At 60.5% G+C, this 280,949-nt stretch overlaps 1 protein-coding gene across 3 annotated transcripts; it reads left to right on the top strand.

Moving 5' to 3' along the window:
• Positions 1-90,856: 90,856 nt before the first annotated feature.
• Positions 90,857-245,684, top strand: TAFA5 (TAFA chemokine like family member 5). Of its 3 annotated transcripts, none has more exons than XM_077914062.1 (4): positions 90,857-91,045; positions 185,039-185,188; positions 219,287-219,414; positions 243,687-245,684. In XM_077914062.1, exons 1-4 carry the CDS (start codon positions 90,934-90,936, stop codon positions 243,693-243,695), a joined length of 399 nt encoding a protein of 132 aa, XP_077770188.1. In that variant the 5' UTR covers positions 90,857-90,933; the 3' UTR covers positions 243,696-245,684. The 3 variants fall into 3 exon arrangements, with proteins under 3 accessions (XP_077770188.1, XP_077770189.1, XP_077770190.1); XM_077914063.1 differs by lacking the exon at positions 90,857-91,045 and adding an exon at positions 151,784-151,941; XM_077914064.1 differs by lacking the exon at positions 90,857-91,045 and adding an exon at positions 152,598-152,742.
• The last annotated feature ends 35,265 nt before the right edge of the window (positions 245,685-280,949 follow it).

Below are 280,949 nucleotides of genomic sequence, written 5' to 3'. Positions count from 1 at the left end.
CCTGGACTTTGCATCCCTCACAGCTCCCTGGACTATTAGAGGTTCTGTTAGCTGGAGGTGGGAACAGAGTCTAAATACGGACCATTAAGAAGGCCTAGGAGGGTGTGGCTTCACCTTCAGAAATGTAATCACCCTGAGTTGCCAATACCTAAAAATCTCTTGGAAGTATTTATTTTTAAGAGGAATCAGAAATTTTAGCAAGGGTAACAAACATCTAATATTAGAATTTCAGGCGCTACCTGCCAGTAGGCCATGATATCCATAGTAAGGTAGATGGGAAAGATCATCAAAAGGGAGTTCAATAAATATGGAGGGAGGCATGGATGGATGGAGGGAGGGAGGGTTAATATGTGTGGATATAAGGAAAGAGGGGAAGGAAAGTGGATGGATAGATAGATAGATAGATAGATAGATAGATAGATAGATAGATAAAAGGATGAATGGATGGATGTGTAGGTCGACGGACGGATGGATGGATGGATGGATGGATGGATGGATGGATGGATAGATGGATGGATGGATGGACGGATGGATGGATAGGTGGGTGGATGCATGGAGGGAAGGAGGCATGGTGCCTAGGTAGGTGGGTATACAGAGGGAGAGAGAGGAAGAGAAGCAAGATGGATGGATGGATGGATGGATGGATGGATGGATGGGTAGGTGGGTGGATGGATGGGTAGGTGGGTGGATGCATGGAGGGAAGGAGGCATGGTGCACAGGTAGGTGGGTAACAGAGGGAGGGAGGAAGGGAAGCAGGATGGATGCATGGACAGCAGGCAGATGGATGAAGGCAAGCTGTTTCACAGGACTCCTTTTGGAAAATGTTTTTTTCTGTTTTTCTCAATTGCTAAGGAATTGGCTTTGGTTGAAAACTACCCAAGTGGAGTGCTGAGTGCTTGCTGTCTTTTAAACTCTTCTGGGGTTATCTGAGCTGTGAGCAAAGCACAGATGCCAGCGGGGGAACAGGAGCTGGCAAAGTGCTTCTTCCCATTGTTAAGCTGAAGCAGGTGGGCAGACAGCAGTGCTCTCTTGAGTGGTCTTTTCTTTCTACTGGCAGCATCCTTGACTCCAGCCACGAGGCTCCTCACCTGGGAGAGGGTTTCAGTGGGCCCCCTCACGCCATCCTCATGGGAAGCATCAGACAGGATGGCTTCATGAGAATCCCTGAAGGACAGATGAGTTCCCACCTTAATGGTATGGTAGGGCGGTCAGTGGGTGGGTGGGGCCCACAATCTCAGCAGAGGCTCTTTGGGCACCATGTGCTCCCCGAGGAAGGGGCCTTTCCCCCTAGGTTGGCATGATTTGCCCCTTTGTCAAAGAAGCAGGAAAGGGACATGGGGTCAGTGCAGCTGCAGGCATTAGAAATCTCCCAAGAACGGAATGGTGAGTGCAGAAGGGCTCCCAGCCTCCTCACTGGGAGATGACCTCTCTCCACCTCCCGGGGTGCAGAGAGGAGGTCCTGCCCTCTGACCTGTGTCTGTCCCCCTGGACCCCGATGGTCCCTCCCTCTCCGGGTGTGTGCTGTGGGAGAGGAGCCTCCCCTGAGGTCACCCGAGGGCCCTGCAGTGAAAAGAGAGGCACTCCCCAGAGTCAACCAGAACATTGCCAGATGCCCACCGTCCTCGAAACAGTAGAGATGCCCCTCCCAGACTTGAGCCGGTGTCACAAAGACTCTGAGCTTCATGCCCTTGTCGTGCAGAGAGAGTGGGATGCTGTCCCTGGTGGGGACAGGTTGAGGAGGTGATGCTCACGTCAAAGCCGGGCACCAGAGAGAGCCTCCAGGGTGGGCATCCAGCAGGTGGGCACAGAAGCCACGAGGCTGCAGCGCTGAGGACCAGCACTGGGCGCTGGCAGGGGGTCTGTCTGAGCCTCCACGGCTCTTCCTCTGTTTGCCCTCAGATCTCAGCAAAGTCTTTTTGGAAATTTCCAGCCTGGCTCAGCTGTGTTGAGGACGGGAAGTGTCAGAAACTCGAGTCTGAGCGGGCATCTGCCATCAGAGCTCTGAGTGTCCCTAGCAGGAGGCGGTGGGAGGGAAACAAAGGGAAGGGAGCCCTGGGGTACTGGGACCCGGGGGGGGGGGCCCCGCTGCCCCTCTTTGAGTGCAGACTTCAGAGGGCACTGGGCCAGGGGTGACCCGGGTCTGGTTAACGAGGAAGGCTTGTCTCCTGCAGGCTAAGAGGGCCCGGAGGGGCTGCACACAAGCCAGCCCAAAGCGGGTGTCCACTGTGGGTGACCCGCATGCCATCCCCGACGAACACGACTGAGTCGGGGTCGGTGAGGCTGCACCTCGTCCTGGCTCACAGATGCACACACACACACAGCCAGAATTCACACTCCCCACTCCCCACCCACCGTCGGCCCAGACTGCACCTGCGCCCAGTGGGTGGGGTGGGCATTTCCAGAACATCCACAAGAAGAGGGGAGCGGACAAGCTGAGTTCTAAGAGCAGGGCAGAGAGGGGAAGCTCTGGGAACGTCGTAGATCTGAGGAGGTCAGCAGACTGCCCACGGCCCTCACACACCCACCCGCATGCAGACGCTGAATGGAAATCGGCCCCTTGGTGTGCAGCACTGGGTGTAGGAGGCTTAATCTTTCCTAACAAGAGCCAGACCGCAAAGGCTGAGGTCAGGATGAAGCAGAAGGAAGCGGTTCGCGGTGCACCGTATAATCCAGCAGCTGGCTGGCCTTGGACCCCCTTCCTGGGAGGGGAACCTCTAAATCTTTGGAATGTCCCCAGGGGTAGCAGGGTCTGCATTATTCATGGGGGGGGGTGCCTGGACCACCCAGAGTTTACACTAAGTCGATGTCACCAGGCCCCTATGAGGATGAGGGCCGGTCACGCTAGAAACACGACGGGATCGGTGGGTTAGGGCCCTGAGCCACTGGCTAGCCGCGCAGCCTCCCTGCCTCTGGGGAGAGGCTCGGGTTGGAGGCCTCCTGGCCCCTGATTCAACCAGCCTCACCGGATGAAACCAGATTAAAACTCTGGACCTGAGGCTCAGTCAGCTTCCCTGGCTGGCCACCTTCTGTGTTGTCACACCTGGCTGCACCTGTGGGGGGTGGGGGGGTGGGTGGCCACCCTGGGGACGACGGGAGCTTCGCCGGTGGGCCCTCCCAGCCCCTCTGTGCATCTTTTCTCTTGGCACCTTCTCACCGTGTCCTTTTGCTCTAACAAAACTGTAAGCCCAGGTGTCGTGCTCCCATGAGTTCTCCGAGGTGCTCTAGGGATTTGCGGGGCCCGAGGAAGCCTGCGGAGACCCCCGGTCAGAGGTGAGGCCTCCGGAGCTGGCACCGCAGCTGATGTCCAAAGTGAGGGCCGTTTGGAGAGCACGGTGCCCGGTGCCTGCAGGCAGAAAACACAGGACACCTGTGGGGTGTTACGCTCGGCACCATCCGGGAGTGACCGGTCAAAGCAAGTAAAACACAGAGTTGGCAATTTTAATCTCCAACACTGCGTCGTTCAATTTAAACAAGATTAAATGGAAAAAACTACCCACATGCATTGCGAGTATCTTAATTCTACAATGTGGATGGGATATAATCCTACACGGGCCGTCCAAAACGGCAGGAAAATAAAAGCCTGCAATGCCTGGAAATCTCTGAGGGCCACAGAATAGAGAAAACTGATAAAGCCAAAGATCATTCGAACTATGTGACTGTCAAGCAAAGTGACAGAGAGAGACTCTGCATTATTTCCAGCAATTCTTGGACATTGCAAAAATTATCTTAGTCTATTCCATAAAAATCCCAACAAATTTGTGAAAGCAGAAATGGCACGGAATACGTTCTCTTGCTAAAATTAGGATTTATGGTGAAAGCAAACACACAGATATACACACAGTGTTTATGCCTAAAATTGGGGAACAGAGGCCCAAACTGTGCTCAGAGGTGCAGGTTCCTGGTCTCTTCCTGGAAAAGGAAGGAGGGAGCAAGGGAGGAAGGAGGAGGGAGGAGGGAGGAAGGAGGAGGGACTGTCCCCTGCTGGCATCAGGGCACACACAGAGAGGGTCACTGGGGAAGAGACACCACTCTGGCCCCTGGCCCACCCCACTGTGTCCCTGCTTCCCCCTCCACGGGTGCTGCGCATGCTCCCCTTCACCATTCAGATGTAAGCCCCCTGAGCAGGAACGGAGATGAAACCCAAGGACACCAGGAAAGCCCACGCAGGAGGGGGAAGGGCCACGCAGGAGGGGGAGAGTATGAGGATGCTGGATGTATTTTGGAATCAGAGAGACACAGTGGACGCTGCAAGGCCGAGATGTGGGAAACGAGTCCTGACACGGACAATGATGGTAGAGACAGGAGTCACCCATGTGGGGGATTCCAGGAGAGGGAGCAGGGTCCGGGGAGCACCCAGTAGGTCCTGCTCAGATGCTCAGATGCCCGGAGCCCTGGGGGAGTGAGCCGGGAATGCTCTAGAACCCAGGGAGGACGGGCGGCCCTTCTGAGCAGCAAAGCCCCCAGTGAGGCCTGATGAGGAAGGCGATCGGAGCCGCACTGACCCCCGCCCCCGGCCCCCAGGCCAGGGGCGCTGCTGCACCTCACAGGTGACAGAGTGACCCAAGCCTGAGCTGAGTGTCCTTGAAAACAGGACTACGCGGGGGCTTTGTTCCAGAGCAGAGGTTCCAAAGGGGCCGGGCTGGCGCTGCGATGAGGCACGACGGCCACACGGTCCCCCCCGTCGGGCAGCGGCAGGACGTTGACGATGCAGCCAGGTGCCGGGGCCGCTGGAGGAGCCACCCCTGCACCCGCCAGCCCTCGGCCTCAGCCTCCTCTCCTGCAGGATGGAGATGGAGATTCCTGGCGCCACAGGGTTATCGTGAGGATTAGGTGAATTAAATTATAAAATGTTTGGAGTAGGACTTAGGGCTCCCCAGGCTGCCCGGGGGGCTGGCGTTGCTCAGGGTCGGGCGTGTCATATGGCTGGCGTGGTGTCATCCCTGGGAAGACCCAGGCCCGGGCTGTGACCCTCGGCCCTGCACTCCCTCTAGTTGGGCATGAGAGCGTGTCCTCGGGGTGCAGACTCGGCCCCCATCCCCAGGGCGGCTGCGGATGGCCAGTCCAGCGGGGGCCGCACAGACCCCCCCCAAGGCCCTGGCGTGCCCTACTGTGCGTCTGTGTGCCCACTTCGCACAGCCCCGAGCCCAGGCCTTCTCCTCCCTAAACGCACCACGGCGCCCGTTCCACCCGAGGACGGTCCCCAACACAGTCCTACGGATTCACCCAATAAATGAATGAGATTTGACACTCCTCGGGCTCATCCTCCTGTGATGATGGCACAACTCGGCGTGGGAGGTGGGGTCCAGGTGACCGTCCTGGTTGCACTAGCCACGGGGACCCTGCCTGGGAGGCTCCTGTCCTGACTTGGCCTCTCAAGACGGAGCGGACAGTGAGAGTGTCCTGGGCCTCGGCGCCGGGCTCGGTTCGGAGGCGCTGGCAGCTGCTGCAGGCGTCCCCCCCACGCTGGTCTGCGGGCTCCCTTCCTGGCACAGGGCTGCAGCGGGGTGCCCGGAGCCCGCGGCCCCCTGAGGTTCTGCTGGGGCCGCTCTCAGTCCCAGGCCCAGCACGCTGGCCGCCGAGACATCAGGGCTGCAGGGTGATAGGGTGACCCTGGGGGTGACACCGGAAAGAGCCTTTCCTCTTCCCATCTGTGTCCAGCCATCCTTCCTGACCCCTGCCCTCTGACTGTGGGCACCATCAGGCCTGGGGTCCCACCTGCATCCTCGATGACTGCTTCCCCAGCCCGCCCCGTATTGTATAAAATCCCTCGGTCCAGCTTTTCCAGATGTTGGAGATGTTTTCTGGTCCCCAAGCCCACGTTCACCCTTTCCCTCTTGCCAGGAGCCCACGGATGTCCCCTTGGCACTTCCTCGTCCCCCCAGAAGCCACCTCATGCCTGGAGGGACCGCAGCACCCCCACCTCCCGGGTGGGCTCTAAGCCTGTGGCCCGACTGTGGGGTGTGATGCACCATCAGGGGCCCCGGGGCCCGGTGGCCGAGTGTCCCCCATGCAAACGTTACCCCATCCAGCCTCCTGCACCCAGGGGCCGGCCCGACGTCCACGCTGACCTCAGGAGGAGGCAAGGCCAAGAGACTCGAAGGAGTAAAAACGGGGGTGGGTGCAGCCAGAGCGCCGGTCACCCCGAGCCGGAGCCTGGTGGGGCAGCGGCTCCTTCACCGGCCCCCGCTCCTTGGCCCCTCGCTGCCCAAGCTTCCTGACGAGGCTGGAAACGGGCCCGTGAGCAGTCGGACGGCGGGCGGGGGCGGCGGGGAGGCAGGTGGTCTGGCTCCAGGGGGCCGCGCCCCACGGTGCTGAGTAAGAAGCAAATGGTGAATATTTTCTTTTCTATATTAATGTGCACATTTCATGTGATTCCAATGATAATAATAAAAAAAAACAACCCTCCGTGGAGGTTATTCTGACAAAGGGGTAAAACCACTGCTGTGTATTTGGGGGCGCGGGGGCCACACACGAACACTCTCACGTGCACAAATGAAGGCCAGTGGGGAGACCGTTCCTCCAGACGCCGCAGCGCCCGGGGCGCTGCAAACACGGCGAAGGGGGTCCGGCCGCGGGGCCGCGGTCACGGGACACAGTCGCAGCCCCGGAGCCTCCCCGCTCACCGTGGGGCGGAGGAGCCATCGCAAAGCGCGCGGAGAGCCGGAGGGCCCAGCAAGGGGACGGGACCGCGGGTCTTCTCGCCAAAGTCCTTCCAGGCTGACGTCCCGGCCTTTGCCAAGACGCATCTTCCAAGCCCAGAGCGGCAGACGGGGGAGCCCTGGCCGGCGGGCGAGGACAGGGAAAGTCTCTTTTTCCCAAATAGGAGCAGAAGGAGGGCAGGGGGAGGCGGGGGCCCATGGTCACGGCCGGGCCTCTGCTCAGCACCTGCGTTCGCTCTGCGCGTCATCTCGGACGGTTCCGGCCCCGAGCTCGGGGCTCAGCCTGGCCCTGAGCCGGGGATGGACCCTCCCCGGGTCGCAGCCCCGCCTCCATCAAGGGTGCGTTCCAGGGAGGGGCGGTTGGGATTTTACGTTAGACTTTCCACACCACGTTCTCCCAACCTGAGAGGGAGGGAGGGAGGACGAGGGGAGACAGACAAATAAAATGTCAAATCTGCAAATGTGCAGCCTTTTAAATGATCCAAGCCCTCGCTCTACTTAGTATTCCCAACTAGGCGAGAGCCGAAAGTCAAAATCTACATTTAAATGAAGATCTCACAGCCCCTGACCCAAGGCTGCCGACTGTCCACTGGGGGCTCCTGCCCCCGCCCCCCCGGGTGGCCCACGCTGGCCCGGAGTCCCCCCTGCACCTGGGAGGGAGGCCGGCGGGAGCACAGGCTGGGCCCGTGCGGACGCCCAGGTGTGAGGGCTGGAGCCGTGCAGCTCATGGCGCCCCGTGGACGGCGGTGGAGTTTATCTCAAGTGCAGACAGCCGGGCCTCCTAGGGTGGGTGTCACAGCAAAGGCTCTTTTTCCAGGCCAGCATCCTGTGTGGCCCTGGAAAGAACTGGACCCTTGGACACAGCTCATCCCCCTAGAGCCCATGCCAACCTGGCTGACGGCCTAGGGCCCATGGGGTCAGCCAGGGCCCGGCGGTACAACCCTGGGCCCCCACCCAGTCCTCCTAGGAAGGGTCCCTGTCACCTGCTGCGGTGCCTTAGCAGGAAGGGTGGCAGGTGGCAGCAGGTGAGCTGAGGCCCGCAGGTTCCGTGGCTTATCTCGCTGTCACGGAGCACCGGCGGGAGAGTCTCTGGCAGGGCGGGGTTAGTAGAACAGGAAGCACCGCTGACCTCGAGGACCTGAGCTGCCCCAGGCCACACGCAGATTGGACCCCAAACCCCAAAGCACCCAGACATCCAATCACCCCCAAAGCTTCCCCAAAAGGCCCCAGATGCTTCTAGAACAGCATGGATTGAAGTAGACTTCTGTAATCTAGTCCTGAGCCACAGCCGTCTGTGGGATCACCGGCCACGGGGCCACGGTGATAAGGGTTCAGTGTTGGCGGAGTCACTTCATCCTCCCATTTCACATATGAGGACGCTGAGGCTGCGCAAGGTCAGGCATCCTCCCCAAACGTGCGTGCCCGGGACGATCGGCTGCTTCCATCCTGCCCGCGGCCTCGGCCTTGACCTTGACCTCAGCTCTCGAGCCTGAACACCCACACGCAGAGTCCGCCGACATGCTGGTGGGCCCCGGGGACCCCACGGCGGGGGCCAATTTCGGGTCAGGAGCCAGCACTTCCAGCCTCTCACAGAAAGTCTCCAGTTTCAGCAATGCTGAGCAATACTGGGTATTAGAGGCTCTTTCTGCCTCTTCTTTTTTTATTGTTTTAATTGGCAAAAGCCACACAATTTCTTTTCTTTTCTTTTTAAGATTTTATTTATTCATGAGAGACACAGAGAGAGAGAGGCAGAGACGGAGATGCAGGCAGAGGGAGAAGCAGGCTCCCTGTAGGGAGCCCGCCCAACGTGGGACTCGATCCCAGGACTCCAGGGTCACGTCCTGAGCCCCAGGCAGACACCCCAACGCTGAGACACCCAAGCATCCCAGCCCCACATTTTCTTACGGCTTCCAACCTGTCTCTCTGTGCGCCTCCCACAAAGGGTCTCGTCTACGCAGCCCGCCTTCACAGCCGTCCTCCCTCCTCCATCCCCCTTCTTCAGCTGCAGGGGCGCCCACTGCACACCAGCTGGCGGCTGGGGAGGCACACACGGGACAGGGAGGGGGTCAAACCCCGGACCCAGAGGCAGAGGTGTCGGGCGGCCTTGCTGGGCGCGCACTCGCACCAGATCTAGAGGCGCCGTCCTGGACAAGCTGGGAGTGCTGGCGCTGAACCTGCCCGCTGTCGGGTGGACCTGGCGATTTCTCCTCAGACTTGAGGCTCAGACGGAGCTCGGCCCCGCAGACCCTCCTCCCGGGGGCCCGGCGCGCCCACAGGCGTCCGTCTGCAGGTGCATATTCATCCCCCGGATGCTCCCCACCCGCACCCCACCTGCACCCGCAGGCCTGGAGCAAACCCCCGGTAATGATTTGTTTCCACAAGATGTAAAAGTCAGTAAGCGAGTTTTTCCCCCGACTGGAAGCAGGGCTGTTTGTCATTTAAATAGGAAGCTCTGTGCCTGCAGCGGGGCTTGGTCTGATCTGCTCCCGGAGAACAAGTCCATTTGGCTAAATGTGCTCTGCAGGCACTTGCTTCTCCAGCTGCGGAGACGGATTAGGAGACAGTTCCCGCTTTTGCTCAAGAAATTCTCCAGAACGTGGCTGTTTGCTAACAAACAGGATTCGGGGTTCGGGTGCAGGGGGAGGTGTTACCCAAAATGCTGGCTTTGTGCCTCATGAATGCAGCCCTCGTGGTGTGGCTGATGCACGAGAGGTCCTCATGCCCATCCCAGACCCTGGGGCCGCCCTGGGCGTCCTCGCATCCCCGAGCAGCAGCTGTCCCTGCAGGTGGCTCCCGGGGCTCAGCACCCGGTGGGGCTGCCAGAAGGCTTGAGGGGTGACCAGGGAGTCCCAGCACCTAGTACGGTCCCGAGCTCGCCACGCCCATGTGGCTCAGACCCTCCCCAAGGCGACCGCTCACCGGGCCTTCGGGTCACTGGGCGCTCAACCAGCACGCAGGAGGACATCCGGGAGCCTGCACCCCCGAGGGTCTCCGGCCCCGTGAAACACCCGGTGGAGGGATTCCTGGAGCAAGCGAACCAGACCCAATCAACCAGACAGAGAAGAGGAGGGACAGGAGCCCCCAGGAAGCACCACTGACCCCTTGAAGCCACCTGTGCACCCGCGGGCCCTCTGCAGGGTGGGGGATGAGGCGGCAGGCGCCCACCCGCTGCTGCCCGCCGGATGGACGGAAGCGTTTGGGTTCAGGGTGTGTGTTTTTTCAACTTCTAGGCATTGATGGCAACACGCTCCGGCACCTGAGGTTTTAGAGGATGCTGGAACGGGGAAGGCAGCTTGTTCGTATCTGTGCGCTTAAACAAGAAGCACCTGTCTACTGAGGGGGGCGGACTCCCCAGAAGAAGTTCGAGAGGCCACGGCCAACAAAGGTGCATCTCCTAATGCGGCATCTTGATTCAGGGACTTGGAGCCCCAGGGGCTGGCAGGGTGGGCAGGACGGAGCCCCCTTCCCCCCAGGGCAGCGCAGCTTCTGCACAAGAACATGGAGAGGGAGCTCGGCCGGGGGGGCCGCAGGCTCCGGCTGCAGGGGGAGCCCCCACGGAGGGCGACATAAGCCCAGGAGCCCCGGGGGCGGGGACAGGGAGGCCACACTGTCACCTGCCCAACGTGCTCCCCCCGGAATACAAGCCACCAGGCTAGGGAAGGCCCCAGCCACGTGCAGAGGCCTCAGAGGAGCTGGGGTCCCCAGTCCTGGCGACGGGACTTCACGACGCCCCAGCCCTCCTGCCTGCCCAGACCGCCGCCCGCACAAGCCCTCAGCCGTGTCGCAGACCGCCCAGGGGGCTCCCACCACCTCACCTCATCGCGGGGGCCCGGGGGCAGTGGGAGATTGTCAGGGTGCCCCAGTCCCCCGGGGCGGGGGCGTCTGCGAGCCCCTGCAGGTAGCCCCGGCAGGTACTGGTCACCCCCACCGTCCGGGCGCGCGCTCTCATTGTACCCCTTGTAGCCCTCAACAATCCAAACGTTGTTATCAAATACACTAATTCATTAACTACAGCGATTGTTACAGCGGGAGGTTCCTATTCTAAGTTTATAGAGACGCTGGGGGCAGCCCCGGTGGCGCAGCGGTTTAGCCTTCAGCCCAGGGCGTGATCCTGGAGACCCTGGATTGAGTCCCACGTCGGGCTCCCTGCATGGAGCCTGCTTCTCCCTCTGCCTGTGTCTCTGCCTCTCTCTCTCTCTCTGTGTCTCTACGAATAAATAAATAAAATCTTTAAAAAATATATATAGAAACGCTGAGGCTCAGGGAAGCCATGCGACCTGCCCCAAGTCACTTAATATTGAAAGAAACACGGAACCAGCTAAGGGAAGGCGGCCGCTGGCTCGGGGCTCGGGGCTCGGGGCTGGCTTCCACCCTTCCTGGTGCTCACCGCCCTTGTCCCAAAGCCTTAGCGCAGCCCTGGGGCCCCTGCGGGATCTGACCTGAATCAACCTCCCTCTCCGTTTCCGTTACAGCATCAAACTCCTTTGGGGGAATCCGCAGGGCCCTGGGGAGAAAGATGGAACGAGAACCAGGCCTGGTAGCTTTGCCCACAGGGAGCACACAGCACAAGGTCATCTTCTTTCCTCTTTTGCTTCTCTTGCCAGGAAGCTCAGCGTGGCACCGGATGCAGCATGGCCTTAACAACAGTGCAGGACCCCGGACTCTGCTGCCTGAACATCATTTTCTCTATCACAATTTTTTTTTTCCTTCCCTCTACATTGTATTTTTCCCTGACCTGCTTTTTTTTTTTTTTTTTTTAAGCATCTTTAGCCCATTAATGAGCTCGCAGGGCCCAGGACTGGGTCAGGCACAGAGTAGTCATTGAAGGAATGAATGAATGAATCGCTCCCCGTGTGACAGTGACCCCCGTGGAAGCCGAGTCAAACGGCTGATGTAGTAAATACATCACTACGACAGGTGAGATTTGGTCATGGTTCGGAGGGGACAAAACGGGACGGGATGGGGACACAACGGGGCAGCCACCGGACCTGAGCAAAGAAGGCGCAGAAGGCAGGCTGCAGGGTCCGTGGTGGCCTCTGGGGCCTCGGGAAGGACAGGGTCGCCCGGGCCAGCCCGCCTCACCCTCCCGTCCGGAGCTGCCCCACTGCCGGCCGTGGCCCCACAGGGTCCAGAAGGTGCTGCTAGGGCCCGGGTCCAGTGGGGGGCAGGCGGGTCCTTACGCGGTGACCTCCGCCTACCTGAACACCTGGAAACTCCCCCAACACCTCCCCGCGCACCCGCGCTTTGTCTGAGTGGCCCCACCTCTCCTGGCCTGGAAGCATCAATGACTGACCGAGGCCCAGGTCGGCCGCCTGTCCTGGGATCGGCCGCGGGGCGGGAGGTCAGCGGTGGGAGTGCGGACTCTGAGGGCCGACCCACCGAGGACCCGACTGGCCGTGTGACCTTGGGCGAGGTATTAACCCCTTCAGGCCTCCGTCCCCCGTGTCCACGGGGATCACACGTGTGTTGCAGATCTAAACGCGATCGGCCTCGTGCGCTCAGAATGCCGCCGGCCTGTGGGAAACACTCAACGTGGGCAGAACCGGACCCCAGCCGGTCGTGGTGAGGGGAGCATCGAGCAGCCCCTGAGATGGACACAGGGGGCACGCCCACCAGCCCGGGAAGGGGCCCCCGAGGTCTCCCGGAGCTTGGAGACAAGCTCCCCTGAGAGTCTGGTTCCGTTACTCCTGAAAAGCTGGGCCTGCATTAGTGTGTCTGTGGGGCTGGGGTTCCTTCCCGCACCCCCGCGTTCTCTCGTTTGTGCATCAGGAGCACCTCGTTCCCCCGGCTGGAGGACTCCCAGGAGCCAGGCAGCGCGGGGGCTGGATGGGGGCCGAAACCCTCCAGCAGCCGTCACCCCAGGTCAGGCAGGAGGGGGACAGGCCTGGCTCCCGGCCCTGGTGGAGTCGGTCTGGGCGGTGGCCCCCGCGGCCTGGCGTGGCCTCCTACCCTCCAGGGCGGCCCCGGGGGACGGCAGCCTCTGTCCGGGGCTCGGCGAGGCTCCGTGCCCACACTGCTAGGCACCGTGGCGGGCACCGTGGGGGCATCTGGCTGCTGGGGGCTCATCCATGCGGATCCTGAGACCCCGGAACCAGCAGGCACCTCTTCCTGATGCCGTCGAAGCAGAGATTAGCAGGGGAGCCTGATTTCCCTGGAGGAGCATCAGCATCGGGAGCAGACCCGGAGCTCAGTAGCTAGTGTCGCTCATACTTCAAATGCGCGGGTCGCCCTGAGCAGGGTGGAGGGGCAGGGCTCTGCGCCCCGAAGCTGAGCTGGTGCCGTGTGCAGGCGGGCGTCCTGCAGATCCCAGTGTCCAGAACCCACGATGCAGGGGCTGCAGTCCCGTGGTCCCTCTGGGAGTTCCCCCGCACCCACAGCCCACCACCCACGGTGCCTTTGTTCTGACTCATGAACCAACTCATGTCCGCAGAGACTAAAGCCCAGGCTTTCTTCACATTTCCTTGGTTTTTGCCGCAGGTCGGATTTCTATTCCAGGGCCCTACCCGGGTCTGCGTGGACGCCTGGTGGTGACGGCTCCGCACGCTTCGCCTGTGTCTGGCGACCTGAGCCGTCTTGGGCTGGCATTCAGTAGGGCGAACGGCTCCCGGAACCTGCCTGGTGCTCTCGCCACGACGGGACGGGGTTGACGCCCACGAGGAGGAGGAGCAGCGCAGAGGGCCATCCGGGCCCGGATCGGGGGAGGCACCTGCCGTCCGAATGCGCGGCCCCTCCCACCTGCCCGAGCCCCTCTTGCTCATGCTCCTTCTCCGGAAGCTACATGGCCCTGTCCCCGTGCCCATCCCACTGTCCTCGTCAGACACGAGGTCACCCTGCGGACATGACACCTAACAGCCGGGTGTCACGCCCCCTCCACGAGAGTAGAGTAGTTGCATCAAGTATTTGGTCGGTCTCTTCCACCCCGCGTGTTTATTTCTGCGATGATTTATTCCCGTGGATGTGGATGTGGAAACTTACTTTGGACTCCAGGTTATGATTTTAATATAATCTCATTTCTTTGTTTGGCTCAAAGTATTCCAACGTTTGGCCTCCGGGAACAATCTCAGGGGCTCTCGTGTCCCCACTGAAATCCCTTTCCTCCCTCTGTGTTGCATTTTGGCATCAACGCGTTCTCTTTTGTTTTCTTATTTTTGGTCAGTCCTTCCTCAAGTCGGGGAACTGAAGGTCACGGACGGGCTGACCTCAGAACCGGATCAGTCCTTTCTCCTGGAGACAGTTCCTCTTCCAACGGCAGAGCACGACCTGGGCGCACAGCGGGCTCACTCACCACTGCTGGGCAGCACGACCGTCAGACCCTCCCCGTTGCTGGCAGGCCCGGGAGATGCACGTTCACGCACCACCCCGTGCGCCCACGCGAGCACGGGCCGCTATGAATATTTCCCGGTGCAGCCGCTGGCACTTAAATCCCATTGCACCTGACTGTGTGTCGCCGCCACCGCCGCCGCTCCTCCATCAGCACCTGAGTATTTCTAGCCTCTTCTCCGGCGTGTTGGGGATTCCCACTCCAGCGTGACAAGCCCGTTCCCACCACCGGCCACCCATTTGCTGAATTGCTGCAGCCCAGCGCCACGCCCCGTGCCGGGAGCCTCAGGCCGTTACCCATGGTGGCCCGGGGGTCAGCGGGGAGGACTTTCTCAGCCAGAGCTCCGTGCTCGCATGCCGTTCCGGCGGCTTCCGGACTCCACTCCCCTCGTCTCCTGTCACTCAGCTCAGCACCTCGCCCCGCGCAAGGGGAGCTGCAGCGAGGGTGTTTGGTGAGCTGCTCTGGGAGAATGGGGGCGAGAGCTTCTCCTGCGGCCCCTACAGCGTGCCTGCCCGGGACCCCAGAGCCTCCCAGATGATGGCTCAGATTTGCACACATCACGCTCCACTCTTGGTGCTGTGACGTCGTATGGGCTTTGACAGACGCGTCATGTCATCTGTTCACAGGACCCTCATCCATCCCACACGCACGCACAGGATGCGTATCACCCACCACGTGCACAGCTGTCACACAGCCCGTCTCGCAGCCTTGGAAGCACGGGGCTTCGTCTGCTTAACCCTCTCGTCTCCTCCTGGGACCCTGGCAACCACTGATCTCGTGGCCTCTATCATCTCGCCCGTTCCAGAAGGTCTGGACTCAGACGGTGTGTGGGTTTTTCAGACTGAGCTCCTTCATCAAGGGAGATGCCCTTATGTTTGAGCCACGCTTCCCGCGCCCCCAGTAGCCCATGTGTTCTTAACTCCGGGATGCCATCCCGTCGTCTGGACGTCCCGTGTTTGCCAAGCCACTCACCTGCCGCAGGACATTACGGACGCTGCCGGTTTGCGGTGATTGGGTTGCTATAAACATTCACGTGCAGGTTTTAGGTGGACACAGGTGGACACCCCAGGTGAGCCGACCCTGAGATGTACGACCGCTGCTCTGTGAGCCCATGGTGACTCCCTGACCGCTCTCCAGAGTGGCTGCAGCCGCTCTGCGTCCCCGCCAGCCACGGATGAAAGCGAGTCCCTGCGGCTCCTGTCCCGCCAGCGCTCCGCGCGGCCGGCCGTGTGCGTGTGCGTGCAGGTATACCTGCGTCCCGCCATCGTTTCAGTTTGCAGCCCCGTGACAGCCGTGATGCTGAACGTCCCTTCGGGTGCTCCCTTGCAACCCATCCATCTGCAACGCATCTATTCCGACGTCCTACTCCCTCTGTAACGGGGCTGTTTCCTTGCGGGGACCCCTGCGTCTCCGCACGCGGCTCCTTCTGGGACACGTGCTTTGCAGGTTTTCTCCCAGCCGCAGACCTGTCTTCTCCTCCCCTTGAGACAGGGCTTGGCAGAGCAGTTCATCCTCCTGACAAAGCCCGGCTGACTTTGTTTCTTCATGGGTTGTGCTTCTGCGGCTGCATCTAACGTCTTGTCATGAAACCCTAGGTCAGCTCTGTTTTCGTCAGTGCTTTCTATTTGGTAGTTTTGTAATTTTTTAGAAAGACTTTATTTATTGATTCATGAGAGAGGTAGAGACATAGGCAGAGGGAGAAGCAGGCTCCATGCAGGGAGCCCGGTGCAGGACTCGATCCCAGGACCCTGGCGTCACAACCTGAGCCAAAAGTGGACGCTCCACCACTGAGCCACCCGGGCGACCCAGTCTTTTGCTTTTTTTTCTATGTAAATTTTATAATCACTTTGTTAATATCTGCAAAACAGACCCCTGTGATTTTTGTTAGGAAACGACTGAATCCACAGATCCGATTGGAAAGAGCTGACATTTATTTTTTTTAAATGTTGAGTCTCTCAATTCAGGAAACAAGAATATCTGTCCATTTATTTGGAATTTTGATGTATTTCACCAGAGTTTTACAGTTTGCTGCATATCGATCCTGTGCCTATTTTATTAAGTTTATACCTAAGTGTATCATTTGGGGAGAGGGGCTGTTAACAAATATTTCACATTTGTTTAACATAGTTTTACAAATATCACATTTCAGCTGTTCATAGATGGTACCTAAGAAATCGACTGACCTGGGTATTGACCTAGTATCCTCACAGCCTGCTCTAATCCTGTATTAGTTTCAGAGGTTGGCGTGTCTTCTCCTTGGGATTCTCTGCCGAGACAATCATGTCATCTGTGAACAAAATTTCATTTCTTCCGAACCTGTCTACATGGTCTTGTCTCGTTGGCCTAGCTAAGACTTCCAGTAACACGATTAATAGGACTGTTGAGAGAGCCCATCCTTGCCTTGCTCCTGATGTTCAGGGGGAAGCATCACATTTCTCACCATTAACTACGAGCTGTAGGTATTTTGTGGGTGTTCTTTACCAAATCTAGAAGTTTCCCTCTATTCCTAGTTTTCTGATATAGATGGGTATAAGATTTTGTCAAATACCTTTTCTGCATCTATTGATATGATCATATGGGGTTTTCTTTCTTCTCCTTTACCCTGGATGGATTACATTACCTGACTTTTTTGAACACTGAACAAATCTCGCATACCTGAAACAAATCCCACTTGGCTATGATGCATAATTCATGTTATGCATAGCTGGATTCAATTTGCGAATACACTGCTGAAGATTTTTGCATGTATGGTCATGAGAGATATCGATCTTAAGTTTTCCTTTCTTGTCATGTCTTATCTGATTTGGGTATTAGGATAATTTGGGTGTGCCTTATAAAATGGTTTAATGGGGACCCCTGGGTGGCTCAGCGGTTGAGCATCTGCCTTCGGCTCAGGGCGTGATCCCCGGGTCCTGGGATCGAGTCCCGCATTGGGCTCCCTGCATGGAGCCTGCTTCTCCCTCTGCCTGTGTCTCTGCCTCTCTCTGTGTGTCTCTCATGAATAAATAAATAAAAATCTTAAAAATAGATAAATAAATAAAATAAAAATAAATAAAGTGGTTTAAGGAAACATTCCCTCTGGAAGAGATGGTAAGGAATTGGTATAATTTATTCCTTAAATATTTGGCAGAACTCACCAGGGAATCCGTGTGGGCCTGGTGCTTTCTATTTCGGAAGGTCATTAATTATTTATCCAATTTTTTTAATAGATACAGACCGTCCCAATGATCTGTTTTTCCCTGTATGTGTTTTGGTGGATTTTTCTTTTTAAAGAAATTGTTCCATTCTATCGAACGTATTAGATTTGTGGGTATAGAATAATTCACAGTGTCCCTTTAGTTATCCTTTAATCGGTGATGACCACTCTTCCATTTGGTATTAATAGTTTGTGTCCCCCCCCCGACCCCCACCCAATCTTGGTTAGCCTGGCAAGAGCTTTATTGGTTTTATCATTGATTGCTTCAAGGAACCTGCTTTTGGCTTTCTTGATTTTTCTCAGTTGTTGTCCTGTCTTCAATTCCATTCCTTTCTGCTCTAATTTTTATTATTCCTTCTCATCTACTTCTTCTAGGCATAATTTGTCCTTCTTTTTTTCTGGTCCCTCTAAGATGGTAGCTTAGATTATTGATTTTAGATCTCTCTCCTTTTCTCACATATTCATGCAATGCTAAAAAATACCCTCTAGGCACTGTTTTCACTGAATCCCACAAATTTTGGCAAGTTGTGCTTAGTTCAAAGTATATTTTAATTTCCTTTAAGACTTCCCTGACTTATGGGTTATTTAGAAGGGTGTGTTTAATCTCCAAATATTTTGGTCTGTGGCAGCTTTGATCCCTGTTTTTTTTAATGTCTATTTTAATTCCACTGTGGTCTGACAGCATAGTTTGTAAGATTCCTATCCTTTTAAATTTGTTGAGGTGTGTTTTATGGCCCAGGATGGGGTCTTCCTTGATGAATGTTCGTGCCAGCGTGAGAGGAATGCGTAATCACGCTGTTGCCGGGTGGAGCGTTCTGTAGACACCAATTAGACCTGGTGGATTGATGGTGGTGTTCCCGTCAGCTCTCCGTCCTGACTGTCAGCAGGCTGGATCCATCAGTTACTGAGGATGGGTGTTGAAGCCTTCGACCGTCATGGTGGATGCATCTGGTTCTCTTTGAAGTTCTATCAGCAGTTGCCTCTCATGCTGACATTCTTCCTTTAGGCGTCCGCACCACAAGGGCTGCTCCGTCTTCTTAAAGAATTGACCCCTATATCATTACATATTTCCCCTCTTCACCTCTGATAACATCCCTTGCCTGTAGTCCATTCTGTCTGGAATTAATGCAACTACTCTCTCTTTCTTTTGATTAGTATTAGCACGGCGTATCTTTCTCCAGCTCCTTACTTTAAATCCCTATGTGTCTTCATCATTAGAGTGAGTTTCTTGTAGACAACCTATAGTTGCATCTTCTGGGATTTTTCTTTTCCCTCCCTGACAAGCTCTGTCTTTGACAGAGATTTAGACCGTTCACATTTAAAATGATTACCGACACAGTTGAATGATATCTACTGTGTTTCTGTTTTCTATTTGTTGTTCTGTTCCATTTTTTTTCTTCCCCTCTTCTTCTTTTGAGCATTTTGTATATTGTTTTCTCTCCTGTCTTTGTACATCAATCATATCCCTTAGTATATCAATCCTATCAACTCTTTAGTGGTTTTCCTAGAGTTGGCCTCTACATGTATAACTAATCCAGGTCAGTTTTTTTATTTAATAAATTTATTTTTTATTGGTGTTCAATTTGCCAACATATAGAATAACATCCAGTGCTCATCCGATCAAGTGCCCCCCTCAGTGCCCATCACCTGGTCTCCCCCCACCCCCCACCTCCCCTTCCACCACCCCTAGTTCGTTTCCCAGAGCTAGGAGTCTCTCATGTTCTGTCTCCCTTTCTGATATTTCCCACTCATTTTTTCTCCTTTCCCCTTTATTCCCTTTCACTATTTTTTATACAGTATGCTGCTTCTATAGTGCAGATGCCTTATAACAAAGTATCCTAATTCCTGACCCTTCTCACACTGCTTATAACACTGGCCCTCATAACACTGCTGTTGTTCTTTTTGCCCTATCTGTATGTTCTTTTTTTTTTTTTTTAACTAATGTTCCTTTAAAAAAAAAATGTTTAAGTAAACTCCACACCCAAAGTGGGGCTTGAACTCACGACTGTGAGGTCCAGAGTTGCGCACTCCTCTGACTGAGGCTGCCAGGTGCCCTATCACTTATCCATATTTCCTAATCACTCAATATATCATGACTATTGTTTCTTTCAATGATGATCTTTTAGATCAATTAAAACATGACAAAATGTAAGTTATTTTACCTTCACTTATTTCTTCTCCGATGCTCCGACTTTCTGTAGATCTGACATTATCATCCTTCTTCCTGCAGAACTCCTAACATTTGTTGCAGGGTTTCATGTTGGCAATGAATTCATGTCTTTTTGCGGAAGTCTTTTATTTTATTTTATTTTTCAAGGATAATTCAGTGGATGCAAAATTTTAGAGCGTTGTTTGTTTTCTTTCAGTTATTTAAATATATTATTCCTTTCTCTTTGTTCTCATGGCTCCTGAAGAGATGGCCATTGTAATTCTTATGCCCATTCCTCTAAAGATAAGATACTTTTCCTTTTTGGCTTCTTTCAAGATTGTCTCTCTGTTTAAATATGATATGCTTCATGCAGACTTTTGCTGTTTATCTTGTTTTCCAGACCTCTGGTTTGGTATCTGCTACTAATTTTGGAAATTTTCCAGCCATTATTACTTTAAATATTCTTTCTCCTCCTTTCTATTCTTCTTCTCCTTTTGTATTCCTATTGTGCAAATAATTTTTTTATTATCTTCCAGTTCTTGTATATCCTCTACCCTCTGCCCTGTCTTTATTTCATTCTTTTGTTTTCTCTTTGCATTTCAGTTTGGGAAGTTCTATTGACATGCCCTCACTCACTGTTCCTCTTCTCAGTTGTATCCCGTCTACTTGTGAGTCCCAAGGCATTTGTCATTTCTGTGACAGGATGAAGGATGTCCTCCTTAGTGTGGGGAGGAAAGTTGGCCACCCCAAAATGTGTCCCTTAGCACGTGGATTGTTTTAAGCTGATTATTTTTAGGAGATAGAAAGCTCAGGAAGGAACATTGATCTTCCCCTTTACTGCCTGAAAGAATTTAGATAGAGGACCTGCCCTGGGAAGAGAGATTTCACCACAGATAACTACAGAATGATATGAACGAGGTGTGGGAGACATGGAGCAACCCAGTAAAGTCTGATTGTTAAAATTTCTCTCTAGGTCCGACTGTTCTGAGTGGCCCAACAAACATCTGTTTACCAAACATTTACTCTTTTTCATCTTCCCATAAATTGCTTTCCTCCTCTTTGTGGCCCCAGACCCTCATCCCCTTCTCCTTAGCTCAGGATGACATACAGACCTCATTTTGCCATACTGTCTTTGGAGTTGCATTTCTATGTCATTAATTTTTATTTTTTCCTGTTAATCTACCTCCTGTCTGTTTAATTCTTAGAAGAATCTTGAAGGGTATAGAAAAAAATTTCCTCCCCAAAACTAGGATTTCCTTTAGATTCTGTCTCCTAATTTCTCTCTCTCTGCTACCTTACTCATCTGTTCTTCCATGTGACAGACTTTTTTTTCCCCATTAGACCCCTTAACATTTTAATCATGTTTATTTGAAATTCTTTGTCTGAAAATTTCAATATCTGTGTCATATCTGAGTCTGTTTCTCATGCTTGCTTTGTGTCTTGAGATGTGTTTTTGTTGTTTTTTGTGGGTTCGTTTTTTTGTTTGTTTTTGCCTTTAGCATGTCCTATAAATTTTTTTTTTTTGGTCGAAATCTGGACATGGTTTATTGGGTAAAAATGGAGATAAAAGGTCTTTGGTGTGTTTCATGTTAACCTGACTAGGAGTTGAGCTATATTTCATACTCCCTGTAGCTGTAGGCATCAGAGTCTTCAAATTCCTATAATGTCCTTGCTTTTGTCACCTCTGATGTCTCTGGGTTTTCCTAATAACTCTTTCTTACAAATATGCACATTTTGCCTCTTTCGGCTGCAATCCACTGTTATTGTGGTGCAGTCTCATAGATGGGGTGGTGGGGGGTGGAGAGGGGGGAATGTTTAGTCTTAGGACCAGCTCTCTGCCTGTCAGTGGTGCTGTGCCCTGAGCTGTGACCCTCACCAGGGCTTCTTTTTTTTTTTTTTCTTAAGATTTTTACTTATTTGTTCATGAGAGACACAGACAGAGGGAGAAGCAGGCTCTCTGCGGGAAGCCTGATGTGGAACTCGATCCCAGGACCCCGGGATCACAACCTGAGCTGAAGGTAGATGCTCAGCCGCTGAGCCACCCAGGTGCCCTTTCATGGGGGCTTCTTAGCTTTTTTTTCCCCCTTGGGTGATGCAGGAGGGCTTCAGGGGACTGGGATCTGCCGGCTGCCCTTCCCCCTCCAGCCTATGTGAAAGGAGGCTCTTTCTGTAAAGGTGTTTCCCTAGGGAGTAGGTCGCTGTGACGCAAAATGCTCTGGGTGCATCTCAGCAGGGCCACTTGCCTTCCCCAGCCAGAGCCTCCAGGAGGGTTTCCTGAGTTCCTCATTATGAGGACATATGGGGGCTCCTGTGGAGATCCAAGCAATTTCTCACCCCCTGCTTCCATGTTCAGCCTCTATCATTTGTCAAAATTAGCACTTAGGCCTTCCTTTCAGTTTGCGGCTCCAGTGGCTGCTGTTCCAAATAAACTGATCTCAGCCATGATTCTCCTTATTTCTGTCCCTATGGATTGTGGGTGATGATTTGTCCTGCTCCCCTCATTCTCTGATGGTTCAAGAAAAGTCATTGGTTTTCAGTGTGTTCAGCTTTTTTCTCATTGTAAAGACGAGAGTGGCAACTTTCAAGCTCCTTCCTTGTCACAGTTGAAACCGGATGTCCCTAAATAGACTTTTATTTTAGAATTTACAGAAAAGTTGCAAAAATAGTACACTGGGTTCCTATATACACCCACATCCAATTTCCCTATTGTTAGCACCCTCCATTCCTGTGGTACATTTGTCACAGCTAATGAACCAATATTGATATGTTATTATTAACTAAAGTTCATACTTTATCCAGATGCCATTAGATTGTCTAGAATTTCCTTTTTCTGCCCTAGGATCCCATCCAGGGATGCGCCATTACATTTAGTCCGCTTCCACATCTCTGGGCTATGACAGGTCCTCAGCGTGTTCTTGTTTTAGATGACCTTGACGGTTGGAGGAGTACGGAGCAGGCATTTTGTAGACTGTCCCTCAACTTGGGTTGCTCTGACATTTTGCACATGGTTAGACTGTGGTTATGAGTGTCAGGTATGAAGACCACACCAAGGGGAGAGGGCCAGGCCATCATCTCACACCGGGGGAGGGGGGGCGGGAGCCAGGCCAGCATCTCCCAGGCATTTTGGGCCCTTGGCCAGCGCAGCGCATGCAGTGCCCAAAGCCCGGGGCCAGTCCCCAAAGAAGGAAGGGCTGCAGGTGCCAGCCACAGCGGTGACAGCACCGCCTCGGACGGGAAAGGGCCTGTGGGCATCCAGGCAGAGCCTGACCTGCCAGCCACAGTCGGAGGAACCCTGTGCGGGGGTTAGGTGGGGAGTGTGAACGTGATATCAGACAGTAGTGCCCGGAGGGTGGACCAGGGCAGTCAGTGGAAGAGGAAGCCCGGGAGAGCACATGGGGCAACAAGAGGCCTGTGTGCTGTGGAGGGGGCACGCTGGCCCATGTTCTGCAGATCCGGAGCCAAGCCTGTGCTCACTGAGTGCCCATTAGGCCCTGGCGCTGGGAGAAGCCACGAGGGCTCAGTCCTGCTCTCTGCACCTCTACCCGGTCCCCACGGGGCGACCAGGGGCTCAGTCCTGCTCTCTGCACCTCTACCCGGTCCCCACGGGGCGACCAGGGGCTCAGTCCTGTTCTCTGCACCTCCACCCTGTCCCCACGGGGCGACCAGGGCTCAGTCCTGCTCTCTGCACCTCCACCCGGTCCCCACGGGGCGACCAGGGCTCAGTCCTGCTCTCTGCACCTCCACCCGGTCCCCACGGGGCGACCAGGGCTCAGTCCTGCTCTCTGCACCTCCACCCGGTCCCCACGGGGCGACCAGGGCTCAGTCCTGCTCTCTGCACCTCCACCCGGTCCCCACGGGGCGACCAGGGCTCAGTCCTGCTCTCTGCACCTCCACCCGGTCCCCACGGGGCGACCAGGGCTCAGTCCTGCTCTCTGCACCTCTACAGGTCACTCCGGGACAACCAGACCTGGAGAGTTTGTTTCACTCAAGTTCAGAAAAGGTAGCAAATGAGGAGGTTGAGATTCAAGGTCAGATCCAAAGAATTTCGGAACAGCCCCCCTTAAACACTGGACATCTGTGTCTGTGTGTCTTTCCCCGAGTCTGGCTTTCCCTCCAGGCCGCCTCCTCCTGGTGGACCTCAGGGACCCCACCGAACCCCGGGCAGCTCTCAGAGAACACGGTGCCACCCGGCCGCAGCGACAAGCCAGGGCCTGGTCAGGCGGCTGCGCACGAACAAGACCCAGCGGGAGGCATCCGGCTGACCTGGGTGTCATGGGTCCCGTCGTCTCCTCTGCCCCGCAGCCGCCCCACCCTCACACAGATCGAGTCCCGGGGCGACACTGGGGTCTTCGGACTCCACCGAGCACCTGCTTCCCGCTCCTAGAGCACTTGCCTGATCAGGTCTCAGGCGGAGCAGGGTCGGGGCCGGCCACTTGGCACCTTCTTGCCCGTCTGCTTCCGCTGGGCTCGTTCCAGCCAAAGCCGGCCTCTGGGAGGCAGGATCCTGTGAAGCGGTCACCGGAGCATCCCAAAGTTTCCAGACGAGCCACAGGACGGTGTCTGCCTCTGCGTGGCTGCCGTGTCTTAATTCCATCGGAAACATCAGTGCTAAAGTCAGGGGCCCTGTGTAGACCGCTTGTATTCACACGTGTGGTCCTCACCTGCCTCCAGAAGTGAATGAAGGAATGAAGGAATGAAGGAATGAATGAACAAGTGAGCCCCAGCTGATTTAATGCTTGTCTCACCGTCGTCCCAGCAAATTGAGGGGGAAACTGAGCAGTTTTTCCGGGTGAGGTAAACATTAGGAGAGTCAGGAGCTTGTGTTGGTGTGCCCCCCGGAGAAGGCCCCAGGTCCCAGCATCCGCCTCCGTCCCTGGGTCCAGGAGCCCAGCCCGGCCACCAGGTCACCCCTGTCATTTCCAGAACAAACCAGGACGATGTTCTAAGGGGAGGCAAGTTAATGCAATGACTACTGCCATTTCAAGCTCCAGAAATCTGCTCACTTTACCCTCCGGGAAAAGCCGCATTCTACAAAAATCAGGCCACTTGCTTAAGAAAAGGAAGACAGAGCTGGAGATGCAGATCACTCACGTCGGCCTGAGTTTCCATCACGCTCCTCACGCTCCCGTGGTGGCAGGAGGTCGCTGGGATGTGACCTGCCACCCACGGCTCGGGGAGGGCCCCATCTCCAGACCTGCTCCAGCCACGGGCGGGGCCAGGACACGGCTGCAGCCCCCCCCTAAGGCAGAGCCCGACGGGCCACACCGCTGGACTTGCACACACGCCGGCCTCTGCTGCGGGGCCTCTGTCCCTCCACGTCCCAGTACTGTTTTACTCTGCGCCGACCTTCACTCAGGCAGCCTTCCTCCATGAGGAACCATGCTGGCGACCAGCAGCCCTGGCCTGCAGGCCGGCTACCCCAGAATCTTTGGGGACAGGGAGCTTTTTTTTCTCAGTGGCTGCAGGGAGAGCCCCCGTGTGGGTCACGTGCCCACCCCCAAGCACACTCAGGAGGTCGGGGTCACTGGTCCAGTGCATTAGTCAGCTCAGGCTGCATAACAAATACCACAGATGGGTGTGGGCAGGTGGCTGAAGCAACAGGCATTCATCCTCCACAGTCCTGGAGGCTGGAAGTCTGAGATTAAGGAAGGGGTCGGCAAGGTCGGTTCTTCCTGAGGCCTCTCTCCTTGGCCTGCAGGTGGCCGTCCTCTCCTGTGTCCCCACGTGGTCATCCTTTGGTACGTCTGTGTCCTCACCTCTGCTTACCAGGACCCCAGCCAGATCGGGCCAGGGCTTACCCTAATGACCTCATGTTACCTTCATCACTTCTGTAGGATCCCTGTCTCCAATCACGGTCACATTCTAAGATCCTGGGCGTCGGGACTCCGACATATGGAATTGGAGGGAACACGTCAGCCTGTGCCACCGCGCACGCACAGCTCGCCCCTGAACCTTCCGGGGGGAGAGGGGTCATCCCGCCATGACTACAAACCACATGGAGCAGTGAACTCTTGGGGTTTTTACCGGACTAAGAGGCTGAATCTGACGTAGGAGACACTATAAAGAGGATGAGGCTTCAGAAGCTGATCGACAACAGAGGAAGGGACAGACGGACACCTGAAAGTGGGGCTGCCTCAGCCATGAGCCAATGGCCCCGCACTCGCACCCCGCCCGCCGGTGCCGGTGGCCACAAGACGCAGCCGCAGGTGGACTCAGGTGGGGCAGGAGCCAGCGCCTTCCTGCAGGTGCACCCCCGGGAGGGACAGAGTGCAGCTGGGACGGAGCGCGGTCTCCTGACACCTGCCCATGGAGACAGCATCCGCTTGGGGATCTGTGGACACAGTCCCCGTGCTGACATGGCACCACGCGACCCCTCTTAGGCCTGGACAAAGTATCATCTGCAAAATACGGACATAAATAGGCACCTTGGAGGTTCGGGTCCAGGTATTACATACCGTAGTCAAAGTTCTAGTTTCACCAATAGGACAGATCAACACATTTTTAAAAATCCATTGCTAATGCAATTCCTCTCGAAATGTAAGATGAGATGCTATGAACACATATTTTTCATAGAATAGCTACGTGTGCAGAAGGAGGGTGGGGGAGACAGATGCGCGAGCAAGAAGCCGAGGAGGAGAGTGTGGCGCACACTGGGTAAGAGGTCAGCTCACCAGGGCAGACAGTGCCACCCAGGTCGACACCTGCTTAAATCTCTTCTCCTCCACCGTCTTCCCTCAGGGTCCCACCACCCAGTGTGAGATTTGGGAAAAGGCAAAGTAGCACCGAGGCCACAGTTCTCGGACATACGTGACCAGAGAAGGAGGCCGACAGCCCCGCTGGACGCCAGCTCCAGCTCACCCCGCACGGCTGCACCGGCTCTTTCCTGGGCCTTACCCTGCAGGCCCGTGGCCCCAGGACTTGGCTGGAGGTGCACCGCCAGTGGCCCCCAGGGGCAGCGGCTCCCCGTGCACGGTCTCTCGTGCGCTCCCTCCGCCAGCCCAGGGAGGTGGCCGGAGGGACGTCCCCTCTGTGGCTGCCCAGCCTCAGGGCTGTGCTGTGTTCCCGTGACACCCTCCCTGCCCGAACCTTCCCCAACCTTCCCCGGCCCCACCATGATGGCAGGAAGTGCAGCTCCCACTGGAAGCCTCTCAACCCACGTGCACCTGACGCTCACGAGGGTGGACTGGACGCTCGCATGTCTGTGAGGCACGGTCAGCAGATACAACCAGGTTCAAGAGCCTGTGGCAGCATCAGATGAAGCCAAAGATGCGCGGACCCCGAGGACATAGGAGTGTTGGAACAAACCTGAATTCCCCTCCAAAGAAGCCCGGAGAACGTGTGTTATGATCAAGCATCACACATCTCACCCGCCTGCCTGCCTGACCCTGCAGGACCTGGGGGCCGGGCCCAGAGCTGAGTCCAGGGGAGCAGAACCCTGGGGAGCAGGGGTTCTGGAGTTGGCCTGGCTGCAGGGCTCAGACGCTGCCAGGCACTGGATGGTGCTTCCATCCAATCATGTGGATGCAATTAAATTGGAAACGTCAAGTAATGCCAAAGACACACAGACCTTTCAATCCAGAAATTTTGGAAACAACCTACACGCAAGGAGAATTTGTTACATGTCTACGAAACAATACCATCCGCACTTGGGCAGCCTGGGTGGCTCAGTGGTTTAGTGCCGCCTTCGGCCCAGGGTGTGATCCTGGAGACCCAGGATCGAGTCCCACGTCGGGCTCCCTGCATGGAGCCTGCTTCTCCCTCTGCCTGTGTCTCTGCCTCTCTCTCTCTCTCTCTCTCTCTCTCTGTCTCTTATGAATAAATAAATAAAAAATCTTAAAAAAAAATACCATCCGCACTTAAAATGCATTGGCTAAAATCACGTGGATTTCCACGAGGATAAAACCCAAAAGGTGATGTGGAGCAAGAAAGAACAAGTTGCGAAAGGTAAGGTAACAGTTCTATCAACGTAAAATCGTAGAGCAATAGAAATCAATAGCATGTCTTGTTTATTCGTAAAGGCACACGTAGGAATGGGGGAGAGCCGGAGAGAAGCCAGTCTCGGAAGACCGAGGAGGGAACGGGATCAGAGGCCGGAAGAGGTGGGATCCCACTGAAGTGTAATGCGTTATTTCTTTTAAGAAATGCTTTGAGAGAAATAAGGAAATAGGACAATCTACCTAAGGGCTGCATGCCCTGCATTACCTTTGCAGGCTTGAGGCGCGCGGGGGAGCGTTTGAAGTTATGTGAGGTGCTCAGCGCATGATGCTACCCGCGAAGGTCTGGCTCCGACAAAGCGTCAGCTTCGGGTGGATTCTGATCCCTCTCGTGCACTGAGCCAGCGTCAGCTAAGCTAGAGACCCAGTATCACGATGCGGTCCCTTGCCTGCCCCCAATTTCCCATTGTCCTTTAGTTTTGTCGTCACACTACCTTGCTCGCCTGTAAAATAATTTTGCAAGTAAAAGGGGCCCCTGGGTGGCTCAGTGGTTGAGCATCTGCTTTCGGCTCAGGGCGGGATCCCGGGGTCCTGGGATCGAGTCCCCACAGGGAGCCTGCTTCTCCCTCTGCCTCTGTCTCTCCCTCTCTCTGTGTGTCTCTTATGAATAAATAAAATCTTAAAAATTTCTTTTGCAGGAAAAGGTAATTTGTTCTTTGAAGACTGTCCTTTCTTGCCAATTAAACGTGGTTTGCTATTAAAATACGTCTGCCCTTGATGAATCTATTTTAATAAACTTTTTTTTTTAGATTTTATTTATTGATTCATGAGAGACACAGAGAGAGGCAGAGACACAGGCAGAGGGAGAAGCAGGCTCCCTGCAGGGAGCCCGATGCAGGATTCGATACCAGGTCTCCAGGATCACATCCTGGGCTGAAGGCAGCACTAAACTGCTGAGCCACCCGGACTGCCCTTTAATAAATTTTTTATTTCAGAAGCGACACAAATGTTGCAGAGATAATACCAAGAGTTTCCATCTCCGCCACACAGTGTCCCGTCTTACTAACATCTTACATTAACAAGGTACTTTTGTCGTAACCGACCAACCAAGACTCATACGATACTCATAACTAAAGTCAATACTCCAAAACTTTCTTATTTTTAACCTAAGGTCTTTTTCTTTTCTAAGATTTCATGTGCGGTGCCATGTTACTCCGTCACCACCTACCCCTGGGTGACTCCTGGCCTGGACGGTTTCTTAGACTTTCCCTGTTTTGCTTTTTGTTTTTTTGTTTTGTGAAGCTGACAGTTTTGAGGAACACTGACCACTATTTCATAGAAGGTTCTCAGTTGGGATTTGCCTGATGTTTTCTTCATGGTTACACTGGGGTTCTGGATTTGGCAGACGAAGGCCACAAAGGTGACGTGCCCTTCCTGTCACCTCCTGTGGAGGACACGCGCCATCACCCAACTGACCATGCCAGTGTCGCCCTGGACCACCGGACCGAGGTATATCGTTCAGGCCTCCCTGCTACCGGGTGGCTCCCCTTGCCACGTGGTGGAAGGAAGTCATGACGTGCAACCCACGCGTAAGAAGGTGGGAGCCTTGCTCCATCTATCCAAGGGCACAGCACCTGCAGAAATCATTCAGGATTATTCTGAACCAGGTATTCATCCCCCCCCCATTTATTGATCTGTGCAATTCTTTACATCTGTGTGTACTTGTGGATATTTATACTTTGGGTTGTAATCCAACACAGTTTGATTTTGTCATCCGAAAGTGTCTGCCTTCGTCTGTCGGGAGCTCCCTGATGTGGCTCCAGAACGATTGTTGACCGTCGTGAGCACGGACTTGCAGGCCCATCTCCTGTCCTTCCTGCCCTGGATCCAGGAATCAGCCGCTTCCCCAAGTGAGCCCTGCTTTTCGTTTTTCATTTTGGTTCATTGGTTTGTTTTTGGAGAATGGTACCAGAACCCACAATCTGACGCCGTATGCGTGTATCTATACATCTCGTCATTGCCATTAGGGTGTCAGTGCTCCCAGACCCTCCAGCTCCAGAGTGAGGGAATATATGTGTTCTACAAACCCATGAATATCCGCATACCTATAAATATCCGATATGTAGCCATCTGTATCTATATTAGGCTAACCATGAGCTCATCGTGTCTATCACCTCATGGATCATTCTTCCAGCCTCTTCCTGCAGCTTATCTGTAAATCCCGCTCTAACATTGTGAACTCACCAACCGTCCGTTTCCCGAACCGGTTGGTTCCAGGACACAGACGTAGCAAGTATTAGACTTGTTAACCCACACCGTGCGGGGGCAGCTTTGCAAGTAGAGTGCAGATCTCCTGCACAGGCTCCTCGGGGCTCCCAAGTTACTCCCTTCGGGTCCTGAGATATTCCTGGAGCCACCAGAAGCTGGAAGAGGTGAGGAAGGAGCCCTCCCCTGCCTGTTCTGCAGGTAGCGCTGCCCTGTGGGCATCCGGTTTTCAAACATCTGCTCCCCTGAGCTGGGAGAGAATAGATCTTGGAAACTGCATGCATGTGGCCCTTTGGGAGGGCAGCCTCCAGAACTGACCACGGCGGGCGAGTGTCTCTGGGCCATGTTCTTCAGCAGCATTTCCTCCCTCCTCCACCCACGTGTGGCACTCCCAATCCACGTCCTCGAGCACTGTGTCACGTGGACAATGAGTCCACCACTTTGGGTCAGACAGGACAGCTCAAGGGGGCTCCGGCCCAGAGGGCTTCTTTCCAGCTGGGACAAGAACTTGCAATCACCCCTGGTAAAGTCCTTTTTGCCTTGCAGAGTAGGTGTTTGCTATAGAGAAGGCTCTGGCATATTTCACAAGGATTGCCCTTCCCTTCCCCGGCCAGGGCGGCCCGATCCAGGCCCCCAGAAGTTTCTGTCTCTCTGGTCAACCCACCCTCAACCTCCAGCAACGTGTCAGAATGACCATCTACATATTCCCACCCGCTTACGGCTTCGGGGGCTTCCACTTGGGTAAGCAGATCTCAAATTTCATCATTCTAGATATGCCTATCTCTGATGTGCAGTGATTTGACCTTGACCTCCATCATCTGATGGTTCCCGAAAAGTTGTTTTGTTTTTTGTTTTTTGTTTTTTTGTTTTTTTTACTTTTTAAAAAGATTTTATTTATTTATTCATGAGAGACATAGACAGAGGCAGAGATAGAGGCAGAGGGGGATGCAGGCTCCCTGTAAGGAGCCTAATACGGGACTCAATCCCGGGACCCTGGGGTCATGCCCTGAGCTGAAGGCAGATGCTCCACCATGGAGCCACCAGGCATCCCAAGTTGTTGATTTTTAGATTTTGCAGTTTATTTTTCCTATCAGGATGGGAGTGATGATTTCCAAGGTTTTGACATGTTGAAGCAGAAACTGGAAGTCCCCAGTAATTTCTGATATACGTCATGCATTGTTAACTATTAAATCCCAATTAGAGACAACAACTTGGTTAATTAGTTAATTTGTCCTTTTTAGGCCACTAGACTCCAGGGATTCAGAAATGTCCCCACCTGCTCTCTCAAGGAACTTTCTTCAGGGGAGGGGGAGCTGAGATCAGGGCAGAACAACCCACTCCTATAGTTCATTGCTCTAAGAGTCCATAGGGTTCTGTCCGGGCATGGACAGGAGATGCCTTCTTGGCCCCGGCCTGCCCTGGGGACTTGGGGAACTTCCAGCTGAGAGCTGAGGTCTTGCAGGCCAAGAACTCACTCACCACTCCAAAGTGTAACAGGAGGGAGCAGGGAAAAATCGTGGCAAGCACAGGGGATGGGAGTTGGGAGCCTAGTTTTCATGCTGTGAGATTCGAGAATTGTGCACAAAAGCCTAATTAGAGGGAGAAAGGTTTTTCAAAAAGGAAGGGCTGATCAAGGGGATCCTTCCATCTTTCTGCATTGCACACAGGTCATGGTGTCCTCCCACCAGTGGCTTTGTGCTGGGGGCTCACGGCGGTTCCAAGAGCCTGACTCGCCTGCTCTGGTTATTTTCATGTATCTTTTGATGTAAGAGTCATTTTAGGGAGTTGTTTTTTTTTTTTTTTACTTTACAAGCAATGCGCTCTGAGCCATTATTTTATTAATTTCTAGTTTAATGCATTAGAATTAATTAATTGATATTATTGTTGTGGTCTAACATATATTCACTATTTTGCAAATGTTTCATAGCAGTTTAAAAGGATGAGACTATAATTTTGTGCCATTCAATGTTTGCTAGAAACAAGTTCCTACAACCTTGTAAGACTATCCAGAGTCATCAGGTCTTTAATTTATAGATGCTCTATTTGATACATAATGTCCTATAAATGAGCTGCTGCTCACTTATATCTGTATTGCTTAGGGTTTCGTTTGTATGTTTAGCTGTTGGTATTTCTTACAAAATGTTCAAGTCTGGTATGTCCTCACTGAGGGGCGTGACGTGGCTCTCATCAACACACAATGCCTCTCTTTGTCTACTCTATGGTTGCCGCCTTGAATTTGACCTTTATTTTAAATTCTTATGGCCAGCCCTCCTTTCTTTCCTTTGCTTTCGATCAATAAATCTTACTTGCTGCTTTATCTCCAGCCTTTCCACGGTGCAGTGACAGTGCTTTGCCATCAATCAAACTGGGGCTTCTATCCGGGCGGCTCACTTAGGAGACACTTGGCCTTAGGAAAATCACTTAGCTTCTCAGAGCCTGTTCTCCACTTGTAAATCGGAGCGGTAATAGCTCTTTGCGGGGTTGTTGTAAGAATTAAATGAGATAGAGAATTTAGGGCCCATCAGTGAACAATTACTTAGTGAGCACACAGTGTGCCAGGCCCTGTCGGATGCAGGGATTCAAGAATGCAGGAGAGAGGGAGGCACCTGCTGCTCTCCAGGACCTCACGATGGTGCTGGGAGACAGGTTCATGGGAGATCTTGCGTGCAAATGCCATTGATGGGAAGTAAGAGGTTGCATGAGCATTTCCAAAGGGAAATCCCATTAGAGAAGGCTTGTACACCACGTTGCACCCGGTAATTAATGCCCAAGATGTAGCAGCTTTGTCTCTATCACTGCTTATCAATTACCATTGGTTTCATGTGTGTTTGCTGTAAGTGCATTTTACGCATTACCCTAATCTGGTAGTCTCTGTCATTTAATAGAAGGGTTTAACTCATTAATATTTATTGCCATTAAATAATATTTTGTCTTTTCTTCTGTCATTAAGGCATAAAGAGCTTGTTAGGGAAAATATTAAGAACAAACCAGCAAAGTCTTAATATCCTCAGCACTTCCGGAGTGCTGATCCGCCATTAAGGAAACCAACGACTGAACAGATAAGTCACAGACGAAGCATCCAGCATGAAAAATGCTCAGCTCCACAAGTAATTCTAAAATGCAAATGGGAACAATTATGGAACTTTTTTTTTCATCTTTCAAATTGGCAATTTAGAAGCATAGTATTTGATGTTAGGGAGGGTGGAGGAAATGGCTATATTCTTCTCTGCCGCTGGAAATATAAACTAGAATTGCCTCTCTCCAAAGCAATCTGGTAATATATGGGAGTAGAGTTAAAAGAGTTTATACCCTTTAATGCCATAATCATACTTCCAAAAACCTATCCTCAGAGCAACAGGGATGCAGACAGAGACGTTCGCATGTGGATGCTCGTCGCAGCTGTCACGGGCAAGCTCTCAGGCACCTGGAGGGACCGTGCTGGGAGTGCAGCCTGGCAAATCCACCCCAGACCAAGCTTTTAGGGGGATTTCTGCTAAATGTCAGGGACCTCTTTCTTCCTGACGGATGCCAGTTTATAAAAAGTTTCTCTGTGTGAATGTGTGAGTAAATGGTTTTCAGAATACCAATAGAACTCGTTCAAAGGGGTTTTCGGATGTGTTTCATGCTCAGTATTGCATTTGGTAATAATTAGATATGATCCCCATAGTCACTTTCCTAAACAGGTGAACAGTTGGCAATGGTCCACACAGAGTCCCGGGCCCCCCAGACCATGCTCGGTCTTCAGCAGGCTGGTAGTAAAGGACTTTCCATCACTTTCAGACTCGTGGACCCAACCTCGCCGTGACTGCTGCCGTGGATGAGATGCTTGAGGTGCTCATCCCTGGTGACGATGCTCATTTCTCTCCATTTTGGGGCAACCAAGGCAAGCTGTGGTGCTCTCACACCTGCCCAAGAACTTCAGAGGGCTCGCTCGGCTCGTGGGTATAGTCACCTTCCCGCCCAGGCCCCCAGTTGCCCAGGATGCAGACTTCCGCCCAGTGGAGTGGACAGGGACAGCACCGGGCCTGCACCCCGGATAGGGGTCTGCTTCTCCACGTGCAGCCACATGTGTGAGGCTCCTCGGGGTCTGAGAATCCTCAGTTCAGCCCTTGGCCTCCAGCTCATCATGGCAGCGTATATGTCCAAGTAGGAGGTTAAGACACAATGCATTTAACAGATTCTTAACTCGGATGTTTAGACACGTAGCACAGAACGTCCTCTTGCTGTAGGTCCCCAAACACTCGTCAGGGCCAGGCTGCGTGAGCTTCCCCCCTAATCTGAGATCTGGCAAATGAGCAGGGACCCAAGTGGGTCCCAAGGCGTCTTTGGAGATAAACGGCTACAGAAACTGAAGATCCTTTTCCGTCTTCGCTGTAACGGCTTTCCGAATCGCCCCAAAGGACACGTTGCCTCCTGCGCTCCAGCAAGCAAGGCCTGTTTAAACGAAGAACAACCGCGCCTTCGGAATCCTTTTGTTCATTCAGAAACTTCAGGTAAGAATTTAAGGAAGGTAGGCCTCCCGGTGACGTTGTCCCACACGCAGCATGTCAGCGGCAGACTCTCCTGAGAAGTGAAACGAGAAAGTCAAACTACAGCTCATCAGAGAGTGATTATTCCCCAGACGGGAGGAAGGGCGACACGCCGTTTCCCCACGGAGTCGGGGCGGCCGGGGAGGCGCCCCCGTGGGCCCAGGCCTGCGGACTCCTGAGCCCGCCTCTCAGGACAGGCTTCTTTGTCTTTAAACCTAATTTAATGCTTTTTTTTTTAAGATTTTTTAAATTTATTTTTTATTTTTTTTTATTTGTTCACGATAGACATAGAGTGGGGTGGGGGGGAGGCAGAGACGCAGGCAGAGGAAGAAGCAGGCTCCATGCACCGGGAGGCCAACATGGGACTCGATCCCGGGACTCCAAGATCGCGCCCTGGGCCAAAGGCAGGCGCCAAACCGCCGAGCCACCCAGGGATCCCCTAATTTAATGTTTGAATGTATGTTTTTACACTAGTGGTTTGATTGCCAAAAAATAAAAAATAAATTTTGCATTTGAAAGTATTTTGCTTATGTCCCTTCAAATGAAATCCTGCGTTGGGACTGGCGCCACTTACTTGGGAGCCTGGTTTATGCGACTAGTTGCTGAATTGATTGTGTGTGAATTCCAAGCTGATAGCTACTCATCACGTTACCAAACTGTATCAAAGCCCCGGGTCTAAGAGTGATTTTACACTTCTCTTCATCTCTTCTGTACTTTCTTGCCCCAAGGAAAAGTTTTTATCACCTCTCTCAGGAATTTAATAGCTGTGAATTACAAAGCCAACAGCTCTGCATACCCGTCCTAGCATTTGCTAAGGATCCAGGCTGATTGTTTTCCTTCCCTGAATTCAGTGCCAGGGGGTGTCCCGTCAGGGGTCCTGGGATGAGGCCCCCAGTGCTAAACGTGGATCCAGGGACATCCGGGGCAGAGGACATTCCCGGTGAGTTCCTTTGTTTCTACGGGATTGGCCTGAAGACCACAGACACAAGGGTCGGCACCAACCTGCCCGGTGCCCCCGAAACGGCCCCCGAAACGGCCCCCGACGGGGCGGTGAGTCCCGGCCGCCAATGGGAGGACCTGCCGTCTCCCAGGGGTGGGCGCGCCCTGTAGGGATCCAGAGGGCCGCTCGTGCCCCTGCCCACGGCCGGGGCCTCCCCATGCAGCCTCCTGGAGGCCTGACCCCATCCCGCGCGAACCCGCACATTCCCCAGGCCGATCCCCGCCCGGGCCCCGATGGGCCTTCTGAACTGGCTCAGCGTCAGTGTTCAAAGTCGGGAGGGAGCGGGCCGCTCAGGCGTCTGTCTGTCCATCAGCAGTCGAGTGATGGCTAACGTAGGAGAGACATTAGGGTTCGAAGGCCACGGCCAAGAAAGCATTCTGGGGAAGTCTTTGGGGCACAAAGGCGGCTTGATTCAAGCCCGCGGACAGGTGGGCAGGAAGGGCTTTTCTGGGGGCGCTCGCTTCCGCACGTCGGGGTCATAACTCCCCCCTCCGGGTGGGAGGCCTCAGTTGGGGATCTGCACCGGGAGAAAGCTGCTGTCAGAAATCAGCTCCCTGTTTTATATCAGAAAGCTGCATCCCCAAGACTGGTAGGTGTCTCCCAGGCGTCCGCTCCTCCCGTGTCCACTCCTCCCGTCTCCCCGGGTGACCTGGTCCCCGCCTCCCACGCCCAGACCCCACGTCCGGCCTTGAGGGCCTGCTGTCCTCATGGGGCTGCTGTGCGTCCCACATCCCACAGGCTTGTCTCTGTGACTCTGTTTTATGTCAGTGTAATCAACCCTCTAGCCAAAGAACCGAGACAAAAGAAGAGATGCGTCTCCTGGCCACGGCAGCCTGGGTCCACGCAGCCTGGGTCCTTTTCATCCGGGACGCCTGCGGGTTCGGGCTCCGGGAGGGCATCGAGGCAAGGTGACCCACTCCACCCAGTCCGTGACCTTCCACAGGCCAGATGAGAGGGAGCGAGCAGGGCAGGGGTCGGGGTAGGGGGGCTGCAGGGGTGGGGGCAGAGGGGCCAGAGCACCAGCTTCCTCCCACATGCTTCTCTTGCCTGCGGGGAAGGCACTGCAGCCACCTGCTTGGAGGCAGCACCTTTGGGATTAGGGCCGAGTACTGCTGCAAAGCCACTGGGCTGGATCTGGGCTGGACCCGGGCATTCTCTTTTTTTGTTTTTTAATTTTTTATTTTTAAAATCTTCTTAATTTTTTAAAAAAATTTGTTGTTTTGTTTTTAAAGATTTTATTTATTTATTTGAGAGACAGAGCGTGCACCAGCAGGAGCAGAGGCAGAGGGAGAAGCAGACTCCCCGCCGAGCAAGGAGCCCGATGCGGGACTCGATCCCAGGACCCCAGGATCATGACCTGAGCCGAAGGCAGACACTTCACCAGCTGAGCCCCCCGGTGCCCCTAGACTTGGTCATTCTGATACTAAGCCTTCCCTTTGCTCTACCTTGTTACCCCAAAAAGGAAATATCTGCAGGAGCTTGAGCCCCCATCTGGGGACCCAGTAGAGGACGGGCTGGGGCAGGTGGGACCCTCAGTCTGAGCAACCAGACAGCAGGCTCCACTCGGGGCAGGGTCCCTCCTGCACCCACCCAGCTCCCCGGCTGAGCCTGCCGTAGTCCTGGCTCCCAGGCCGGCCCACGCCCCCCACGGTGGCCAGCGGCTACCTGTAAGCGAGGTGTAGGGCTCAGGAGAAAATGCTCCCGTGTAACCCGGCTGGGGAATCAGGAGGACAAAACCTGAAAGTGTCACTGGGTGTGAAACCTCATTAGATGGAGCGGGAAGCCCTGAGAGCGTCTCCACGGGAACCACCCAGGCAGTCGCACAGGTAAGGACCTGACAAGGGACGCCTGGTGTGCAGGAATTGATTGCCTGCTTATTTTTGTTTGTTTGTTTGTTTGTTTATTTTATTCATGAGAAACACAGAGAGAGGCAGAGACACAGGCAGAGGGAGAAGCAGGCTCCCTGCAGGGAGCCAGATGCAGGACTCGATCCCAGGACCTCGGGATCACGCCCTGGGCTGAAGGCAGATGCTAAACCACTGGGTCCCCCAGGTGCCCCGCATCACCTCCTCTTAAGAGAAGGAGGGACAGTCCCTCCTGCCCCCACGGCTCGAGGAGAAGCCACCACACCTCTCGCGCTTGTGCGTGTGAACCAACTCTTGTCCCAAACCACCCTCCCCGGTTTCCTCCTAAAATCCTGGGGAAAGCTGACCGTCTCTTCGCCTCCGGGCTTGCTTGTCTAGAATCACAGTTCCCCTGCTGTTCCCCAATAAACGCATCTTGCTGGTGAAATTACTGATATTTTATATGAAAGCCTGACACCATGCAAGTGGCCCAGGCAGGTGCTCCCGGGGCGGCAGCAGGAGCAGGTGAGGCGGGCACGGGCCCAGGGCGGGGGGCTCGGGTCTGCCCCCCACTCCCTTCCGCACACTGACCCGGCCCAGCATGTGCAAGGATGCCACCTCGGAATATGCTTCTTTGCCATAAGGAATATTTTGAGCTGCTTATTTTAAGAAACAGCAGAAGCAAGAGAAGCTCTGAAGCCAGAGAAGCGGTTCCCTTCTGTGGGGAGATGCACGTTCACGAGGGCCCTCTCCCTTTCGGAGGCTGCCTCGTTCGGGGACAGGGAAGAGGAGGAGGAAGCTCGATCTCGGCGGTTCCTGCCAGTGGGGCAGGCAGGGTGTTGCCTGCCCCCAGTCTCACCATCTACGGCTTCTTTCCTGGTGGCCCCCCAGCGCTGGCTCTACCACCCTCAGATCCTCCTTCTGTCTTTAGCTGGAGACGAAGGTGACGAAGGTGACGGTGCGAGGCCCGGGGCATTTTGCAGAGTTACTCCCTTTCCCTGGGTCTCTGCACAGATACACAAGGTATCTATGTTCATAAACTCCTGTTTTTCTCTTGTTAATCACTTTTTTTGTTATGAGGTCTGGGCATGGCAAGGGGGCCTCCTCCACCCAGAACTCCAAAGGCCCAGGAGAAATTATTTTTCCTGCTCTACAATGTCATGTCCCAAGCCTGACCCTAGGACATGAGTTTGGGTGGGTCAGTCGGGATTATGAAAAATAAAATGTAGGCGCCCCTGGGTGGTTCCGTTGGTGAAGCATCTGCCTTGGGCTCGGATCATGATTTCAGGGTCCTGGGATCGAGTCTCGAGTCGGGTTCCCTGCTCAGTGGGGAGTCTTGTTCTCCCTCCCTCTGCCCCTACCCACTACACCCCTGTTCATGCTCTCTCTCTCTCTCTCAAATAAATAAATAAAATATTTTAATAAGAATGATAATGTGAATGATAAAATTGACTGATTTTTTTAATCGGCTCTTGAAATAGTGATGCACATGGTGGTGTCTAACAAAGGGGGCTGCGAGCTCTGATTCACAGACTCACTAACGCACAATCTGCTTTCAGGGGTCTCCTTGCACGACCACCCCGGAAACATCGAGCTAGGACTTTGCGCTGTGAAGCAACACGGTGCGGGGCTGGAGCCCTCCCCGGACCGGGCTGGAGTTCAGTCGGCCCCTCCGCAGCTGATGCTGACCTCCGTCCGACCTCGGATTCCCACTCTGGAATAAAGAGAGCAACCTGTGCGCGGTGGCCCGGACGTCGGCGTGCAGAGGTGTGTGCACAGGGCACAGCAGGCCCCCAGGACGCGGCTCTCCCCCGGGCTCCGGGAGCACGAGACAGAGGGCTGTGTGATCTGTCTTCCAATCTCCCCTGCATCCTGCAGAAGCAGTCTCATGAACTCCTTTCCCAGTTCTGCTGTTTTTCTTTGAAAGGGATCACGAGTAAGAGAAGAAGCACATTTACCCAACAGAGATTGTGACTCCATTCCATCAAGTATCTGTTATTTTATTAATTCCTTTGAAAGAGCCACAGGGAGGTCCCTGCTGTGCCCGCTGGAGGGTCCCTGGGGGTGATCGGGGGGGGGGGGGGTGGCTTCGGGGGCCGGGCTCCAGCAGGCAGCAATGAGGAGGAGCAGAAACATCTCCATGCTGCTTCAGAGACCAGGGTGTTTTTTTTTTTTTTTTTTTTTTTTTTTTACCTTTTTCTTTTCTTTTTTTTTGTTTTTTTTTTTGTTCCTTTTTCTCTTTCTTCTTTTTTCTTTTCTTTCTTTCTTTCTTTCTTTCTTTCTTTCTTTTTTTTTTTTTTGAGGAAATAAATCTTCAGAAGTGAGAATTATAATTGAACCAAGTTCAGGATAGCCAAGTGTAATTTTAGCAACAAAAGTAGATGGCTCCAAAAAAAGAAACTCAGGAACAGTCCGATTAAGCTGCAGGGAGATAATTGGATGAAGTTTGGTGAGGCATTGCTTTGAGTGTTAAAGGCGGAAAAAAAAAGAAAAATCATCTTTGGGCAGGAACAGATAACACGGTGCCTTAAATGGTGGGAATGAGGAAGAACCCAGACCAGGTTAATTCTGAAAGTGCGGCGCTGGGAGTTTTTATCTGAAATCTCAAATCGAGAGCCTGCAACCAGCTGAAAATTATGCACGAAAACGTGGTCCCTTTATTTTTCATTTATTTATTTATTCACAAGAGACACAGAGAGCGAGGCAGAGACACAGGCAGAGGGAGAAGCAGGCTCCCTGCAGGGAGCCCAATGTGGGACTCGATCCCGGGACCCCGGGGTCATGCCCTGAGCCAATGGCAGGCACTAACCTGCTGAGCCACCCAGGGTCCCCCAAAACATGGTCCCTTTAAACCTGACAACTTCTCCACCTTGGAAGCTCTCCCTTGGACACACCTGCCCCCAGTCCAGGTGGCAGGAGCAGCCCGGGGTCCTGCCCAGCAAGCTCGCCATCTCCCCCAGACCCCCGAGCTGGCCAGTGGGACCCCGGCCCCTGCCCGCATCTCGCCGTCCCCAACAGAGTCCTGACACACAGCAAACCTTCCAAAGGCACTTCACAGATGAGGGACATGGGTTTTTATCATCAGCTCTTTGTTCAAGGTATTGGAAGAGGCAGCGTATTTCTCTTTACCAAGTTCTGCTGTTCTTATTTTAAGGTCCCTGGGCTTGGAGGAGGAAGAAAATTTCCATACAGAGATTATATCTATTGTTTTGCAGATTTCTTTGCAGCTAGCTGCATTCTGGAGCCAAAAATGAATACTTTGATACGTGGTGCATTCATTCCCTAAGGTTTTCGTAACGAACGGCCACAGATGGGTGGTTCCAGAAGCTGCATGTCCAAAATCAAGGTTTTCTGTGACACCGTGCCATCTGGACCCTGAAGAGAGTCTGCTCCACGTCCCTGCAGCTTCTGGTGGTGCCACCGTCCTCGAGCTCCTTGTGGTGAAGATGCAGGGCTGCAGGCTCTGCCCGCCGTCCACGGCCTCCCCCCTTCTCTCTCCTTCTGGCCTCTCCCACCACTTAGACACCTGCCATTGGCTTTAGGGCCCACCTGGATGATCCAGGATGAACTCAGCTGGAGATACCTAACTTCGTGAAATCTGCACAGACTCCCTCTCCCAATAAGGTCGCAGTCGTGGGTTGCAGGTGGACATACTTTTGGGGGCCCCGCCATTTCACTCACTGCATGTGGCTGCGTCAACTCGCTCATCGATTACACCACGATTTAACAAGACAACCGGAATGAGGGTCCAGGGACAGGGATTGTTTTTGGCAATCTAACCTCATCTCACTAATTCAGATTCATTGTTGAAATGATTGCTCTCAGTGACTGGAGGGTCTGAATTATCACATTTTACAAAGAAATATAATCTCATTATTTTGAGCTCCATAGAGCAGATCTGATGGGGCCCAGAGGTCATTCTTCCTGACTTGTGACCTGTTATCGTGTCATCCACAGCTGCACGCTACTCTAGCGTGGCCCACAGGGAAGTGCCAGAGGATATTATCTGCTCTATGATTGCCCCAATGAGGCATCACTGATGAAAATGTTTCAGATCTGAATGCTAAGTGAGGATTTGCTTTTCTTAACACACTGGTGTGTTTTCTCCTACTAGGAAGTAAGGAAACGTAACTGGCCGCCTTTCCTTTTTCTACCAAGAAGCTCAGAATGAAATGTGTGCTTCCATTTGTTACAGATCCAGAACTCAAGACCTAAATAGCTTCGTTCTCATCTTCCTACTGGCCTGACATCTAATTCTGATATTTCCCCAGATTCCAACATATTGGTTATTTTATTTACTACATTTTCTTCTAAGTGAGTTTAAACTTTGTGGAATGAATTAGGGACTAAAAAAGTGGCTAGCTGGCTGGATCAACAGATGGTGGATGGTTCGATGGTTGGATGAATAAATGGACGGATGAAAAGATGGATGGATGGGAGGATGGATGGGTTGATGGATGGTGAATGGATAAATAGATGGGTGAATGGATGGATGGAAAGATGGTTGGTCAGACAGATAAGAGGATGGGTGAACATACAGATGGATGGATGGGTGGGTGGCTAATTTTCCGGAATAGGATATTTTTAAACCATGTGGACATTTGATTCAATTTTAATAAATATCAATCTTAAACATAGAATTACAACTATGGTCAAGTTTTGCCAGAACAGAATTTTTCAATCTACCACAAGCCCCCATTATTTTTTACACGATTCCGAGAAATAGTTTCGTTTTCATTTTAATTTTACTGAAATTAATTCTGTGGGAATCAATTGTTTCATGTAAATTATATAACAGATATCTGACTCAAAGATCCATTTGGCCATACAAGGTTTAGCCCATTATACCAACGATAAATACTGTTTGCTTTTTAAGTGCATAATTTCTACACCGTTCAGATTTCCCTAGTTAAATTTTGCATATTTAAATTTTGTGGAAGCGATAATAATACATTTTACTGTGTGAAGTTTTATTCCTTGTCACATTTATTTTGTGTTATTTCTACCAGCAGTGTTCAGTATGAAATAAATAAAATGGAGAGTCCATATGTCTCTTTTATTTCAAAGGAAAATTGTGAGACATTCCCCTCAGATATTCTAGATTCACTGTTTGCTTCAGGATTTCTTTACATTGTTGCCATTTTTGTGAAGACCAAGAAGCAAACAGAGGAGTTAAAATCGGTGATGTCCACACAAGAGGGTCAGAGGGCAGGTGTAGGGTCTACCCGGGGTTGGTCATGGGCTGTCCTCTGGGGCAGACTCCAGGAAGGAAGAGGGGACCCAGGAGGTCCTCGTCAAGGTCCCCACAGGAGTGGCTCTGGGAAGGTGGTGGCACCTGCAGGGCGGGAAGCGCTCGCTGCTCCGTTGGCCGTTGGCCGTCCGTGCCCTACACCCTCTCCTCATCCAGCCCCCACCCTGCAGCCCCCTCACCCACCCAGATGCCACCCGGAGGCCCGTCCACTGTCCCGGCCTCACTTCTGTGCCCTCTGTCCCCTGCCGGGGGCTGGCTGACAGCTCACCTGCCCCCTCGGCATTCCTGAAACGCATCGCGTCCCTGGGCAGCCTTAAAAATCCATTTTTCCAGGCTGAGTCTTGTCTCCAAGAACTGAATGACCAGTCACACATTGCCTGGGCGTGCACTGCGTAAGACCGTCCAGCTGGAGCGCCCCCGCACGCCAGCACCGTCGGCCAGAAGCAGCATGAGCAGGGGAGGCTCTTCCGCCCCAGCCTGTCCCCTCTTCTTGGCTCTGGCTCAGCAACTTCCTCTGCTTTCTGTTCCTCTTACCCGTCCCGGCCTCCCTCCCAGAAGCCCCAGCCCTGCCAAGGACGGGGTTGCTCTGAGCCTCCACTTGCCGTGGACTCCAGAAGCTGCGCTCTGGGGTCTCCCAGAGCTCACACATCATAACACACAGGCCACAGAAGTGTTTCCGGCCACGGCACCTTCCCCCAGCCCCTGGCAACCACTACCTAAAACCCAGTCTATTCCTCTCTGGGCTCTTCTAGAACAAGAACAGGGTGTCTGGGAGGGAGGCAATCCCAGGAGAAGCTGGGGAGGGGGGAGAGGGGAAGAGGGATCGGGAAGAGACAAGGGGTGAAGGTGGCCGGTGAGGCCGTTACGTGTGTGGGTGCTGGGCACCATCGCACCGGGTACCCCCACAGAGCTGCCCTGCCCGCGGCCTGGGCCTTGACCACCCACTGCAGACGGGTGTCCCCTCCACCGGGCACAGCAGGCTCCAGCGGGGGGCACAGGGGGGACGTCTGCCCTGGAGACAAGTGGAGGGGAGCCCTCTGCAGCCCCTGGAGAGTGGAGAGGAGGGAAGGGGTGTGAGTAAGAAAACCTCCTGGCTGCTGGGACAGGTGCCCTCAGCCTGGAGATAAGCAAAGCTTGTCTGGAAGAGTCCCTCAGGCAGGGGACCGTGTGCACAAAGACTCACCAGGTGCAGCAGGGCACCTTCCCCACCTGCCTTGCAGTGTCACCAAAGAGACAGCCCAGCTGTCTGCAAACACAAACGTCTTCGGCGATGGCCAGAGAGTGAAGATCGCAGCCTTCTGGGCCCCGCGGGCTCCGTTACAACCACTCATCTCCATCTCTGCAGCTCGAGAGCAGCTGCAGAGAACCAGAAAGCCGGTGGCAGGGGCCACAATGTGCCAATAAAACTTTATTTACAAACATGCAGGGGGCCAGACCCAGCCACAGGCCAGAGCCATGCCGTCTCGGCTCCGGAGGGCCCTGGGGGCTCATTCAGCGCAGGAGAAATGCCACCAAGGGCCCTTCTGCCTTCTGAAGGGGGAACGGGGGTGGATGGCACGTAGACGGCAGCACATCGACGGGAAGGGCAGCTGCTCCGCGCACACGGCTGTCTCCTGCCTCTCCCCGAGGGCCCCCGTCGCGATTATCCCCTGGATATGCTGGCCTGGGGACAGAGCCAGGGACAGCGCGGAGTGCTGGCGCTCTGGACGGAGAGGACGGTGGGACCGGGAGACACGAGAACGTCTCTTCCCGCGGACGGGAGGCCTGTCGGGGTGTGAACTGCGCTGCGGGGTGGCCCCTCCGATGCACGGCTTGCCTGCTCTTCCGTGGAAGGCCCTGAATATTTCGCAGCCAGGCTCGACTTGGAAATGCAGCGTGTGCAGTATCCCCACTTGACCAGGGGGCCCAAGCCACGTTAGAATAATGATCGTCGCACATCCCGCATTTTGTTGAGAAGCATCCTGGAAATAACACCACTCACACTGGTTTCGCCGGCAGGAGTGATTTAGGAGCGAGGCTCTGATTTGGGGGGAGATGGCGGTGGGGCCTCCGTCTCCCTCCCCATAAAAGGCCCGAGGGGAAAAGAGGTTCATTTACACCGCACAGCCCTGCTGTCTGGAGGGAGCCTTAATTCTCCTTTATACACTTTCAGAAACTCTGCTGTTGGCTAAATTTATGAACTGACGAGACGGGGCCTCGGCGAGCACGGAGACACGTGAGGCACAGAGCTTTCCTCGGGGGCAGGAGAGGGAGCGGGGTCCCCTCTGACATTTCACTTGGCAGGAACCGGCCCTGGGTTCCACCCAAGGCTGGCGTCGGCCTTCCAACACCTGAGACCCAAGGAGGAGCCACTGTTGATCCTCTGTCTTGGGCAAAAGGTGCCTGTTCATCATCGTGTCAGGCCTTCCTCCCCCGGGGACTCGGCGAAGCTTTGCAGAGCGCACGGATGGGCCAGGCGCACTCACTTCCAGGCCCCGGACTCCAGAGCGAATGAGCAGACCCGACACCCCTCCGGAGCCATGCGGTCCGGGAGGAGAGAGACGTGTGTGTGGATGGAGGAAGAGGATGCAGGCTGCAGGATGGGCGAGGCCTGCTGGGGCATGCAGGCATGCTGGGGCACGCTGGGGAATGCTGGGGCATGCTGGGGCACCATGGGGGTATGCTGGGGCACAATGGTGCACATTGGGGTATGCAGGGGCATGCTGCGGCATGCTGGGGCATATGGGGTATCCTGGGGCATGCTGGGACACGCTGGGGTACACTGGGGCATGCTGGGGTACGCTGGCGCACGATGGGGCATGCTGGGGTATGCAGGGGCATGCTGGGGTATGCGGGGGGGATTCCGGGGCTCGCTGGGGGATGCTGGGCAAGCAGGGGGATGCTGGGGCTCACTGGGGCATATGGGGTATCCAGGAGCACACTGGGGTACACTGGGGCATGCTGGGGCACGCTTGGGCACGCTGGGGGTATGCTGGGGCATATTGGGATATGATAGGGTATGCTGGGGCACGCAGGGGTATGCTGGGGCTCACTGGGGCAAGCTGGGGTACGCAGGGGGATGCTGGGGCACGTGGGGGAATGCTGGGGCTCGCTGGGGCACACAGGGGCAGGCGGGGGTATGCAGGACATGTGGGCAGCAAGAAAGGGGTCAGGAGCATGGGGTCAGGGGTCTGGCTCAGGGAGGACAGTCTGAGCCCCTGGGGAGGTGGGCTGACCCCAGACACAGGCCCTGACAGGGTGCGCATGGTGCTGGACCTGCCAGCTCTTTCATGGCAGAGGCACCCTCCCCCCAGGATTCGGGCTGGTGCCCCCTGAGGGCCTGCCCCACAGGGGAGGTCAGGTTGGAGCCCTTTGCCAGCCCCGGGTGAAGGCAGCCTCCCCCTGGCCGGGCAGCCGGAGGAGGCTCCGCGGCCCCACGCTGATGGCCTTCCTGGGAAGGCCTCACCTGCTCCGGTGGGGACAGGGACCCGGGGAAACGGCGGGGAGGGAGGAGGGGCAGCGCGGCTCTGGCAGGCCCTCACATCAGCAGGCTCCCCAGGGGCTCGTAGGTCCAGGGCAGGGGATGGGGAAGGGGGGGAGGCTGGGAGGGAGGGAGTGTCCCAGCCAAGCCTGTCTGCACCCTGGCTGCCCCCCAAATCCCTGGGCATTGTTCCTGTTTCTCGTCCTCCAGGCCGTGTCTGGAGGGGGTCCGCGTGTCTGCGGGCACATCTGGGGCTGGAGGGCTCCTTCCACCCGAGGCCCCTGCTGGGTTCCTCCCGCCCCACTGCCTGTGTGCCCCCAACAGCAAGGGCAGAAGCGGTTTCTAGGCGTCAGACACAGTGGCCCTAGCACTGACGAGGCCCCGCGGTGTGGCGGGAGGCCAGGGAGGCCGGGCTGCGTGGGGAAGCCCATTCCTTCCACGCCCACGCGATTCACATTCTCACGGAGGGCTTGAGGTCAGACACCAAACGGGATGTAAACCCAGCTCCCTGGGCCCTGTCACCCACCGAGGCAGTGGGGTGGGGGTCACGGGGGGTGCGGCCCTGGGGCGCTGGTCCCTCACACGCATCGGGGACGGGCAGCTGCAGTAACTCACATCTGCAGGCTGAGTGGCTTCAAACAACACGGATTTATTGTCTCCCGGTTCTGGAGGCCCAGAGTCCAGATGGGTCAGCAGGCAGCATTTCTTCCCAAGCCCTGGGGGTGACTCTGTGACAAAAATTGACAGGCCACGGGATCCCCGGTGGCTCAGCGGTTTAGCGCTGCCTTTGGCCCAGGGCATGACCCCGGGGTCCTGGGATCGAGTCCCACATCGGGCTCCCCGCATGGAGCCTGTTTCTCCCTCTGCCTGTGTCTCTGCCTCTCGTTCTCTCTGTGTCTCTCATGAATAAATAAATAAAATCTTAAGAAAATCAACAGGCCAGTGACCCCACTGACTCCCGGGCTGGGATCAGCAGGTGGAATTGCTGGGCTTTGGTCCCTTGGGTTCCCAGGAGTAACCTGGGTCCCTGGAGGCCTGTGGAGGGTCGCGCGGGCTCTCGTCCTCCGGGTCCGGCTCTCGGAGAGCACGCGGGCAGGTGGTGTGTGATCAAACAAGAACAGGAAATCGAGGTCCATTCAAAGGCCCAAATCTGTGTGATTATAAAATCAGCAAAGCATGGATCAAGAAGGGTTTTTACCTGAGGAAGGCCGGCTCAGCCCGGGGGGATTTTGTCTGGGAAGGAAGAGGCGTGAGCGGGAGAGCCCGTCTCCGCTGCAGGAACCCACCCAAGGGGCTGAAAACTGAAAATGCAGTTTATCACAAACGCACAGCTGGAGGTCAGAGGTCAGGCACGGCTCTGCACCCCAATCAGACCGAGCGGCGACGCTCCTTTGGAGGCTCCAGGGAGGGCGGGTGCCGGGCTGTGCCCCGGGGATTTGTAGCGAGAACGGTGGATTTTGGTTTTCCTTTGGTCCTGGCCCTGGGCTCCCTAAAGGCTGGGGGTTCCCTAGGGGATGAGGCACCAGGGGAGGAGAAAGTAGATCCTCCCCCAGGTAGGGGAAGCCCCGCCCACCACACCTGAGCTCATGCTAATGAGGGGACTAGAGTCCAACACCTGAGGGCCTGGACTGGTTGCCCGGAAACCAACCACCTGGTCCAGGTCCAGCTCAGGACTTTCAGCCCCATCCTCTGACCTCTGACCTCCGACCTCCAGGGAGAAGGGAGGGGATGGGGCTTGACTATCACCTGGGGCCAGGAGTCATTCAGGCTTGCAGAGGTCTGGGAAGGCCCTCACGGGAGCTCCGGGGTGGACAGCAGGTGCCCCCAACCCTGCCCCGTGCGTCCCATCCGTCTGGCCGCTCCTGAGTTACATACTTTATAAAAACCCAGTAATCTCGTCCGTGAGGTTTTCCTGAGTCCTGGGAGCTGCTCTAGGGGCTCCTGAACCCCTGGGGAGGTCCGGGAACCCCCTATTTACACCTGGACTGCGGTGGGCCTCAGGTTGGCAGTGCTCAGGGTTGGGATTGCTGGGTGTGGAGAGCGCACCCTCCACCGGTGTCAGAGACGAGCGCATGGTTCCCTCGGCTGGTGTGGCGGAGGCCCTCCTGTCGGCCTGCATTTCTGGAGGGGCCCCCACATCCCCTGCCAGCACCCGTGTGGCTCTGGGGGCCCACGGACATCACCCAGGGTGACCCCCTTCACCTCCCGCCCTTCCTGACCCTGCAGAGCCCCTGGACCATGCAGGGTACCGTGCTTCAGCAGGGTGCCCAGGGGCAGCCTCTGCCCGGGGCAGAGGTGGGGGAGGGGTGGGGCGGTGCCCCAGGGCAAATGGAGAGGGCGCCCGGGAGCCTGGGCTGGGACGCATCTGCACAGGGCTCACCGTCTCTCCCAGTTGCATTTTCCATCATGAGAAATCCCTGAGATTTGCATGGTCGCAGAGCCAGCCCGAGTGTGACGTGTGTCCTGCACTGTGTGTGGCTCTGCGCGCTCCCTGGGCAGGTCCACCCTGCTCTCAGCTGCCTGCCGGCTCTCCCCACGCCCACCAGGAGGGTGCACCCCGGCGTGGGAGGGGCGTGAGCGAGTGTGCGTATGGGCAGCATCATGCTACACCCCTGATTGTCACCTAGAAATGTCACAATGCTCTGTGGCCACAGAAGCACCTCAGAGTTCGACTTCCTCCCCCCACAGAGCTCCGTGTCCTGCATCTGCCCTCAAGCACACCCCAGAGCTCTTGTCTCCACCGTCAGCCGGGCACCCTGGACCCCACCTGCCCACTTCCCAGGGGACCTCAGGGCCACATGAGGAAGCAGAAATCTAACCCCCCAGAAGCCCACATGGGAGGCGCCCAGCTCCCCACCCCACCCCACCCCGCCCCTGTGGCATCTGTGTTTGCAGCCGTCTGGCCTGTCCAAGGCCTTTTCAGGATGAGGGCAATGTGGCCTCCAAAGGGTCAGACACCTGCACTAGGCCCTGGAGACAGTGGCCCCCGCCCGCCTCCCCGGGGGGGCCCTCTGGCACTGAGCAGGGGGGCACGTGTAAGGACACGGGGCGGCACGGACCCAGGATGCCCGAGCCCTGAGCCACGCGCCCGGCTGGGGCAGGAAGGGAGGGTGCCCCACACCCGCCGGGGACCCCCGGCCCCGGTTCTCTGGGCCACGGCAGGCGGGTTTGCCGGGAGCCGTGGGGGAGCCGCGTGTGTGCCCACCTGTCCCCTCCCCGCACGCCCGGGACGGAGAATCGGTGCACCCGAGGAAGGCAAACAAGAGGAACGGCCCCCATCCGTCAGGCGGGGTAATGAGCTGGATTTATAGAAAAGGAAACACAATCTGATTCCGCGTAATGGCTGTTGACAGAGATTCAGGCTGTTTGTTCTAGGATATTAAATTGACAAACAGCGAAGGTTCGCTGGGCTCCGGTCTCCGATTTGCGGGTGTCGATCAGAGGTGCTTCCCCCGCCCATCGGGGCGCGGAGATTTGCAGGGAAGGAGGTGTGCAGGGCGAGCCTTCCCAACGCCTCCCCAGAAACCGGCTCCGCAGAGGAGCTAATTCAGTAGGAAGCAGGGTGGAAATGCTACCCCGTTGTTCCAGAGAGAACAGGCCACATTTTTAAAAATTTAATTAAGGCCTTAGATCAGGTTTGCGTAATTAAATTTATGCTGCGGGTAAGCAGGATGATAGATGAGCTTCCTTCCTGGACGCCGGGCGAGGTGAGGAAGCGTCCTTGGCAGCGCCGCTGCAGCCACCCTGACCGCCCAAGTCCTGGGGCCGCGGCTCACCCGGGGAAATCGCTCCCGCCCCACGCGTCCTCTGGTTTCGTCTCCTCCTTCATCCTCTGAGGGATGCTTTCCTGGGGAGAGCGAGCCAGGCGCGGCGGGGTCCTCAACCCTGCCTCCTGGCCTCATGGTCCCCGGGTGGGCCCCGGCCCGCCCGGAGCCTCGCGGTTTCGGGGGGCAGCTGACGGCTGCTCCTGAGAAGTCAGACTCTCCCCCAGGCCCCTTGAGCTGGAGAAATGGGTCATTTGCATGAAAAACCCTCCCTCGGCAGGTAGGCAGGTAACATTGGGTGACCAAAGAGATTCCGCAAGATGGGAAGTTATCCTTTGGTGGCAATTTACGTGGGGAAGCGCCAGAGAGGGACAGACCCTGGTCGCTGTCGTGCGTTTCTTTCTTTTTTTAAAAAAGATTTTATTTATTTATTCATGAGACACAGAGAGAGAGAGAGAGGCAGAGACAGAGACACAGGCAGAGGGAGAAGCAGCCTCCCTGCAGGGACCCCAGGGTCACGCCCTGGCCTGAAGGTAGGTGCTCAACTGCTGGGCCACCCGGGCTGCCCTTGTCGTGTGTTTCAAATAAAATACAGGACGATGGCATCTGGTATTTTTAAAAGAAGGACACTTGCCTGCGGAAAGGGGAAGACACGGGAGGGAGGCGGGTGGGAGAGCCTGGGACCCCACGACATGCACAGAGAATGCCCCTGAGGGGTCTGGGCTCTGTCCCCGGGGCTGTGGGCTGTGCCGGCATCGGAGCAAGCGTGACCAGCTTCGTACGGGCAGCGCTCAGGGCCATCGGGCCGAGAACAGGACCCTGCGCCCTGGTGGCTTCTGGAGCTGCGGTCCCTGCCCGCAGGTAGCTGACGCCTGGCTGAGCAAGTGAAAGGCTGTGAACGGGACACACGCAACTGAAAACCAGCCAGGGATGTTCTGGGGCGGGGGGGCTACCCCGGGAGCCCTGCCGTCCCAGCTGGACGGCTCCCGGAAGGTGACGCCCCTCACCCCGCCCAGGCTCAGCTGTGCACCCGGCCGCCCCCCCGAAGCCCCCTCCACCTTGAGCAGCTGCGCGGTGGGAGCAGCACCTTGGGAGCCAGGAGCACACGGGGCGGGGGCGGTGGGAACCCTTCGGTGACGACCTCCATGCCCGGACAAGGGGCCTCGAGGAGTCAGGCCCGCGGGCGACGGGGCGAGCACGCCTCACTCTGGGCTAACGCCCCCATCAGAGCCCACGGCCACGCGACTCCGGCCCAACATGTGGCAAGCCGCCCCCTCACCCAGGTCCTAGCCTCGACGCCCCTGCTTCCCCGTGTGCTCGGTTCCGGGGGGCTCATGGCGGTAATAGTCATGGATCTGCTCCAAGATGTAAACAGGGTGATTGTGCCTTCGTGAGATACTAATATCTTAATGAGTCTGTGCCATTTGTTTATGTAAATGGATAATGGGATCTCCACGGGGGCCGGATACAACCCTGCGATCTGGTAATTCAGCGACTGCTCTCAGACACACGCAAGTACTGCGTCTTCGGAGAAACTAAGGGCAGGGCCGTAAATGCAGCCACCGGCTCGGGGGCCTTCCGCGCGTGGCTCCCGGGGCAGAGTGGCGCCGGAGGTGACCGGCCACGGACGGAGTCCCCAGCTGCAGGGGCCCGTGCCCTCACCTGCACCGTCCTGCTCTGGCTCCTTCCCGGCTCCCGGCCTGCCGAGCGGGCATGACCCGCATCCTGCTCCTGGGGACACCACCCGTCCCAGCGCCGTCTGGTTCAGGTCCAGCTAGGGGGTGAACTGTGTCCCCTAGAATCCCCTGCTGGAGTCCTCACCCCTCGGGACCTGACGGCACCTGTCTCTGGAGCAGCCCCAGGTAAGCCAAGATCCTTGGGGTGACCTTAGCACCGTCTGTGGGGCATCCCTGTGAGAGCAGAGCTCAGGACGCAGACGCATGCAGCGGGATGACGGCCTGAGGACACGGGGACAGCAGGTGGGGAGGCCGCGGGGAGATGCCAGCAGGGCTCCCCCCGCCCCCGGATCTGGACTCGGCCTCTGGAGCTGACAGGGCCGTGACCCCACGTGCCGAGCTGTGTGAGTGCAGCCCTACGGACCCAGGCAGCCCCCCACCATCCCCGGCCTCAGCAGCCCCGGGGTGGCGCCTCGATCCTGGCACCCCCACCACCCCCGGGAGGCAGGATGAGGGCTATGCACGGAGCCACGTCCCCTCCATGCAGCCGGGACCCCAGGGCCAGGCAGAGGTCAAGAGCAGGGCCGCCCTGGACCTCAGTGGCCTCACCAAGCTGCGCCACCCACGGACCCGCGTCAGCCGGATGGGCTGGGTCAGGCCACAGCGTGGGAACTGGGTCCTGCCGCGGGACTCCCGCCAGGCTGGCCGCCGGCATGGCACATGGGTCGTGGGAACCATCAGGCCGGACGGCCCCCAGGACGCCTGGAGCAGCAAGAGACGTCTCGCTGCGGTGGAGCCCGGGACTGCGGAAACCTGACGCCCCCATCGCCCTCCCTGGCCTGTGGGGCCCCTGAGTCCCTTCTGCTCCCCCGGGCAGGAGGGTCTCAGCCCTGTGTCCCCTCAGCGGCTCCCCTGCTCCTGCCCGTCCATCCCACCCCTTGCTCTGCCCCTAGGGGAGGAGGGTCCCACCACCCCCCCACCCCAACCCGGCCCTCCAGGGCCCCAGCGGTCGCGTCGTGATGGCTTCCATCAGTGGCAATCATCTGAAGTTAAAAAGAGAAAGGAAAAACCCCAAAACACCTGCTTTGCCATTAATCTGAGGACGACAGGACTCGTAATTAAACTCTGGAGATGTGCAATCCTTCACCGAGCGATCCTGTCACTCAGGTACGTGCAGAGGGGCTGCGCTGCCTGGGCGATGACGGGTCCCTCCTGGCCGCACCCCGCTGCCCCCCGGGGTCCCAGCTCCCCCCCAGGTGACGGCTGTCACTCGCACTACTGACCTCGGAGCTGGGGTGCTCCTTGCCCCGCAGGGTGTCATTTGCCCAGGAACACCCCCCACTGAGACCTAAGGACCAAAAATGCTCCCTGGCATTGCCAAGGGTCCCCGGGGGCAACATGCCCAGGTCCCCAGGCATCCTGTCCCCGCCTGTCTCTGGTCCCTCCCTCTCCTGGCCTCATGAGCCGGGTGTCACATCTGTGGTGAGGCTAACTCAGGTCACACGCGTGCACACGCATGCACACCCACACGGGTGCACATGCAGCGCTTCACCCCTGAGCCTCGGTGTCCAGAACGACCCGCTTTGCAGAGTTCAGACGCAGGTTAGCAGGCAGGCCCATGGGGACTCGGGAATGGCTGTGCCCCAAGTTCAGAGGTTGTGGCTCTAAGGCCCCCGGGGGGCGGGGCTCAGGAGGCAGGGCCTTGGGGAGATGAGGTCCTGCCGGTGGAGCCCCGTGATGGGGTCAGCACCCCAGGTCCAATGGGGAAAGGGAGCTTCCCCAGACCCCGCATTGTGGGCTCCAGGATCTAGACAGCAGCAGCCACCGGGGCTCCTGGGCTGACCGGGACGGGGACCTAACAGGGTGGGCATCCTGGGTGTGACCCCTCCTCACTCAGGCCCTGGGGGCGCCTGGTGGTTACTGGTGGTCCAGCTGCACCAGGACCAGCTCTGGGGTGACTTACGTTGCCTTCCTTCCCCTCTGGGCTCTCGGGCTCTGTAAGCCAGGCAGCGCGGGGGGGCCCTGGGCAGGGGCGCCCACCTCGGCTCCACATGCCCCTCACTCGGCGTGTCCCGCGCTGGCCTCTCTGGGCGCGGCCTCCTCCCCCCCTTTCTCCGGACCACCGGCCTGTGTGACAACCCCGGGGCTCGTCATCTTTGAGTATTTCTGTTGTGTTGTCTTTTCCGTGTTTATTTGTGAGCTACAGTGTGAAACGGTTACTAATTCAGATTTTTACTGTGGATAAACAAATACAGAAAATTAACAGATGTGTTTTGCAGATGTACTTCACAAAAATAACATCCCTCGTGACGAGGAGAAGCATCCTCCGGGGCTGAGCCACAGGGAGGCTCTGAGCGCCTCTGGACGCCCTTCCGGACTCTCACCGTGGGAGCCCGAGGGCTCACCTGAGACCTCAGGGCGGCTGGCGGGGCGGGACCGGGGGGGCGGAGGAGGCAGGGCGTGGGGGCCTGCAGTCCCCCCGGGGACCCCGGCTGGAGGGAAGGAAGCAGGAGCCCCCTGGAGCGGATCGGGAGGTCCCACGGAGCACGGATTGCAGGACGCGCCAGGGAGGACGAGGCCCGGGGGGTTCACTCCCAGGAGTGGAAAGAACATGACACCCAACCCTGCACCTCCATTCAAGGAGCCCGACGATCGTGGGGTGAGGTGATGCTTCCCAGGGAAGGGGGCCAGGGACGAGGAACGACAGGTGTGTCCCCGCGCTGTCCTTGGCCAACGCCTCTGCCCTGCACTTGATTGGGTCTGGGTCCCTGTCTGACCCCCACAGCCGGAAGGGGCCTGCCCAGGACCGCTGGCCCCAAGAGGGGCCTGCCGGGCGCCCCCCTCCCTAGTCCTGGTGGGAGAGCTGTGGGCTGACAACCGCCGCGGCGCCAGCACCCGATGCTGCGGGGCGCAGGCCCGTGGGGAGGACACAGGCCCGTGGGGAGGACGCAGGCCCGTGGGGAGGACGCAGGCCTGTGGGGAGGACGCAGGCCCCACGTCCACCCCGCGTCCACAGGGGGCTCTCCCGTGGAGCCCCGGGTGCAGCCCTGCTGGCGCTCGCCCGCCACGGCGATGACACCCGTCCCTTCGTGGATATGGGGTTTGCACGTGGACGTTTCCGTTTCACGTATTTATTCTATTTATAGAATAATGTGTTTATTCCGTTTTTTAAAAAAGCGTTAGAATCTGCGAACTTTAACACGTGGGATTTGTCTGTTCTTCTGTTAAACAAGGAAGCACAAAGCTTGTGCCGTTGACGCTTCTTCTCCGGGTCTGTTTTCCACAGACATCGGGTCCCGCCCCATCCTGCCCGAGGTGGCCGAGCCCCTCCATGGGGAACGCTCGCACACACCTACACACTCGCACATGCACACACATGCACAATCACAGGTGCACGCATGCACCAATGCACACACATGTGCGGTGTGCATGTTCCCACAGGCACACATGTGTGCAGTGCACACACACGTGTAGTGCTCGGGCTCCTACACACACATGCAGTGCACACACTCCTCGCACACACACCTGTGCGGTGTGCATGCTCCTACAGGCACACACATGCAGGGCACACACTCTTTGCACACACACGTGCAGTGCGCACACTCCTAGAATACACACGTGTGGTGTGCAGGCTCCTACACGCACACACGTGCAGTGCACACACTCCATGTGCGGTGTACACGCTCCTACATGCACACACCTTTCTCCCCGGGCCCAGGCAGCCGTCCATCCACACCTGCAGTGAATGAGCGAAAGGCCTTTCTTCCTCAGCATGCCAGGCTGGTCCCGGGGAGGAAACGCTCTGTACAAATTTTATTTCTTCTTACGTGAAAGGAGACACAGTCCCATAGGAATAATTTAATTTGCCTTTTCTTCAGAAGTGACTGTTGCACAGAGGAAGCTTTCTTCTCATCTAATTTTACTCAAAAATAAAATAAAAGACTCAAAGAATATTAGAGTTAAAAGGGAATGGTGTAGTTCAACCCCATCTGATACTTGGGGGAGGGATGGAGACAGTCAGGTTCAGGGCTGCCTTCAGAACCGGGTGGGGGCCTGGCAGAGGGGTGGGGACCTGGGAATGGGGTGAAGGCCTAGGAGAGAGGTGAGGGGTCCAGCAATGGGGTGGGGGCCTGGGAGAGGGGTGGGGGCTCGGGAATGGGGTGAAGGCCTAGGAGAGAGGTAAGGGGTCCAGGCAATGGGGTGGGGGCCTGGGAGAGGGGTGGATGTCAGGGACGGATCAGGTCTCAGGGTGCTGGGTGGCATTCCAAGGGGAGGGGGACAATGACGAGTGAACAAATGTGTGCACAAGGGACTAGACTGTGAGTGATTAATCTTCAGCGGAGATAACACAGCCTCCTGTGATAAACGGAGGGCAATTAGACCATGTTTCCCTACCAAGTATTGGTGGCGTCACTATCTCTGCGAGGAAATCTCTGAGTGCATCTCAGATCACGTTCTGAAGACCGAGCCCCAGGCATGAATTCCCGGCTCAGAGGCAGGAGCATCTGCAGCTCTTCCCACACAGTGTTCAGGCAACTCTTGCCCCGTCCTGCGCCCTGGAGATGGCCGTGGGTAAGGGACACGCTCCCCAGAACCGGCTTCCCTGTTTCTATGTGTCCTCAGGATTCCCTGCACCTCGTTGCCCACACGAAGCTGAGCCTTCCACCGTGGACGCTGCAGCACGAGTTCGACTTCACCCTCTCTGCAGACAGGCTGTTCTCCCTGGGGGAGCAAGCAGGGAGGGGCCCCGAGGACGAGGCCTCACATTGACTGGCAGGTGCTCTGGGGGAGGGGGAGGAGGGGAGGAAGGAGAGATGGGGAAGGGGGGAGGAGGAAGGAGATAGGGGAGGAGGAAAGGGGAGGAGGGAGGGCATCTATGAGCGACTTCCACGGACCTCGCGCTTGAACACTTGCCTCCTCTACTTCGTTGGCTCATTGACTCTTTCTGACCATCCTGGACAATAATATTCTTACTCCCATTTATTTCTTATTTTTAAAATGTTTTTTTTTTATTTTTTCTTCTCATTCCCATTTCAACTTGTAAGAAACTGAGGCCCAGCTGGTGACAACGGCCCAGGTGTCCCCAGGCCACGCAGGTGCCACAGGAAACTCCCACGGTCACACACCTCGGCTCTCGACCCACGCTGGGCAGGACTTGTGTGGGCAGAAGGACAAACAGCGAGCGCCCGCCAGTGGGAAGCTGTCACAGACCACCCCACGCTGCTTCCGCGGGACCCGCTTGTCCCCTCCTGTCCTCCCCACGCTGGGTCCTCCCAGCTCCTGAGGAAGGTTCCCTCCTGTGATCACGGGGGGTGGGGGTGGGGGTGGGGGATGGAGGAGGGGAAGGGGAGGGCAGGGGCTCAGTGGCCGCCCTCGGAGTCCTACTCTGTTTTGAGAAGAAGATGGGCTCAGGTTGGCTCAGGACGACCCGAGTGACATCATCATGTCCTGGGGAGAGCCTGTGTCCAAGGCAGTCCCACTCCGCATCCACACAGGAACGGGGGGCACGCCGCTCAGCCCCCGGTCCCCAGTCCTCCCATAGGCTCGTGCCCGGACGATGAAGGGTCCCGTCTCAGATGACTGGACTTTGGGCAGAAAGCGGGGGGGCTGGTGGGGGAGGACAGTCAGGGGCGGCCTAGGGAACATGGGGTGCAAAGGGGTCCACACTGAAACCCCAGCTTCCTGCGCTTGGTGATGTCATTCTCAGAACCGCTTTTGGGCAGAAAACGTGCATCGGGGGCCACGCACAGCAGCGGAGGGCCAGCCCCATCTTGCTCCATCCTCTCCCATCATCGCTGACCACCCCGAGGCCCCGCGAACGCAGCACGTACCCCCTGGGCCCCCGCACGGCACCCCAGCCGCCGCGCCTCCATGCGCTGTCTGTACGCCCCGTTCCGAATCCTGGCTCAGGCCGTCCCAGTCCCGAATCGTCCTGCGGGGATGAAGGGTTCACTTTCCACGCGACAGACCGGCGTCGTCCTCAGCTTCCTGTTTTTATAACGTCGCTAAACAGCCTATTCCCCGTTTTTCATCACCAGCATCTCTGTGAGGTAGCCCGATCCCACTGGCGTTAAGGTCTACAGGGGAACCCGAGTCCCGTCACCCGGGTCACAGAGCGACACCTCCATTCCGATCGCTCAGCGCCGCGGCCGACGTGGCTTTATCGGCGTGATCGAGGGAGGCACATAATTCATCACGCCCTCTTCCAAAAGTGGCTTTTGAGAGTAAAATAGATGTGCTTTACGTGGAGTCGCGTCCCCCACTGTGACTGACGTGCACAGACGGCAGCACCGCCTCTCCGCGGCGGCCTTATAAAGAGGTCCCGGGGCTAGTGCATCACCGGGGTCCCCAAAGAACATACAAATGAGCATGTGATGAAACCAGCCGCAGAGTCCCCGCCTGCACCCCCATCCCCAGTGCTGTCTCTTCTGGCTCATCCGCTCAGTTTCCACAGGGTGCTCATGGGACACGCGTCCCGCTTGGCCCCACTGCGGCACCTCCCGTCAGCCCCACGTCCCCTCCCCACCCCGTCCCCCTGTGGCCCTTCCTCGGGCGCTCTGCTAATGGCATCATTAGGTCATTTCCACCTGCTGCTGCCCCCAACCTGGGTCACCGGTGCCCCGAGGGCAAGACCCCGTGCTTGGCACCAGCCATTCCCGCCTGTGTCCCCCCAGGTGACAGCGGGGTTCCCTGCCCACCCCCAGCGGCTGCCCGGCTCATTAGCCTCTCGCATCTGCATAGACGTGTCCCACCGGACCCCTCCGGCCGTCCCCCGGGCTCCCATGGTGGAAGGGCCCTCACCAAGCTGGGGTCACAGCAAAGCGGGGAAAGTCTCAGCCCCCTGGCACGTGCACCTGCATGGGCTCCATAATAATATAACGTCCCTGTAGTATTTTATTGATAGATAAGATTGTCATGCTCTATCAATACCCATCACCAATGACCGGCGCCATTACCCTACGACAGCAGAGACACAGATCACCGCCGCGCCACGTTAGCAGGTGGCATCCTTCTCTCTCTGTCTCCCAGATGCGAAAGCCACGCCGGTGGAGGCCGGGCAGCTTCCCGGGTCATACAGGAGAGGGCACGGCCCAGGGGATTGGCAGGGTGGCCCCATTCAGCTCCATCCTCCCAACCCCGGGCAAGCCCGGAGAGAGAGGACACTGCCCGCAGCCTGGGGCCTGGGGCCTGAGCCCTGCAGTCCCTGTGCCAAGGCGCGGCCGGCAACACCTGCAAGGGAAATCCGTTCGCGTGCTTCACATACAACCCTCGCCCGTACCCCATTTTTCCCCATGGTGAGTGCAATAAGCACCCCCATTTTATTCACTTCTTTCTTGATTTGATTTTAAAGTGATGCCTATGCCTACGAGCATGGGGCTCGAACGCCCAAGCCCGAGGTCACGAGTCACAGGCTCCACCTGCTGCGCCAGCTGGGCGCCCCCTGTGACCACCCCAACTAAGGACGACTAAGGGGCAGGCCTCGGCGTAGTTTCTAGGCCCAGCTCTGGCACATGGCCCAGAAGGGAGGAGTGTTCATCCCTCCTTCCTCGTACTGGCCGCTGGACCCAGGACACGTGTGTCCCCTGAGCACCAGGGAAGGTGGGAAGCACTGGGGGCGGGGCTTTGTGTTCTGTTCCCAGGTGCATCCTCCGTAAAAGAGCGACCTGAAGCTCCCTTTGTGGCAGCTCCAGGCTGAGTTAAGACTGTCCCACCACCTCCATGAGCCTGGCTGGTGCCCGCCACGGACTGGGAGCCGTGACCGGAGGGACAGTTACCTGTGACTGCGTGACATCATGGTGGAGGGACCTTTTGTTCCTGCCTGTTTCCCCAGGACTAAGAGGAAGGCCTGAGGGACATGACGTTAGGACGGGAAACAAGTGACCACGGGGAAGGGAGGAAGGGGAGAGGGAGGGTGGAGGGGGGGGGCGGGCTCAGCGGCCACCCTCGGGGAGCCCCCTGCCTGCACAGGGAAGGGCATCTGGCCAAGCATCCTCCCCCCGCCCCCCCGCCTCTGTCACCAGCCTCATCCTCCCCCTTCGGCCCCTCCGGGGTCCTGCGTGTGGACAGGACGCTGTGATGTGTCTGGTGCCAGGGCGATGGGAGCAGTGGCCGTTGGTAGCTCAGCTCTATTTAAATTTTTTCCATGTAAATAACTGATAGTCATAAAAAGGAAAATTGCATTTGCTTCAAGTGGGCGGAGGATACATTTAAGTCAGAATGAGGAATGTTCTGGGAGCGCTGCTTCAGCCCATGAATAACAAAGCTGTGTTGCTTCTCCCCGTGGTCTTACGGGTTGGCAGCTGTTGGGGCTCGCCCGCCCTCCGGGGCAGCACGGCCTGTTATCGCCCCGCCGATGACCCGGCCCCGCCCCTGACGCAGAGCCACCCACCCTCTACCAGTGGGGCTGTCCCGGGCCCGCCCTCGCCCCTGCAGCCCAGCGCCCGGTCCTACCCGATCGTGGATCTCAGAGAGGATTGCGGGAACCAGGGGCAGGGGTCGATCCAGGCCTCCCCGGCAGGTCCTGGGCGGTCGGAGAGCCTGGGCGCCTCCTCTCCTTTACGTACTTACGCCGGCGACACACCATGAAGACTGCCACCTGGCACAGTCGGGCGCTTTTCAGGGCAGCGGCCTGCGGGGTGCGGGGGACACAGACAGGAACGCGTGCAGAAGGGGGCTGCCGAGTGCCCAGGATCGGGGACCTTCAGGTGTCAGACAAGTGAGGCCCGGGATGCGCCGAGGCAGGTTGGCCGTCCTGACGCGGGAGCTCGTGAGACACGAAGGGTCCAAGGCGATGGGAGTCGAGCTGCAGTCCCACACCAACGAGCGAACGCAGCCCCCCAACCACGGAGACCGACCGTGGCTGCGGGAGGCGCCCCCAGGGCCCTGGCTGAGCTGGGACCCCGCTCCGAGCACAGAGGTGCTGGGGTCCCGGGCCGTGCAGGGCGGGGAAGGGGCCGGGGCAGCCGAGCGGGAGCACGTGGCCTTCTGCAGCAAAGATGCTCCGAGGCCCCGCCTCGGCCCACCCCCGGGGGCAGCTAAGGTTGGGGGACTTCGTGGAAATGAGGAATGGGGGAGCCTACGTCTCCCAGCCCCCACAGCGGCGCTGCCTGCCTCTGGCCCCACTGGCCCACAGGCTCCTTAGAGCCCCAGCCGCACCCACAACCCTTTCACCCGCAGCATCGGGGCGGGCGGGGGGTGACTGGGACCCGCGGCCAGCAACTCGGAGGCTCCTGGAGGGTGTTCGGCGTCCCTGAGCCTCTCCCGGGCCGGGAGACTTCACACACCTCTGGCAGCTCCATGTCGGGTCCTAAAAATTTACACGGTTGTTCATAAATTTCCACCACGGATTTTTTTTTTTTCTTAAATAAGCTCTCAAATTTATGGGTGATCATGAAAATCTCTCATCAGATGTGAGTCAGAGCCACACAAATGATTAAGCAGAAACTCTAATTTTTAATGAAATAGCTGACCCAGGCTGAGTAATAAAATCAGACGCTGACCCGTCGCGGGTCTCGTGACGCCGTCTCTGCCTCTCTCTCTCTGTGTGTCTCTCATGAATAAATAAATAAAATCTTTTTTTTTTTTTTTAAAAAAAAAAAAGGTTTATTTTAAGAATTAGCTCATGTGAATATGGAGGCCGAGACCTCGTCCCAGGAGCTGACGCCTGCCCAGGGGGAACCCAGGGGAGCTGACGGTGTGAGTCTCAGTCTGGGGCAGAAGACGAGGGCCCAGCTTATCGATCAGGAATAGACAGACAGACAGCACACATTTCCCCCCTCCACCTTTTTGTTCTATATGGGATCTCGGTGGATGGCAGGCCGGGGGCGGGGGGGGGAGCACCTGCTTCAGTCAGTCACCATCCACATGCTCGTCTCACCCAGAAACACCCCACAGAGACACCCCAAGTATCTGGCGCCAAGCGACACGTAGAATCGACCCGAGCAGCATGCATAGCCGCCGGGCCGGGCGCTGCACCAGACACAGAGCGTGTGCCCATGCATACCACACAGGGTGACGGTGGGACTTTCTCTGCCTGGGCCACCCCAGCCACCCCACGTCCTGCCGCAAGGACTCGCCTTACCCCTCTGAGACCACATCTCCTCCCTCAAGGGGCCAGGCTGGCCTGGGATGCTGCAGGATGGCAGCAGGGATGAGCGAGGCCGTGTGTGTCCAGGACCCTGCCTGGCACGGCCGCGGGGTTGTTGCAAGCGTCCTCCCTCACGTTTGCCCGTGTGCAGGTACACGGTGCATGCGAGCGTGTTCCTCCACCCAGATAATCCAACCCCTGTGCCCCACGCTGCGTGCCGAGGGTCATGTGCTCCCTCGACCTCACCGGTGGAAGCTTAGATGCCCGCGGGGCACGCCTGCCGACCACGTAAAGGAACAGAAACACATCCGAGCATAGTGACTGGCTGTGGGGCTGAGCCGCACCTGCACACAGGTGAGAGGCTGGCACCCGGAGATCTGCTCGCCAGCCTGAGACGGCTAGGGGCAACCGGGGGTGCAGCCAGGCCGGCCCAGCCCAGGTACCTGTGCCCCCACCGGGCCCCTCACCTGGGACGACCTATGTCAGAAGGGTGTGAGCACCACACCATCCCTCCCAGGCACTCGGCCACACAGCCTGCTCCTCACCCATCCTTCCGAGGTTGCTCTGTCCTCCCCTGTGTGGTCTGGGGTAGCTTACAGGGACCTGGCGTCCGCTTGTTCACGTCCTCGCCGGGAGGACAGACACAGAGACAGCGGAGGGGCAGGGGGCGAGCTTCCATCCTGGCTTTGCCGCAGCCTGGCTGTGTCCCGCGGCACGTCCTAGAGCCTCAGGTGGCTTCTCTGTAGACTCAGAGGCCCACAAGCCCCAGAGAGGGGGACAGGCCAGAGAATGCACCCAGGGGAGGCAGGGCGGGGGCACTACCCAGTGCAGCGCTGAGCAGGGGCCGCGTGGTCTCCACAGCTGCTCGTGGGGTTGAAGGACCGGGCTGGCTGGCTGACCACGTGCAGAGGCGGAGAGCAGGTGTAGGCACCTGGTGAGGGGGCTCCTACACCGCATCCTGGGGTGCAGAACCAGGAGCCACGCAGGGACCACGAGACGGGGCAGAAGGTGCACGGAGGAGGAGGGTGTGTGCCTGTGGGTGCACAAGACGTTTGGGGGCCAGGGGCTGCAAGTGTGGGCAGGGGTGGGTCTACGGCTCAAGGGGGCGACTGCACTGGAAATAGCCATACCTGAGGGCTGCTGAGGAGGACAAAGGCCTGGGGAGTACTCCCCACTCGGGCCACCTGGGCCACCAGCACACTCTGCCAGGGGAGGGGGCTTGTAGCTGCAGGTAGGAGCATGGGGGGCAGTGGTCCTGCCCTGGGAGGCCCGGCTCCCACGCCCGGCTCTGGGCAGCTAGCTCCCACCCTGGGGAAGCCACCTGGGCTCTCAGCCACGGGGACCTTGAGACAATCCAGGTGGCAGCCCTGCCAACGCCGTTGAGGCCCGCCCGCCCCTCGAGGGCCCGGGGACAGCTGCCCCGAGTGCAGGAAGCAGCCGGGCGGTATGCGGTGACGGGGCTGGGCTTGCGGCCACCTCCCCGCCGGGTGTGGGGCTTGTGGCCGCCCACACCCCTTGCGGCCCACGCTGCCTCCACGGCCGTGGCTGGTGGCTCAGCACTGCATCCCGGAGCTTCATCATCCGTCACGCTTGTGTTTGTCTTCTCAATCTATTTTGGGCAGCAGACTCTTAGATCGGCAATTAGAAATGTCACTTGTACTTTGGGGAGGACGGGGGGGGGGGGGGTTGCAAAGTCTATAATTCAGAATAGTAATCAAACTCGTTGACAACTTCAATGGTATGAAGATGGTAATTAATTGTAAATCTTTGATGGAATGTATAATATTTATCTATTTTTGAACTTTTTACTGATCAGCAACAAGCTCTGGTGTTTTATTTCCCTTTTTATCTGATTTCTATAGTTAGAATCCTTTTTTTTTTTTTTTTTACCTCGTTAAAAGTTTCCATGGGGAAGAAGCTCCTTAAGAATGAATGTCCGGGTCAGCAAAGCCTTCGGTGTATAAGGAGCGGGACGTGGACGTGAAAGGGGCACCCTCACTGTCCTGGGCCTCTGGCTCCGTGGGGAGCAGGCGAGAGGTAGGAAGACGGGCGGGAGGCACACCTGCTGGTGCTGGGGCGCACCTGCTTCCCAGCCCACGAGCCACCTGCCCCGGCCCTGACACACCTAACAGCTGTTCCAAGCAGGTCACTGCGCGGGTGACAAAACCACGTTGGAGGTGGTGCAAACGACGGCCACAGGCCAGGCGGCTTGACCAAAGCCGTTCGTTGTCTCCGGCTCCCGGAGGCTGGAGTCCAAAGATCCAGGGGCCGGCCGGGCTGGCTCCTCCTGGGGCTGCTCTCCTGGGCGTGGAGACGCCGTCCCCTCCCCATGTCTTCACGTGGTCGGCCCCTTGAGTGTGTCCGTGTCCTGACCCCTCCCTTTCTTCTAAGGACACCAGTCATTTTGGATCTTGTGACCTCATGTTACCTCAGTCACCTGTGTAAGGACCGTGTCTTCAAGGTTGAGGATGTGGACACGTGAACCTGGGGCACCATGGCAGGGGGCCACCCGAGGTCAGACACCTGCGTCCTTCAAGGCGGCTGTGGGAACCTGGTGGGTGTGCCAGAGACAGGCGCTGCGGGGTGACCGTCCCCAGGGCTGCAGGCCACTCCCGGGGGAGGCTGGAGGCTGTGCCCCGGCTCCAGGGCAGCTCTGGGCTGGAATGCTTGGTTTTCACTAGTTTCCCTCATTGTAGGCACAATGTTCCACGCGGGGGTCAGAAGGAAGGAAGAGAGAGCCTCTGACAGGGGCTTGCCAGCCTGGGGGCCGGGGTGGGGAGCAGCTGGACGGTCCCGTGCAGCTCCTGTGGTGGTTCACACTCAGGGGTCCTGGACGGCCCCATGGATCCCCCCGCCTCCCAGTCCAGGAACCCGAGTGGGGGCCTGACTGCCACCCCGACGGAGCAACTAATCCACCAGGAGAACCGCAGGAGCCTGGGGCATCGCAGCGCATGTCCGTGTGGCAAAGTATCTGCTCCTCCCTTAGGGCCCCCGGGTCTCTGACCCACGTCAGGTTAACCCTCCACCCTCCAGCATCTTCCTCATGCTGCCCCCCCCCCCACCCAGGATCCCTACTTGGCACCTGCCCGACCTCGGCAGGGACGGGGTTGCAGGAGCGGCAACCTAAGCCCCTCTGGAGATTGTCCCAGCTTTCTTTGCTGGCAGCGTCCCTCCAGGCCGGGACACCCCAGGGCCTGAGCCCCCACCCGGCAGCCTGGACCCAAGCGCCCTTGTGCAGTGACCGCAGGCAGCAGGTCAAGCCGCCCGGTGCACGACCCCAGCCCTCAGCCCAGGGTTCCTGTTCCCCAACCAGCCCGAGGCACCCTCTCCTCCCCGCCCCGCCCACTAGCCGGGACTCTCTACCTTCCCACTCACACCCCCGGAGCCCCGGAGCCCCGAAGCCCGTCTTCACGGACCTCTGTCCAGGGCCACCTGATGGTCTTCAAAAAGTAACAGGCAAGGGGATCCCTGGGTGGCTCAGTAGTGGAGCGTCTGCCTGCAGCTCAGGGCGTGACCCCGGGGTCCCAGGATGGAGTCCCACGTCGGGCTCCCTGCATGGAGCCTGCTTCTCCCTCTGTCTGTGTCTTTGCCCCTCTCTCTGTCTGTGTCTCTTATGAATAAATACATAAAAATCTTAAAAAAAAAAAAAAAGAAAAAGAAAAGAAAAGTAACAGGCAAGTCACACAGATCAGTTGTCCCCAGGCAGGAAAGCCGCACATGTGTCCATGCACACACGGGCACGTAGACGGCAGGGCGCGCTCGCCGGCCACAGCCCGTAAGGGATCTGTACTGTGCTTTATAAATTAAGAATGTTCTTCAATCGAATTTTTAATTACGCCCTCCAATCCTGTCTGTGCCTCCCCCATGAGTCAGCAGACACAGACGCCACCGTGTAGCACCCGGCTCCCAATCTGCTGGCGTCGTCAGCCCACAGATCACCCACAGCACTCACAACGCCTCCCGCAAAGGCGTTCGGCAGAGGAATGGAAACAGAACGGTGAACGAGCTTTAAGAAATTTGGAATCGCAGGTTTTTCAGTCTGAAAACACATCTATTTGCACTTAATCAAGATACGCCATTACGGCGAGTAACGAGGACAACGTGTCCACGGCCCCGAGTGGCACCTGGTGGGGGTTTGGAGGACACTCTCTTCTGGGGAAGATGCAGCCAAGAGCCAGATCTCAGGCCCCCGGGAGCCTCGTGAGACGGCCGGGAAGGCAGCCGCTCTGTAGACGCTCCTCCTTTCTCCCCCAGGAGCCTCTGGGCCGCGGTCCTCAGGCCCTGGTCCGGCCTGGCTGCAGGAAGCATCTGAGCTCTCAGCAGCCCCATTCGGGGCCAGGCCCCCATCACCCAGTGCCTGGGCTGGGGAGCACCCTGGAGGTTTGGGGGGAAGCAGGCGGTGCAGCACCCCGACTCCGGCTGAGTCCCGTGGTGAGCGGGACAAGTGGGGGGCCCGAGAGACGGAGTACCTGTGCACCCCAGAGGCTGAGCTGCAGGGCCGGGCAGCAGAACCGGGGCCCGGCTCCCTGCATCTCCGATGTCCACGAGGACATGGCATCAGAGACCCCAGGGACACGGCTCCCCCGTGAGCCTCCGGGGTCGGCTGGAGCCCGGCACCGTCACGGGCATGGAGAGGGGCAACCAGAGCCGAGCAGTGAAGCAGCGGCAAGACCCTGTGCACATGGACCCCAGAAACAGCAAGGCAGGCTTACGGAAACAGGCAACAGGGTGAGCAGGTGAAGCAGGATCGGGGGACATTCAGGTCCTTCCTCCTATAGGAACCCAGCCCCATACCCATTACTGCTCCTGCCACCGCTGGGCGAGCATCACACGGGCCCACAAGCGGCTCACCCCCACTCCCAACCCCCACCCCCACCCCAGGGCTGGGCCCGACTGATGCGGACGTGCCCGACCATCCGTATCCCAGGGCTGCTGACGCCTGAGCCCCTGCAGAGGCCCTAGGTCGCCCTGGCCCCGGGGTCCCTGACCCCACGCAGGGTGGGGACCCTGACAGCCATGTGTCCGCCAGCCGCGCCGCTAATCACCGTGAACAGACCTCAAGCTCGCTGCCGCAGCACAAACACATTCTAAATCCAATTGATAAGATGTAAAACATCGCCTCCCCCACTTCTGTGCACAGCCAGGTCAAAAATAGGTGACGTTCATTGCATTACTTGGCATAAACATGATTTTAATAATTACCGTGGGCCAGAACCCGTGCCTGCACTTGAATAATGAGCACTGAATTCTATTATAGTTCCGTATTAAATATCTTCCAGTTCAGCTCCTTGGGCAGCCGGCGAGGAGACGTCCGTGGCACAGAGCGTCCCTCCAAAACGCGCACAGTCGATGATGAAAAATCTCTGCTGTTACGCCGAGACCTTAATAACATATCATTTTGCAGCCAGAGAAAACCGTGTCTGAATCGTATCTGTATTTTGTAATCAAGGGGATTTGCTCGCATTTGTTATCATTTTAGGTAGTTTTCTTGTTCACTGAAGATTATGATTATTCTCTACCCGAGGATGCGTGTTAGTCCTAGGACGACATCCACACGTTCGAGACGGTTCACTTGTGGTTCTCGTTTGCACCCGGGTGAGCCGGGCCAGCCCCGGAGCACGGAAGGACGGACCCTCATGCGCTCCGCCCGACGGATCAGGCCACGGGGCCCCCGAGGTGCATCCACTGGCCCAGGTCTGCCTGGCGGACTGCGGCCCCCTGGTAACATGAATTCACTCCGCCTTTCAAGGGTCTAAGGCCCCGAGTGTAAGTGACCGGTCAGCTCCATGCACCGGCCGCCTGTCCCGGGGGTGGGGAGGGTGGCGCGCGGGCTGCCGGCCTGTGCCTGTGCAGGACGCTCAGGCGCGGACACATCGGGGCCGCCCGCACGCTGTGGTTTCGGCAAGCACGCAGTGCTCCCGCGGAGATGCTGACGGAGGCTTATCAGCTGAGAAGGTCCTGGCGTGAAGAATGTCCGCACCAAGGGCGAAGGGACGTCACTCTGTCCCATGCTGCGGCCTGGTGCTGGGGCTACAGTCAGATCCCACAGCGACGGATCCCAGAGGATCCCTGAAAAACCCGAACCGGTGGAGAGACAGCTGGAATGATGACCAGTTTTCAGGGAAAAAAAGGAAACTGAAGCCTGTGGAGTTTTAAGGAAGTTGCTGCAAAGCCCAGGATCACAGGTGCATCTCCCACTGAGGCTCTGGGTGCACTGGGGGTACCTCCCATTAAGCCCCGCCCCACCCCGGGGGGCCTTCTGGAATGATCCTCAGCCCAAATGTCTGCCTGCCTGGGTGCCCGATACAAGGACATGAGATGTCCACTTCTCATTTTACATTTATATGCATGTTACGTATTCAACATATATATTATATAAAACATATATGGCATATAGGTTATATAAAAAAAGCATATGTGGAGCACCGGGGGGGCTCAGTTCGTAGGTGCTTGCCTCTGGCTCAGGTCCTGACCTCAGGGTCCCAGGATCGAGTGCTGGGTCGGGCTCCCTGCTCAGCGAGGAGTCTGCTTCTCCCTCTGCCCCTGTCGCCCACTCGTGTGCTCTCTCTCTCTCATTCACTCTGTTCTCTCTCTCAAATAAATAAATAAATAAAATCTTTAAAAAATGCATATTTACATAGCTTATGTAAAAATGCACATGTAACATATAATATGAAAATATATGTAATATATTATGTAAAATACGTACATAATATATATTATATAAAATATATACACATTATTAAAATTATTTCAACTCCAAGACAGGAATACAGAGGGAAACAACAAACATCCTTGTACCCTCCACCTAGCTTTAGCAAATCAAAATATGATATTTGTAAGATCTCTCTTAGGGGCGCCTGGGTGGCCCAGTGGTTACATGTCATATTCTTTTTTTAAATTTTTTAAAAGATTTTATTTATTTATTTATTCATGAAAGACAGAGAGAGAGAGAGAGGCAGAGACACAGGCAGAAGGAGAAGCAGGCTCCATCCAGGGAGCCCGACGTGGGACTTGATCCCGGGACCCCAGGATCGCACCCTGGGTCAAAGGCAGGCACTAAACCGCTGAGCTACCCAGGGTCCCTACATGTCATATTCTTGATCTCAGGTCTTGATCTCAGGGTTGTGAGTTCGAGCCCCAGGTTGGGCTCTACATTGGGCATGGAGACTACTTAAAAAAAAAAAAGAAAGAAAAAGAAGAAATAAAATCTCTCTCCACAACTTCTTGCTGCCCAAGATGTCAAAAGGGTCACACAGTCATGTGACCAAAACACAAATCCCGAGTCAGGGCGGGATCCACCCCCAAGGCCCTGGGGCTCCTGACAAGGGAACACCCCATTCCGCTCAGAGGTGCCACCATCCCGCCTGTAACCGCTGAGTCTCCCTTCACCCGTTTTCCACTTTATGTAAATAGAGTCCAGCCTACGTGTCCTCCGCGTCCAGCTTTCTTTGCTTAACGTAACGGTTGTGAGATTCTCCATATCCTGTTGCACAAAGCCGAGTCTCCTCCATCCTGGCAGCTGAGGAGGGTCCCGCTGCGGGAGGACCTCACCACTCCTGGGGGCCGTCAGGACGCGTGCTCCTCCGAATCCCTCCGTCGAGGCTGCTGGTGAAGACGTCGTTTCGATCAGGTCTACACTGGGAACGGGACGGCTCTGCGGCAGCACGAGGGGGCTGGGGCCCAGCTGCTGGCCGTCTTCCCCGAGCGGGGTGCGGTTCTCTGCTGGGTCGTCCCCACCCTGCTGGAGGTGGACGTGTGCGTGGGCCGCGTGCGAGTCCCAGTTCCGACAGGCTGTCCTGTGTTCTGGGGGATTGTCTTTCCTTCCTCATTAATTTGAAGTTCTTTCCGTATTTGGCTACGAGGCCAGCGTGGGACACCCGGGTGGTGAACGTCTCTCCTTTCTGTGTCCTTTGCCTTCTGGCTCTCTTCACGGTGGCTTCTGACAAACGGGGGTCCTGAATTTTGATATAATCCAATTTATCGGTTTTCCAGCTTAGGTCTTGTTTTATAAAAAACTGCCTTCACTAAGACCTCAGAGATATGCTCCTGCGCTTCCTTCTAAAAGCCCTCTTGTTTTCACGTGTAGACCACTAATCCATCTGAAATTGATTTTTATGTAAGGTGGAACGTAGGGATCAAGATGATTTTTTTTCCATACAGACACCCGATTGATCTCGCCCCATTTACTGGAGAGCCTGTCCTCTCCCTGCGTCCTGCCGGCGATGTTTCGGATCCTCTTTTAAATGAAACTCCAGCTCATTCCCCGTTTCCCCACTAACGTCCCCTTTCTCTCCTTGGTTCTGACCCAGCATCGCACGTCATACTGAGCTCTCACATCTCCCCGTCTCTGTCCACCAATGTCTCAGTCCTCCTCACTTCCCCATGACCTTGAATGGCCCGAAGCGCGTAGCTCCATGCATCCTATAGAATGTCCCTGAGTCAAGGTCTTCCTGCGGATCCTTTCATGATGGGACCGGGGTGACTGGGTTCGGGAAATCATAGCACAGAGAAAAAGGCCCTTGTCAACACAGCATGTCAGGGGCACGTGATGGCCATGTGCTCGACACCCCCGCACCTGACCTCCGTCCGCGTGCTCATCATCCCTGCACCTGACCTCCGTCTGCATGCCCATCACCCCTGCACCTGACTTCCATCTTGCGGTCCTGTGTCCTTGGCCAGTTTCAGCCTCCCCAGTCCACTCCTTGGAGACCAGCCCCACGCCCAGCCCACCGTGGGCCTGACTCTGCTTCCTGAAGGGAGGAGCATTTGCACCCCGTGTTTGGGATTTCTTTCCATCGCCCCCCACCCCCACCTGTGTCCACAGAGACTCACGCCTGCTCATCCTACGTGTTGTCAAATCATCTTCAAACTTCAGGGTCAGACATGGAGCGGATGTTCGCTTCTGACCGGGATGGAGTGAAGATGCCAGATGAACCTCTCACCTAAACCTGTAGCCACAAAGAGTAAAATAATGAAAACAATTTTGAAGACACCGGGCACGAAGGCCAGGGAACCCTGAGAAGGAGCGGACTCTCCAGGAGTCCCGCAGGGGAGCAGCCATGGCCTTATTCTGCCCCCAGAGCGACACCAATGAGGACAGAGTTCTGTTCAAACAAAGATGTCCAGACAGGGCCTCGGAACAGTCTAGGGAGTCCAGAATGGACCCAAACACATACAAAGTCTTGGGTTTTTTTTGTTTTGTTTTGTTTTTTTTTTTTGACAAGCATGCCAAGGAGATGCCATGAAGGAGAGTCTTTGTATTTTAACTGCATAGAAACGGACTTTTTTTTTCTCCAGAACTAAAAAAGTCAGAAAGAACCACAAAACATAAATGAAAAAGAAGTAAATGTTTTTCACTATATATGATCGGCTGCCCCTTTAATTTATAAGTGTGTCCAAGCCGAAAGTAAAAGATGAACAACCCAAAAAGAAAACCAGGCAGAGAGCCACGGGACATTTTCAGATGAAGGAAATACGCACGTCCTCTGAACACGCGCAAAGATTTGCTTAACAGTATTTGTAATTAATGGGATTCAAATAAAATTTTTAAAAAAGCCATACTACCTTTCACTGCTCGGATTGCGGGTCACTTACATGTTTGCTTACGCGATGAGGATGAGGAGGGATAGGACTCTCGTACCTTGGGGCTGGAAATATAAATGTGAATCGGTGCCGCCTCGGATGCAGAAGGGTCCCTGGTCGGTGCTGAGAGTTGAGGTGTCCAAGAAACACCAGTCCTGGGAAAGCACCACTCACTTACCATCTAAATAAAAAAATTGGAATATCGTTGCTGATTATTTCAAAGTCTAATTTGGGTTTTATCATTAAGGATGATAAAAATTTATCATTAAGGATGTGTATAGACCACAGACACAATTTTATGTTACCTTTTGCACAGTGAAGTTTGCAAGGCAAGCTCATCCCCATTGCCCAAAGGAACAATAAAGGATCCAGGTGCTGATCGGGGGTCTTCCCGAGTGGTTCTTCTCCACAAACCCCGGGATGCTACACGGAGGCTCCTCTCCCATCATTTCAGAGCAGGAACGCAGTTGACGACTTGTGCCATGTTTGGAGCCTTCCTCGGTTTCCCCAAGGGCTCTCCTGACCCGCGCCACCACCGCCCCCGCCCCATGACCCCTGCTGTGCGTTTGCGCTCCCTCCTGCTGGGCCACCCTGCCAGGCCTGCGGGGAGCCAGGGTCTCCTGCATCAACTCTGCCAAAGCCCTGCTTCCTCGGAGATCTGCAAGGTCACCTCATGTCTGATCCGCTCCCTCGCTCCGTCCACTTGTCAGGCTTTTTGACATTTCATCCGTGCGTAGGCTTTTCATTTTATTGTTACAGGTTTCATCTCCGGTGATTAACTCGTTTTTTTTTTTTTTTCCTCTTTACTAAACTCTCCTTAATAGTGGCCTAGTTCCTATCCACGCTTTACATCCCCTCTTAACTTTAAATGCAGGACATGGGTGTTTAGAACCCACATGTGCGCCAACCCCAGATGGAAGGCACCCGCGGGAACACGGTGCAGCTGTGCCTGGTTGCCTAGTGTGAGGCGCTGCGTCAGGTCACGCTCTGGGCAGGCTCAGGACGGGTTTGTGGGTGTAAAATCACAGAGGACATTGCATTCCCTTCAACTGGGACCTTCATGCCTGGGAACCTGGGTGTAAAATAATGTGTCTGAGAGAGCGTTTGGGGGAGGATGCAGGACATACAAATATGAGCCCCAAACCTGCAGATTTGCAGATACGGGCCATCAAAGGGATCTACGTCCAGCCCTCTACCCAGAATCAGAGCTGATGAGACAACTGTCTGTCTGGCGTCCTGTCTTTCTGAGCGTGCACCTCTGGGAGCCATCTCCCCGTCCGGGTCCTGCCTCCTGCACGACTGCTCAGCCCCGGGAGCCACATTACTGTAACCACCAGGAGCCGAACCGGTGACGATGTGTACAGAGCCTGGTCTTGGATTTTCCCTGGTACTCTGTATTTCTGAAGGTTTCACTTAACTATTTCTGAGTAAAGATGAACATGTTCAAGCATGTACTTTGTACTTTACCCACCATTCTGAGAAGCATTGGAACAGACCGTGTCACCCGTTACATTGCTATCAATGCTCCGGTCTCTCCTAAAACATGTGAAATTTTACTTTTTAATATTTAATGTTCAATCTGCCTGGATATTATTTTTGAGTATGGTATATAACAATGATATGGTTTTTCAATATTGATGAACAATTGTCCAAACAGCATTTATCAGAAAGAAAAGAAAGCTGTATTTTTCTCACTGAGGCTGTACTGATTCTGCAACATATTGATTCCATCATCGTAGGTCTGTTCTGGACGATTTCATTCTGGTTGATTTGTCTATCACATCATCCTCTCCCTATGGCTTTCCAATATATATTGATAAATAGAGGAACAATTTCTCTTTGTCCTTCTCTAATATGTCATCATCAACTTGTCGTGCTTCCTGGAAAATGCTAATACGTTTACCCACTAATTTAAGGAGGATCATCTTGTTTCTACTACTAAGACATTCAATTCAAAACTATCTCATCATTTATTTAAATTTATATGTCCTTAGAGGCGTAGGATCACCATAAACACCTGGTCGATCCTTGACATGTTAGAGTATGTTTTGGGACATAAATGGAAACTCTGTCCTGTGGTATTTTCTCTTTATTTCATTGTTTAGGAATGCCACTGACATATTTTTAAGTTGTGTATCCAGAAAATTTCTTGGTAGTTTTGTTTCTCTGACTGTCCATGTATATAATCACATCTTCTGCAAATACATGTAATTCTATCTTATATTATTATATATGTAATATATAGATATATAATTTCTGAATCCAGTTTTTTTCTTGCCTTATTGCATTGGCTTGAATTCAGTTTGAAGGTTTGAAGAGAAGTAGTGGCAGGTGGCTTCTAGCTTGTTCCCAACTTCAAAAATAATGGTTTTAAGGCATTATCAGTTATCACTAATTAAGATTTTTATTTATATTTCTGGTAAATGCTCTAGGCTAAGAAGTTCCTTTGATTCCTAGTTGGCAAGAAGTTTTTAATCCTGAATGGACCTTGCTTTTTTTTTTTTCAGTACTTTTTATTGGAACTCTTGTGGTGATCTTTTTTTTTTTTTTTTTATGGGTTTAATTCCAGTGTAGTTAACATACAGTATTTTATTAGTTTCAGGTGTATGATATAGTGATTCCTTACTTCCATACATTACTCAGTGAAATAGATACATGGGATCAAGACTACACTTAACATGAAGAGCTCGGAGCAATCTGTAGATGATCTTTTTTTAAACTTTAATTTCCTAATGAAGTGGACAGTCGTCAAAATGGGGAATTTAAGACACTGATAGGTCTCTTCAAAAATTCTCCTCCATCAGCCTCTACTTCCCTGACCTTACATGGTCTTGATACTTGTGATGCTTTTAAGAATTATGCCATACCAGTTCTTGACCATTGAGTTTGAAATTTCTGCGTAGTGGTCTCCATTTGAAACATAGAATTTACTGTCATTGTGTCTAAGCTAAAACTGAAGCAAGCTTATTTCAGCATGTGGCTGCAACTCTACTGAATTTTGGAGGATTTCCTTCCAATCCACAACTTTTGGCCTGACTGCATTTGGGCAAGCTAGAGTTCAACTCACTTTGCTTTTATACAAGAATGTATTTCAGTGACTCCTTTTTAATTTAAATTTAAGATTTCCAACCAGTTCTTTTTCCCAAAGAAGAGTCCCCATAGCAGTTAGCATTTCCCCCTCAAGTGTTTTATTCATTTGTAAATGAAACTGTAACTTCAGTTATCTCTTAGACACAGCAACATATTTATTTTAAAGCTTGGTCTTTACGTGAGGGCATGAATGATTTTCACTGAAAGTCAATTCATATTCCAGGAGGTTATAGTCCTGAGAATTATATTTTTGTAAGCGTTTCTGCGTTTCGACCTCTAAGCCAGATGAGTGGGAGGAGTTGGGTTTTTCCCCAGATTTCTGTGTCCCCCTCTCATTCACTTGCCTTTTCCTCTCGGTGCTCACCTCCCTGACTGAGGATGGCATGTCCACGCCAACAGTGGCACATCTAGATCTGGGTCTTGTCACAGGAATCACGTGATGTCCTGGAAGGGACACTGGAGAAGTTGCCGGGTGACCCATGATGCCGGCAGGACTGGCTTGCATCCTGGTCACACGGTCGTGTCTGTCTCCACTAGCTTCCCAGGGCTGCGCTCCCCTCAAACTACAGAGCCTGGATTCTACAGCAAGTTGTTTCCAGTCTTATTTCGTGGGGTCAGGGCTCCACGTCACCCCATGGCTGTAGGTGGTGAGCCTGGCTCTTGCCTTCAGTCTGATATTCTGGTCACCATTACCTTGTGCCCCTCATCCACCTGTGCTTACCCCTGGCCCAGAGACCAGCTGGCCTTGGAGCTCACCTGGCTCAACTGTTGTGCATCCTTCTCCACTCCTGGCCTTGGAGACACGAATCCCAATTTCTGAGCCTGACACCGTCTCTGCCTTTCCTCTGCTCCTATGCTGTTCGTCATCCCCAGGAGTGTGGGGCAAAAGGCATTATTGTGACACATACTTGCTGTGCTGTCTCGGCAGGAAATCATGCAATTGTTTTTAAGTGATAGGAATCTAAATAATTCCTAGTTTTGCCTGTTATTCAGAATATTTCAAACAAAGACACATCACAAAGACTGGTTATTTTGCAGAAAGAAGTAGAAAAGAATACAGAATTAATGTGGGATAGGAGGGGAATAGACATATCTGCGGTCAAGGTCTGAGACAGAACTTAGAGATTTAGATATTCCATTTGTGGCTGTGATGGCTTCTGGATACATTTCTCTTTGATTCTTATTTTGACTAATGTTACAATAATCAAGAGTTTATAATAGTTTGGTAGGTTGAAGAGAGAGAAGAACAAAGTAATAATTGTATTTAATGACTAGGTGATTTTTCTTAACTGCAAGAAATAAGTCAAGTCTACAGGCAGTTGGGATACCAATTAGAAGAATCTTAGCATTTATAATAAAAAAAAAGTAAATTAAAACATTAGCATTTGAAAGAGAAAAAAAAGAAGCTTTCTGAACAAAACAGTGGGTGAAGCCACAGAGTTCTTTTTTTTAACCAGTTCTTTTTTTTTTTAAGGTTTGCTTATTTACTTGAGAGAAAGTGAGTACATGCACACGCAGAGGGGAGGGGCAGAGAATCCCAAGCAGACTCCTCACCGAGCACAGAGCACAACGCAAGGCTCCATCTCGTGACCCTGAGATCACGACTGGAGCCAAAGCCAAGAGTCACACGCTTCACCAACTGCACCACCAGGCTCCCCAAGCCACGTGCAGAAGCTACAGAGGAGGCAGTGTGGTCTTGTATCCAGGAAAGAGACCCAATGGGGATGGAGAGCCTGGGAGCAGGGGGCTCGGAGTGATATGAACGCATGGGCGAGGCAGGAAGCCATCCTGGAGGAGGTGAGACCCACGTTGTCATAAACGGCAGCAGAAAAGTCAAGACGAGGTCTCGGGACATTGAGCCATTAGAGGACAGAACTCTACTTTTCACAATAATACAATAATAGAGGCTTCTTTCTGCCAAGGTGCAGACCTCAGGATTCTATCTTGTACGTTTTAGATAATATTCTCGGGAGGCAAGGTGGCCAGAATGCAGTTCTGACAGCGGCGGGTCAGGCCTTCCCTCTGCAACCAATGAATTAGCCCTGCCTTTCCCCCCATGATGCTCTGACCACACTGGAAATTGGACAGACTGAGTCCTAGGAGGGCAGGTGGGGGCACCTGGGTCAGGAGACTCTGCAGAGAGACGTCCCAAAAGGTGCTTTTGCAGGTCACCCACCAGAGGGAAAGCAATGCTGGGGTGGAAGGGGCGCAGGTGCTCTGCACACGCTGCTCACGGGCCTTCGCTTTTCCCCTTGCAACCATCCAGAGGGTGTTCCCCCCACCTAACCACCCCCATCCCGCTGGAAGGAGCACCCTGGCTCTGAGCATAACAAATGGTGCAGCCATTTCAGGCCACGGCCTGGGAGCGAAGGCGAGCAGTGGAACCTGGCTCCCGGCCCTGCTGCCCGTGTCCTGGAGGGTCACCTTGCACTCAGGCGGCCGCGCCAGGCTGGGCCTCAGCCCTGCTGTTGGATGAGTGGATGTGGCCCCGGACTGGAGACCCTGCGGCTTCAGGTTAGCCAGTCCCGGGTGGGCGGGTGGCGCCCACAGCCCCCATGACCCACCGCAGATGGATGGACCCCACACCCGTCCTGCAAATATTTTCCTGAATGAGGCTGGCCAGGTATTTCATGTGAAGGACCCTGATGAAGAATCCGTTCTCTTAGGGCACCTTCCAACGCCCCAATGCGGCACTAAGGCTTTTACCCTTATTTACAAAGGAAATGGGTTGTAAGTAAAAGAACCCCCTACAATTTATCCACACAATGAAAAATTAACGAGCATTAGTAAATTCCTTTTTAGTGTAAGGAAAAAAAAAAAAAAGAAGAAGTAGAAGATGCAACCTGTGATTTAATGAAAGATTTTGCTCTCAATGCTATTCTCCACCACAAGGAAGGGGACGCTCCTTATTATTCACAAAGCAGTGGGGCTGAGAAGAGAAGGTTCTATAAACAGCCATTAGCATCTTAATTACACGATAATTCAAAAGACAGCTCCCCTGAAAAAGACTTCGGCCCATAAATCTCTGGGTCTCAAAGTCTGAGAAGGGAAACAGACTCTGGAGAAGGTGTTGCAGGCCAAGGGGGGCAGTGAGCAGGGTCCTCGGATACTGGGCCTAGGGTCCCTCTGCCGTGCTGCGCGACTGTCTGCCTGGCGGGACGCGGCCCCACTCTGGGGTGGTCACTCCTCCAGCCTGGACACCTCGCTGTGCTCGGGGCGGGATGTCACAGCCCAGGGGCGGCTCCCAGGGCCACGGTGCCACGGGGCAGAGGCTCAGCGGCGAAGACCGCGTCCCATGAGTGAGGTGCAGGCCGCGTGGGGTTTTCTCTCGCCACGGGTTGGAGCAAATACTGGGATCGGTGACTTTGTCGAGGTTGGAATCATTTCCTGGGAGGGAAGGACCTCACTCAGACCCACTTCCTCCTAAAGAGAAGTGTATTTGCACAGTTGGAAAAAAAAAAGAAAAAAACAAAAGGTCTCCCAGAGGATGATGAGTCTGACTTCAGAGGCCAAAGGTCAACCTCTTTGACCACCTCGCTGACCCAGGGCTCTGGTTCTGGGTGACCCAAGCCTCAGGCAGGAACTTGGCACGACGGCCTCTCGATAGCTCAGGGCGTGTGTCCCGCATGTGCTGACGCTTCTTTCCCAGTAGTTTCTGCAAGAAGCTCTGAGCTGATTCCAGGCAGGGGGTCCTGCTAACTGGGTGAGCGGATGGACTAGCCCCTCCCCAAACATGCAGGCAAAGAAGGGGGCTCAGTTCCCCGCGGGAGAATCCAGTCACGGCGGGAACCGGGGCAGGGCAGCCAGGGGACGGACGTCCGCTGCAGAGTGGCCGAGGCCTCAAAGAGGCACCTGGACCTGTGGCTTTGGGATTTTCTACAAGGAAAGTCTCAAGGGGAAGCTCAGTGCTCCAAGCAAACAGAAGATGCCCTCCAGACAAGAGGGTATGGTGGTGCTCAGACCCTCGAATCCACCTCTCCTTCCCCTCCCTGGAGGCCACAACCCCCAGGGCTCCGAGGAACAGGGTGAAACCCGGTAATATTCTCCTCTCTTAACGGCCACAGGAAGGAACCATCACGGAGCAGTGGTCACCTCAAAGTCAGTGTCTGGATGAAAGCACCTGGGGACTCTCACCTGAAGACCACCCCCAGAGCGATCCACGGAAGCTCCCCACCACCCCCAACCTGGGGCCTGGGGTCTCAGCCCACCGCATCCAAAGAAAACCCCGCCACTCTGCTCCCTGTCTCTGCGAGCCTGGTTTTTCTTTGTTTGTTTTAAGTTCCACATATAAGCGAGATCACACAGCGTTTGTCTTTCTCTGACTTACATCACAGAGCAAATGCCCTGAAGGTCCATCCATGTTGTCACAAAAGGCAGGATCCCCTGTCCCGTGGCCGAGCGATCTCCCACTGGACACACACATCGCAAGTGCACCCGGTCTCTGTATCCACTCATCCATCGTGTGCAAGGGGCCGCTCCCGCGTCTTGGCCGTGGTGGGTGAGGCTGCAGTGAACGTGGGGGTGCAAACATCTCTGGGACCCGGATTTCACTTCCTTGGGATACATGCCTAGGAGTGGAATTTCTGGATCATAGGTCAGTTCTATTTTAATTTTTTGAGGAAACCCCATATTGACACACCTTGCTGTGGTGATCGTTTTGCAGCAGATTCATATGTAAAATCAGTGCACCGTTTACCATAAGCTCATGCATATTATACATCAATTATGTCTCATATGGGACGCCCGGGTGGCTCAGCGGTTGAGCGCCCACCTTCGGCCCAGGGCATGACCCTGGGGTCCTGGGATCGAGTCCCGCATCGGGGTCCCTGCAGGGAGCCTGCTTCTCTCTCTGCCTGTGTCTCTGCCTCTCTGTGTGTGTCTCTCATGAATAAATTAAAATCTTTTTTTTTTTTTTAAAGATTTTATTTATTTATTCATGATAGTCACAGAGAGAGAGAGAGAGAGGCAGAGACACAGGCAGAGGGAGAAGCAGGCTCCATGTACCGGGAGCCCGATGTGGGATTTGATCCCGGGTCTCCAGGATCACGCCCTGGGCCAAAGGCAGGCGCCAAACCACTGCGCCACCCAGGGATCCCTAAATTAAAATCTTTTTAAAAATTGTGTCTCATAAGGCAAGAGAAAGGCCACCGGGGAATATAATTCCCCCCACAAGAAGGTGGTCTTGCCTTTCTGGACTGTCAGCCCGCTGTGATTTCCCCGGGGCTACCCTAACTCGGGGTGTCCCCCAGCTGCTTTGCTGTGCGGACAGCACAAGAGATGGGTAAAAATGTAATTTAAAAATACCTAATAAGAGCAGTAAAGAAGAAATGCCCTGCACTGGGGAGAGGACGCCAAAGGGATAAGGGGCCGGCCGACAGGGCTCCCGGTGGCCGGCGACGGTGGGGACAGCGGGGCAGCAGGACAAATCACATGGCATTTCATTACAACCCCGAGTGTAAATAAATACCCATGAATCCATGCTAACACAATTACATGATTGAATCAATCGATAAATAGGAAGAAGAGACAGATCTCTCAGGCAGAAACAGCCCGGATACTTTGTAGTTGCTTAACGCAGGCTTTGCAGAGCAACTTCCTTCCAAGGAGGACGGGGTGGATGGGGGGACGGGGCACAGGATAGATGGGGTGGTTAGGGTGGATGGAGTGGACAGGGGGATGGGGTGGACAGGGTGGATGGATTGGATGGGGGACAGGGTAGACAGGGTGATGGGGGGACAGGGGGACGGGGGGGACAGGGGGACGGGGTAGATGGGGTGGATGGGGCACAGGGTAGATGGGGTGGTCGGGGTGGACGGGGGATGGGGGGACAGGGTGGACAAGGGGATGGGGTGGACGGGTGGACAAAGTGGACAAGGGAACGGGGTGGACGGAGGGATAGGGTGGATGGGGTGGATGGATTGGATGGAGGACAGGGTAGGTGGGGTGATGGGGGATGGGGGGATGGGGTGGATGAGGGGATGGGGGGACGGGGTGGATGGGGGGATGGGGTGGACGGGCTGGATGGGGCACAGGGTAGATGCGGTGGTCAGGGTGGAGAGGAGGACAGAGGGACGGGGTGGACGGGGGGATGGAGTGATGGGGTGATGGGGGACAGGGTGGTCGGGGTGGATAGGGGGACAGGGTGGACAGGGGGATGGGGTGGACGGGGGATGGGGGGATGGGGTGGATGGGGTGGATGGGGCACAGGGTAGATGGGGTGGTCGGGGTGGACGGGGGGACAGGGTCGACAAGGGGATAGGGTGGACGGGTGGACAGAGTAGACGGGGTGGATGGGGTGGACAAGGTGGATGGGGGAACGGGGTGGATGGGGGATGGGGTGGATGGATTGGATGGATTGGATGGGGGACAGGGTAGATGGGGTGATGGAGGATGGGAGTATGGGGGTACTGGGTGGACGGGGGTATGGGGTGGATGGATTGGACGGGGGACAGGGTAGACGGGGTGATGGGGGAGGGGGTGGAAGGGGGGACAAGGGGACAGGGTGGACCAGAGGACGGAGGGACAGGATGGATAGGGAGATAAGGGGATGGGGTGGCCGGGGGGAAGGGGCAGCAGGGGTATGTGACAGTCAGAAGCTGGCGTGCACATATGAGCCCCGAGATCAAGGTCAACGCCGAGATGGCGGGTAGTGTCGACACCCGTGCCCCTGACAGGACGTGATGGGGGCACTGCACCCCCAAAACCCATGACTTCAGTCTCCGCGGAGCCCTGCCGGGTTCCCGCCCAGGCCTCCTCGAAGTCGCCAAGGTGGGCAGAGGCACGAAGTACCAAAAGGAGCCGCAGGAACACGAGGACTGAACGCGACGGGCTGTCCCGGGTGGGGTCCTGGGAACGAAGGAGAAAACCAGGAAGCAGAAGGCACCAGGTGAAAACCAGGGAGATCTGAAGAAAATATGGATTTGGGCTCAAAATAAAAAAATATCTACTAGTAAAAAAATGAAATCGTCAAAAATAGGCGTTCAAGCCAGGGGAGAGTGGGTGCGGGGTATACGCCGACCGTGCGCTATCACTGGGATTTTCCCATAAACCTAGAACCTTCTAACATAAAAAAGCTGGTTTTTTAAAAGTAAGTGCAATTTTGGGGTGAACATCCCTGCAGAACCGGGCACCCTTCAAGGGCAGCTCCTGGCACCATCTTCACACCTTGGCAGCTGGGTGGGGCCCCGGGTGCCTGAGCCGCCCCTTCACGGCCCCGCAGAGTCTGCTCCCCTGTTAGGGCCATTTCCGGAAAGTGCTTCACGGGTCTTAGGGGAGGTGGAGGCACCACACGGAGCAGGAATCCGCGGTGGCCCAGGGCCTGCCCTGCTGCCCGCACCTGTAAGCGCAGCTTGTCTAAATGCTCCACTTAACCCCCGGGACTGCCGGGTTGGGTAAAATAGTGAGGCCCAAGGGCATGCCGTTTGGAAGTAATTCACCTCAAATGTAAAGACACAAATGGCCCAAGAGTAAGAAGGTGGGAAAAACTACACGATATTAAATGGAGCAGATGTGTCGTTTTTAGGCAAAGCACATCCCATCACCAAGTGTTACCAGGAAGAGCTATGGTCATTTTCTAATGATAGAAGGACCGATTCGTCAGGGGGACACGATGATCCTAAATGGTCACGTCCTTCAAGGCTGAATTTCAACACACTCACAGCCAAACCGGACAGACCTGCAGGATCAAGAGACAAACTCACAAGGTGCGCCGGGGGCCGCAGTGACGCAGTCTGTGTAATCCAGAGTAGAGAGAGGATCGCGGGGCACTGACAAGGGGGTGCTGTCCACGAAGTTGACAGAGCACCCCTCCCTCCCTCCCAACAGCAGTGGGGGTGCACACGTCTCCCTGGCACCCGAAACGCAGGCCACAGGAGACCATGTTCTGGGCCTGAAGCACGTCTCAGGTTCAAGCGCTCAGCTTAGGCCAGGCCTGAGCTCCCGTGATGTGGAATTACAGTAGAAATAAGGAGAAAATGGGGAAATGGGACTCAGCTGAGGGAGTTGTGGGGGGAGGGCAGGATTATCTCAGGAGATGCAGCAGAAACATTTGGAAAAGTTGGTATCTGTTTCTAATAAACCTCCCCCAAAAGCTACGCATGGAAGGGGACCTTGTAAGCTGGAAGGGCATCCGTGCGAATCCTACAGCTGACATCACACGTCACCGGAAAAGGATGGACGGTCTCCCTTTCTAAATCAGAAATGAGGCAGGGGGACCCGCTCCCCACACTCCCATTCCACCCGGTCCTGGAGGTTCTGGCCCGTGAGGTTGGCTGCAAGACGAAATAAAAGTCATCCAGATGTGATTCTGTCTTTAATCACAGATGTTAGGAAATCTGATAAAATCAAGGAAAAAGTTGCTAGATGTAAAACTGGGTTCACCAAGGGCGCGGAATACGAGATCCACATAAAAACCGTGTGGGGTTCACACCACTGGAGCAGATCATCAGACCTCAAATAAAAGCGTTTAAAATAATACCCGAATTGCCTTACAAAATAGAGCCAGAGATACGATAAATATGAGGAAGACACGTACCCTGGAAACTATGAAATGTTGCTCAGAGAAATAAGTCATAGGGGGAGAGGCGTGCAGAGTCCGTGGGGCAGAAGACACGAAACTTCTGGGATGTGAATTGTCTCCAGCCGATCTCCGCGTTACGTGGGATCGCAGCTAAAAACCCAGCAGTCTTCTTCGTGTAAGTTGACAAACTGATCCTAAGATTCCTGTGGAAATGCAAATGATTTAGGAAAGTCAAAACACTTTTTTTTTTTTCAAAGCAATGAAGTCGTGGAAAAACACCATCAGGTTTCCTGACTTCATATGCAATCAGGACAGTGCGCATCAAGGTGGATGAAGAGATCCGAGGGGCTGCACAGGGAGTCTAGGGTCGGCGCAGCGAACCCCGACGGTGGATTTTGGACAAAGTTGCAGAAAACAGTGAGTGGAGAGGGGATAACCCTTCATGCAAACAGTGCCAGAATGACTGAATGTCCATATTCAGAAAGATTACATTTGTATCTATGACTCAGACCATGTACAAAAATTAACTCCAAATACATCATAGATGGAAACATAAAGCCTAACACTGTAAAACTTTTAGGAGAGGGACACTTGGGGGGCTCAGTGTTGAGCATCTGCCTTCAGCTCAGGTCATGACCCTGGGGTCCTGGGATCGAGTCCTGTATCCGGTTCTCTGCAGGGAGCCTGCTTCTCCCTCTGCCTGTGTCTCTGCCTCTCTCTGTGTCTCTCATGGATAATAAATAAAATCTTAAAAAAAATTCTAGAAGAAAACACACCTGAAAAAATAATGGTTTGGGGCTCGGTGGAGATGGCTTAACTATAACAGCAGAAGACGTAACAGTCATCAGAACTAAAAGCCCCTGCTGTTCAGATGACCTTATTGGGAAAAAGAAAAGATAAGCCATAGCCTGGGAGAGAGTATTTGCAAATTACACGTCTGATTTAAAAAACAAACAAAACAAAACAAAACCTCGTATCTATAATATATACGGAACTCTCCAATATCAAAAAAATCAACAACCACATAAAAAATATCGGGGGCACATCACCATAGAAGCGTCCACTTGCACCGAGGCAAGGAAGCCCAGGAAAAGGTTCTGACATTGTGAGTCATCAGGGAAGGGCAAATTAAAACCTCCTAAGATACCACTCCCCGGTTAGGATAACGGCGATAAAGAAGGCAGCGTGCCAAGGCGCGGGGAGAAGATGGAGCGAGCGGGACGCTCACCCGCTGCCGGTGCAGATATAAAATGTGAAAATCATGCTGGAAAACGGTTTGACCCTCTCATAGAAAACTAAGGGTACGGCTCCGATATGATCCAGACACGTTCCAGGCTGGTATCTGTGCACGAGACACGGAGGCACGAGCCCACGTGCACAGACGTCGGCCGGGATGCACGTAGCAGCTGTATTTGCACAAATCCAAACCATAAACAACCCATGTGCACATCAGCCGGCGAAGTCACGAAAAGCCCGCAGTAGCCGTGCTGTGGGGTCCACCTTTGGCAGGAGCGAAAAATGAACAATTTACTGATATGTACGGTAGCAGGGATGACCCTCAAGAAAATTAAACTGGCAAGTGCCCCCCTCAGTGTACTTGGCGGGATGAGCACTGGGTGTTATGCTATATGTTGGCAAATAGAACTCCAATAAAAAAATTTTAAAAATTAAAAATAAATTAAAAATAAATTAAAAAAAAGAAAATTAAACTGGGTGAGACAAGCCAGATATAAAAGGAGACGGTGCTGTACGATTCCATGCTTATAGGCTTGTGGGAAATGCAAATAAATGCACAGTGATAAAAGAAACCAGAGGTTGGCCAGGAGCTGGAGGCGGCAGGGAGGTGCAAGTGGAAGGGTTACGGAGGCCCCTGGGAACATTCCGGGACGCTCATTATCTTTACCTCGGTGATGTTTCAGGGGCACATGCAGACATCAAACCGTCAGATGTCCCACTTCAAATATGTATCGTTAATCATATGCCAATTATGTCTCCTGCGTCAGTTTGCTGTTTGCCTCCACTTGGCTGGGCCATGGTACCTGGTTGCTTAGCTAAACATCAGGCCAGATGTGACTGTAAAAAGATTATTTATTTAGATGTGATTAGCATTTGAATCAGCCGACTTTGAGTAAAGCAGATTGCCCTCCATAATGTGGATGGGCCTCGTCCAATCAGTTGAAGGCCTTAAAAGAAAACAGACTGAGGTTCCTGAGGGGGAACGGATTCTGCTTCCAGAGCTCAGAAAGCAACTTTTTGCTCGGTCCTTAGCCTGTCGGCCTTCCTGGAAAATTCTGGAATTGCCGGGCCACCCCCATGACTGCACAAGCCAGTCCCTTCAAGTGATTTTCTCTCTCTCTCTCTCCCCGCTATTGGCTCTGTTTCTCTGGAGAACTCTGCTAACGCAGCTCCGTAAAGCTGTAAGGAATATCAAAGTTTCAAAGCAAGATGAGAACCCTCCCCCAGATCGCACTGACAACATATTAAAATTAAATAAGTCTGCAAAAGGCAAACTTGGCACACAGGGCCTGCCGCAAAGACAGTTTGCTGATGACGTGGGACAGAACCAAAAGGTTGTCGACACCTGTCGTCTTATTTCTGCTCTCTTCAAATTTCCGAAAATTTTAAAAGGAATTGACTTCCAACCTGCAAAGTTCTGAATAACCAAGAATAAGGAGGCAAAGCCGCGAGGAGAAAACTCAGCAGAGGTTGAAGACGCGAATGCAACGTACACACAGAAATCGTAACAGACGTGAGGTCACGGGCCGCAGACGGAAAGACAGTAACGGTGTTTGTCACTGGAGCAGCTGGCCGTGGCTCTCGTGTCGGGGATGATGCCTGGGCTAGTGGTGGTCACCTGTAGCATTGCTCCCAGGAGCCCTTGGGATTCATGTGAACAGTAATTAAATCAATGTTTACCTTAATTAATGTAAATTAATGTCACGTTTTCTGGACACTGACTTGGCAAATGTAGAGGAAGGCCTCAAAGTTGTGTTCTTGTTTGGACCCAAGCATTCTAGGTTGTCTTACAAATAGGCACAGCCACAGAAAACAAGGGAAGGATATGCGTTCGCTGCTGGAACGTTTGAAAGAGCAGAACTCTAGGAAACAGTCTAGGAAACCCCCAAATAAAATATGGATTAAATAAGGGGTGGTGTTTATGCACGATGGAATTTCCCACCACCGTGAGAACGGTGTTCCGGAACATGTCCTAGCGGGAAATAACGCTCGTCACATCGGAAAGGACTCTGTTCACGACAGACCTGCAGTGCGATGAGCAGAGAAAACGAGCAACGTTACCAAAAGAAACGCTCAGAGTGGGTCACTGCGAGGGGTGGAGCGGAGCCACGTTTCCTTTCTCTGTCTCATCTGCCCATTTTACAGAACTGTCTTTAAACAAACACAGGTCAGTAGCTTCGGAGGGCGCTGTGTGGAGCCGGGCACCTAGGCAGCGGTGTCCAGTGCTCTGTCGTCCTAGGAAAAGCACTTGGAATGGTGCCTGGAACATACTATGGAACAGAAAAATATGACTTATCATTGTTGACACCCAGGGGATGAAATGGGTAATCGCTCCTAAAAATAACGCCAGGATTTCATCTACCGACTCTGTGAACATCTACCGGCTGTTTTAGGGGCTGAATTTCATCCAGGCCCCTCTTTCCTCATGGGGCTTGCAGTCCTTGGTCCGCACCTCCTGAGCTGCTGCCCCATCACGGCTCCCACCTGATGGGAGAAGAGAAGTGGCTGGCCTCGGACCCCATCGTCTGTCCCCGCACCTGGCCCCACCTGGCCCCACCTGGTCAGGGCCTATCTCCCCCAGGGCTTCTACACCTGCTGCCGACTCCCCGAGCTTGTCCATCCCTCAGCACTCAGGGGTGGCTCTGCAGAGTGCACGTTGCATGCGTGTGGCAGGTGGTAGGCCCTCAAAGGAAAACCCACAACTATTTCCACAGGACAGTCTACCAGGCACAGGACAGTCCACCCCCTTAGCGGCCGACCGTCCCCAGACCGCTGTATCTCCTCCCCAGAAACATGCCTACCTTTCCATAAAATATGCTTCCCTCCCCGTTGCCCCAGTGGGCGTCCCCCAAGTTGAATAAACATCCACCTTGAAATGCCCCGGTCAGTCTGGCACCCCATGACTAAAGTGACAAATGTCCCACAGCCAGTTCAGAGGGGTGGGGGACAGGAACCACACCCCGCATCCCTGTGTTTGGAAGCAGAGCGACAGTGGAGGGACAATGTCCCCGCGTGTCCCGTGGAGGGGACGTTGCCCTTCCCTGCCCAGACCTGGAGTGAGCACCCCGGTCATCTGCCCTTGGGCGCCACCCATCCCCCAGGGGCAGCACCACATTTCTGGGGCTCTCGGGGCCACCTGAGCCATCGGGAGGCAGGACGCCCCCCTCTGTGGGCCAGGCCGTGGCTTGGGGGGAGGGGAGACCCAGGACCTGCCCAAGGCTGCAGGACCACATCCTCCATTAGCGAGGCGGGCAGCGAGGGTGGACACGGAGTCTCCGGTCAACTTACTCGGTTTCAGAACTGTCCGTTCCGGCCAGTCCCCAGCACCAGCCAGTCAATAACAACACTCGGTCACTTGGCAGCGCTTTGGGATCTGGAGCTGCGCTTTTGGTTTCCTAGCAACGGAACTCAGCGCTCTGCTCAGCCCCCACCCTCCGTTCCCATCGTGGTCTCTCCCCAGGCCCGGAGCCACCAGCACCTGGCCTGACTCTGGGCCGCGTCCCACATCCTGGCTGTGCCTTGTCATGACTCTGGCCTCCCCTGGTCAGGAGCCTGCACTCACGTCCCGTTGCCCCGGCCCTGTCCGGCTCGCTGGCTTCCAGACTCTCCAGCACCCTCAGATTTCAAGCTATAGGCAGCACGGGCTCTGCTCCCTTTCCTCTTCCTCTTGGGATCATAGGTGTCAGCGGCAGCCGCCAGGAACTTGGTCAACACCTGCCACATTCACGACGTACGTGCTCCTGTCTGACAAAGATTCTGTGCTTGGCCAAACTCTGGTCAGGCTCCCGACCCTTCTCCGAGGCACACCTGTGCACCTCCTTGTATGATCCGGTTTCAGCAAGAACCTGCTAAGTCAGTTCAACCAGAGCCCCCCACGCTCCATATGTGCCCAGGCGCCCCATCCTCCACTGGGGTCTTGTCACCTGGCCGGCCTTTAGCCGCAATCCTGCCCCATCCCCACGACACTTCCTCTCACCAATTTTCCTCTCACTGCCCCACCTGCCCCTCATCTAGAAACCCCCACTGGCCCACGCTCTGGTCCCGGTGGTGCCCAGCCCCTTTGCATCACATGGGCTCCAGGCCCATCCCCATGGTTCTGTACCAGGTCAGCTTCACTGTCTTTATTTTTTTTTTTTTTGAGATTTTATTTATTTATTCATGAGAGACACAGAGAGAGAGGCAGAGACACAGGCAGAGGGAGAATCAGTCTCCCTGCAGGGGGCCCAATGCGGGACTCGATCCGGGGACCCCAGGGTCACGACCTGAGCTGAAGGCAGATGCTCCACTGCTGAGCCACCCAGGGCCCCTGCCTCACCATCTCTAACAAGTGTCTTTGAAGATTTTTTCCTTTAACATGTCAACCTCCTAATGTCACAGCCACAGAAATCTCGGGGTGCGTGCTCCAAGAGAAAGCTGACCAGGCCGCTCACCTCGCCGCCCCCCAGCTCCGGGCGCTCCCCACTGCCCACCATCGCCGTGCCCTCCGACCTCTGGTGTGACAGCTCCAATTTATCCTCCCAAATTCAACACAGACCATGTCTCTCCTGGAGCAGGGCTTGTCAAGCAGAGAAAATGACAGTAAACACAACCATCGGTAGGCAACCGGTATTTTAAGCAATGAATTAGGACAAAATGGGAAACACAACAGAGTGTTGAGAGTGTAAGTATTGTTTTGCGAAACCGTTGTTTTGTGTGTGTGTGCGTGTGTGTGCATGTGCTTGTCTTAAGGATGGCACTAAACAGGTTGTAAAAGCACTCTGCTGGAAGCTTCCCTGGCCTCTCACCCTGGGCCTTGTCCTCCAGCACCAGGCACCTGCCAGCCAGGCCTGCAGCCCTACCCCCTGCACCCTGCACCCCTGCCCTCCCCGCACCCCGCTCCCTGCACCTGCCAACCAAGCCTGCACCCTGCCCTCCCTGCATCCCATTCCCTGCACCTGCCATCCAGGCCTGCACCACTGCCCTCCCTGCAACCCGCCCCCCTGCACCTGCAAGTTAGGGCTGCACCCCTGCCCTCCCTGCACCCTACCCCCTGCACCTGCCAGCCAGGCCTGTACCCCTGCCCTCCCCACACCGCGCCCCCCTGCACCTGCCAGCCAGGCCTGCATCCCTGCTCCATTGCCACAGCCGCCACAGGGCGCTGTAAGTGCTGGTTTCCTCATCCATCTCCCAAACCAAGCACACACAGCCAGGGGGACAGAAAGCATGTGTCCTGTTTAATTCCCCTCCTCCAGCAGTGGCATCTAGAAGGTGCTCGAGAATTAGATGCAGGATGAAGGAATGTCCAGAACATAACAGGAGTTCAGAATGGACAGGATGAAACGGGATGTGTCACGTTTTAAAGAGTCACATCCTTTTTAGCAGGATAAAAGGCTCCCGTCAAAGGAGGGAACTTGGAGCCAGAGAGGCAGGCCGGCTCGGGGGTGGGGGGGAACGTGGGGACTCTGAGTGAGGGAGCCCCTACCCAGGCCAGCACACTGGAGACCGGGGTGCCTGCCCATCCACCCTCAGGGTCTCCGGAGCCCCGGCCCCGCAGCGCCTCCAGGCCAGCAAAGGGAACCCGGAGGCCACACTGGGAAGATACCTCGAAGGAAGTCAGACGGTTTTAATTAAACAGGAATAGACAATTTAAGAAAAAAACCATCCTGGACACAATCACATTACAGCAGGAGTCCTGCCGAGCCTCTGGTGTGGGCTCCTCATGCAGACACCCACTGGGACTGGGTGAGGTGGCCTGGCCTGGGCCTGCCTCTGCCTGCCTTGGTTTCCTCTGCGCGGTGTGCGTGTGTGTACCAGGGAGAGAAAGGATGTGTGTGTGCTTTGTCGGTATCACGTGTGCACGAGTGTATGTATACATATGTGTCATGTGTGTATTGTGTGTGTGGTGCACATGTGTTGTGTGTTCATAGTGCACAGATGTGGATGGTGCACATGTGTGGCGCATGCGTGTGTATGGCCTGTGTGTATGGTATGTGTATGGTACAAACACATAGTGTATTGTGTGTGGAGCGTGTGTATATGGTGCGTGTATGTACAATGCACATATGTAGTGTGTGTCGGGTGTGTGTGTATGATGCATGTGTGTTGTGTGTGCGGTGCATGTGTGTACGGTGTGTGTGCGGGTCCCTGGCGCCCACAGCAGGTTCTGAGCGGCGGTGATCACAGGCTCTGTGGTCTCCTTACAGACCCAGCCGGCCGGGACCTGAGGTGAAGGGGTGATGCCGTGACCATCTTTGCTTCAGGCCCTCTAGTGGCTCCTGGGAAAGAGCCTCCAGTTCCAAGAAGACCTCAGACCTCATGGGGTCCCGGGCGCGCCCCCTCCCCGTGCAGGATCAGTAGATCCTCTGAATCTGGCAGGATGAGCTCATATTAGAAAGTCCACCGACCCGCAGGAAGCCGGGGTTTGGGGTGGGCAGTGTGGCCCGGTCCGCGGGGGCCACAGCCTCCCTGGGTGGCAGGGCCATCTGGTGAGCATCTGGTCTTGGGAGCTTGTCTTGCTGAGGGGACGCCAGAGGGTGGAGTGGGGCTGGGGAATCTGCCCCCACGGGGTACTGGCTCCACTCCCCTCCCGCGTGTAGGGCCTGGAGGGCTCTGCGGAGGCTGGTTCCGCACGCGCCCCGGGCACCCCGCACCCCGCTCACCGCGCTCCGGGGGCGGGGGTTGGGGACACAGGCAGGGGGACCCTTTCCCAAGGCCCAGGGCGGTGGGCAGGCGGAGGCCACACGGAGGAAGGGGCAGGAGGGCGCTCTGGGGCCGTGCGTCCCCGCCGGGCCGCGCTGACCTCCGCTGACTCCCTGCGGTCCGGGGCCCCCGCGCGGGAAGGGCCCGGGGCGCGCGGCCCAAGTCCGCAAACTTCTGGCGGCCGGGCCTGTCCCGGGGGGCCCGGGCGGCGGGCGAGGGCAGGGCGAGGGGAGGGCAGGGCGAGGGGAGGGCGAGGGCGAGGGCAGGGCGAGCCGGGCCGTCTCTGTCGCCATCCAGAGGCGCGGCTGGGGCTCCGCGGCCCCTCCGCCGCCTCCCCGCCCCCCGCCCCCCCGCCAGTCCCGGGACCGCGCCGGGACCCCGCGTGCTCGGGTGCGCGCACCGGGCGCGCCGAGCCGGGCGCACAGCGACGCCCAGAGCCGCGGGGCCGGCGTCCCCGGGCGCGGGCGCGGGCGCGGGCGCGGGCTCGGGCTCGGGCGCGGGCGCGGGCGCGGGCGCGGCGCGGGGCGGGCCGGCGCGGGGCGCAGTGGGCCGGAGCCCGGGCGCGGCGGCGGCGGCGGCGGCGGCGGAGGATGGCGCGCGCGGGGCCCGCACGTGGAGGCCGGCGCGGGGGCGCGGGCAGGGCCGGCTGCTGAGACGCGCTGCTGCCCCCCGCGCGGGCGCCGCGGCTTCAATGGCGCCATCGCCCAGGACCGGCAGCCGGCAAGATGCGACCGCCCTGCCCAGCATGTCCTCAACTTTTTGGGCGTTCATGATCCTGGCCGGCCTGCTCGTCGCCTACTGCAGTGAGTACCGCGCGGCCGCGGCCCCCCGCGCGCCCCCGGCCCCGGCCCGGCCCGGCCCCCGCCCCAGCCCCGCGGCCCCGGAGTCGGCGGGCGCGGAGTTGCCGGCGCTTCCCGCTGGGCCGGAGGGACGGCGCCGCCCGGGCTCCCGCCGCCCGGCACTTGGGAGCGAGCCTCCCGCGCGGCCCCGGGGCAGGGCCCGAGCGCCAGGCCCCGGGAGGCGCGCGGTGCCCGGAGCTGCCCGGAGCTGCCCGGAGCTGCCCGGAGCTGCCCGGCCCAGCCCGCGGGGCCCAGCCGAGCCCCGCCGAGCCCCGCCGAGCCCCGCCGAGCCCCCGAGCCGAGCCCCCGAGCCGAGCCGCGCGCTCCGGAGGGGGCGGCGGGGTCCGCGGCGGGGGCTGCCGGGGCCGGGGCCGGGGCCGGGGCCGGGGCCGGGCTGGGGCGCGCGGGGGCCCCTGCCGCCCGGGAAGCGCACTCGCCAGGCGCTTTGCGAAGCCGACGAGTGAGGGGCGGGGGCGGGGGCGGGGGCGGGGGCGGGGGCCGGGGCCGGGGCCGGGGCCGGGGAGGGGGCGGCCGCCGCGGGCATTCCTGGAGTCGGGTCCGGGGCCGGGACCTGGCGCGGGGCGCGGGGGGCACGGGGTCGCGCCCGGGCGGCGGGGAGCGGGGCCGGGGGTGCGCGGCGCTGGGGTCCCGGCCGGCCGCCGGCACGGGCTCGGGCTCTTCCCGTCCTAGCGGCAGGAGCGGACGGGCGCTGGGGAACACCTGTCATGGAGAGCTGCCATGGGCGCGGGAGGTGATGGAAAAATATGGATTCTTAAAAAAAAAAAAAAAAAAGAGGCCAGCGCCGAGCCTGGCTGCCGCGCCAGCACCGAGCCCGGCCTCCCGCTCCCCCGGACCCTCCGCGGCCGCCTCCAGAGCCCGAGCGGCGCCGGTGCAGACCCGGCAGGCGCGGTGGCCGGTCCTGGGACGGCGGGGCCGCGGGGATGGCGGGGCGGGGGGGGGGGGGCTGTGCAGCGGCTGCCACTGCAGGCAGGGCTGCGCCCCCCGCGGGTAGGGGCGGGGGCCCAGGGCTGAAGGCCGCCAGCGGGGTCGCGACCCGAGCTGCCCAGCAGGGACCCCCGACCCCGGGCGGCTGGAGGGGCCTGGGCCGGGCTCGAAGCATGGTCGCGCAGGTCTCCCCGGCTCCCGCGGCCACCTCGGCCCTCCGGCGGGGTGCAGGGTGCACGGTGTTCCTGGCCGCTGTGCAAAGGGCTGCTGGCTGATGAACTCCCCAGGCTGCCTCCTGAATGCTCTCCCCAGCAAGAGGGGCTCCCGGTACAGCCTGGGAAGGGGACTGTGGCTCCCTGAGCCCCTGTCCCCTGGGGGGCTGCTGTCCCTGGCTAGCGCTGGCCCACAGGGGGACAGGGTCCTGGGGGCCCAGGGGACAACCCAGGACAGCAGCTGGGCAGTGGAAGCCACTTTTCAGGTGAGAAAAAGAGCAACAGCTAATGGTTAAGTACAGGACACCTTGGCGGTGGCTTCAAGCTCCTCACCCCCACTGCCCCCACCCCCCACCCCCCTGCCCCGGGCCCCCGGCTCCTTACGGGTCAGCTCCGGCAGCACCTGCTCCGGCTCTCCCCACCACCTGCCCCCCATCCCCATACTCACACCCCCCTCCCAGGATGGCTGCTTGCCCCAGGCCCGGGTCGGAGAGCAGCCGGCCACGCGGCTGCTAGCTGCCCAGACACACCGTGGAACCTGAGATCCCCACTCGCACACCCAGCCCGCCCTTAGCAGCCTCCCCGGTGTTCTGGAAACAGCTCTTCCACCAGGACAAGGACATTTGGTAAAATGTCTTATTCGGAAGAGCAGAAATCATTAATAACGAAAGCTTGGGTTAACCACATTTTCATGGTGGTTGCCATTTCCATGTAATGGAATAATTGACAATAAGATAAGGCGTTTTCAGACACACCCCATTTCACCGGAAATGCACTTGGAGAAATTAAAACATTTTACTAAAATACAAAATAGACATAATAATAATTTATAGGGTGGAACAGCAGTCCTGGAGGAAAATAAAAACATATTTCTTTTTTTTTTTTGAATTGATAAAGCAAGTAAAATGCAAATGAAACAGTTCTTATGATTTCCGTTCCCCTTTCCAATATATCTGGGATGAATAAGAATAGTTAGCATCCTTGTTTGTAAATTGTTTTTGTTATCAGTCAGGATTTTTATTACCCAAAATGTTTTTTGTGTTATGGAGCAGATATATTTGTATCATATTAATTAGGGAAACTGATAAGTATCATACAGGATTCAATTATCCTCCCTATTAAATCTGAGCATTTCTCTGCAGCACATAAGGTGTTCACTTTCTGGTGCGCGGCGAAAGGAAAACTGGATGGTTTCCTGGCCTGGTTTTCAGTTAGGGGATGTTCTTCTGTTGGGGGCCCAGGCGGCAGAGATTCATATTTAAGGAGATGGGCTCCATCCTCTGGCTGGAGAAAAACCTGCAGTCCACCAATTAGGTTAGTTGCTATAGTGACACAGTCTTGTCATTTTTCTCCCATCGGGGAAGAATTGCCAGGAAAAGCGGAAAGAGGACGGGGGTCCTCCGTGGCTTTCTCTGAGGCGCGCGGTCGGTGGCCTGGGGACGTGGACAGCAGGGCAGGCGCTTCGTGACTCGTCGGTTTGGCGGATGATGAGCCTGGAGGAGGAAGTTGGAACTCCTTCATCTTGTCTGGGGAAACCTCTTTCCCTGCGGCTTAGAGAGAGCTGGCTTATGCTGTCGGCCCCTCGGCGGGTCTGCAGCAGAGGCCTTGGCCCAGAGGGACGTGCTTCTCGGGAGGGGTCGGGCCGGCCCCGGGGCCACCAGGCCGGTGTGACGGTGTCGGGGTGCTCGTCGTGGGCGACGTGGTCGTCTTTGCTCTCTGGCTATGGCAGCGGGGCTCCCCCGCCACCGGGGGATGGAGAACACGGTGGATGAGCTAGTGGAGTGTCGTGGGACACCACGCCTTGACTTTGACACTCGTGTGCAGTATTTGGCGAAAAGGTGGAGGGCGCTGTGCTGTCCCCACTGGGAGGGGCTTGTCGACCGACATTGCTGACACGTAACTATTTCCGACATGCACTTCTTCGCCAATTAATCCCATCAAAATTGCCTTGTAGCTCTGAGTCAAATCTCACCTCTTCGGCTGCAATGATGAGAAGCTACAACTTCTGAATTGTTTTTAATCCATTAGAATACTAACCGAGCATGGGCTCTCGGATGTTGCATTTTCTTTATAAATATAATTTATTGCATAGTTAGGAGAGATTAGACTATGCTACTTTCCTGCTGTTCAGATTTTATATCTGGAGTTCTTGGAGAGCTAAATTTGAAAATACTGGGCTTAATGAAGTGATGCCACTCATAGGTTTATCTCTCATCTCGGGTTCTTTTTTTTTCTTTTTCCCCCCCTTTTCTCCTGTGTGTTTTTGTCTGTTGAATTTCTGGCTGGAGAGGATGTGGTGTTGGTTTCTTTCAACTTCATAGAGAGAAGTCGCCTCTGTTTTGTGGGATTTCTGTTAGTTGAGCTGGATGCCCAAGCATCAGTGAGGGAAGGGGGTTTTGCCCATGGAAGTGTCCACCCAGGCACAGACCCCCCGGGGGATAAGGGTTCTGGGGAACGATGTTGGGGACAGGAGGCCCACACCCTTCCAGGACTGTCTCCAGCATCCCTCTTGTCACTGAGGACAGAGGACAGCCGATCCCATAAAGGGGGCCTTCGTTCCACTGTCGACTTGCTGGGTCTGCTTGGCACCGGGCCTCCGGGCTGCATCCGACCCTCGAAGTTCCTGCTCGAGACTCGCCACTCGACATCCACGGAATGACATGTGTAGATCAACTTTTGTGGCATGAAGTATTTTCAGGTGACTTTTATGGGCGTAATTATAGGGAAATGTTATGATAATGTGGCAGTAGAAAAGAGAAGAAAAGCAAAACATTAAAATCCCCATTTCTTTATATAGCTTCGCAGCTGCGCCGATTTAGAAGGGCTCGTTTCTGCATTAAAATGTGGTGCTCTGGAGTTAATGACCTCTACAGAATGCCACCTGTCACCCAGAGCGCCGTGGGTGACGGCCGAGAGATGGGGAGGAGATCGACGGGGAGGACCCGGACCGGGGTCTCCTGCTTTGCGGGGATTGGAGACTGAAGTGAGAGCTGCAGAGAGGACGAGGGCCGGTGGCCCTGCTCGTTGTCATCTGTCTGGGGGGACTGTCACAGGCTGTGCTCTGGGGCCCACGCCGGCCCACGCGGCTCACAGAACACAGTGGTGTCCCTTTTTAAATGGTGCTTTGCTTACCATTCGTGGACCCTCAGAGCCGGAGTTTGGGGCTCCAGGGCTACCCCAGAGTGCCCTGGCTTCTGCAGGGCCTCCCTCGGTGCCTGAGCCCCCACTCCCCGTCCCTGAGAGCCCCACGGAGTGTCCCCAGCTCCCGGAGGCTGCAGCTTACATACTCTGGTCCACAGCTTTCCAGACCCTGCCCGGCAGCACGGACTGCAACTCCGGGCAGGCAGCACAAGTTATCTGGATGGCTGGGCTTTCCAGAAACCCGAGCAGCTGGCAGCAGATCGGGGCGACTGTCCTCTGCACCGTGGCGGATGTGGTAGAGGGCTCTGGAGGCTTTGTCACGAGCACTTATTAAAATGGCTGCCAGGACCCAGTGTGCAAGCCCTGCTGTCTCTACTGGGTGCACGGGACTCCCGCGGCTCTGGGAGGGCGGCCCAGCTCCATTCCGGCGGTGACCTGGGCCCGGCGGGACCCTGGGAGAGAGCTCTCGTCCCCCAGAACTGCCGCCTCCCCTCCTGTCCCCGCCAGTCTCCTGCTGTGGAGGGCCTGGTCCCGGGGCTCCTGCCAGGGCACCTGGCCGACCTTGCACATCTGTTGAAGGAGGCGGGTGGTGGCCCCAGGCCTCTGTGTCTCCAGCTGATTCCTGTAACTAGGAATTAGGGGCCCTGGGCTGGAGAGGCAGATGGGGGCTTGTGCCCCGGGGGCGGTGGGGGGGGCTCGCGGCCTGCGGGTGGTGGGGGGTGGGGGCGGGCTACAGCCCAGGGTCTGCCCCAAGTCCCCTTGCATCCCACAGCCTCTGTGTCCCTGCCTGGTCTGCAGCGGGGTCCCTGCATTGTGCCCCCGCCTGGACACACCTGCATTGTCCGCACTGCTGCCTCTGCCTCCAGGCTGGCCGCCTGAGACCCCCGCCTGTGCTCCCCCTCGCCCCCCCCCATCACGCAGCACTAGCCCCCCTGCTCAGGTCCCTTCAGGCCTCCTGGAGCCGACCTTGCTGTCAGGGTGGGACTGTCCATCCCTCTGTCCTGGCCTGGCCGAGCCCAGCGCCGAGGCCTCCACCATGGGGCTCCCCTCTTAGGAAGCTGGTGTGCGCGCACGTTGTCACCTGCACAGCCCGGTCTGTGTCACCGCGATGTTCCGTTTGCTGCCAGGTCCCCTCGAACAGTAGCACCCTGCACTGCTGTCCAACGCAGAGGGGAGCCGGGACCTGGACTGGGCCTGGGGCTGTCCCCCAGTGTTAGAGAGCCTCTTCCTCCAGGAAGCCTCCCAGGAACACACTGCCCCCTCCCCCCTCCAGCGCAGGGCGTGTTCATCTGGGTGCCGGCTGTCACTGCAAGCTCATGTCCTCCTATATTAGGCTCTGAGCTCTGGGCACAACCTCAGGCCACTAGGGGACAGGCGGCCTGATGCCCCAGCAAACTGCCTCAACTGTGCGCTGTGACTGGGGTGGGGGCTGGGAGCCTGGGGGCCTGGGGACCTGGGGGCCTAAGGGCTGGGGGCAGGACCAAAGGGCTGAAGGCCTAGCCGAAGGGCTGGGGGCGTGGTCGAGTGCCTAGGGGTGTGGCCAAAGGCTGGGGGCGTGGTCAAGTGACAAGGGGCGTGGCCGAAGGGTGGGGCGGGGTTGCGGGCCTGGGCGTGGCCTAAGTCTGGGGGCGTGGCCTGCTGGCTAGGGGCGGGGCTGGAGAGCTGTCTGAAGCGGGGCCTGCTGAAACTCTGAGAATCCCTGTTTCTAAAGTGTTAAAACTGATCAGAAGGACTGAAACGAGGGACAGAGTGAGACTGTGTGGAACCTGACAAAATGTTCAGTACTTTATAAAGCATCCCTGAGTAAGATGCACGATGCCAGAAGTGTCCCTGTGACCGGGACGTCCCCTCCAGTACCTGGCTCCTGCCCTGGGGCCTCCACCACCCACCGCCCTATGCTCCTGAGCACCTGTCCCTTCCCATGTCCCTGTGGTTTGGGGTTTCTCCCCTCAGCACTGTGAACACAGCATCCCTGGCCCTCCCCTGCAGGCCGGGGCTCCTGCTCTAGCTCCCCAGCCCACTGTCCATGCTGGTGTTCCCTGGTTTATAGAGGAAGACTCTGGCCCTGGGGCCCAGCTCGCGGGGGTGACAAGCAAATGACTGTTTCTGTGGCCGAGGGGCCAGCGGGGTTGGGGGGTGGACGGTGCTCAGCCACAGGCACCCCCCTAGCAGGTGGACCCGCCTGGCTTCTCGCCTCTGCTCAGCCGGCCCTTCCCAGCTGGACCCAGACCTCTGGAAAGGCTGAGGGCTGCGGGAGGAGGGGTCTCCGCACGTTCTTCCCCTCCCCAGAGCCGGAACCAGCGCGGGGTTCACGCGTTGTAACTTCTCACATAGCTGTGTCTCCGATGGTGAGAGCGCCCTTTGGAGGCTGTAGACTTTCCTGATCCTGCCGTGGCAGGGAGCCCCTCCGCCCTTCTCGTCGTCGACCCACCTACCCAATTATCCCACTTTTGAGGGGGCGGTGCAGTCCTTGGACAGGATTCACAGATTTCTGTCTATAGCTCAGTGGAACACATTTCATACGTGCCTTTCCCTCCAGAAAGTTCTGCTGCTGGCAGGACCTTTGGCTGCCTAGAAATGCCTTCAATTCAGTCCTGGTGGGGGAGGCTGGCGGGGCTCCAGCGTGCCCCTTCTGTTGACTGGTCGCTGGGCCTTGGCTGGGCCCGTGAACCCTCTGCTGGGGGGGGGGTGGCACCCGGGGCCAGCGGGCTCACGCTGGCAAAGCATTCAGACCCACCGCCCACCAGGATGCCTGGTGTGACTCAGGTCGTCAGCGTTTCCAGCGCCGTCTTCCTGACATTCTTCCTCCCTTCTCTTCAGGGTGAAAATAAACCGTCCCTCCCTAGTCCTCGCACTGTCTACGGGTGGGCACGGAGAAGTCACTTAGCTCACATGCACGGGGGTGCTGCTGTCTCTGTGGGTGCTGCCCCACAAAGATGCACGTTCTGGTGCGTCAGACAGCACTCCTGCAAACACACGTGCACACCCCTGCATGGGCCTCCCTGCAGCCCCCAGACCCAGCGTGCACGTCACGTGTCACTGTCACCCTCAGACGTGTGCTGAGCTGAACCTGTGGCTGGCACCCTGCCCCGTCGGCCATCCTGGGAGACCCCCGATTTGGTAAGACAGGGAATGGTTAAGGTTGACTCTTCCTGAAGATTTTCCCAGCCATGGAGATGGCATCCACAGGTGTGGCCCATCAGCATCCTTTGCCGACGAGGAGAGGGAGATGGCGTGACGGGAGGCCTCTGCCCCGCCCCATCCCTCCGTGCCGTGTCTGTGTTTCTACGCACATGTATGTGTGTGTGCATACGTGTCTACAAGCAACACAGACACATCCTGCAGCTTCCCTTTCGGGGTCTCCGTTTCCCTCCCCAAGCTGACGGTGCTGAGGTTTTATAGCAAGGAGAACGGAGCTGAGACCCCGGGCCTGCAGGGGTTCCATGTCCTCTGCAGAGTCCCACGTGGAGGCCACAGATTGCAGAGCAGCCCCCGGGGCGCCCCCGGCCCCCGCATCCCGGGGACTGTTGTTTGCTTTCTGCCTCAGCTCCGTGGGCTGAAGGACCAGTGGGATTTCACTTGTAGTTCACATAATGAAGTAGGAACACCGCTGGACAAACAGCCCTGGTGTGCTTTCAAACAAGGGGTGGGTCCCCTGGGTCCCCTGCTGCAGAGAGCGCTCCCTGCACATCGAGGGCCCCCCACGCCTAGCGGAGCCCGCGGCACAAGCGCTGTGCCCATTTCCGCCCTGGCTGACTTGGAGAGTAAACCTTGTCAAAACATTCCTTGACACGTAGCAGGCATGACAGGCTCTTCCCATAACGAGGTGGCTAATTGAGAAGTGAGTCATCGGGGATGTAGCGCATAGTAACGCTGGGGGACTGGCTCCCACCTTCCTCTGGTCCCTGTCTTGCGACACCCCTCTGTATCACAGAGCGCCCCCCACTGCAGCCACCCTGCCTTCTTGCGAGGGCCGGGGGAGCCTGGGGGTGCAGCTGGGCCCTGCCGTACTGCCCACGGGTGGCTGGTGCTGGGCGGGTGTCTCTTCGCCCTGAGAGGAGCAAATGAGGAGGAGAAATGGGGGCACATGCTTGGGGTCCTGGGAGAGGCACAGCCCGGAAGGTCTGACTCCCCATCGTGTCCCCACTGGCGGCCAGAGGCTCCTGCCCTAGGGGGCCCTGTCTCTCTGACCCCCTGGCCTCCGCCTAGGGCTCCCCGACTCCAGCCCAGCCCGGCGGCCCTCCTAGGCACTTGGTCCCCACTTGCCCTGCCAGCTCCCCTGGGCCGCACCCCAGCCTTGCACCCACCGGCCGGGTGTCCCAGCCCCCGCGAGCCTGGCCGCCGCTCCCTCACACCAGCGGCTTGTGAGTCTGCAGCTCCCTGCCTGGGCTGCTCGCCTTCCTCCTGCTGAGCCCCTCCTGCCCCCCAGGACCCGGCTCACCCTCCCGGCAGGTGCAGCGCTGTGGACCAGGCTTGGCCCTGTGTGCCCAGCCTGGCTCCTGCCCCACTGAGCAGACCCCAGGCCCCTTCACCCTGCGGTCTGGTCCCGAGCGCACTTTCTACGCTTGTGCTCAGTCCACCGCCCCTGATACCGGCTCCTGCAGCGGGATGTGCTCTGGAGAAGCTGCTAGAACGAGGAGGGCTCTGGTGCCTCTGCTTGCCTCCTGAATGCCCTGGGGTCCAGGCTTGGGGGTCCAGGTGGGAGGGGGTGCCTGAGGTCCCCGGGGAGAGGGGAGGACTGGGCTCTGCTGACCTCCTGTGTTGGCCTCTGAGCGGATCATCCTGGGGTGCAGGAGGCGGCAGGAAGGTTGTGGGGCAGGCCTTCTCGGGGTCAGCTGTGCAGGCACAGGGGCTCTGCTGAAGCAAGGCCGAAGCCATTCTCACACTGGGGGTGTGGGTAAATGCTGGCTGCTGACCTGGGAGGCCTCACGGCCCTGCCACACCCAACCAGTGGCCAGCAGACCCGACTGCCCACGGGGGGTGCTGTCCCCGGGCCCTGGACAGGGCAGCGGGACCCCGGACAGAGCAGGGGAGCCTGGGGTGGGGGGGCTCCTTTCCCTGCCCTGGAGCTCCAGGCCCGAGCAGGAGGGAGACCAAGGCCCACCTTCTCTCGGCTCCCGCCCTGGGCCCCAGGCCTGTGCGCTCAGCCTTGGAAGCAGCACCGCCGGCCCCCCCAGAAGCGGGTGAGGGCACATCCGCCGCACCCCCCCCCCCCCCCGAGCGCGCAGGGCCCGAGCTCAGCACCTCAGGAGCCGATGGCTGCAGTGGGGTTTTCTGAGCGTGGCTGCAGGGATGGGCGGCAGGTAGCCGGGCCTCTGAACCCTTAGGGACACCCCGCCCCCACCGAGCCCACCTAGTCCCCGTCAGCACGGGGGCTCTGGCGGCGGGGAGGGCTGACCTCTCATTCCCTCTCCTCCGAGGGTTTGCATGAGGGCTCGGGAGCCGCTGTGCCGGCGAATGTCTGAGATCGCGCGCCGGCCTGAGAGCCCGCTGGAGGTCGTGGCGATGGAGGGGCCTTCGTGGCTTGGCCCCCCGTGTGCCGGGGTCCACGGTCTCCCGTCCACAGCCAGCCGGGAGAGGGGGCTGGAGAAATGCACTTGCTGCCTTCTCAGCATCTGATTTCTCAGCATCTGATTTGATTGGTTTCATTAAATGTCGAGGACGGTTGGTGTGAAGCACTCCCGGACCTTGAAGCTTTGGGGTTCCACTGGCAGGGGGCTGAGCGGTTCTGGGAAGCGCTCTCATAGGATGATTCTTTTTTTTCCCCAGTGAGAACGCTAAGGCCTCGGAAGCTATCTGAAATGCCGGCGGACTCGACACGAGTGGCCTCTCTTTCAAAAAAGCACTTTGGCTCTATTTTTGAATGATTTTTCTGCTGTAGTATCTGTTACCTGATAGCACGTCCCCAGATAGAGCTGGTACCATTAACGGGGTGTATAGGACTCGCGTTAATTAATTGATGCTAATTTATGTTCCTCGCTGCTGCGTGGCGGTGGCTGAAGCTCACCGGCCATGCGGGGTCTCCTTGTGCTCCTGAGTGCTCGCTGCGTTTCCTTCTTCGCTGGCTTCTTTCGGGGGGCTCTGCTGGCTGTAGGAGTGCTCCGGGTTGCCAGGACCCCTCACGGTATGGAGCTCCCAGCGGCCCTAGGAGGGTCACCTGGAGAACCAGGGTGCCATCAGCAGCCTGAAAACGCGGCGCCAGGGACATGGCCCTGGGAGGGGGCTGCGGATGCCCAGAGACCTCTGTCCACACAGCAGGCAGGATGCAGCTCTGCACTTCGCGTAACCACGGCCTCCGCGGGTCAGATTCCCACCGGGGGGGGGTGGGGGGGTGGAGGCTGCTGGCGCAGCCGGTTCTCCCTGCGGCTCAGGGGATGACGTGTGGTGCAAGGTTCCAGGGCCGACCTGGGAGTCCAGGGAGGGTTCCTGGTGGCCCTACCCAAGGCCTGACAGTTCCCGAGCGTTGGCGAGGCGCAGCGGGACCGTGCCTCCCTCCTGCATGGCATCTCCACTCGGGAGGAGATTTAAGCCCTTGGGAAAGCAGTGCCTCAGTGCCTCTGGGAGTCCGCGCCCCGTGGGTTTGTGCCGACGCTGGGCCGTGACCCTGGAGGAGCTGCGGACCAAGGTTTCTCCGTCGCCCTGCTCTCTCCCACTGCGAGTCAGAGAGCGCTCCTCTGGATTGACTGCCAGTGTCAGTGCCAGTGGATGCTGGTTTGGCTGCTCGGGGGCTAGTGTGGAGGTGGGGTCGCACCCTGTCGGACCCTGACTCGGAAGAGTAGCTGTAGCAGGTGTGGCTACCTGCCTGGTGGCAGGGCTTTTAGCAACTTTTGATCCACTAAGCACTAAGCGCAGGAGGAGACATCACATCCCAAGCCCACGGGGGTCCTTGTCAACTGCATGTATTTGGGTTCCAGTAGCAGCCCAGGCTGAGACCCGTCGCCCCAGAGCCTGCCCCTCCGGGACTCCTCATGTGCCCTTTGCACGCAGGGCTCTCACCTGTTCTGGGGTCTCCATCGACACCCTCATCCTTCTCAAATTCCTGGCAGTTCCTACACTCAGGGCTTTGGGGGCAGAGGCTGGATCTGAGGCACGAAGGGGCACATGTGGCCACCACGTCAGGGTTCTGGGAGCCCTGGCACCAGGCTCGGCCGAGCAGGCTCCCAGGTCCCTGTGGGCCACGGTCGGGAAGGCTCGCTCTGGCGTCTCCGTGCCGCTCGGCCACTGGCCTCATGGGTCGTGTGCAGCAAGCCCGGCGCACCCCGTGCCCGATTTCCCCGGGGTCCTCGTGACCGTTGTCCGAGGTGGATGCTTCTGTTCTTCGGGGTAAATGGGGCTCAGGGAAGGTACGGGACACGCCCGGGCCCCCTGGCAGGTGGCATCAGAGCCGACTGGAGCCCCGAGCCTGTGCTTCTGACTCTGGGGTTCTGGGCACCCGGCCATGGCTCTGCCAGCAGAGCGAGAAGCACGCTGGGCCCCTGGAGCGCGTCCATCCTTCCCTTGGCCGTCCGCGGAGTCCCCTGACCATCCTGGGCCTGGGGAGGGGACGGTCGCCAAGGGCTCCAACCTGGAGCCTTGTTCCGGTGGGTCGGTCCCCAGCCTGGTCACGGGAGACAGACCTGACGTACCAGACGGCTCCGCGAGAGGGGCTGGGTGCTTCTGTGACAACTGGGTCTTGACAAGTGGGGAGATGCCCCCCAGATGCCATCTTTGCCGTTTCCAGGTTAAAATTGAGTCAGAATTTTTGAAAAAAATGGATGGAGGGAGGAGGGGGCTCGGTGTTCTCAGACCACGTTAGGAGCCCCGTCGTGCGGCCCCCAGCAGCGGGAAGATGGATTAGCCCCGGGTGCCCGCCTGGCTTCCCCCGCTGCCAGGGGCGGGGGGCGGAGGGGACACCGGCACCTGCTCCTGGCGTGAGCGGGGACCTCGTCCCATCACCAGGAGCACAGCTGGGGCTCACCTCCCGTTGCTCCTGGGCTCCTGCACGAGCTCCTCGGCTGCCAGGGCCCCTTTTCCGGGCGCCTGCCTCCCCCATCAGACTATGAGCCCCAGGATGACATGGCTGGGACCGAGGTCGCTTGGAGTCCAGACCCCTGCCCGGGGCCCTGCGCTCTGGGTGAGTGTTTTACAGCTAGCTCTGGTCCCTTCTACCTTAAAGCCTTAGCAGTAAGCTCACCTGTCTTGTTCGCACCTGAGTGATGAGGTCACAGGGAGGTGGGGTCCCAGCAGGTCCCTGTCCTTAACCTCCTGTGGGAGCAGCAGGGGAGCATGTGAGGACGGCACTGGGGTGCAGGCTGGGCGAGGACCCCGTGGGGAGGGTGGCTGATGCTGCGGGGCCCCGAGCTGGGGTCCAGGGCCGGGGTGGGGGGCCTGGCTGCCTGGACCCTCCCCACAGCCCCCAGGTGGAAGATGGCAGGGATGGTCAGAGCTCTCTGACAGGTGACATCACCTGGCTCCTCTTTTCCCCTCTAATTATGAAATCTATATTTGCCGTAGGACATACAATGGTAAAAATCACAGTGAGGGAAGTAAGTCGGTCGTACTCTGGTGGCTCCGAGACAGAGTGAGCGTGCGAGGTTGTCCTTGGGCCCCAGTGCTGGGCCGTGGCCTCTCCCCGTGTCTCCACATGTGCCTCTGCTGCAGGGAGGGCGCAGGGCAAGGCTGCGGGTCTGTGCTGGGGTGCCTCTCGTGCCCTGCCCCGCGCCCCCTGACCTCCCAGGTGCACAGCTGGCCCTGCTGGCCGAGGATGGTCACAGGCCCCAGCGGCCGGTCTGCCCACCGACCGAGCATGCAGCCAGCCCGGCTCCTGGACCTGAGCCCCCTGCCCCGGAACTACCTGGCCAGGTTCAGTCGTCAGGATGGGCCGGTGCGTAGCAGCGACCTAGAGCTGGGCACCCAGCTCGGCCTCGCTCACCTGTAAGACCAGGATGGCTCAGTGCAGCCCTCACAGGTGAGCGTCCGTGAAGGACTCTGACCTCGTCCACCTGGGCACAGGTAGGGACCTTGGCCTGCGGGGGTGGAGCTGGCGGCCGGCCTCCTGCACAGGTTAATGATACGTGACCACATCCCGTGCCTGGCAGCATAGGCCAGACTCTCCGGTTGCTGCCATGTGGGGCAATGTACCCGGGGTTCATTCCTTAGGGAAGTGGGGTATAGGGGAGACCTATGCACAGGCCCCATCGTTTGGGCCCCCAGAGGTTCTGGGGGCGATGGCTCAGTGAGAAACGCACACGCCCCTCCTGCTTGCTCGGCAGGACAGGTGTCATGCCCTCTGACGGCCCGGATGGCTGGGCTCCTGGAAGGACCCAGGGAGGGAGGCCTGCGCCGTCCCGCAGCCCCCTGTGGCCCTAACCCAGGGCTGGTGCCCTGCAGAGACCTGAGGCCTGGGCAGTCCCTGAAAGTCCTCACAGCCTGATGGCATCGACCAGGTGCTAGGTTCCCTGAAGCACTGGCCCTGAGGAATGTTCTGGAAGGTATTCACTAGTTCGTGACCCCCCGCTCTGTGCCACAGCAGTCTCTAGGGTCTTCCCTGGCCTCAGCAAGGGCACATTTCCGGGGTAAGGGGGCATCCATTCCGGGGAGGGGATGCATGTGGGGCTCTCCAAACGCAGGCTGTGCCCTGTCCTGGATGGGGCCCAGATGGGAACATGCGAGGGGGCTGGACACCCCTGCAGAAGCAGCGTGGGGGTGCAGGCCCCAGACCCCCCAGGTTCCCACGGCCCCTGTGCCAGCGGCATCGCTCATACAGGTGTAGCGGTGGTGGCGTTCGCCGGCGAGACTGCCGGGGGCGATAGCCTTGCGACTCCAGTGGAGGGCAAAGCTCCACTTAGCGAAAGGAGGCCTCAGGCTGGAGAGGGCGTGAGGCGTGGCCTCCACGGGCGCTGCTTGGGGAGCCCAAGTGTCCGTGGGGAGCAGAAACCGGCCACTGTGAAATTTGGGGGAAGGCCCCTCCTCCGGGAAGCCCTCCTGGCTCTGCCCGCCACACTGTGCCCACCGCACTCGCCTCCCCGCCTGGCGGCCCGAGGCCTTGGTGGCAGAGGAGATGATGAGGAGCGGAGACCCGGAGGCTCCGACCCCGCGGCTCTGGACGGTGCTGACCGTGCTTCATGGGCTCCCTTCCCATGCTCAGAAGCCCTCGGGGACGTAAGGAAAGGACTTTGCTTGTTTGCAAAGCTCCCTCCCTTGGGACCCACGTCCCCTGAGTAAGAGGGTGTCCCCAGGGTGCCCGGGACGGCCTGCCTCCCACTGCCTCTCAGCATCGCGGACACACCCCGGCCAGGAGGTCACGGCCTCTGCTCTGCTCAGACACGTGAGGAAAAATGGAAAATACGCACGTCTGAGATGAGGGCAGGCTCGGCTGTGCTGGCGGGCGGGCCCGGGGGTGTGGACGTGCATGTCCTGTCCTCCCCTGTCCTCCCCTGTCCTCCCCCTTCCTGCCCCCTGTCCTGCTCCAATCCTATTCCCCATCCTGCCCCCATCCTGCCTCAACCTGCCCCTGTCCTACCCCCAACCTACCCCCATCCTGCCCCATCCCCCGTCCTGCCCCGTCTACTTACAGACTTAAAACAGCTGTGTTCACGGGTTCGGGTTGCCCTGCAGATTTGTCAGACACCAGGTAACAGTAAAAGTCACCCCCTGAATCCCACTAGTGCTGCCCCTGCTCCCTGCCTGGTGATGCCGGGATGGACAGGACAGGGCCCGGCCCAGGAGGGGCCCACGTGGATGAGGACGCATGGCTGCCCGGGGCAGGGGGGAGGGAAGACCCCGCCCTCCGCACCCTTGCAGGTCCAAGGTGGCCGGGTCCTGGGCGCGCGTCCCCCTCCTGGCATCCCTGCGCCGGCTGGACCGTGAGGAGCGCCGTGCGCGGGCCCGGGACGCCGTGAACACCTGCTCCTCCGAAGTTCCAAGTTGTGAAATTTTCATCTCAATTAACGTTAACAATAAGTCTGGGGAGGAAAATTCGCATTGGAAATTAAGCGGCCCCTTTTGGTATCTCACGTCGGCGCGAAGGCCAGCTGATTATTTTTATATTACGATCCCCAGGCGTTGTCAGATTGATTAATAAATTCGCTGAAAACCCATTACCTCTTAATAAATTAATCTTGGTAGTTGAGGGATGACTTTGCTCTGACCTCTGAGTGTGGCTCTCTGGGCGCCTGCGTGGGGTCATCCTTCTCCCCGTGGACAGGGCACGTGTGGGGCGGCCACAATCCCTGGTCCCTTAAAAGTAGCGTCAGCTGCCTCTCCGCGGATGCAGCCGCGACCTGAGGCACGAGGTGCGAGGAAAGGGCGCCCTGGGTCTCGTGGCTCCTGTGCCTCCTGGGCCTGGGCCAGCCCGCCCCGTGGGTCCTCAGGCCGGGGACTCATCCCGCATGAGCGTCACCAGCGGGGCTCTGCTCCTCCTGATCTGGGCACGGACTTGGCTCCGAGCTTCCTGACGGCCAAGGCGAGCGGGGAAGTCCCCTGGGTGTGCGGCTCTCACTGTCCACTGGGACGTCTCTGCGGCGCCACCACGGCCGATCACCGCCCACCGCAGACCCACGTGGGTCAACAGCCTTGTCCCCACGGAGTCCGGGCTGGGCCCGCCCCGTCCAGCGCCTGGTGGGACCTAAGGGAGCCTGAGGGTCGGGGCCTGGCCTCCTGGGGGCGCACAGCGGAGCCCCTGCTGACACGGGGTCACGGGGCTGCTCTCAGCTGCACAGGTGCCTGCTTGGGACAGAACCTGCTTCCTGCCCCTGGTCGTCCCCCTGCCCCCTCTCCCCTGCACTGTGACCTCCACCCTGCCCTGGGCCCTGACTCCCCTCCCACCCCCTCTCCCCTGCACTGTGACCTCCACCCTGCCCTGGGCCCCTGACTCCCCTCCTACCTTCTCCGCAGACTCCACCTCCACCTGCCCCTCACCTGCTCTCTACCCTCCTGTCCCTCCTTTCCCTGCACTGGCCTTGTCATGCTCACCATCCCAGTGGCCAAACCCTGGGCTGCCCCTGAGGCCTCCTGTGCTGGGGCCTTGCCGTATCTAGCTCCTCTGCAGCCTGCTGGTGGTCCTGCTCCTGGGGTGGCCCCGTCACTGCTTACAGGACACCCCCACCCCTGCACAGTAGGTAGGGTCTGAAGGCAGGATGAGCAGAAGCGCCCAGCTCCTCGGGGGCGTCATCCCGAGGCCTCATGGATCGTCGTGGCTCCGGCAGATGATCCTGTCGGGTCTTCCAGTGGCGCTCGGCAGCTGACCCAGCTGAGACCTCCACCAGGCTTTGTGGGCGGGCGTCCGTCCTCCAGGGTGGAGCACAGGTCCTGGCCTGTGTGGGGCCACTCAGGCCGCGGTCCTGCCAGCCGCCCGGCCCCCCACCTGCGCCCGCCGTACCCGCCCCGCTGCCTCGGCCTTGACCTCTCCTGTCAGGGGGTCGAGGAGAAGCAAAGGCTGGAACGCTGCGCCAATCGGCCCGGGACGCTCCGCCGTTAACTTGGTGGGTGCTACCCGAGGACTAATTAAACCAGATGGCGGTAAACCCCGAGTGCAGGCACACAGACACTTTTACATTTAAGTTGATCAAAATTAGGTGCCGCAGCATATGCTGGCGGAGATTAAGGACGTTTAACTACATATTAACGGCTTCTCCCCATCCCCGTCCTGGTGATGTCAGCACAGCCCTGCCCCCTCACGGTCCCCTCGGTGTCACGGGGACCTCAGGGCCCCAGTTTAGGTGCAACATCACTGCGTGGGAACGGGGCCTGACCCCCCCCCGCCATGGGCATCGAGAGCCCGGGGACCTACCCCAGGCCCGGGGTGGGGTGGACACTGTCCCAAGGCCGTCTCCGCGGCGATGCAGCAGTGACTGTGGCTCTGCAGGGCCAGCCTGAGTCTGCGGGACACCCCGGGACCTGTTTGTCACTGCGCCCCTGGCTGGTGGAGGGCAGACTCTCGCTTTCTGGGAGTCGGGGTGCAGGCTTGGGGGGGACCTCTCCCCAGACCTCCAGGCCGCGTGCACAGTGGGGCGGGGGCGCCCCGGGGTGCGGGGCAGGCAGGGCCCCGGGGGCCCCGGGTGCACGCTACCTGCCTCTGGGCCCGCTCTCTGAGCACGGGGCGCTCACTCCGCTCTGCTGCCTTTAGAAACACCCGTGTGGGTCGTGTTCTTATCGGAGTTCACAGGACATACTTGGCCGTTTTGGAGCACACGCTCCATCGGCGTTGGGCAGGTCCCGGTGTGTGCGGCCACCCCTGCCCGCTCACGGAGGTTTCCATCTCCCTGAGGAAGCCCCAGCCGCCCTCCCCACCCTCACCGTCCTGGAGGTGAAGGCCGAGGGATCCCTCCCTGGACGGGGCGGGGGGACATCAGCAGAGGGTCTGGGCACTCGGGCAGACGCTTGTCGCCTGCCCTCCCCGCCCCAGGCAGGGAAACAAAGACGGCGACCCTGCTCCAGGCTGGGCTGGGGGCCTGGCTCTGCGGCTTCCTCGGTGCTCCATGCGCGGCCTGGTGCTCCATGCGCGGCAGGCACGTGGTGGGAGCCGAGCTCCTTGGCCCTGTCCGCCTACCTGCCAGCACGCGTGCCCCCCCGCCCTGCGTCCTCCTCCCTTCCGCGGATGTCTGGGGGCACACGGCCTGCGGACCTGACTCCGCCCGGGACCCTGAGGCCGGTGTGTCCAGCACGCACACATCCGGGGCTTCTGCCTGAGAGCTTGGCTCGGGGCCACCGGGGCTTGGATCATGTCCGGGTGGGAGGCAGCCCCAGGCCGGGAGGCAGCAGACCCCGGCTGCGCCCCCACCCCCTCCCGTCCTGCAGCCTGGACACTGGATCCTTTCACCCAGGGGCAGCGGGGAGGCTGGAGGGCGTGATCCCTGGGGCCAGGGCTCTGTGGGTCCCCGGGGCCAGGCCTCCCTCCCTCCCACCCTCTCCCCTTCCTCCTTCCTTCCCCCGCCGGCATCTCTGGGCAGGCACGGAGGGGGTGAAGTCCTGGCAAAGCCCACTCTGTTTTCCAGCCCAGTGACGCTCACATGTGACAGCAGAGGGGACAGTCCTCCTCAAAAGCCCCTTTGTTTATTCTGGCTAATTAAGAAATAGCAGCAGGCCTGGAAGGGGGCCCCGGCTCCGCGTCCTCTCTGGAAGTCGGCCATGGTCATAGGGGCTGGACGGGCACAGCCAGCGGCTGAGCAGGATTCGGGGAGGACCTCTCGGGCCCAGCACCGCGACCTGCAGCCGCCCGCCGGCCTCCAGCCCAGGCTCGGCCTTCTTGTCCTGCAGAGGCTGGGAAGCTGAGATGACTGTGGGTGGGTGTAGGGTCTGGGCCCCGGGGGCGCGCTGGGAGCCCTGGGGCAGGGGCGGGTCTCAGCTTCGGAGTCTGTGAAATGGGACTGTGCCTGCGCTGAGGATGCTTAGGGCTCTCCCTGCACGCCCATGCCCGGGGGCCCCACAGCGGGCTGTGGTCTCTGCACCTGTGGGGCGGGGAGAGTCTGAAGGGGCCCCTGGGGTCCCCGTCCTCGGCCCAGTGGATGATCCTCCAAGCCCCCGTCTGCTCAGCTGCGTGGACTCTCAGGGACGAGGACATTCGCGTGCACGCTCTCCCTCGGAGGCTGTCCCTGGGGGTCAGGCTCCTCCTGCCCCCGACCATGCGAGCCACAGGGCTGTGCCTGGCTGAGGGGGGCTCCCCCGTATTTGCCCCTCGCCCGTCACGGCCAGGGCTGGGGGTGGCGGCTGCAGCTTCTGATCGGCGTCGGAACGAAAGAGCTCTCACCTCTGAGTGTTGATGGGACCCACCCGACGCTGGCGTTTGGCTCCGACTCTTACAGATTCCCCGAAGCTCCTCCAGTGCTCGGCTGGACGCATGGTGACCGGGACCCAGATGAGCTGCTCGGTGCCCTGGGGCCTCGGTTTATGGGTCTGTGTAACGGGTGCGGGAGCAGAGGGAGGTGGAGCCCCGTGAGGCCTCCGTGGCCAGTGGCACAGGGAGTGACGTGCCCAGAACCAGCCATCCCCGCCTGCGACCTCATCGTGCGGGGACCCAGGGACCCTCCTGCCGCCCCTCCCACGTGCCACAAGGGACTCCTCGAGCTGCAGGGTCCTCCAGAGGCGGGCGGGTGGGTGATTGCGGCCAGTTTATATGCCCTCAGAAGGGGACCATCCCCCCCAAGATCACTGGGAGGCTGTGGGGCCCCTCATGTCCCCATGGCACTGGGCGGACGGTCACTCTGAGACAGGCGGATGCTCTCGCCTGGTGCCCTGAAAGCTGCTCTCACCTGCGCGGAAGCCGTATGTGTGCCCAGAGGAGGGACAGGGCATTAACAGGACGAGAGGGCCGCCTTCCTCCCGGCGATCCCAATCCCATCCCAGGTCCGTCCCCACATGCGGCCCCGCACGCGCCACCCCCCCCCCCCAGTCCCCGGGGAGTCACTGAGGAGCTCTGGAGGGCGGGCCTGAGTCTGCAGAGTGGGCTGGGAGTGAGGGCGCCTGGGGACAGCCGGGACCTTGTGCAATCAACAGGCTCTTAGGGGCTGACCCCAAGCAGAGAGCTCTGGGGTAGTTTAAATTTGAAAATTAACATGAAATCAAAAGAGACAGAGTAATTTTTCATTCTGCTTGAAAGGTTATTTGCTTTCTCAGCTGATGCTTAGTGTACTGATACATGATGTCAAAAGGTAAATGATTTTAAACCAGATTCAATTTAAATTTCATTACATATTTGTAGGAGATGGAGCCTCCAAGAATCCCTCGCCTTCTCTTGGAGGATCTTTCACTTTTAATAACTCTGGTGCCTAATGCCCTAATCTATTTATTATGCAACCATGTAGCAGGGGCGATGCTTCTCACGCTCCCCAGAAACCTGCTTGGGATGCCTGAAACAGGCCTGCAGCTCCAAGGGCGGCCGTCCAGGGGGCCGAGCGCCATCTGAGCGCCTCCCGACCGTCCGGGGAGATGCAGGCTCTGGACCCGGTTCCCAGAAGCCGCCAGGCCCCAGCATGCTGCGAGCGGAGGCAGGCTGTGCCCTCCAGGGGCCTCGGTGTCCCCATCTGCAGCGTGGACAGCCCGCGCCCTAAGGCTGCACGCCTTACGTCCAGCCTTTCCTCCAAAGGAAGTGGCGGGAGCCCGATTCTGAGGCCTGGAGGCCCGGGGTGCGGACATGCAGCGGGCACTCAGCCTCTCTGTGCCTGGTGGCCTCACCGAGACGGGCGGGATAGTGTCCCCTCAAGGGCCGTGTCCACCTGGGCCTCAGAATGGCCCTGTTTGGAAGTAGGGTCTTTGCAGGTGTAACTAGTTAAGGAGAGGTCATGCTGGGGTGGGGTGGACCTGCCCTCTGTGACCCTGTGACCGGGATCCCTGTAAGAAGAGGAGGGGACACAGAGACTCTCGCACGTGGAGAGGAGGAGGCAACCCATAAAGGTCGCAGCCACAGAGAGACTCAGCCCCGCCCACGCCTGGACCCAGACCTCTCCCCACCAGGCCACAGTGCCTCCTCCTCCCTCGGTCTGGGGAGTGAGAAGCGGGAACGGCCCATTTCCGTTGTGTCCTGGCCTCCTCCCTCCCAGCTGTTGAGTGGCCGCAGGTGCAGAGGCCCAGCCGCAGAGGGAGGACATAGCTCTCTGGAGAGCCAGGGGCAGGTGCACAAGACACACCTCGACGAATGGTATAGAGGCTCCAGTCTAGAAGTTTCTGTCAGCACAGGCCTGCCATTGCTAGCTGACCCCGGGCTCCAGCTGGGGCCTGCGAGGGTCCCGGGGACTGCGGGGAGGGCCAGGGTCCAGCAGGTCACCGCCCCGTCCGTGCTCCCTGGCCGGCTGCTGGAAGAGCCCAGGGGTGGGTTGCGGCATGCCCACGCGCAAAAACGGGTCTGTTTGCAGGGGGGTCGTGCCCCTGGATGGAATTCTTTGTGGAAATCAATTGCTGGCGAAATCTTCCCGCCGCGGCTGTAACACCGCGGGACCCAGGGCTCGGAGGGCAGGGCTGTGAGTGGGCTTTCCCCGGCCCACCCACTTCACCCATCACCCGGTATCACACAGTCCTCCGGCTTCCCGTACCAGCAGGATGCTGCTCTCAAGTGCACACCCGGGCACTTTAAAAATAATAACGTTAGTGCATCAGGGAGACATTTCTCCCCGGTATGGGTTTACTTTGTTTTGCAACGTCGGCCAGGGAGGAACAGGGGGTCGCAGGTCACGGCCCGGGCCCCCGGGGGCGAAGCTTGGACGCTGAGCGCGCCTGTGCCCGGCCCGTGCGCCCCGGCCTCCCGCCTCCGCCCCCGCTGCGGCTCTAGGGCTGGCTCGTTCCGGCGCGCACAGGGAGAGCTCGAGATAATCGCCCGGGCATTAGTCGCCGTTAACTGGGGATAAAAACAAAGGGATCCCGGAGCACCGTGCGCAGGGTGGCTGCTGTGTCCGTGGTGTGCGGTGTGGAGGCCAACTGTGGGGCTTCAGGGATCTGCCCGGGCGCCGGAACGCGAGGATGTGGGGGGCGCCCGGCCCGAGGGGAGCGAAGGAAGGTCGGGCAGGAGGGCAGCGGAGCCACTTGCCGTCCAGCGGTCTGGGCCTGCGTGGCACCGTCGTCCGCCCTCATGGGGAGGACAGCCCATCGTCCCGGGCTCGGGGCTCTGCTGGGAGGACCCAGGAGCAGACCCTGCTGCCGGGAGGGAGCCCTGGGAGCCCATGGGTGTGTGCCCGCCACCCCAAGGGAGCACGCGTGGCGGTGAGGCCAGAGCAAGCAGGGGGCCTGCTGAAGCGGGATGCGCCTCTCCGCGGCTCTGCGACACCGTGGGCCTGCGGGGACCTGCCTTGCGTCCGGCCTGTCCTGAGGCAGCAGGGGATGGAGGATGCGGCCGCCCGGGCAGCCAGAGAAGCCCGAGGGGCTGGGACCCCCGGACCCCCGCGGGAGGCTGGGCAGGACACCAAGGGCCGGCAAGCATTTGAGGATGGCCAGGGGCCGCGTGGACGGGCTGGGGGCAGCATCAGCCCCACTCCCCCCGCTTCATCCCAGCCTCCCGCTCCCTGGCCTGTGTCTTGCTCTTGTCACGTCCCAGCATGGGGCCTGCCTGCCCTGGGCCGTCCCCCTCACCCACACAGGTCCCAGTGGCCAGGTGTCCATGGCCAGCAGCAGCCAGGGCAGGCTCTGAACGGGCCCCGGATGGACGCTCTTTGGCTGGGATCGGGTGCTGGAGGGTTTGGGGTGGAGACCTAAGGAGCAGGGGATGTCAGGGGCGTCGGTTGCCAGGGACAGGCGGGTCCCAGCACCTCCCACCGTGGGCACTGATTGGCTTTGGCCCGTTTCTGACCTTGTGCTCACCACGTAGGGTCTGGAAGGTGGTGGTTGTGATGGGCTCAGCCCCCGTGACACTGACATGGGGACAGGCTGTGACTCCACCCAGTGTGTGATCTGCTGAATTAAAATGGTTTGTGTGAAGGAGGAAGTGAGATGCGACATGAAGGGGTTGGACAGAGAGGCGATGGTGTGTGCCGTGGGCGCAGGCGGGAGGGAGACGCACACACCCCACGTACCCGGCTGTACCCCGTGCCTCCCCACCCAGGTCCTGGCACCCAGCATGCAGGTCTCTCCCCGGAGGAGGCTCCTGCAGGCGTCAGCAAAGCCCAGCATCTCTCCGACTGTGGCCTTTGACCCCTTGTTGATGTAAAATCAATCTGAAGGGTCAGGATCATTTTTAATAATGTGAAGATATTTATGCACCGAGAAATTCCCTTTTGTGGGGTGAGACCTGGAGGCGGGATGCGTGCAGAGGTTCCCGTGAACACCACACTCGGGACACAGTGTGCACAGCCCTGGATCGGGGGTGCACGCTGCTTGTCCGCAGAGCCGCAGCTGCTCTGCTCCGACGTGTAGCTGAAGGTCCCTCTGCACACGGGCGAGGCTGTTGCTCCGGGCTGGATTCTGTCTCCCAAAACGGATGTGTGGACGTCACGACCCTTAGAACCTCGGAGGGCGACCTTATGGAAAGAGCAGCGTCGCAGACATCCCCAGCTGAGATGAGGCCGCAGTGGAGCTGGGCGGCGGTGCTCCAGCGTGACTGGTGTCCCCACAACAACAGGGCAGCGTGGAGATGTGTGACACCCATGGAGAGACGGGCACTGAATCCAAGGGCAGGGGTTGGCCCCGAACCCCGAGATGCCGGCAAAGCCCCAGGAGCTGGGAGGACAGAGCACACATTCCACTCACAGCCCCGCAAGGAAGCAGCCTGCCCACTCCTCACGCTGGGCCTCCAGAGCTGCTGGAGAGCCGCCCCGTCAGTGGGACTTCGTTGTGGGTGTCCCAGAAAGCCATGCCTCCTGCATCAGCCACCAGCCTGCAGCTGCCCCTGACTGGCAGGCGGACTGTCCATCCTGCCTGAGCCTGGCCCTGGGCCCGCCACCTGCTACGGCCTCCGCACCCCTGGTCCCCTGTCACCTGGCCGTGCTGCATGGGGGAAGCGCCACCTGCCCCAGTCTGCCAGATGCCCTCATGCCTCCCTGGTCACGGCCAGCAGGTGACCCTCCCGACCCTGCCCCGTCTCCACCCAGGAGGAAGGGCCGGCCCCGGGCCTTTGCGTGGAGCCCCCACAGCACAGAGCTTCCCCAGGTGCAGGCTGCAGCGGAGGTGGGGCGGGGGACGGCCCTGGATGCCTGGGAGCTCTGGGTGCTGGGGGCACGGGCTGAGGAGCAGGGACCGGGTGGTGGGGTCATACACAGGGGAGCCCGGGTGCGGGGGCGCTGCTCAGGGCCGGCGCTGGGTGGGTGGGGTGCAGGGCGGGGGCACAGCAAAGAGCACCGAGAGCAACCAGAGATCACAGCTCTGCTGCCCGGAGGACAGGAGACACGTTCACGCCGGCAGCACACTCAACGCGCAGAGCAGACACAGTGCACACACACGCACAGACCACATAGACGTGTGGGCAGTGTACATGGACAACACACAGTGCACATGCATGCACAGTGTACACACACGCACAGACCACACAGACACGTGGGCAGTGCACACATGTGCATAAGGCAACACACAGTGTATGCAATGTATGTACAGACCACACAGATACACGTGGGCAGTGCTACAGGCAACACACATGGTGTACACACATGCATGCATGAACACAGACATACATATGGGCACATCATACAGAGAGATGGACATTTCACACATCTGCACACAGATACCACAAACATGCACATGGACCGTACACATGCACATCCAAACACAGCACACACACATAGAGTGCTCACACATGCACAGACACATGTGGTACATAGCACATGGCACATTGTCACATGGACAGGGCACAAACATGCACAAACACAACAGGTGCACACAACGCACATATGGAGAGTACACACATGCACACACGTGGACAGTATACACGTGCACACAGACACAACATGCAATGCACACCCAGTGCACACATTTGCATGTACAAATAACACTCACACGTGGACACACTTGGGAGAGTACACGATGCACACATGGACAGTGCACACACATGCACACAGGCACACATGGACACTGCACATGTGCACACACAGTACACACACACAGTGCACATGCACACACGCACATCCACAAGCACACATGCATGCTCCCATCGCCCCGGTGTGGCCGGTGCAGGGTGCCCCCAGAGGTGAGCACCCGCCAGCCTTGCCAGAGGTGTGGGTAACCAGCTGCCACCTGAAGATTTGTTCACTTGACCTCCAGACCCCCGATGTGGGGAAGATGGAGAACCGCCTTCTGGCTGCAGCTGGGCCCCTGCGGCATTGCTGGGGCAGAGGGCTGTCTGCGAGGCTCCACACCCTCGGGGTCCCAGCGGGGACGCGGCCCAAGGGGCAGGAACTGTTCCTTGGGTGGATGCAGACTCTTTGAAACCACTCCTCTTTCCCTTTATTGCACGTGTGGGTCACTGTGAGCTTTCCCTAGCCCTGGGGTCTGTCCCTGCCCTGCAGAGGTTCTGGGAGGGTCAGCTTCCTTCTTGGGTGGGGATGCTGCCCGTTTGCTCCAGGGACATGGGTCCCCTGCTGGCCCTGTGACTGCTGGGAGCCAGGGCCTGAGACCAGGGTCCATGTGAGCAAGGTGAGCAGTCCCCTGGCCTGGTGCCAAATCAAGGTGCCTACTCGGCCTTCTTCTCTTCTGGAGGCTCCTCCCCCTTCCAGCCCCTGGAGGGGCCGCATCCCCTGCTCGTCCCCCTCCTCCACCTCACAGCCGGGCTGGGGACATCTGCTCTCCCCTTGCCCTCTGCTTTTGTGGCCCTGTCTTCTCTGCTTGCAGATCCCCACCTCCCTCTTGTGAGGACCCTGTGAGGACACTGGGCCCCCAAAACCCAGCGTCGTCCCCCATGTCAAGACTCCCGACTTTGTCACATCCACAAAGACCAGGGATTAGGTCATGCCGAGGGGTGGGGTCCCACCTTGGCTGACCCCTGGGGGTCGGGGAGCCCCCTGGTCCCTGGCTGTTGGGTACGTCACCCTTGCTCTGCCAGCAGCCCTCAAGCCGGCGTGGGTCAGGTCCCCGAGCAGCAGCCTGGGAGGGCACAGTGGTTCTCCCCATCTAGTATCTGATGCAGCAGGTCGGGGCTGGGGCAGCAGGGGGCTCCTGACAATGCCGGGGGGCCACCCTTTGCGGGTTGGAGCGCCCTCTGTACCATGTGCTCACAGTCCCCGTGGGTGGGAGGTGAGATGCCACCGGCCTTGCCGTATTGACAGGGAAGAGGGCACCTTGTGAGGCCCAAGCCGTGGCCTCCAGGCAAAGGGGACACCGCGTCTGTGCAGCTGGGGGGCGGGGGTTCCCTCCACTCCTGCAGGAGCCTGGAGGAGCTTCCCGAACCAGGGCCCTGGTGGGCACAGCGGGAGACCCGTCCTTGGAGCCTTTGTCCCCGGGAGGGCCAGGATGGGCGTCCAAGTGCGCTTGCTCCTCCGACTCCGCGCGGCGAGCGGCTTTGCACAGCTGACCACACAGGGCGCCTGCTGCACGGGAGCTCCCGGGGGACATCGCGCATTGTTTCCTCCTTCCTGGTCCTTGCAAGAAGAGACAATGTCCCGCGAATGCATTTGCATGTTGATCACGCTGTCATTATGTATCTCAGAGTTTTTATCGAGAGAAGAATGAGATAATCATGTTGGTATATACTGAATAGACTTAAAAAGATTGCAAGATGGCACTTTCATTGGAAGAGGGGAATTAGTTTAAAAATATGCTGTCAAAATATGTTGTTCTAAATGCTGAGTTGATGGTTCTTTTGTTTTGCTTTGTTTCTTGAATGTGTCATTAGGAAAAATTAACAATGGCATCAACTGTGGGACGGGCTGCAGCTCCTCGGCGAGGGGTGTGGAGTTGTCCTTGTCATTTCAAAAAATGATTTCTCTGCCTTTAAATATTAGATTTCTCATTAGGAAGGCTCATCAGAAGCTTTTTTTTTTCATTTTGTGAAAGTCAGATGTGTGCGTTTGGAGAAATCAGATGTAAGATGCCACAAACTGGGGCCACGGTGCTCCCCCGGGTCAGCACCGCCTCCCCCTTGCCCAGTGTGGGGGCCCTGTCCAGCCCTGGAGGCTTTGGAGGGCAGGGGGTGGGGGTCTTCCTCACTGGGATCTGAGCCCCTGGAGGTGGACTTTGGTGGCAGCGTGCCCAGCGTGCCCACGGCGGCCTCTCACTGCCTCTGGGGTCTCTCTGAACCAATGGTGTGTTTCGGAGCCCCGCATAGTCCTGCCCGCAGAGGACACTTGGGGAACACGCCTGGGAACGGATGGGCAGGTGCTGCGACGTCCAGGAAGGCAGGTGTGTCTGCATCAGCGGGTGAATGAATGATGCCCTGTGCCGAGGCGGGCTGAACGGCCTAGCGGGACCAGATGCAGGGGAGGGCTGTGTGCTGACCCTGGAAATCCCTGGGGCCCAGGTGATGGGCAGCTCCCAGCTGCCCCCGGGTCCTTCTTCTCCCCCTCCCCCTCCCTCCTGCCTGGAGGATAGATCACCTTGGAACCGGGCCCCAGAACCTTCCAGAAAACAGACCAGGGTGTGGTTGAGGGAGACACAGGCATGAGTGTGAGCTCCCTCCATGCAACTGCACCCCTGCCCTGCCCACAGCCCTGGCCGGGTGCCCTCAGCCCTGCCCGGCGGGCCCCGCGGGCTCCAGCCAGCGCTTTGCATGGCTGCGGCCACCGAGGCGCAAACCTCCAGGGGAGAACGTGGGCCACGGGGTTGCCCTCCCTTCTCCAAATTGGCTGTGCAGACCCCGGCTCCGGCCCCAGCATGGATGAAGGGTTCCCAGGGCTTCTCTGGGGTCCCTCTGCACCCTGCTGAATGAGCAGCTAGGTCACGGCCTTTGGCGCGCCCTGGTCTCCCAGCTTCCCGCAGGCTCAGGCCGGGGCAGCGGCGGGAAGAGGGGGCCACGGAGGACGGGGCCGGGGAGACGCGGTCGTCTGCGGGCAGAGGACGGATCAGAGGCCAGGGCAGCCCCTCCGGCCCGCGGGCAGCCCCTTGAGGGGAGAGTGGCTCCTGCGACCCTGGAGGACATGCAGGGGGCCTTGGCTGCCCTTCGAGGTCCCGGGAGCGCAGAGGCGGCCGTGCATGGTGTGGCCTGCAGTGTGGCCTGCCTCGGGGGCCAGAGGAGCACCCGCGGGGGCAGAGCAGGGTGGCAGGCATGCCTGTCAGACCCTGTTCATGTGTGAGAGCGTTGGAGGCCTGAGTGAAGGTGATGAGGGGCATCCAGGCGGATGTGGGGGGTCTTCCACCAGAGTCCTCCGTGGCGACGGGGTGGCTGTGGGTGCGGGGCTCATGGCAGGCGATGGGCAGGCCTCCCCTGGGAGATGCACCCTCACAGCTCACACTCGGAGGTGACCATGGCCCTGGGGCGAGACGGGGGTCAGCTCTTGAACCAGGGGCTTTCGAGGTGAGAGCTGGGGCATCCAGGACAGCTGGGGGCAGCTTCTCCTCCAGGCCCCCGTGTGACGCCCACTGTGGACAGGGCTTTGGACGGGGCCCCAGGTCCTCAGACATCAGGCACCAGGCAGGGGAGCCTGGCTCCCTCTCCTGAGCTGACCCCACATCCTGCTCTGTCACCATGGAGACAGGAGGAGGGCGGGCCGCATCTGCATTTTTGCAGCTGGAGGAGTGTGGCGACTCTCCCAGGTTCCCTGCCCCCTGAGGACCCAGCAGGACCCACTAACAAGGGACAAGCTCCAGCCTTTGTGCCCGGGCCATCGTGTGGCTCCCTGAGAGGACACAGGCTGAGCCAACGTCCCAAATCCTCGCTCCCGACATCAGAGCTTGGACCCCAGGGTCCGCCTGGGCCTGGCGCCAGCAGAGCTTCTCCCGGGATCATTCATGAGCCTCTGCTCCTCGGCAAAGGCCTGCCTGGGGACCCTGGGATCATCTCGTCCAAGCTGCTGCTGTTTTACAGAGAGAAACGGAGGCCCAGGGTGGGTCCTGGGGTGGGTCCCATGGCGGGTCCCGGGGTGGGTCCCGGGGTGGGTCCCAGGGCTGGCATCTGCCTCCTTCCTCTGTGCCTGGGTGGGACGAGAAACCCAGAAGCCTCCCGTGGCCAGCTCCTTGCCTCCTCCTTTCTGCTTGGGGCCTGCCCTGCTGACGAGCCCTCGCGGTGTGGGGACTCCTGTCCTTTGTGCACTCTGGTCCAGACCTTTCTCCAGTGAGAAAGGGGGTGTGGGGCTGGGGGTGACCCAGCATGTGCAGAGGACAGGAGAGAAAAGCCATTTGGGCTCAAGCGATCATGGCTATGGCATCGTGATGCCTGGAGTCACCGAGCTTTAGTTCCCAGGGCCCCCTTGACTCTCGTGGGCTCCATGTCGTTCCTGCCAGGAGCCAGGCCTCATGCTTGTGGGTGATGGTAGGGGACAGCCAGACACGGCCCGGGGGAGCCTGGAGGGGCACACAGCGTGTCCACCTCTGGGAGGTGCTGGCCGGCCCTTTGTGGCCTTTCCACCGGGATGTGCAGCTGCAGGACGCTGAGACCGGCCCTGGCATCCCTGGCATCCTGCCCGGCCCTGCCTCCTGTCCTGGGGCTGTCGGCTGTACCAGTCTCCCTGAAGCGAGTGCAGCGGGCCTTGCTTCCTCCTGCACCTGTGCCCTGGCCTGGGGATGGGGTGACCCCAGAGGCCTGGGGATGGGGTGACCCCGGAGGCCTGGGGATGGGGTGACCCCGAGGCTCCCTGTCTAGGAGCAGGTGCATGCATGGGTCGGTTACGGAGAGTGCGTGGGTGGTGGAGGCAGCGGGCTGTGTCCCCCCCCAGCCATCTCAGTGCAGGATGCTCCAGTCCTGGACCCATAGCTTTCAGCCCTTTACCTGGGGGCTGCCGCGGGAATGCCCCACATACCATCTGGGGGTGCTCAACTTTGCACTGGGAACCACGAGGCTACCGGGAAAGCTGGGAACAGAAAGCACTATCCAGAGCGTGGCCATCCAGGGGGACCCCAGGACTGCTGCCCCCACCCTCCTAGGCCTGGCAGGGCAGGTGGGAGACGAGGCCGTGCACCTGACGGAAGACCGGGTGGCCCCTTGTGCTAATGCCACCCTCGCCTGGGCGCCCACGTGGTCGCAGCTTCGTGAGGGATTATAGGGACCTGCATGTGGTCCTCCGGCCGGGCTGTGGGCACCGGCCAACCCCTCCTGGGGTCCCCGCCTCACCCGGGCTCTGGGGAGCCCCCCCCCCCTGCAAGCAGGTGAGGCCTTCCCTTGAGACCTGCGCCCAGGCCCACAGCGGCTCACGTGCTCACCAGACAACAGTCCCGTTTCCAGGACTTTTTGGGGTTTTGGTCTTAGGGTTTTAAATAATGAGTTTGAGGTGAGTCAGTAATTCTGCATTAAAGGTAAGCAGCTGCTTCAGGGGCTGGGGGCACCCAGGGGACCACCCTCTGCCCTTCGGGGATGGAGGAGGCAGATGATAAATCCACGTCCTCCTTTGTGGGCTGGCTGTCACGGATGCTCCATCCCAGAGGCCTCACCCGATCCAAGCAGGTTTCAGCGCCCAGCCCAGGGTGCATCCTGGGGCCCAGCCAGCATCCGCACCGCCCCCCTGCCAAGAATTCGTGTGTCAGATAATCGGCCTGGGCCTCAAGCCCTCCCACCCCGGCTCCGGTCCGTGCAGCCCGCCCAGGCTGTGCGGAGAAGCGAGAGGGAGAGCCGTGTGTCCCCGGGCTTCCCTTCCTGAAGCCAGGGAACAAGCGGATTCCCTTTGTTCGCCCACGAGGTCTGTGTCCACACAAGAGCAGCCACGCAGCAGGCCCCGGTCTCAGCTGTGACAGCGTGTCAGCGCCAGGAGCCGCCGGGTAACGAGCACGCCCGCCAGCGAGGGGGTCGTGGGGCCCGTGACGCGCTGTCAGGAACCGCGGCGGGGCTTGTTTGCCACACATTCCCCGTGCGGGGACAGGGAGTCCCGCCTGGTTATCAAAATCTGACATTTTGAAGCCGCCCGAGGAACGTTTGACTCCTGCGTTTCCGTGTCCACGGCACGTGGTCTCCGGTGCTGGGCCTGCACGCGGGGGACGGGCGGGCCTGCTCCCACCATGGCGGCGGCGGCTTAGGGCCATGGTGGCGCTGTCTGTGGCGCAGGACGGGTTACGCACGCAGACAGAGGCGCTTCACCGTGTCAGGGCGGTGGCCGGCGGGCCTGCAAGGGCGAAGCTGCCCGGAGGTGAGAAGTGGCCACCGGGGCCTGGCTTGGCCCAGTTCCCCAGGGGAAGTCAGGACCCGGACCCTGGGGACCTCCCGGCGTCGGATGCCCGTCCCGGAGGGGCTGGGGGCGGGCCGTGGTTGGGAACACCGGGGGCGCCTGCTGACACAGGGCAGGGGCTGGGCAGCCAGCACATGGGGCCGGCGGTTCTGCGGCTCCGCTGGGCGCCCGTGTCCTTGGGCAGCCACGGGGCTGGGTCCCTGGGACCTGAGCACATGTGTCCCTGCTTGGTCCCTGCACATGTCCACGGAGACACCGCCCAGGTTCACAGAGACACCTCCTGGGTCCTCAGAGACACCCCCCTGGGTCCATGGAGACAGCCCCCAAGGTCCACAGAGACACCCAACCAGGGTCCACGGAGACATCGACCAGGATCCATGGAGACATCCCCCCCAGGTCCACGGAGACATGCCTCCCGGGGTCCACGGAGAAACCCAACCAGGGTCCACGGAGACATCGACCAGGGTCCATGGAGACATCCAACCCAGGTCCACGGAGACATGCCTCCCGGGGTCCATGGAGACACCCAACCAGGGTCCATAGCAACATCCCCCCGGGGTCCACGGAGACACCCAACCAGGGTCCACGGAGACATCCCCCCCAGGCCCATGGAGACACCTGACCACAGTCCACGGAGACCTTGACCAGGGTCCGTGGAAACACACCCAGGGTCCATGGAGACAGCCCCCCAGGCCCATAGAGACCCCCAGCCAGGGTCCACAGAGACATTGACCAGGGTCCGTGGAGACACCGCCGGGTCCATGGAGACACCCCCCGGGTTCACAGAGACACTCCCCAGGGTCCATGGAAACACACCCAGGGTCCACAGAGAGACATCGGCCAGGGTCCACGGAGACACCCCTGGGTCCACAGAGAAGCGGAGCTGTCACGTGAACCTCCTCCTCTTATATCCCGTCCTAGTGGGTTTTATGAGGTGCGAGTAGATGTCCACGTTCAGGTGTGAGTACGTCGTGCACAGGGGGACACACGGTCATTTGTCAACCGTGCCGTCAGCACCGCTCGGAGGTTCACTGAGCTCTGTGCTCAGGTGTCGCTGCGCCTCCCAGCTCCGAGGGGCCAGGCCGGTTCCACCGAGGCCCGTACCTCGGGGCAGGGCCTTCCGCGGGCCCCCGAGTCCTTGCCCTTCTCAGGCCTCGCTCGTGGTCCATCATGACTTCTCGTGTCTCCGAGGCTGCTGTCTCCGTGGAGTGAAGGCCAGGCCGGCTCAGCCTTAGCCCTGCAGCGGCAGCCGGAGTGACCCCGGGGGACCCCAAATTGGTTTATTTGCCAGGCAATCAGAGGCAAAGGAGGTGCCGTAATAGGACACGGGCTTCTGTGTCACAGGTGCCAGGCCCGGGCCCCGTGGGAGGTGCGGGGACGGGGGCGGCCATTGCCTCTCCAGAGCCAGGGCGCCGGCACCTGCAGCCCCACCAGGCCCCCCGCATGGGGAGCCCCCGGGGGAGGCTGACGGAAGCATCAGGGCATGCCTGCCCGCGGCCTCGGGGCACCTGCTGGAGCCACCCCCAGGTGATCACAGCACCCGAGATGCTTCTGGTTGCAGGTGACAAGACCGCGCAGCCCCAACGGGCTTAAACGGCAGAGGGGCCGCGGGGGTGAGCGTCCAGGCCCGCCTGCTGGCTGCTGGGGCCCTCGCCCCTCTCAGGCTGGCTCATGGTGCCCCGGCGGAGGGTGGAGCAGCGTCCAGGCCTGGCCGGCACAGGTCGAACCCCGTTCTTGCGCCTCGAGCTGCCCCGGGGAAGTGCCGATAGGCTGGAGCGAGTGGGGACGCCCCGCTGCCCAGGGCTGTGGTCGCCCACGAGGAGACTCTGTGGACGCGAGGCCGCTTCCTCGGGGCGTCCTGAAGCCCAGGGATCACGGGCCCATGAGAGGGTGCAGATGCCCAGCTTGCACGCCCCCGGGTCCCAGCGTCACATGGGGCGTGCACCCCGCTGGCCTCCGAGTCCCCCCCCGGCCCCCCTGGAGCCTGGGCGCAGGCCTGCACGGCTCGCTTCCTCCCTCCGACGCCTTCCTTGTTCTTCTCACGGATCTAAGCCTCGGGTCCTGCCTTTCTTTCCTCTTCAAGTTACTTCGCTGAAATAATCTCATCATTTGCCAATTATTCCTTCTCTACAAAATACTGTTTAGAACTTAGTCACTAACATGCCGTGAAACACGCAGCCTCGTTTTCAGCTTCCGGCACTCAGAGGGAGATTTGCAGGGTGCGGCGCAGGGGCTTGTCCCATGTCGGCCGTGGACTACTTTGCATCGTCGGTGATCCGAGGGGCCGCTTATTAAAGGCCGGCCGGGTCGTGTCAGGGATGCCGGGCGATGTACGTGTGGGTGTGAAGCTTTCGGTGCTCTGACCCCAGGGGGGTCACACTGGGAATGGGGACACGGCTGAGGGACGTGCCCAAGGCCCCTGGCCAGGAAGCAGAGCCAGCACCCAGGCCCTGGGGTGTCAGGGGCCCAACGGTGCCCCTTCCCATGGCCCCGGGCCTCCCGGGGGTGTGCAAGGGACCCGGCACCCCGCTGCCTGTGCCTCCCAGGTGCGTGTACACAGGGGCGCAGGACCCCACGGCCCCCGCTTCCTGGGGTGTGTGCAGCAACCAGGGGCCCTCCCGGCGCCCACGGCCCCGGGTTGCACGTGAGGACTCAGTTTCACCTGCAGTCCCTGTGTCTCTGGCCAGGATTCCACGTTTGGTCTCAGACCTGCCTTCCAGGTGCCTGTCCACCCTCAGCTCTGGCCCGGGGCCGGGTGTCTAGAAGGTTCCTGGGGTCTCATGGTCACGTGTCCTTGTCTGCACCCAGAGGCTGACGCTCTCTCTCCCTGTCTCCAAAATAAATGAATAAATCTTAAAAAAAAAAAAAATACTCAGCATGGGACAGGCGTGATTTGGTGGAAGACAAACCGTGGGTGGGGTGGTGACTGGCTCCGGCTCGCATCCCAGAGCGTGGGGTCCCCCTGTCAGCAGGCGAGGAGGCAGCCCCGTTCCCTGCACGCCCACTGCCAGGATGGGGGGGGAGGAACGCCGCTGCAGGGATGGGGTGAGCGGTGGTCCTGGCGGCGTGGCCTGGTGGGGGACAGCTGTCTGCAGCAGCCGGCCAAGCCCCCAGTTCCAGGGGGCCACACTGGGGACATGGGCTGGCACCAGAGGGGTTAGGATGCCCCTCCGTGGTCCCCGGGGGAGGCGCACCCCCACCCAGGCGCACGAAGCAAATGCTCAGCCCCAGCACCCAGCGAGCCTGCCAGGCGTGCGTGTGTGAGGACCGGATGGAGGGGCAACGCCCTGCCCACGGCCTGCAGCGGGGAGAGCCACGTGGTGGGGGGATGGCAGGTAGCGGAGCCCCACGCACAGCGCACAGACAGGAAGGGCCGGGGAGCCCCAGCTGTACCCCGCATGCCCTTGGCGGGTTTCAGGCCTCCTCGCACAGACGGCCCCGACCCGGTCTGCCCAGGGGCAGGTAGGGAGGCCCCTGCCGCAGGCCACCCTCCCTGTCCATCCCCAGCCCCGCCCGGGCGCCCGGCACCCACTCGTGCCCGCTGAGTATTTGCAGGGACGCCGTCGGGGGCCGTCCCGCCTACCTTTACCGTCTCCTGCAGTTCTGCTGGAAGGAAGAACCTCAAACAGTGGGAACCCTTCCCACTAACCACCCATCCGCCAGGAGAACCGCGCTGCCCAGGGCGGGAGACCTGACCCGACTCGTTATTTGCAATAACGTTTGTGGAACTTAAAGACGAAAATCTTCATAAAAGGATCATAAAATGTAATCGCGGCCATGAAGCCGACTGAGTTGGGGGGAGGCGACCTTTCCGGCCACTCCGGAGGAAATGTCACCCGGGAGAGCGGGCGCTGGGTGTTGCGTCCCGAAATGGCCTTCCCGCCAGGCAGGCCGTCGCCCGGGGCACCCTCAGCAGCTGCCCTGCGCCGAGCGCCGTCTGGAGAGGAGAGGGGCCGCTGCCACCAACGGGAAGTCAGGGCCGGGGCCACGGGTCGGACGCCGGACAGGCTGGCACGGGGTCAGGGTCGGGGGCGGCTTCCCTCGGGCAGGCGTGTCCTGGCTGGGACCCGCCCGAGTCCGGAGGGGCCCTCCTTCTCCACCACCCAGACTCCAGCGGCCCCAGGGCTGGGGTGGCAGGGAAATGAGGTCCCTAAGAACCCAAGGAGACCTGACACAGGCACCAGGCTCTGCCCAGGATGGCTTGTGGGCCGTGGAGATCCCGCCCCAAGCGACCTATAGCGTGGGCATGGGGTCGTGGTGGCGAGGCCAGCCCCATCGGCGTGCAGCCACCTGGTACCCAGTGGGGCTGGCACAGGGGGGCCTAGAGACCCTCAGGCCTGGGGCTGTGCACTGGCGGACTGTCCAGGACACGTGGCCCGGGCGCCTTCCGGGGGGGCGGGGGGCTTCTCCTGCAGCCCTGACGTGCCCTGAACTCGTGGCCCTGACCTGACGGCTCCCTGTGAGCAGCCCCCTGGCTGGCCGAGGGCGTCCTGGGCCCCATCACCCCTGGGGGCCTGGGGGCAGCTGCAGCCTCCACCTTGCTGTGAGGCCAATCTGTTTGCCGGAGGCCCCACTGGGCCTCTGTCGAGGTGATGTGTGACCTGCAGACGTGTGGACCCCGCGGAGGATGCTAGTTTGGGCTTCACTCCAAGGAGCAGCGGCGCCAGGAGGGGGAGGAGAAGGCGGAAGGCAGGTGAACCCCCGCCGGCGCCCTCCCGCCTGCAGGGGAGCAGGTGTCCCACAGTTTTAAAGCCCCTCACGAAATCCAGCTTTGAAGATTTGCTTCCTTCCCGTGAGGCCTGGGAGTCTCCGTCACCATCCAGGCCTCGGGAGCGGCTGCCCGTCCAGCTTCCTGAGTTTTAGTCTTTCTGGCGATCTGGGAAGGGCATGGTTTGTGTATGGGGGGGGTCTCGTGCTGAAGTCGGGGCGACGAGCTCCCCCGGGGGAGCATCCAGGAGGAGGTCGGGTGTGGTGCTGAGATTCGGGACCAACAACCCCTCCAGGTCGGGTACGGACTGAAGCCTACGTGGCGGCCTTTCGAGCCGGGCGGCGGCTGGCCCCTGGGGTGACCTCCTGCCGGGGGGAGCAGCGCCGGCCAGTGCCCTGCGCTCCAGCCGTGGAAGGAACCCCCAGCCACCTCCGAATCGCTCTCCAGCATGTAGGCCCTGAGCCAGTTTTCGAGTCCTGAGACAACAATAGGTTGTTCGAGCGCACTGTCCTCTCTCGGCACCGTCTCCGCAGCCCTTCCAGCAGCGCCGTGAACCCCGTCACCCTGACCATGCCCTCTGGGTTTCAAAGTTCTTGGGGCCGTTGTTCCGATGGCCACCTGCCCTCCTGGTGCAAACGTCTGCTCAGCCGGGGCTGCACCCACCTGCCTCACCCGCTTATGATTTAGTGTAACTGCTATGTCGTGGCTCCTGGGCCACAGTGGGCCCCGCAAGATGCAGCCGGCCCAGGTCTTAGCAGGGCCGTGTTCCCAATGCCCAGCAGATAGCCCAGCACACAGTAGGTGCTTAACGGGTGTCTGGAGCATGCAAACTTGCCTCACAGGCTTGTGGACGCAGGTTCGGCTCCCTCGAGCATCCCGTGTGGGTGGGGATAGGGCGAGGGGCTCGAAGGGTGTCCTGTACCCCCCACCGGGCTCGGGGGCTCCCCGGGAGACAGGCGGGCCCCCAGGACTACGTCAGGACCAGGCCCGGGCAGGTACAGTGCAGGACAGCCTGCAGAGGACGTGGGGGGCTGCTGTGGGTGCCCAGAGCCCCGTGGCCTAGGTCCTGACCCTGGCGGAGCTCAGAGCCCCGGCCCCCCGGCCCCGCTTTTGGAGGCACTGGTGTCAGCGAGGTGCCGTCCCCGAGCCTTGCAGGGCAGACGCACTCTGTCCGCTGAGGGAATGAGTGGTGAGGGACTGGGGGGCCCCAGGGTCTGTGGGCCCTGGGCAGGGCCGACCCCAGGAGGCCGGGCTAGCGTCGGGGGGTGCTGTGCCGGGGGTCCCCGTGCTCCCGGGTGTCGCAGGAGCAGCCCCGGCCATGCTCGCTGCTGCAGGAGAGTGGACCCGACCAGCCCCAGAGGCCTGTCCCTGACGGTCCCTCTGCTGCTCACCTGCAGGGACCTCCTCCACAGGGAAAGCCCCCTGCGCTCCTGGAGCTGCCCCCACCCCCCGCAGTGTGCACACCTGTGCAGGTCCTGGCGTCGCGAGCAGGTGTGCCATCGCCAGCACGTGTTCGCACGGAGCACAGGTGTCCCGCCCTGCTGGCTCCTGGCTCCCCACGGGCTGCTCCCACCCGCCGGCTACCTGCGCCCGCATGGTGAGGACTGAAAGTAGCCAGTTGGCTAGGCTCAATCTTTGTCTTGTTTTAAAAGAGTTTGTTTTTCCAGACTCTATCCAAGTCTGTTTTAATCCACCAAAAGAGGAGCTAAGTTTGATAAATAAAAGAAGATTAAAAATGGTAGAGAGAAATGTGTTCCCCCCCACCCCAGCTCCCCAGAGAGCGCTGCCAAAATCGAAGCGTGGAAACAAAAATAGAAATGATCAAAATGTCTGATGGTGTCTCTATTTTCAAACGGAAAGGCGGTGCAGCCCTCCAGCCGAGCCGCTGACGGGGGATCCCACCGGCCCGCAGCCACCTGTCTCCTGGGCCTGTGCGCACGAGTGTGTGGGGCCACCTTCCTCCCCCGGGACGAGAGCCTCTCGGCCTCCGCGACCCAGGGCAACCCCTGAGCTGTTCCCCGGGGAGCCTCGGGGTCCCCAGCCCACTGCGCCCCTGGGGCTTCCCTCTCCTCGCCTGTGGGGTTCAGGGCACTGAGATCCCACCTCGAGCCCGGGTGCTCGTGAGGCAGACGGTCCTGGGCCAGCGTCTGGGTGACGGGATGACTTGAATTAAGCACCAGCGGTGGCCAAGGTGACAGACTTGCTTCCAGAGACTCCAGGCCCCGCGCCGGCCCCGGCCGCCGCTTCACAGGTGCCGCGTCATCGGATCTGCTCCGGCCCCCCCGAGCTGGGGGATCTCACAGCGGGTTTCAGGAACACAGCGGCGGCCCTGCCGGGAAGCGCCTTCTACCCCGTCTAGCCCTCCTGACCCGGGAGCTCCCAGCGGGGCCTGACACGTGCACACGCAGGGCACTGCTGCCCCGAGGGGTAACGTACCTGTTTTACAAGTTGAGGAAATGAGGCTGCTGGTAACTTGCCCGGTGTTCCATGGCTCAGCCGTGATAGAACCAGAGCCATCCTCGTCCAGAGCCTCAGCCCCGCGCCTTCCGCCCCACGCGTGTCTGTGCCACACACTCGTCCTTCTCGGAGCCTCCACTATCCCGGACACCCGGGACCCTGAAGGACGGCTCCCAGGCCAAGGCGACCCCAGGCGCAGCGGTTGGAGGACCTGCCCCCCGACGTTCCCCAGAACCAGTGCCTGCGGGAGTTGATCCCGGCGGCAGCTCCTTCTTGGGGGTGAAACGTAACCGGGAAGGCGTCTGGGATGTGGCTGAGTCTCCGGAGGTGACGCACCTGCCGCAGTCCCCCGTCCCCCGCCACGGGCAGCGTGAGCTCCGCTTCTCAGCCGGCCCACGCCGGAACCTGTTGCAGTTAGCATTGCCCCCGCTGCCCCTGTGGGGCGAGCCGGGAACCCGGGTGCGGCACTCACGTCGGGGGGTGCGCGGCGGCGGGGCTGGACGGACGGGGTCCCGCTGCTGATGGGGGCGGGGGGGACTCCAGGCTGAGGTGGGGCTCAGGGCCGCCCTGTGTGTGAAGCACGCACGCCAGGCCCACGGCCCCTCCCTGCCCCTGCACGTCACAGATCCCTCGGGCCGCGCGGCCCAGCCGGGCACCTGCTCAGCAGCCTACACCCTCCCCAGTCCTCCGTCCCGTTCCCGGCATCACGTGTCACCCGGCAGGGACGTCACACCTCCTGCCTCGTTGCTGCACCGGAGTCCGTGCTCTCCGTCCATCGTCTTTCTGGGAATGAGGTTGTCGGCTGTGCTCACGCCCACACTGAAGAGACATTCTTTACAGAAGTCAAACTGACCTGAAGGTGAATTCCAGACGCCCAACATGACCTCGCTGGCGTGAAACGACACCGCCCGTCTCACCGTAGATGGCCCCCGAGCTGCAAGCCTGGAGGGTAAACACACGTCACCTTTTGCCGGCTGGAGCCGGGCGTTGCCCGAAGCAGGGTCGTCCCCCCCGTCCCCCCACCTCCATCCTTCCCAGGCGGTCCCCAGAGATTAACGGCCGCCTGGTCTGCAGACGCTTGGCGCTGGCCGCGGGGGGCGAGGGGGGCGCACAGGCCGTCCCTGCACACCCGCGGCAGCGTGACCGGTGCGGGTGCCACGTGCCACCGCGCCCACCGCGTCACCTCGGAGCTGGAGGTGGATTACTAGTTCCAGATCCGTGCTAATCCTGAACTTTGGTGCGGCGAATGATTTCTGCACACATTTCAGAAAGGGGCCCTCATTGGAATTTAAATATTATTCATCGTATTCATGTGGTGGCATTTGGAGAAGGGGACTGAGGCTTTCCAGGCAGCAGGCTCCGGGGACTCGAGCAGAACAGTGTCACCGAGGGGTCGGCTGGCCCGTGTCAGGTCTCGTGTTCTGGGGCCGACCACCCCAGGCAGGCGGCGTGTTCCCGGTGTGTGGGGGGGTGTCTGGGGCTGCTGCATCGGGTGGGATCATCTCTGGCTTCACCAGCCACGTGGTCTGGGGCGGTGGACAGACCCGCAGGTCCCCACGCGTGCTGGGGAAGCAGCCCCCGCCCCTGCCCCGTCCAAGGACCGAACGCACACACACACACAGGTGAACAGGGCCAGGCCTGGCACTGGGGGCACCCGATGCCCCGAACAACGCGGGTCCTCAGGGTCCAGCTATGACATAGCCCCTGTCCCAGTGATTCACATGCGGTGACTTGTCGCTGCGCCCCCCCACGAGGTACCAGCAAGGGCCCCTTTCTCCCGAGGAGGAACTGAGTCACAATATACCCAGCGACCAGAACGCGGGCCCCAAGTGGTTCCAGAGGCCGGCGTGCTGGCGTCAGGGCTGTGCAGATGCCCGCTTCGGGCCGCCGCATCCCTGGGCCTCCCTGCCTGCTCCCGCCACGGACACGGCCCTGCCCGCCCTCCATGCAGAACCGCCTGCGCCAATCACCTGCAGCCTTTATGCCTCCTTACGGGCGGCGTGAGGGCCTCCTGAAGCCACGCCGTGACCCTCAGCCACCGAAGGCAAGGCTGCTTGTGTCACCGGCCCCGTGTCCCCAGGGTCTGGTGAGGACCTGGCACTCCGCGGCGTGGGGGGAAGGCATGACGGGGCCGCCCCTGGGCTCCAGGAGGACGTGCTTCTCCACGTGCTCGCCCAGGTCCTATGCCGCCAGGAGTGAGGCAGGAAGGTTCCAAGAACTGCTGAAAATGTCATTCTGAAAAAACACGGCCTCGGAAGGCAGGGGGCGACCCCAACCTCGGAAGACCTTCTGGGTACGCTGTCCCCTGCGGCCCATCCAGGGGTGCGCTGGGTCCCCTGGCTCAGCACCATCCAGAGCCCCCCACGGCCCTGAAGAGCAGGGGCGAGGTCCGATCCAGCAGGGGGTGCAGCCCTGCAAATCCCCCGAGGAGGGATGGGTGATTCAAGGCCAGTCTCTCGGGATGGACAACCGGGCACATCCCACCCACACGCGGGGCAGGGACAGCGGCTCACTGGTTTTCTGAGCACATGCACAGGGACGAGCCCATCAAGGTTCCTTTCCAGAACTCCTTGGCATTTCATCTGAAGTTCGGGTCCCATCACAGGGTGTTGTCTGGAGGTGGGTTTGTACGTACGTGCATGGAGCACAGGGCGGCCGTGGCTTCTTTGGGGCTTTGAGGAGGGCGTGGGGAGGAAGACGCAGGAGGCGAGGGGAGGCACGGGTGGGGTCTTTCCTAAGACCCCCGTCCCGTGGAGCCCGGCCATGCCTCCCTGCTCCCGCGGCCAGAGCCACCCCCCACCGCCCCAGCCCTCCTGAGGCTGAAGCCCACGTGGGCCGCGTGTCCCGGGGCCGCGTGCCAGACGCTGTGTCAGGCGTGTGCAGCGTGCACCCTTGTCTCCATCGGATCCCGGAGGGGGCCTTGCGGGGAAGCAGCTCTGCTCCCGCCATCAGGGGGGCCCTTGTGGTGCTCGCCGAGGGCTGCACATGAACACCCGTGACGCTGGCCTCGGCCGGCGTGGGCGTCGAGGGGTCAGCTGCCCCGAGGCCAGGGCAGGCCTCCGTTCTCACGGCTGTCTTGGCGTCCAGGGCGGGTCCACCTGGGCATGGTGAGTGACACTGGCCAGCGCGGCACAGGCCTGGGTGTGAAGTGGGTCCATCGGGCGGGGGGGACCCACAGGCGGTGGCCTTGTTAACGGGCGTGTTCGTTTGTTGGTCCCTTCCTGCCTCTTGGCCGCCAGCCGAGTCGCGTCTTACCTTGACGCCTCCCGTGTGAGGTCTTGCTGGTCCTGACGTCCCTCTCAGAGGCACGGGGGACGCTGGCCTGGGCGAGCTGTGGGCTGCAGAGGGGCCACCAGGGACCAGCCCCCCTCGGGGCTCCCTGGCTCTGCACGCGGACGTGACCGCAGCCCCGACGGCCTGGGGACGGCCTGGGGACGGCCTGGGCTGGGGTCCCCTCCTGTGGGCGGCTGATGTAGCAGGTGGGGCGATGCCGAGGGGACCTGTGGGAGATCCGTGTCCCTGCCTGTCCCCGGTGGGGCTTTGCCCGTGATCTGCGTCTTTTCATTGCTCGGGCACCTGCTCGGGCCCTGTGCCTCCACCCCGTCCAGTCCCGGAGCCCACGATCCCCGCTCTGAGGGCAATGGGGGGCCCACGGCCCGCGTTCCCCCCGCCCTCGGGAGGGCCTCCTGTAGATTAACTCGGCTTACTTGATTCATTGATCGCGTCAAGGGTCCGTTTATCACACTGACAACTGGAAAAACCTTAAATAAATATTTATCGTGCACGGAGGGGGTCTCTCTGGGCTCCGGGAGGAGGAGGAGGAGCCGGATGGTGTCCACTGGGCCTCCCTGGGCCCCCGAGGTGGGGAGCCGGGTGCTGGGACGTTGGTGCCCAGGGTGGGCTCCCCAGGGGTGCTGGGGGGCGCTCGGCCCCTCGCTGTTCACCTGATGGCGCTGCCCGGGGCATCCACGCTCTTCATTCTCCAGCTCCCCGGGCCTCCCCTCGTCCCCATCTGTGCTGGGATGTGAAGCGAATCCTATACCGTGTGTAGACCGTGGGGGGCGGGGAGACCCCAACGCCCCCTCCGCCCCGGCGTCAGCTTGATCCACACACTAGAGGCATCTCCGGGGTCCCCCCTGCGGCCCGACCTGCTCTGCTTCCCAGGGGCCCTCCTGGGGTCCGTGCCCTCCCCGAGAGCCCGGGGGTTCACCCACAATTCGGAGACCTGCCCTCTGCTGCCCCCCCTGCAGCACTTGGAGTGTCCTGGCCTCTGCCAGGTGTCCTCTCCTGGGGGAGGCCACCCAGGAACCACCTGCACGGTGCCCGCGCCCCCCCCGCACCCCCCCCCCGCGTCCCTGCCCTGCTACCTGTGTCTCCGTGGCGACATCCCTCATGCCCAGCAGGTACATGGTGCTGGTGGCTGGGCATCCAGACAGTCGGTCAGGGCTTGGCTGTGCTCAGGGCGGCATCCCCAGGACCTGGGCCGGGGACGGACACTCCTGAGAGCCTGGACATGGGGCCCTGCGGGGACGTGGGAGTGTAGTGGACGTGCAGGATGCCTCCACCCACACCCCTTGGGGGCCCGCGGCGGGGGGTCGGGCCTCTCACCCTGTGTCTGGCTGGGTGACGGGAGCACACTCAGGGCAGGAGAGCGGAAGAGGAGAGGAAGGGTCCTGGGGTGACCCCAGAGCCTCAGGGTCCGCGCGGAAGGGCGAGAAGGGGCAGCAGGGCGGGGAGGTCGAGGGCCAGGTGAGCAGGCTCCTGTGCCCTTGATGGCGGGTTCGGGGGAAGGGCGTCTCGCAGGCCGGCCACAGACACGCGAGTGTTTAGGGGGCCGGGGTAACCCTCAGTGCTTGGTGTTTGATGCGGCTGTGCGTGCCTCCGTTGGGGTCCTGCAACACGCCCACCGCCCGTCCCCGCGTCTTCCTCTGCCTGGTGCCCCTGGTCTCTCCCAGGGTGCCGTGAGCCTTCTGGAAGCTTCCTGCAGGGTTCCTGAGCTCACCTCTCATGGCCACGCAGTGCAGGCCCGACGCCCTCGGGCTCTGTCCCCGGCGGACGGCGCGCTCCTCCTCCACTGGCCGTGTGGGGCCGGCCCTTGTCTGCTGAGACCTGTCCTCGCCGGGAGCCCCGAACGTGCCGAGGACACGGCACCTGGCAGGTGCACCCCGCCCGCTGTGGTGTCCTTCCCAGGCCACTGGGGACCGGCGTGAGTGCTCAGGCCACTGTCCTCTGATTGTGAGCAGCAAGGGGATGCGGAACCTCCCCCAGAGCGGAGCCGCGGGGCCAGGGGGTGTCTCTGGGGCGTTCTGGAAGGACCCCCAGGCCCCTAGCTCTGAAGGTGCAAGAATTTGACGGCCGCTTCACTTCATCATTTTTTTCCCATTAATAAAAATTAGGATAGGAAAGAAATCATCATAATCCAACATTGACAATGAAGCTTTCCCATTTACTTCTCATTCTGTGAGGTTTTTTTTTATTTTAATCAAAATGATTTATGATTAATATAGTGCATATTAAAACTTTTAACCTGGTACCTTCGTAAAGTAAAAAATGTTCCCAACATATTACATTTTTAATCACATGAGTTAATTACTCTTTAGGGAGGCTTTGGAAGTTCTGGGAAGGAGAGCATTTCAGATTTCAAAGAATGAGCGGGAGCCTGTCATTTAATGAGAATGCAGATGAGGCCCAGTGAGGCCCAGTGAAGGTCACCGCGGCTCAATCAGCAAATTATTACGGCCATTTATGGCCAGTAACAAGTGAATATTAAAAGCTATTGTTTTAACAGATTAGACCTCCAGATTATTATTATTTCATAATTTCCCAGGTGTCCGGGGTTAGATCTCGGAATTGCTAGATGCCAAGACCCCCCCCCCTCACGCCCAGAACGCCCCTCGTGCAGGGTCAGTGTTCCCCAAACTGTGGATGCCTCCGTCCCTGGACATGGGGTTTCGAGGCGGTTTCTGCGGAGAGCCCTGTGGTCAGGTGTCTCATCCGCGGGCTAGGGGGTCGCAGACAGCCTCCCCAGGGTAGCTCCTGTGCGTCTGCAGAGGTCCCTGGGCGGTACCCTTGGGTAGGGGGCCCCGAGGTGGGGGAGGCTGGAGGGGGGTGGAGGCAGGAGGAAGACGGTGGAGACTGGGCAGGGCAGCGGGTCCTCCTCACTGCCCCAGTGGGGAGGAGGGGGAGGGGGAGGGGTGGGAGGTGGGGTGATACTGCGGGATGGGGTGGGGCAGGGCCTGGGCTCCGAGATCCATGCACACAGCCTGCTCCACACACCTTCATCCTGCCTTGTGGCCCCGGAGCATGGCCCTCAGCCCGGGTGCCTGCCTCCTGTGCCCCCTGCGCCCCTTGCGCCCCCTAAGCTCCCTGCACCCCTCCCCCTGCACCCCCTCCATATCCTCCACCCCCTCCACCCCCTCCACCCCCTGCACCCCGAAGCATGGCCCTCGGTCCAGGGCGCCTGCCCCCTACGTCCCCTGTGCCCCCTGCACTCCCTGTATCCCCTCCGTCACCTCCGCCCTCTCCACCCCCTGCTCCCCCTGTGCCCCCTCCAGCCTCCGTGCCCCTGCGCCTCCTCCCCCTACACCCCCTGCACCCCCTCCAGCCTCTGTGTCCCGGTACCCCCTCCCCTGCAGGCCCTCACCCACTCCTGCTCCTAACAGGGCAGGGGCCGAGGGAGGCTGCATCCCCCTCCAGCTCCCGCTGCGGCTTTTGTCTGCACCCCGTTCCTTTCACACAACGGACGTTCAGGTGTATTTGTGTCTTCAGAAGTTCTGATCCTTTCTGGAGAGACAGAGAGTCGGGGCGTGGCGCGGGGGTGAGCTAACACAGACAAAAGGAAGTGGCTAACCCTGGGGGTGCCTGGGGCCGTGGAGCATCCCACACTCTGGGCACTCCATGTCGCCAGGGGACCCTGTCCCCACACGGCTTCAGAGGAGGGGTGACCTTTGCCAGCACCACCGTCCAAACCCCCTGCCGCAGCTGAGAAAGTGGGGGGCGGGGGTGGAGGCCTTCAGGACCCGTCCCCGGGGCATTAGGCCGGGGCTGGAGGTGGCCGATGGCCCCGCTGTGGGGCCAGGTCACACCCTGGACATCCCTGGTCCTGCTGCTAGGGCAGCGTCCTCTGTCCTCCGCGGCTCACTCCTCTTCCCAGGCTGGCTTCCAGGGGGGAGCTTTAGCGGGGACCCAGGGTCCTGGCAAGACCTCACGTTGGAAGCCTGACTGGGCGTCTGGTGGATCGGGGGTTTGGCGAGGGTGGCCTGTGACCCCCACCCCCCGTGGGAGGTGACGCTGCTGGGACCCTGGGGGAGGCTCCTGTCGGAGGGGCTCTCGGGCGGAGGAGAGGAGTCCGGGCAGGGGCGGGTCCCTGGGGATGCAGGGAGCAGCCTGCCCCTCCTGCGGAGCCGCCCCCTTGGGGCTCTCGGGCTCCAGGGGCCTGCGTACTTATCGCCGCGCCTCCATCCCGCACACCGCAGGGAGAAGTAATTAAATGTAATAGATGCTGAGGTTTTTGAAATTACATTATTTAGGAGCTCCAGCTTACACACATACACACGCATGCTAAGCTGGGGATAATTAATAGATTTATTTAAATCAGCCTCTGCCATCTGCATTCATCGGGGGAGAGATGTTCCCAGGGAGGCCCGCACTGGAACACCTTTGCTTTGTGAAGGGAGCGGCGAATCCCGCAAGAGGCTGCCGGCGGCTGGGAACCCGGCCGGGAACCCGGGGACCACAGGGGGCTGACTCCCAGCGGGCGTGACGGGCCACGACCTTGACACGGCCAGGCTGTCCCTGCAGACGGCCGGACACGGTGAGATGCACGGGGGCGCAGGACCCCTCGGAGGCTGCTCCCAGGACTGAACGCACCAAGCGGCACCTCAGGGACCTGGGAGCACCTGTCCCTTGTCTCTCCGTGGCCGCGGCCAGGGTCTCTGCCAGCTGGGCCTCTCTCCAGGATTCCCCGGGAGACGTTCCAGGCTGCAGGCTCTCGGCCCTCTGTCTTCCCCCCCTCTGTGCCCGGGAGGTGGCGTCCCCGTCGCTGGGGGTGGTCCAGAAGGAGCAGCAGGCTGCGGGGCGGGTCGCCTGAGCATCGGTGCTGCTGACCAGGGCTCTTCCCTGGACCCTGCCGCTGGAGAGAAGTGTCAGGATGCGTCCCTGGAGGACCTGTCTTGGTCCCAGGAGCTGCACCTGAGTCAAGGTCTTGGTCAGAACCAAAGGGGTCTTGGCCGTGCAGGTGATGCTCACCTGCAAGGGAGGAAGCAGGGCCCCAGGCTCCAGTTCTGGCTCAAGATTTCAGCAAACAACCCAAACACCTCGTACCTGCCACCACCCGAAGGTTTGGCGGGGAATCCCGCCCGTTGGCCAGCAGCTCTGAGGGATACGAAGGGGTGTCTACGGGCACCGGGTTGGTGTGGCCTGGCCTTGGGCGGCCGTGGCTGTGCGCTCAGCACGTGAGATCCATGGGGCTCGAGGGGCAGCCCTGAGGCTTTACCACCCGGCCTTGTACCTCCAGGTGTCTCTCCCCGCTGAGCGCCTTTCCCTGGCCCAGCTGCTCCCTGTCTGTCCTGCCCGCCTGCCTCGTGTGGGGAAGGCCTGGACACGCAGCCTCCTGCCGCGTCCTCGCTGTGACCTTGCAGGGCGGCCTTCCTTCCAGTGAACACTCTGGGGTTGCTCCAAGAATGGCCGGCGCCTTCCAAGGACACGTCCTGGGGACGGAGGGGCTCCCCTGGGAGATGCGGGACGCCTTGGGGACCAGTACACGGGCACAATGCAGGGGCCCGGGGGGTGGGGACTCCTGCCAGAGCAGCCCCTGGGCTCCTCCCACCCCCGAGTCCTGGTGCTCACCCCCCTCAGGGCCATGGCCTACCTTCTGGGGACGGAGGTGTGGGAGATGCGTGGCCCGCGGCGTCAGGTGCTCATGGGCAAGTCCCCGCCCCCTGGCGTCCCCCCTCCCCGACATCTGGGATCAGCACAGGCTCCTGGGGGCCGGCGGGGTGTCAGGAACTCGCGGGTGGGTAGAGAGCCGGGACGTACAGTTCATTCTCATTCAGGGCCAGGGTCCCACCGTCCCGATGTAGTCGTTACCGCGTGCTCACGCGCTGTGGCTGCATTATGATGAGAGCTTATGTCCAATTTGCTGGGAGCCGGCAAATCGTCGTCTGCTTTTCCGCGGCACACACTCATTTGCTACTTGCCCTAGGTGTTTCTTAAAGTCTCGCGTTTTACACACGGACAAATTAAATCTTGGTTTGAATGTGTCCCTCTCCGGAGCTGACATAATGTGGTTTAATCGTCGTCACACCTCTCCAGTGTCTCCAGCCCATAATCATCTGCATTTTCCAGCTGCAGGTTACTTACAGGGACGCATCCTCAAAGCCAGTAATGAAGTTATTAAATGGAGTCGGGCCTGTTCGGGTCCTTGCCACTCTGCGTCCTGCCGCCGGCGCTCTGGGGGCGGCCGTTCCGAGCGCCGGGGGCTTGGGGAGCATCCCCCTTCGTTCCCAGGTACCTGGGGGGGCGTGTCCTGAGCATCTCCACGCGCAGCCACGGGAGATGCGAGTGTGGACACGTGGGCGGGGCTGTGGGAGGGCACGGTCCCAGCGGAGCAGGGGGTGGTGAGGGGGGCATGCAGCGTGCAGCACCCACGCGGTCCAGATGGACCCACGGGCGGATGTGGGCCGGCCCCCCTCTGCACCTCCTCTCCCAGCCTGCGGGCTCCTGGAACAGATGCATGAACAGGTGCGTGTTGGGCCATTTGCGGGGACGGGCCTGAGTCCTGCGCCTGCCACGGATATGCTGAAACTCTAACCCCGTGTTGGTGAGGCCCCGGGAGGCGGTCGGGGCAGGCGTGTGGGGTTAGTGCCCTTCTTGGAAGAGACGGGAAAGCAGTGACCTCTGTGTGTCTGGACACCGTGTCTACACCCAGGAGGAGGCCTGGCCCAGGAGCTGGATCTGCTGACGCCTTGGTCCCGCCACCCAGAGCCGTGGGCGACAGGTGTGTGGGCTGCGGGCAGAGGAGGACAGCGGGCACTCATGTTCCTGCATCCGTGGACCCTGAGCATGGATGGGGCTTGCTGGGGACGTGGGCCACAGCCGGGAGCTCTCATTCAGGCCCCAGGGAGTGTCTGTCCCGAAACAGAGGCCCCACCTGGCCCTGGGCCCCTTCCCCGCCCGGCCAACCCCTGCTGGCCGGGGCCTTTCCAGAGCCCCGCTGTCCCTGCTTCCTGCCCCTTGGGCAGGACGGAGCCCTGCCCTGAGTTGTGGCATGGCGCACGCGTGACAGCAGTGACCGCTGCATTGGGAGAGCTGCCGGGGTCACCTGGGCGTCCGCGCAGGGGTGTCTGGGGGGCTCAGGGCCTGGCCTGGCACGCCCTCCCCGGGCACCAGTATCCTTCCTGTTTCAAGGGCAGAGACGCAGAGCCCGTGGGGATCTGAGCACGGAGAGCAAAGCCTCTCCCTCGGGGGCAGCGAGAGCTTCCTGCCGCGGCATCCCCCTGGGCTCCGGGGCCCTCGGCGTCCAGCACCCAGTGTGCCCAGCAGTGGTTCCTGCCACGCCAATGCGGGAGAACTGCTCACGGACGCCGGGCGCCTCCTGCAGGCCCTCGCGGGGCCAGGCGCTGGACGGCACATGAACACGGGCCTCCTCTTCCCCATTCACCCCTTGCAATAACCTGCCACTTCTTGGGGGCCTGGATGATTGACGCTGGCGATTACTGAGGTGATGATCACGGCTAAGAGCCGGCGTCCCTGTTAGAAAGTTCCAGATGCCAGCAGGTGGTAACACACCACGCGCTCCCAAACGGTGACCCCACACGTTTCTTAAAACCCAACAGCTGTTTTCTGACATCCCTACGCTGGTCTGGGCCTTCGCAGAAGTCGGTGCTATCGGCTCCGGTGTCCCCGCTCACGGCAGGTGCTCGGCCTCCATCACTCTGGAAAGGGCCGCGGGGTGGGCTGCGGGGAGTGGCCTCGGGGCTTCCGCCCCGGCGCGGGCTCTGTGTCTCAGGGATTAGGGCCATGGCAAGGACCCGGCTGCCTCCTGGGCCACAGAAGTGTGAGATGTCAGCTGTCACTACCGCCGCTGTCGTTAACACTCTAGAGCCTTGTCCCCCAGACCGGTTCTGGAAGGCGGGGTGGTCCTTGACACAGCAGGGCCAGCGCGTTGTAGCAGAAAGCCGTGTCTCCCCCCTGCCCAGGCCCGGCGTCTCATCTTGGTGGGAGGTCAGGTGGGGGGGATGGCCTGGACCCTGGCCCGGACCCCAAGGGCCAGGTTGGGACCTAGAAGGCCCGTGTGAATATCCTTAGCTAGTGGGGGGGTGGGCAGTGGGGCCGAGAGGTCAATGCAGAGAGCCCTGGGGCAGAGATGCCCAGTGCCATCCTGTGTCCTTGCTCCCAGTGCCTTCCTGGCTTGGCCTGCTCCAGGACCATGTCCCGCTCCATCCCCGGCCGCTCTGTCCTTCCTGCCCTGACTGTGCTGTGGGGCAGTACACGATGCCCCCCCCGCCCCCCCGCTGTCCTCTTTGTAAAAGGTGCACCGTCCAGCTAAGTGGCTTAGTGTGGCATCCCCGGAGCATCCCCGAGACGAGGACGTGTGTGTAGACGATGAGCGAGGAGGCCCGAGGGAGCAGCCGTGAGGACGGAGACAGGAGGGTGGTGGCTGCCCAGTGACCACATTGGGCAGCTGTCCTCCCCCACCCAGGGACAGAGGAGGAGGACGAGCAGAGGCTTGGTGGCCGGCGGGGCACCTGTCATGCTGTACTGAGGTGGTGTGGGGCAGCTGAGCAGAGTGGCGGGGCATTCCCGTCACCGGCTGGCCTCGTCGGGCTCTCTCATGGGTCCTGAGCTGGAGGAGCTGCTGGTCTCTGATCAAAGGCCTGAGCGGTTGGGCTGCTGAGGGGTGTCTGGGCTCCCCGGCGGCCCTCGCGGAGCTGACGTGAGCAGTCTGGCTACCATCCACTGTCCGTTCATGTGATCGGTTCCTTGGTCCACTGAGGACACGGGAAGGTCCCAGCCGCGGGCCATGGAGAAGCGGGTGGACAGGTTGCGGCCATGCAGGGAGAGGGGATCCCGGGGGCTGCGGGAAGCCTGAAGGCCGGCCATGCTGTCGGGGGGACGGTCACCGTCTGGGGGGGGATGTCCTGGGCTGCTTCATAGCTCTCCTAGCCGTCAGCAGCAGCAGAGCCAGCCCGCAGCCCCGGGCCGTGCCCCCGACAGCCCCAGCTGCAGTGACTCCTCTGGGCAGCCCTGTAGAGGAGACAACCTGGGGAAACTGAGTCTCCGAGAGCTTTCAGCCTCTATCCACAGCCGTGCAGGGAGTTAGGGGCAGAGAACGGAAACCCCAGGAGACAAAGCCTGTCTTCCTCTGTCTCGCTGCCTCTCCGGTGGCCACGGTTGGATGGATGGCAGGGGTGGGGCCCTGGGGTGGCCAGGTGGGCTTGGAGCAGGAGCCAGATGGTGCCGGCTGGAGCTTCCCTGGAGGCACAGCCACGGCCAGCGGCAGGCGGGAGAGGACCCCGTGTCCCTGCGAGGGCGCCAGCTCAGGCACAGGGTGGGCTCCGGGACCACGGGAGGACCCGCTGCCGTGGCCGAGTGCCAGGCCTGCATAGAGCAGCAGGGACCCAGATGTTCCCAGACCTGCACTCGGGCTGCTTGACCGAGCAGGTTCCTCTCCCTGGGGGGAGACCTCCCATTCCAGCATTAAAGCCACGAGGCTGTCCGTCCAGCAACATTCTAAAAAATATCCAAAAGCCGAGGCCCGGATCTTGGACCGTTGGCAGCCCTGCCCAGCTCGGCCCACCTGAGTGCCGGCTCTGAGCAGAAGCTGGTGTTTTCTCCCGCTGATGAGGCCTTTCTGTCCTGCGTGGAAGCCTTGGCCTCCTTAGGTCGTCCCGTCTGGAAGCCCTCGGGCCACGCTGGACACCTGGCTGCCGCCCACCCAGCCCCTTGGCCCTGATCACAGCAGGTGCCCGGCTGGTGGGGCGGGCAATGCCCGGGAGCAGCGTCCCTCTCCTCCGGGGGGCCGGCTCTGGGCAGCGGGTCTGCATCCCGTTCCGTCCCAAGTGCCGCCCAGGCCCCTGAGGCCCGTGGGAGGCGCCACGGGTACACATCAGCTTCAGAGGATCGGGGGCCACCGGGCACCCCCAGGGTGACCCTCCCAGGCGCATCCTCCCACCATAAGCCAACAGGCCGTGAGTTCAGCTAGTGTGAGATGATGTGTGTGGAGCGGAGATAAGAATTTGCAAAAGGGGAGCTGGGCGACAGTGGCCAGCGTGCCAGGTAAGAGCCGTGCCCGTGCTGCAGAGGCGGTGGGTAGGGCTGGCAGAGGTGGGGGGTCAGCCGGGGGCGAGCCTGCCCCTCCCTGAAGCCCCCTCCTCCAGGTGCCGCACGGCCCTGCAGAGTGGCTTACACGGGATGAGGCATAGATGGGGGCTTCCTGGCTGAGCCTGCAGAGGCGGGTGTGACCCGAGGAGCCACGTGCCTGGAACAGGAGACGGGGCTGGTGGGGGGTGAGGGCCTGCCGGCAGCCATGGATGCCACGTGGAGAGGCCCAGTCCCAGCCGGGGGCCGGGAGAGGTGTCACCTGTGTGTTTGGGGGGGCAGGAGGGGGTCACAGAGAGCGGGGAAAGCCCCAGACCCCAGGCCAGCAGAGGCGCGTGCTCCCCGCGTGCTGGGTGCCCGGCCTGCCTGTGCCCCGCTGTCCTGCGGTTCGGCTGACCTCAGGGGCCCGGGGTGCACCCTCCCTGAGCCGGGGGCCCTTCTCTCCCCCGGTCCTCCCCGTGTGCCCCACGACGCTCTGCCCAAGTGAGGACGTGGACCTCAGTCGCCCTGGGATGTGCGGGGCTGGCGACGGCTCAGCTGGAGCCCGGCCAGGGCCTATGCCCCTTGTGAAGACGCAAACTGCGAGCACAGCCAGAGGTTCCATTCTGGGGTGAGGGCCGGGGGTGTCCCCCCAGAGCTCCCTGTGGGGTACGACGCTGCTTCCTCTACATGCACACGGAGGGGAAAGAAGAGCCAGTGGGCAGGGGCCCCCACGCGTGACGAGCTCTGCCCGAGGAGCTGCGATCTGTGCCCTGAGCATCACTGGGAGGCGGGGGGGAGGGGGGCACAGGGATCACCGCTGGGCCAGCGGGCAGGGGGCAGGTGGGGGGTGCCCAGCCACACCAGGGCCTGGGGTGGGGGTCCCTCTGCCCACCCCCACAATGGGTGGCTGTGCCCTCGGCTGCTTTGTGTTCTCTGTGACAGGGGACAGTTTGGGGGAGGCTCCAGCCTGCTCAGTTCTGGGACAGGGTCACGGCCCCGGGGGGGAGCGGTGGTCAGGAGGGAGCAGTGGCTGCGTGGCCACGCCCGGTGACCCACAGCCCTCTCCGCCTCGGTCACCGGGATGAGTGCTAGTTGATTGTGACCTTCTCAAAGTCATCCTGGCAAACCTCGGCCCGAGGACACGTGTGCATTTGTACATGTGTGTGCTCGGGGGTCCTGGCTGTCCCCTTGCTGCCTGGCTGCGTTCTCAGTGGGGGGCCTGCCGAGGTGACCTGGATCAGGCCGAGTCAGCTCCGTGTCCCCACGGGGGCTGCAGCAGGTGCATTTACGCCACAGGCATCAGCACAGGGTACGACGTGGGGATTCGCGCAGAGCCGCTTGTACAGCATCTCCAGTGCCCCGCAGAGCACCGCCAGTGTGCCCCCAAAACGGGGCCCGTGGGCACCGCGCGTCTCCCACTCTCTGGACGGACGTGGGGCAGAGCGGGGACCGGGGCTTCCTCCCCCAGGACGCGCATCCAGCTCGAGGTGTCCCCCTGTGTCCCAGCCAGCGACCAGCACCCTGCACTCGGGCTCCCCGGGGGGCGGAGCTCCCGCTGGGTCCTTGGTGCCAGACTCGGGTCCCAGCTCTTCAGAAACACGGATCAAGAGTGAGTTTCTTCTCCTTTCGATACTAAAAATAATGGCAACAAATACTGGCTTCCTGAAGTCCAGCCCAGCTGGGAAGACTCCAGATGGTGAAACAGAATTTAAGATAAAAGAGCTGGGCCCCCCTCCCGCCCCCCAGGAAGCCCACGTCGTGCGGCCAGCCTGGGGTGCGGGGCCAGCGCACACGGCTGCGGCGCGGACTCATGAAGCAGAGGTTCTGCGTGAGGATGTGTTTCACCGCTGTTGACAAACCCGTCTTTGAAACTCGAGGCTTTAAGAAGGAGCACGGGCCCCGGGGAATTCGTGTCTATCCTCCGAAACCCTCTGTGGTGTGGATTTCCAGAGTGGTGCGTGCGTGCACACACCCCGTTCACACCCCCGCGTACACGCAGCATGCACGCTCAGACACAAACACAGGCACACGGGCAGAGCACGTGCACACACGTAGCTACGCACAGATGCACATGTGTTCACATGCACACACCCACAAACAGTACAAACGTGGGCATGCACCCACAGGACATGCGTGTAACCATCCACACGCACACCTGGGCTCGCATACAGGAGCCAGCCCCGTCCGTTGTGACAGTTTGTCTTTAGGGGGTGGCTCCTGCTCACCTGGCCCCCATCACGTTCTCCCGGAGATGGGTGTCACCTGTGTCATGTGCGGGTGGGTGCCCCCTGGCGTGCGGGTTGTGTGCACCCGCTGTATGTGTTCAGCGTGGTGCCATAGTGTGTACCTCGGGCACTGGCACACCATCATGTGTGCCCGGCGGGTATGTTCCGTGCGATGGCACAGCTGCCACATGTGCCCATTACGTGTGTCACACATGCCTCTTTCACGTGCATGTCATGATCCTCCCCTGCATGCGGTGTGTGTGCCCAGTGTATGTGCCAGGTAGATGTCATGTGTGCCAGTGGTGTGCGTGTTCCCGTGCTCCCACAGCTGTTCCGTGCACCCCATCACGCGTGCACTACTGTGCACGGTGCGCGTGTGCCTAGCAGACCTGCCCTGCGTGCTCCCTGCACACAGGATCCACTGTGTGGGCACTGAATGCGCTGGCCGCTTCCAGATGCCGAGCCAGCCTGACCCCTGGGCTCAGGTGGCGCCAGCCAGACGCCTCTTGCGCGTCCTGCTGGCATCCGGGCTCCTGCCATGGGGCTCCTGCCGGCCGCTCACAGGCCACTCCGGGTGTTCGCTTCCTTTCTGTGCGCCAGGACCTGCACCCTCCACTCCGGACTCGTGACACCTGCTGTGCACTCGCGCCTGCCCTCACCTCCTAGGTGGCCCAGACTTGGCTCGTTGGAAACCAGACACTTGTCAGCACTCCCGGCGCCCGCAGCAGGCTTCCGGCACATTCCCCCGCCAACCTCCAGCCCTCCGCCCGTGTCGCTGGGCCTAGCCTCGGCTCATCGCCCAGGTCTGCCCACTTCTGACGTCTCCTCTGTCCCTTCCCGCTGCTCTGGGTTACTGACGGCCGCGCGGCCTGCCTGGCCCCTCAGTAGTGCCCAGAGGTCCCTTCCTAGGACTTTCGCTGTGCTGTGGTCCCCTTCACGGCCAGAGACACAGGGCTCGCCTGGGCTGTCCAGCTGGGGGCCGAGAGCGCCTGCCCCGAGTGTCTCACCATCACGAGCCCTGCTGTGGCTCAGCCAGCGCGGCCTTCCTGGGCAGCGGCCATCTCCCCGCCCATCCCATCCCACTGACCCACCCATCCTCTCCCCTCGAATACGCTCTGCAGGAATACAGGTGACCACTTGATTGGGTCCAGGAGGCTCTCTCTTTGGTGGCCTCTGGGATGGCGTGTCCGTCCTTGGATGGAGCCTCCCGAGGACACTGGGAGTCCGGTTGTAATTAAGGCATCACGGTGTCGTTTTGGGCAGGACAGCCCTTCCTCAGTGGACAAGCCTGGCTCTTCTGTCCTGGCAGGTATCCCTGCGGCTTCCATGGAAACCCCGCACTGTGCTGCCCAGGGCCAGGCCCTGCCTGTTTGTTGCATCAACTGTTCTTGTGGAAGTGGGGCCTGGGTCTCACGGTGTCATGAGAATGCGGGCCCAGCCACGTGGGAGCAGTGTGGGCACCTCGGTAGAGTCTGCACCAGCCCTTGCTCTGATCCTGGGTGAGTGTGAGGCACGCAGCTCTGGGGGGCTTGGGGCTCCTCTCCTGGTGTTCCTGAGGTAGACGCTGCCCTCCTGCCCCTGCCCCATCCTGGACCCAGGAAGAGGAGGAGCTACCCTCCCAGGGTGTCTGTAGGCCATCAAGGCGATGCCAGACTTGCCCGGTGTCCCGACCTGCAGCTCCACTCCCACACGGCCTCCTGTGCCCAAGGCCTCCCCAAGGGTGTGGCCGTCTGGGTCGGCATGCAGGCCCCAACACTGCTCCTGTCCACTCCCGAAGCCTGCCTGCTAGCTCCCTACCTGCTGCATTTACTGCGTCTTCCTCCCTCTGAGGATGCCACCCGGACTCTCCTCCACTGAGATGACTTCTCCCCATTAACCAAGGCCAGAGTCCCGCCCCAACCACTCCTACGGCCTTTGGTGGTTGGAAAGTGCACGTGCTCACACTATTTTAACAAATCCCTGCAGACGGCTATTGCACACACACACCCGTGGACGTGTACACCATTGTCTTATTCTCTTTAGCTACTGCAAACCTTTGCGTTATATGGATAGAACGCACGTCACGTTATCTTTGGGATAATACACTTTCTCAAGTCATAGAACACCACATGGCCTGTGTGTTAAAAAATTCAAGCAGCCAATTAAGTTTTGAAATGACAAGATTCTATGATTCTACCTCCCTGACCGTTTCCCCAGGAGCAAAACTGTGAAGAGTGTACTCTTTGCCCCTTCTGGCCCTTCCGCTGTAGCTGTAGTTTTTACTTACTTTTTTTTTTACCTGACCCTCTGATTTCGGGTGCCTGCTGACATGTTGCGTCTCATCGCCACGGGCTGGCACCTGCCCCCTGTGTTCCAAGCTGGGGAGGATGCACAAAGCCCACTCTCCACTTCCACTTTCCACCTAACTTCCTCTGTATAATTAAGAAAACACAAGAATTAAGAACTTCTAATTATCTTTCTACTATAAATAATTTTCTGAGCTTTATCTACACCTTGGTTTTAAACCTTGAAAATGAAAATATGGCAGTCATGGTATTACTCCACAGATTTTATGCATATGTCACATTTGTGGTGAGCTCGGTGGAGAAAGAGGGATTTATTGCAAAGGGTTTTAGCAGTGGAAGGAGATTCTTCCATGTGTGAGGGCCTCATGCATTTGTACGCATTTTCTTTAGTTTACTGTGGTTCTGAAGAGTCAGAGAGGCTATGTTTTCTTGATCCCATATTCCCACATCCCATTTCTGGATTCCTCTGGCTGCTGGCATGTCAGCTTTTTGTTTGGGGTCTGTCACGGGTTAAACTGAACTCTCAAATGCCCTTCAGTGGTTTGCCATGTGGACAGTTGAGCTGGGTATAAAATTCTGGAAGCCGTATCCTTTCCCGTCAGGACTTAAAAAGCCTGCTCCCATTGCTCCCAGAAGCTGGTTTTGCTAAATGGAAAGTCATTATTAGTTGTTGGTGTTCTGTTTCTTCTGACCGATTTTGAGGTTTTCTTGCATTTCTTGGGTCTGGGCCTGCCCGGTGGATCTGCTCAGAATATGGGGCCCCTAGTATTGGATGATGGGTGTTCTCTTCACATATGTGACTTTTCCTGCTCTCTGTTCCCTTTGTTTTTCTCCTTTAGAATGCCTAGTGAGTGAAAGGTTGGCAGCCAGGATATACCTCGTGTGTGTCTCGACTTTCACCTACCTTCTCGGGGCGCTTTCCACTTGCTCTCTGTTCTGGGACATGCCTTTGCCGGTTTTTTTGCACCCCGGTTTTCAGTAATGCCCATGCCCCTGAGCTTAAAGGTGGTTAGCACATTCATTTCCTGACTTTTTTTGCTCTCTCGGTTTCCTTTACTTCAGAGTAGCCTGAATGATGCTACTTAGAATGATTATTATGATTTCTCTCTTCCTCGAATCATTTCTGATCTCAGCCACCTCATTTCAGGTGTAGACTATCAGCATCCTGAGTCTTCCTTCCTGTTCATGCCACTGCCTTTCTGCAGCTACCTGGTGGTCCTGCCTGCCGGGTCCTCCCTGTCTAGGAATAAAGGCTGAGGTGTGTGCAGTGACTGGTCAGTGTGGGTCACCATGGTCTTGTGAAGCCCAGCAGGCTTCTTGCTTGACTGGGAGAATCTGGGTTGGGGGGTATTTCCCAGTCCTGTTTGTGCAATCTGGGGAAGCCAGTGGGACCCTTCTCAGTGCAACATAGAAACATATAAAGTACCAAGAAAACCAATTATATCAAAACGAGTTTTATCAAATGTTGGAAAGTTGATTTTGATAGAGTAATATGTTTGCTTTATTAAAACATTATGTAAGAACGTCTGGCAGTGGGACAACTGTAATTTGAAGTCAAGGTGAACAGAAACAGTATTTTGCAATATTTGCAACAGCTGTAATGTGATATGAAGATTCCTAGGATTTCTGTCAGTGGCGGAATCACAGTTATATCTACACTATTGTGTTTACTGCCTCTGTGCCCACTCGAAGGTAATGCCGATCGTAAGCCAGAGACATACCACACAGGATGCAGACTTTCTCCACCCAGGGTCTTACGCCTCCAGCATCTGGGGACCTCTCCGGGCTGGGGCCACCTTTCTCTTTGGACAGCATTCCCCTCGCTCAAGCCTGAGCTAAATTTGTCTGACACCAGCTGTGTGTGGCGGGGGAGTGGGCGACAAACCAACGCAGCACTGTGGAAATACAACCCCCTTCCAGCGAGTGTCCACTTTGTGAGCACGTGCCCACGTGCCTTGGACGCGCTGCTTCCTCCTTTGGCAACACAGGCCAGTAGGGGAGGACCTGGGCATGCTTCTGGTGGCTCCAGCTTCAGGCCCTGTCCTGCAGCATCATTCCTGAATTTCTCACCCTTTCTGGCCTCCAGATTGTCCTCATTCTTGACTCTCAACACCATTACAGTTTTATCAATTTTGAAAACGTCTTTCTGGTGAGAACTGGAAGTCTCTGTCCAAGGTCTGCCTTGATGCTTACCCTGGTCTTTTGAACAGACTTCCCAGTGGCACTGGGGCCTCCATCATGTGCACTATTGACCCACTCTTGTGGGCGCCAGCCACAGGGTCCCTCGATCTTCCCGTTACTGCCTCTAGGGGTACAAGCAATGCTACACACATTTACTGGTAGAAGTACTTGGTGCCCAGAGGAGGAGGTGCTTTGGCCCCCACAGCAGGACTCATAGGTCCTCCTAACCTACCTGTTGCAAATAAATGCCCACGTGCTTCTCTTTATGAACTTCCTTTTCTTTAATTCTCTTTACAGAAAGATTCTCCAAATGGTTAGTTTTTAAAGTTCCCCTGGTGAATTTAAAGTATTTTTCAATTTTCCAAATTTCAAATAATATGCACCTAATTGGGAACATGGGATGTCAGTGGTGGGCTTTGTTTCCCGATTGATGTTTCTGTGGGGTCTTGGGTGTGCGAACAGAATAAGCGCCCCGGTGACCCTTAAGCCTTCTGAAGCGGACAGCTCTGCTCCGCGTGAGGAATGACGGCAGTGACCTTGGTGGAGGTCAGACTGTGCACACGAGGCAGGACGGTTCCCCCAGTGATTGCCACAGGTAGGGTATTACTGGAAAGTGTCTAGGGGGTGAAGGCAGGGGAGCAGGACAGGAAACGGGGCTCCGAGAAGGGGCTGCAGAACGCCAGCCCTCTCTGAGGTCCCGAGTCGCTGGCTGGGGCGAGACCGGGGCCACTTCTCTGGGTGAGGGTTGGTACTGGCACCCTCATCTCACAACGCTTCCCAGGAGGGCAGGGGCCTTGGGGACTGATGTCCCCAGAGGCGTGGGAGGGACTCTCAGGTGGCCTCCCCTCTGATCAGGGGCTGGTACCCGAGGATCATGGGAAGCAGGCAGTGGCGAACGGGGCGCTAGTCCTGGCCTGCCCTTCTTTGTTGGATTTGGTGCCTGCGTCCATGTGTCTGCGGATTTCAGGTTCCCCAAACACACAGTGGGGGCCTGGACCTACCTGACCTCTGGGAGCCCCTTCCAGGTCTGCCGGCTTTCCCTTCCTGGTACATAGATGTCTGGGCAGGAAGGAGCCGCCTTCCTGCCAGCCCTACCTTATCCTCACAAAGCCCCTCATGCCCTGGGGAGGGGGAGGTGTCCTTGCCGCCCACCTGTCTGGAGCAAGGCAAAGGCACAGGTTGGTGCAGAGCCTCCGGCCCTCTTCCACATGCCAGCTCTTTGCTGGGCCTTTGAATTCAATTCAGCCAAAACTGCCCGGAGGCCTACCTACTACAGCAGCCTCGGTGCCGGTGCCGGGCAGCCACCCTCAGCAGGACACGGGTGCTCCTGGCCCCGGGCACCGCAGGCGAGGCCAGTGGCCAGAAGGAAGAGCGCCCCTGCCTAGACCGGACCAGGCAGGCAGGGAGGTGCCCCCGTTGCCTCCAGATTGTCGTGGACATCTGGGCATTTGCTGTGCGCCCCCACCTCCCCGGCCCCGGCCCCGGACTTGGTGTGCGTGTGTCCCCGGGCAGAGGTGCCGCGGGTCAGCGGAGGGCAGGAGGGCCGCCGCGAGGCCTGGGCCGGGCGCTCCCCACCGCTGGGGCTGCGCGGAGGGGGCTGGGCGCGCTGGAGGCGGCCGCCCGCCGCGGAGGCTCTGCAGTGAGGCCCCTGCGCACCTAGGTGGAGCCCGACCCGCGGTTTTGGGCTGGACAGGCCCCGCCTGACCCGCGGGCGCGCCAGGCGGGGGCGCTGCAGGGCGGCGGGGGTCCCCCGGGTCCCCTGCGCGGCCCAGTGCGCATCGGCGGCTCCGCGGACCGGGCGGAGCGCAGACGGCGGCGGGCGCGGGCCGGACTCCGGCTGGGGCGAGCGGAGCAGCGGGCGGCCGGGCGGGCCCCACCTGTCGGCACCGCCGCCGGCCCTGCTCGCGGCCTCGCCTCGGGCCTCGTCCGACCGCAGCGGGCGCGCGGCGCGGGGGGCGCGGGGGCGCGGGGCGCGGGGCGCGGGGAGGCCGGCTCCGTCCGGGGCCGCGCGGGCCGCGCAAGTTGGACCTGGGCGGGCTCGGCCGGGCCCCGGCGGCGGCGATGCTGCGGCGGCCCCGCGCCCTGCGCGCAGCCCCGGCCCCGAGCCCGGCTCTCCGCGGCGGCGGCGCGGCCCCCTGAGCCCCGGCCGGAGCGAGCGCGGCGGCGGGGGCGGCGGGGGCGGCGGCGGCGGCGGAGGAAGGCGGCGGAAGGCGGAGGAAGGCGGCGGAGGGCCGAGCGCGCAGGACCCCGTGCGCCGGCCGTTGCGCAATCGGCGGCCCGCCGTCCGGGCCCTGCGGGCGGCGCGGCTCCGGGGGCGGCGGCGGGGCTGATTCATGGGGCCGCGGCGGCCGCCCCCCCGCGCCCGGGCCCCCGGCGCCCCGCAGCCCGCGATGCTGGCCGAGTGGCCGGAGCGGCGGCCGCCGCGGCCCGAGACTTCCCGCTAACCCCCGCCCCCCGCCCCCCGCCTCCCCGCGCCCCCCGCCCCCCGCCCCCCCTGCCCGCGGGACGCGCATCGCCGCCCGGAGCGGCGCCTCCAGTCGCGGCGGCGGCGGCGGGCGGGGGGCGCGGGCGGGCGGCGGGGCGGCTGCACCCGGCGGGGCGCGGATGCGGCGCCTGCACCTTCGCAGCGCGGCTTCGGGGGCTCCGGGGGCTCCGGGGGCGCCGGCCGGGCGCGCACTGCGCGATGCAGCTCCCGAAGGCGCTCTGGGCGCTCGCGGGGGCCGCGCTCTGCTGCTTCCTCGTCCTGCTCCTCCACGCGCAGTTCCTCAAAGAAGGTAATTGTCCCCGCGCCCTGCCCTGGCCGCCGGGCTCCCAGCACGATCCGCCGGCGCCGCTGCGCCCCGAGCGGCGGGGGGCCCCTCCCCGGGAGCTGGGGCGCGCGGGCTCCGGGCCCGGCCGAGGCTGCCCCGCGCCCCCGCCCGCTCCCCGCGCCGCCCGCCGGCTCCCCGCGGCCCTCGGTAGATGGCACCCGCGCTCCACGCTGGCGGCCGGCCGGGCGCGGGGCTGGGCTGGGCTCCCCGAGCCGGGCGCGAGGCCTGCGCGCCGCCGGCCGCTCCCCACTGTGCCCGCGGGGCCGGGCCGGGGACCTGCGGGCCGGGGTGCGCGCGCGGCCCTCCCCGGGCGCCCGGGTCCCGGTCCTGCGACGTGCTCAGGCGCGCGGGGTGGCGGCCCCGGAAGGCTGCGCGGTTCTTCTTGGGGACAGGGGAGCCTCTCTCCCCGGATGCCGGCGCGGTCGGGTGGGCACCCCTGCAAACTTCCCGGCCCGGGAGCAGGGCTCTCCTGGAGCTCCGTCCTGCCGCAGCCTGGGCTCAGCCTGGCGGCACAGCCGACCCCGGCTGCACCCACTGCCCCCGCGGCTGTCGGGTGCCCTTGCCCTCAGGCACCTTGCCACCCACCGGTGCTGCCCCGCGCTCCCCCTGGCCGGCAGGGAAGGCGAAGCATAGGAGGGAGCTGGTGTGGCTGGGAAATGCCGGAGGATCCTCATTAGCTCCGGGTTCCTACAAAGGAAGGATTTGCAACATTCAGCTGCTTCCCTGCCTAATTAATGAGCTGCTGCTGGCTTCCCAGGGAAGCAGGTAGGTGTGGGAGGCCAGCCCCAGGCCGGGTGACCTCCCCCCAGCGGCCCCATGTCCGTTCCTCTCCCTTGGGTTTAGGTCCAGGCCCCAAGGGGAGAGGTGGCCGTCCCAGGGGTTTGCTGTAGGCCTGCCCTGCCCTGCAGGGGCCTGATGCATCGCCCCCCGAGGGTGGAGGCCAGCTCCCCCCAACACTGGCTACCTGACCTGCATCAGAAGTGGGTGGTTCTGCTTTGGGCTGGTCCGGCCGGGCTGGCACGACTCCAGAGGGCCGTTCTCAGCTGTGTCCTCACCCAGAGGATCCGAGGACCCACCAGGTGGCCAGAGGGCCCCCTGGGCAGCTGAGCCTTGTTCAGATGTTATGCCCTTCACTTTTCTTTCCCTTTTTTTGGGTGGGGAAGGGATTCGTTTTGGAGAGGGAACGCGTGCTAAAGTTTCACTGCGTCTCTCCAAGGTCGCAAGTGCCCGTCTGTGTGGGGAGTTTGTGTGATGGAGGGAATCGTCCCTGGTTCTGAAGCTGTGACTTAGTAAGCGACTGAAGCCACTGGCTGCTCTGATGGCGTGTGGCTGAACGATTCCCTCCCCTGTGCCCCACGGGAGCTGACCGGTCCCCGTCCCTTCGGAGGACGGTGCCATCCTCCTGAGGCCTCGAGCCTTAAGGACGCTTTCTTTTGGTCTAGGGGCAAGAGCTTCTATCCCTGGGTTCGAAGATGCTGCGTGCGGGGCAGGTCAATGTTTGAGCAAATCACCGGGCTCAGAAGTGAAGTATTTTTGAGGGCCGGTTATTGAGAGTCCTTTGCAGAAGATCTCGGCGTTTACTTTGAAGCAGACACATACGTGTCAATGTTCTAGAAAGCGGTGTAGGAATGGGGGCCGGGCAGGACACGGGGCCGTGGAGCAGGTGCGAGCTCCGATGCCACCGAATCCTTTAGCCAGACGGGAAGTCCAGTGTTTGCCTGCGCAGCACCACCCAGGGGTCCTGGAAGTCCCGTTAGTCGGCCTGGAAACGGTGGTTCTCGCGGCCTGGGGGTGGCCCAGCAGCATCCCTGTCTTTTGACCTGCCCCTTTCGTCCCCTTGGCGGGGCCCACCCTCGTTGCACGGGAGACGCAAGCTGCAGGCGCCGGGCCGCTTTGCTCCGGGAGCGTGCTGGTCAGCAGGAGGGAGGTGGAGAGGCGGGCCGGCAGGCAGCTGGGGCTCGTCGTCCGCAGATGAGCGGGAAAGAGTTGTTTCAATAGCCATTTCCATGAATCTGGTGTTTCAGGGATGAAGAATGGGGGACGCGGGGAGCCGTTTGTCCACACTTCGCCTTTTGTGCAGACATGCAGGTCACCCTGTGGCTGGTCGGTCCCCCTCTGGCCAGTCCGCCTCCCACTGTTTGGGAAGATGAATAGGGCTGTGACTGGGGAGGGATGTGCATTGTGATTCCCTAATTGCAGCCCTGGCTGGCCCAGCCTTTGTAGGAGCGGGCCTGGCTCGGGCAGCTGGAGAGAGCCCCTGGCCGTGGCCATGGCCGTGGCCGTGGCCGGGGCATGGGAGGCCGGGGCGTGCCGGGGCCCCGACAGCACCTTCCCTGCTCACTCCTCGGGACACCTGGACCCTGCCCTGGGATGCAGGAGGCCCCGTGTTCAGCTCCTGAACGCAGCGTGCAAATAAATGTACGTTTGGGGATCCTAGGACCTGGTTCAAAACACAGCCGCGTACTTAAGGGGCCGGGCGCCTCTGCGATGGCAAGCCAGGCCCAGGGTGGAGGAGGGCCGCCGCTGCTTTCTCCCCTTCGCTCCGCGTGGTCTCAGGACGCGGGGGCAATGGAACCGCTGGAATTGGAGCTGTAGCTCCCACCTCCCTCTTCAAGGGACTTTAATAGATCTTTCTCCCATCTTTCATTCGCTTGACGGATTACGGCCCTGCCCGCAGATTAACGGCTTTTGTGTTGATGTGAAGATGAACAAAACCAGTAAGGACCGGCAGGGAGATGTGAGCGCCGACCCCTCACTGGGCCCGGCCCCTTGGGCGCCGAGGTTTGGGTGCTTGGGGTCGCGCAGGAGACGAGGCAGGAGCAGGGCCAGGAAGTGCGAGTGGGAGGGAGACTCCGGGATTTGTGTCTGTAACACGGTCGGGAGGTAGAGGTCCGTGTCTGTAAGTCCTCCCGGCAGCAGGGGCGTGCGTGAGATGGGTGAGCCCCGCGTCTGCAGCTGGGCACTCGCCGTGGCCCCCGGGGCCTGGACAGCCGCTCTGGGGCACACGCAGCGTGATTGAGTCAACACGACTCAACACTCACACGCAGGGTTAGCTGCTCGCTGTGAACCCAAGGCTGGGGTGGGGGGGGGCATGCTTGACCCTGTCGAGTCCCTGGGCGGCCTCCCGTTAATGGACGTGGCTCTGTGCGCGGATCACTAATTGCTGTTCTGGTCACAAGAGTAGCCGCCAGCACGGAGCGTTCCCGTGTTTGTCACAGCCGGCAGCTAATTTTAAACAACAGAGAATTTAGGGCTAACGGCACCTTTTCGAATGTATGATTCCATCGGAAATATTGATTCAATCAAAAAAAAAATGAAAACAAAAATCTTCCCGGTTAGAGCACGTGTGCTCCCCCGAGGTATGAGCGGGTTGGTGAGGGTGTGGTGGTCCTGGGAGCTCCAGGCTGGGCGCCGTGCCCTGTGCCTTTGGGGTGCCGCACACAGGTGTATGTGCACACGCACACGGGAGGTCCCAGCCCTGGGCTCTCCCAGTGGGCCCATGACCCCGACCCCACCGAGTCCTGGCGACTTCTCCCTGCATGGGGAGCACAGTCCTGGGGGGGCCCGGCAAGTGCGTGTGGCTGCGGGGAGGTGGGATCGAAAGGCTCAAAGAGTAACCGGCTCTTTTATCATTTACTATCATTCCTCGTGTGACAGAGAATCTAAATAAAACCCACACTCACCTTAATGGGAGGCTGGGCGCAGAGTGTCTGACAGCCGTGAAAGTTAACACCTAAAAGGACCGGAAATGGAGGTGACTCTTCAGACGTGATGTGGCTCAGTCCTGCTGTGAGCGGTGGGGGCAGCCTGCGGAGGCCCCTGGGGAGGTGGGCGCGCTGCCTGGGGCCCGCAGAGCCCGCGGTGTTGGGGTCACACACGTGGGGGCGGGGGGGGGACCGAGCTGATGCTGCCCCCCCGCAGCAGCCCCGGGAACAGGCCTCGGCCTCGCTTGGTGGGAGAGCCGCGCAGAGGGCAGCAGGACCCCTCCCGGGGCCGCACATCCACATTTGCGCCCGTGTATGGAGGGCAGGCCCCCAAGCAGTGTGGGAACCCCAGGAGGGGAGAGGCTATGGGGCGGCCACAGCCCCTCCCTCGGCGGTTGTAACAAGGACTGATGAGTGACGTGGGGTTGGATGACTCGAAGGTTCCCCAGGCTTGTGTGTAACGCCCTTCGGTGCGTGGAATCGGTGACGTGCATCGTGAACCGGGTTTGAGGCACAGCTGCGGACGTGGGGGCCTAGCGCCTGGGTGGTGGCGCCAGGACCCAGGCAGGGGCCGCCACTCCTTCCTCTCCATCACGTAGAGATAAGCGTACAAACACGTGTGACATGTGTGAAGGGAGTCCTGACATGGACATGCACGCAGGTGCGTCTGCCCCTGACGTGGGGCTGCTCCTCACACGCGTGTTCTAGCAAATGGATTCGGGGTGTGTTTTGGGTGGACATTAGTGACTCCCGTGGCTGCCCTGCCTGCTGCAGGGTGCCCAGCCTGCCCTCTGGGAGCTCTTCCTGCGCGGAGGCCAGACCCGTCCCTGGGCCCCCCCCCCACCCTGGGTGTGTGTGGCACAGCCTCAGCCCTAGTCACACGTATGCTCTCTCGCGCACACATTCGTGCACACACGGACGGATGTGCACACGGCCCCTGTGCCTGCAGCCTCTCAGCCCGATGAGGGGCATGGAAGGGGAGGTCTCTGCGTTTCCCTCCCTTACGCCTGACATCGTGTATGGCCGAGCGTCTCCAGAAGGTTCCACGCCTCGCGTGGCCACATTCCATCCTGTGGAAGGGGTGTTTTCAGAGTGAGGCCCAGCGAGGTCATAGAGGTCAGCAGGACGGGCACCGCGTGTGTGCTCACGTTGCCCTTTTCTCTGCAAGGACCCACCCATCCCCTTGCACGCCTGCACACTTACTCCCCTCACACGTCCTGGATGCCTTCGTGCAGACCCGAGCCGTGGCTCACACACGCTTGTGCAGATGGCCTTTGGGATGCGGAAGCCAGACTGGCATGGTGCCAGGTGCGTCCCTGGCCGGCAGGATGGGAAGGCAGAGAAGCTGAAGCTTCGGGCGGCTGCGCGGGGTCCTTGGCAGATGGGTCTCTAACCCCGTGCCGGGCGCCTGGCGGCTGTGCTCCTTCTGGGCTCGGTTCACCAACACACGTGGGCAGACGACCCCCGGGTTACATCAGCCGGACGGGATGGTGCTCGGGGTGGTGGCGAGGGGCTCAGGGCTCTGGGGGCAGACGCCAAGCCGAAGAGGATGCGGGATGCCAGCTGATCTGGTCGGTGCGCAGCCGCTCACAGCGTCCCTGCTGAGTGCACCCCACTCCCTGCCCGTCTGAGCTCCAGCCTACGCTCCCAGCTGCTCCCAGCCCGGGAGGCCTTCCCGGGGACCTGGCTTCCAGGGCGGCCGGTGCGGGACGGCCAGGCTCCCCGCCCTTCCGGGGGCGCTGACGGCCAGGCCACGGCGCACCCTCCCCGGACAGATTGACAGGCCTCCAGGAAGGGCGTCCCCACGGGAAGGGAGCAGCAGGACCAGCAGACAGGGTGGGGGGGAAGGTGGCCGAGGGGGGCGGTAGGCCCGATCCACCTGCTTTTTCAGGAGTTTCCTTAGTTACCAAGTGCTCGGGGACCCTGGCGACGTCCCCCTGCAGATGCTGTTGAGAGAGGCGGCCCACGGCTGCGGGCAGGGAGGGAGGGTAACGGGTGTCATGGAGCTGGGCCTGGGCTGAGAGGGAGGCCCTTGCCATGGACACACCCAGGTTCCCGACAGCGAGCCGGCAAGAAGCCCAGGGACAGGCCGTCCCCATGCTGGGGGGCGGGGGGCACCTCTCTGGACGGGGAGGTGGGGAGGAGGGTGAGCATCTCCCCCGGAAGTCCTGGCTGCACTGGATCGCTCTGCTCTCCCCCGTCCACACTGCCTGTGCGATTTGCTGCCCCGAGCCCAGGGAAGACGTCGGGCAAGGGTGCACAGATTGCTTTCCCGTCGTGGGGTGTCCTTGAGGCCACTGTGACCGTCTGCGCCTGCCACGCTCAGCTGTGTGACCTGACGGTGCCCACGGCCACTCCCCGCTGATTCCCGAGGGCACGGGACCCTTTTGTCCAAACAGATTTGTGGGAAGTGGTGGTGGAGGTCCCCCCACGTGCCCTGCACCTCCTCCCCGCAGCCAAGAGGTCTGAGGACTCTGGCCCAGCCCACCAAGAGCTCCCCTGCAGCCCTGATGTCCTGTGTGTTGCACACTCGGGCCATCACCTGGGGAGCCCTGCGTGGGGCGTCGTGGTGGAGCTCTCGGCGAACTGACATGCATCCCTTGGGCGCCCCGCCTGGGCTACGTGGGCACGTGCGCAGGGGCATCCCAGGACCCACCTCCCGTGGGGCTGGCCAGAGCTGCCGTGGTCATGCAGTGTTGCGGGACCGGCCGCTGTGTCACCCGAGCAATGGTGTGTGCGGTTCCCCTGCACCTAGGGGCTCGTCGAGTCACTTTGCTCTTGTCTGCTTCTCCCTGAATGGCGGAGGTGGAGGCCGGCTGCAGGGGGAGGGCCGGGAGCGGGAGCAAAGGACATTCCCCCGGACTTGACTCTCAGGCCTGCGGTGCCAGACGGCCCCACGCCCATAGGGCTCATCCGTCCCGAAGCCCCCGAGCCGTGGCGGAAGGACGAGCACTGCTCCCTGGCTGGCGGATGCTGGGGCTGCCACCCCCCGCCCGCTTGCCCCAGGTGCACCCCGCCCCGTCCTCCTCTCTTCCTGTTCTGCACTTTTGGAAACAGACTGGGCTCTGCTGGGTCTCGAGCTCAGCGCCCCGCTCGTGGAGCTGCGTCCGCCCCCAGCTCACGGCCCCTTGGATCCGCAGAGGGGAGGCCCTCGCTCCCAGCTGGGCCTGGGCCGAGGCCCCGGGGACGCCGGCGCTGCGTGCGGGGGGGTTGCTTTCCCTTTCTGCGTGGGAAGGCCAAGGCGAGGTGTGCAGCGCCCCTGCAGGAAGAGGGCCCTGGCCGTCTGGGACAGGTGGTGTCATCCTCAAGGCCGTACGCCTGCCCTCTGGGGAGGCCATGGGGTTAGAGCTCCCTGGATGCCAGGGCCCCGGGCCGGGGCCTCAGTCTCCTGGTGACAACAGGACCTGCAGCTGGATGTGCCCAGGGGGTCCCTCTGCCCTGCCCCTGCCCTGCCTGCAGGTGCCCCCAGCTTGTGTGGGGCGGGTCCTAGTGAGTGTCCGTCCGGGGTGCTGCCCGAGGACCCTGCGGGAATACCTGTCCCCGCACTGTTCCTGTCCACACTCGCCCCTGTGGGTTCTAACCCACGTCTATTTAGAGGCTGTTCTTACTTTATTTATTTATTTATTTATTTATTTATTTATTTATTTATTGTTCTCACTTTAAAATGCACGTTCTTTGGCTTGGTCGGTCGAGCCTCTGACTCTCGATCTCAGCTCAGGTCAGGATCTCTGGGTCATGAGTTCGAGCCCCGTGTTGAGGCTTAAAAAAAAAACAACAGGGTTTTTTTTTTTTTTTTTTTTTCCGGAACACAGAAGGCAGGTTTTATTAACTCGTGACCTGTCTTCTCCAACTACCACGGCGATGAGCCAGGCCCTCTGGGTTGCTGCGCTACGAGCGGAGCCCAGGCCTGCATGTCAGTAGCTCTGCCCCGAGGACTTCAGGGGGTGTTCGGCGCTCTGACCCCAGGGGCAGCCACAGCACCCCGCTCCCAGGACTGTTGCCTCCACGACAGCCTTGATAGGCGTGCGCCGAGCACACACCCAGCGCCTGCTGTATGCCGGGCAAGGCTCTGTGCTGGGGAGCCAGTGGCCCTGGGGGGAGAGGTGGAGCCGGAGCTCAAGTGTGTGCACGTGTGAGAAATGCACATGTGGGGCCCCCCAAACGTGTGTGCCCAGAGTGTGTGGATGCAGCCATGTTTGGAGATGGGGTCTTCGCAGAGGTCGTTTAGCTAAGGGTTTGGAGACAGGGTCACCCTGGATCATCCTGGGTGAGGGTCCACCCTAATCCCACAACAGGTGTCCTTAGGAGAGAAGAGCTGGGGGTGCAGGGGGGGTGACACGGCCACCGGGAGCGGGAACAGGCAGGAAGGAGCCTCCGGAGGAAGGGGGCCCTGCTCCCTGCACAGGGACCTCTGGCCTGCAGGCCCCCCAGAGAGTGGATTCCTGTTGCTTGAACCGCGTGTTTGTGGTGACGTGTTAGGGCAGGTGGTGGAGGGAGCACATGGCCGGGGAGTCACGTGCATGTGCCGGGGCTCGGGGGAGGGGGAGGCATGCTCTCGGGGGTGCAGGGGCTCGCCGTGCTCCTCCCCTCTGGCTCAGGCAGGGGGCCGGGATGGCACACGCGCGCGCAGTGGCTTCTCTTCGGGGTGTTTGCACCCACGGAAGCGACGCCCTTGGAGCTGCAAGTCGGGGTGCACGCTGCCTCCCCAGGTCAGCCGTCGGGTGGAGCAGATGCTGCAAATCCAGCATCTCCCAGAGTGCGGCACGCGCCGCTGCCGGCCCACGGGCTGGCTTTATGCAGGACACGGGTCGGCGTTTTGCACATTTTGTACATTTTGCACGTGTGTGTGTTTTTACGGTTACCTTCTATTTGTGGTGGTGGTGTTGCATCCTGGTCACGGGAGACGCGGGCTGCCTTCAGGTGGGAACGTGGTCTTGGGCGTGGGGAAGGCGTGGAGAGGTACCTCGCAGGCGGGATGCGCATCTGCTGAGCGCCCGCCGGGTGTGCAGGACCGGGCGCCGGTGGGCGGGGGTCAGGCTGCAGGCCCCGGGAGCTCCGGAGACTTCCGCAGGTGTAGGGGGCTGCGCTTGAGGAGCCCTGGTTGCTTCCTTGGGTGTCCAGGCTGGCCAGGGACCGAGAGGCTCTCCGCTGGGGGACCCGGGCTCCAGGGCGGACGTCAGAGGGGACGGTGGCTCTGACGGCACGGCACGAAGCACCGCACATGGGGCGCCCCAAGCACAGACAGACACGTGGGGTCCCAACTGCGGAACGGAACCACGTTCTAGAGCAGGGTGTCAGCAGGGCTGTTCCTTCTGGGGCTCCTGATGCTCCCCGACCTCTCTCTGGGGAGGACCGCCCAGTCTGGGTACCCCTGGCTTGTGGCTGCCGTCTCTGAGTCTTTGGACTGGGCGCCTGCGTCCTCACCCCTCCCAAATGCCCCGCTCGTCTCTTGCAAGGACCCTCGTCCCTGGATTTAGGGCCACCCGGATTCAGCATGATCCCATCTCAAGAGGCTTCATCATATTCGCAAGGACACTTGCTCCATTGAGGCCACGTTCTGGGTTCTGGGTGGACCCCTCTTTGGGGGGCCGTTGTCTTACTGTGTTAGGGGTGGAAGCAGGTGTGCCCTGGTGTCTGGCCCCAACCCCATCACCCTGGGCCGGAGGCCCCGATCTGGGCGACCGTCGAGCTGCAGCTCAGCCCTGCTCCAGGCCAGTGCCCCCCCTTTGCGCCGGGGTTCTGCGGCCTGTGGGTATGCGGGGGGTGGGGGTGGGAGGTGGGGCGGGCGGCCAGCGGCTCCTGCCCCTTGAGGACGCCGCGGCTCCACGCCCTTGTGGGTGCGTCTCCCCGGGCCGTGCGGGGGCTTCCACTCGGCGCCCCGGGGCCACCTTGGGAGCCAGCCTGCCCGGGACCGTTTGAAAACTAATCTATCTTTTTTTTAAAAGAAAATTGTGAAAACCAGTTTGACATTTGTGCCTGGCCTGCCCCAAAGCGTTTTTGATTCCAATTGGAATAGGCTTTTGCCAATTTGGCTGTTACCTGGTAAGTTATTAAGAACCTGTTTCTGGTGTTTCTTTTTTTATTCCTGGTTTTCCCTTAGCGCCCTAATTCCTGTTAGTTGAAGGGTACTTCTTTTTTTTTTTTTTTCCCGTTAAGTGCGTGGTTTGGCAACAAAAGCGAAGTGCAGACGTTGGTGTTTTGAGTTTTTCCTCCGTTGCTGCTGGGAGGGTGTGAACAGGGAGACCATACCCCACTTTCCATGCAGAATCTTCTAGAATGGAAGGCAGGTCCTCCTGGGTGGGAGGCACTGTTCAAGCAGCAGCTCAGGGAGTGGGAGGGGGTCCCCAGGCCCGGTCCCTGGCTGTCCCCTGGGCTCCCGCTCCCGGGGGCTCTCATCGCGTGCCTCTGCCCCCCAGGCTGGCAGGCTGGCAGGCTGGCTGCAGCCTCCCCCCCCCCCCCCGCCCCGCCCCGGTTGGCTCAGCACATTGTGGGAGGCCAAGGAAGTGTCTGGAAGGTTCTCTCCTCTTACAGGCTGGGGAGGGACACGGGAGGCCTGGGCCGGGCAGGGGTCCCGGTGAGTGAGGACGAGGGGCGCACTGTACCCCCGGGGGGGTCCGAGGCCGAGGTGATGGCCGTAGCCTGCAGGGGCTGTGCGGGGTGGAAGGAAACGGTGGGTGCCCCGGCCTGCTCGGTGGGGGGGCTGGGTCCCCCTGCGCGCCAGCCTGTGCTGTGTCCTGTAATGTCCTCAGAGGAGGCAGGTGAGCGGGTGAGGCTTGCTGAGGCCACGTGGCCCTGAGCCCCCGTGGGGGGGGGTGCATCTCCCAGTCCAGGGGCCTCCTGAGCTGCCGTGCACGGGCCCTGGGCCAACACCCTCCCAGGGACCTGCCCTTCCCGCCCACCAGTCACTGAGCGCCCCCCTCCCCGTGGCCTCCCAGGCGCCGTCTCGGCTCTCCTCCCGGTCAGGTGACCTGGTATGCCTTGTGCCTCAGTTTACCCCCGACGGGAAGCTGTGACAGCAGGTCCTCCAGGTGGAGGTGAGGGCGAGGGCGAGGTGAGTGCACGCACGCAGGAGGTCAGAGCCACGCGTGGAAGGTGCAGTCCTTGCATCCCGCCCGGCCCCGCCACCCTCCTGCCCGCCCGTCCTCCGACCCGCACTGGCCCCACCGCGGCCCGCCCTCCACCCGCCCCTTGGCTTCCTTGTTGTTCGTGCTGGGCCCTCCCTCGGGTACTGAGAAGCGATTCTTGGGGGGCTCTGGGCGGAGGGGCGCAGAGGGAGGAGCACGGTGTTGGGGGAGGACTGGAAGACAGAATTTTCCAGAATACTTAGCAGACACAGGCAGAGGGGCATCCGTGAGGTCCCAGCTGTGCTTTCTGGGGCTGGTCTCCGGAGGTCGCTGGGGCTGGTGTTTGCAGAGCCTCCAGCGGGCTCCTGGGGGCTCCCTCAGGGCTTGCTGAGCGAGGGAAGGGGAGCCGTCAGAGTGGTGGCCTTGGCTGCAGCCGCGGGCGGGCGCTGTCCCCTGGTGACCCAGCTATCAGGGAGCAGACGTGGGGTGGCCGCCCTGCAAGCCGTCTCCACCCGTGGGGCACCCACTGAGCTCCCCGAGCGAGTCCTTGTGCCCAGACCATCCAGGCCCTGCCCCATCCCCGTGGCTTCTAGGTTCTGTTTGTAAAGAGGAGCCTCAGAACCCGTTGATGCAGAGGCTGGCGATGAGGGCTAAGAAGTGCGTGGAATGGTCCGGCTGCTTCATTGACAGATGGGGAAGTTGAGGCAGGGGCTGACTCACCCAGGGTCACGTGGGTCTCTGTTGATGGCATTGGCTGACGTCAGGGAGGCTGGTGTGGCCAGGGGCTTCCGGATGGCTCTTCCTGGTGCAGCAGCAGTGGGGGGCACCCGGGGACTGCTGGGGGGGCCCGGGACAGAGCCTGGCTAGCTGCTAGAGTGCAGAGGACCCACCCCCCGTTGTGCAGGGGCCTGCAGACCCTCCCGGGGCCTCAGAGCTGCACGTTCTGTGTTCACCCGGCGATGCATGCGTCTGTTCTCGGGCACCAGGGGGGCGGGGATGCTCTTGGCTGGCAGGGCCGCCCCAGGCTTGGAGTGCAGCCGGGACCCAGGCTCGGGGCGGGGGGCAGCGGGGGGCATGCACACTTCAGTGCATCTGAGCCCCGGGGGGCCGATGGCATGGGCCAGGGAGCCCGAGCAGCCCTGCAGGGCTCGCACCTCCCGGCAGCCTCTTGGCTCACCCTGGTGCCCAGCGTGTACCTGTCCACATACACGCTGTCCCCTGTGCCCGGAGACCTGGGGCCACTCATGGTTCTCAGGGGGCTGGCCTGCAGGTCCCCCTTTCCCAGCAGGTGCCTGCTTGTCCATGAGTGTGACCCTAGAGCTTCGGGGCTGGGCTGTGGCATGCGGTCCTTGCCTCTCTGGGGTCTACCATGGACCAGGCACCCTGTCGGTGTCTCCAGGGCCCCCACGGTCCAGCCCGATGGGAACTCGGACCTCTTGGTGTGGAGCTCTGGCCGCCATGCCCAGGGAACCTCGGTCCAGCTTGCCACTGGGCCTTGGGATGGACTTGGCTGGGGGAGCAGGGTTCCCTTTCCGGGCGTGCCCTGTTCTGCCTGGAGGAGCCCTTTGGCCCTGTTGGCCCTGGAGCTCCACGAGCACACCCTCGGCCTGTCGGGCGCTGCTGCTACCACAGGGAGACTCCCGGGTGTGCTGTGCCCATCAGCGGGGGCCAGTGAGGCCTCACGTCCTGGTCGGTGAGACTGGAAGTGTCTCCTTGAGCCCATGGCCCGGTGGAGGGGAGTCTTCCCTTTGGGGAGCAGTGTGCCCAGATCTACAGCCTTCACTGCCCCCAAATGCAGAGGAAATCTCGTTATGCCTTCTCTGGCGGAAACACAATCCCGGGTCCCTGCAAGGAGACCAACCCTAAGTTCTGGGGGACTCCCTGTTCCCAAAATGATTGCACCCTAGATGCCTTTGCTTCTCCAGGCCCCGGGGTTGGAGGTGGGGGTGGAGGCAGAGGTGATGACCCTCACTGTCGGCTCCAGCTGGGGTCTGCAGGCCTGGACGCCGGGGTGCTCCTGCTGGGGGGACAGCAGGCTGAGGAAACGGTGCGTGTGTGCCACCAGCGGTCGTGGGGTCCTTGCTGGGCGGGGGTGCTGGCAGCTGCTGTCCGAGCCGAGGCAGCCAGGTGGGGCTCTGTGGGGGCTGCTGAGACTGTCCCAGTGCCGTGGGTGAGAAGTGACATGCTCGGGGATGGGCAGTGGGGTCAGTGATACGGGGAGCTGCTGCCCGGAGGTGAAGATGCGGGCACCCAGGGCCCCTCTGGGGCCGAGGAGGAGGCCGATTGTGGCGCATCCGCGTCTGTGCGGCCAACTTCCTGGGCTCTAATCCTTCGAGAACAGACCCCATCTCCAACTGCAGCTGAGTTCCAAGACAAATAAATGAAAACTTCTGGTACATGATATCCTGTAACCCTATTAAGTGGCAAGATTATGCAAACAAAATCATTAAGTACGATTACGCAACTTTCCGTGTGGTTCTTACGGGACGTTCATTATCTCCCGTCCTGCTGTACTTATGCTTGATTCCAGGGGAATTAGTGGCATTACTGTTTAAATCTTAACTTTTGTGTTAAGCAGGCGCGTTCCAGAGCTTTTGAAACGTATCTTGAAGGCAGCGCCTTGCGTTTCACGGTTTAACAAGGGAGCGAGCGTGAGGAACCACAGAGCTCACTAACCTGTGGAAATTAGGGTGGTTGTGCCAGTAGGATTTTTTTTTCTCTAATTAAAAACAACACGCTGTTTTCCTGAAATTTCCCAAGATAGAGTCATTCCAGAGGAGGTGAGGGGCAGCCGAAGGGGACGCGGTGGACGGGGGCCCGGGGTGTGCTGCCCTGTGGTCTCCGCGGGTCTGGGCCCCGGCGTGCACCCACGGATGGGCAGGCGACGGCCTTCCCGAGTCCCGAGAAGGCGCGGTGTCCACAGTGGCCATGGACGGGTGGACAGACAGCGGCGGGCACGGGAGTGGAACCTGGGGTGTTACTCAGGCTTAAAGGGAAGGGCTTTCCGACACCTGCTGGGACGCGGGCGGCCGGGAGGCCCCGTGTGAAGGGACATCAGTCAGACACGACGGGATAAGGAGAAATGATTCCGCTTGAATGAGGGACGCAGGTGGCGAGGCCATGGCGCCAGGCGGCCGGTGGGGCTCCCCAGGGGCTGGGGGCAGGGGGCAGGTCATGGCTCGTGGGGACGCGCTTGCAGTTCCGGAAGGTGACGGGGTTCTGGAGGCCAAGGGGCATGTCAGCGGCACGACAACGCGGATGCGCTTAACACCGCTGAGCTTGACACTTAGAGGTGCTTAAGACGGTAGATTTCATGTTAGTGCATCCAGCGCAGTGAAAATAATAATAATAATAAGGTACGTTTTCAGTCGTGTGAAGGGGCATGAAGAGCGCTGGTATGTTACCGTTTTTAAAAATTGTAGGCCTTTTAAAGGGCAGTTTCGGGGTCAGAAAAAAATTGAGCAAGAGATAGAGACGCTCCTCTCGTGCTGTCCCTCCCTCCCTCCCCCGCGGTTAACGTCTGTCGTGGCCCGGGTGCCCCTGCTGCGGGCGATGAGCCAACACCGATGCACTGGCATCAGCGGGAGCCTGCGGCTGACCGTGGGCCCGTCCTGGTGCCCTGCCCTCCTGGGCCCTGGGTGTCCGGCCCTGCACATTCTGTCACGGCGCCGTTTTGGGGACCATGACTCCCCAGGGAGCAGCGGGCGGTCGGGGACCTGGGGCAGCTGGTGCATCCTGTGGGGACAGCGCGAAGCTGGGGGTGTGTGTCTGGGCAGAGCCCCGCTTGCCCCGCAGGGACCCCAGGGAGCCCGGCAGGCTCAGGGGGGAGTCCGGAGCCCCCACCAGCGGGTGCCGAGCCGAGTGGGGTCTTTGGCAGCCCGTGTGGCCACGTTGTCCCTGCCCCGGGAGGCACGTGTGCTCTGTTTCTAATCCTGTGTTTTTGTACGGGTACGCGGGTGTGCGCACGTGAGTGTAGACAGATACGGGCTCCTTCAGGCGTCTTATGCCGTCATGCGTGTGCACGTGTGAGTGAGGAGGGGACACCGCACATTGCACGCAGTCTGAAGGGCGCAGGCGGGGTACGTGCCACGTCCCCAGCAATCCGTGCTCCCGCCGAGCCGTGATCGACACCCGCCCCCCGCCGTATCTTCTCCACGCCCCACGCCCCTTACCCCGGAACACGCACTCGTGAGAACTTGCTGTTAAAGTCGCGCTTCAGTTTGCTCTGTTAGCAGCGTTTCCTGAAGCTCCTTCAGGATCGGAGCGCGGGGAGGGGCCTTCTCTGATCCTGCGTAGCATTCCTCGGCGTGGGCTCTGGAGCGCGTGACCGGCCTCACTGCGGGCGCCTCTGCTGTGAGTCCTGCTGTCGGGGAACATGCCGGCGGGAGCGGCTGTGCTCACCTCCGAGGTGCCGCAAGGGGTACTCGCAGCACGCGGGCCCGGGGGGGTCTGTGCTCCCTCTCACCTCCCTGGAGGCCGGCCCTGGGGACCCCGTCAGGGGGCTCATGCGCGGATGACTCCCCGAGCCCCGGCCTGCGCCATATGCTCGGACCCTGGTCTTCCTCCCAGATGCAGGCGGCAGCCAGGCTCCCGGGGCAGTTGTGAGCCTCGCTTCTCCTCCAAGGCCGATGGGCCGTTTTTATTCGCTTTACTCTATATGGTCACGGCCGCGTCGTGTGGGGTGCTCACCGTATCCCGACTGTAGGGCTCACCGTTTTCCGGGTTGGTCTTTGTTGCCATGCAGATGTTACAGAAAATTCCTGCAGGTGACACGGGTACATCCTGCCCATCATCCGCGTGTTTCAGACTCTGTGGCCGCACCTGCGAGGACCGCGTGTGTCCTCCTCCTCCCTGGGTCGTGTTTGTGGCCATGCACGTTGGTGGGGCCGGTGCAGGCTCGGTGGATGCTGGGTCCAAGAGGCCGGTTTAGCCTTGCCTCAATTTCCAGTGGGGGGAGTTGTGATGTGTAGGGGCAGAGGCGCGGAGGCACGGACCTATTAGATGCCCACCGGGTGGAGGTGGCCGTGCAGAAGCAGCAGCAGCCCTGGCTAAGCTGGCAGCGAGGCCACTTTGCTGGGGGACAGCTGTCCTCTCTGGGGCCAGTGGCGCGGGGTGTCCAGCAGCCCCTGGGCTTGCCCAGTCTGGAGTCCCTGTTACCCTGTTAACAGGTGGTGCCCGTCTCTCTGACTTCGGTCCCATGAGGAGCCTCTGCAGGAATGGCTCCGAGGAGGGGTGGAGGTGATGGTTCCGGTGCCCGGGAGCCGAGGAAGCTGCGAGCTGGCAGGGCTGGTCTCAGGAGCGAGCTCCGAGGCACGGTGGCCAGAAGCTGCCACCGGACCGGGCTGGGCCTTCTGAGGAGGGCCTGACGTCACTGCAGGGCTGTGCCTTTACCAGGCGCCCGTGGTAAAGCTGCGTGTGCCGCAGCAGCAGGACACCCAGAGCTGATCCGATCCAGGTCTCATTGTGCCGCGCTCCCCTTTGTCCCAGGTAACTTCATTTACCAAAACATGACTTTGTGTTACCACACAGCATCGTTCTTGGCTCTGGCGCTGTTGCGTGGTTCTCAGGAGGGCCAGCCTGTCTGAGCGGCAGCGGGCCCCGCTCCGTGTTCCCGCATGCCAGGAGACGGCAGGGCCAGGAGGTCCCCAGGCAGATGGCGGCAGCGTCTCCAGCAGTACCACTTCCCAGATGTTCTGTGATGGGCTTGCCAGGATGCGGGGCCGGGGCTGCAGGACCGCAGTGACCATCGCTTCCAAATGCCATGTTGGGCTTTTTAGGAGAAGGCTTTGCACGGTGGAGCATCCCCTGAAAAATCCTGCTTGCTCCCACGAGGCCCCCCCTCTGCCTCTCAGTTGCCAGAGGTCACAAAGGCCCAGAGTCCACCCAGCCTGGGAGCTGCGGGGCCGCATGAGGGACCCACTTCCACGTGGAGTCATGATGCAGGGTGGACAGGTGCAGGGGGCATCCTGTGGGTGCATGGGAAGGTTCCAGCATCTTCCCTCTTGTCTTTCTGCTGAAGGTGTCAGGGTGCTCTATGCTGAGGCTCCGGAGAGGGGACACCGGCAGACACCTTCCCTGGCACCAGTAGCCTGTACACACCCACGTGGAGCTTCATTGGGGTGCCCCTTGCTGGCCGCTCAGCTGCTCATGTTTTCCATGGAGACTGCTTCCCAGGCTGATGGAGGATTTGGCTGTGGACTCTTGTGGCCCGGGGACAGGTGGCTTTGGGACAAAGATCCCCTTCCTTACTTACATTCCGACTCACCTCTGTGCTGACAGCCTGCCAGGAATGGCACTGTGAGCTGAGAATGGCAGGCCCTGCTCCTCTGTCCTCTCCAAGTTCACTGATGGAAGGTGAGCTGTATGAGCTCCCAGACAGTGGTGCCTCTGGGTTATCTGCAGCCCCTAAATAGCTCCTCCTTCCAGTCTTCTGCTGGCTGTCGGAGGGTGGAAGGGGCAGGCTGAGCGCCCTTCTGGGGGTATGAGCCGGAAGCAGTGCTTTTGGGAAGGAGTCGTTCTCTGGGCTCTGTTTATAGAACATTTTCATTTGAGTCTCTGGGGAGGAGATGACTATTGTGATGATGGTGATGCTGATGGTGTTGGTGGTGGTGGTGATGGTGGTGGTGATGGTGGTGGTGATAATCAAGTGGGTAGTTGATAATCAGGTGGATGATTGTGGTCATGGTGATGACTGAGGATGGTGATGATGGTGGTGGTGGTGATTATGGTGATGGTGGTGATAATCAAGTTGATAATTGATAGTCAGGTGATGATTGTGGTCATGGTGATGACTGATGACGGTGATGGTGGTGGTGATGGTGGCGATGACGGTTAATGATGGATGATGATCATGATGGTGACAGTGGTGATGATGATGATGGTGATGAAGGTGACGATGGGGATAACGATGGTTCTTGATGGCGATGAATGTTAATGATGGTTGATGGTGGTGATGGTAATGATATGATGGTGCTGGTGACAATCATGGTAATAATCCTGTTGATAATCATGTGGATGATCATGATGGCGGTGGTGATGCTGATGACAGTGATGATGATGATGATGATGATGGTGTGATGATGGCAGTGATGTCAGTGATGATGGTCAATGATAGTTACTGATGGTGATGGTTGATGATCATGATGTGTCAATGGTGGTGATGGTGGTGATGATTGAGTTGATAGTTGATATTCGAGTAGATGATTGTGGTCATGGTGATGACTGATGATGGTGATGGTGGTGGTGATGGTGATGATGGTGGCGGTGATGGTGATGATGGTGACGGTGATGGTGATGGTGGTGGTGGTGGTGATGGTGGTGGTGATGATGGTGGTAGTGATAATCAAGTTAATAGTTGATAATCGGGTAGATGATTGTGGTCATGGTGATGACTGATGACGGTGATGATGGTGGTGGTGATGGTGGCGATGATGGTTAATGATGGATGATGATCATGATGGGGTGACAGTGGTGATGATGATGATGGTGATGAAGGTGACGACGAGGATAATGATGGTTCTTGATGGTGATGATGGTTGATGGTGGTGATGGTAATGGTACGATGGTGCTGGTGCTGGTGACAATGGTGGTAATAATCCTGTTGATAATCATGTGGATTATCATGATGGTGGTGGTGGTGCTGATGACAGAGATGATGGTGATGGTGGTGCGATGATGGTGGTGATGTCGATGATGACGTTTAATGATAGTTACTGATGGTGATGGTTGATGATCATGATGTGTGGATGGTGGTGATGATGGTGATGATCAATGATGATGACGCTTGTGATGAGCAGGTTAGGTGCATGCTCAGGACCTGCATGTCTCCACGGCTAGAACCCCTGTTCCGCTGCTGTCCGCCTACCGTGGGTGCCCCAGTGCCAGCTCAGCACCCCACTGGGCAGCTCCTGCCCCTGCCTGCCCGTCTTGCTGCAGGATGCCCCGGTCAGATCTGGCACCTTCCCCCAAGTCCTCCTACTCCTCACCTCTTCTTTCCCCATCCCTGGCTCTGCCCTCACCCTCCCTCTCTGTGTACCTGTGTGCACGTGTGTATAGGCGTGTGTACTGGGTAATAAGATGATGGAGGTCCTTCTGTGGAAGCACCCTGGCTTTCGCTGTTGTGCCTTGGAAGCTGCAGCTCCGGGAACCTCTGTTCTGGCACAGGGAAGGCTCCTCCAACACCGGGGGTGCTGCTTGCCAAGTGACAGGGCTTTCCCCATTATCCCCGTGGTTAGGGTGCAGCCCACAGCTGTGTGGGCGTGTGTTCTGCTCCCTGGTTTGGACCCACAGTATCTGATCGTGGACTGGGTTTTGGACATCCCTAGGAGCTGTGTGTGGCGGGCACTTACTTGTGCAAGGAAAGTGGATTTGCGTGAATTTGAAGATACTGGAGAGAGCCGGGAAGCCCTTTGGCTGCAGGTAGCATGATGCAAACCCCAGCTGCTCTTGAGGAACAAGTGGGACCGAAACTTTGAGGTTCCTTCTGGAATCTGAAGCAGGGATGAGTGAAGAGACGTGTGACAGTTTAGAACCAGAAGCCGTCTTGTTCGTTCGACCAAAAAAAACACGTTGACTTTTAAACATATGATATGTTCATAGCAGAAAAGTAGAAATATAGGTGAAAAGTGCCCCAAAGTCCTGATTTTCCCAGGGTCCAGAGAGAATCAGTGCCCTCCCGCCATTTCTCTCTTTCTGCCTGGGGTGTCTGGATTGTGTTAGGTCGGATTATTCTCTTAGTTTCAGGTGTTGGAAGTGCGGCGATGAGCTACCTGGGACCAGGGGTGTCCAAGCACATGGGTTTATTGGCTGGCCCCTCCCTTGGCCTCCACTGCCTGGTGGGGGAAGCCAACGTCCTGAGGGTGCTCCACCCGAGGCTCCCGTGCTTGCTGGAGCCAGCCACGTCCCAGGCCCTTGTCCCACATCCTGGAGCTGGCAGGCCTGAGGACACCGGGCCAGCGGGGGCATGGCAGGGCTCCGGAGCTACGTGCACAAGCACACGGGTTCACTCTGTTTGGATCCCAGGAGGGATGACTACTCTCGTGTGTGCGGTGTGGGCATCGTGCTTCGGATAAGGGTCAGGTTCAGCATCCATGACGGGAACCCCGTGCAGGCGAGTGTCCAGCCTGCACTGTGGGCATTGCTGGGGGGGTTCCCTCTGCCTGGTGAGCCCCATAAGCTTGCAGGAGGGGAGTCCAGGCCCAGGTGTGTCCAGGCTGGATGCAGAGGGGCACACCGTGGTGGAGATGTTTGCACATCTGCTTTCACAGATTGTGTGATGCAGGAGCACACAGGTGCCGAGCAGTACAGAGCCCACCTGGATTGAGGTCCTGGGGGTTTCTTCCTGGTGGTGGTGACCAGAGTGGGTCAGTGCAGTGAAGCAGGGACATCTGGTTGCTGTCAGGAAGCCACTGGCGCTTCCTCTCGAGGGCTGTAGCTCCACTGAGCAAGTGAGCTTGAGCGTGCCCTGTGGTCCGCAGGGTCTGCTGAAGCCCCTCCTCCAGGCCCTGCATGTGCACCGGGGCTCGCAGGAGGGTCTGTACTGATGACTCGCCTTGATCTTCGGTGCAGACAACGCTTCCCATCCAGCTTCTAGAAAATCATAAACCTGCTCTGCCCGGAACGCAGGAGCGCCGTCACCAAATCCAGGTTCAGGGAACATCCGCGGACGTGCCATGACACAGGGCTGGAACAGCAGCGTATGACGATTAGAAGTCGAGAGCTGCGTGAGGACGTGAGCATGAGACCAGCACCACCCAGAAGGGAGCCCGGCACCCGGCGTGTTGGGAAGAGGCCATGGGGAGTGAGGGCTTCGTTTCTCTGGCCTGGCACCCAGAGGGGCATCAGATGGGTGGGGCGTGGGGCTCCGGGCCTCCCCCGTGTTCTAGGCTCACGCCCTCTGAGCAGCCACGTGCCACAGATCCCCGAAGGGAGTGGCACTCCTAGCAATGCCTGGGGAAGGTGGGGGCTCGTCGTGCCCTGACTCAGTCGACCCACAGGGGCAAAGAGGAGGGTGGTTGCGGGGAGGGCAGGCCCCACTCTCAGTAACTGGCCCGGTCAGCGGATGAGCAGCCGTCGCTGTGGGAATGCAGGGGTGCAGCAGAGGGCGCAGGAGCCCCTGGTTGTGAGCCGTCACCTTGCTCAGGCGCAGACACAGTAGCCTTGGGCATGGGTTAGGGCCCTTAATACCCTCCTCAAACCCTGCTGTCCACGTCCTGGAACCTCTCAGGAACTTCCCGGGCCCTGACAGGTGGCCCCTCACCAGGGTGGGTCCAGCCTCTGGACACACAGCCGGCGTGGACACCTGAGTTCGCAGGCCAAGGGGATGCTGAGAGGCAGTGAAAGCGCTTGCCTTCTGCCTGAGGCCTGGAGAGAGGAGGCAGGTCTGGGGGTGCCCCCAAGCCCTGGGGTGACACTGAGTGTGAAGGAAGGGACCTCGGTCATTGCGGCGGGCAGCTTCCAGGCCTGAGACCCGTGGTGTCACCGGTCGGGGCAGGGGTGGGCTGAGCACCCTTCCAGAGGAGGGCCAGGCTTCTGGGAGGAAGGTGCCCGAGGGGCACCGCTCTGCAGCGTGGCCCCCCACTTTGTAAGTGATGCCTCGTGGCCTTTCTCTGTCCGGGGTCAGCTCCTATCTCGGCCCCGTTGAGTCCGTCCCCGAGTGTGCCTGTCGCCCCCGGCTGCCACAGGAGGAGAGGTCCCGGCTCTTAGTACGCTGGGCATCGCCTACTGCCCCGACGTGTGCAAGGGCAGCGGATGGAGAGGCACCTGTCCCCCAGCACGATGCGGGGAGTCTGCCCCTGATATTGGGGGACATGGGGTGGTTCGTCCCCGAGGGGTCCTCATCCCAAATGGGATGGTGGTGGGGGGTCTTGTACCCATTTCATTAGATTTGCACTCAAGTATGTGGGTTCTGGGGGCTATGGGGATGGTGCCAGGCCTGCCGTCACCCCACATGCTCGCTGCTGGCGCCCGGGACTGTGACAGCCACCACCGGCGCCCTGAGGCCCTGCTGCTCTGTGTCCTGTGCCTTCTGCCTCCTACGTGTGCTTCTGCGGTGCAGCTTTATGCCCGATTTACTTATTATTATTTATTGGTATTCATGCGCTCACTCTTTATTAGCTGCCGTATTTCAACTCTTATTGAGCAGCAGATGCAACAGCTTCTAGAAACCTCCATTCTTTTATTTTTTTAATTTTTTTCAAAGGTTTTATATTTATTTATTTTGGAGAGAGCATGAGCATGCTGGGGCAGGGTGGCGGGTGCAGGGGGAGAGGGAGACCGAGAATCCCAAGCCGGCTCCACGCCTGGTGCGCGGCTGGATCCCACGACCTCGAAAGCATGACCTGAGCCGAAGCCAAGAGTCAGACTCTCGGCCGAGCAAGCCGCCCGGGCGCCCCTCACAGATCGGCCTTCCTCTATTCAGGATCGGTTCTCCGGAGTCTGGGGCCGAGTGCCAGGCAGAGGCGCGTGGGGGTCAGAGCGCATGGATCGGGTACACAGCGTGCCGCACTGCACTGGGGCCGGTTCCAGTGTTTGCAGTGCTGCCGGCGTCTCTGGTGATTCTTGTCCTTCCGTGTCCCTGGAGCCAAAGCCCTGCCCTGTGGTGCCCTGATTGTCCCTGTGGGCCGGGGCCCTGTGCCTTGACCTGTAGGACCTCGGCAGGGAGGAGGGGTGAGTGCCGGGGGGCAACCTGGGTCAAGGTCTGAGGACCCAGCACTGCCGACGGCCTTGGGGTTGTGGCTGTGTCACCTGCTGAGGCCTCCCTGGCCTGACATCTCAGAGGGCCAGGAACAAGGCGTCCCCGGGCCAGGCAGGGCCTCCTTCCCTTCCCGTCAGCAGACCAGCCACTCCCGGTAGGACACGACACCGGGTGCTGTGTCCGCGGCAGGAGGGGAGGGCGGGCATGCCGGGCGCGCCAGGTGCGTCAGCAGCGAAGGGGCACCTGATGGTGAGGCCTCACGTCTTTAGAAGCAAAGAGAACCTAAACCCCTCCTGGCAGTGATGTTGCCGGCGTTCGGCTGGGAGGACTGTCCCTGCAGGGCTCGTCTCGCACGCACAGGATTTCTTCAGGCCACAGGTGATGCCAGCGGTGCCGCCAGACCTGACGTCAGGGGCAGACGGGCATGTCGGTGCTGAGCGGGCGCCTCTGGGGTCAGGAGGGACGTGCAGGGGGAGAGGCCCTGCGGCGCCTGGCCCTGTCCACCCTCGCGGTCACGTGGAAGGAGCACGTGCACCAGGCGGGGGGCGGGTGTGTCTCTGGGGCCTCGTGTCGTCTGGGTGCCTTGGTGTGATGGGCACACGTGAGACTCCTTGCTCGGTTGGGGGCGCCTGGGGTCTGCTTGCCTGCCGAGGGCCGTGGGGTGAGACCCCCGGGGCCCCAGAGGACAGCGTGGGTGGCCGCACCCTGCAGGCACCGGGCGGACATCCCCACCCTGCCGACGGGGGAGCGCGGCCTGCACCTGCTCTCAGGAATGGACCTTGAGGTTGGGTCTGAGGCTGGATGCAGTGAGGTGGGACGCGGGGGCGCGAGGGGGCAGGTGGTGGGGCCTGGTCGGGGTGTGGCTGTCAGCACCGCTGAGAGGGTGGTGGGTGAGCGTGGGCACGTCCTGAGCGTGGAACTGTCCTTGCACAGCGATGCTCCAGCTCCATCGGGACGTTGGCGACCACCTAGGTCATGTCTCATATGAGGGACTTTGTAGCCTTGAACCCAGAGCCAGGGTCCAGTTTATTTTTTTTTTTTTAATTTTTTTTTCAGGGTCCAGATTGAAGTCTGCTCTGGGAGTGACACGTGTGCGTCCTGGTCCTATCGGGGCATCAGGTGGAGGGTGGCGCCTGGGGGCCTCCTGGGGGGTGTTGGGTGCTGGGGGCCCCCGCACTGCCGTGGGCAGACCTGGCAGGAGTGCAGCTGCCCCACACAGTGCCCGACCTGCTGCCCCCAGTGGGAAGATGCCCCCCTCCCTCCAGCTTGGGCAGGAGGCTGCGTGTGCGCCCGCGTGTTCACTGCCATCACACGGCTGGAGACACACAGGTGACCCGGTGGCTGTCTGCAGCCCGACACATGCTTTGCCCTGTGGCACAGCTCGTGTGCCCAGCTGTGGCTCCGGTGTGGGGAGCGGGGCACTGGGAGGTGTGCTGGAACCTCTGGGTGTGCACGCACGGCGGCTGCCGGCTCTGGGCAGAGTGGGGAGACCGAGGCATCCTGATGCACCTGTACGGCGGCTCTGGGCTTGTGAGCTGCAGCCGGGCCTGGGGCGCGGGGGTCACAGGCCCCAAGGGGACCCCACCCTCGCCTGGAGCCACATTCTAGAAGCCCTGGGGCTGGGGAGGCGCCGCCCGTGTTTGCCAGGCGTCCCCAGGAGGCAGCTCATCCGCTCCTCGTCCCTCCGTGTCTGCTGTGAACGACTGGATTTCATGCGCGGCTGGGCACGCGGTTCCCGGGGTGACAGCGGGGTCCATGCACGCGTCGGCGTTGAGACGGGCGCCTGGATCCTGTGTTTTACCAGCAGCTCACACATCCTGCCACTGCGTCTGTCATAACCTGGAGTTTTCTCATCCGTACGATGCGGGGCCAGGATGGTGGGGTCTGGGAATTCTGGCGGCATCGGAGGCCGAGGCCCGGCTGGAATGGGGGTGTTGCCCCCCCGACGGCTGCAGGCGTGCGAGGACACCCCCAAGCACATGTGCACACACGTGTTCACACACACGCTCACGCACACGCACGGTGCAGCGCCTCCCTCGACGCCTCCCTGGACACAGACTGGCCCCAGCCTGGCCCTTCCCAGGTGCTGCTTCCCCGTGCGTGGGCACCTGCCTGTCCTCGATGGGGTGGCCAGGTGGCCCCTCCCCAGGGGCTGGACTCCTTTCCTGCCTGAATGTGCCCACTCCTCCTTTGTGCCAGGAGGTGTAATAAAATCCCCCTCCTCCAACCGTGGCAGCAGCGGGGCCCCTGTCCTGAGACCCGTCCCCGAGCAAGGAGTCAGTGGTTCATGGGAAACGGAGGGGACCCTGTCACGTCCTCCATGCTGGGAGGCATGTGGATGGACACAACGCCCAGGCTTCGTGGATGCTGTCCGCCCACCAGATGTTTGTCCTCAGGGCCGTGGAGGGGGGCGCAGGGCCGGGGGGCCGGGCGGCCTGGGGTCACCGGGGACGGGACCCGCCGGCCACAGAGGTGTTGGGGAGTGGGGTGGGCCCTGACAGGCAGTGAGCGTCCCGCCCTTGGGAGCAATCAGGCAGGGCGTAGAGGGGAGGCCGGCCGTCCAGCTTGTCTGAAGCGCCCCCGAGGGTCCTCGGAGTTGTGGCGTCCTGAGGACGGTCTCCTGGGCGTGCAGGTCAGGAGTGACGGCCCCGAGGCATGGGCGGTGGGACGTGGTCACGGCCAGGCCTTCTCTCCGCCCTTCCCACCCCTGCTCGGGGACTGCGGGCACCCCAGCCGGGGCAGCTGGACCCCCGAGGAGCCCCGCAGGGCCCGTGAGGCCAGCCCAGCAGAGCCAGGGCGCCATGCAGGTCAGCGGGGCCCGGGCTCATTGGGGGATCAGTGGGTCCGTCTCCACCCCAGGGAGCTCACTGGCCGAGAAGCAGGGACAGTGGTGCTGGGAGCCCTGATTTTTGTGATTTTTGTGCCCATTGGGGGTCACGCTCCAGGTACACCCGGCATGTGGTCAGACGGAGAGCGTGCCCCCCACCCCCGGGACCTCCGCGTCCTGACCCTCAGAAGCTCGGAACCTGTTCCCTCTCCGGGCCACGGGGACTTTGCAGATGCAGGGAGATCATGGATTTTTCTGTGGTTTTCACCCGGGACGCAGTCACAGGGTCCTTCTGAGGAGGAGGCAGGATAGTCAGAGGGGCCAGTGGGCGATGTGAGGGGGGTCCCGGGGCTGGAGACGTGCAGCCAGACACACGCTGAGCATCCAGAGTTGGCCCCGTGCTGCTCGTGAGACCCCAGTGGGGCCGGTCCTGGCGGCCCAGTGGCCCGTGGTCTGTGCGGACAGGTACTTGTGGGCATGCCGTGGCCCGTTGATGGAGCGCCCCTCACCTGGCATGTGGGGCGGGGACCCGTCCTGAGTCCTTGGCGACGGAGGACCTTGGCCCGTCATCCTGAGTGCCCAGACGCCTTTCTGTCGTGTGTCAGACGGGGAGACCGAGGCAGACGGTGCGCGTCGGGCGCAGGATGTGAACCCAGAGAGTCTGGGCTGTGCGGGACCCCAGGGCTGCATGGAAACGGGAGATAATGGCGGGAGGCTGTGGGCGCCCCTGCCCCCCCAGGTTGGAGGGGCCCTGGACACGGTGCCCCGGCTGCAGCGTGTGGGTCCCAGCTAGGTCGCCGCTGCGTGTGTGGGTGGCGCTTCCTGTGTGCGGCTCGGCGTCTGTGTTTCTGTGTATGTCCCCACGGCACGTGGAATTGGAAGAAGGGGATCCGTGTGGTGTGGCCACGAGGCCTCGTAAATGCCTTACTGGGCGAGCTCAGGCCTTACCTGCTCCTACAGGGGCGGTGGACGCGCAGTGGGGTGTCGGGGAATGGATTGGCTGGCCCCCAGTCGTCCTGGGTCGTCAGGAACCGGGTCCCTGGGCCTCTGCTGGGCCGTGCGGGGCGTCCCCGAGGGCGCGGCTCCCGGAGCATCCCCGTGCCCCTCTGCACCCCCCCCTGCCCCTCCGCCCCTCCCCTGCGCCCAGCGGTCAGAGCCCTTGTCATCCTGCAAACATTTCTCCCCCTTGCCCCGTGCCTTCGTGTGTCCCGTGACTGGTCCCTCGGGCTCCCCTGAGAGCTGACAGCAGGGCCTGAGCCCGAGGCCCAGGCTCTAGAAGGTTCTGACTGACCTGTCCCGCCCAGCCCTGCAGGCCCTTCACGGCCCCCTGCTGCCTCCCTTCTGCCTCGGGGTCCTGGCAACGCGGACTCCCCAGGCTGCAGCCCGGAGCGCGCCCAGCCCTGGGTCCCCACAGGTCAGAGGTCATGGCAGGGTCTGCCCGCCTGGCCCCCCCCGCACTCGGTGCGTACCCAGCCCCGTGTGGCCCAGCGGATGCAGGGGCGCGGCCGTGGCTCAGAGCTGGGGGATGGGGGATGTGCTGACCTGAATGTGGGGTGGCCTCAGCAGAGCCCTGAGGTCAGGGCTGCCCGGAGCATATCAGGGGCACTTCTGGGTGGGCATCGGGGGTGCCCACCGCCAGGCCCTTCAGAAACTTGCTGTGTGGATAGCGTGGATCGAGGCGAGCGCACCTTACCTCTGCACGGCGCTCAGAATCTTGGGGGAGCCCTGTCCCCCGAGCTGTCCCCTGGCACCTGGGGTGAGCACCCCTGCGACTGTCACCTTGGACCTCAGCAGAGGCGCTGATGGAGGCATGGCTGAGGATTCACACACTCTCACCGGCTTCTTCGGTGGGGGGGGTCCCCATCACTTGTGGGTGCAGCTCATGCGTGTTTGCAGGAGGCGAGTCACGTTGCGACCAGACGCGCCGACTCTAGGCTCGGGGGGGGCGGGAGGGTGAAGGGGTGAGGTCGTTGCTGCCAGGCCGAGCGGGCCTCACACTCCCGGGCTCAGCACAGCTCTGGGAATCCTGGGACACGCGTGGCGGGGGAGCAGGGCCCAGCCCACGCCCCTGCGTCAGACACTGGCACGACCTTTGCGGGCGGCCTGCTGGGCGGGCTCCTCGGCACGCGCGCTCTTTCCTGCTGTCCACGCGTATTTAAGAGACCTCGTGGCTTCCGAAAGCGTCTAGATTTATGGGAAGATCGTGGAGGTGGGTTAGGAAGTGCCCACCTCCTCGTGCTGGAAACATCTTACTCGCCCTGACCTGGGCCTCGGTTGCTGCTGGAGAAACGCTTTATCCCTCAGTCGTTGACTCCGGTCAGTGTGTTACTCGGGGTTCCGTCGTCTGTGCACCCTGTCCCCATCTGCGCGGGGTCCCACCCAGGACCCGCAGAACCTCAGGCCCCACAGCTCCCTGGGCTTCTCCCGCCCACGGCACCTTCTCCCACGGCCCGCGTGTGTCACGGCGGGGGCGGCACCGAGGGCCTGGGCAGGTGTCCCAGGAGGGCGCTCGCTCGGGTCTGCCCCACGCGTTCCCGAGAGCGCACCGGGCTGTGGGCCGGGACAGGAAAGCCGCAGAGGTGGAGGGCGCCGTCTCCTCCCATCGTGTCCGCGCGGGTGCCCTGAGTGCGGCCCAGCTTCCGACACGTGACTCCTCGGCGGCAGCTGCGTCTCCGTGCTCCCTCCGGGCCCTTCTCTCTGGAAGGAAGTGGCTGCGTGGCGGCCGTGCCATGCGCGTCCTCGGGGACAGATGTCCGCGGACGTTGGTGGGGCTTCCTCAGCATGGAGATTCCTTACCTCCTACCTATTTGATGATGCCCCCCCCCCCCATTTATGGGCATTGGCATCAGTGGGGAGTGTTTTTATGTTTTGAGTCAGATCCGCTGCTGCTTTATTTATCTGGTTGCTCAAGTGCCTCGGCCTTGGCCCCTGGGAACCCCGGGGCCCGTGACTCAGCCTCACTCATCACCGATTTTGTGTGTGTGTTGAGCACACACGGTGCAACAGGCTGTGTCCTTCCATTTTTTTTTAAGATTTTATTTATTTATTCCTGAGAGACACAGAGAGAGAAGCAGAGACACAGGCAGAGGGAGAAGCAGGCGCCATGCAGGGAGCCCGATGGGGACTCGATCTGGGGACCCCGGGATCCCGCCCGGGGCTGAAGGCAGACGTTCCACCGCTGAGCCTCTAACGTGGCTGGATGCTGCCAGCAGCATCTGGACGCCGTTCCGGGATCCTCACGTCTGCACGTTTGAGGTCACTTGTCGCGTTGACGTAATGCAGCTTCCGGCAGGTGCAAGGTGCTGTGTGTCCCGTTACAGCAAGCGTCCCCTGAATAGGCCCCTGGACGCAAGCGTCTCTGAGCTTCGCCGAACTACCCGTCCCTCCCTCCCTCCCTCCTTCCTTCCTTGCACACTGGCCGCCGCCACATTTATCATTTTCCCCATGAGATGGTTTCTTCCGGGACGTCACAGGGCTGGGATCCCCCACATGCAGCTTCTCACACCGGCTTCTGCCGAGCGACACGCATTCGAGGTTCTCCTGGGCCGTCCTGGGGGGAGCTCCGTCGTCGGCGCTTGTGCCCATTTTCACTGCGTTGTCCATTCTCTTTCGGTTGAGTTTTCAGGTCCACGCACCCTCCGGACACGAGCCCGATGTTAGGTGTGTGCGGTTTGCAAGGATTCTCTCCCTTCCGTGCTCTGGGCGGTGCCCCCCCAGCGCAGGGGCGTTCAACGTCAGTAAAGCCTTCCTAGAGCACATGGTCGGCGTGTGTGTAACAGCTCACTGCCAAACTGAAGTTCACGTAGATTTTCTATGTTGTCTTCTAGAAGCTTTTTTGTTTTTAAAGGTTACGTTTATTTATTCATGAGACACACACAGAGAGAGGCAGAGACACGGGCAGAGGGAGAAGCAGGCTCCCCGCACGGGACTCAGTCCTGGGACCCGGGGTCACGCCCTGAGCCAAAGGCAGATGCTCAACCATGCAGCCCCCCAGGGATCCCATTCTTGAAGCTTTATATTATTACCTTTTCTTATTTAATCCCCATTCCGAGTTGATTTTTGCGGATGGTGTGAGGCCTGAGTCTGTGCTCCCTGTTTGCATATCAGGCTCCCAGTGATCCTGGCTGCGGAGCTCATTCCTCTGTGGAGTTACCTTCGCTGGACTCCGTGGCTGTCCGAGGCCTGTGCCCCCCGCGGCCCCCAGCGTGCACCGGCCGCCCCTCCTAGGTAACCAGCCCTCAGATCCGTGGCTCCCTGGAGCCCAGAGGATGCACGCCGAGCCTGGGAAACATGCTTTGCTGACCCACAGCTTGACCTGGGTGCTGCCCGTGCTGCTCAGAGAAGGCCCGGCAGAGGGGGCTGCACGCGGTTTCCAAAGATCCATCCTTCCTGAACCATCCGGGGTGTCCCGAGTGCGGGTCCTCCCAACACAGAAGGGTTAGCGGTGCTGCTGCCCCTGCAGTGAGGGAGCCCCTCCATCTCCTGCCCCTGCAGCCGGCATGCGCTGGGGAGCTGGCCGTCCCTGGCAGGGGCAACTTCCATGTGCCCCGGGCATGATGACATGGGTCCCACCTGCAGACCCCACCGTGCCGGTGGGTAGGGTGCCCACCTGCAGCCCTGGGTGTCCCGTGGTGCTGCTGGGCGCTGTCCCCTTGATCGTTAGGACAGCTGCACCTGGGTAGCCTCGTTCCTGAGGTGTCCTCTGCCTCACTGGGCTTCGTGGGGAGATGCAGGTGGGAGACGCCCAAGCCACAGCCCCGGGCATGGGGCGAAGAGGCTGCCTGCTGTGGTCTCAGCCTTGTTAGTCCCACCGCCCAGGCAGGGACAGAGGCTCAGGGAGGGCGGGAGGTGCCTCCACCGAGCTGTGGCCCTGATGTCTCTGCCTGGGATCTCCCGGGGGCAGGAAGTGCTGCCTCTGGTCTTGGTCTGGCCTGCGGGTGCTGGAGGGCCTGTGTGGTCGAGGTCAGCTTGGGGGGTGACACTGGCCAGGTGAAGTGCAAGGGGCCTTTGTCCAGCACAGGTGACCATGGTCTGCTTCTGTGCCCCCCCCCAGGGATGGCATGGTGGGGGACGCCGGTTCTGCCCCCACAGGACCCAAGTCTACGGGGCGTCCCTGGAGCTCCTCCCTACTATAAGCCCTCCTGTCCCTGGGTCCCTGTCCCCGTCCTACCATCACTGCTCCTGCCCCGTCCAGGGGCCTCCAGCGTGGTTCTCAGCCAGGGCAGCCGGGGAGGGCCGCCCCTAATGCAGCCCCAGAAGCCTCCACGTGCTCCTGCTGACGCCCGACCGGAATGCCGTGGGGTCCCGCTGCAGTGGCATCTGGAAGACAGGCCATCCTGGGGAGTGTGCACCCCGCACATCGTCATCCTCCCACGTCGGGCATTCCTGTGTTCTCAGGGGCTGGTTTTCCTCCTTCTGTCCGAGGGCTGAGTGGTGCCCCAGGGGCCACGCTCACGTCCTGACCCCCTGTGTGCACAGTGGCCCCGTGCAGTTGGACCTCGCAACCGTGCTCTAGGCAAGGGGCTGGTCTGCGTGGCCGTGACACGGGTGGCTGGGCGGCCGGGGACACGCTCAAGCAGAGGCACGCTGGGATGCCTGCTGAGGAAGGAGGCGGGGCGGGCTCCCTGCGGCTGTGGACGGGCATGGGTGGGGGCAGGGGGTTGTGTCCTGCAGGCACCTGGGCCCATCCCTGGGAGAGCGCAAGGCTGTACCCCTTCCCAGGCAGCCTGGCACGTGGACCTGCCATCTGAGGCCCCTGCCCTGGGTCACATCTCCAAGCGGTCGCACACATAGAGCATTTGGGGGGCCCTGGGGGGCCAGGTCACCCCACACCCAGCACCACTGCTCCAGGGTGTGGCCCAGAATGGGGGCACCCGGGGGATGATGGGGTCAGGCCGGCGTGGCCACGGCCTCCCTGGGCGAGGGCGCTTTGGGACGTGCAGACCCCATCAGGCCCCTGCTCTGGCCCCACCTGGCCACCCCTTGATGTGCGGGGGCCCAGGCGCAGGCGTCTCAGGGCTCGGGGGCAGGGGTGGCCACGCTGGCCGGTGAGCTCCTCGGTCGGGGAGTCGCAGGGCTGGTCTGCGGCTTCATTAGCAAGCAGGGCTCATGGTGTCCAGGGAAGGGGGGCCAGTCCCCCGGACCTGGGCCTCTGCTGCCCACAAGGGGCCTGGAGTCGGGCCAGCAGCGCCCAGCCACCCATCACAGGGTCCCCCGGGCTGCGAGTCCAGCGTCGTCTGCCACGCTTACGGACCAGCTCAGTCTCCTGCTGCCCCCTGAACTCGTCTCCGGGGCTTTCACTGCTCTTGTCACAGGAGGCGCCCCCTCTCCATCCCGAGGACCCTCTCTCTGCTGCGTGCATTGATCTACTCACCCTGTTTGTTTTTGCCTCATTTTCTGTGCGGTACGTAATTCTTTGTGTTGTTAGCTGATGGAGGCCCAGGTGTGCAGCCGAGCCATCCAGGGAGGGGGCGCTGGGGCACAGCCCCCGGTCGGGGTTCCCGCGGCTCAGGAAGGAGGTGCCCAGGAGGGCCCCGCTGGCTTGCCCCTTTGCCCTGCACCTGTACCGTGCACCCCACAAACTGCGTGTGCTGTCCACACAGGCTCTGCTCACCACGCTGAGCCCAGGGCCGGGCATGCCCTGTGCCCCCCACCGATGCCCCTGTGGCTCGTGGCTCTCACCCTGACCCTGCGCCCCCAGGGGTCAAGGTGGCCCGGGCAGCTCCTGGCCGACGGGGTGGGTGGTCACTCCATGTGATGCGTCCTGCCAATGTGCGTGATCCCTGGCTGGGCTGGTTGCCTGCGGGTGACACAGGTGCTAGGCGGAGCCATGAGTGCACAGGACCTGTGGGGGCTCTCCAGCGTGGACGTGCAGGGGGCAGCCGGGGTCGCAGCCTGGGGTTGCACTGGGGCAGCGGCATGGAGCAAGGACGGCCTCATCTCCCACGAGGGGACCCCCCTCCATCCAGCGCTGGCGCCGTCTTTACCCTCTGAGTTAGCAGCGGGCCGTCGTGGAGCCGCACCAGTGTCCAGGCAGGGGCAGGTTTGTCCCTGTGCTGGGCAGGGGCCCGTGGACCTCGGCCAGACAGGAGGGGCAGGGGCGCTGCTTAAATGGGTTCACTGGTCAGCTTCATGGTCAGTGCATCCGTCCTCCGCGTGCTGTGCTGTCCCCGAGGCCGACCAAGGCCACGGGGCCCCGCTGTCCCCCGTCCTGTGCCTCTATCCTTCGGGGCTGGGGCAGCATCCACGTGGGAAAGCAGGCGTGAGGGGTGCGACCAGCGCCTGTGTGTGCAGCCCATGCGCGGAGGTGGCCTGTGTGTGTCCCCGCCGCTCCCCGCCAGCCCCGTGCCGCCCGGGAGCTGTTCCCTCCCATGGGGCGGCCTGCACAGTCGGCAGGCCCGGGAGGGGGTCTTTGCTGCATCCACCACCCGTGGGCCAGGTGGGCGGGGAGACCGGGGCCCCGCGGATTCCACGGCTGTGCTCTGTGCGGTCTGGATCCTTCCATCAGATGCCTGACAGCGCGACGAGGACCTTTCATTTCCGGGCATGGCTGGTGGGGCCCCATTTAATTTCCTGTCTGCCGGGCGGGGCCTCGAATGCCGCCGTGTAAGCGTGTGAAGTGGGGGTCGCGGGCCTGACCTGGCGCTGGCGCTCACAGAGCGTGTTAGCGCCGCGTCCTTTCAGGTGTCTGAGACGTGCCCCCGAGGGTGGGAGGGCGGGCGGTGCGTCCCCCAGCCCCGACACTCAGCCCACGCCTGTGCCTCTCTTGCAGGTCAGCTGGCCGCCGGCACCTGTGAGATTGTGACCCTGGACCGGGACAGCAGCCAGCCCCGGAGGACGATCGCCCGGCAGACGGCTCGCTGTGCCTGCAGAAAGGGGCAGATCGCGGGCACCACGAGAGCCCGGCCTGCCTGCGTGGACGGTAAGAGCCCACGGCCGGCCACCCATGCCGCCTGACACAGCCCGTCCTGCCCCCGGCCCAGGGTGTCTGAGGAGGCCCCCGTTCTCTGGGTCAGGCCTCGGGGTGGCCAGTCCCGTGGGGTGGTTGCGCCCCCGGGCAGCGTGGGCTTGTCTGCACATGTGGTGTCTGGGGAGCTGCGGGCGCAGGGAGCCAGGGTCCCGGGCGTGCCCATGGGGACTTGCCCCTTGTGTCGCTGTGGGCAGAGGGGAGCGGAGGCCATGCTGGGGCAGGAAGGCCTGGGGATCGGGACACCGCTGCGTCCATCGCCCGTGGCTTCTGGCTGAGGCCACCGGCAGGAGGGTGGGCTGCCCCTGCTCCGGGTGTGGCAGGTGTCGGGCACCCACGGGGGGGCCCCGTCCCCTTGGGCGGCTGGGAGGACATGGTCGCCCCCCCATGGCCACCGGAGTCAGACGTCTGACTGCTGAGATGCGCCCTGTTAACATCCTCGCGGAACTAAGGCGCCTCGTGAGGCGGTGCCTCTGGGGATTATCTTGGCAGCAGAATTAAGGGTGTTCCTGAAAGGGTGCAGGGAGGCCCCCACCAGGGCGTCAGAGCAGCCACACCATCCGGGGGGCATGCGCTGGCAGACGAGGCCACGGCGTGTGGTCCACGTGAGACCCGGCCTCCTGCGGCCACAGTGGGGGGGGGGCTCCCCACGGGGGGCACATCGGAGCCAGGCCGAGCCCTGTGATCGGAGCAGGCGGCCTGGGGGCTCCTGAGGCCATGCCAACGGCAGCTGCGGGCTCTGTGGGGTAGGGGCGCCCACGCAGGGATGCATGAAGCCTTGGTGTCGGGGGCCTGCGGAAGGTGTGGTCGCAGAAGGACGCGGCAGCCGGGTGCCAGGGCCCAGCCGTGCCTGTCGCTCCCTAGCAGCCTCTGCATGGGGCCCTGGGCACCTCCCCGGTTCAAACCAGCTGCTTAGCCTGGAGCCCACGTCCTGCTGACCTCTGGCACGGGGACCTTTGCAGCCCTCGTGAGGTCACCCAATGAATGACAGCAAGTGCCGAGCATGCGGCCAGGACATCCTCGGGGCTCAGAGCACGGGAGCTCTGGAATCTACTTGCAGTGGGGGGGGGCGCCTCAGGGGTGTAGACTCTAATGTCACTGGAGCAGGCTTCCCGATGGTCTAGGTGGACCCCAGGCAGCCCCCACAGCCACAGAGCCCCCCCTGGAAAGGGAATAGTAGAGGCACGAGGCCACCTTGGGGGATGGAGACAGGTTGGATGGGGGCCCCTGCCCCAGTGTCACCGATGAGCCTATCCTAAGATGGCCTGGGGCTGTGGGGGGCAGTGAGTCAGCTCTGGAGCTCAGTTCCTCTGGGCCTCTGGCAGGGCAGGTGGGCGGGGGGAGGGAGACCCGTCCAGGGATGCCTGGTCCTGGTGCCCTGTGCACCTACAGACCCACAATGCCCTGGGCGCCCCACCTCAAGGGCCGAGCTGGCCTCTCCTGGTCCAGGGGGCCTGCAGCACCCACAGTGTCCCGGACACCCCACCTCGAGGGCCGAGCTGGTGTCTCCTCCTGGCCCAGGGGCCCTGCAGCACCCACAGTGCCCTGGACGCCCAGCAGGCTTCTGGCTGGCCCACTCACCCCAGGCCCTGTGTCAGCTGCCTTCTAGTCCCCGTGGCCACCTGCCACCTGCCGTGCACCACCAGCTTCGATGGGTCCTTTGGAAATTCTGGTGTCAGGGTGCAGGCAAGTGGGAGTGTCTTAAGGATCTGGCGCTCTGAGGGGCTCGTCACGGAGCCAGTTTGGTTTTTAGGATGCAGAGTCTGTCCTCATTAAAAACACCGACCAGTTGGATCCCACGAAAGGCGTGCAATGGAGCCAGCAGGTGCGCGGCTACTGCAGGGCGGCCCTGTGGATTCTGGAGCCGGGTGCTGCCGACCGGATCCCTGGGTGCAATCGGGCGGCCTCCCTAACTCCCGGGGAACTGCGTGCATCTCCGTGTGTCCCGCGCTGTCCGACTCCCGAAACTGGACCAGGCTGGCCATGACGTGAGCGCGCCTCCTCGCCCACGCTGCCCGGTGCTGCCCGGTGTCGCCCAGGTGGACGCTCCCAGCGCCGCCCCTGCCCCCCGGCCCCTTGCTGGCCCCGTGAGCCCGAGGGAGAGCTGGCGTCAGGCTCGAGTCTAAGGGAACCTGGGTCTGCCCGCTGAGGCCGCGCTCCTGCCCCTCCCGCCGTCCTCCCCGCTCAGGAGCCAGTCCCGGAGACCCAGGTTGAAACCTGGTGCTTCCAGGGGGGCCGGACACATTTGTCGGCTCGCGTTCTGCGTGCTGCGCATTTTCTCGGCTCGCGTCTCACTTAATTTTTGCTTTGCTGTTTTCTGCTCTGTGTGCGCGGTGTTTCCTCACGTGTGATCATGGCCGCTAAAGAGAAGCCCTGAGCCTCGCTGGGCTGGTTGGGATCCACGTGAGCTGGGTTTCCACGGGGACAGTCTGTGCAGACCCTACCATTCGCTGAGCAGGGCAGCTTAGACACGTGGGGGCACCCACGTCTGCACCGATTTGTTCATTTAGCAATTGGCCCGTTGGCTCATTCACTCGTTCGGATCAGCGTGTTCTCCTGGGCGATTGACTTGAAATCCCTGATACCCAGAGGGGGCGGCGCTCGGGGCCCGGCTGGATTGTGAGGCAGGGGCTGCAGGACCCCGCGGCAGCCCTCTCCTGTCCAGGGCCCTGGCAAAGCTGCATGCACAAGGGAGCATTGGAGGGGGTTTTGAGAAGTGAAGGGGAGCTCGCCGGGGAAGACTGGCATCCTGAAGGCAGGGGCAACTCCTGGCTGCGTCCTGGGCCCCAGGTGTGTCCAGGCGGACACCTCCCCGGCCTGTACGTGGCAGCACCATGACCCACTGGGCCTGCAGGGAGTCCTTCCAACTTAGCAGTCAGGACAGGAGGCCCTGAAGCAAAGGCCGCGGGGCCTCCCTGCAAGGCCCCGCGGCCTCACGCACAAATACGGGAGCCCTGGCTCGCCTCCAGGATGTCCCGCTCGTGGACACCACAGTCATGCCCACGGCTCTGTGGGGCCCTGAGCACCTCTGTCCCCATCGGCAGAACCTCGCAGAGCTGTTATGATGACCGTGAGGACCCTGAGGACCGAGAGGACCCTGAGGACTCAGAGGACCATGAGGACACTGAGGAATATGAGGACATGAGGACAAGGAGGACCATGAGGACCCTGACCAGGAAGACCCCGAGGACTGTGAGGACCCTGAGGACAGGAAGGACTGTGAGGATCCTCAGGACAGTGAATCTCTGAGGACCCTGAGGAGGGTGAGGACTTTGAGGACTGTGAGGACCCTGAGGACCGTGAGGATAGTGAGGGTGGTGAGGACCCTGAGGGTGGTGAGGACCGTGAGGACTGTGAGGACCTTGAGGATCGTGAGGACCGTGAGGACCCTGAGGACCATGAGGACCCTGAGGACAGTGAGGACCCTGAGGACCGTGAAGATCATGAGGACCATGAGGACAGTGAGGACCCTGAGGATCCTGAGGACCGTGAGGACCCTGAGGACCATGAGGACCATGAGGAACCTGAGGACCCTGAGGACCGTGAGGACCATGAGTACCTTGAGGACTATGAGGACCCTGAGGACATTAAGGAATATGAGGACATGAGGACAAGGAGGACTGTGAGGACCCTGGGGACCATGAGGACCCTGGGGACAATGAAGACCCTGGGGACCTGGAGGACCCTAAGGACTGTTAGGACCCTGAGGACCCTGAGGACCATTAAGACCATGAGGACGGTGAGGACCCTGAGGACAGGGAGGACTGTGAGGATTCTGAAGACAGTGAATCTCTGAGGATCCTGAGGAGGGTGAGGACTTTGAGGACTGTAAGGACCGTGAGGACCGTAAGGATAGTGAGGACCCTGAGGACTGAGGACCCTGAGGACAGTGAGGACCCTGAGGACCTTGAGCACCGTGAGGACCCTGAGGACCCTGGGGACCATGAAGACCCTGAGGACCGTGAGGACTGTGATGATCCTGAGAACTCTGAGGACTCTGAGGACCGTGAGGACCCTGAGGACTCTGAGGACTGTGAGGACCCTGAGGACTGACAACCCTGAGGACCCTGAGCCCTGCAGTCCTGGCCCCAGGCCTCGCCCTGCCAGCGCGCAGCAGAAGCCACCGACGTCCTGTCCGTCTCAGGGAAGGAGCGTTGGTCTTTGTCATCAGCAAGTCGTCCTCCATCAGCTGGCTTCTCGTCAGACTGTGGAGAGGAGTCATGAAAGGAGCAGGTGCCAAGGACGCAGGCAGTCAGGCGCAGAGCAGGCTGCGTGCAGAGCCAGAGACGTGACCCTGGGAGCCCGGGGGGGGCCTGTGAGCCCCACACACCCTGCCACCGCCCGGGGTGCAGGAGGTGACTGGAGCTGGCACACGGCCCCGAGAGGCTCCGAGGACACCACGGGTCCCTTCAGTGCTGTCCAGCTGGGCTCCCCGCCGGCCGTGCCGGGACCCCCTGAGCGACACAGCTGACCAGAGCGCGGCGGGACGCCGCCTGTCCTTGCCTGGGGGCTGGGGTGCCCGACGCGCCTGTGACGGATGGAAGGTCTCGTCTGCGGGCCCCTCGTCGCCATCCACAGCCCGGACGCCGTGGGCTCTCCACGTGGGATATGACACCTCAAGGCCTCTCTGCCCTGTTGCCTGCTGTGTCCAGCTCAGGGAAGCGCCTTCCCCCTCCCATGCGTCCCAGCAGTGAGTGACGCACGTGTCCCAGCCGCGGCCTGGGCACCCGGCCCACGAATCCCAACCCAGGGGCAAACGCTGGGGAGGCCTTGTGTACGGGTGGGAGCTGGGGTTCTGAGTGAGCATGGGGTCCTCCGTCGGGCGGGGCTGGGGGTCACGGTCCAGAGATAAAGCCTTACGTGTCCTGTGGGCTCGTTGCTGAGTCCCCAGAAGCCACACACCCAGCACTGAGGCCGGACCCGAGTCATAGCCTGGGTCACAGGCTATGACCTGGGTCTCCCACCGGGTACACACGCCGGTGCAACGTGGATCAGAGGCTCGGGAGGACACGGCTGCGTCCTCAGCCCTGTGCTTGGTGGACACTTAGAGCCGCCTCTGAAAGCGCGCGGGGAGAGAGGATGGACGGGGAGCCCTCGCCCAGGGCGAGACCTCCTGTGCTTCAGAGGACACCGGCAGGGAAGCAGGGAGGCCGCCCGCGGTGGGGGGTGGGGGGGTACTTGCACGACACGTACTCGACGAGACTTGTCTCCAGCACATGGAAGGGGCTGTAACGCGACCAGGCCAGGACCGGTGGCCCCGCTGAGGGGTCCGCGGAGGCTTGAGTGGCCGCTTCCTCAGACACCTCTGTGCACACGGCCCCTGCGCACCTGGGAAGCTGCTGTGTGGGGCGAGGAAGAGGCCCGCAGGCCCACGGAGGGCACCCCTTCACACGCACCGCGTGGGGAGCACTGCATGGGGAGTGCCGGCCTGGGGAGCACTGTGTGGGGAGCAGTGCTTGGGGACATTGGCCTAGGGAGTACCCACACGGGGAGCACTCTAGGGAGTACGACATGGGGAGCGCCCCCGAGTCAGGCCGTCACAAGTGCCGGGAGGATGTGGAGAATCAGACCGTCGTGCCACTGGTGGGAGAGCAGCGGGGTGCAGCTGCCTGGGGAACCCGTCGGGCTGAAGGCTGTGCATCACGTGGCCGGGCAGGGCTGTCCCTCCTGGGACCCGGGTGCCCCCGGAGGAGCAGTGGAGGCGGGCGGCCACATGTGCCCCACGCACGGACCTTTGCAGCGGCCCGAAGCTGCCGGACCAGAGGGGAAGCACCGCCAGCGTCCATCTGTGCTGAGTCCCCGAAGGCGGCGTGTCCATGGGACAGAACACGATTGAACCATACAAAGGAGTGACACGTGCCGCGACATGGAGGGACCAGGTGCGGAAGGACGGATGCCGTGAGAGTCAATTCACACGTGGGTCCGCATGTGCCGGGCAGGTCTCTGGAGTGACACGGCAGGGGCGCGGCCGTGGCAGGCGGGCGGGAGCCAGGCCAGGAGGTCGGGGCTGCCCCCCAGGCTGTGACGTGATCTGAACGGCTGGCAGGGGCGCAGCGGAGTAAACCCACAGAGGCCGTGGGATGTCGTGCTTCGGGTGGGTGAGGCGGTGTAGGGCTCAGGCGGCGCGGTGGCAGGATTCCAGGAGGACGGTGGGCTGGTGGGTCGGTTGGGCCCCAGGCGGGGTCCAGCTCAGGAGCCAGCTGGCGCCCTGGGCCCCTCTGCCTACACCCACAGTGTCCCTACCTCTCACGCGCGGCCCCAGGCTTCACGAATTCGATGTTACTGGAAGGAGAAAGCCACTCGTTCTGTGGCAAGTTGTGCCTCGTGACATAGCAGCCGCCGTGTGGCCATTTGATGTGTAGGGAAAGAGATCACAGGGTCAGCCTGTCGCCGCCGGTGCCCTTCTCCCTACCCTGACTCCCCTGGGGTCCCCACCACAGAGCCCCAGGAACATGAGGGCTTGGGCGAAGGACACAGAGGGTGCTAGCACTCGGAGGGAGGCTGCATGTCACCACATGGCAGCCTGGCTGGGGGGCGGGGAGCTCCCGGCTTTACCACGCCCTGACGGGAGGAGGGGCACATCCGGGCAGGTGAGCAGAGGGGTGTGAACACAGCCAGCTGTGACCCCAGGGTCTGACCCCAGGCTGTGTCCCCAGGCCGTGACCCAGGCTGTGTCCCCAGGCCGTGACCCAGGCTGTGTCCCCAGTCTATGACCCAGGTTGTGTCCCCAGGCTGTGACCCAGGCTGTGACCCAGGCTGTGTCCCCAGGCTGTGACCCAGGTTGTGTCCCCAGTCTTTGACCCAGGTTGTGTCCCCAGGCCGTGACCCAGGTTGTGTCCCCAGGCCGTGACCCAGGCTGTGTCCCCAGGCCGTGACCCAGGCTGTGTCCCCAGTCCGTGATCCAGGCTGTGTCCCCAGGCCGTGACCCAGGTTGTGTCCCCAGTCTATGACCCAGGCTGTGTCCCCAGGCTGTGACCCAGGTTGTGTCCCCAGTCTATGACCCAGGTTGTGTCCCCAGGCCGTGACCCAGGCTGTGTCCCCAGTCTATGACCCAGACTGTCTCCAGGCCATGACCCAGGCTGTGTTCCTAGGCTGTGACCCAGGCTGTGGCTGCCCAGAAGCCTCCCCGCCATGTCCCCCTGCCCTCCACCAAGCAGGCCCCCCTCCCCCAGCCACATCTCTCCCATCCTCCTGACCCCAACAGACTCTTTCTAGACTCTCACTGTTTCCGCGCAAGATGGGACCTCAGTTGAGCAGTCCTGAAACCCGGGGTGGGGGTGCGGGATGCGTGGAGCGGTCAGATGCTCTTAGCATGAACAAGGCCTGTGCAAGGAGCGGCCCCCCCCGGAGGGGGAGAAGCCAAGTGGCTGGGAGCACCCGCACCTCCTGCTGCCGTGGCAGGAGCACTGAGGGTGGGGCACAGAGACAGAGGCGGGGGGGGGGAGGAAGGGACTGTCACCGGGCTGCACAGACCTTAGGGGACTGCAGGCCCAGGCACGGCACGACAGCTCGGGAGGGCGTCCCGGGGGAGCTGCGCTGTGTCGAGGGAGGCGGCCGCACCACCCGCTCCTGCTCCCCAGCTGTGCCTGGATCCCAGGGACTCCCGGCCGCGGGCCTGAGAGAGGGCCCCCTCACGTCCACGTCCTGTCCCGGCCGCTCGCTGAGAGGAAGCAGCTCTGAAGGGCGGGTGGGATGGAGTGGACGGCAGGCCTCGGGCTCTTGGGGAAAAGCCTTTATGTGTTTGGAGAAGCGGGCGTGAGGGTTCAAGTCTGTTTAGAAACACGTGTGTGTGTCGTTGGGCAGCGTGTGGCCTCCGGCGGGTCAGCGGGGCCCTGTGAGCTGTGTGAGCGGTGATGTCCCCCTCCTCCCACGGGGTTGCTCGCTTTGTGGGGTCCGTCGGCCAGAACCGCCCCCGTGGGGTGCTGCTCAGGCTCGCCGTGACTTGGGAGCCGTGTGTGCGGTGTTCAGGGGTCTTGCGAGCTGCTGGTATGGTCAGTATTAAAAGCTGAGTCAGGGGGGATCCCTGGGTGGCTCAGCAGTTTAGTGCCACCTTCAGCCCAGGGCGTGATCCTGGAGTCCTGGGATCAAATCCCACATCGGGCTCCCTGCATGGAGCCTGCTTCTCCCTCTGCCTGTGTCTCTGCCTCTCTCTGTCTCTCACGAATAAATAAATAAAATCTTAAAAAAAATAAAAAATAAAAACTGAGTCATATAAATGTACTCGGTGAGTAGATTATATTAAAAACAAAGATATCCAGGGACACCCGGGTGGCTCAGTCGGGTGAGCGTCCAACTCTTGGTTTTGGCTGAGGTCGTGAGCTCGGGGCCCTGGAGTCGAGCCCCATGTCAGGCTCTGCGCCCAGTGGGGAGTCTGCTCGAGACGCCCTCCCCTCCCCCCACCCCCCCACAATAAAATCTTTAAGAAAAAAATAAAACAAAGATATTCACTTTGGGATCCTGGGAAAAGAAGAACTAGCGAGCCTCAAATACAGTAGAAGGAAGACAGTAACGAAGATCAGGATGGAAGTAGTGGAATGCAGAATAATAGAAACAAAGAAAACCCATGAGACCAGAAGTTAATTCTCTGAAATAGGCAGAATTTGCAAACCTTTGGCTTAAATAATGAGTGGGGGGCACTGGACTCGCTGGGTCAGGGGTGCGGGGGAGGACTGTGCCCTTCACAGCAACACGGAGCATTGAAACACCGCAAGCAGCCGCCTGTCCACATGTCACATGACTGGATGAACGGGCAAGTTCCCAGAAACGCGCACGGACCCTCAAACTTCCAAAACCACGTGTGCAAAAGGAGGCCCTTGTGAGGTGCACGCCTTGCGCCAAAGCATCAGGCAAAGATGCAGGGGGACCACTGGCCTCCCGGGTGTTGGCGAAGAAAGCCTCACCACGGACTGACCAGCGGGGCCCAAGGGCGCGCCCGGAAGGCTGCCCGCCACCAGCAAGTGGGTCTCCTCTCGGGGTGTGGGTTCTAGGAGGTTCCACATCCGGAAGGCCCTATCGGATCCCAGAGGCACGGAATCCAGGACAACAGTCACGGGAAGGTCTCCGTAGCTGCAGAGAAAGGATGTGACGGAATCCGACGCTGCGTCACGGTCACAGCGTTCCACAAACTAGGAAAACAAGACTCTTTCATTATAACGAACAGCGTCTTGGAAATGCCCCCACGTGACCCCTCTTCAGTGGAGGGAGACGGGGTGCATTCACCCCGATTCCAGGAACAGGACGTGAGCTCACGGCTCCCATGCGGCATTGTCCTGGAGGCTGTTGCCGGGGCAGGCGGGCGAGAGAAAAACAAAAAACATAAGAGTCATCCTGATGGGAAAGGAAGACGTAAAGCTCTGGGTTCACGGGTGACATGATCTTCCGTAAGTAATAATCTTTTTTTTTTTAATTTATTTTTTTAAAGATTTTATTTATTCATGAGAAACACAGAGAGAGGCAGAGACAGGGGCAGAGGGAAAAGCAGGCTCCCTGTGGGGAGCCCGATGAGGGACTTGATCCCGGGACCCCAGGGTCACTCCCTGGGCCAAAGGCGGCGCTAAACCGCTGAGCCACCGGGGCTGCCCCATAAATAAAAATCTCAGGGAAGCTGCGCACGCGCCGGGAACTAAGGATTTCGGGCAAGGTCGCAGGATACAGGGTCGATGTAAAAAAATCGAATTTCTCTGCAACGGTGGCGAATGATCTGAAAATGATCTTTAAAAAAAAAAAAAAAACAATTCCATGTACAATAACCTCAAAAAAACGCCCAAATAGTCAAAAACAGATGTAGCGAGCGCCAGGCTGCTGCATCGGAAGCTGCGAACCAGAGCCGAGCTAATAACACCCTTTCCCTCATCTTCTACATTTTAATCAGCGTGCGAGAATAATCAGCGTGTGTGCGAGAAGAAATGTCTTTGAGGAGATTCTCTCCAGGAAACCGGGAGCTGATGGGCCCCAGTGTGGGGTGGGAGCCAAGTGCTCTGATTGGGACCGCGACCCGGGGCACTTGTGGCATTAGTCGGGGTCGGGCACGGGGCCCCCACTGATCACCACGCAGAGCCGGCCGCCTCCACCCTCGCTGCTGGCTCAGCTCAGGGCCATCGCGATGCCCCTTGTGGGGGGGAGGGGACAGGGAGACCACGTCAGGCCTGGCTCTGCGCCCAGGGTGCAGTCCCCGGCCTCCCATATGTACCCCCGTCCACGCGCACACCACACAGATGCACCCCCGTGCTGAGCATCGTGCCTCGGTCCCCGTCTGGGCTGCGGGTGGGGGGACAGGGGTGCCGCCGGCCGCTTGCAGGCTGAGTCCAGGGAGGACACGGGAGCGGCCTCTGCGCGTCGAGTCCTGTCCCTTGTCGGGGAGGGCAATGTAGACAAGCAGACGGACTCGGGCAGTGTTGGAGACGCAGTGCGGCCTGGGGGCCCCGGGGAGGCCCTGCGGGAGGGGTGCCGAGCTGGGGGGAGGGTGGGGGTCCCTGCGGGAGGGGTGCTGAGCTGGATGGGGGTCCCTATAGGAGGGGCACAGAGCTGGGGGACGGTGGGGGTCCCTGCAGGAGGGGTTCCGGGCTGGGTGGGGCCTGTAGGAGGGGCATCGAGCTAGGTGGGGCCTACAGGAGAGGTCCTGAGCCAGGGGAGGGCGGGGGTCCCTGCGGGAGGAGCCCCGAGCTGGGGCGAGGCCCGGGGGCCCTTACCCGCCCTCCTTCCCTCCAGGCCGCAGGTCTATGCGCCCCCTTCCCCCGGCGCGGGCCCTCCTTGGATGAGCGCAGGCCCCTCCCTCTGTCTTCGATGTCATCGGAGATTTCCAACTCAATTAAACTGTGTGATGAGAAAAGGAATCAAAGCCCGGGAAATTCTAGACGAGACAGTTTTGTTTTGATCTTGGGAGAGGCTTTGATGGTGGGACCGCGGGGCAAGGGCAGCCGCCTGTCCCGCCCCCCCCCCATGTGCTGCCGGTGCTGGGCTCCGGGCAGGATGGAGGCACGGCCCGGTTGCCCCAAGGCCCCCGGACACAGTCCCCACCGTGTACCCCAGGCCGGGCAGCTCCATCCCCGGTGGCTGGGGCGGTGGGGGAGGCCGGGCAAGTCTCTGATCCGGCTCCTGGAGGGCAGGGCCTGCTTCCTGTGTGCGGGAGCCCGGGTGCTGGCCTAAAGCCTTCTAGAAAAATCTCTCCCCACCCGCCCCCAGAGAGTAAATTTGGGGCAGCAGGCGTGGACGCTGGGAGGGGTCAGCGCGGTGAGGGTAGAGATGAGGACGGGGCGGTGCGAGGGGCAGCCCCTGGGGGCGCGTGCAGCGCTGTGCATGAGAAGGCCCGTGCCCGCCCCGAGGCTGGAGGCTGGAGCCAGTGCCTGGAGCTGCACCGCCCGCCTGGGGGCTGCGAAGGTGAGCAGGTCAGCGGGGAGGGAGAGAGGGCCGCTCAGGACACGGGGCGGGGCCGAGCCCAGGGGGGCATGAGCCAGGAGCCCGAGTCAGGGTGCAGAGGGCAGTGCCGCACCTTCCTGGTCCTTGGGGCTGCGCGTGGTGGAAGGAGGCGCTGACGGGGACAGAGGGGTCCTTGGATGACTCAGGATGTCCGGCAGCGTCCCAGCGGCCATGGCTCCTGCGGGCGGGACACCTGACCCGTGCACACGCTGCTAGGACCCAGGGCGCGCTCAAGGGGCAGGCACCCGCTGCCCCTAATCCCGTAATTGGCGGCTAACGGCCTGTGCCCGTCCCTAACCGTGGTGCATGTGGTCCACAAACGTAGTGTCCGTGACAAGGGCTCCATCGAGGCTGTTTGTCCTCCGGAGAGGTGGCTGCGAGCCGGGCGGGGAGGGGCCTGGAACGCTCGTTTCCATGAAGGGCCTTGCGGGGCGGACAGGCCGCATGTGCTGCGGACCCTGAGGGGGTCGGACCTGCATGTTGGGGGGTGCGCGGGCCACGTGGTGGGTGGCCCCAAGGTCAAGGCTCCTGCGGCGCAGGCGGGATCGGAGCCCCCGGGCAGCAGCCCCTCCAGATCGGCCGCCTCATCAGGATGTGGGAAGTCGCCGGGCCAAGGTGTTTTGTCACCGCGCGGACGGCAAGAGAGCACGTCCTGTGTTGGATGAGGGCGGTTTTACGTGGTGGTGACTGTGATTCACGGCAGCATCTCTTGGGCAGCTTTACAGGCCTCTGGTGACTATGTTCCGTGTCATAAATACGGCGGGAGGCACCATTTCCAGAGGCTGGGATGGTTGGTCCTAACTTCTCCATTTGAACAAAAATCCTAAACCTTGTTAGGTTCGGCTGGTTCTCCGCCAGTTAGGGGGCCGGAGGGAAGCTGCAGCCCCGGGGATTTAGTAGGGAATGCTGGAGGATCCTTGTGCTCCGGGACGCGGCCGGCGCTGGAGGACCGCACGGGCCTCGGACATGTGTTACAGGTCCCTGCTCCGTGGGGCGCGCGACAGCCATGACCTCTGGGGGAGTCGCGTGCTCCCCATCCAGGACGTGGCAGAGCTCCCGTGTCCAAGACCCGCGATTCCTGCTGCCAGGAGTGGCCCGGCGTGGGCAGCGGCGCCCTGGGGGTCCACGTGTCCTGCAGTGAGTGGCCGTGTGTCTCCGAAGCAGCCCCTCAACCTCCCTGACTCGTCTTCTCATCTGTCAAGTGGGCAGAGGTCCTGCATCGAGGACCTGAGACCACATGTTAGCACACCGGTTGACCCGGCCTGCCCGCGGGCCCCCCGACTGTCCCCAGGCCCGTCCCCGGCGCCAGCTGCACTCACCCCTTGGGGTTGGCTCCTTCCTCAGCTCCCGGGTCCCAGGCCGTGGCTCACCTGCTGCTTCCCAGGCACCTGGTTTGCGGGGAACGCTGCCTCCCACGCGCACTGCCTACCGTGGCCCCGACCCGTCACCCGCCTTACATTCGTGTCCATCTTTAGAACCAGTATGAAAGGCTAAGTATTTGCAGCAGGTAACGTGCACGGTGGAGAAGGGTGGAGCTTGAGGAAGAGATGGCGAGCATTTTTCCAAACCCAAGAACACGGCCGTTCCATGTTTTGAAAGTGTTAGTTCCACCGGAAATCATGAGGAAGCGGACGCCAAACTCAGGACATGGAGGGGACGGTGGAGGGGCCGGGAGGCGCGGCCCCAGGGCGCGGACTGCGATGCGGGGCTTCCGGCTGCGTGTGGATCAGGGCCCCAGGCTGTCGGCCCCCGAGCGGCCTCCTCGCTCCCCCGTGACGCTGTCTGGTGCTGGGAGCCCCCATGCCCTGTGCCGACCCAGGGCCTTTTCCAATTTTGGAACTTGTAGGTTCAGGGGCATCCTTGGGTCAGCGAAGAGCGTTAATCCACAGCAGGCACCTGAAGGGAACACACGTGTGGGTGGGGAGCCACCCGCGTCCCTGGTCCATCCCATCTGTGGGACATGGACCCGGATGCCCAGGTGGGGCCTCTGTAGGTCACAGGACTGTGGTGCAAACGGCAGCTGGCGCTTGGGACCGGAGCCTGGCCGGGCACACCCGGGGCAGAGGGTTGTGGGCTGACTCGCAGTTTGCAAACCGTGTGTGTGTTTGCACGTCCAGGAGGGGGGATGTGCAGGGACAGGCGGCCAGCAGGCCAGGGGCTGGTGGTCTGGGTCCCACAGCAAGCTGGTGCCGGCCAGCGCACGCAGGGCGGGAGCCTGCACTTGTTGGAAACATGCAGGAAAGACAGCTGAGGATGCGGGAAACCCCACACAGACTTCAGCTTTTCCTTTTTTAAGATTGTATTTATCGATATGAGAGAGAGCGCGTGCACGAGCATGTGAACAAGAGCAGGTGGAGGGGCAGAGCAGGGAGCTGGACGCAGGACTCGATCCCAGGACCCGGGATCATGCCCTGGGCCGAAGGCAGGTGCTCAACTTCTGAGCCACCCAGGGGCCCCCAGGCTTGAACTTTTAAAAAGGAAAGAACAGTAAGCAGCAGTACTTAGGTCTGAGCTTCCCGAGGACACGGGGACCACGCAGGGGGACACGGGGACCACGCTGGGGGAGGGGCCGAGGGGCTCCCCTCCGGTGTCAGGATGGGTCTCATCCCCGTCTTCAGGGCCGACACTGAGGAAGCACCACATTGTTAACAAAATGAGGCGTCCCCCGAGTGCAGCCTCCACCTTAGGCCCAGCCTGCCCTGCCCCATCCTCTGGGGGAACCCTGCATGCAGGGATACCCCCACCCCCACCCCTGCGGGGCCTGGAGCCGACCCCCAGGCTCAGTTTCCCCTTGTAGCCAGGGAGGGCAGTGCTACCTCCGGGAGGCTGCGGGCCTCTGTCCCGAGAACGAGCCGTGTCTGGACGCCACGTGCACACAGGGCAGCAGCAGAGCCATCAGCTGCGCCCCAGACCCGCGCCCCTGCTCGGGCTGTGCCCTTGGCGCAGAGTCATGGACACCCCCAGCTGGGGCTCCGTCCAGGCCAGGGAGCCATCGCCCTAAGGCCCTGGTGGCCACCAGCCGTGCCCGATTCTCGGCGCGGAGGAAGGGAAGGATGGACAAGACGGCTCAGCTTCTGCCCCCTGCTCACAGCGCCTGCCCCTGCGCTGCCTGCCCACAACCCGGGGCACTGGATCCCCGTGGAGTCCTGGGCGGCCCGAGGGGGGCCCCGGCCAGGGGTGGGGGTAGGGCCTGGGCACAGCGGCCGCCCTGGGCTGGCAGTTTCTGGCTGTGCTCGGACGCCGAGAGTGTCCAGGGTCAGGTCGGGCCGGCGTGGCCCTCCCTTGGCCGGGGTCACAGTCCAGCTGGGGTGGAGTCAGATGACCTGGACATGTTGGGGTGTGTCCTGCAGCGGCGGCTGCACCTGCTGCGGGGCCTCGGGGGCGCTCGGAGCCACGAGCCATCCCCGGGGTCAGGGTGCAGGGCAAGGCTCAGGCCCCAGCCCCACGCGGTGCCCAGCGCTTCCAGACGGGCCCCGGCCTGCAAGCAGGTGGTCTTAGGGTCCGCGGAAGTTGCAGTGGGCGGCCGGTCTGGTCTCTGGGGCCCTTTCTTGGCGGCGTGGCCCAGCTCAGGACGTGGGCAGGGCCCTGCGGACGCCTCGGAAAGTCAGTGAGGCGGCCACGGTCCTCTCCAGGGAGCCCGCGGATTGAGCCGTCTCCTGGGAACCCACACCCGCCCTCCAGAACCCAGCTCAGCCCTGGTTGGGAGACTCAGACGCCACGGGGGTCACACCTGTGAGCAGACGGGTCATTGGAAGATTCGACCTCCTCTTACTCAGTCGAGCTTTGTGAAGTTCAGAGTGGGCAAGCAGCTTCCGGTAGCGACACCTGCCTCGGGGTTGAGGTGTAGATGCACCATTCCTCTTGGGGTCGGCTCTGGGGTCTGCAGACACTGGATCGTGGAGTGTCGTCCAGACACCACGTCTTCCGCACACGCCTGGTCAGACCCCGGCACCCTCGATTCAGGTCCGTGCTCCACGGGTCCTGGATCCCGGGCACCTTGGCACCCAGTTCAGTCTGCTTTCCCAGAGCCACAGCCTTTTGTGGACTTGGGACATAGCATATGGCAGGTGGCTCGCACCATGCTCGGAGCTCAGAGCCCCAGGAAGGGTCTGAGGGGTTCAACTCACCAGGGATGCGCCGAGTTCTGACCCTGGGACCTGGTCACGCAGACTCGCGGAGAAATGGGTTAGGATGGGTCCTCAGCTTGGGCCTTCGTCTTTGTGAGAAGAGGGAGGCACCCTGTGAATAGAGACACACGGGAAGGAGGCCATGGGTCAGCAGGGGAGAGGGCAGAGGGATGGTCCAGGAACAAGAAGGCCGAGGGTGCCGGCCCCACTGGAAGCCGAAGAGGCACAGAGGACCCTCCTCGGAGCCTTCGGGGGAGCCCGGCCCTGCCCACACCTTGGTCTCAGACTTCCCGCTCCAGAGCCCTGGAGACACGTTCCGGTGGTTCCATGGTGCTGTGTCACAGAGGCCCCAGGACCCTGGCACATGATGTCTGTCCCAGGAGGTGCCCTGGCCCCACCTCTTCCACCAACAGGACACCTGGGCCACAAGTCTGCTCCTCCCTGGCAGCCCTGGCCCCTCAAGGGCCCCACGTGGTCACAGCTGTAGGGTCCCTTCGCACGCCCAGGCCCTGGGATCTGCACACACCGCTCCTCCCAGCCGTCCACGTCCACCTGCTTCCTCTTCGTCCAATACCACCAGGGAGTGAGCAGTAGCTGCGCGAGTTCTCTTGCAGGCGGCCTCTCGGGAGGTCCGGGCGACCGCTCGCTGGGTGGCCCTGCTGCTCGGGGAGCTGGAACTGTTCCTCTCCTCCGAGGAGGCCCTGCCCCAGGCTGCAGCCCCCACCCCCTAACCCTGCCCCAGGCTGAGGTTCCCACCAGCTAACCTCACCCCTCACCGGACCCCCATCCCTAACCCTGCCCCAGCCTGAGGTCCCCACCTCCTAACCCTCCCCCAGGCTGAGGTCCCCACCCCCTAACCCTCCCCCAGGCTGAGGTCCCCACCCCCTAACCTCACCCCTCACCGGACACCCACCCCCTAACCCTGCCCCAGGCCATGGTCCTCACCTCCTAACCCTGCCACAGGCTGTGGCCCTCACCCCCTAACCCTGCCCCAGCCTGAGGTCCCCACCCCCTAACCCTGCCCTGCCCACACCCCTACCTATGCCTGCAGCCAAGACCATGGCACCCCAGTCCCCTGCCAGACCCCCATCCCCCAGCCAGGCCAACCTGTCTCATTCAAGCTTTTGTGTCTCAGAAAGCTTTTGAAATAACTACAAGCTGTCAGACTTTTCCTCAATTTCCTGGTTTTTCCAGGGGCCATGATTCTCATGCTGGAGCAGATCCTGAAATCAAGGCAACAGTCACTCCGGGGCCGGGGACCAGGACATGGCCAGTCGCGGGCCTCTGTGGGGTGGGGATGCCCCTTGGACCACGAGGTGCAGGCTCCCTGAGGCTGGGCAGCAGGGAAATGGGCAGCACTGAACCCAGAAACGGGAGTGTCAGCTAGAGAGTCCTCCCATTTCCTGCCTTCCTGGGGAAGGCTGAGCAGGGTGGGCTCCCGGGGACTTTCCAGGAACCGTTCGGTATGAACAGGCTCCTTCTCTCGGGACGTGACCAAGTACAGCCCAGAAGTGCAGCGCCATCTCTCCCGCTCAGAGCTCAGGGCACCGAGGACTCCCCAGGGGAGCGAGGTTGGTGCTGTGCCCTAAGAGAGGACCCGCCATGACCCTGGAGCGTCCTGAGCCCGAGAGGCCCCCGGGCGTCCTTTCTGTGGGGCAGGTGAGGGTCCCTGAGACAGTGGACCCCACGGGCACAGACCCGCAGCAGGCAGAGAGGGCAGGGCTGTCAGAGGACGGAGGGGCTGGGCCTGCAGGAGATGCTCCAGGAGCCTCGGGGGGTCGAGGGGCTCGTTCTGTGGACGTGCAGTGGTTTCTCCCTGTTAGAGTGGAGACCTCAAGCCCTCTGCCCCCGGCTGCCCCCGCAAGGTGCTCACGTAGTCCTTCCTCACAGTACCCCCCACCCCCAGCCAGGTGGGAGCCACGGGCAGAAGCTGCGGAGCCCATGGGCTGTGGCCACTCCCCCATCGCTGCCCGCTGACCTTCCTTGTGGACTGTGGGACGAGCCCAGAGGAGGGGAGGGAGGAGCTGGGAGTCCAGGATGCTGGGCCTGATAAGCACTTAGGCCGGGTGTGCTGCAGAGTCAGACAGAGGGAGACAGAGTGGCCGCACGGCTAGGGACACCAGCCTCCTTGTTTTTCCTTCTGAAGCTTGCTCAGAGGGTGGGAGGAGGGGAGACATCCCTGGTGGGGGCGGGGGGGGTTCATTGGCCCTTAGCAGCAGGCATGACCCCATCTGAGGCCGCCAGACACCTCAGGCCATTGAGGGAAGTAAAGCAAGTTCAAGGGTTCTTGGTGCTCAGCACACCAAAGGTTTGGATGGGCAGATGGACGGATGGATTGGTGGATGGACAGGTGGACATACAGATGGTGGATAGATGGATGATGGCTGGATAGATGGATGGGTGGGTAACTGGTTGGAGGGTAGATGGATGGATGAGTGAGTAGATGGATGGAGGGAATATAGAAGGATGCATGTGTGGATGGATGAATGAATGGGTAGATGGGTGGATGAGTGAATGATGGGTAGATGGACGGATGGAGGGGGATGGACGGATGAATGAGTGGGTAGCTGGGTGGATAGAGGGAAAATGGATGGATGGATGGATGAATAGTTGGGTGGATGGATGGATGATGGGTAGGTGGATGGAGGGGGATGGATGGATGGATGGATGGATGGATGGATGGATGGATGGATGTGTGGGTGGGTGGGTTGATGCATAGGTAAGTGAATAGATGGGTAGATAGATGCATGGTTATTTATTTGGATGCTGGCTGGCTGGATGGTGGGTAGATGGATGGATAGAGGGATGATGGATAGATCAGTGGGTGGATGGATGGATGGATGGATAGAGGGATGATGGGTGGGGAGGTGGTTGGATAAATGGTTAGAGGGATGAGGGATGGATGGACAGAGGGTGGCCCTCTCAATATTTTATGGGCTCCACAGTGAATGAAATCTGTGATTGGAGTGAGTCCGAGTGCTAGCAGGGCACTGGCTGCCTCCCGGAAGCTGTCGGTGTTGCTGCCCCAGCCTCTCCCTACCAGGCCTGGGCGTCCCTGTACAGGCAGGACCACCCCCTGCTGCTGCTCGCCCACCTCCTCCACCTCTGCACAGACTGACACACAGCGGCCCTCGACAGCCTCTTGATGAGGACACGTCCCATCTCTGCGTGAAGGAAGGGGGGGGGCGGTCCCCACACGAGGAGGCTCCAGGTGCAGCTGCAGCAGCTTCCTGGAACCAGAGTGGGGACGCTTTCCTCTCCAAACACTGGAATTAAAACCCGGCCGCCTCTCCCGTCCTCCCTGTTAAGCAGCTCCTGTCAATTTGTGGGAATTTGCCCAAGAAAAATGATTGGAGTGTTTTTTTTCCCCCTCTACTTACATTTCTTAATCTTAATGAAATAATGAAACAGCTAGCTCATGACAACTGTGTTTTTTTCCCCTTTCTTCCTCTCAATCTAATTTGATTACACAAATTTGGAGTGTTTTCCACTGGTGTGCTGCGGTACACTCATCACAAAGCAAGATTTGCACTCCTGAGTGCTGGGGAGAGTTCCTCGGCAGCTAATGAATCACGCTAATCAGAGAACCATCTTGAAAATTAATACATTCTACTGTAACTATTTAAAGAAAAAATAATTATTGAGACTGTTCTCGCTAAATTATGCTGTCTAGAAGTTGTAGAAAGAAAATTTTGTCTAATTTTGAGATGGAATCCGAATTTTGCAAATTTTTCTTCTCCTGAGTGATTAAAGGTCTGGGCGCTGGGGAGCCAGGGGGAGAGCGTGGCCCCGGCTTCCTGCCCGCAGGGCCCCGGGTGTGTGGAGGGCCAGCCTCGCGTGGGCCAGGGCCCGGCTGCCCTGGGGACATGCCCCCGAGCAAGCAGGCCTTGCAGCCGCTCACCACCCAGGCCTCTCCGGGGGTGGGGAGCCCCCTGCCGCCTTCCTAGCATGGGGGGGGGGGGGGCCTTGACTTCACCAGGTCCTGGAAAGCAGGTGTGCTCACTGTAGGGACGGCTGTGGACAGGCGCCGGCCAGTGTGTAGCTTTGCGGGGGGCCTGGGGGTCCTCCCCGCCCCGGCATGCTCCCCGACCCCTCAGGGCACCTGGCCTGCTTTGGTCAGCCTGATGGCACTGACCTGCCAGCTCCGCGTCTCCCTCCCTCCCTCTGACGCCGTCAGCTAGATGCTTTCCTCCATTGCTGGCGCTGGCGGGGTCCCCAGGCCGGTGGGAGGGGCGCAGGGGTGCTCTAGGGGGCTCGCCCTGTGAGCAGACGCCTTGGCCCGCGTGTCCTGAGACAGGGCTCCTCCGATGGGAGCTGGGGTTGGCAGGTGGCGGTGCCCCTCCCTCGCCCTCCCCTGGGCCCCAGAGGTGCTGTGTCACTGCTCTGTCGTCTGGCTGTTGGGCCGGGACGCTGCCCCAGCAGAGCCCTTCTCTCTGCGCAGGTGGGGGCTCCTAGCCGGGCCCAGTCCTCCCCAGGGGATGAGCCTGAGGGGGCTGACCCCTGACCGGGTGTCACTGCCTCTGCTGGAACCCACAGAGGATGCACCCAGGACGGGCACCACCTTCCAGAAAGTGCTGCCTGAGGGTCCAGGGCCGGTTTGGCAGGGCCGGGGCCCGGGGAGGCCTGGCTAACGGACTGTGAGCCCTGAGACCCTCCTCCCCTCCCCCCATCTTTCCCCTCCCCCATCTCCCTCCTCCTCCTGTCTCCCCCTGCCCCCGCCTCCCCCTTCCCCTCTTCCCTCCTCCCTCCCCTCCCCTCCCCCTTTCCCGTCCCCCCCATCTCCCCCTCCCCCTTTCCCTCCTCCCCCTACCTCCCCTCCCCCTCCTCTGTCTCCCCATCTCCCCCCTCCCATCTCCCCCTTCCCCATCTCCCTCCTCCTGTCTCCCCTCCTCCCACCCCCCCACCCCTCCTGTCTCCCCTCCCCCATATCCCCTTTCCCCCATCTCCCCTTCCCCCTATCTCCCCCTCCCCAATTTCCCCCTCCCCCTGTCTCCCCTTCCCCCCATCTCCCCTTCCCCGCTCCTATAACCCAGGAGACCACAGGGGTCAGGACTCGGCCAGGCCCCATCCCAGGGAGGCCACAGGCCTGCGGGCTCCTGCCTTAGCGTGCACACTGGGCAGCCTCACGTCGGTCAGCAGGGAGCATCCTTCCTGCTGTGGCCCCTTGAGGATCCAGGGGCGTGGGGTCCACAGGACCTCTCTGCAAACCAGTTTATGGAGGTGATGAGGGTCCCATGATGATTTTGGCTTCAACTTCATGCCCGTCTGAGTGAGGTTTGGGGAGATGGGGGCCCGTGCGGCAGTGAGCATGGGCGGGCTGTGACCCAGCAGACACACCTGCTGTCGGGTACCCCCACACCTTGATGGAAACGGTGGGCACATGTACAGGGGCACCCACCCTGGACCAGGAGCATAACTGGGCAGGTCACAGAAGATTCTGGAAGGCTAAGAGACGGAGGGCCAGGCCCTGCCTGAGACCCTGCACGTGGTCCCTCCCTGACCCCTTTTTGCACCTCCTGACTTTCTCCCGTGTGCCCTGCTCTGTGTTCTAGCCGCCCTCCCGCTGGCTGGCTCCCCTCTGTGTGACGGCAGCCTGCTCCCGTCCCCTGGCACCCACGGACCTCCTTTAGTGCACACCCCATGTGCCAGAGAGTAAGCCCTTCGACCGTCACCCGGGCTGGGTGCTCTCGCGTAAAGGACTTAGGATGGCCAGGGCTGGCCACGTCCCCTGCCCGGACACTAGTAAGCCAATGTCTTCTCACCTCTTCCAACTCAGCCCAGCAAGACCTCCCCAGCGGGGCCCCTGGGCGCCCTGCGCTCGCGCCCTGAGTCTGGGCTGAAGTCCTCTTGCTGCCAGGTGGGGCCTCAGACCGGGAGCTGGACCTGGCGGGCTCTCAGCAGCTCGCTTGCCTGCTCCCGTCCGCCGCGCGGCCCCTCACCACCCTCCCCGGGCGGCCAGAGTCTCCGGGGATCCTCCCAGCACCCTCCTCCCCAGGGCGCTCGCTGGCCGGCCGCCCGGGGAAGCCACGCCACACTGTCACTGGGACGGCAGGTGGGCAGATGGGGGGGACCCACCTTGTGGTTCGCTGCCCCCCCGCGCCCCACGTTCGCCGCAGTCACTGGCAGAGACCCAGCTGCAGGCGAGAATCCGACCCATATTTGGGGGCCATTCGAGGCTGTCCTATTTACCCAGTTCCTTGGAGTCAGCCACAGCCTGGCAGTGGGGAGGGGTGAGAGCGTGAGACGACTCCTCCAGGTCGTGATGAAACAGCAAAGCACCCCCAGACCCAGGCACTGCAGACACGCGGTGGGTTGCGGTTACTGGAAATAAAGGGGGAGTAGGGAGCATTTGGACGCTTTTGCAGGAGACAGATGGACAGACAGGGTGTCTCTGTGGGGGATGCTCGCGAGGGCCTGTGGGTGTCGGGGGCAGGGGCAGCCGGAGCCTGGGGTGGCACCTGAAGGCCCCTCAGGGTTCCATGCTCCCCCATGATCCTGCCGTGTTCCTGCCGCGATGGGGCCCCGGGGACCCCAGACCCTCATTTACACCCCAGATGCTTCCCATCGTGCCGACCGCGCAGGGCTGGGGCAAGGCGCCCCTCAGGTGCTGAGTGGGGAGGGGCGGCCCCCTGGGTGGTCCCGGGTCCCCGCAGGGACCGAGTGCGCGCGTCCTCTGAGGACGGCAGGGCCCGCTGTTCGTGGTGTGCGATTCTGGTCCATGCTCACTGTCCCCGACGCCACGCCAGGTCAGAGGCTCATGGGAGGCGTTTGCTCGGGTCCAAGGGCACCCTAAGCTGCCCACACTCACACGCGGGGGCGGGATGTGACTCGGGGCCGAGCTCCCGTGGGGAGACGGGCGGGCGCATGGAGGGAGGCGCTCGGGGTCAAGGCCACTCCGCATGCAGCTTGGCGGGACGCATCCAGGGCCCCGGAAATGCTCACACCCCTGATCCCGTAATTCCACTCCTAGAAGTCTGTCTCGAGAAAGTAATCAGAGAGGGACGCCTGGTAGCTCAGCTGTTGGGTGTCTGCCTTGGGCCCAGGGCATGACCCTGGGGTCCTGGGATCGAGTCCTGCGCCGGGCTCCTGCAGGGAGCCTGCTTCTCCTTCTGCCTGTGTCTCTGCCTCTCTCTCTGTGTTTCTCATGAATAAATAATCTTAAAAAAAAAAAAAAGAAAATCGGAGAGCAGGGAAGACAGGCATGTTTGTAGCAGCGTCACACGGCAGCCTGGCGGTGACAGTGCCCTCCCTCCATGGCATGCAGACCTGCAGAGCAGGGAGAGGTGTGGCGCAGGACCAGGTGGCCGTGGGGCGGTGCGGGGGCCGGGGCTGAGCTGGGCTGCAGGGGGAGGTGTGTGTGGACCCAGGGCAGCCGGCAGCACCACGGGGGTGCCCCGAGCCTGCCCCCCGCCCCCACCCCGCCTCCGCTGGCCTACGCTCCGGCCTGGCTCTGGGGTGCGGTCACTGTGGCCACCACCCTCGCCGCCCCGCGTTCTCCATGGACGCACTTGCACTGACAGCGCCGTGAGCATGTCCGCTGTGTCGGGGGCTGCGGGCCCCCCGCCCCCTGCTAGCCCGTGGATCTCGGGGTAGAGGCTATACCCCCAGCTCTGGGAAGGAACAGAGGGGATGGAGCCCGGGACGGTGCCGTGGACTGCAGGCCCAGCCCAGCCCTCCCGCCGGGTCCCTGCTGTGCTTCCAGCCCCTGCCTGCCCTGCTGGCCCTGCCCGGGTGTCCACAGCCGCCTTTCCAGAGGGCAAGCCAGCGTCCCCGTGGCCGTCCCGAGCTGGGGCGCCCATCCTTCACCCCCCTGCTTACTCTGTACTGTGGCCGCGCTAGCATGAGGCAGAGAGGCGGCCAGTCACCTGTCCTGCGGGGACCACCCTGGCTCTCTGGCTGCAGGTTGGTGCCGGGCCACAGGCGGCGTCCACGCAGACGGGGCCTCTGTAGTGGAATCGGGGGGCACCGTCACTGCAGAGCTTCCACCGCAGGGCCCTTTCTGCAGCACATGGGGAGGGACATCTGCCCCGGCGAGGGGCTCAGCAGGCTGTCATCCCCGGGTGGCCCCGGTGCTGGGCACAGGGTGTGGCCATGCTGGCTCTCCACCCCCGCCCGGGCCGTGGGCCACGTGCAGCACCGAGCGTGCCACGTCCGTCCGGTGTCGGGCACCCGGGCCCTGGCTTCGGATCTGTATGCCCGCCCACTCCGTCCTCCCCGGCCCCGCCGTGTCGTGCTGTCTGGGCAGCAGGGGAAGGCGGGTTCCACGGAGGGTGGACACAGCCCTGCCGACGCTGACCCGGGCCCTTCCTCAGGCCGGTCCCCCGTGCCCTTCCGCCCCATCTGGCTGCTCCTGCTCCTGCTGCCCGTGGGAGCCGGTCGGTGGGTCCTGGACGTTCCCGCCCAAGGGCCTCACAGGGTACAGACAGCCTGGGGCTCAGCTCCCTACATGGTTGCTGCTTGGCTGTGGGACCTTGGCAAGTTCCTAAGCCATCCGAGCTTCCGTGTCCCCGTGGTGTCAGGATGCGGCTAGTCGATCCCTCCTGAGTAACGGCGGTGACTATAGCAACGGAGGAGCGTGGGAGTCCCTGTGGGGACCCGCACGGTGTCCCTGTGTCCTCGGGCTTCCTGCACGTCCCCAAGGACCGGGTGGCCCTGCTCCGCCCCCCCCCGTGTTTAGGCGTTGGCCTTCCCAGTGATCGTTTCTGGGGCATGGAAGGTGCTTCTGGGCGGTGTCCCTGCGGATATTCTGTTCTCGTCATCTGAGCCCGGCGTGGCTGACCCGGCAGGTCGGCAGGATGGAGCCTGGGGGCTTCCGGGGGATCGGGGTGTCCTAGCTCAGCCCCATGGCCCCAACCCCCAGGCCGGGCGGTACCTTGCCGTGTCCCCCACACCCTGCACACGTGTCCCTGTGTGCCAGTCACCTGTCCTTGTCCCATCGTTCGGGGCAGTGCTCGTCTGACGCTCCCGCGTCCCCAGGCCTGGCTGCCCAGGGAGGGCTCTTTGGGGGAAGCTGCCTGCGGACGGCTGGGGGGCCACCGAGGGTGCCCTCTGACTTCCCAGCCCTGTGGGCCTTCCTGCCAGGAGGCCCTTAATGTACGGCCCCGAGGCGCCGATAGGTGGGAGCCCAGGGCCCTCCTTATCCTCAAAACCATCGCTCCAGGATCCTGGCTCAGTTAAGACTTTGGGGTCTTCCTAGGGGAGATTGTTCTGGAAGCCTGGTGTGTCCCACTCAGCGTGCATACTGACCACTGTGCGTGTGCACTCGGTGTCAGCCACCCCCTTCCCGGCGTGCGGCCTGACCCCGTGTCACAGGCAAGATCTGGGAGACTGGGGGTGCGGGCGTTCGGGGCCAGGCCTCCCGGAGAGGGTCCAACCGCTGCCTCGGACGAGCCGGGCCGTGTGTGCTCACCTCGGGGCACGGGGCCGAGCTCTCCTGCGGCCTCACTGGCTTTGTTCTGGATGATTCATTTTTCCAAGCTGTTGAGTAAAGTAAGCAGATTCATCTGCTAATGGAAACGAAGACACAGCTTATTCCGAAGGGAACCGTGCGCTTTATGAGCAGCGAAGAGCCTGGCGTCGCGAGGAGCCATGCGGGGTCCCCGGGCAAATTAGCGCGTCTTCCCCCGTCCGTCTGTCCAGACGGGAGCCGGCTGCGTGCTTGCCACTGTGCCTGCTGCCACGGACGCTGCCCTCGCCAGGCTCCGGACCCTCGGGGGCGTCTGCGGCCCCCCGGGTTGGGGTGGGGTCCGAGCTGCACTGCGGGTCGCGCTGAAGCGTCTCTGTGCCTGTGAGCAAGGAGGGCACATCCACGCCCTTCCCACCTGGCGGGGCTGTGGCCGGCTCCACATTTCGCACCCGTGTCGCTCAGTTCCCGCAGAAGACGGCGGGTAAGGGGCACACACGCACGTGTGCATACCTGCACACACATACACACGTCTGCACGCTAGCGCATGTGTGTGCACTGTGCATGCACACGTGTGCATGCACCAGCTGTGTGTGCCCGTGTGCACAGGGGCACACTCGCATGCACACACACGCACAGCATCACATACATGTGCACACACGTGTACGAACAACTGTACTGCCCAACTCAGTCGCCTGTGGACACAATGAACAGCTTGATGCACAAGCACCTTGGCCACAGGAGGTGCCCATGGTGAGCTGGTTGCTCACCCCAGTGGACTGGGGTCCACTCAGCCCCTGGCCCCCACGTCCCGAGGACCCCCATCGGTGGGAACGAGGAGCGAAATCGAGGTGGTTTTATGAGCCCTGGGCCCCCTCACGCCGATGCCACACCGGGGGCAGACCCGCACAGACCGTTTCTGAGCCCCTGTGTAGCCACCACCACTTAGGCGGCCGGGGGCCTTCCTGTCCTCCATGTCCCCATCCCTCCACCCGTCGCCCTTCCTCCCCCAGGGACCACAGAGCGATGAGTGGGTGCACAGGCTGGGTGCGGGGCCTCGCGGAAGGCCCACAGCCCGCCTCGGAGCAACATGGGGGAGCGGGGCTGACCCGGAGGTGGAGGCGGGAGGGGCCCGGGTGGCCCGGGGCTGGGGGATGCCGCGCTCCCAGAACCAGTGCTCGGCTGAGCCCCCATGAAGAGCAGTCTCCTGGGCCTCCTGCAGGCAGGTGCGGCTGTTCGGGGGACTCGGGGGAAGGCACACGTGGGGGGTGCAAGTGGCTCAGCAAACAGCTCAGCGCTCTGCTTGTCACTGGGTCTGGGTGAGCGCAGACCCGGGTGAACCCAGGGCGGATCTTACGGGGAACCCCAGGCAGCGAGGGGGTGGCCGAGAGCCCCTGGCAGGCTCTGCTCACCTGTTCCCTGGGATGAGGATGCTGTCAGGGGCTCAGGTCTGATGCTAATTCCTGCCTGTATAGTGAGCGTCAGATGGAGGGGTTCCCCCTGGAAGGATGAGAGTCAGGGGGGTGCTCTGTGACCTCTGGTACGCCCGCTGCACCCCCGCAGGTGCACCAGGCTCTGCGTGGGCTCTGGGTCCCGCTGCCAGTGTGGCCAGGCTGGGGGCAACAGTGGGCTGTGTCTCCGAGGAGTGGTGCCTACTGGGCTGGCAGGTGGCCCCATGGGCTCAGGGGCCAGAGGAGAGGGTGGCCTGGGAGGCCAGGTGGACAGATGTGCTTAGGCTCAGGGCACAGGGTCCCAGAGGCTGGCCGGAGATTATGGAGCCAGAACCCCGGCTCTGGGATGCTGCGCTCTCATGACGTTAGGGGCCAAGTAGGCAAGTCTGCGCTTGGATCTGGTGGTCCCCTGGGGCTGCCAGGGACACGCGCGCAGGCAGCTGACACGTGAAGTTGGCTGTGGTGACGGTGGCTCACTCGTGGGTGTGTCTGGGCGCTTCCTCTGTACTTGCCGAGCACCTGCTCAGGTGGGCGCTGCACAGGTGCTGCCATGCGCCCCCCCTGTGCCCACCAGCCTCTCTGTAGGGCCAGGTGTCCTCCGGCACACACAGCGGGGAGCCGGTGCCAGCACAGGACCCTTTCCTGCTGCTCATTTAAGCTGCTCAGGGGCATGTTGGAAGCCTGCAGCTGATGGCATCGCATTTGCAAGGCTCCTGGGTGACCTGGGGCGTCACTGTCTTACCCCTGGTCCAGGGTCAGGCCTTGGGGCTGCTGTCTGTGCAGTGGGGACACAGGTTGGCGTGTTGCCAGTTGGACACACAAGGCGGGAGCCCTAGGCCCTGTCCAGAACCCGGCATCTGGAGGTCCTGCTTGGTGAGCATCCAGCGCTGAGTGCGGGGTGTTCTCTGTTGACCAATTTGGAGAAACCGAGCAGGAGCTGAATCGAGAGGCTCAAGGAGTCCAGGGTGGCAGGGTTGACACTCGAACCCAGGCCTCCTGCCTCCTGGCCCCGCTCGCCCTCCACCGTGAGTCCTGAGGATCCGCAGGCTGGGGAGGACACGTGGGCCCTGCAGGCTGAGTCTGGGCAGGTGAGAGGTCCCAGCTGGCTGCTCCCTGTGCCCGTGGGCCTTCCTTGGCCGTGTGCTCACCACTGGGCCTGGGGTGTGCTGAGCTGGGGCCCCGCTTCCTGCAGCTGCTGAGGCTTCTCTGCTTCCAACAGAGTCCTCCGCTGGTGGGAGGAAGCTGGGTGTGAGGTTTGTGCAGACTCAGCTCTGCGGCCTCCCACTCAGCTGTCCTCCAGAGGCTGGAGGTGGTTAGGAATGAGACGCAGGGCGCTCCTCCATCCACATGCTGTGGAAAAGGTCTGAGACTCTTTACCGGCCTTGCCCACGCTGCACTGTGGGCGCAAGGCCAGAGGTGCCAGGCTGAGACCCGCGGGAGTATCTGAAAAGAGGGGGAGACCTGGGCTGGAATGACAGGGGCCACAGGGTCAGTTACAGGTTGGCCGCTAAGCTTGAGCCCCAGGTTCTCACAATTCCATGTCCCCGGGGGCACTCAAGCTACAGTCTGAGAGGCTCCTGAGAGCCTCCACCAGGAACTGTGGTGGGAATCCAGGGGCCAGTGTGCCCAGCATCACAAGGGCTCAAACCAGGAGCTGCTCATGCTGCTGATGGTTGATGATAGTGGTGATGATGATGATGGTGGTGGTGATAGGGGTGATGATGAGGATGGTGATGTGGTGGCGGCAGTGTTGGTGGTGATGTGATGGTGGTGGTGGTGGTGGTGGTGATGGGGTGATGATGAGGATGGTGGTGATGGTGATGTAATTGTATTGATAGTGGTGATGGTGGTGATGATGGTAGTGGTGGTGATGATGGTAGTGGTGGTGATGTGATGGTGGTGGTGGTGATAGGGGTGATGATGAGGATGGTGATGTGATGATGATGGTGGTAGTGATGTGATGGTGGTGGTGGTGGTGGTGGTGGTGGTGATAGGGGTGATGATGAGGATGGTGATGATGGTGATGTAATGGTAGTGATGGTGGTGGTGGTGATAATGGTGATAGTGGTGATGGTGATAGTGATGATGATGTCGTGGTGGTGATGCTGATATGATGATAATGGTGCTGATGGTGGGGGTGATGGTGGTGATGATGGTGGTGATGCTGATATGATGGTGATGGTGCTGATGGTGGGGGTCATGATGGTGGGGATGGTGGTGGTGATAGTGGTGGTGTTGAGGAGGCCTTGAGCCTAAGGAAGCTAGATCTGCCGAGAATAGGGATAAAATACCAGAGAAGATTTTGCAGCCAGACTCCTGGGCCTTTGAGGCTTCTGGAATGTGCTCTGGAAAGAGAGAATCAGGACTGAGCCTCCTCCGGGCTCCACGTGGTGCTGCCGTGTGGCACCATCAGTTCATGCCCGCGTCCGCCCTGCCCTTCGCAGGTCAATTGGGATGAAGGAGGAGGAGGTGGCTGACCAGGCCCCGTGGAGTGGTGGGCCCCGCTGCGGGCAGGGATCGATCAGTGCTTAATTGAGTTTGGGGCCAGATCTAATTACCACATGACGCTGCCAGCAACTTAGCACGTTGTTGCCCAAATGAGTAAAATAAATGTGGAATCTACTAGAATCCCAGGGGAGACGCTTCCCCTCCCCCCCGCCCCGGAGGGACTAGAGGGACGGCGGGAAGCAGGCTACCCCACGGTCCATGTGCACCGCACACATCTGCGTCCACGTCCATGTGGCTCCGGCCCCGGGCCACAGCGGGGAGACCCCAGAGGAGACCGTCCCAGGACAGCAAGGCCCCTTTACCTGGGGCAGAGGTGTGGGCAGCGCAGGCTCCTCCTGGGCTCACTTCTGCAGCCCCCGCGTGTGGCCAGGGCTCGCCCCGGGCAGCCCCTCGCCGGACAGTGTCGGGCACCGGCTCTGCTTCCTTCTCTGACCAGCTTTCCCCGGGCGGGCAACTGTGTTCCTCACACTTACATCATTTGAAAACTCCTTTTAAGGGAAACCTACTTCCTTGGGCCCCTCACTATTGACCTAAATCGTTTTTATTATGATGTTGCAGGAACAAGAGCAAAAAAGCCAAGCTGGGAGCCCTCACCAGACTATAAACTGGAATAAACTGAGACCATTTACAAATTAAACACAAACAAAACTGCAAAACCAATAAAATTTAAATTTGCAGCATTCATTTTACGAGGCAGATGTTTGGGGAAGAAACAGCTGTAGCGCGGGGCTCGCCGCAGAGGCGTACCTGCCGGGTCGCTGCAGTCTCGCCTTCCTCCCAGGCCACCCGGAGGCCACCCGGTCCCTCTCCCGAGCTGCTCACGCACCAGGAGAGTTGGCCTTGCTGTGCCATCCAGCTCTGCCTCCAACAGGCACGGTCCCGTCACGACAGCGACGGGGTCAGAGCACCGCGGGTGTCCTGCCACGCTCTTTCCTCTGGAGCGGGCAGGGAGCAAGCCATGTGTGCATGGGGCGTGTGGCCCCCGGGCGCTGCGCCCCATGGCCCCATGTGTGACTCGGGGTGCCCTGGCGCTCACCCCCCTCCCTGTGCCAACACTGCAGAGCCCTGCTCACTGGTGTGGGGTGCTCACCCGGGAAAGAATGGCCAAGCTGGTTCCCGGTGGGGCAGGTCTCTCACTGTCTCTAGAAAAGGCCTTGGAAGGAGCCACCGAGCTTCTGTGACAGTCGTCATCCTGATGAGACAGGAGCAGCTGGGGAGGCATGTGACCTCGCCGGGCGTCTAAAGTCTGGGACTCTCGCGGGAGAGACCGTCACGGGGCCCCGACGCCAGCCAGTGGGCTCAGTCTCCCTGGGGGTCGGCCCGAGGAGAGCTGCTCAGCCCTGGGTCTCAGGCCGCGTCACCGAGGGTGGCCCGGTGGAAAGTGGGGGAGGAGTGGCAGGACCGCTGTGCGCGTCGTGTCCCCAAGCCACTGTGCGGGGCAAGAGCAGGGGCCCTCAGTGCCCCCCACACCAGGCTGGGGCAGCACGGTGAGCTCCCACCGGGCCTGGCCAGCAGCAGGTGCACAGAGCCCACGCCACGGCTGCACGTGTGGATGTGCAAGCGTGTTCATGAGCAAGACCCGGCTGGTGAGTGCAGGAGCGAGTACGGGTGCCCAGTGGCCTCTCTGGGGACACAGGGACGGTGGGGCCACCCCAAGGCCGAGCAGCACCGTCAGGCTCGGGGTTAGTGGAGCTGCCCCATTCCAGCCGCCAGTCCCCGGCCGCCCGCACCACCCTCCCTCTAGGCCTGGGTGATGACCCCTGATGTCCTCTGGGCCCGGAGCCTCCCGTGGCAGAGGCACACGAGGGGCTGCACCACGCCCCCAGAGGCCAGCAGTCCGCCTCCGTCGCGCGTGCCCCCTGTGCACGGTCGGCTCCTGGAGGGTGGGTGCCCTCCGCGGCGCTGGAGCTGCCTCTGTGTCACCGAAGCAGTGACGTGTGGCATGAAAGGTCCCTTTGTCCCTGGGATGTGGTGGCCAGCGCTGCGCCTCCGACCGCCTCCAGCAGGAAGTGGGCTCGGGCAGGGTGAGCTAAGCCCAGCGGCAGACAAAGGGCGTGTGTGCTCGGCGGTGGCCCCGCGGTGCCCCCAACAGGGCTGGCGCTCGGCACGCCCAGGCGGCCACGCTGCTGGGGGGGGGGTCTGACTCCGCGTGTGTGTGCGTGTGCACACTCGAGGTCTGTGCAGGCATGTGTGCCTGTGTTCACACATATGACGGGGTGTGTACGTGCGCGTGCAGGCGAGGACGTGTGCGGTCGGACGCCGTGGCTGCCGGGGCGGGACGCGGGCCTCCCCCGCCGCAGGCTCCCGTCCTGCCTCCCGTCTCCTTCCTGACCGCTGACCCCGTGCGGGTCACGCCGGCCTTACGGGGCCACGAGTGCCCTCCCTCCCGCGCACCCTGGCTCTCAGAGCTGAGGGCGGGACGGTCAGGGAGGAATGGAGAGGGCTCGGCGGCCCCACGCGGCTTCGAGAGGCAAACAGGCACCCGTGGAGCCGAGGGTGTGGAGCCGAGGGTGGCACGCGGGATGAGGGGGCCTCAGCCAAGGGCCTGACAAGGGAGACGGAGGCTGCTTGGGCCACAGACAGGAGCATCCCCTGGTCTTCAGCACAGACGGCCGGGGACCCCCAGCGTCTGTCCCCACTCAGCCCCTGACCGTGGGTGGCCTGACCGTGACCGTGAGGGCTGCGTGTCTGTGCGCTCACCTGTCCAGCCCCGTGCGGGTGCTCCCACCTGCACCTTCTCCTCCACTTCTGTACTGTGCTTCTTCAGGGGGACTGAGCACGGGGCGGGGCGGGGAATGCCCGACCCCAGAGGGACCAAGCACGTGGGGGGGGGGGGAACACCACCGACCCTGGAGGGACCGAGCACAGGTGTGAGCCTCACCAACCCTGAGGAGACTGAGCATAGTGGGGGGGGGGGAAGCACCACAGACCCTGGGGGACTGAGCATGGGGAGTGAGCACCGCCGACCCTGGGGGGACGGAGCATGGGGGTCGGGGTAAGCGCCACGGAGCATGGGGAGTGAGTGCCACCGACCCCTGGGGGGACTGAGCACTGGGGTAAACACCACGGACCCCGGGGGCGGGGACCGAGCATGGGGTTGAGCACCGCCGACCCTGGGGGGACCGAGCACAGTGTGGGGGGGTGAGCACAGCGGACCCCGGGGGAGACTGGGCATGGGGGGGGTGTGAGAGCAGCGGACCCCAGGGGTGACTGAGCATGGCGGGCGGGGGGGGCGGATAAGCCCCACTGATCCCAGGGGGACCGAGTAGGAGGTGGGGGTAAGCACCCTGGACCCCGGGGGGACTGAGCACAGGGGGTGAACGCTGCCAACCCTGGGGGGACCGAGCAGGGGGTGGGGGTAAGCACCATGGACCCGGGGGGGACAGAGCATGGGGATGAGCATCACGGACCCAGGCCCTCCTATGCCTGCAGGGGCCAACCCAGGCCTGGCTCACTGCCTCCCCTGCTGGCATCGGGGTGTGACCGCATCACCGCGTGTCCTGCAGGCCAGGCCGCGCAGCCAGGGCCAGGACCCCCCAACACCGTCTGGGCAGCCCCGTCTGGATGGGCCTGGCCCCAGTGTGCAGGGCCTCGGCCCTCTGGCCTCCACAGCCCCGTTGCTCTCTGGCCCCAGGAGGCAGGTCTCCTTACTCCCGCTCCTGGTGGCTCGGGTGGGACGGCGCAGCCCCAGCCTCCTTGTGCCACAGGCAACGCTGACAGCGTTGCCCTGGGCGCGGCTCGGGGATGGGCGGGGAGCACCTGATGCGGATCCCTCGGATGCCCCCTGATCCACCAGAGCCTGACTCATGGCGTCCCGGGGCCTGGCCGTGCGTGTGCTTCGACCCACTAAGGGCCACGTTCGCTGACGTCCAGCAAGGCTTTCGGGCCTTTTACTCTCACAAAACAGTGCCTCGGGGATGGCGATGGTGCTCGGGCTCCAGCAGGAATGATGAGCAGCGGAGGGGAGGCCCCGGGGACGTGCAGGCACAGCCCCTCCTGGGAGGGGCTCCCACCCGCCCCGCTTCTCACCGAGGGGTCCACCGTGCCAGGGAAGCCGTGAGCAAAACCTGGTGCGTCCTGGCCGCGCCCTGGGGAACCGTGCGGGTGCTCGTTTGCGGTGTCTCCACGCACCTTCCCAGCCGGCTGAGTCTGGGTGGCAGGTCCCCCCCGGGTCACAGCCTGCCAGGCTGCACTGACAACACCGCGGGCTGGGCCGGGCGGCCTCAGCACCCGACACTTGGCTTCTCGGCCCTGGGGGCCGGGGCTTTGGGGCGGCCTCCCCTGGCTGTCTGGCCGTGTCCTTGCACTCGGCGCCAAGGGAGAAAGGGAGCCCTGAAGGCTCCTCCCATGAGGACACTAATCCTATGGGATCGGGACCCACCCTGGTGACCTCTCTTAAGCTGAGTTACTTCTGTAAAAGCACCATCTCGAGGACCCCCACATTGCATTAGGGCTTCCCCATGTGACTCCGGGGGGCACAGTCCTGTCCGTGGCACAGCCTGGGGAGGAACGGCCCCAAGACTCACACCGTGGCCCGGTGGGCTCTCTCCCCAGCCCGCTCGCCTTTTACCACCGCCCCCGAGGGGATGGTCCACACGGCGAGCACCGGGCACATGCACTGAGACGCGTCTGTCCTCGCAGGACCTGACTCCTCGTTTCCTGGAAAACCCCGGGTTTTGTGCATCCTCCCAGAGCTGGGGAGGATGCCGTGTTTGGCAGTGGGCAGCGTGCTGACGACTCAGCCTTGAGCTGACCTGGCGTCCGGCCTGGGTGGGCGTCCGATCTGCCCGCCCAGACTCCGTCGCTGCAGCGCCCTCTCCCTGTATCGGTCCCGCGTTTACAGACGTGCAGCCAGTCAACCGTAGGACCGTGCGGGCCCAGTTCGACGACCAGCCGGTTGTCCTCTGAAGGTCCTCGAGGGAGGGTCACAGTCCTCACTCGCTTCGGGATGCAGCCCTTGCTTCTAGGGCTTTCCGTCGGAGAGGAGACTGTCCTCAGCACCCCCTGGCCACTTATTGATGGGCCGGTGCAGAGCTGGACCTGAGGGGCCGCCCCCGAGGACGCTGGGCGCTGCCCGCCACGCCTGCTGTCCCCCGTGTCTGCCTGGGCGCCCGGTGAGCAGAGGCTGACCGCTCTCTTCTCTCCACAGCTCGCATCATCAAGACGAAGCAGTGGTGTGACATGCTCCCATGTCTGGAGGGCGAGGGCTGTGACCTGCTGATCAACAGGTCCGGCTGGACGTGCACACAGCCCGGCGGCCGGATAAAGACCACCACGGTGCGTACGCGGCCCTGCTCGCCCCACCACACGGGGAGGGCGGGTTGGCCTCGGGCGCCGGGCCCTGGTGGGGGAGGGGAAGGTGAACCCCATGCCGGCGAGGATGACGGGGACGCAGCACCTGGCTGCCTTGTATGGGGAGGCCGCCGGCCTCGCCGCCTACCTTCCGCAGCCGCTGCATGCCTGGGGCTGGGTCCGTCTGGGCCCAGGGAGGCACAGACCCGCCTTCGGGGCTTCAGCCCACACAGAAGGTGGTTGGTAACGTCGTCTTGTGTCTGGGGCGGACAGCATGCCCGCGACTCCGGGCAGGAGGATGGGTTAGGATGCCCCTTGGGGCAGGTGACGCCTCTGTAAGGAGCAGGGGCTGGGGAGGGGCGGGGGTCATCCAGGTCGCCCCTGCCCTGGGCACTGCATCATGGCCATTCAGAACAGTGACCCCGAACACCCCCGAGGGCGCCCCCGTCACCCCCAGATCCCTCTGAGGGGCACATGGTGCGCCCTCCGTTCCAGGAGCCGGGACCTACCTGGTCCCCAGGGGGCCAGAGGGAAGGACGGGAAAGAGTCCTGGGCCCGCTGTCTGAGGTCCCTCTTCCAAAGGTAAGTTCCTCCGGGCACAGCAGCGACGGTGTGGGGCACAGGACCGGCCCCGCAGACCGTGCCCCCCCAGCAGTGGCCTCTCTTCCTCTCTGGCCGACGTCACCCCGTCCCTGGCTCTCCTTGTAGGAGCTGAGAACCGAAGTGGGCTGTGCGCCCCTGGCTGTGACTCCCACCTCCGTGCCTTGGGAACATGCAGTTAGGGAAGCCCAGGGCCCCTAGAGAAGGATCTGGAAAGCCCCGTGGGCATCCAAGTCTCCTCGCAGGACCTCAGAGACGACCCGAGGGAGACCCACCTGCTTCACCCCTGCCTGCGGGCTGGGCCCTGCAGGGGTGCCCAGGGTGGGGGTCAGCTGTGCACACAGGGGCCCGGCTGCCACGGCCCCTCAGGGAGACGCACCCAGGCCCTGCGGTGGACCTTCTGCTATGGGCGTCCATCTGCGGGCATCAGGCAGGGCACCCGGGCTGCTGGGGGCCGAGAGGCAGGGGTGCGGGAGCCTCCCAGGCCGGAAGCTGGCCACCCCGTCCTCACCCTGGGAGGTGTGCGGGCTTTGTTCCCACCACCTGCCTGGCAGCCCTGGGGGAACCTGGGGCCTCGCAGGTGGCCGCTGCCTCCAGGGCATCACGGAGAGGCTGAGCTCTCTAGGTCCCCCCATGTGCCGTTCCCAGACGGCAGAGACCTGGGGACACGCAGAGCCTGCACGGTCAGGGCCGCTGTCCCCGTCCCCGGGACCTGCAGGTCAGCGCGTGGAGACCCCACCCAGCGCAGCCCCGAGTGCAGCACCTGCTGTGTGACGGGGAGGCCCCGGGCATGGCTGGGGGTCAGGGGTGCACCCAGGCCTGAGCAGGGTGCTGAAGGTCGCTCGCCCAGGGGAAGTGATCCAGCAGTGCCCTCCTGACCTCACGGGTGAATCGGGGTCATAGGCCCGCTGTGCCCTGCAGCCCCCCTGCAGCCCTGTTACACCAGCGTCCATCGGCGTGCCCCCTTCCTTGCACACCCACAGTTGCCGGGGGGCCAGTCCCGCGGCCTCCCAGGCCCTCAGCTCAGGACCAGCACCTTGGTCTCACGGCCCTGAAAACCCCAGTGGGCGGTCGGCCACAGAGGTGGACTCTCTCCCTGCTCCCCTCCCCCCAGAAGCCGGGTCTGATTGCACGCGCCCACGTGTCTTCCAGCTCTGAAGACGTTTTCCCATCTGCCCGTTCCTGGGGGTGCCCGCCCTGGGGGCAGCTGGCGTGCCACAGCTGGTCGGGGTGCGTGCAGGACACCTGCCACGCCCGGGGCAAGTCGGGGACAAGTGCTTGCTCTCGGGGCTCCCGGCCCCACCAGGGGTGCGCCGTAGGGGCACTTGCCCCGTGGAGGGCACGTGGGGTGGATCCTGGGCTGGTGCATCCCGTCGGGGGCTGCGTGATGGTGCTGGCGGGCCGGGGCCTCCCCAGGGGTGTGCAGACTCTCCTCGGGCTCTGGCAGCAGGCCTGGCCTGCGGTGACCTGCCTGCGAAGCTTTCGTAAACGGTCACCAGAGCCCTGGACCCAAACACCATGTGGCTGGAGCGTACAGGCCCATTTTCCAGATGGCATCTCGGTGCCGTGACACCTGGTCGGTCGGCACCGCGGTTTCATGTTTCCCCTTGAGGTTTTTCAAGAGCGCCCGTGACCGCCTGGCCGCGTGGCGGCTCCTGTCCCCTAGAGACCACAGAAGAGTCCAGAGTGGCGCCCCGCTCCCGCCGCGTCCTGCCCCACTCCTCCGCAGGGGCCCCGCCCGCTAATGCCCCGGGGGCAGGCACAGGCGCCCCTTGCTCAGGGCCACACAAGTACCTGTGATAAGGGGACTGTGCGGCTCCCTGGAGGGACCCCAGGATGTGCTGACGTGTGTATTTCCGAGAGCACTGCTTCTCAGAGGGCAGGTCTTCACCCCACTGGTGGGTCGTGAAATTACTGGATCACGATCAGCGTTTCAGACGAGGAGGAAGAAACTGAGTAAAAATATCAGAGCATCCCGTGTCCTGAGGGTCAGGGCCCGTTCCTGAGGCTCACGCGACTGCACGGGGTCACCAGCCGAGACGTGGGGGCTGCCGCAGGTCACAGGGCATCGCGGGGACCCCACCATCCTGGGCGACCCTGGGGCAGCACCCGGCACCCGCGTTGCGTTGGCTTTCCGGGCTCGGCTTCTCGTGCTCGGCTTCCCGCGCTGTGTTGGCCCCGCGGGTGTCGGTCTGCACTAGGTAGGTGACGCGGGGGACGCTGCAGGCTCTCCCACAGGTGACTGCAGCACTGTGGGCACTGACGACACGGGGTCGGGGTCCACCCAGGGAGCGGGGCGCCCCCCAGCCTACACGGCGCACATCTCCCCAGACGGTCGCTGCTGACACCACGAGCTGCATGTGCTGGTGGCCTTTGGGATGCTGTGATCCGCAGCACTCCGCCCCAGCTTGGAACGTGCACAGCGCCCGACGTGAGCAGCTGTGCCATCTCCCACATCAGAGTGAACCAGCCAGACCGAACCCCGTGTTTCTGAGGAGCTGTTTTGCGCCATCCTCGAATTCAGTCCCTTTGTGGGGAGTGAGGAGCATCCAGGAGCTCGGATTTCATGGAAACTCGCATCCCCCAGACCGCACTTCCCAAGACCAGGCTCCCAGAGGGGACGTGGCGGCAGCTGCCCGAGCGCCTGTGCCCACGTGTCCCAGGAGTGCAGCCAGCGGAGGGGTGGGCCGCACATCCGGGCGCCTGTTGGACGACACTGGGCGGGGACGCCGGCCGCCTGGCCGGAGGCTCAGGCTCGCTGGAGACCGTCCACACAGTGGAGAAGCCCTCGGTGGGTTATGTTCTCAGGTGCTCGTGTCAAGCTCTGCCGGTTAACATCTCCCAGAGGCCAGAGCGTCTGTGTGCCAAGCCCACGTCCTGGACAAGCAAGCGAGCGTGGGACAGGCTGGGGGCCGCTGCCACTTCCACTGCCCGTCTGCACCATCCTGAAGACAACGTGCCCCGTCCGGGCGGCTCAGTTAACCGGGAGGTCTCCGTGTTCTTGGATTCTACACGTATCACGCGAGGGCCTAGCCTATGCCAGATGGGCCCCCCTGACGGCCCGTGAGAGCGACACGCGGGGCCTCTGCTCCGGGAGCACCTGCGGCACAAGGTTCCTGGCTCTCCAGTCAGCCGCATTCAGGATCCTGGTGCAGGCACGTGCCCAGGCAGATGTGCAGGGGTCTCGTGCAAAGATCCTCGTACAGGCACATGCCCAGGCAGACGAGCAGGGGTCTCGTGCAGGCACACGCCCAGGTGGACAAGCAGGGGTCTTTGTGCAAGGATCCTCATGCAGGCATGTGCTCAGGTGGATGAGCAAGGGCCTCGTGCAGGCAGACGCCTCCGTGGACAAGCAGGGGTCTTCGCACAAGGATCCTCGTGCAGGCACGCGCCCAAGCGGACAAGCAGGAGTCTCGTGTAGGCACACGCCCAGGTGGACAAGCAGGGGTCTCATGCAGGCATGCGCCTGGGTGGTCGTGCAGGACGAGCACACGAGGCTCCGAGTGCTGGACCCTGGACCCAGCCCCACACACCAGTGCTGAGATTCTTACAGGGGCTGCTGGTAGAAACTTAGCAAGTGCTCGTTCCAGGCTCCCAGTTAAGAGAACAGAGCATATGTGCTTCCCGTGTTTGCCATCTGGACGCACAAAAAGGGGAAAACAGGATGTGGATGCTCTCAGGGGATGAGCTGGGCCGAGGCCCGTGCTCCGGTGTTTGGGAGTCAGTTGCAGACCCTCCGGGGGGCCTGCAGGGGAGATCCCAGGCCCTCCCGCCCAGCCCCACAGCAGACAGACCCATGGGGGGGCTCAGCCACCGAGGGGAGAACCAGCCTGGCCCTTGGACACCGTGAGGCCGACACCGGGATGGAGGGCATGTCCTGAGCCATGGGCCCCGCAGCTCCCGGGGTCTGTCGGACGCTCCAGCTTCCTTCTGGAGACATGCCCCGCGGCCCCCGCAGCAAGTGCCCACACACCGGGAGGCTTACGTTCACGCCCGCTGGGTTCTGAGGCCCCGGAGCTGGAAGCCGAGCTGTGGCGGGCCGTGCTTCTCCAGAGGCTCTGCGGGAGGGTCCGGCCGGCCTCATCCCGCCTCTGGGGCTCCAGACGCTCCTGCACGTGTGCACGCGTCACCCGTGAGCCCGTGAGAGCCAGACCTCCTTCCTGATGACACTGTCGCCTCCAGGCCGTGCCGAGTCAAGAACGATTCCGCCCCTGAACTTCATTGATCGCACCTTAAATGGCTCCATTTCCAAATATGTCACTTTCTGAGGTTCCAGGCGACCGTGAATCTGGGGGTGGGGGCGTCCTATCGCCTCTCACTCACCAGGTCCAAGGCAGGAACCCGTGGTCGCTGCAGTTTGGGGCCTGCGGACCCTCTGGGAAGCCCGCCAGCTGCCCATCAGTTCTTCACACCACGCTCACCAACTGGAAAGCAAAGCATCAGGGCTGGAGGAGCGCGAACAAGGGCCGCCAGCCCGGAGCTGGAGAAGCCGGGGCTCTGGGGGAAGAGGCCGCACCACACGGAGAAGTGGGGAGCGAAGCTAGCACGCAGCCCGCGGGAGCCGAGGCGGGTCAGGAAGTGGGAGCAGGGGAGCACACGGACCTGGCTGCGCACCCCGGCCTCGGCCCTGCCCCTCCTGGGCGGCATCTGGCTCCCGGGCCCCACCTGGGAGGTGCGGTCACCCCGTGGCCGCCGTGCCGACCTGCCCCCCGCCAGGCCAGGCTGCCCGTGACGCAGGGGTGAGCTGTCACGCTCACGCCCCCGAGCCCCAGATGTGTGCGCAGAAGAGTCATGGTCGTTTCAGGACACGGGGTTGGACGCTGAGAAGATCAGAAGCACTTGTGGAAAGGATAGATACGATTTTTTATAAGAACGCAGCTATAAAATACGTAAAAAAATCGCACATATGAGCACGCAGACCCGTAATGTTGTGATGCGCATGCGTTTGTGCACGTACACCCACGTGTGTGTAACAGATTTCGTTAATCCAGTAGCAGGAGGAAGTCTCAGAAAACCACGGAGTTGATTTTTTAAGAGAAGTCGGAAAAAAATAGACTATCCGTTCAGGGGTTCTGAAGACTTTAAGCTCCAAAAATAGAGAAACACGGAGAAGAGCAGTGCTTAGAGTTCCTAGAGCTCCCAGGTGTGGTCTCCGAGGGCGCGTGGCTGCCGCCGAGGGGGCAGGAGTGCACATCTGTCCGGGGCGCGTCCCCGTGGGGCCGCAGGTGGAACCCCAGACGGAAAAGTGGGTCACATACGAAGACTCCTCGCCCCGCGTCTTCCCGGACCTAGACCTCCGGGATCCCTTCAGGGAGAGAGGAGACTGCAGCCTGGAATCCGAGGCTGGAGGGACGCCCCGGGGTGCAGGGCCCCTCTGCTCTGTGCGCCCCCGAGCTGGGAATGAGGGCTCCCCATCCGGGACGAGGACCCAGGGAGCCCCCTGCACAGCCCCCTGCAGGGGTGGGGTCTCCAAGGCGGATCCAGCGTTTCCCCCGTGAGCCCGGCGGGTGTGGGCCAGTGCGGTTGCCATCAGGGAGACCCGGGACCTGCCAGTGGGTGCGAGCCTGCCTCGCGTGGGTGGTGGGGCACCACTTCCCCGGGAGGTGACAGCTGGCTTGAAGTGGTTAGACGCTGTCAGGAGAGAGAGGTCCACCCAGGGCCTGCCCTGCGGCCCCCTACCACGAGAGCCCGGCGTCGTAGGAGTGCAGAGGTCGTCGCCAACCTTGATGCAGGGCCCCGGGGACGTCCGTTCTGAGTGCACTGGGGTCGCCGGGCAGCTTTGGAGAGACACAGTGAGCTCTGCCTCCGGGAGGCTGGCTGGGGCCAAGGGCTGGAGGTCACCCTGGCCGGAACAGAGTCACAGCTGAGGAGCTGTGGCTGGAGAGGAGAGGAGGGACCAGGTGGGTGTGCAAGGGGTCCCCATGACAGCCCATGTGGTGCAGGGCACAGGGTGAGGAGGGGCACATACGGGGATGGACTCGGGTTCCCGGCCTGGTCACTCCTGGGGACGCCCATGGGCGCCTCGTGGGCTGCACAGGCCATCAGAGGTCCAAAGGAGGCCAGCATGGCACAGCCCCAATGGGCAGGGTGGTGGCCCCGGTTGCAGAGCAAGGTCCAGAGGTGTCCTGGCAGGCCAGACCCAGCACAGAGCAGCCAGCCTGCGTGCACTGTGCTTGCGCCCCTTGTCTTGGCCAGAGATTCCCTGGTCCATGGGCCACTAGAGACTCCTGTGGCCTTGCTGACCTGGCAGCCGAGGGGTCTGTGCCGCGCCGGGGGGTTTATGCCCGAGAGTCCTCCTCCCGTTGTCTGCAGCTACTGGACTGCAGCTCCAGGACTCCCTCCGAGCGCCAGGACTTCTGGGAACACTGTGCCCTGTCGTCACGGCCCCCAGCACTGTGCTCCCAGGCCCGCTCTCCCCTCGCCGTCTGGCTGTCCCCCCAGTGGCCCAGGCCAGCCCGCCTCTGGGTCCCTCACGTGGAGGAGCTCGCTGCTGGTCCATTTCGGGGGCCCGGGCCTTCAGGGCTGCAGCCTCCCCGCAGACGGGATTACCCCGACGCTGCTGAGCGGCAGTGCGGTGCCTCCTGGAGGCGTCGGGAACCTTGGGTTTGTCTCTGATCTCGAATGAGCCATCCCAGCAATTAGAAGCGTTTATTACAGAGCCGAGTCTCAGCTGCCGTTCCGCTGCTCATTCTGAAAACCAATAAAAGAGAAATGATTCTGGGCCCCGAGTGAGGCGGCGTGGGGCTTCATTGGCCAGAGGCCACAGCCAGCTGCCTGGTGGCAGGTCTTCCCTTGTCTCCTTCGGGAACAGGGAGACGGGGGTCCCCGAGGATCCGGGGGTCTCTATCAGCCTGCCGGGCAGCTGGCCCAGGCCCCAGCAGAGTCCTGCCGCCCCCGGCCCCGTGCGTGGAGAGCCTTCCTGGCCTGCCCGCCCTCTGGGGTGGCTCATTTGCCATGTTCGCCTCCCAGGACACCCCTCCCTGGAGACAGGGCTTCCTCTGCAGACTTGCCCCAGGCCGACCTCGGAGAAACATGCCCTGGGACCCCGCGATGCTGAGGGACAGAGGGGAAACGGCAGAGGGGGGTCAGGGCTCTGTGTCCATCCAGTCACCTGAAGAGCACATTGGGCAACATCTCAGCTCGGCCCCCGTTGGGGGACTGGGGATGCGAGTGAGGATGCCCCAGGGGGGCTTGGGAAATGGGTCTCTAGGTAGGACGGTGCAGACCAGCAGGCCACGGGGGTCGAAGATGGGGTGCGGGAGGCAACGCGGGGGCTCCAGGAAACTCCTCACCATTCAAGGGGGCACAAGGGGCCGCGTGGGATAATCCCCGGCCCGGCGGCCGCTGCTGCATGAGAAGCTCCCACCTTGGACGCCGTGGGTCCCGGCGGAGGGAATTAGCAAACACCCGCACCACTTGTGGAACACCGTGACACGTCTTGGCATGAGAGCAAGGGGGATAATGGATTTGCCTCTAATGGACAAACAGGATTTTCGGCTGGAGATTTTCTGTTTGAATCCGTGTGCTGGGGGCCTGTGGCTGAGCTCCTCCCTGCCCCCGCCCTGCAGGCGCCCAGGAGGACGTGCTTTCTGGAGTCTGTTCCCGAAGCCGATGCCACATGGAGCTTCCGCTGTGGAGCAGGGGCAGTGGCTCCTTGGGATGAGACCAGAGCTCCTGGACGCTCGGCCCCAGCCTCTGCTCCTCGGCTCTGCCTCTGCTCCCGGGGAGGGTCCTTGGCATTTTTTGTCCCTCTTGCTGTGTGTCTGGTGAGGACCAGGGGACCAGCGGGCTGCAAGGTCTGGGGCTGAGGGGCTGCCATCCGTCGCCCACGTGGAATCCGATGGGGTGGCACTTATGGCGGGTCTGCAGGAGCCCACATGGTGCAGGGCTCGTCCCAGAGAAGAGAGGAGGCGGGCGGAGGCTGGGGCAGAGTCCAGCCCAAACCAGCCCCTCTCACCTGCCCTCCCAGGAGCCGGTCAGTGACTACGGCGTCCTCCCAAGGACGAGGGGCCTTCATCGGGTTTCCAGGAGAAGTGCCCAGGGAGGCAGGGCAGATGGCGGGGCCCACCCCGGGGGACCTCGGTGCCTGCGCCTAGCTCCTTCCTCCTCCCGCACAAACAATGAAAAATCCCGAGTCATTACTCTGATCCGTGTCCGCGATCCATTTTGTGTTCTCTGAATCACTGCTATTCATCACCACGGTAATAGCCGGACGTTTTAATGGATTCCGTGGGTAAACACAAAACGTCTCTGGCCGGTGTGGCATCGGTGGGTATCGTGAGCTGCAACATGCTTCATTTTCTCGGCAGAAAGGAGCCCAGAAACAAAAAAATCGGTTGGGCCAAGCCCGCGTGATTTCCGTGGGTACTTTCGGCCAGTTCCGTGCGGGGGGCTCTTCAGGGCAATGGTGCCGTGTTAGTCCCGATTTTCCTTAAAGCGGTTGTTCTTTGAGTCGATTTAAATACATGAATGGGAAGCGGTTGAACAGGGAGGGCATGTGCCCAGTGGAGAAGCGGGGGGGCCTGGGAGGCCGTGTCCTGCTGTCCCCCGGCCTCTCACGGGCCCTCTCCCCCCTCCCCCAAAGCCGTTCCCTCCCAACCCATCCTTTCTGGCTCCCACGTGGGACGTTCGGGATGCAGGGGCGAAGCGTTCGCAGCCCCTGGCTCTCCGACCGCTGATGGGCACCCCTGGGGAATCCCTGGAGGGGCGGCGTGTGGTGCCATCCGCAGCTGCACAGGTGGCCGTTGCTTAGACGCGAGGTCAGAGTATTTGCTGCATAAACGGAAGAGAATGCCCCCCCCACCCGAGGGCGCTGGCCGCACACCGGGCCCCCAGCTCATCCTGATGGGGGTTGCTCTGGATCCGGAAGCATTGAATGGTCCCAGACCTCGCAATCCCAGGGGAGGGGACGGTTCTGCCCTGAGGGGACCTTCCAAGAACACCGGGCTGGATGGGACAGCGTGTGGGAGCGACCCAGGCTGCCCGTTCCGGGGGCCAGCCCACCACGCCGGCCCTGGGCCTGCCCCGCCGAGTCCCTGGGCCTGGAGCGCACCCGCCACGCCGGAAGCCGGGGCTTCTGTGATCCCGTGAGCGTGAGGCAGTCGCCTTGTCCACGGTGAGCGTTTGATTAGGATGGAGCAGTTCACAGTGACCCCGAGCCCCCGGAGGAGCCATTTGAGTTCGTTCTGTCCTCTGATCCACTTTCATGAGCTTATTGGGCAGAAATACTGGCAAAGTGGTCGAAAACATGTTTTTTTCCTGTTGGTTTAATAAGTCCTTATGATCTTCCAAGCGACGTTGCTCAGGGCTATGTCTCTTTGGAAAGGACAAGGGTAAACACGGGTCCTCTCAGCCGCGCGGTAGACGGGGCGATCCCGGAAGCCAGAAGTGGGTCAGTCTGCACCTGCGGAAGCCCGTCCGGCCTCATCCCTGCCGCCTGCACCCCGGCCTGCCCCCGACGCCCCCGGTCTGGTCCCGCTGCACCTGTCACTGCGGGGTCCACGTGCCGCGGCCTCACCCAGCTCCGCCGCCCCGATGGCAGCACCCGGAGCGGGAGCCAGGCCGGCCCCTTCCCAGCGGTGTTTGCTCACGGCTCGGGGACCGAGGTGCACCATTTGACACAGACGCTTACTTCAGATGAGTCTTTAAAACTGAAATGGGAGGATTTGTGTCTCAACTCAAATTGCTTTAAATGTCACCTCCCTGCTAGACCCGAGATGGACTGCGTGACGGGGCTCCTGGGTGGCATCAGTGCTGGCTGGGTGATGTCGCCGGGTTCTGGGGCCCATCCCCTCCGGTGTCTTTTCCCCCCCCGAGCCAGAGCATGGTGCTCAGCTCAGTGTGAGCGCACCTGCCATGCCCGCAGGGTGATGAGCGTGCCCTGGAGCCACTGTGTCCACGTACCGCATGAGGCTGTGTCCCCTGCCCATAGGGTGACCATCCCGGTGCATGCTTAGCCTCCATCTGCTTACCCGTGGAGGGGTCAGAGTGCCCCCCACCCCTGCTGGCCTCACCATGGGTCCTTGGCGTGGTGGGAACGGAAAAGGAGGGTTTGCGACAGACCAGGGAGTCTCTGTGAGGGTAAAGCGTTGCTGTCTCCCTTGCGTGGCTCCTGGAGTATCCGAGGTGCTCCCACCACCTGCACCTGCATCAGCAAGACTCCACACCCGACGCCCTTTCCCGGCTCCCCCTGCCGTCTGGGAAGGCCCCAGGGCGCTGTTGTGTTGCTGTGTCTCTCAGGTCTGTTGGAATCTGGGGCGCATCTCACTTGTGTCGTCACGGCCCGTGTGGGATGAGTCAGGGGGACCACTGCCCCCATCCCCATGACCGGGCCATCCACACCACGAGGAAGCAAGCTCATCCAACATTTGGAGGAGAGGAACCGTCTAGTCCTCCCGGCAAGTGTGTAGGGAAGTGGCCCTGGCTCTCTGGATTAATACGGCGGCAGGCTTATTTTGCCCACTGCACTGCCTCGGCCCAGCTTTTGCCCAATTTCGAATATTTCTAGAAGTAAGAACTGTCCATAGCATCGTGACTCCGAGAGCCCCGTGCTGAGAGTCCGGTGACATCCCGTGGGTGCCCAACCCTCTGAGCCCTGGCTGTGACAGGGACCCCCGAAGATTCAGAAGGAGCCTGGCCTGACCCGGACATGGAGGCTGCAGTGCTGCCCGGGAAGCCAGCCGGCCGCGGTGGGGTCTGGGCAGCAGGAGCGCTCTCCGTCCTGCTGGGGATGCAGGACAGGAGGTGGTGGGTGGAGGTGAGTATCACGGGCAAGGCAGGGTTAGCAGGAAGAGCCCGTCGGGTGAGCGGGAGGAAGCAGCAGAGGACTGCGGCACACGGGGCCGTGTTACCCACTCAGTTCTCCATCCTCAAGAGAAGGTGGACCTGTCCAGCAGAGGCAGAGTCCGTGACCTCCAGGGGGGTGGGATTCTCCTGGGGGGTGCCTCCCCTTGGTCGAGAGCCTATTGGGGGTCACATGGGAGCTGAGAGTCCCTGCACATCCAGACCTTCCAGACCCGCCCGGAGGGGCTTCCCACACCCCCAGGAGCCAGGACGAAGGCTCAAGACTCGCTCACTGCTGGGCCTCATGGCTCATTCCAGCCCACGATAGGCCTCTGCCCATTTAAAGGAGATTAAAAAAGCATCAGAGTCCAAGTTCAAACATGAGCCTGTGGGGAAATGCACGCTCTGGAAAGGAATACCTTCTAAAGAACTAACGGCGGAGTGAGCTCCAAGGAGTCCTCTCCTGCGCACAGATGCTGCTGGCTGGAATCCGAGAGCTACGGGGGCTGCGGCTGCCATGACCCAGGAACCCCAGGAGCCCTGGGCAAAGGTGAGCATCGAGGTTGGCGGGTGAACTGGGGACAGACGCTAAGCTGCCCAAAGTACGAGTGGACCTGAGGTGTGTATTGGAAGCTGCAAATGAAGGAACTGTCCCCGCAGAAAAACAATGTGGTCTCCAGCCCAGAGATGGTTCAGAGGAGAAAGAGGAGGAAAAAAAGTCGGCAGGTGTGGAGGACGGAGGGCAGATGCCTAAGCTGAGAGAGTGGGTGCTCTGGAGGTGAAGCCACCATGAGCAGGAGAGGAGGGATGATCACATCAGGACGGAAATAGGACCAGGAAGGAAACCCCCAGTTAACAAGACCACACCATCACGACCCGCACACCCCACGGGTGTGTTTGATTTGAAGGAAGGAGAGAAAGCTGCCTCCTAAAATCCAGGCTAACTCAGGGAAATGAGACTCAGACGAGAGGACAGGAACCCACAGACCCTCCGAAGGCACGGACCAGCCACCCCCTGCACCAGATGGAAAGGAAGGACCACAGCCAGGGATTCGACCGAAAAATACGTTCACTTACAAATTCAATCCTACTTCTGGTTGTTTTTCACACCCAGAGACTACAGACGATTTTAAATTTGCATTTATTAGGGTTTTTTTTAAGATTTTATTTATTTATTCATGAGAGACACACACAGAGAGATGCAGAGACACAGGCAGAGGGAGAAGCAGGCTCCATGCAGGGAGCCCAACGTGGGACTCGATCCCAGGACCCCGGGGTCACGCCCTGAGCTGAAGGCAGATGCTCAACCACTTAGCCCCCCACCCCAGGTGCCCAATTTGCAAGGATTTAGAAAGTGTACCCCCTTCCTGAAATGAAATGAAAGCTCATCTCAAGCCAATCAAAGAATTAAAAATCAGGAGCTGACGATGGAGAAGGTCACAGACAAGAAGAATCATGGTGACTCTTGATACCAACAAACACACGGAGCTTGATTGAATCATTCCCGTGACTGTGGCTACGACAGTGAACACAGAATCCACAGTGTATTGTGTAATCTACTGTGTATATTGTGGAGAAACAACGTCTGTGTAACAGTAAACTGATTTGTAACCTCCGGCTAAATTAATAAAAGCTGAGGGTGGGGAGCAGCTGCCAAGTAAAGAGAAGAGCCACTTAATGTCTGTTTGTGGAGTAGAAGGAGCCATAATGACTTAAGTCATTAGAGAAATGGCTTAATCATTAAAAGTGCATTTGATTAACAGGAAGGCCACCCCTAATGCAAATAAGAACATGATTTCTTCAAATCATGGCAGAGGAGAAAGCAGGTGAAACCACATAGTGTGTGTGCGTGAAGAAATGAACCACAGGAGGCACATGATCAGAAATCAGAATGGGATCCGCTGCCCCTGATGGAACTTGCATGCCAGCGGTGACAATAAACGTAAATAGGTTAATCTCCCCTCCTAAAAGGCAAAGACTATTTAAATCAGGTTTTTAAGATAGTCAAATATACATTGCCTTCTAAGTACATTTCTGCAAACCAAGTTTTAAAGCAAAAAATGAATCAAGATATGCCAGGCCAAGGACAGGAAAAGGAAATCGGTAGGTAAAATGATTAAACCAGAACAACAGGTCATGTATATATGTATTTTCTTAAGATTTTATTTATTTATTCATGAGAGACCCAGAGAAAGAGGCAGAGACACAGGCAGAGGGAGAAGCAGGCTCTCTGTGGGGAGCCCGATGTGGGACTCGATCCCAGGACCCCAGGGTCACGACCTGGGCCAAAGGCAGACACTCAACCGCTGAGCCGCCCAGGTGTCCCAGGTTATATATTGATACAGGCAAGATACGTGGAGATGCTCCACATGAGATCATACGAGTGCATGCGATTACTGGCACCTATCGATAGGTTACTGTTCAGAGTATTGCAAATGTCACGGAAACCTTTGTGCACAGGTTGGTGTGAGTTCATATGAAGCAAGCTCAATTGCAGATTAACAAAATGATTGGGAACACAGTGTTTAGTTGGAAATTCAAACAACCCCTAAATCTGCGTAAAGGTCAAGTAAAAACCAACAATGACAACGATTTAAAGAACCAGGATGTAAATCTTCTGAATAACAAAAGTACCAGCACTGAATTGGCACCGACATATTGAACATCATAACATTCGAACAGGGTGCTTCTAATTTCTCGACATTCATGAAATCTGTGCAGAAGAATCCATAACCCAAGTCATGGATTGAACTTCCGTAGAAGAGAAATGTGGCAACCTTCTTTTCCAGTCATTTTACATTATATTAAAGATGTAGCAAAAAAAAAGAAATTAATAATGACCGTAGCAGCCAGCACCATCCTGCGATGTTTTGGTCAAATAGGGACAGAAAGGGGAAGGAAGGTGTGTAGTCACGCTTGTGCAGCCGTGCACAGGGTCTGAAGTCATGCTGCTGGTGGAGCTCCCGTCCCCTGGCTCTCGTGCCTCAGTGTCCACATCGGTGAAATGGGCAGGATGCTGCTCCTCGCCTCCTAGGGCTGCCTTAGGATCGAAGGGGCTAGAGCGGTAACGCTGTCCGAGTGGAGCCAACGCATCCCCGACGATAAAGTCCGTGCGTCGTAGTCGTTGGATCGCATTCTGAATGTTGTGAGGATGACACACAGTGTGTTTGCAGGCACGGTGAGAAATGGACTTGGGTATTCCCGTGTCTTTGAATAACTTTAGTTTTAAATCAGGAAGAATGGAGGGACACCCGGGGGGCTCCGTGGTTCACCATCTGCCTTCAGCGGAGCCCGACACAGGGCTGCATCCCACGACCCTGAGACCATGACCTGAGCTGAAATCAAGAGTCAGACGCTCAACCATCTGAGCCACCCAGGCGCCTCAGTAGTGAACTTTTAAAAGAAAGACGTGGACACCATCATTCACTGTATATCTGGCAAGAACATAAACACACGCTCTGAGCTCTGTCATGTGCAGATTTTCTTGTTAGAAAGTATATCTGATAGGAAGGAGGAAACCCAGCCTGTATTGGGGTCTCAGATTATTCAGGAGTGCATACTCGGCCAGCGTATTGATCACTGAATCTGCAGGCTGTCATTAAATGTGATTTTCTAAAAAAAATAAAATAAAAAATAAAAATAAAATAAAAGTGACTTTCTGGGGTGAAAATTACCAACCTATCTCAGGAGTGGAAAGATGGGAACATCCCCCAGTAGAAATCCCTGACAGAGCTGGTTTAGGAGACACGTTCTCGAACCCATTGATCTGCAGGTACCCTTTCCCCAAGTACTGGAAAGTTTCCTGGTTCATTGTGGGACCTGGTGGAACCCTGACGCCGGAGGGTCCCCGAAGAGTGCACATGGAGCCAGCGTGTTCCACAAGGACCTCGAGCCTGTGACTGGGTCCAGCAGTGTGCCAGCCTTGGGCTCGTTCAGCCAAGTGCCCTTGAGGCCCCCGGGAAACCCCATATGGCCTTGGGGTTGTGGCCACATCTGTGATGCATCCCTGCACAAGGTAATGGTGCAGGGAGTTCTGCAGCCCTCGAAAACAAGGCAGAAGGCCACCACACCGTAGATTTATATGAGATTAAAATACATTTTTACATTTTAAAAAAATTTTTTTTCATTTTTACATTTTAGAATCAGGAAAGGTGACCAACCCCAAAGGATGACCGGATAAAAATGTGCTCTGATTCAGTAGGTGCTGAAAAAGGCACCAGACAGGCACCACGTCCGTCTGAAATGAAAGCCAGCATTGCCCTTATAGCCGGCCCCCTGTCCTGTTCACATCGGAACCAAGGCAGGCTGCGTGCACGGGCCTGCAGACATTCCCAGGGTGACCTTTTGGAAGATCTGGCAAATGCAATCACATAATTATTTGATATGAGAAAATACAATCATTATTACAGATGAGGTGCACAGGTGCTTCCAGAATTCTGTAGGAGCAGCTGAAGTGCCTTGAAAACTAATTAAAGAGTTTATTAAATTGGACCAATTGTGAATACGGAAGGCTCTCCACTTGGCATTCATCCCACCGTACGTCTTCGTAGACACACGTCGCGGTCTAGATCAGAGGTCCTCAAACTGTGGCCTGTTGGCCAGATCCGGCCCCCTTACCTATGTTTATAAATAAAGTTTTATTGGAACACAGCCTTGTGTCCACGGGAGAGGCCCGACGAAGTCAGCTGTGCTCTTACCTCCGGGCAGATACGTTTCAGAAGCGTAATGGTTTATGAAGATGCGTAAATAAAACAAACCTGAGTAAATGAGAGGGAGGAGGGGTCTCTGCTGAAACCCAGCAGGAAACGTATGAAATAACTTGGGTAAGAAAAGCTTGGTCACCTGTATAAAGATAATGGCAGCGTCTTTCCAGGAGAAATTTAAAGCGATTTGAATCAGTAAACAAAGCTGTCACGCGCGTACCAGGGTAAAGTCGGGGGGTGCCCAAACCCTGTGCCGTTCGTTGTCTGTCCTTTCAAATTTGATTTTTAGATTTAATACAGTTTCATTCTGGTCCCCGGCGACATCTTGGGAACATTACGAGTGATTCTGCGTCTTATCTGGGAGTGTGGGCCCGCCGCAGCATAGGAGGGCTTTGGGACAGAGGCCACCCCGATGTCCGCATCCCACCGGGTGAGCAGGTGACGCTTGTGAGCAGCTGAGCCCCGGGCTGCACCCCTCTGGGGACCAACCCCTCTTGTCCTTGAGACAGGGACAGGGCTTGTCCCCGTCCCACACACGCACTTACAACCTGAGAGTGTTGGTCCTCCTCCTGTTATGTTCTCCTCCACAGAGGGGACCGTGTGGCCCCCGTTGGGGGGAGTGGACTGTGGGGTGCGGCGAACTGCAAGGACCAGGGCAGAAGTGGTGGTAACAGGCTTCATATCTGGGGGTAACTGGACCTGGAGCCTTACTACCACCACCTTCCACGGATTTTCCTGCAGACAGGACGGTGGCGCCCCAAACAGCAGGGGCTGCTGGAGAAAACGCCAGGGAATCTCTGGGTTCGGGTTATAAATCCAGCCTGGAAAATCCAGAAAAACCACAGGCACGCTTGTTGCTAACCACGCGTGCTCAGATGCTGTTCTGAGCAGGTGCGTAAATCCACCTGTTCAGGCCCAGGCGCCCGTGAGCTACAGACTATCGTCATCCACATGGTACAGACAGGGATGTGGAGCCACAGAGGCGCCAAGTCCTGTCCCGCGGTCGGCCGGACACCGAGGGCCCACGCTGGGCCGGCTTTCAAAGGGCAGCCCAGACTCACTTCCGTGTCCCAAACCCACTTTCACAGAAGCAGAGGCAGGTGAGCTGCCCGGCTGGCTCCAGTCCATGTGGCGGAGGGACAGCTCGCAGGTGCAGAGGAGTAGAGCCTACGAGGACAGGGAGCCCACAGCCCCGGATGGGAACGGCCAACAACTGTTGGAAGAGAGGTGCCCATCGGGGAGCGGCGGCGGACACCCACGGGAGGTGCTCGTGGGGGTGGGGGGCTCCTCGCTGGCCGTGGAGCTCGCTGCACAGAGGCACAGCCTCCACCCTGACAGTGTGATCGTGGGGCAGCGAGGCTGCGGGCGGGCAGCGGCCTGGCAGGGCTCCACGCACTGCGGGCAGTGCCTGGTCCAGCTCCGAGGTGACCTCCCCACCGTGCGGGGCTGCTTTCCCCCAGAGGGAGACCGGGGAAGGGGTTGGATCCTGAGCTCCCCGAGACACACGGGGCCACCCTCTGCGCTGCGGACGGTGGATAGCAAGGTGGCAGCCGCAACGTTTCTGGTGTCGTCTTTGAAGAGCGCCACCCGCCCGCCCTGTTATCTCTGCATCCCCTTGATCCCTCCGCCCGTGAACGCGGGCCTCGGGTCTGCTGCCGGCCGGGCTGCCGTGCGGGGCTCGCAGGGGCAGTGGCCCCAGATTAGCGCAGGCGAGGGACGGACTTCAAAGCCGGCGCTGCCTTGGGGACAAAGAGGACAGGAATCCAGTCCGCAAAGCCTGTCCCCAGTGGTCGACACTCCCTTTGGAAAAACTGCGTGGCGAGTTGGGCTCGTGCAAACACACACGAGACTTAGGGGAGGCGGAAGGCCGGTCAGTCCTGCAGGCAGCGAGCTGGAGGTGCCGGCGCGGCAGGGAGGGGGGTCCCGTCCTCCCGGGGGGACCATGGGCGGGGCTGAGCAGACTCTGTAGCAGCCCCAAGGGGACTCCGGGTCAGTGTCAGCCTGGGGTCCTCACCCAGCAGGGATGCTTCCCTGGAGGAGCCGGGCCACACCTGGCAGGAGGCTGTGGGGGCCCCAGCCTCCCAGGAACCCCCCCCCCGAATCAGCATCCGAGGGACGAGTCCTGGGACCTGCCTGTCTGACCCACCAGCAGGGCAGATGCAGCCTGGGGTCTGGGGGCCTGGCTCAGGGTGGACGGTCTTCACCTGCCAGCTGGATGCCGAGTGGGGGTTTCCTCCTCCAGCAGAGGTGGCGTGTGCAGGACCCTGTGTGGCAGGGGAGGGGTGGTGTCACCTTGGAGACGCACGAGGGGTCTGGCCTGGGACGCCGTCTGCAACGGAGTCCTCTAGCAGGTGCAGCAAGGCTCAGGCGGGGGCCCTGGACCGCGCGCCACCCACATCTAAACACATTTATTTTTTTTTAAAATAATTAATTAATTAATTAATTTATTTATTTATTTATGCATTGTTTTTATCTAAAACGTAAAATGCAATTTTATGAACCGAGTTTTCCACGTAGGGTGTCCCCGGTTTTCTGTGCCACATAATGCGTCACTGCAAGCAGCAGCTAGCATGACTCGGGGTGGCCCTATCCCGGCTCTGAGGTCGGAAGCCCGGGACTGAGGTCACAGGTGCTCACTGGGTGAGGGCCGGGCAGGGTCTCTCCTGCAGCTCCGGGCAGACCCAGCTCCCTGCAGCGCCCGGCGGGGGCCACTCCCAGCGCCCTGCGTCACCTCCAGGGCCTGTCCTCATACGCGCAGGCCCCACGGGTGGCGTCCTCACGGGCTTCCTTGCACTGACATCATCCCTGAGCTCAGCTTTCTGTTTTTAAGAAGTAGGATAGGAGCTTGAAGCTCCTTATGAAACTGGAGCAGGGTCCTTCTGGATCTTCAGAGCCGTCTTCCTCCGCAGCCCCCGCAGCACCCCGCGAGCCCATGACCCAAGGCTGTGCTGCTGGCTGCCTGCACCCTGGTGGCCGGTGAGCTGCGCCTGCAGGCCGGGGGGGCTCAGGCCGCGGGGAGCGGCCGCCTGACAGAGGGACTTCTCCAGCTTCTCCAGTGAGAACAGGCGTCCTGGGTGGGCTGTGCCCCTGGTGAAGTCCCTCTGTTTGGGACCCGAGAGACCAGCCTCCTGTTATTTCCTTGGGGGGCCCCGCGGACCCACAGGAGCCAAGAGGGCAGCCTGGCCGCCCCGGGCATGTCGCGCAGGGAACGTGTGCACACCGGCCTCCATCCTCACGTTCTCTGCTCCCGTGTGGAGGGGAGACGTGGTCGACCCCTTTTCAGATTCCCATTTAGTGGAGGTAGAAACAGCCCTTTTCCCAAGGCCACACAAGCAGGAAAGGCCCGGACACTTCGTAAAACCCCAGATCCTGCCAGTGATGGGATCAGGGCACGAGGCGGTTCCCAGGCCGTGCCCTGCAGGGAGCCAAGGGGGAGGCCTCCGCGGGGACCCTCCTGTGGGTGTAGACCTGCCTGGGACGTTCGAGCAGGGCGGGAGGGGGCTCCCTGCCTCGTGGCACAAAAGGGCTGCGCAGCCCCGAGGCCCAGGCTAGAGCAGCTGGCCGCTTGCCCCACCGGACGCTGCTGTGTCCAGGTGCTGGGTGTCGGCGGCCAGAGTGGAGGGGACGGGGGCGAGGGCGGGGGCCACCAGGGCGACACAGCTCAGATGTCCGCAGCAGGTCAGTTGCCCCAGAGGTGACGCCGATGCTCAGAATGACTAACAGGGACGCACATTAAGGCGGCTGTGGCCGAGGGGCTCGTGGCAGCTCCGTCCACGGTCTGTGTGCTTGCTTGCCTGTCCTCCGGGCGCCCTCACGCACGGCATGTGCGTGCACACCGCCCTGCACGCCCCGCATGCTTCCGCCGCCGTCCGTGCCCGGGCAGGCGAGTGCTGAGTCAGCCCGCGGGGACCTGCCTCTGCGCCTGCGCTGGGATGGCCGCGTCTGCGTCGCGAGTGGGAGTCTGATTAGCACCAGAGATGCTGACTTGGAGACGCACCGGGCTCCCCCCGGGGGCTGTGGGCAGCCCTCCCACCTCGTGCTCGACCCTGACCTGCATGGTGAGATGCCAGTCACCCGCCTGTCCGCTCAGACCCCGGGGACAGGTGGCAGCGTACGGGCCTTGTAGACGAGGAGCTGCTCGCAGGCCTGTCCCAAGCTTCAGGGGGGACGACACACGCCAGCGCCAGCCGCGGACTGCGGTCACAAGGGGGTGACCCATGATCCCATGGCACACCAGGAGCCAGGGACAGGCGCCCCATCCCGGCTGCCCTGTGCACCGGGCCCTGGACGCCCCAGACGGCCTTGGGCCCGCGGAGGCTCTCAGGGGAGGCCTGGCCGGCTCCGACCAGCGGCCACAGCCCGGGACTGATTCCCCAGAGCCCGCGGGCTGCTGTGTGTCGGGGGTCCTCGTGGCTGGCTGCCCGGGTCGGGGGACATTTCACAGAGGAGGGGCCTGGCCTGGGACCTCGGGTGATGAGGGGCTTCCTCTGTGCCCCTGAGGGTCCCTGGGGCGGCCGGAGAGGGCAGGGCGCTGTTTCCCAGGGGACAGCGGAGGAGGGGACAGACGTGGCTCTCAGGCTGCTGGGGGACCAGGTTAGTCAGGCCGCAGGGCAGAGAGGCCCCCATGGCCTCCTCCCTGCCGAGGCCTTGGGTAAATACCCCCGGGGGCACAGTAGACAGTCACCCTCCACCCGGGGAGGGGTTGTCCACGTGCACGTGCACAGAGCGCCCGGCACACCAACGTCCTGTGCGGGGTCCCCAGTGCTGCCGGCCTGGCAGGGGCTGCGTCCTCCCGGCCCGGACGCACCTGTGTTGCTTGGAGTTGGAAGAGAGGGTGTGTGTGGGGGGGTGGTCGGGGGCTTCTCTGAGGCCGTGAGCTGGCTGTGCGACCAGAAGGCGCCGCCCCAGCCTCGGTGTGCTGTTTGGTTGGTTTGTTTGGTTTATTATTTTTTTTAAAGATTTTATTTATTTATTCATGAGAGACACAGAGAGAGGCAGAGACACAGGCAGAGGGAGATGCAGGCTCCCTGCGAGGAGCCCGATGCGGGACTCAATGCCAGGACCCAGGGTCACGCCCTGAGCCGAAGGCAGACACCCAACCACTGAGCCACCCAGGGATCCCCTGTTTGTTTGTTTTTAAATAAAGAAACAAGTTGCAGCTTCCCTGTGGGTTTGGGGAGGACACAGGGCCTGGGCCTGGCTGTGAAGCTTCAGGGAAACTGGATGGCGGGGCACGGGTGGGATGACGCGCCGCCCTTCCAGAAGCTTCTTCCCTGGCTGTGCCTTTACCTTCTCCATGGCAACGGCGCTTGTCGTCCTGAGCCTGTCGGCACCGGGGGCCGCCGCCTCTGTGTCTCATGCCTGCTGTTTATTAGGACCTTTTGTGCGGGGCTCCCGATCCAGGACGGCGTGCTCCTTCACCCGGAACACTCGGCCCCACTGGACATCACACGCGAGCCTTTAATGAGGAACAGAGAAGGCGCCGTCGGACCCACAGGGGCTGGGAAGTTCTGTTTTCTGAACGATGCTTGTCGTGTCCGAGTACCTGCCCGTCACCGTGGGGAACACACGCTTCCTGGGGTGGGGCTGCGGGGACGCCCGGGGTGGGCAGACGGGTGTCAGGTGTCGTGAGGACCCTCCGGGGGCCAACAGGGCACACGAACCACCCGCCGGGGGCCAGGGCCTGGCCGGAGAGACCCACCTGCTGACCCAGGGGCCATGTCCGGGGTCCAGGTGAAGAGGGTCCCCCAGCCTGGGCGAGCTCTCAGGAGGCAGGGAGCTTCACGGGGGACTCTCCCCTTGGCCCCTCCGAGCCGGGGGGTCATGGGCTGCGCTGCTCCCTGAGCGGGTGGGGGCTCAGCAGTGTGGCCCCAGGAGCATGGCAGCCAGGACGGCAGGAGGGCCCCCCGGGGTCCCCAGGCTGGGCCATAGGCCAGCATTTCTGAGGAAGGGGGCCGGGGGCCAGGGCAGCCGGCCCAGCCCATCCCCCAACTGCTCCCCCAGGTTCCGTGGCACGCTGATGGCCACACAGGCCCCGAGACAGGCCTCCGGCTGAGCGTCCCCGGGGCCAGAGGCTCTGCTGGTTCCTCCCAGCACCTCTGAGGACCTGCGTCCAGCGCCGGGACCCTGTCACTGCAGCTCTGCAAGACGGGGTCGCTGCGGCTCTTGGGGTCCCCCTCCTAGCCTCGTGGGGGCCGTGGGCGCGGCGAGCAAAAGCAGGAGGAGATGCTGCATCGTCACGGAGGCTCCAGGTGCCAGGGTCGCCCGGGTCCCGGGACAGCGGCCCCCGCGGTGGAGCCCTGGGAGGCACCGGTGTCGCTGGGGACAGTGACGGGCTCCTCCTCGGGCCCACGGAGTCTGGGCGTCTCTCGGGCTGTGGTGCGGCCCCCGCCACGCCGACCACGTGGAAACAGTGCCCGTCATTGAGTCTCGAGGGGGCCGCTCTGAGCCAGAGAAAACATGGTTCCAGAGGAAGGCCGGGGTGACACGGGGGCCAAGGCATGAGTCCGGCGCCGTCACTCGCCGTGAACATCGCCACGGCCCCTGCTCGGCGGTGAGACGCCCAAGAGAACCCAGACCACGACATTACAAGCAAGGGGACCCCGTGGCCCTGAGAAACGGCAAGAACGTAGGCAGGACCATGTTGCCTAAAGCCATGAAGGAGCCACGGGTGACAGCCGTCCTCAGCGTCCAGGACGGGCGTGCTGGGGAGGCCGTGAGCCGGGCCAGACCCCGGGGTCGGGGGGCCTCACGGGGAGGACGGGGCGGCAGGCAGGGCCCCTGTCAGGGCAGGCTGGGGCCTGGGGTTGGGCAGGTTGGATCTGACCCGGGGGATGGGGACCCGAGGGTGCCCTGGGGGCAGTGGGCTGGCTGTCCTGTGCTGTGCTGCCGGGGGGCTGAGGGGAAGGGTGCAGCCCAGTTGTCCCTGCGAGAAGCCTCCTGTGCCTGGGGCAGCTTGGGGGACCCAGGTGTCCAGGGACAGGAAAGATGAGTGAGGCGTGGACAGGACTGGCCCCGGGCCCGGCCTGAGGACGGCGTCCCCACCACCCCTGCCCTGTGAACAGCTCTGGGGCAGCCGTTAGGGGGGCCGCTCTGCCAGGGGGCCTGCGGGGAGAGGCCAGGTGACCGAGGACGCCTAGTGCCCAGCCTGGTGGGACCGAGAAGTGGAGGGAAGGCCGCGGAGCGGCCAGTGCAAGAGGATGGGGATCTGCGGTGCGGGCGGAGTTTGGGGGCAGTGTGGTGAGAGCGCAGGCAGGTGGGACAGGGCCGGGGTGCTCAGGAGGGCTGGGGTGCGGATGGGGCCAGCCGGGGGTGGGAGGTGCCAGGGTGCAGACGAAGGACGCTGACCTGGGGTTGCTAAGGGGCCTCCCCCACCTGCCAAAGACAGGCCCGCCCATGCTGTGTCCCATCTCTGCCACGTGGGGGGGGGCGTGACACCCTCCTCTCCCCCGACTGGGGGGCCCCGTGTGGAGAATGCCCAGCAGCCCCTGAGCCCCTGACCTGAGCCCAGGGATCCTAAAACTCACCAGGACCCCGGGATCCCTGCCTCGGACTGGGGTCACCCTGGGGGGTGACAGGAGCCTGGTGGGGACCTGGGTCGGGGCCTGTGGTGTGGGGTGTGCTGCTCTGTGCAAACCACACCCCGCTTTTCTTCCTTCGTGGTTTTCAGGGTCGTGTTATTCCCACCCCAGAGCAGCAGCTTGGGACCCCCATGCGTGCTCCGTGGCCGCGAGCTCGTGTGCTTGGTCTGACGGGTTCCCAGGGCTCCGGGGGGCAGGGGCCCGGTCACCAGGGGCGCACATGCCACCCCACCACCGTGGCCTCCCGTGGGCTCCATAGTGTGTGGCTCACACACTCCCCTCACTTGTCATCCTGCAGTTATGCGGCCCCTGCTGTGTACATGGCGCAGAGCAAGAGGCTGTTGGGGCAGCGGGAGGGTGGGCCTCAGAGCCAAACCCTGCCCAGTGTGGGGTGGAGGACACGTGGCTGGTTCGCTGAGCCCGCGGCACTCAGGGCAGGACCCCCCGGTTGTGCCCAGGTCGGGGGGAGGCAGGTGTGCCTGCCCGGGTCCGGGGAGGAACAGGACTGGCCTGTGATGTGCGTGGCCGGTGGGTGCGTCCTGGGCTCGTCCAGTGCCCGTGGGGACTGACGCTCTCTTGTCTCTTTCCTCAGGTCTCCTGACAGACGCCGCCCCCCAGGGGCCCCGGGAGTGGCCTTGGCTCCCCGGCGCGTCCGCACCTCGACCACGGTCCTCCGTCCGCTGTGGACGCCACCTGTTCTCCGCCACCCGCCCACCCTGTTTCCGTGTAGCCCGTCAAGGACAGCCCGCCTCCCTGGCGTCGTCCTGAGCTGAGCGCGTCCGCCGCTGCGAGGAGTCCGGCCCGGGACACGCGCGGGGGCCCCGAGGGCGTCCGTGGGAGCCCGGCCTCAGCCGCCCTCCCGGGCCTTGGCGAGGAGGACGAGGCGGCGGCCGCAGCGGCCCAGCCCGGGAGCGGCCGTCGGCGCCGGGCCCGCGGGAGGACTGGCCCTTGGGCCCCGAAGCGGCCTCGCCTTGTGCCCCAGACTGTCCGAATCACTTTTATTTTCGTACCCTTTCAGCATACTCGATAGACCAAAGAGCAAAATCTATTTTAACTTGGACTCGCCCTCACCGTCAGAGTCCGTGGGTTCGACTGGGGGACACGGGGGCCGAGATCCGCCGGCGGCCCCGGCAGGGCGCGGAGGGCGGCCCCCGGCAGACACGTGCCCCCCACGGACGCTGCGGGGCGTGCTGAGAGGGGCCCAGCCGGGGCGGACCCGCGGCAGCACCCCAGGCCCGGCCGGCGATGCCCCCAGGCCGGCCCCGCGGGCGAGCGCCCCTCGCCGGGAACGCGGACCGCCGCACGCGGCCGGCCCCGCTGTACTTAGATGGACTTGACCGACTAAAATCACTTTCTGTTTTAACCAGTTACACATGCCTCTCTACAGCTCATTTCTGATAGTGGGATAATCCAGTATTCGCCGCGAGCATGTTGGGTCTCCCGTGACTGCTGTCTGCAACGACGCACCATTTAGCTCCAGAAAGCAAATTAAAGAAACCTAAAGTAACACTTGTTTGAAAGAGATCATTAAATGTATTTTGCAAAGCCTAAAGTTATATATTTAACAGTTTTTATATGTTGTATATTTGTAGAAAAAAAATCCTATTTAACAATTAATGTGGTCGCCCTGCCCGGCCCGCGCGGCGGGCGGGAGCGCCGGCGTCTCTGAAGGGCTGCGGGGCAGGCGCCGAGGGCCGGACTCCGGGGACAGCAGCCGAGGACGCGCCTGACGCCACGGGGAGGTGGCCGTCGTGCGCGGCCGACCGTGGGCCCAGGCGCTGCTCCCTGTCCAGCCCGGCCGCGGGGAGGCCCAGGGGGCAGGTGTCGCTCACGCCTCTCCCGACAGATCCCGTGTCCCTCTGTGTGACTCCCTCCCACGGGCCCATCCGCGGGCGCTGCCGCCGACCTCCTCTTGGGGCTGAAGCCCGCCCGCCCCGCTGCCTCTCCGTCCTCACGGCCGGCGGCCGAGTCGCCGGGGACGGGCCAGGGCGCGCGGAGAATGGCAGGCGCCCCAGCCTCCTGCCCTCCCCATGGCACGGGGACGCCGGGCCGACGCGCGAGGGACACTCCTGCGTCTCCGACCCCGGGCCGTCGTCCGCCGGGGCCCCTCATTCTCCTGAGTTTGTGCTGAACTATACTACCTGACAGTCCAATTAACAGACGCACTCTGCTAGTTCTATGCTACTAAATAAAAAAAAAAAAAAAGGAAAGAAAAAGTAAAAAAAATAATAATATTAAGTATATAGAAGCCGTCCCAGCAACCCATAGACTAAAGATAGGAGAGAAGACCCATTTATTTAAGACCCGTTTCGATGTCCATGAGTATTTAATTCACCTCTCGGTCACCGCAGGTTCAGAGGGCTGAGCGTCCCCGAGGGAGCGACGCGGCCAGGTGCCGGGGCCGCAGGAGGGTCGCGGCTGCCTCCCCGAGCCCGCGTCCTCCCACGGCGAGCGTGGGCTCCTTCAGAGGCAGACACTGGAGGATTAAGATGTTACAGCGTTTTTTTTATTTTTTCCTCCTTGTTTTACAGTATTCAATTTTGTGTTGATTCAGCTAAATTATGAAAATAAAGAAAAAATCCTTTGGTAAGCATGGCTTTTGTTCACGGGCTGGGGTGTCCTGGGAGGGGGCGTAGCAGGTGCGGCTGGCGGGGTGGCTCAGAGCGCACGTGGCCACGGGACCCCCTTCCTGGGCCTGGGGCCCGGCTGGGTCTTCCGGGGCCTGGTGCGTGGACGGCGCTGCTCGGGGGCCTCTGTCGGTCACCCTGTCGGTCGCAGAGGCCGGAGCCTGGACACGGAGAAGCAGGACCCCGAAGGAGACCCACGTCGGGAGGAGCCCCTCTCCGGGGAAGCCTGTTCAGATCTGCAAACAGTGGTTTTGGCGTCAGACTGTTTCTGCCACCCGGGTCCTCGGGCCACACATGGATGGAGGGAGCCACGTCTGTCTGTCCAGCTGCTCTTTACGGAACTCGGCCCTGGGAGCATGGCTGGGTGGGTCAGCGGTGGGCTGCGTGATTTTGAGGTGACGTCCCCGGCTTTGGCGCCGCAGTGGGGGGTTGACGAACCCCCGCGCCCAGGCCCGGAGCGCGCTTGTCCTGGGAGGGGGACTGAGGCGGAAGGCAGGTCCTGCGGTGGCCACGGGCCCCCTGGGCGGCAGGGGGCAGCCTGGGGCTGTGCCGTCAGAGCACGACGGGGCAGGCCGGTGTGACCAGGACAGGGTCCCCACTCCTCCTCGCACTGTCCATGCAGAGAGAGGACGAGCCTGGAGGTGTGGGAGTGGCGTCCATTCGTGGAGACGAGAAGGGGTTCAAGCGGCAGCTCCCGGGAGGCTCGGCCACCTGACAGCTGCTTGCCCGGCCCGTGAGCCTCGACGTCGCTGTCCCCGAGGCAAGAAACCGTGGCCATGGAGGAAAGGATGGTGAGCGCCGTGAGCACCGGGGCTCGTGAACGAGGACGATGGCCTCCAGCCAGAGCCAGGGTGTATCTGTCAGGTGGGCTGGGTCCTGCCGCCGTGACAAGCAGCCCGGCCTCACACGTCTCCCCTGGTGCCACAGCCAGGGCGCCTCGTGGGAACAGGCATCCTGTGTCCCGTCTCCGAGATCCGGGGACGCATGCCGAGCATCCCCCGCCCCCCGCCCCCTGGCCTCCGTGCAGAGGTAAGCCCGCCTCCCCGCTCCTGCCGCAGGTTGTGTCCTCTGTGCACTAGAGCGTCTGGCCTGTGTGCTCACGCACCCGACAGCCTCCAGGATGTGAAGAGGCGTCCTCTTGGGCTCGCACCCCCAGGCCCAGCCGGGGTGAGCGGGGGCCGCCTCACCGCCAGAGGCCTGTCCCGGACGCATGGCCTGTGTGGCAAGTGCTCCCTCCGTGGTGCCCGGCACCCGCTGTGCTGCAAGCAGGGCCCGGAGCTGGAAGACACTGCCGTGGGACGGAGGGACGGAGGGCCGTCCACGCAGCCCTTAGGCCGGGCCGGAGCATCTGCACCGGAGCCGCAGAGGCCCCCCTGCCCTGGACATGGCCCGGGCCGGCTACCTGGCTGCGTCATCGTGCTTTAGGCGCGTGGTGTCGGCGGCTCACACCTCCTGCGGCGCCTGGACTTCCCCATCCATGCAGTAGAGGGAAGTGAGTGGGCCGCGTCCTACAGCCCCGGGAATGGGGCCTCTGGGGCCTGGTGCCCCGGGAGCGTGGGGCCGTTTTTCCGTGTGTCCACTGGGCTCAGCTGAGGCTCCGTGGCCAGAGCACCACCTGGTAGCAGCCGTCCGGGGGGCCGTCCTGCTCGGGGCCTGGCTGGGCCAGGAGTGGACGCGCTCAGCCCGCAGGGGCAGGGAGTGCGTCTGGGGCAGGGATTGCGTGCCTGGGGGGGGCGTCCACACGTGGGTGCCCATGAGCGCCCTTCTCACCACTACCCGCGTGTGCCCAGCGCCTCGTGGGCCAGGGTTCGAGGAGGAGCCCTCCAAACTCCTGACCCCCTGCCAAGGTCCGGGACCCCGAGGTCCTGCTCAGAGGCGTCCATCGGGAGGGTGGCTGAGATGGGCTCTGCCCTGGGACCCGTTGTCTGAGCCTCGGGCCGTCCCTGGACACCACCCGCCGGGCGCCTCCCTCCACCCTGCGTCTCCCGGGGCCTCTCCTGCTGGGCCTTGAAGAGGTGACCACTTGGCTCTCCTGGTCACCCTGAGAGCTGGTGCCCGTGGAGAGCGGAGCATGCTTCCTTGACAGCGGCTCGTGGACGGAAGGACCTCAAGATGTTCAGCGAGGAGCAGTGGGGCCTCCATGCGCCCCCCAGCCCCAGCTCCCCTGCTGCCAAGGTGGGAGGTCACAGGTCCCGCAAGACCGGTGTGGCCGTGGAGGGGACTGCTCCCCGGCAATGATGGGGCAGGGAGGGGGCCACCTGCCGCTCAGAGAGGCCACGGGAGGTAAGCACAGGTGGGCGACACCAGAGAAGGCTGATGGGTCGGGGAGGGGGCAGTTGCCGTGGGTGGGGTGCCAGTCAGGGGGAGCAGGGCCGGATTGCCTTCCCCATGCACACGAGTCCTGAGGCCCCATGTCAGGTGTCTGGCCGTAGGCCCCCCGTCGGCCCCCACCTGCCCCCTATCATCCCCCACCGGCCCCCCAGCATCCTCACCCCTTGCTGTGACTCGCTGGCGGCCTCCCCACCCACCTGGCAGGTCACAGGGCACACGCTGCCTGGGTGTTGTGGCCTCTCCGCAGCCCCCCTGCGGCCCCTGGTGGAGAGGGACCCAGGGAGATGGGGACACGGCTGTAGGCGGGTCACACACACCCACACGCCTACCCTGCACAGGCCCTTTGCTGCTGCCGTGTTCGCGGGACGCAGGGTCTCCACGCTGCCTCGGTTTCCACACTGCGTCCCGGCAGGGTCAGCGCCGGAGCCCCGTGGTCTGTCTGTGTGGCCATCTGTCTCTTAGCCCCGCCCCACTGGCCTCACACCGGCATGTGACCCCCAGTCCCCGTGCCCAGCGTCGGGCACCTGCTGTCGACATGCCCAGCGGCCTCGGAGACCCTTTCCGGTGCTGGCGGGTCCACCTTCGCGGCCGTGCGTGCCGTGTCCATCTAGTGGGCTTCTCTAGCGGACATGCCGCATCTGAAATATCCTTTGCTTCTTCCTTCTGTGCCCAGAGTCATGGAATTGTTCTCAAGTAATAACCACATTTATTTTCTGCTCTTACGAGTGTCACCCCATTTGTCCCTCCCGCCAGCGCTGCAGGGAGTACATCGGTCTCCTTCCTGGGAGGGTAGATCTGCGGGTGATGGAGGCCTTTGTCCCCATGGGGATGCTCTTGGAGACTCACCCCGTGAGCCCAGAGGAGCGAGCCCAGGGGCACCCACCCAGGTCCACCAGGCCATCCCACTATGTCCCATCCCATCCTGTCCCATCCCGTCCCGTCCCATCCCATCCTGTCCTGTCCCATCCTGTCCCAAGGGCGGAACATGAAGCCTGTGGAAGCCTCCAGCGCCACGGCGCCCAAGCGCTCTGCAGACGTCAGGTGTTTTCTGTGGTCGAGAGACGGCAGGAAGGTGAGCAGGCCGAGGGCCGAGGCAGCAAAGGGGCCTCCAGAGTCCCTCCCGGACGGCGGCGTCCACAGCCCGTGACACCAGGGTGGGATGAGGCCTTGCCACCCCATGCAAGGAGCATCTGGGCAAGGCCGTGTGGGAGCCCCAGTGGTGCAAGCCGGGCCGGGGTCTCCGGGAGCCTGACTAAATTTTGCTCGAGGGGTGCGTCTTGGTCACGAGCTTTCTCCACACGGGAGTGAGACACTGGCTTCCACGCGAAAGCACCTAGGACCCCCTCCCTGAGCCCGGCCTCCTTCTGGGCACACAGGAGAAGGAAGAGCTTGCACCCGGGGAGGTGGCCTGATGGTGCTGAGCCCACGGTCACGGCCACAACGCTGACGCTCCGCTGCAGAGAAAAGGGGAGGAGGGTCGCACTCCAGAGGCCCAACCTCCTTCCTCCCGGGAGGGCGGGTGCACCTCAGCCCGCGGGGGTCCATGGGCCCGTCATCCCAGGAGCCTCCCCAGGGGACAGGGCCTCAGCACCAGGCAGACAGGCCGGGCCGGCTTCCCTTCCAGGGTTCGGGGGAGCCCTAGACTCACACTCACACGTGTGTCCCCAAGAAGCAGCCCCGACTGCTCAACTCCCAGCCCCGGGGCCCGGGGTATGTTCCGGTCGAGCCCAGAGAAGGTAGGGACACACAGGGCCAAAAGCCCGGGGCAGCCTGGAGCTCTGGCTCAGGCTGGGCGCTGCCAGGACCCCCAGGTCTGCCCTTGGGCCGCAGCAGGGAGGCCACCGCCGGCCTGGGCTCCGTGAGCAGGAAGGGAGCACCCGCGTCTTCTGGAGACGGCTGAGATGCGGCCGTGCTTGTGGGGAGGTCGGGGCCATGCCCCCAGGAGGTGCCCTGGGCGTCCCCCACAGCTGGTCACCCCCCACCCGGCGCCTGCCGAGGTCCTGGGCAAGGGGCTCCCTCCGGTTGGGGCCGGCGAACGCGGGGCGGAGGGATGAAGGGCAGGTGACGGCCCGGGCACGGAGAGCGGGGCCGCGGGGGTAGCCAAGGGCACAGGGGGTCCCGGCCCGAGGGATCTCCGTCGCCCAGTTTTTCGGGGGCAGTTGTCAACCCCATTTGGAGCATCGCCATCATTAACCGCACAGATGACACCTTCACTAACGAAATCAATTTGGTCCAGTTACCAATTTAATTCCCAACATGTGGCGTGGCCCCATTTCCCCCACGTGGACCCCCGAGGCTGGGCAGCCCCCATCGTCAGTCACCGGGAGAGAATGAGCTTCCTGACTCCCAGGTAATTAAAGGTACTTTTCTGCTTTGGATTCATAAACCCGCCGGTCATGACGACCGCACAGCCCCCCACTCCCCGGTCCGGGCGGCAAGGGGCAGGGGTCCTCGGGGGAAGCCCAGCGCGCACCCTGAGCCCCGGGGCGGCTCCCGCTCGGGCAACAGGTGCTCGGCTCAGCAGGGAACCAGGTAAAACCATCCCGACAGGGCGCGACCCCCAGAAGCTGTGGGAGGAGGTCGGGAGTGGCTCAACCGGCTGCTTGTGCCCACAGGGGCTCTGGTTTCCAGATTCCATGTTCAAGGCCAAAGACCACAGGCCAGGAGTCCCCAGGGGATTGTCCAGGCCCGTCCCTGCCGCCCCCAGGGTCCAAGCCTCAGCCCCGGTGCCCCCGACCCTGCAGGAACTGGGACCCCCCCGGGGGAGCAGGGGTGCTCGGAAGAGCTGCAGGCAGGGCCCCGGGGGCCAGCGGGCTCTGCCCAGGAGGGGCCGAGGTTTACTGGAGGCGAAGGTGGTGTCGGGGTCATAGGCTAAGGTCTCAGGAGGAGGGAGCAGGCGTCTCCCCTTTCCGGCCAGTATGGTTGCAAATACCCCTCAGGGCCCGTCTGGAGGGTGCGGGTCGGCCAGGCAGGGAAACACCTGCCCCGGGGCAGCGCGTGCAGGGTGGGAAGTCGTCCGCGGCCACCCCGTCGGGCCCGTCAGCAGGCTCTGGCTGCGCTGGGCATTTTCATTTTCCTGATGCGCCTTCGCGTGGCTGTTTCATCCTGGGAGGAGTCTGTGTCTCTGTGTGTGAGGCTGTGAGTGTCGGGGCGTCTTGGTGCCCCCGGCCGTGGTCCCCAAGAGGCGGAGGCGGGCCCAGCCTGTCCCAGGGGCTCAGGGGCCTGAACGTGTGCCCGGCCTGCTCTGGTCCTGGGCGTGCGGCGAGGACACCGCCTCCGCTCAGCCACACGGGACACTCCCGCAAACCAGAAGGCACAGAGGGCGCCCCAAGGAGCAGGTGCCCCGGGGAGCCAGCCAGGCTGCAGCCTTCCGGAGGTGCCGTGGCTGCCCCTGCTGGCGGCCAGCTGCTCCCAGGGCCACGACCCCCCAGGTGTCCCCTGCCCTCTGGCCTCCTCCCTCAGCAGCCGCCGCTCGTCTCACATGGGGCGTCACTCACTGGCCGCTCACTGCAGCCCTGGGACGGCAGGGAGCAGAGCAGGTAACCGTCCACAGCTGGAGGGGCTCCCGTCCCAGCACTGCCGGGGGTCGGGAGGGCACATGGCCCACGAGCGGGTGGTAGGTGTTGCCTCTGAGATGGGGTGAGGCCTGGCCCCCCGACTGACCCTCCTGGGCATGGTCACCAGGAGGGGCTGGGAGGACGACAGCAAGAGGCTCCTCAGGCCTTGCCATGCTGGCCAAGGCCTGGGGGGGCCTGGAGGGGCCTGGAGGGGATTGGAGGGACCTGGAGGGGACTGGGGGGGCCTGGAGGGGCCTGGAGGGGACTGGAGAGGCCTGGGGGGGCCTGGAGGGGCCTGGAGGGGATTGGAGGGACCTGGAGGGGACTGGGGGCCCTGGAGGGGCCTGGAGAGGCCTGGGGTAACCTAGAGGGGCCTGGAGGGGACTGGAGAGGCCTGGAGGGGCCTGGATGGGCCTGGGGGGGCCTGGAGGGTTTGGCTTGGGGCCTCTCCGAGCAACGGCCCAAGCAGCACTTGAACCGGCTCCCTGCACAGGTCTCACGAGCCATCCAGTCCTGCCCCAAGGGGCACACGGGAGGAAGGCCAGGAGGAAATGGCTCTGGGGAGGGTAAGAGTTCCATGCCTGTGACCAGGCGCGTCCCCCGACCCGCACGGTCTGGCTCAAGGGCTCCAAGGAGGAGCGCGGGGCGGCCTGCAGAGTGACGGCTAGGGGTAGCCTCAGAAGCCCGCGACCCTGGGAGTGGACGAGCCCCCAGATCCAAGTGTGAGCCCTGTCCAAACGCTCAGGTGTAGGATGCACACCCGGGGTCAGGGTAGAAAATAAGCACAGACGGAAGCCAAACCCAGAAAGCCACGGCCCCGAGCAGACTCTGCTGCCGGGTGTCACAGTTTGAGCGCCGGCGAGATAATTGCCTTCCGTCACAAAAACCAATAACCCTTGGGAAAACACAGACAGTCCTAGTGTCCACAACATATTAATGAGAGTGATGATCTTTCCACCAAAATTTTAAGGAACAGTGAAGTGTGTTAACTGCGTGCCCTGTGATCCTGTACTTCGGGAAAAATCCAGGTACAGAAACCAACTCTGAGCCGGCCCTTAGGTTGAGTTTCGCAAAGATTTCAAAGTCGCTCCTACAGCTACGTCTAAATAATAAAAGGAAAATGTGGTGTTCATGAGTGAAGAGGTGGAGAATTTCAGCAGAGAAGTGGAAATTTTTTTTTTTTTTTTTTTTTAAGGAGACGAAATGGTAGTTCTAGAGGCGAAAAATACAGTATCAGGGGGGAAAAAAACCTGAGAATTTTACCAGATGGGCCCAACAGCAGATTGTAGAAAACATGAGAGAACCAGGGAACCTGAAGATAAAGCAATAAAAAAGATCCAATCTGAGAAACGGAGAAAGGGCTGAAGAAAAATGTGCCAGCTTCCGAGAGCTCTGGAACAACATCCACCAGCCTGACAGACGGTGGAATTAGAGCCCTGAACGCTGGAGAAAACGTGCCGTCGCTTGAAAAGCATTGGAAGGAGAGACGGCCAAGACTTCCCACATTTGGTGACAGCCTTGACTTCCAGACCCAGCCACACCCGTAACCCAAAGTGGCATAAAAACGAGAAAACGCCCCAAGAACGTGGGCGTCCAGCCCCCGGCAGGTGGAGTCGGGAGGGCGTCCCGACCGCACGGGAGACGCGTGGCACCTCCCAGAGGGGCTGGTGTGGCGCCGAGCGGCAGGCTCCCCTGTCACACGCGGCGGAGGCCAGAGGCACGGAGCAGCCAAAAATTCTACATCCCTAAAAACTATTCATCAGAACAGAACACGAAATAAAGACATTTCCAGTAAAACAAAGCTGAGAACAGTCGGTGTCCGGGTGGCATTGCAAGAACAGGTGGAGTGTTGTATGGATACAAGTAAGTGTGCGTGTGCATCTCTCCTCTTTGCCAGAAAACACGTGGCTGCTTAAAAATGTTATCACTGAGATCCCGAGGGGCTCAGCGGTTTATTTTTTATTTATTTATTTTTTAAATTTTTTTGGCTCAGAGTTTTAGCGCCGCCTTCAGCCCAGGGCGTGATCCTGGAGACCCGGGATCGAGTCCCGCGTCGGGCTCCCTTCATGGAGCCTGCTTCTCCCTCTGCCTGTGTCTCTGATGAATAAATAAATAAAATATTAAAAAAAAAAACCGCACTCACTGTGCAGCTGGGCGGCAGTGAGAGGAGGGAGCCGGAGCAGGGCACCCCGAGTGTGGGTGCAGCTGGCGGAGGGCCGTCCTCTTGATTTCAGTTGTGAGTTCAGGGCCATGAGACGGGCCCTGGGTGGGCTCCACGCTGGGCTTGGGGTCGGCATAGGACCCCCTCCCTCTCCCTCTGCCCTTCCCCCCGGGCTGGTTCTCTCTCTCTCTCTCTCTGAAAAAAAAGAAAAAAAAAGAAAAGAAGCCTGGAGTGGACGTTAGCACCAGAGAAGGCCCACGTTCAGGCAAGCACTGGGCCTTCCTACAGACAAAAGGAACATTTCACAGTAACAAAGTGTTGATTGAGCAGGAAACAGAAGGAGTTGTCACATGCACACGATGCATATGTACCTGGAAATAAGTACAAGGCGCATGGAGCCGAAACCCCTGGGAAGGAAACGGACGCGCGAGCATCACCTGAGGAGATGTCACTGCTGCTCTGTCCTAACTGACGACGCAAACAGACGCTAGATTGGCAAATGCCCAGAGACGTGGCCGCCCTCAGCTGACATCCTTGCACGTTTATGGAACATTCCAAACCCCCAGAAGGAGCACCTGGGAGCAGCTGGGGCACGTGACAGGGCATGACAGGGCTGTGCAACGTAGTTTGTTTTTTAATTGCCAAACTGCATTCACAAGTGGTTGTACTATGTCTGAGCCTTCTTTGCTGCCTTTGAGCCGTCCTAAAATAGATTAACTTTGTTATGCAGCCTTTAAAAAAAAAAGATTTTATTTATTTATTCATGACAGACTTACAGAAAGAGGCAGAGACAGAGGCAGAGGGAGAAGCAGGTTCCATGCAGGGGGCCCGATGCAGGACTTGATCCCAGGACCCCGGGGTCACGTCCTGAGCCGAAGGCAGACGCTCCACCGCCGAGCCCCCCGGGCACCCTGTACACAGTCTTTTCAAGACACGTAGAATATGAACCAAGATAGACCAACTGTTAGACCGCAAAGCAAGTCTCAGAAAATGTCAAACAATGAAAACGGCACAGTTGCACGTTCTCTGGCCTTCTGACCACGCAGCATGTAGTGAGAAACCAGTACGAAAATTGGATCTGGCGAATTCTCCAATATTCGGAAATCCCTTCTAAACAACCCATGGGTTAGGGAAAAAAAAAGATGAAAATTTAAATGTTGCGTATTTCATTGATTTAAATATTTTGACTTGAATGGTAGCAGAAGCACAAAACACTATGCAGCATTGCCAAGGCTTGGAGGGATGGGATCACAGTAGGAAGTGCAGGCCGTGGTTGGTCCATGGGAGCTTCCACCCCACGTGGCTGCAGAAAGGGGGCAAACGGAGTGTACGTAGGAAGAAAGAGGCATCATGGGTCACAGCAGTCAGCGAAGGGGCAGCAAGGAAGCTGAGAGCTCGTTTCCCGGCAGCGTGGCTTCGGCAGGCCAGTCACTGCGCTCAGCTGGACATGTCCACGCGTGTGCACCCTCCCAGACACGGCCGCACTCGGCCTGCGGCACCTAAATCCCGTGGACGGGGTTCCGCATATGAGGGGGTTCATTTCTGCGGGGTCAGACGGCTGGGAGGTGCAAGGCCAAGGTGCCAGCAGCCTCTCCCCCTGGCTGCCAGGTGGCTGCCAGGTGGCCTTCCCGTTGCTGGGGCCCACGTGCTGGAGGCACGGACCCCCCGGGCCCAGGCCCCCACCCCCGCGTGGCCACAGCCCAGCCCCCGTACCGCCCAGAGGCTCCATCTCCAAAAACCGCCACTCTGGGGTTAGGACCTGTGCACGGGACCTGGAGGGGACCCCGCCGTCCTGGAGCCCAGGCAAGACGCACCCCTGGCCCGAGGCCCCTCCTCCTGGCCCTGGCTCCTGACTGCTCCCGAGTCACATCACCTTTGTCACATTCCTCCTTCTACTTAGGTTTTGGCTCTGCTCCGTTTCCTGGGTGAGGGGGGGTGAAAGTTCGCAGGTTTTATGTTGGGCTCTTGTGCTTTTTGAACATAAGCATTGAAAGCGTCAGCGTCCCTCCGTGCGGTGGTTCTGAGGCGTCGCACACACGTCGATCTGTTGGATTTCCATCACTGTCCTGTTCAAACTATTTGTCTCATCTCCTCGGTTATTTCTTTCTGACCTGTGACTTGCTCAGAAAGGTGTTTAATTCCTACATCTTTGGGCGTTTTCTTAGGTACGTTGGTGTAACTGGCGTCTAGGACGTGGCACTGCGGTGACGGGACGTGTCCCGGAGACGTCGGTCCTCTTGCCCGGTGTTCGGCCCATCGCACGCTCTACCTCGGTGAACGCACTGTATTGGTTTGAAATAAATGTCCATTTTGTAAATGTTGGGTCGTAAATCACAAGTGGAGCAGCGAGGTTGATGGTGTTCCCGGATGCTGTGTTTACTCCTTTCCTGCCAAGTTTTCTGTGAATTTACCAGAAGACACGTTAACATCCTTGACTATGGATGTGAAGTCGCTTATGTTTCCTTTAATTTTGATATTTTTGTTTGTTTGTTTAACGCACATAAATATCAATGAGGTGAAAATGTTAGCTGTCCTCGCCTTTGCGTGTGGCTGCCTCGTGAATCTCTGAGCTGCTGTGGCCGGCTTCTACTTGGATTGCGGGCATGTGTGCTTTTCCGTTTGGTTACGTTCTTTTTTTGCTTCAGCCTCTAGAATCTCTGTTAAGATCACACAGATTTATACTCCCATCTCTTCCTGAACAACTGACCCTGTCATCACTCGCCTGGTGTCTGTCTTCAGCTCGGCCGCGGGACCCAGGCCGTGCCGGCTGTCACCAGCGTAGCCACCCCTGCCTTCGGATGCCGACGGCGCGCACGCTGCATCTTCTCGGAAACCCGCGGGTGGTGCACAGCCTGGGAGGCCCCTCCTCGGGCTCTGCTTCCTCCGCTCTGGCTCCCCCTGCCCCCCACCCCATCTCAGGTGTCCATTCTGCAGCCGTCTTTCCCCAGGTCCCAGGCTGGAAGGCTGTATGGTGTCTCAGAGCGCGAGGCGCCGAGCCTGCCACGTCCCGCGCCGGTGGCCTCTCGGTGTGCTGAGGCCTCTGCACAATCAGCTGCTTCCCATTCGCTCTCAGGGTCCTCAGGTGGCTGTGTCTTGCATTTGCCTGGCATCCCCGGCTCCTGTTAGCAGGGGCCCCCACTGCCACACCAGGGCACCAGCTCACCGCGTCGTGCCACGTGGCGTTTCCATTATATCTCAGCTCAGGGTCCTTTGACATTTTCCTTGTTGTTATGGATTTACTGCAGGAGTTACGTAGCCGTGATGGCGTTTCAATTTCTACATTTACAGGTGATTTTTCATTTTTCTCTGTGGTTTTGAATTTTTCCGACTGCACGGAGGTCAGAGGTCCTGCTCCACCCTGCAGATACACCTAGTTAGATATCGAGGTTCCCTTCACGGCCTCACGCGTGATTGCTGATTGTTGTGATTTTTCGATGTGGGCTTGGAAAAAAAAAAAAAAAGAGTTATCCTTCGTGTGTTCCTGCCTGAACTCTAACTGGTCCTTGCTGGTCCTTTCTCAGCCTGGCCTGTGCAAGGGACGCTCGAAATACCCGCCAGCATGATGGATGAGCGTACATGTCGCCCACGAGGTCTGCTCGTTTCTTTCCTTATATATTTGGAAGCTCTTTTATTAAGAGCAAGCATGATAAATGTTGCTGTATTGTATCATGAAACTTAAACTTTTATCTGTACTTGGCGATCCTATTACAAATAGGATTTTGTGCTGGGGTTGATTTCCTGTGGTCCGTGGACCTGAGCCGGGCCTCTTGAGTGGGCATCGTCCTGTTGTACTTTGCACCTTTGCAGGCCTGTACCTGAGACGCGCCACAGGTAACCACGCGTACCTGTGCACGCACGTTCCATCAGAAATCTTGCTAGGATTTTCATGAGGAATCGTCTTTATGGATAATCATTTTGGATTAATGAGGGAAAATGGACATCTCTAAGGAATTGAGACTTTACATAAATTAATGCAACAGATCTCTCGGTTTATTCAGATTTTCTCAATGTCATTAGTTTCTCCTTGAGAGACTTGGACATCCTAAGGTTTTATTCCTTTTATTTTTGCACAAAGCGTTTTTGGGAAACTTTTATTATTTTGAATACTCTGTTGAGGCAATAAAATTGGCAATGTCCATATGTTTATGTTTAAATTTTATATCTTCTATTTATTTTTCTTGTCCTACTCCACTAGGTTAGAGTGTCCTTAACCTGCTCCAGGTTTTAAGAAGAATGTGTCTGGAAGTTTTATTTTGAAGTATGTTTGCTGTCAGTTTTTATAGATAACCGATATCCAGTGAAGAGATTTGACCGTTTTCTCAGAGCTTTTACCAAGAACGGGGTTAAATTTTTAAAAATGTGCTTTCCTGCATCTATTCCAATAATTGTACAGTTTTTATTCGGTGTGGTGTTAACGCATCCCTTTTATTCCTAAAAAAAAAAAAAAAAGAAAGAAAAAGAAAACCTCAATTTGGTCATGAGCAATTTTTATTGGATTACTGCATTTGAATTGTTAATATTTTGATTGATTTTTAAAGATCTATGCTCAGAAGTTATACTGATCTACACTTTTTTTTTTCTTATGCTGTCCTTGCCTGGCTTGGGATCAAGATTATACTCACCTCATAAAATGAGTTCTTTCATTTTTTATTGTCTGGAAAATTTTTTATGAAATTGGAATGATCTGTTCATTGGCTATTTGGTAGAAGTCACCCATAAAACCATCTGTGCCTCTTCTTAAATTGAAAATACAGTGTGGGTGGACTTTAAAATACTTACCCAGTTTCTTTAATGGTTATAGGTCTATGTAGGCTTGCTATTTCTTTTTGGGTCATTTTTTGGAGGTTATACTTTTCCAGCAATTTTTTAAGCTTACTCAAGTTTGCACATTTATTGATGCAAATTTGTTTATAGAGTTCCCCCATCGTTACCATCCTTACTGCGAGATTTATCACGCATTCAACGTTGCATGAGAGGGGTTTGAAGAACCACAAAGTGTGGTGTACTCATCCTTCCAGAACCCGTGTTAGGACTCCGGCAGTCCTCCTGAAGCCCCGTGCCCACGGCCCAGGTGTCATTGCTCTGACTTTGTGCAAATCATGTTCTTATGTTTCTTTATACTTTTGTGGCCCCGGAATCTATCCATAAACATTATATGGTTTAGTTTAAGACGTGAGTATTAAAGACAAAACTGGCTTTATGAGCAAAGTGTAGTATTGCTACTACACAGGTGAAGGCGCCCAAGGAAATAAGTAGGAGAGAATTTCTGGGTGGAAGGCTGGTTTGGAGTCTTGGAGAGTTTTATCTGAGACTTCTGCAGAATTCTGGGAGCGGGTCACACATGAGGAACCTGAGGACCCACCATGGTTGGGGCGACTGACTGCGGGGACTGTCGTACACGCCAGGAGCTGCACATCCTGGAGGAACACGGCCAGGAGCTGGGGTGGCCAACGTGCTCCAGCTCCCAGGAGGAGGTCAGAGCACGTGCGCCCGCGGGGTGGCATGCAGGCCCTACAGGGGCACAGAGTTCAGGGCTGGGGAGCAGAGCACACAGCCAAGGGCAGCCACAGAGAGGAGCCTAGACGGGCGCCCCAGGAGTGCGGTGCTGGGCACAATGGTGGTGAGGGTTCTGGAATAACCATAAAGCGCCTGCCTGTGGGACATGCGCCAGCTGGGCTGTTCACCTCTGCCCCTGATGATCAGCGTGCCTACGGCGGATCCTTCCCCAGCCTCCCAAGCGTGGCAGCCACCGTCCTCCCATGCTGGATCCCCAGTGTCCTGTATCCCACGTCACCCCTTTGTGGGTTTGCTCTTCCAGCGTGGGGGGCACCTCTTGAGAGGAGCTGATCAGAAGCTAAATTTTGAGACCCCACGTGCCCACAGCAATACCTAGCTTTATTCTACACCTTCTATGTATTTTACCATTGGATCTTAAATCATATTTAAGAGCCCGGCTGAGTAAAGAGATTCTGGTTGGAAACCACCTCCCTTCTGACTTTTGAAGGTAATACTTCCTCATCTGATGGTTTCTGTGTTGCTTGGAGAAACCCTAAGCTGCTCTGACTGCCCGACCTTTCATCCGACCTTGAGTGAAGCAGAGTGTCTTTGTATCCTGTTTTTAAGATTTCACAAAGAAGAGCGTGGGGGCAAAACTATGTATTTAGTGGGGATTTTCAAATCCATAAACCCCGTGTCCTTTATTTCTGAGAACTTTTTTTGAAAAACATGTTTCATGATTTCATCTCTTCTTTTTTTTTTTTTTAAGATTTTATTTATTCATCAGAGACACAGAGAGAGGCAGAGACACAGGCAGAGGGAAAAGCAGGCCCCCTGCGGGGAGCCTGATGTGGGACTCGATCCCGGGACCCCGGGGTCATGGCCTGAGTCAAAGGCAGACACTCAACCGCCGAGCCACACAGGCATCTCATGACTTTATCTCTTCTATAACTTCCATTATTTGGGTGTTGGACCTTCTGGACTGCTCTTAAAATTTCATTTCTTCCTTTTTCATCTGTTTGTTTTTATCTCCGCTAAGGTTTTAGAAGATGGTCTCCACCTCATTTTGTAGATTTCTATAGAGTTTTTCACTTTGGCCGCCATGTTTTCAGTGCCCAACAGCTATGTTGTTGTTGCTGTCGGAATCAGCTCTGGTTTTGTAGATCGTTCTCGTTCTGGTTTTATTATTGCAACATTCTTCTTATTTCTCTGGGATATCAGATGACTTTCTGAGAATCTCTGCTCTCCAAAAAGCCTTTGCTTCCTCCAGCAGTGCTGTCTGCCTGCCTTGTCCTCTCCCTTCCATGTGGGGGCTCTTCCCTGCACTCGAGGCCCCTGGACGGATGGCTCCTGGTGAAGAGCGGAGTCTAGAACATGGTTTGGGATCTCTGTCCACAGATGAAGTCACCGACGCTGAATTGTGCTACATGGGGGTTGGGACGGGCTGTTTGCTGGAAAATATCTGCTTTATCTCAGTTCTTTAGATATTTCTTCTGGGTTGATCTTATTTCGTAGAAAATTATCTTCTCATTTTTGCCAAAATGGGAAGGTGTGTCTGCCAGCTTTGGTTTCTTGGGGTTTTTTGTTTGTTAATTTTCATTTTTTATACTGCTTTGATACATCCGAGTTATGCCCTGTACAGAAAATACACCTCCAGACACCAGCAGGGGTGCAGGAGGAGATATGAGGTGGGAGAGGAAAGCTGGGGTCCAACCACATCCCAGACAGTGTCCTCTGGACCTCCTTCTGTCCCCTCCCCTTCCCACCCTCCCTTTCCCTCCCTTTTCCCCCCTTCCCTCCCCTTTCCTCCTTCCCCTCCCTCTACCTGTCCCACCCTTCGCTCCCCCTCCTTTCTCACCCTCTCTTCCCCCTCCTTCAACCCCTCCCCTCCCCTCTCATCCTCCCCTCCCTTTTGAATTCTTTCAGAAAATTAGTTTTGTTCTCAGCATTCCTGGCTGCTGCTTGGGATTCAGATTTCTCAAGCTCACTGACTTAGTTATTATTCATTGGTCTGTTTCTCATCTTCAAAAATGTTGTCCCTTTTCTTCCCATCTGTTACAGTTTTTAAGATTTTCAGATTTAAAAAATATATACAGTATTAGTGGAGTTTGGGGGGAAGTTGCAAAAAAATGGAGTATGTGATCAACCATCTTAATCTGAAAATTGTCTTATCTTTAAAGAGATAATCGGAACATGCTACATCTGTAGTTATAATCCTCTTTTATATTCCCAGCTTTGGTTTGTCTGAAAATGCTCTGGTGTTGTGTGTGTGTGTGTTTTTATATAAATTTCATGGAGGTTGCCAATTTTAATCATTCTTTTTTTTTCTCAAAAATCTAGTTTTTAGGTTTTGAGCTTCTTCACTGCTTTTAGTTTGAATTTTATTTCATTACATTCCACACTTTTTAAATTGCCTTTGTTCAATTTTTTTTTTTGTATTCACGACATTGTTTTTGGTTTGTTATTTTTCATAACTTACTAACTCTTGATTCTCAATCTTTCTTCTTCCTGTTATGAGTATTTCAAGCTTTAAAATTTTCTCTAGTTTTACATCCGTTCCATCCAACATGTTTTGACACATAGCATCTTCTTACTGCTGAGATGTATGTATTGTATCATTTCCGTCACTATTGATTTTTTATACAACAAGGAATTCTAAAGTCTGTCTCAAATTTTTTAGTGTAGAGAAATTGCCATTGAAATTGTTATTGAGATCATTGGAGATTCACATGCAGTTGTAAGAAATAATACAGAGCAATCCTGTGTACCTTTTGCCTTGTTTTCTCCACTAAAACCATCATGAAAAACTATAACGGTGTCACAGCCAAGTGATGTAAACCATAGACTATACCCAGATTCCCCCATTTCTGTTGTACTCGTGTGTGTGTGTGCGTGTGTGCATTCAGTCCCATGCAGTGTATACACATGTGTAGAACAACATGCGTCCAACAACAGATGAGACCCCAAGCGGTTCCTATGTCCATGGTTCTTTCTAACCATGCTCACCTCCCTCTCACCTGTCCTCCCACTCCTGCCCCTGGCACACACTTGCTCTATTTCTAAACCTTTGTCCTGTCAGTGGACGTACGCAGTGTACGATCTTGCAGGATGGATGTTTTGCTCCACACAGTTCCCTAGAGACCCATGCAAGAGGACGCATGGACAGTCCCCCCTGCCCGTCCATGGCTGAGTAGTATTTCAGGGTGTGGATGGGCCCCAGGTTGTTTAGGTGTTCTAAATGGTTGGGCTTTTAAGTTCCCTTGTCATGGGTTTGCAATGCAATTAAGTTCACAAAATATATTGTCTCAGTAAAAAAAAATGTGTCGAGATGTGACTTATAGTGTAAATACGGGTCAATTTCCGTAAGTGTTCTGTGTGTGCTTAAGAAGAAAGTGTATCCTGCAATCTTGAGGTGCACAGTTCCACAGCCTGTATTTTCAGTTGATCCATTTGTTAATTGTGCTGTTTCAATCTTTTATATATTCGTCAATAAATATGTTTGTGCCTTGATTTACTGTGAAAGCTCTTTTAAAATCTTCCGGTGGGTGCTGGGTTTGCCTATCTCTCTTTGACATTATGAAATGTGGATATATTCATGTGCACTCCTATTTGGACTTTTTAAATTTTTTCTTTTCCCTGATGAAGTTTCATTGTAAAGCCACCCTCTTCACGTCAGGTAGCTTTTATTCCATTTTTCACACTCCAGGATGGCTTTTGTTCTCACTAGCTTCCAATCCTGTGTCCTTCTCATTGCTTTCGACTTTTGTTTCCTGGTGTTGTAGGCATATCTCTTGTGTTTATCAGATGTCTGTTTTCCTTGAATCTTAATACTGTCATAATTAGTTATATTGAATATTTTCTCTGTATATAAAACCCTCATGCTATTTTTCTCTTTTATCTGAGGTTTTATTTCCTTTTTTCCTCTCCTGTCTTTCTTTCCCTTGGAAGCAGGATCTGTGTGTATGTGTGTGTGAACTTAGTGTTGGAAGAGCCAACTCTACACCCAAAAGGAGCAGGACAGGGAGAGGTTAGTGGAACCCTGGAGGAAGAAGTGATGAGAGATCCAGGCCACTTTGAGAGGAACAGTAACTTTCTGTCAAGGGGCACAGAAGGTCAAGGAGACCAAATCAAGGAAACTTGGAGAATGGGCCCCCTGAACCCTCTCTCCTCCATTCCTGTGATTTCTCACTGGTGCCCCAATTTAGCTGCAAACCAGTGGGATCAAGAGCCTGAGGGGCAAGCCTAAGATATCCAGCATTGCTAGCTACATAATTATTCTGATATATTTTAGAAGTTATCATTACATGCTCAAACGATTTAATCATACTTCTGGGGCACCTGGGTGGATCAGTGGTGAAGCACCTGCCTTCAGCTCAGGGCATGACCCCGGGGTCCCGGGATCGAGTCCCATATTGGGCTCCCCGCAGGGAGCCTGCTTCTCCCTCTGCCTGTCTCTCTCCCTTTCTCTGTGTGTCTCTCATGAATAAATAATTTTTTTAAAAAAATCATACTTCTATTACTTGTTTTGTGAGCTTTACATAGCACTATGGTCTCCTGAACTGAGAGTGACCATGAGATCACTCCTTAATCAATCTCTACTTGCCTTCCCCATCCACCTGCTATTTGGTTAGCTGTGTTATCGTTCCTACATTATGATAGCTGATGACAATTACCACCCACCCCATAACCATCAATTGTACAGTTGATTTAGCCTCGCCATTAGAGTTATAAGGTTCTGTAAGAGGCTCATTACCAGCTCAGTTGTCACAGCTTCTTTATTCAGCTTGTAGCTGGCTAGCTTTGTTCTTTAGGAAAGTTGATGAGAGTTTTCATATTTGAGGAAAGATCTGTTCTTTACTTTCTCCTTAAATAGTCATTTAGCTGGGTATAAAATTTTTGTGTGACGTCTTCTTTCATTGAAATCTTTGCGAACATTGCTGCACAGTCTTCCAGCATTGAAGGCTCCTGTGGGACATCCTGAGACAGCTCAACATTTCCCCCAAATCTGTGGGGGAAATAGGTGGATAAGGTATCTTACGGGTCTAGGAATCTCACATCCTCTTCGTCAGGCCTAACAGTAAATATGGACATTGGAAATCTTCCTCGTCTCATATAGCTCTCATATTCTTTCTTATATCAATACACTTAAACAAATTATTTCAGTTTGCTCAAGTTGTTCACATTTGTTCCCCCCTGCCTATAGCTATTAGTCCTTGAGATGCTTCCAATATGGACTTCTCAGTGATGTACTTTTCTCCTGCCCTCTGCCATTTCTGCCTAAAGTCTAGTAATTTATTTTCATCTTTTTTTTTCCTCTTTTATTATCACTTTATTTATTTATTTTATTTATTTATTATCACTTCCATTGTTCTTTTGTGTCTTGGCTTTAACTTCCTGACTCATTGCAACTTTTTTTTTGTTTTTTGTTTTCTAACTAGGGTCTTTAAATCCATAAGATACTATATTTCCTTGGTCATATTTTTTTTTATAGATTTTACTCATTTACTCATGAGAGACACATAGAGAGAGGCAGAGACATAGGCAGAGGGAGAAGCAGGTGCCCTGTGCAGAGCCCAATATAGGACTTGATCTCAGGACTCCAGAATCATGACCTGAGCTGAAGGCAGAGGTTCAACCACCAAGCCACTCAGGCGTCCCCTTGATCATGTTTTTTATTATCAGTTTTCTGACCAAATTTTTCTGTTGTATATTTTTAGTTTTCTTCTTTATATTATTCCTAATTTTTCTTATTTTTATTTGAACAGGAGTGTTAATTCCAGGCCAGACGTCTGTAGAAGGACACTGTGGGCCAGGAGCCCATGGTGTGTGTCTGGCTAAGCCCTGTGTGATACAGGGTGTGTGAGTGCAGGCACATGTGTGGTGTTGTGCACAACACTGGTTGGCACTAGACTTCCTCTCTCAACATCAGTGGTTTCTCTTTTTTTTTTTAAGATTTTATTTATTCATGAGAGAAACAGAGAGAGAGGCAGAAACACAGGCAGAGGGAGAAGCAGGCTCCATGAAGGAAGCCCGATGCAGGACTCGATCCTGGGACTCTGGGATCACGACCTGAGCCAAAGGCAGATGCTCAACCACTGAGCCACCCAGGTGTTGCAATATCAGTGGTTTCTTTTTTTCTTTTTTCTTTTTTTTTTTAAAGATTTATTTATTTATTTATGATAGACATAGAGAGAAAGAGAAGCAGAGATACAGGAGGAAGGAGAAGCAGGCTCCATGCCGGGAGCCCGACGCGGGACTCGATCCTGGGACTCCAGGATTGCACCCTGGGCCAAAGGCAGGCGCCAAACCGCTGAGCCACCCAGGGATCCCCACATCAGTGGTTTCAAAGCCAGTTCTCACCTACAGCCTTCCTTCCTTAGATCCCATGTTGGACTGGTAGCCTCTTACAAAGGTGGCAGATGGTGCTTTTCTTTGTTTACTCCAAATGTTATGACTCATTATGGTGTCAAGAGTTTTAGGGGAGCCTATGTAGCCAGCCCAGTGCTTCTGGGTATCATTTCCATGTGCTCACTGCTTTGGAAATGTGTACTGTGTGGGTTCCCCTGGGGTCTGCAGAAGCTGGGGGGTATGTGACATATGGGTTCCCCTGAGGTCTGCAAAAGCTGGGGGTGTATGCTGTGCGGGTTCCCCTGAGGTCTACAGAAACTGGGGATGTGTATGCTATGCTATGCGTGTGTATGCCGTGTGGGTTCCCCTGAGGTCTGCAGAAACTGGGGGTGTGTATGCTGTGTGGGTTCCCCTGAGGTCTGCAGAAACTGGAGGTGTGTATGATGTCCGGCTTCCCCTGAGGTCTGCAGAAACTGGAGGTGTGTATGCCGTGTGGGTTCCCCTGAGGTCTGCAGAAACTGGGGATGTGTATGCTGTGCGGGTTCCCCCGAGGTCTGCAGACACTGGGGGTGTGTATGCTGTGTGGGTTCCCCTGAGGTCTGCAGAAACTGGAGGTGTGTATGATGTCCGGCTTCCCTTGAGATCTGCAGAAACTGGAGGTGTGTATGCCGTGTGGGTTCCCCTGAGGTCTGCAGAAACTGGGGGTGTATATGCCATGTGGGTTCCCCTGAGGTCTGCAGAAACTGGGGGTGTGTATGCTGTGCGGGTTCCCCTGAGGTCTGCAGAAACTGGGGGTGTGTATGCTGTCCGGGTTCCCCTGAGGTCTGCAGAAACTAGGGTGTATGTGCCATGTGATTCTCCTGAGGTCTGCAAAAGCTGGGGTGTGTATGCTGTGCGGGTTCCCTTGAGGTCTGCAGAAGTGAGTGGGTGTGCCGTGTGGGTTCCCCTGAGGTCTTCAGAAACTGGGGTGTATGTGCTGGGTGGTTCCCCTGAGGTCTGCAGAAGCGGGGAGCTGGGCACCTCTCACCTCTATGTAGTGGTGCCTCTCCCAGTGATTAGATGTCATAAACACAGGAGTCCCAAGTCATCAATGCCTCCTCATTGCAGGAGACGATGTTCCCACTTCTTTTCTCTTCTCCTTGTTGTCCTTTGCATCAGAGGAGAAGGCGGCTGGCTGCAGGCTGACCCCCAGAGCACGACGTTATTACACATTCTCGCGAGTGTCAGGGAGGCGAAGCCATGGGACCTGGAGGGGCTCACGGGAGCAGGGTTGGAGGAAGGAACCCATTCCCGTGTGGGGCACCGAGGGAGCAGAAGGGGCTACTCCTTCCTGAGGGCGACATTGTTGCTGCCTCCGGGGAAGAGGCACCAGGGGACACAGAACGGACGAGAGGGCAGGGTAAGGGTGCCTACAGAAGACCCGAGGAAAAGAGGCGTGGGACTGTGGCCCCAGGTGCCAGGGCTTCAGGAGGATGGGGCCCTCTGTGCCCCAGTGCACCCTGGAGGCGGGAGTGGACGGATGGATGGTGCCCGGGGAGGGCAAGAGGGGGCAAGGTCGGAGAACCCTGGGGGACCACGGCAGGACTCTGGATGTCGCTCTGCGTGCGTGGAGCCACAACTTGACGCAGAGAGGCTGTGCACTCTGACCAGCCACGTGGGGGCCCCAGACCTTGGGGAGGCCCCGGGAGGCACGGGGAGCAGGGCGGTGGGGCGCGTGCGCACCAACTGAGTGCCCCTCAGGCCTGTTCCCCAGGACGGGACGGTGCTCCCGCTGACCAGTGCCAGGGATGCCACCCCTGCCCGGGAGAGGGTCCCCCGGAAGGCAAAGGACAGGGAGCGGCTCCCTGAGCCAGGACGGATGTGGACGGAGGGGAGATTTATCCATCCGTTCTCGCGGTGAGGTGCCCATTTACCATGCGATGGTGGCTGATGTAAAATCATAAAATGGGCCATTTGCCTTTATTTTCTTATAACCTTGGACTTTGCAAAACTCTCTGAATAACTTACTTGGAATTTAACTGAACATCAGCAAAATGTCTGGCTCAGCGGCGTCCACGGGCCCCAAGTCCGGTCCTCTGTCCTCTTGCCCACCGAGCTGTCGCCCTCAGGCCCCGGGGATGGTGCGGGTGCACCTGCTGGCTTCCCTTCCTGCTCTCAGGACCGCAGAGGTGACCCCGTCTGCTAGGGCCAGCGCGCACCTCCCTCCATCTGTGAGACGGCATCGCGGGGAGCACCGCTTGGCTCCTGTTCACAGAGGAGGGAGTTTGGAGAGATGTGCGGCCCCTGCAAGGCTACCCCGTCACTCAGATAGCAGAGACCTGCTGCACTTCCCTGCAGGGGTGCAGCCCGGGCCCACCTGCAGGTGTGACCGCGTCAGTAGGGCTTAAACAGAGCCGAGAGGACACGCGGGTGGAAGTCAGAGGAGATGCACAGCTCTGGAGGCCGAGCAGGGCCCCATGTGCCCACTGGAGCCCCAGGAGCCCCGCTGGACAGCTCGTCCCAGGGGAGACGGTGGGGGTCTGGGATCGGGCAGAGGGAGGGGACTCAGACCCTTCCTGGGTCGGTGAGGCCCGTCTACGCTGGGCGGGGCGCGTGCTGGCCCCAGGCACAACTCCGATGCTCATCTCTCCAGGAGACGCCCCCACGGACATGCGGACATGGGGATGCCGTGGGCCTGCCTCCGCACATCCCGAGGCCCTGTCGGCTTGACACGTAAGATGAACGTCCCAGGGACCCACGGGAGGAGGAAGAGAGGAACGGAAGAAGAGCGAGAGGATCGACTATTTTGGGGACCAGAGCAGAGACCCTTTCCCTCACATCAGGCTAAGCTTGAATGAGGAACGTTACGCAGATGTGTTAAATGGGGGGGGATGCGAAGCCACCAGCCTGGGGGGCAAGCACGGGTCGTACCCGTCCTCTCCAGGCTCTGGTCACTGGCCCCCCACGTCAGGTGCAGGCAGGTGGCTGTCTCCCCAGGCCTCCCTCCCTGGTCCTCGCTGAGTCATCCCCGTGTGTCTGTGTCCTGAGCCCTCTTCCCACAGGGACACCAGTCTCGTTGGATCAGGCCGCCTGTGTGCTCCTTTGCCTTAACCAGCCCTGGAGAGGCCCCAGCGAGCACAGTCACGTCCCAAAGTCCGGCCTGAGAACCTGGGGGACCTAGCTCAGCCCCCAGGGGCAGGTGGGTGTGATGGATGGACGCCGCGTCCACCTGCTGCCTCAAGGTGTCAGGGGGCCCGGAGGTGCCGCTGCCTCATTGCACCCTGGGCTCCTCGTCATCAGCCAGTTCTGATGCTTGACCTTGACTCTGACCCGTGGCTTCTGAAGTGGGTTCCCTGGAGGACCCCAGGCCTGGATGGGGAGACAGGGTGCGCCCACACTGGGTGGGGGGGAGCAGAGCGGGACACATGGTCCGTGTGACCCCAGCGCTGCGCCGGGATGCAGCTGTGAGGCCCCAGGAAGAACGCCGGACCCTCTGCTGGGGCTTTGCTATTTTTCCTAAACAAAAACGGTTTTGTTTCCGTGATGCCCACAGTCCCAGCAAGGCTGGCCCGGCCCTGAAGGCAGCGTGGCCGTCCTCTGGGTCCCGTGCGGCAGCCGCTCCTCTAAGCTCCCCTCCAACGGCGAGGCAGCCTGTGAGGACCCCACGGCACTTGGCCAGTGTCACGCGGGGACGGGGCAGGCCGTCCCCTCTGGCTGCCGGGTCCGCACTTCAGCCCAACACTGGATGGCTCCCTCTTTCTTCACGTTCTTCCAAAATAATCTCATCATTAAACAGTAAATGTTTAGAAAATGTGCACAAAGCTCCCGAATGGAGAGGAGGAGTTGGAGCCCAACCTGGTTGGCCCCCGTGGGGGACCATTCCAGCCCCTCAGAGGCCTGTCGGGGACGCACGCTGCAGGGGTCCTGGCACCGTCTCCCTGCTCCTCACGGCCCCGAGCGGGGACGGGCCCAGGTCCCATCAGCGGCCAAAGGGACCCGTGAGTTGTGGTCTATTTAGGGGCGAGGAGGAATTTACCACAAATCTGGGCAAAGCAGGGATTAATCCTAAAACAAGCATGCTCGTGGAAGACGTGGGGCCCCAGGCGTAGACACAACATGGGCTTCTACTTTTATAAAGTTCAGCAAAGAGGTAAAAACGTGCTTGGCTTCTCAGAGGCGTGGAAACTAAAGGAAAATTGGAAGTTATGTCCCTAAACTCAGAGACTGGTGACTCCCAGGGACAGGAGGGCAGCCGCACCAGGGAGGGCGCAGTGGGGCGGGGGGGGGGGGGTGATGGGGGAGTGCTCGGCCCTCCGAGTCCCCTACCACACGCAGTGGGGGGCCCCAGGAGCCCTGACCAGCGGCCGCCGCCCTGGGGGACCTGCTGAGCGCTCCGAGTGCCCCTCTGTCTAGCGAGGCCCCTCTGGCTAGCGAGAATGACCCCGAGGATGAGCGGGGGCCGCGCCCAGTGCCGGACATGTGGTTGGCCCCTCTTGGCCCCGGCTGGCGTCTGGGGTGGCTCAACTGCACCCCCCGAGGGACCCCCTGGCGTCCTGAGCCCAGCACCTGCGAATGGGACCTTTGGGGGCAACAGGCTCCTGCGGCTGTGGGCAGGTCCGGGGGGGCCTCGCCGACGTCTGGAGCAGAGCGGGTGCTGAGCCCCGATCGAGACAGGCCCTCCCGGGACGGGGACACCTGGACACCCGGAGCCGCAGGGCAGGCCCAGGGAAGCAGGAGGACACAGCGAGGGGGCCTGCCTTGACCTCGGGATCTAGAACTTTCCGGGCCCACAGTGGGCTTGGTGGCCGCTCTTCTCAGCCGGCACTTTGTGTCCCCTTGTTCTGGGTGAATAAAGAGAAGAGCCGAGCCCTTCGGAGGAGGGAGGGCCGGCGGCCCTCGGGGCTCACGTGGCTGCGCCCCTTGCTGGGATGATGGTGCCGCCACCGGTGGATGAATTGGGGCACAGCCCCCCCCCCCACCCCGCACCTCACCTCATAATCCCCGCGTGATAGGCCCTAGGCCGGGAGTGAGGGGTGAGGAGTATAAAAGCTCCGCGTGTTTTACATGAGCTGCACGTTGCCCAGCACCCCCCCCCCCAGGGCAGCGGGACCTTTTCAGAAGCCCCCCAACCCGGGGAGAGGGCCTGCCTTTCCCACACTGCCGCCCAGACCTCGGATTATCTTCCTTTTAATCTTTGCCAATTTGCTGAGCAGAGAAAGGTATCAATCGCTTTTTTGTTGTTTGGATTTGCATATCTTTGATTACTATGGAGTTTGAACATCTTTTCATATGTTTATTGGCCATTTATGTAAATAAGTCTCTTAGCATTTAGGAAAGCCATTTAAAGTACCAGGGGGCCTCTCCAGTATCAGGGGCGCCCAGACCGCCCTGGGAGCTGGAGGACAGGCGAGGTTCCAGGCCCAGGGCAGAGGCGGTGGGCAATCGGATGCCCATCCCAGCGTCCCCCCCCCACCACATGGTGCCCCTGGGCCATGCCCCATAACATGTCCCATACGATCTCCCATACTGTCCCCCATATCATGTCCCTCATATCGTGCTCCATACCATGTCCCCATACGCTCCCCCATACCATCCCCCATATCATGTCCCCCATATCGTGCCCCGTACCATGTCCCATACGTTCCCCCCATACCGTGCCCCATACCATCCCCCATACCATGCCCCATACCATGTCCCCATACGCTCCCCCATACCATCCCCCATACCATGTCCCCCATATCGTGCCCCATACCATGTCCCCATATGCTCCCCCCATACCGTGCCCCATACTGTGCCCCAGTACCACAACCCCCTATACCATCCCCCCTACCATACCCTCTTGCCAGGCCCCAGCACCATCCGCTCGTTCCCTCTGGTCCTATAGCTGGATGACCGCCCCATGGCCAGCCCTCGGCCCTGGGATCTGCACTTTAACAGGAACTCTCTCCAGCATAAAGGACCCAAGAGCACCCGTGCGGGGCTCGGCTCTGGAGCCTTTAAAGCGAAATCTCCGAGACACAGATGCTGGGGGGCGGGCAGCAGGGCCAGGGCCTCCTCTGCTCGCTGTGCGCTCTGGGGGTGGCGGCTGGGGCCTCACTGTCCTGTCCCGAATCCAGCGCGGGGCCTGACCTCTGGGCCGTCTCTTGTGCAGACGCACCCAGGGCCCCAATGGCCAGGGCGCCCTGAGCTGCCCCAGGGCACCGCAGCAGTGGGCGCCCCCCTTCCATCCGCAGACCCTCCCTCCTGAACCATCCCCGCCGCCGGCTTCTCCCTCGGCCCCCACGGCGCAGGATGCTTCCCACACCGTCATTCCACCTGCCGAATGATTCTGCTTTTTAAGTTTTATTTCCCGATTAGTCACGTGCAGCTCATTAAATGGAGGCGAGGGCTTTCCATAAAACACAAAGAGGAGCCCTGGATTATTAATTCCAAAATTAAAAAAAAAATAATCCCAACGATGAAATGCATCGTGTGTCTGTAAAACTCATCCAGTGTCTTGAGGAGGGTTTCCCACCTTGGGGGCCTGGGGGCAGGGTCGTCCTGGGGCCTGACCTCCAGGGGTCAGCAGAGCCGTCGGGCCCAGAGCCAGCCCTGTACGGGAGCCTCCGGATTCTGGGGCGTCTCCCCGCCAGCTCCGTCACACCTGTCCCGGGGCCCCGGCGGCGCGTCATGGAGCACGGGGGCACCACCGTTTGCGACTGAGGCTGCGGTTCTCCCACTGGTGTGTGGGGTGGGGCTCTGATGACCTAGAGACCCCCCGGGCCCTGAACCCTCCTGCCCCGGGTCGACTGCGGCCCAGAGCTCTGCATGTGCACACCTTTCGGGGCACGTCCACGCGGGCCTGGGCCTGCCGCTGCCGAGGAGCTCATGCGCCGGCCGTCACCGTCTTTGCAGATGACGTGCTCCAGCTGAGGGACGGCTGCTGCCGATAGGACAGGGCTGGTGTCCCTGCGGGCGTCCTGGTCCCCACCTCAGGACACGCTCACCGAGGGTCAGGCCACGGGGGCCGCGGACACCCACGTGCTCCATGTGCGTGGGGAGGGTGCGCAGCAGGTGGGTGGCCGTCTCCAGACCCCGGGCGGGGAGGCACCTTTTGTCCTGTCTGTGCAACTCTTCCACAAGCTGGAAATTATTTCAGATAAGAAACCAAACCCCAAATCAAGCGAGGAAGGGAAGGGCGCACGCGGTGTGGAAAGGTGGGGTGTTGCTCCCACTCTGTTCGCTGCCGGCCCCACAGCTTGATGTGGGGGCCGGGGTGTCTCCCTGGTGATCCCTCCCCGGCTGACCCCGCTGCCTGGCCTTCCAGCCGCAAGTCACCCCCGAAGCTCCAACCCCAAAGTGACCGTGTCTGGAGACGGTGGCCCCGACCCCTGGTCCCGTAGGACCCGTGCCCCGTGGGAAGGCGTGAGCCTACAGCGGCGTCTCTGCTATGGGGACACAGCGCGGGTGGCCGTGTGCGCGGGGACCACCAGCCCTGCAGACCCTCTGGCCTCGGGCTCCCTGCTCCAGACCCTGAGAAGCGCACCCCTGCTCCAGCATCATCGTCTGCGGTGCCAGCAGAGTAGGACAGGGGCTGGGGGCCCAGGTGCCGTCTGCATCCCTGTCCCTTCTCACGGTGCCAGGACTGTCGCCATGTGGACACAAATTGCCGGCGGGGGTTGTGGCCTCAACCCTCCCCCGGAGCATCTGCAACGTGGGCATTTGTCCCAATCAGCAGGCGTCCCCACCCCCAGGGCTCTGCTTGGGGTAGGGATCCTGCTTGGGTAGGGGGCCCTACTCAGGGGTGGGGGTCCTGCTCGGGTGGGGATCCTGCTCAGGGGTGGGGGTCCTGCTCGGGTGGGGATCCTGCTCAGGGGTGGGAGTCCTGCTTGGGTGGGGGGCCCTGCTCAGGGGTGGGGGTCCTGCTCAGGTGGGGATCCTGCTCAAGAGTGGGGCTCCTGCTCGGGGTGGGGGCCCTGCTCAGGGTGGGGGCCCTGCTCAGGGTGGGGGGCCCTGCTTGGGGTCGGGATCCTGCTCAGGGTGGCGATCCTGCTCAGGGTGGGACTCCTGCTCGGGGTCGGGGGCCCTGAGCAGGGAGGCTGGGGAGGGACACGAGGTGTCCGTGTGCCTGTGAGGCTGCTGCTGGGGAAACCACCGGGTAGCGTGTGGCCAGCAGGTGCCCAGGAAGGGGCTGGGTGTGCAGAGTGGAAGTGAGCAGACGTGGGAGCCACAGCCCTGGGCCAGTCCAGGGCGCCCGGAGCCAAGCCTGGCTATAGGGGGGTGTCCTGCTCCACGGATTCCAGGGTGCCGGGGATATGGAGGGGACCTGGAACCCAAGCCGGGTCTTCATCCCTCCGAGCCACCCAGCGCCTCCGTGCAGGGCCCTGCACACTCTGGCATTTCCTCTCATCCCGAATCCCCCTTTCTCTGCTCTGCCTCAGTCCTCCCCCCACCCGGGGTGGCCCGTCCATCCTGCAGGAGGAGAAGCAGTGAGGGCAGGACGGCAGGGGGCAGGGGGCAGGGGGAGAGTGGATAATGCGGGGCCGGGTCTTCCGTGTCTCCCCTCTGCCCAACCCCTGAGGGCCCAGCAGCCACCTGCTCCCCCCCTCGACACCCCACTCCCTGTGGGATGGCCTGGCGGATGCCGGGGAGCCGGGCATCCAGGAGGCAGCAGACCAGGGACTGAAGCCTCCTGCTCGGGGGCTCCCACCTGCAACGTGGGTGAGTCCCCGGCCCTGAGAGGCTTGCCGCTCAGTGAGGGGACCCAGCCCTTCACACTGGCTGGCATTTCAGGGTCTCAGCAGCTCGCACTACGCCCTCCAGAACCTTCTGGAGAACCCAGGAGGCTGGTGACGCCCCCCAAGCTGCTTAGCCATGGAGAGGCACAGCGGGACCACTTCCTTCCTAAACGGGCCCCCTCGGTGCCTGGTAATCGGGGCAGCCCGTCACCGTCAGGTGACGTCCTTGGGGACCGCAGGTCAGGACAGCAGGGACCGGACATGGCACGTGGAGACCACGTCGTCCTATCACGTCACCACCAATCACACCACATTGTTTATGGACAAATGGACCAGCGGACCCTCGGGGGCACCTTCCGGACCCCACGGCCTAGAACAAGCCAAGGGGTCTGAGCAGACCCATTTCCACCGGCAACGCAGCCTCGACTGAGCCCCCGAACAGCCGGGCCCGTTCCTTCGGGAGGGTGAGCAACGCAGCCCCTCGTGTGACGAATGGACTCATTAAGGAGACGGATGGCTCGGGCCCACGGCGTCCTCCCCCTTGGCGTGGGGCCCGGTGCCTTCGGGGCCCCCGGGGCTCGCGGGCGGATGGGCTGGGGCGCTCAGGTCCCTCAGGAGGAGGGCAGCCGGGTTCCGGGCCTGTCCCGGTGGCCGCTGCTCGTGGCCGGGGGGGCAGGCTTTGGCAGCCGTGGCGGGAGACGGATGTTGAGGGACAGGTGATGTGCCCGGGGTCGCCAACGAGCCAGCGTTTCCGGGGTCCGAGTCCAGACGGGCTGAACGACCCAAAGCCACGGCCGCTCTGGGCTCCAGGCCCGGCCTCGCAGCTTCCCTCCGCGTGCTCCCGGCTGGCCAGCCTGAGAGCGCCCAGCAGCCCGCCTGGAGGGAGCGCCCCGGGGAGGGACCTCCCCACCGCCAGCCTTGGATTCGGGGGCCTCGCCCAGCGGTCATCCACCCACCCGCCTGGCACACCTGCCCTGTGAGGATGTGCAGGGTATGGGTGAGGATGCGAAGCAAGAGAGCCTTCTAGAAGCTTCTGCAGGCCTCCCCCGAGCCCCATCCCACAGGAGGAGGGCGTCTGAGCTGTTGGCACGCTCCTCCAGCAGCTGGCCCTGAGCCTGTGCCTCCTCCTCCAGGAAGCTGCCCTCCCCAGGTTTGCCAGCCAAAGCTTTGGTTCGCAGGGTCCCGCGACGCCCCCGGGGCAGCCGCCCTACCGCCCGGAGCCGCAGCGATGTGGAGTTAAAGGCCCCAGCCCCGGGGTGGGGGTGAACCTCACTGCCTGGGATGGTGAGACCCCCAGGCCTCGCCCGAGCCACGAGGGTGCCAGCGACTGTGAGGGCACATGTGCCTTCCCACGGCCCTGCAGGGCCCACGTCCATGGGGTCAGGACCCCAGGAGTGGCCAGGCCACCCCCGCAGCCGTCATAAGGCCTCACACACTGATCTGGCAGCGGGAGAAGTGGGGCTGTGAACAGGGTCCTCTCTCACTGAGGCCTCTGGGAGCGCGTGGCCGGGTCCTCCTGCCCCCGCCGCCCCCTGTCCACGCAGCCCTGGCCTCGCGGGGTGTCAGCCGAAGATCAGACGCGGGCTGCAGCCTGAGGGCCGGGCGCTGCTCCTTCCGGGTGGCAGAGGCCGGTCTCCTTGCAGCCGCGGATGTGCCGTCGGCCCATGGAGTCCAAGAACGCGTTTGGGCCATTTTGTGCTTGTTTCTGCCTTTCCGGGCCCTGTGGCTTCCCGGCGCTGGGGGGAGCCTGGCACCCCTGCAACCAGGGCGGCCCCGGGTCATCTACTTGGCCTCCGTCCACGGGGTGTGCGGCCCGTGAGACCTGAGTGCACGGACCGGCCCGGGCATGGATGTTCGCATTGACCTGGGCGTGCCGGTCCCCCGCCTCTCTTGGGGGTGCAGCAGGCATGGGGGAGCATCGGTTGGGCAAGGGGGCGTGTGAAGCCGGGTGCGTGCTCCTGCTGCCTGTACCCGCCAGGCCCGAGGGCAACACCCTGTGTGCATGTCGGGGAGGCTAAGAGCCTGTGAGGTGCAGGAGCAGCGGGGTGAGGGTGCACATTGCCCGTGGGGCACCCCGCCTCCGCCCTGCTGTCGGCCAAGTGGGGAAGCAGATCCAGACCCAGCTCAAGAATGTGTTCCGTCCACGGAGGGGTCCCGAGGAATGTTCTGCAGAGCCAGGAGGGTGTCCGGGGGTGGGTGTCCGCACCAGGGAGGGGTGAGATCCAGGCTCCGGGAGGGACTCGGGGCGAGTCCTCAGGGCGAAGCGGAAGAGAGCCACACACGGCATCAGACGTCACTCGGCGGGCGCAGGCGTGGGTCGGCAGGGTCTCCACCACGCAGAGCCCCCGTGGGGCGTCCCCCTGGGCGCAGCGGGTCGGGGTGGCCCGAGCAGCCTCTCTGGCTCCTGGGCCCTGGGTGGGACAGGAGGAGGCCGTCCTGCTCCTTTCGCTCTGGGGCTCGTTGCTCAGGGCAAGAGGGGGCAGCTGTGACTGTAGCTGCCGCAGGCTCGGAAGCTGGGGGGTCGGTCACGGGGGTCCCCAGAGTCCGCTCGGGCCTCACAGAGGCTCAGGGCTGGGGGATGGCTCGGCCCGCAGGTCCCCTGCCCCCTGCTTCTCTGTGGCTCTGCCCTGGGAAGTCCCGGGGCTCACCTGGCGGGACGGACAGGTGCGCAGGCAGAGAAAACGCGGCTGAGCCTCTCTTTTTACTCGGAGCGTGTGTGGGGGGGCCGTCCCTGGGACACATGGGCCCCCGGGCATCCCGGGGATCCCATGGGCTGAGCCTCCCTCGAGCTGGGGCCGCCGATTGCCACTGGACGTCAGGTCCCCGCAGCTCCTCCCGTCACTCAGGGCATCTGCGGACGCTCCTCAGGTAGACGCCGGAGGGGACAGGGACCCCGCGTGGGGTGCTCACCCGCTGGGCGACACTGGTCAGCGTTGTCCGTGCTCCAGGGTCACTGGGGACATGAGATCCGGGGCTCGTGGATCACTTCTTCGAGGGTCCTCAACATGTTTGTCCAGCGTCTCCTGGCACGAGTGCCACTTCTGCAGGCTCTGGCGACCTCACCATCTTTTCCCTACAAGCACGGCCACCGCCGCTCCCTGGTCCGGGGCCGCCCTGCCTCTCGCCAACCGTCCACCCTGCACGTCACGTCGGGCTGCAGGGGCCTCGCCTCCCGAAGGTCCCGGATGGACGGGAAGTGATGCCACACGCCTTGCAAACGTGCCGGAGCTTTGCCCACATGCCCTAGGATTTCTGTAGGGCCCGAGAGGCTCACAGGGACGTTGCCGACCACTGGCCCCGTAGGGTTGGTTCCCAGGTCCTGACGCCCCCCCCGCTGCCACCGGCCGTGATTGTCCCGAGGACGGGGATGTTGGCACCGCCTGCCGCTCCCTGCCCGCCTGCTTCCCTTCATTAGCCTCTCGGACACTCTCTGCTATTCTGTGGCTATAATTTTCCTGAGAATCTGCATTTTTAGCTCATTTTCGGTTTATCCCTGTCTCCCTCTGACGTGACGGCGGCGCCCGCGGCGTCTGTCCACTCGTGTGCGTGCGCCAACCGAATCCCCGTTTCTGACTCACATCTCCTCCTTTCTAAGCGCGTTCAGTCTCCTGCGGGGTCCTCGTGGGGCAGCTCGTGTCCCAGCCTCGCTCCCGGGGTCGCCGCGTTCTCCACCGCCCGCCGCCCCTCCCCGCATCCCGAGCAGTGCGCCCGTCCCGTGGAGCTAGGTCCCCGGGGCAGCTGCAGGGCTGCTGCAGGGCTCGGCGGGCACTCTGGTGTCCCCAGGAGGCTCGCTGTGCGGGGTTTCCGCCACCCTCTGACCTTGGCCCCCACCGCCCCGTCAGGGCAGCTCAGTTCCCGAGTTTCAGGGGAGGCGTCGTGCGTCACCACCAGCTCCCCAGCACCCGGGGCCCCGCCGGCGCCCGCCCACCGCCCTTCCGCAGCTGGATCCTCCCAGGTGGCATCTGTGCTTCTGGGACTCGGCGTCCTCGGGGGTCTTTGGCCCCCACGGGTGCCTGGCACCCCTTCGTCCTCCCACGTGCCCCCTGCCTGCATGGACCCCGTAAATGTGAGCCCTGGTGCCCTCCGGGGTCCTCACGCCCGCACTGGCATCCCTGCTCCGACCCACCCAGCCTACACAGGGCGGGGGTCCCGTGGTCCTTCTGCACCTGTACCTCTGGGTACGGGGCTGGCCCTGCCCTTCCTTCTCCGTCCCAGAGGGCCGTGCAGTCCCGACCTGTCCACCCACGTCCCTGAGATGAGCACAGGCGCCCGACTCGGTGGCTTCGCTCAGGGTCGTCCGTGGGAGTCCGCGTGGGGCCGTCCTGCTTGCAGCCCACTGCCCGTTGGCCCCCGTGAGCACCGTGGAGACGGACAAGCGGCACCAGGGTCTGCGCCCTCCAACCCCGGACACTTGGCTTGTGTGGCTGTCTGTCCTGCCCCCATGTCTCCAGGGCTCTGGGGGCGGAGAATTTCCAGATTATTCAGTTTTTTCATGTTCATGGAACTGGGAGCCCTTGATGTCACGTCGGGTTTGCTGGCTTCCGTGCATTCTGCTGAAGGCGCGGCCCTGAGCTGTGGCCTGAGCTGTGGGCTGTCCCCACGGGGCCGCGGTGCTGCTGTCACTCCGCTGTGGGACTTTGCTGTGTGGCCTCCCCCGTGTGGTCGTGGCCCGTGTCCCCAGGGGCACCACAGGGGAGGCAGGACGTGCTCCCTGGATGGTGGAGCCCCGGCGGGTGGAGGAAGCCCCGTAATCCCCGCCATCCTACGACGGCGTCTGGAAGCGCCGCAGTTCCGGCTCCGGGCGGGCGCGTTTGCGCCTTCCTGGCCCAGAGCATGCTGCCTGCTCTCAGTCCTCAGCTAAGCGTCCACGCCCGTGTCAGTCGTGCAGCACGTGGACTTAATCAGGGGGCGTCCGTGAGGGTCGTGCTGCCCACGGCCCTGCCTGCATGCACCTGTCCTAGTTTGAGGGAAGACCACCCTTCAGAGTGGAGACGGAGCGCGGCCCCAGGTCGGGGGGCAGGTTGGGGGGCTCAGCACAGGGTCTGGCTGCGCCGTGGGAGGCGGCCTGCGTGGGGCCTGGGCGCGAGCCCGCGTGGGAGGGTCTCGGGGGCCCCCAGGGAGCCCTGGCCCCGCAGGCTCTGCTGGCCTTTGCCTTTCTCTCGGGCGGCCCGCGCACCTGCCCTGACCGCCCTCAGGAGAGAGCACGGGGCAGCTGCGGATCGTGCCAGAGATGCGGGTCCCCTCTCCTAGCTGGGGGGCGTCAGACTGGCCATGGGGACCCCAGCCCCCCCGCACCTGCGTTGACGGCCCCGCAGGCCCTGAGCTCCAGGCGGCTTCTCCCGCCGTCAGATGGGGGCCGTGGCTGTCGAGGCCACGTCCGGCCTCACCCCCAGGACGCCCCAATCCTCACTCCAACCAATAATCTCATGTTGATGGACAAAATTAATCTCCGAATTCTAATGAGACTGTGTGCCCGCGAGACAGACAGCTCATCCGAAGATTAAATGAGAAAAATTGCCACTTTTGCTGGTTCCTTTAGAAACTCATTTGCATCCTGTCAGCTTCCATTAGGAAGGGGCCTCAGACACTGAGGGATGTGGGGGTGGGGCTCTGGCCTGGGGGGGTTGGGGGGCGGGGAGGGGGGAGGAGGAGGGGAGAGGGGAGCGGCCCTGCTGCCTGCCTCTGCAGCCGCCTGCCCCCGCCCCAGGGCCCCGGTCAGAGGGGTGTGGGCTGCTGTCCCCCACCTGTCCCCACCCCAGGTTCCTGGTCAGTGGGGTGCGGGCTGCTGTCCCCTGCTTGTCCCTACCCTAGGGCCCTGGTCAGCGGGTTGTGTGCTGCTGTCCCCTGGCTGTCCCTATTGCTGAGCCCTGGTCAGCGGGTTGTGTGCTGCTGTCCCCTGCCTGTCCCCACACTAGGTCCCTGGTCAGGGCGGTGCAGGCTGCTGTCCTCTGCCTGTCCCCACCCCAGGTCCCCAGTCAATGGGGTGCAGGCTGCTGTCTCCTGCCTGTCACCACCCCAGGGCCCCGGCCAGTGAGGTACAAGCTGCTATCCCCTGCCTGTCCCCACCCCAGGGCCCCGGTCAGCGGGGTGCAGGCTGCTGTCACCTGCCTGTCCCCCCCGGAGGCCAGAGAGCAGAGTGTCCTCCATTTCGGGGTCTTCCTGGCGCTCTGCGGGAATCCGGGCAGGAGGAGCAGAGGCCCAGGCGTGGAGCGTCCCCCTCACACCTTCCACGGTTGGGGGACAAGTGTCTGCAAACTCCATGGCGTGGGCCAACGGCAGTGGATCATTTCCCACAGCCTGGGCTGACCGCACTGTCCCCCGCCGGCCCTGACCTCCCGGACTCAGCCCACCTGCAACGAGGTGATCCTGGCGCCTCGGCGGGGAGTGGGGATGGTTCTCCTGTGGCCTTGATCATCTGCTGGCCTGAGGGGGCTGCCCCCGGACCCCAGGCCTCCCCTGGTCCTCGTGGCCTTGGGCTGACTGGCCCCTTGCCCACAGGGGTCAGCAGCCAGCCCAGAGGCTGCGCGGGAGGAGTAGGTCCTGCCCTTGAGCAGAGGGCAGCCCGGGGAGGGGAGGGGAGGGGAGGGGAAGGGAGGGCAGAAAGGGGGCGACCACCCGTGCCGGTCATTGCCCAGGCGC

This window comes from Canis aureus, chromosome 11, assembly GCF_053574225.1.
Source record: "Canis aureus isolate CA01 chromosome 11, VMU_Caureus_v.1.0, whole genome shotgun sequence".
In the NCBI taxonomy this organism is placed as follows: Eukaryota; Metazoa; Chordata; class Mammalia; order Carnivora; family Canidae; genus Canis; species Canis aureus.
Note: the sequence above shows the minus strand (reverse complement) of the source record. Positions and strands in the feature narration are given on the sequence as shown.

What these genes read in the sequence shown, in the direction of transcription:
- TAFA5 (XM_077914062.1), top strand. Translation starts at nt 90,934, where the DNA reads ATGGCGCCATCGCCCAGGACCGGCAGCCGGCAAGATGCGACCGCCCTG. An exon ending in CCTGCTCGTCGCCTACTGCA is followed by an intron (nt 91,046 to 185,038) that starts GTGAGTACCGCG and finishes CCTCTCTTGCAG; the next exon opens with GTCAGCTGGCCGCCGGCACC. An exon ending in CCGGCCTGCCTGCGTGGACG is followed by an intron (nt 185,189 to 219,286) that starts GTAAGAGCCCAC and finishes TTCTCTCCACAG; the next exon opens with CTCGCATCATCAAGACGAAG.